Source organism: Balaenoptera musculus, chromosome 15 (genome assembly GCF_009873245.2).
Source record: "Balaenoptera musculus isolate JJ_BM4_2016_0621 chromosome 15, mBalMus1.pri.v3, whole genome shotgun sequence".
NCBI classification, from domain to species: Eukaryota; Metazoa; Chordata; class Mammalia; order Artiodactyla; family Balaenopteridae; genus Balaenoptera; species Balaenoptera musculus.
The window spans coordinates 86,409,233-86,681,359 of record NC_045799.1 but is presented as its reverse complement, the minus strand read 5'-3'; the positions used below and the strand labels follow the sequence as shown (position 1 = coordinate 86,681,359).

The window sequence follows — 272,127 nt, the reverse complement described above, 5'->3', positions numbered from 1 at the left end:
TGGGCAGGGAAGGAACTTACTCCAGTCCCACAGAGCTCAGCCTAGCTGAGAGACAGACTCGCAAGCAGATGAAATACCCCTTGATGCTGTGCACACAGTGCCTTCCTCCCTCAGTGCCTGGCACGCGGCAAACGTGCAGGAAATCTTAAAGCACACGAAATGAACTCGCGTTGTGAGAACACAAAGAAAGGAGGGGCTGATTGCAAAGAACTTCTCAGCAGCGGGGGCCGTGTGGGCTGGCTCGGTGGGAAGGACATTCCTGGCTGGGAAACAGCTCGTGCGAGGGGCCAGCTGGAGGTGGGGAAGGGCCGCGTGTTTCTTGAAAGGCCGGGGGATGGGGGCCGAGCTGGGGCATGGAGGGAATCCAGGGTGCCCCGTGGAATCTAAATGAATCTGTTGAGCAAGGGGAGAAGGTGTATGTTTACAGAGGTGGGGAGGAGGACCAAAGGGCCTGAGGCTGGAGGGAGACGAGGAACAGGGAGGAGAGTGCTGGCCATCCTATCCTTCTCCTCTTCCCTAGTAACAGGCCCTCTCACTTTTATTGAGCATATTGCCATCTAGAATAAAAGACAACATTTCCAGGCTCCCTTGTAGCTGGATGTGCAACTATGTTCTGACTAATAGGATAGGAGTGATGTCCTCAAGTGAGGGGATGCCCCTTTCTTCCTTCCTTCCTGCTTGCTGGAATGCATATGTTGTGGCTGGGGCTCAAGCAGCCACTTTGGACCATGAAGCCTTGTGTTCAGGAGAGGGGAGCAACAATAAGAGCACAGGTCTTTGAAAATCATGCAGCTACCATATTTTACCTGTACTGCTTTCCTCGGGGCTTTGGAAACTTCTAACTTGTTTGGGTTACTCTTATTTGGGGTGTTATACTCCAGCCTGACCTAAGTCTAACAAATGGAAGGATGGCTCGGATTCTGAAGAATCCACTGAGACAGAATGCACAGAGCTTGGCTGCTAATTTGATGGGGGGACAGGGGAGTGAGAAGGGAGAGTCAAGGCTCCCTCTGAGATCCTATCTTGGGAGGCTGGTAGAATCCTTCACTCAACATGCATCAAGCACTTTTTTGTGTGCTGGGTACTGTGTTTGCTGTGCGAGTATACCGGTGAATCCCATGATCACTGTCTTCATGAATCTCTTGGTCCAGTGGGGACAGAGGATACAACGGAAGAGCACCGATGGAGGGAGGTAAGCACCTCACCCAAGAGCTGCTGGGCCCCTCGTTTATCCATTCTGCACGGTTACTGAGCACCTACTGTGCACCACGCACTGTGTTAGGGCTGGAGAACAGCAATAAGCATCACAAACTCTGTGTGGAGTTTATCTTAGAGAGTCTGATAGAGGAGTCAGACAACAATCAAATAATCTTGGCTTTACACAGAGAAGCAGAACTCTGCTGAGTGAATCCCTGCCGTGAGCGATTATGCCAGGGGCCGCAGGAGGCCCTGAGGGGATTCGTGATGCACCAGCCACATCCAGGTTGGGCGTCTCCAGGGAGCAAGGGCTGCTGGCTCTCGTAGGGCAAGGCACCGTCCCCAGCACATCCGCCACGTTCCTGCCCCCTAACCCCAGGCAGCAGTGGACGGCAGATGGGGCCTGGCCAGAGTGAGTCTGAGCCGACTGGTCATGGGGGCGTGGTTATTCAGGGGAGGCTGAGGTGGCGGTTTGGGCTGTTGTGGGCAGGGATGGACATGGAGAGGAGTGGACAGACTTGGGCCGTACTTCGGAGGTTAAGTCAATAGGACTTTTTGTTGAAGGATTGGAGATGGTGGCGAGGGGTTCACGGATGACACTCCCCACCCAGGTGTCTGGCCTGTGCACATGATGATGGGGTGGATGAGGAGCGCTGCGGGTGAGCCTGCTTGGGAGGGGAGAATTGTGTCGTTTAAAACACTTCTTTTGATCGGGGTAAAATACATATAACAAAAAATTCTCATTTTAACCGTTTTAAAGTGTCCGGTTCAGGGGCATTAAGCACATTCACATTGCTGTGCAACCATCACCACCATCATCTGCAGAACTTTTCTATCTTCCCAAACTGAAACTCTGCCCTCAGTTAAACACCAACTCCCCTCCCCCTCCCCCAGCCCCGGGCACCCACCCTCTACTTTCTGTCTCTGTGGACCTGGCTCCTCCAGGGACCTCCTAGGAGTGGGATCCCACAGTGTCTGTCCTTCTGTGTCTGGCTTATTTCACTGAGCATCCTGCCCTCAGGGTCCGTCCACGTTGCAGCAGGTGTCAGAATCTCCTTCCTTTTTGAGGCTGAGTGATATTCCATTGAATGAATGAACCACATTGTGTTTGTCTATTCATCCATCAGTGGACATGGGTTGCTTCCAGCTTTTGGCTGCTGTGAATAACGCTATGATCTGTTTGAGTCCGTGCTTTCAACTCTTTGGGGGTGTAGGTCCAGATGTGGAATCGCTGGATCATATGGTAAGTCTATATTTAATTGTTCGAGGAATCGCCGTACTGTTTTCCACAGTGGCTACGCCATCTTAAATTCAGACCGTCAGGACACGGGATTCCAGTTTCTCCATATCCTCACCAACAAACACCTCTGATTTTTTTGTTTGTTTATTTTTACAGTAGCCATCCTAACGGGTGTGAGGCTGGTGAGTGTAGTTCCGGACAAGGTGAGGTGAGATGTCGAGACATCCGGAAGGAGATGGTAAGGAGGTGTCTGGAGAGCCAGGCGTGGAGCGCAGAAGACAGTCGGGCGAGGGGGATACATGCGGATTCTGCAGCCGTCCGCAGGGTGGGAATGACCGAGGCCAGGGGTGTGACACTGCTGTGAACTCACGAAGCCAAAGGATGTCTTATTTTATATGATTTTTGAATACGTATATGACCAAATGAAGGAATCATGAACAAGCTGGCATTTGATAGTTTCATCCACACCTATGAAAAGTGTGGGAACTTTCAAGCTGGTCTCTTTTTGTGGTCTCCTTTTTGGAAGAATGGAAGCGCCTCAGATAGCTCATGGCGGCTTGAGTTTGGAGGGGGTGTGTGTGTGCACGTGCGCGCGTGTGCATGCCTGTGCGTGTACGCGTGCTTGTATGTTTGCGTCGTGTGCGCGTCGTGACTGTGCGCGGGGGGCACGGCACGTTCAGGAGTTGGGTTTTGTCCTGGGGTCCGTGGGGCACCTGGTGGGGTCACCCAGCCGCACCGCAGGTGTCGGGGGCTCTGAGCAGGAGCCGCTGGGGCCTGGTGACTGGAGGGCGAGGAGGATGGAGGGACGGGGGGGATGATACCTGTTCCGGCTCCGACAACTGAGAGGCTGCGACCCCCTGGGGTGGGACCGCTGGCTGGGGGCAGGCTAGGGGGCAAAGGTAACTCAGAGCTGGGCTAGGCCGAGTTTGAGGCACCTGAGGCACGCATGTGCAGACGTCCACGTCGACATTTCGGGTCGGGGTGGGGTCTGGTTGGGGTCAGAGCCTTGGGGACGCCCACGTCTAAGAGACAGCAGGGGAAGGGCTGGTACAGGCCGGGAGAAAAACCATGTCAACGGGGAGGGGGTGGGGAAGGGGCCACTGCGTCCCCAGCTGCAGAGAGAGCGGCCACAACAGAGCTGAGCAGGGGGAGGCCCTGTGAGACCGGCTGACAGTGTATGAGGCTGCTATTAGCAGGGACAGCGGCTTTCCGCCGTTTCCATGAGCTGCGCCCACGGCCCACCTACCCCCGGGCTTCCCGGCTTTCACTCCCTCAAAGCCGGGCCGGAGGGGAGGGCTGGGGGGCTGCCTGAATGGCCGCCCCGGGAGCTTTGGCACACATGGGGCCCTCTGCTTTGAATCCCAGGCTGTTCTGGGCTTAATTAACGAATAGCTCAGGGGCACCCCCTCTCCCTGCTCAGAAAGGACACAGCACCATGGAAACGTCCCCCAGATTCCCCAGGCAGGCACTGTCTAACGACGGGGCCACCTTCTGGGTTGTTGCTGCCCGGCGGGGCTCCCAGGATAACGGAAGGCGCTGGCCCAAGGCCATTGGCTGGCGTCCAAGCAAAGAAACACGGACCCGTTCCTCATCCCAACATTCATGCTCTGAACCCAACAGCAGCTAAGAGAAACCAGGGATTTGCATTCTGACATTTTCCCCCCTTCGCCTGCGATTTTGAGGAACCTCACGTTTAGAATCATCTTGGCAGAGGCCTGGGGGTCACTCTCAGCTACCAGCCTTTAAGGAGGCTCACGTACAGACCAAGTTGGGCTCCACCTTTGAAGTGAGGAGCTGCCAAAAGCAAGGAAGGCCAGTGGCAGGAGTGGGGAGAGGGATCCCATGTGTTTGTGCACAAGTACGTGTCCACACGTTTACACCTTCCTGCCGGCTCTCCTCCTGCTGGGTGAGGGCCCAAGGGGGGACCGTACTCCATTCTCCTCTCACCAGCTCCAGCTGAGACCTCCACCCCCGCCCCCCTTGAGGCTGCCTCTCTGCTGCCAGGCCCCAGCCTCACGGGAGAGCAGGTGGCAGCAGGCTTGTGGCCGGGCTCAGGGTTTGATGAACCCTGCTCTCCTCTGTCACAACCTCTTCAAGGGCCAACCAGCACCTCTGAAAGCGCCAAGTCTTCCAAGTGACCCATTTGCCCGTAAGACACACGGTGATCGGCTCGGGCCAGTGCTGGAGCCAACGGACCAGTCCCTGTAAGGGCTTCAGACAAATTCGAAGGCCCAGCAAGCAGCCGCGTGCAAACAAAGCCACAGGTGCACCTCGTGCTGCGATTTTCCAACAAAATATTGGAAAACAATTATTTTTCCAGAAGTCAACTTTCTTGGGGGTCATTCGCATCTGTTTGATTCCTCAGTAAATTACTCCTTCCCTGCTCCTAAAACAAGAAATAGAATTGGGGGAAATACTCCCTCATTTTCATTTCTTGATGCTCAAGTCCTCACTGATGAACAAGGAAGAGAAATTCAAAGACGGATGCACGAGTTCACGCACGGCAGGGAGCTGGCTGTGGGACCCTTTCCTCCGGCTGGCTCTACACTCCCAGGGCTGTGCTGTGACCAAAGCAAAAGCCAGGAGCCCAGAAGCACGGGGTTTGTGCAGCATGAGCTACGGCAATGGCACACCCAGAGGTCATGAAAAGTCACGGGTTTATAGGGCAATCAAGACAAAGACCCTGCAAAACAGCTTTTATTTACAAAGGCCAATGATGGGTAGCACAGAGGGAAAACCTTATGCCTTCCAAGAGATTAGTGTACAAATTACGTGCAGGTCAGAGTGCTCCTAAATACAAAGGTCGAAGACCAGCGAGTCCACCACTTCCTCCTGGAGCCACCTGATGGCTTCACATTTCAACTCCCAGATGTGGGTTCTCTCACTTCAAAGGATGCTTACCCGGCGTGATCAGCTGCTAACAGGCCCTTGGGAGCTCGGGGAGGTCCTCACCTGGAGCGGCAGCCGGCCGGCCCCGGGCAGGTTTGAGTGTCCACTCTCCAGTCCTCAGAATTTCTGAGCTACACGAGAGCAAACACTGCTTCCAAAACCACAGGAGGGGTTTGAATTGGCTTAGATGGCTTCTCGTGGAATTTAAATTCTATTCAGCTCTTGAAAGTGAACGGGGCTTTCTGCACAGGGTATTTATTACTTAAAAACGAAGCAAAGCTCTGCAGCTCTCACGCTGGTTGCTCTGAGCTAGGTGGCCGTCCTTTTCCTAATGCCATGGGTGTTTTTGCTGGGACGAGGGTTCTGGTCTGTCTGCAGGGTGGCCGGGCCTGTCCGGTGGGGCAGCACAGAGGCAGCTAAGCAGAAAGCAGGCCCTCTAGGCCCCAGGCCCCTCTCCCGTCCCGCCCTGTGCTGCTCCTGCAGCCCTAGAACCCCAGCCCCAAGCCGTGGGCCCTGCAAGCACGCTGGGCACCTGGCATTCTCTAGGGAACAGATCTATACAGTGTCAGAGGGTCACAGCCTTGAGTTAAGTCATTTACTGAGGTGGCTTCAAGACTGCTTACTTTTACTAGATCAACATTGCTGGGCCCAAGGAGCACAGGCAGACAGATGTACATATTTGCAATTCTCAGGAGCATTTTCTTGGAAAACTCAGGTCCCGGGGCTGACCTTGCCCATCCCAGCTCTGCCGACGGCCAGCCCGCTGCACACACGGCCTTTTCCTCCAGGACCAGGCGAGGACATCGTGACAGTGATCCATCCGTCATAGGTCCCCAGAGCCTTGGGCTCCTGAGAGTAAGGAGTAATGCAGAAATGCCCGTTTTTGAATGGGGTGGGGTGGGGGGGAGAATGACCCCCTGGGGACCTGCAGGCCGCGGGCATCGCCTTCATCACCCTCTGGGTGCCTGACTGGTGGACTGGCTCCTACAGGCCTTTAGCTGAGCCGGCACCCAGAGGAGGAACAGACCCAGTGGATGAAACAAGGCAAAGGTCAGCAATGAGTTCACTCGAGTTAGCCATCAGTCCAGCGGGGGAAACAGAAGAAAAAACGGACTTGGCAGCTCACAGACCGAGTAAAGAAAAAATGACACAAGCCTGGCCCCCTGGCTGAACTTTTTTCAACCCACTGTATGACCGGCACCTAAGCGGTGAAAGGGGCTGGCGGGTCCCCCGCCTGACTCGGGGTGGCCGGGGCTGGGAGATCCCTCCGCCTCTCTCAGGGGACAGGGCAACACAGATCCTCCTGGCCACACGCCTCGCCCGGGCTGGAGCCGGGAGCCTCTGACCGCTGTGAGGAGGGCCCAGGAGTTTCTGAAAGAAGGACAAGTCTGAGCCGGAGCCCCTGAGGTGCAACACGAGAAGGGCTGCCGCGCCGTCGGGGTGCGGGGGGTCCCGCTGGCGACGGGGGGGCGGAGGGGTGGCCCGGGACTAAGCTCTGCCCGGTGCGCAGGGCGCTCCGTCCGGGCTGAGAGCGAGGGTCCTCGCATCAGCTCTCCCCGGAGGCGCGCTGCGGGTCCTGGAGCCGGTGGCCGTGCGGCGTCAGCGCCGATGACGCAGCCCTCGCCTGCACGGCCGCCGGTGGCCAGAGGTGCCCCGAGAGGACGGACGTGTCTCGGCCGGGCCCCCTGCTGCCCCCCAGCCCGGGCAGGTGTGTCTGTCCGGCATGAAGACCACCGGGGGGCGGGGGCGGGCCTGCAGCCGGGGGTGCGGAACGTAGGCGACCCCTTCCCGGAGATGAAATAAAGAGAGGCATTCGGGGTTCCCTCAACAAACAAGCAAACGGGCAAAACGAAAGAGAAAAACCGGGGACGGAGGTGAGGTGTCAAGTAGGTTCCGTTCTCGTCCTCACAAGGTAAATTCCTTTCCGGCCTGAGCGCTTCTGTCCTCTGAACCTAACCTTGCCCGACAGGGCATCGCCACGTGCCGGGCGACCGCAGGGGCCTAGGGCGGGGAGGCGATGTTCTTCGTGGGCAGAGGCGGAGCCACGACGATCTCGTCGGAGTCCTCGGAGTTCACGTCCTCCGCGGGCGGAGTCGCCGCGGACTGCGGCCCCGAGGGAGAGGGCTCCGCTGCAACAGAGAAGGGGCGGCGGTCACAGCCACGCTCAGCGCCGCCAGGGGCGCACACGCGAGGGACGGCGGGAGAGGCCTGATGGGCGCCACGCCACGCCACGCGGCCACCCTCGTTAGAGCCTTCTCGCACCCTCTGCGCCCAGCTCCCAAGCGACGGCCAGTTTCCCCAAAGCAAAACAGCCGCGAAAGGTGAGGGCTGGCGGCACGGGGGAGGCTCAAGTCGGCGGCGGGGATTCTCTGCACGTCGCCCTCATGGCAGCGTCCGGGAGTCTGCGGCCCGGGCGGCCGGCTGCGACTCGTGGGCAGATGCAGCCGGTGGCCCCCGGCTTCCTTGGGAGGACACGCCCCCCGCAGGACGAGGGTGCGGGCCAGGCCAGGCCAACACCCAGGGACCAGCCGAGAGCTCTCGCTCCTTTCTTCACGCACATCTAAACTCTTCAAATCCCGTAATCGTAATCGACCCTAGGCTGGGATGCACCTGCCAACCACCCTGCAGACCCCCTCCGTCCTCAGTGGCCACCTGGATGGGATGTGAGGAAGGGGCAGGTTCCCCTGGGGCCTGGGGCCGGTGCTCCCAGCCCCAGAAGACGGCCTCTGCTCTGACTGCTTCACAAAGTAAAGTGCCAGTGAAAAAGGAACCAATCGCTGACTTGAGATAAAAGAGGGAAGGAAATCACCACCCAGAGTGCTGCAGATACTGTAACTGTGTCAGCTTTTTTTCTGTAACTGTCCAGGAAACTATGAGAGGGGAAAAACTTATGAAATTAAAAACATCAGTTTTCAAGGTTAGCTTCAGTTTTTCTTTCCCTTTAAAAACACTTTCACCATCAGATCAAACAAGGGCTCCATGTGCAGTTTTCACAGAGACTGTTTCCTCATGTAAACAAGGGCCCAAACGAGGCCGGCGGTGGCACTTTTCAGGCAGGAGAATGAGCTGCCACTTTAAAAGGACACGCATTTAACAAGAGGAGGAAAGGGTGGCATACACAGACACTTTAGCCCTGATCGAAGAATCTAAAGGTCGCCAAACGTAGGGTCTGGCGAAATCAGACTGAAACTGGTTTTTGGAGAATAATATGCAGCCTTTGGGGAGCTTTACAGACGGAGGTTTTGGAGAGAACCTCAAAGTTCAAAGTTTGCTCTGCCAAAGCCAGATGACCGAACGGGACAGAGTGCGATTTTTCACACGTGGCGGTTTCCAGGTCAGGCAAGCCCCGGAAGGGCCCCCGCGACCCGACACTCACCAGAGCAGGGCCGCGGGGCTGCCGGCGGCCCTGGCCCCCATGGCCTCGGCGCTCCGTCCCCGGGAGCCGGAGCCTCCGCGGTCTCCCCGCTGCTCCCCTCGCTGTCTTCCTGCCCTGAAACGACAGGCACACGGGAGGCTCCCATCCTCACAGGCTCGTGGCACCCACCCGTCTTCCTAGGCTCGCACTTCTGTTCAGAAATACTGCTCCTTTTGCAGTTCTCCCTCGATATGAAGCACCACGCCCTTCCCGCGCCTGCCCTTCTCCGACTGCATCTCTGCGACCTCAGAATTCAGCCTGCGCGCCACACTCGCAAATGAGACTCAAGACCACGCTTTGTCTAGTGACAGCCTCCGACCTCACGCCGCCACCTCTGTGCCACCTCTGGTGTACAGACGGTCCAAGCAAGTGTGCCGGTTACAGTCTGAGGGAGGGAGGGCCTCAAGTACAGGCAGAAGCGTACGTTTGGGGACTGAAAGCGACTTGCAAGTGGCCTCGCCCGACCCTCCGGCTCTCGCACAGGAGGAGTGAGGCCCGGGAGGACCCCGTGTCCGGCGTGGGGCAGAGCTGGGACCGGGCCTCACCATGGGCTGTGCGCCCGGGCCAGTCCAGGGATTTCTCCACTGACTGTTACTGGATCTTAATGAAGCAGAAAAGGAAATACAAGCAAAGTTTTACTTAAAACCAACAAACAGGAAAAACATTGGCCCAAAGGAGGGACACCGCCTTGCTCTAGTTAGAGCTGAGAATAAAGATCAAAGGCACGAAGCTCCGACTGTGTGGCCTGCGGTCACCGACCCTGGTACCGGCCAGCCTGTCGGGCTCCGGGGAGTCGCTTGGGGCCGGCTCTTTCCCCTACGACCAAAGGGACAGGGGACGGAGCTGTGACAGGAAGGTGTGGCCGAGGCGTTACCCAGCTCGCAGGTGGCCGCGCGGGACAAGCCCCCTTACACGACTTTACACGTCCCAACTTCCGGGATGGTGGCAGCTCTTTTGGCTGAAACCTCGGAAGGCCAGCTGCCCCTCGCGTGAAATCCAAAATGAAATGCAATTACCAGGAGAGGCTGCAGGGAAGGGCGGAGAGCGGGGTGCACTCTGTGGGGCCCACGCAGGTCTGTCGGGAAGCGCTGCAGTGGCAGCTCTTGGACCAGCAGCACTGAGAGAGAGAGAGACTAGCTGATTCTGACTTGAGGGAAGGCCAGCACCGTCTGAGGCCGACGGCCGGGCTCACCGGCTTGCTGAAGCACCCGCCCCCCGCGAGCGTCCAGCCCAGCCAGCCCGCACGGCCGACGGGCCCAGGTCCTGAGACAGGCGGGCTGTGAGGGGCCTCGGGCGTGTCCCCTGCACCCCCTGGCCGTGGCTGGCTGCACCAGGGACGGGCCCCAACCCGAGCTCGGCCCCTGGCCCGCCGTTAAGTCCCACTCTTTGCCCGAGGTGACTCATACAGGGTTCTGAGCCGTGGCAGCCGGGACAGTCCCGACCAAGCCCCGGCGGATCCGGCGGGCACGGCGCCACTGACAAGAGTGTGTTGCTGCAGGAAGGCTTCTGACGACACCCGCGTCTTCCTGAACACGGGTCACGCCACGGTGTCCTTCAGGAAGGGGCAGGGCATCGGCACAGGCCGACAGGCCGTCTGCAAACCGAGGGCTCCCCGAACCGCACAGTATCTAACCCCTCCCATTTGTTTTCTCCCAGCAGGAGGAAACGGTCCTAGAAAGGCTTCTTTCCGAGGACCGGAGCCTGTGGCCCACCTCACCTGGGTGGCTGGGTGTAGCTTATGCTCTGGCGACACACCCTGTGCCTTTCTGGCTGGGCAGCCCCCGCAGGTGTCCGGCACTGCCCTGCGATACAGAACAGAGGTAGGCCTGCCAGGTGGACTTACCTGTGCCTGGCCCGTGCCAGGTGTGCCCGGAAGGCAGACTGGATGATGGTGACGGCCTCCTCTTGCCACGGGTCCCCCTCGGCCTGGATGACGGGGCTCGGGACGCGGGGCTCGGGCGAGTCCTGGGGCAGCGACGTGGGAAAGAGAACCGCGTGAACCCCTGCCACCTCCTACGTGTGGACCCTTGGCGCCAGGTAAGAGCGCAGTTCCAATTCGGGTGGCTGCCCTCGTTACTATTTCATCAGCAGTTTCCTGACTGCAGGTCACTTGGACTCTAGAGATTCTTAGAATCGGCGTCTGGTGGTTTTCACAGGGAGGGGCTCCTATCTCTGCTGTAGTTTAAGCCTCTGTCTTGACCCCAAGATGGACACGGGACTCGATGTCCCAGCACCTCAACGCCATTCGGCTCCTGAAGCTCAACCCTGGGGGGACCATGGGTGCCGGGGGCTGGAGGGCGAGGCCCACACCCAGGGCGAGGCAGGACGCGAGGACCCAAAGGCGTCTGCGCTTGTCCTGCCGACGAAGCGTGGGAAGAAATGTAAAGAGAACGTTACGACTTGGGCCCGTGTGCAGCCCCTGAGGGTTACTTGGGTGGGAGGGCTTGGCACGGCAGGGGGGTCCGGGCCGCACACTACGCTAGACAGTGGCCTCGCCCGTGCCAGATGCGCCCGGAAAGCCGCCTGCAGCATGGCAGCCTAGCGGGGGGTGGGGGGGGAGATGGAGACAGGTGTCAGTTTCCCTGGAAGACTGCCGGCACGGGTCGGGGCGTCCCAGAGGGAGAAGCTCCAATGGCCAAGGAGAGGGCTCCCTTTCTGCCGCAGAATCTCGGCGGCACCCGAAGGAGCCTCTCTCCCTCACTCGCCATAACCTCCTACAGCGAGAAACATGCCAATGCTCTGGGGAGGAAAAGGCCCAGACACCTGAACCTCGGCATATAAATGAATCGTCTGTTAAACGCTATTACATTTAGCTGCAAATGTGATTCCATGTTTTACACGTAGTTATGTTTTATTCCGTGTTGGAATAGTTATTCCACTTCATACGCTTTCCATGTACATCTTCTAAAGTCAAGTAGGGTGGAGCATGATCTCAAACTATCACAAAGGAATTACGTATCCTTCGACCTTAATCTTAAATCATTTTCTTTAGAGATACACATGGATGCTCTGTAAGTTCTGAGATCAACGTTCCGGATTTTTAGGGGCGGCACTTTTATTTCAGGGGTCCTGCCTCTAGTCCTGAGGACGGGCTTGCGGCTCCATAACATTTAGGAGAACGACACTCTAGCACGCTGAGTCCTGCTGTTGAACCTGCGTTTAGAGGTTCAGATGCTTCCATGATCACAGGCACCAAAAGAAAACATCTTTGTCTTCCTTGAATGCAAAGTGAAGGAAATGCCACAAACAGGGGGTTAGGAGACAACAAAGAGGCGAGAGCACATCAGTTACTAAGGACAAAGTAACTCACTGAAAGCAAATGAGAATTTAGACAAACCCGGAGGGTTCCCACCACGCGGCTCACAGGAAAGCTACCGCACCCGCTGGAGGGGTGAGGGTGCGGACCGAGCAGGGCAGAAAGGGGAGCAGGCGCCCTGCACGCCATGCTGCCCACGCGACAGCCCGCACGGTGGGTCTGTCATCACCCTGGAGGCTGAGGGAGGAGGGGACACCGGAGGGGAAAGGGCGGAACACCATCGACAGCACACAGGCCGCCGCCTGCTTCATAAATGTGCTCTACGGTCCCCTTCCAGGGACCCTCGTCCCCTCAGTCGCTCACAAACGTTTACTGAACGCCGACTGCATGCCAGGCACCCCTCTAGGAATCAGGGACCTAGCAGCAGAAACACGGGATGGTCCCTGCGTCCACGAAACTTACATTCTAATAGGAGAGGCAAGCAGTTGCAAAAAGGGTGACGTATCGGGTGGGGGTAGGTGCTATGAAGAAGAGTAAAGCAGGGCGCGGGGCTGGGGAGTGCCGGTGGTGCGGCGTCCAGGGAAGGTCGTGCTTCAGCAGAGACCTGAGTAAAGCCGGGGAGCAGGACATGCGAGTGTCTGGAGGAGGAGCCTTCAAGGCAGAGGGGGCAGCAGGTGCAAAGGCCCTGTGGCAGGAGCAGCCTGGATATTTTCAAGGGTGCCAGAGACGCCTCCAGACCGAACGGGGCCAGAGGGGTGGCCGGGGAGCAGCGCACGCGGGGCTTCAGGGAACAGCTTTGGGTTTTGTTCCAAGTGTGAGAGGAGTCATTACGGAGTCATGTGGTTTAACATTTAAAAACATCATCCAGGTGGCTGCATAGGGAATAGGCCGTGGGAGGGCAGAGCAGAAGCTGGGGCCGGTGGGGAGGCCGGGCGACCGTCCCAGCGGCTCAGATGTGCACCGTCTACCACATACCCGACTGTTCTCCTCTGCTCTGACCCGCATTCCGTCACACCCCTGCTCTCCTTTTCCCGGCCAAGCCACACCCTCTCCCTTACCCAGGGCTCTGTTGCGTGAATTCTCCTGCCCAGGATGCCCTTCCTCTCACTCCCCAGTTCAGTGAGTCCCTCTCCTTTTCAAGGCCCCCCCCGCTGCAGGGACGTTCCCGGCCTTGGCGAGCAGGAACCCCACAGCGCCGTGGACGTGCCCCTAAACCCCCCTTCCATCCTGGACTGGCCTGTCTGTCTTAATGTCTCTCTGTGTCCTGAGGGCCCACAGCTTGCTTGACACAGAACTGATGATCAACAAAAGTGTGTTGAGAGAATGATGAATGGCTGAATGAATTATGAAAGTGTGAAATTATCCAAGTATTTATTTGATGTTAACATCACTTAAGTATTTTAACTCAGTGTTGGGGTCTGGCCTGGTTTCGTGAAAACACGGACTCAATGACGCTTCTTGAGATCTCCCCCACAGTCACTTGAACCAAAGTAAAAATACGTATTTTGAAATTAGTGAAATAAAACTGGCTTACCTCGTCCAGAACGGCCTTTTTTTTCTGAAATAAGGAGATCAGTTATGAATTAACACGAGGATGAGTTTCCTGTGATACCGTATTCGTCCCTTGGTCCCTCCCCTGCCACAGCCAACGGCGACGGAAAAGCAGAGTCGGCTACCCTCCCCTCGCCGACAGCCCCCTGCCCGCCACCCACACCCAAGGGGCTCCGCGAGAGGCTGACGGAGCTGATGCAGACCCGCCTGCAACAGCGAAGGAGGAAGCAAGCGGCCGTGACCGTGACCGGGAGGCGAATCACAGCTGGAGCCCAGGCCGCCACGGGGGCGTCTGCGGTTCCTGGCCGGCTGCGCGGCGAGGTGACTCGCAGGGACCACCGAGACGGGGTTGTCTTAGGCGCCACGTGAGGAAGCCCCTCCCCCAGCCAGAGCTGTCCTGTAACATGCGGTGTCCTCTCTGGATGTCCACAGAGCGGCTGGACGCTGCCCGTTGGTGATGTTACAAAGGGGACCCCCGTGCAGGGTCTGGGCCACTGACTCCCAAGTCTGACCAGTCATCAAAATCACGGGGCGGCGGGGAAATTTCTCAGGTGCTGTCACGGTACTATGGTTAAGTAGCGCATCCTCATTCCTAGAAGACACGCACTGACGTCTCATAACGTCTAAAACTTACTTTCAAACGGTTCTGGAAAAAACAATACGTGCAGAAAAGGAATGTGGCTAAACGTGCACTATTGTCGAACCGAGGTGGTGGGCAAGAATTAGTACATCGCTGAATATACTAAATTCTTTCAACTTTCTATGTTTTGTAAATTTTCATAATAAAAGTTGGGAAGAAGCCATGATTAAAAAAAACCTCCACCGGCAACTTTCTGGAGCTAAGATCTTACACTATTCGGGCAAGTGGAGAGCTCCAGTTTTTGTTTGTTTGTTCAGCTGGGGGAACAAGGGTCGTGCTGCGTTCTATCAAACGGGGGGAGGGGGCTCTTTTAGAGCATTTCGTCATCAGAGAGCCCGTCCTTTAACAACTGCCATCTCCGCGAGCCCCATCTCCGCGAGCCCCCCCAGGAGCTGAGGAGAGGAGCCCCACTCCTCCCCCAAGAGAGACCACGGGATGTCGCGGCTCCCGGTCTGTCGTGCGCAGCCTGCGGCCCCTGCTGCCCTACTCGCCCCACCCCCGGGCCTGAGACCCCACGCGCAGCCCTGCCGTCCCGTCACCCAGGCCGCTGTCCTCTGAGGAGCCAGCCCCGAGGCAGGCTCTCCCTGTTCCTGACAAGACGGCCATCCCGGGAGCCCCAGCGAAGGGCTGCCGTGGGGCCCCGAACCACCAGGGAGACCCCTAAGCTCAGTCCCGTGCTTGCAGGGGCGCTGCACCCACAGCCCGCGTCCCTGGGACCCGTGGGGAGGTGACAGAGGCTTCGAGACCAGCCACTGCCCGGCCCGCGGCAGGCACCCCCCAGCACGCCCACACGGGCTCCAGGCGCGGCCCTCCTCTCGCCCTCGCCTGCCTGAGACCCCGGGTCTCCGGAGGCTATCTTCTGCCTCCCTACATTTTCCTACTTGTCTAGGGCGTCTGGCACGGAGCCCGCCCGGCAAAGGGACGGAGGAAGGGCTGGCGAGTGAGGATGTGGGCAGCAGAGGGACGGCGGGTGAGGGAACTCTCACCCGGTGCTGGTGCCCCTTCCACCGGCGCTGCAGGAGCCGGGCGGCGGCGTCTCTTCTCCCCTCGGAGCAGCCGGAGCGGGGCCGGGAGGAGCCCCCCTCGCTCGTGTCCAGCTCCGAGTCCATCTGGGAGGGACCGGGGGGTCGGGGCGCTTCCCGGGTCTGCAGGAAGTCCAAGGTGAGAAGGATGACTGGGTCGGGGATGGGGGCAGAGAAGCCGGCTATCAGGCCAGGAGGCAGGATATTAGGATGCAGGTGAAGCTTCTCAGACTAGACTTTAATTTAGAGGAAAAAAAATCAGTGTCCACACCGCTCAGCATGCCAGACGACAAAAAAAGTCTCTGGAGAAATAACATATTCGTTAGTAAATAGGGTGAAAGTCGGTTTTCGTTAACCCTGCAAACTCTGGGGGTAGCGCTCTCCCGCGAGGAGGGGAAGCGACGTGACCTGTGGTGTCATCAGATGACCACAGCGCACCTCTGAGCTCAGTAACGTCTGTGCATGGGTGCACCAATTATCTGCCTCCCGGGCGGTCCTTTTACCGTCTTCCTTTTCGTCTAACACTGGATTACAAAAATGGGGCTTCTGAGATAAAAGGCAATAGATTCCTAGCTTGGTTTTTTGGTTTTTTGTTTGTTTGCTTGTTTGTTTGTTTGGCCGGACCCCGCGGCACGTGGAACTTCCCAGACCAGGGATCAAACCTGTGCCCCCTGCAGTGGGAGCGCAGAGTCTTAACCACTGGACCGCCGGGGAACACCCCTAGCTTGGGGGTCTTAAGGTAGAAAGAAGCAAGAACGAGATGAATTGCACTGCCAATTCCGGCGGACGTGGAAAATATTTTTTCTCCCTAAGGGAAAGCTTCAGGAATAAGCAGAAATAGCCGCATTCACGTGTGTCGGGTGCCCCCCAGGGGTCAGGGCTGCCTGAGGCAGACGAGGCACGGGTCAGTCAGCACCGCGAGCACCCCATTGGGAGAGGAGCGTCGAGGAGACAAACAGCGCAGCTCTGCCCACCACACACCGGGCGGTCGGCGACCCGGTGCTGCAGCCACCTGGGGCCGACAGCGCGGGCGTCTGGGTAGGTAGGGGTCTCCTGAAAAGGGCCCATCGGGCCGGGTGGCCAGTTTCCTGGACAGGAGGACAGTGACCCTGCAGGACTCAGAACATTATCTAAAGCCCTGGAAAAGCCGCCAGGGAGAGGCACCCACACGGGTAACACGGAAAGTCTACCTTCCTGAACAACGGAAGGGACTGAGATGGACTCACGCGTCCACCCCACGTGTGGCCAGCCGGACATGCGGGGTCAAGGGCACTGCACCACCCACGGGGCTCCAGCCAGCACGCACCAGGAGAGCCACCTTTCCTTTGCCGAATGGGTCGGTGGCCTGGGGTCTGTCTCAACTTGTAACTGGAGAGAGACACGCTTATCAGCTTCTCCACGTTCCCTCTTAGGGCTTTTCTCTTTCCCTTTGGTGCTGCGGTTGAAGTACACGTAGCGTGAGATGCTAAAAGAAGGGGCCTTAAAACAGGACTCCAGCTAAATAAGAAAGCCTTGTAAGAGGGAGGCCCGTCTAGATTTAAAAAAAAAAACAAACCCAAACACTTTCCTTTTCTGCTCTCAGCAGATGAGTCAATCCCGCACCTGGTATGCCCTCCCTCTCCTAGAGGCCAGTCCCCGTCAGGCTGCCGGCTACCGAAGCAGCAAGTCGCTTTCTGAAGCAACAGAACTTCTCGGCTAAAACGTGTGCCGGGTAAAGGCTGGCCGTCCTGGTGGATTTGGCGTGTTACTCAGACCTGTAGCAAGGGTCGCAGAAGAGGGCGGCACGGCTGCCCATTCCAGCGTGCGCCCACTCCGGACGCCCCGGCCAGGCCGGTCTTCCCTGTCACACACTCACGCTACAGCCTCCTCTTGGGGCAAGCTGCAGCCGCAGGATTTCAATACCTCACTTATTAGTTTTTTGTGTTAACAGATATAAGATTATAATTGCCATCTGGGGAATCCATTAATCGGAAAAAAAAGGATTAGCGGGTTTTCTCTAGTTGCGGCGAGCGGGGGCTGCTCTTCATTGTGGTGCACGGGCTTCTCATTGTGGTGGCTTCTCTTGTTGCGGAGCACGGGCTCTAGGCGCACGGGCTTCAGTAGTTGTGGCACATGGGCTCAGTAGTTGTGGCTCACGGGCTCTAGAGCGCAGGCTCAGTAGCTATGGCGCACGGGCTTAGTTGCTCCACGGCATGTGGGATCTTCCCGGACCAGGGCTCGAACCCGTGTCCCCTGCATTGGCAGGCGGATTCTTAACCACCGCGCCACCAGGGAAGCCCACTCTCGCCACTAGAAGTCCTAGCATAGGTAGCACTGGGCCAACAGGGACCAGAGGGCTCCCCTGGTTCAAGAAGGTGCTCAAGGAGGTGCCAGGGGAGCCCCTTGCCGTCGTGTCCACAGAAATGGAGGGAGCGAGGGGACAGGGAGGAGGGTCAGCCTAGACTCACCACCTGCCTCCCTGCCCACGGGCCCTGCGGCGGGAGCTGCGGCTCCCCAGTCACCCAACCCCCGGCCTAGGGGCAGGGGCAAGAAGAGGAGCCATGCCGGCCCGGCGAGCGCCTTCCTGGCCGGGCCCCCGCGTCAGTGCCAGACTCTGCAACTTACACTGAACCACCCGGCTCCTCACTGAGAGTTCGTGCCTTCCCTGGGGCCTTCCCAAACGCCTTCTCACCTGCTAACGGCAACCCTTGTTGGATATTTAAACTTTTTACATATTTGAAGGTTGGGGAAGATCTTCACTCACCGGCTTAACTATCTAAGACGCGAATACTAGTTTGAAAAGTCAGTTAACTGACAATCAATTAGTCCAGAACTCCAGGATTGAATACACCCAATTTATAGAAATCGATTGTGATGGTAGAAGGAAACTGGACTGTCAACGTTGGATTCAGGCAAAACTCCGGGCACGGAGACAGTCAGAACCATAACGCATCAGCTCAGGGTCCCGCCATGCCGGACAGGAGGTAAAAACACAGACAACCCTACCTCAGGACTCATTTCCTCGGGATTCTCCTCCTCTCCTTTCTTGCTTTCTTCCAGTTCTTGAAACTTCCTGATAAGTGCCTGAATTTCCTCCCTAAAGTGGGAAGGGAGGAAAGTGACACCTTACTTGCCATGACGCTGTGTAAGATGTCTGTACGTGACAGGAGGGGTGGCGGCCTGCAGCGCTGGCAAGGACGCCTCCCCGAGAACGAGGTGGGCCCCCAGCCACCACCTGACTGCCCAGGAGCCGGCACTGCCCAGGGCGACCCCTCCGGACCCCACTCCTGACACATGGGAGGAACGGAAAAAACACCGGCTGCGTGAACGATGAACGGATATCCTTTGGGGTTTTTAACAAACAAGGCGAATGGAAGGAAAAACAACTCATGTCCTTGCTACGGATTTTAAAGGCAAAGGTAAAAATAATTCTTCACTGTATACCCGCCCGTTCTGATTTACTTTAATTCTAGGCTTCTGGCAAAGTCTAGTCACATTTATTCTGAAAATAAAATTTGGTATTCATTTCAGTAATCCGCGTCTTACTAATTATTCTGAGTGCTAAATATTTCTGCTCAGATTTCTAACCTACTTTTTTGGGCATTTCTTACTGAGATAACATTCATGTATCCCCAAATTCACGATTTTAAAATATGCCATTAAGTGGTTTTTAGTGTAGTCACAATGTTGTGCAACTATCATCACTATCTAATCCCGGAATAGTCCTGTCACCCCAAAAAGGAGCCCCTTACCTGCCACTCACTTCCTACTCTCCCCTCCCCCCCAGCAACCCCTAATCCACCGTCTTCTCTATTAATCTGCCCATTCCGGATATTTCCGAATTGCACAGTATGCGGGCTTTTCTGTCCGCCTCTTTAGGCAGCATCATGTTTCATGTTTCTGAGGCTCATTCACGTCGTGGCAGGTGTCAGACCTCATCCCTTTGTACGGATGCACTCCCGTTTTTACTCTCTTCACCAGCTGACGGACATTTGCCACGTGTCCACTTTTTATCTACAGTGGACAGAGGTCACTGAAGGAGTGTGGGAGGTGGCGGCCGGACCCAGGGTGTGGAATCAGGGCGCGTTCTGAGGCTGCCCGCAGCGGCCGTGCTGGAGGAGGGTGCGGGCCGGGGAGCTGGCCGTGACGCCAGAGCGGCAAACACCGGCCTAACCGTGAGCAGCCTTTCCCCAGAGGTCGGATATTTACTCTGAAGGAAACAGCAAACCACGGGAGGACCTCAGGAGAGGAGTGACGTGATCGGGCTGGAGCTTTACGGGCCGCTCTCGGCGGGGGGCTGAGAGCGGATGGGGCGGGGTGGGCGGGGCTGGGGAAGAAGGAAGGGCCTGGGGCTGCGTGTCTTCTGACTTCGTCCACTCACCTCAAAGCCTCTTCTCTTTCTCTTCCCTCCTTCTCACCCTCCTTCATGTTTTCCAGCTCCTTCTCCAAGTCAGCCTTTGTCTGCAGTAGCTGCTTCACCTCCAGACTGAACGAGGAACCAGAGGTATTTCAGCGTCATTAAAACAAAGGCTCACGGTGACCTGGGTCATCAGAGCAGGAAGAGCTTTCAGAAAAAGTAACGGGTCCAACCTCCTTACTTATGCGTGGCGGAGGATGAAGAAAGGCCCTTCTTTGTCACTGAAGGAGGCTGGCAGCAGACCTGGGGGCGCTCAGTTATTTACTGAGTACCTTCCGTGCGCGCCAGCAGCTCCCGGATGAGGCGCAGGCCCTGCTCTCACGGGCGTCACCGTCCCGCGGGGAGGGGCATTAACCCAGCGGTCACACAGTTGCGCGCCTAATCTGCTCCTGAGATGAGAGCTCCCAGGACCCGCCGTGGGCCAGACGGTGACGCAGCCTGAGCTGAGGTCTCGAGGACGAGAGGCTACCCAGGCACCTCCACCCAAGCTTGCCTGTGCCCCGCAGGTGACGCCTCGCTAAGAACGTGGCTTTAAGACGTTCCACGGCTCACCGTGGTGGTGACCTCACGTGAACGAGATACATCACCAGGAGTGTCAGATGGTAAGGGCTCACTGAGTGGAAGTTATTATCGTGCCATGCGACGGCTTAAGAGATAATCAGAGATGCTATTTGCCGTGCAAAATGACTGGCCTAATTTTTATAAAGAACCTAGTGCAGGGATGCAGTATTAGGCTTCGACTGGAGGTGAAAAAACAGGTGGAGCGGGAAGGGATTTGCCTTCTGCTGCGAACAGAAGGCAGCAGAGACAGGTCCTTCTCAGACCTAGACGTGCACATGAATCACCAGGACGGGTCTCATTAGATGCAGAGTCAGGTCCAGGAGATCTGGGCCAGGCCAGGCCAAGGTAACCAGCCCCAGGCGGGCAGGGCCCGAGGGTCTGCATCTCTAACCAGCCCCCAGCTGACGCTGAGGCCGTTGGCTTCCCAGGCCACACTCTGAGTAGCAAGGTCTCAGAAACACCATCTCAGAAGACGCGTGGGTTTAGCCTGCTCGTGACAGAACTGCAACTGGAGAAGCCACACGTAAACAACGGGTGGAGGAGACAGGAGCGTTTTAAGGGGGCTACGGAGCGAGACACTAGAGAACAAAGGGTAAATGAGCAGAACGTTGAGGCTTTGCCTTCCACACTCTTATGGTCACGCTGAATACTCCACACGCCACAGCACCTGTGTCTTATTTGATGCACAGATTAGGTGCTGTAAACATAGTACTGAATCTTTAAACCCTTCTGCAAGAGATCTGATGGATGGCCTATTATTTTACACGAATCAATCAGAGTCAATTCTTCTCTAAAAAAGAATTTGGAAAGCCCTCTGGAATTCCGTGTAAAGAGATTTAAATGGCACCCCCCGCCCCGTGCTTTTCATGACGTACTATGGCCAATCAGTGTCTCCTTTTGCCCACTAAAGCTGCCTTCATTTCACAACTAAGACATCACAAGTTTTAGAATCGTATAAACGTAGCCTTCCCCAAAACCCCAGAACAGCTCAAGTCCAGCAACTACGCAAGTCACGGGAGCAGGACCTCTCCCGGAGGGGGCCCGGCGCCAGCTGTGCGGGACAACGTACTCTCGCTCCTGCAGCTGGGTGTACAGGGCACTCTGCTCGCCCTTCAGCCTCTTCACAACCCCCCGCAGTCGCTCGCTCTCCTCCTGGCGGTCGGGGCGCGGCTGCCGGTGCACCGTGGGGCTGGACGCCGAGTGAGCCGGCGGGGTAGACCCGACCACCTCTGAAGCGTGGGATTTGGGGCTTTCCATCAAACTTATTTTCTGGAGGCAACACAGGCATCTGTTAGACGTTATTTCTTACTCTACTTTCCTAGGAAAGAGACAATGGCCAAGGGGAAACTCATCCCAAGCAAGGGAATGGGAAGAGCTCTGCGTGGGATCTGAGAAACCTGGGACGCTGACTGGGGACAATTCTGCTCCACCAGAGTCCTGGGGGCGATGGCAGGGCAACCCCCCCCACCCCCGCCAGAACCCTCTTCCTCTGGAGCAGGGAGCACGCAGACCCAGCCGGGATGGGGCAGGTGCCGTAATAAACAGAGAGCAGAGGGCACGGAACGTGAACTCGTACACTGCTTCTCTTTGTGCTCGTTCACCCTGTTATTTCCCTAGGACGTCTGGAATCTTCAGCCTCTGCGCTTTCACACGTCAAAGACGATCCAGCTCTGCCAGCTGGAGGCACTGAGCACCTCCAGATTCCCACTGATATCAGCATCTCTCCGCGTAGAAGAGCGCCGCCCCACTGGCTTCTGGACCACCTCCGGCTGCCCTTCCTTCCTAACAAGCTGTATTCTTGAACTACCCACAATTTATAGACACTTCTTAAGTTTTCTGCTTTGTAAATACGTGAAATTATTGTTTTTTTTATTGTTCCCCTCTAGGTTTACTCTGCTCAGCCAAACAACTGACAGCTCTAACTTGATACTGTACCAGTACTCAAAAGGCAGGGACGCTTCTGACCCACTTCAGCAGAATCAGATTGACTACATTTGCAAATTCACATGGGGGATCTGAGGAAACGTTAACTTCCTAACTTTCCTGGTTGGCAAAGTGTGGATGCACAGTTTTCTGTGAATTCAAATACTGTACGAGTGGTGAGAAACACAGTCTGGGAAGTGACTGGCAGTAAAAAGCCCCCATGTGCACGGCAGGCTGGGCGTCTGAAAGGCTCTGGGATCCTACGCACCCAGCGACGGGCGCCCACGAGAGCCTGAAACGTTTCGGTGTGTCGTGTGACCACGCTTTGCCATCTGTGACACGAGGGACAGGCATGACACGCCCTTAGGTCTCATCCGGACCCGTAAGAGTCTCCTCTTGCCAGCGTGTCTGCGTGCCCTCTGCGGACAGACGGCCACCGTTTACACGTTCAGCACGACCCGACTCCCTGCGTAAGTCCCGGGAGCGGCGCTACGTCTGTCCCGTGTTCTAAGACCCGCTGCTCTCGCACAGGCAGGTCCTGAGCAGGGAAGGTGCAGCGGCGGGACCACACTCACTTTCTCCAGCTCTGCGATCCGCCGAAGCAGCCGGGGCTTGCTCCACTCCACAGAGCCTGGTGGAACAGCGGGGTGTGACGGGCGCCCTTCGTACAGCCGTCCCGACGGGCCCCTTCAGCCCGGACCTCCCGTCTGGAGCACGGCCCGACGGCGTCCCCTCCACAGGCTGGCCCCCACGGCCGGCGGCCCCACGGCCGGCAGACCTGCGGTGCCGAGGGCGGCTCCACGGCGACGTCTGTTCCCTTTCACCGCGGCTTCACCGACACAAACGGTCGGGAGAGGGCTCAGTGCGGCCTTCTCTCCCGATTCCACCCCGTCGGGCTCTGGCCTCACCAGCCTGCCAAGACGGCCCTTCTCCAGCTCACCAGCAAGTCCACTCCGCCAAATGCCAGGCCCCGGCCTCGGCCCCAGCGCCTGGGCCACCAGCGTGTTCCCCGGCACCCACACGCCCCTGGCAGCCCCTCAAGCGGTTCAGCTGGTCCACCCTCCCCCCACTCGCTGGGTGACCGGACTCTCGCCGGGTCATCTGGTCCCCGACGGCCTCCAGGACCCCCTGCCGAGGCCCCCGCCCGACCCCCGACTCACCGATGCACCGACCTCCACCGGCCACCTACCCACCCCCCACCGGCACGCTCGCTCCATGTCCCCCACCACCGCCTGCCTTTTCAGTAGCCCAGAGAAAGGCCGCGGACCCGGACCCCCGTGTCCCTCACGGGCTGCACCCACTCCCCACGGGCACCGGAGCCTGGCCACCTCTCGCCACTGCTGTGCCACCTGGGCCAGGCCACCAGCGGCCCCTGCGAGGCCCTTTCCTACACGGCGTCCACTCAGCACAGGAGCAGGGGGTCCTCGAGAGACGAGGCAGACCCTCCCACCCCTGCTCCAGCCCTCTGTCCCCTGAGTGGCCTGCAGGGCCCTGTTCTCCCCTGCCCTCACCTCTGTGTCCACGGCCAGCGCGTACGCAGGCTGGGCCCCCGGCCTCAGACGCACCGGGACACTCGGGGGCTCTGCGCCTGCTGGTGCCCCACAGGCCCCCTCCTCCTCCCCCCCGTGGCCCCCTGACCAGCGCTCTTACCACTTGGCCGGCATGTGACCTGCTGGCCTCTCGTCTCAGCCAGCGCGCCTTCACTGCTCTAGCTCAGCGTCTAGAACGGCCCCTGGCGCTCAGCAGGCTCCCGCCGCTTTGCAACACACCTTGGAGCGGCGCTGCCCCGGGGCGCGCGGGGGAAGGAGGGCCGCGACTCCCCTGCGGCCGCGGCTGCCCGCATCTTGGGGCCCCGCCTGGCCGTCCCCACCCCCGCCTCCCCCCTTGGCGGCTCTGGGGAGCAGGTACCCTTTATCTTGGAGGCAGTGGGGGAGCTGCTCAGCACGCGGTCCAGGTCTTCCTTCAGGCTCTGGTTCTCCTCCGTGAGCTCCTGGACGCTCCGGGACAAGCTCAGGAGGGCGCTGCTCATTTTTTTCTGCCTTTTAAGGCCGATTTTCTTCTCCGCTGGAGGCCTAGGAGGAACGAGACCAAGCGGCTACGGTTTGGTGCCTGAACTGGTTTAATACGCGTCCTAAGTGAGGGGTGGGCGCTCGGCAGCCCAGGCGCCCAGCGTGGTTTCTGCAGATGGACGTTTGCGATTAAACAGGGAACACTAACTCTGAAGCCCGGACAAGCAGACTGCTATCCGTTCCTCTCATCAGCGAGCCTGTGTAACAAAATACTGTGTTCAGTCATTAGTAATGGACGTTAAACAGGATCACTAAAAAACTTGTGGAAATTTATTTTCTCTGTTGTTCCATAAGTACTTAGATAATAGTTTTGATCTTGCCTTTTATTCTGCAAAATAAGTCTAAAATACAGTCAATCCCCATTATTCACAGAATCCGTATTTGCAAATTCGCCTACTCACTAAAACGTATCTGTAACCCCCAAATAATGCCTGCAGTGCCTCTGCGGTCACTCTGTGGTCACTCTGCGGTCACTTTGTGGTCACTCTGCGGTCCCTCACGGGCAGAGTGGACGAGGGTCTGAGTTGCAGGCGGGCTCACTCCCGGCTGGGGGAACAAGTGCCATCCGCATCTGGTCTCATCTCGTCCTATTCACAGGGTGCATTTCGAGGTCTTTTCACGGTTTTGTGCTTTCTGTTGATCTCGCCACTCTCAGTGGTCCCCTGCAGCATAGTTTTTACTTGCTATGAGGCTGTGACACAGCTCAGGGAGGAACCACACGTGTCAGAGCTTCGTTCAGGCCTGAGTCACGGCACAGTTGGTCAAGAGTTCAGTGTTAACGAGCCAACAACAGACACTAAATAAGGTGCCTTTAAACAGAAACACACGTGAAGGCGGGTTGTATATTGGTCAGGTGATGGGAAAGCTGTGACCAGAGGGTCTCAGGAACAGAACTTCGTGCTTCCCCTAGAAGCACTGGTTCACCATTTCCCAATTCAGTGTTCGTGGACACTTTACAGAACATAACGCTGTGAATAATGGGAATCGACTGTAATTCCTCTGGCCCTTTACAGAAAGTTTGCCACCCCCATTTTATTTTATATTATTTATTTATTTTTGGCTGCATTGGGTCTTCGTTGCTGCACGCAGGCTTTCTCTAGTTGCAGCAAGAGGGGGCTACTCTGTGTTTTGGTGCGCGGGCTTCTCATTGCGGTGGCTTCTCTTGTTGCAGAGCACGGGCTCTAAGCGCGTGGGCTTCAGTAGTTGTGGCACGTGGGCTCAGTAGCTGTGGTGCACGGGCTCTAGAGCACAGGCTCAGTAGTTGCGGCACACGGGCTTAGTTGCTCCGCGGCATGTGGGATCTTCCCGGACCAGGGCTCGAACCCGTGTCCCCTGCACTGGCAGGCAGATTCTTAACCACTGTGCCACCAGGGAAGTCCCGATCAGCCCTCATTTTAAACTACTAGGGGGAAAGGAAGAAAGGGAAGACCATGCCTGGCACATTGTAAACACTCAATAAATGTCAGTAATTCACTGCAGAGGCTGGTGACACAACCAAATCTAAGATAAGGGATCCCTCCTTTCCTAATTTGTTGAAAGCCTGATATCACCTGGGAAAGGGACAAGGGAAAATCCACGAGATAAGGAAACTTTGGTGTCTCTCCTAATAAACTTATTTGGCAAGATGAACTTGTACTTGGTACTAAATGTCTTCCGAAAAGGAAGATCTGCTTTGAAAAACAGTGTTTTCTAATTCTAAGCTGGAAGCTGTGAAGTAGTACAAACAATGAAAGCCCAGAGCACCGACTGTGCTGTTCGTGGGCAGCACATGGCAACTGTGAGGGCACGTCTGTAACATCCCAAAGGGAAACACGCCAGCTCTAGCCATGAGTAACATGGGCGCAGGTGCCAGCAAGGCTCCAAAGTCAGGGCAGTGTCTGCGGGTTCCACGTAAGGCCTACCCTGCTCTGATAGCAGTTTAACCTGAAAACAACATATGAAACATGGCTCCCAAGGAGAGGATCATACTTCTTTCCTGTCGTTTCAGAACTTGCCAGGAGAGTCTGGAGCCGATGAATCTGTAAACACCAAATTAAAATGCAGTTAATACAAAATGAAAAAACTGCAACGATTCCTGATTTCTGCCCAGTGGCAGGAAGTGAGCACTAAGTTGCTGATTTGCGTTCAAGTTAAGATGAACTAGAAGAGGGCCCCTCGGTGCAGCTGGCCCCCCACCCTCCAACCCCGCCCCCCGCCCGGGCAGGAGGGCACGCACCTCCTCGTAATACGTCTCCATGGCGATCCTCATCTCCTCCAAGTTAGTGGTCTTCATATCAGTCTGCAGTTTGCTAAAAACCCAAGTTCAGAGTTGACATGGCAGGGCCAGCATTCCCGGGCAGAGCCAGAGGAAGCCTGTTTCCCGGAACATGGCAGAAGGATGGGCTTTGGAAGAGAACCGGGCTGGGAAGCGAAGCCTGAGCCGGCCCTCAGCTGGGGCCGACGAGAGAATTCTCACACCTACAGGGCCCTTCCTTGTTGGACCTGCCCCTTTCCAGGGTGAGGTAACCGACCCCCGGCGGATATTCTTTGCTAACAAGGGCCTGTCTTTAAAAACCGCAGTAATTGTGAAGACAGACCTCAGGGTTAGACGGGACGAGTCATCTTTGGGGAAGGTGGGGGGAATGGCTCTTTAAAGGAAAGAGAATCATTTTTTTCAAGTCGCATTGTCTGTATAATTCTCCTTGTTCTCAACACTTAACAGACTTTAGGGAAAAGGCTCTAACAGAGAAATGAAAGTAAAGTCACAGAGTTCAGGATTCTGAGACACAGAAGAAATCAGCAAATGATAAAAATTTTAAGTTGACGATTCTAGCAAGAAACAAAGGAGGGGGGTTCTATTGTATAAAGAGGATACAACAGAAAGTGAAAAGTCAGATTTCCTTAAGTAAACTCAAACACAGCTAAGAAAGGCTCTCCTCTGTGATAAAACAGCAGGAAAGGAGTCCGCGTTGCTGCTCTAAAAACAGCACCAGGATAGTGCGCGACAGCGACAGAAGCAGGGAGGGGAGATGTCCAAGCATTAAGGGCCTGAATCAAGGTCTATACCATTCACATTGGAGATAAAAAGTGACCACAGAAGACTAAGGAGAGGGCTTCCCTGGTGGCGCAGTGGTTGAGAATCCGCCTGCCAATGCAGGGGACACGGGTTCAAGCCCTGGTCTGGGAAGATCCCACATGCCGCGGAGCAACTGGGCCCGTGAGCCACAATTACTGAGCCTGCGCGTCTGGAGCCTGTGCTCCGCAACAAGAGAGGCCGCGACAGTGAGAGGCCCGCGCACCGCGATGAAGAGTGGCCCCCGCTTGCCGCAACTAGAGAAAGCCCTCGCACAGAAACAAAGACCCAACACAGCCATAAATAAATAAATAAATTAATTAATTAAAAAAAAAAAAAAGAAGACTAAGGAGAGAAAGCACTTCTTCAGCGGAACAGGAGCCAGAAAAGAGGAGAGGGGAGCACTGTTCCTTAGGGGCGGGTGGAAGGGGCGGTGCTGGACACAGACGTGGCGGCAGGGTGGGAACGGAAGCTGGAGCTGAGGGCGCAGCGGGTGTGGACGCGGAGCTGGAGGCAGGCCAGGTGCGCGCCCAGCGGGCCCCTCCCGAGCCTGTGCCCCCCCCCGACCCCGGCCGGCCCCCCAGTGGCTCCGTACTCGATAGTGTGGTCCTTCTCCTTGCACCGCTGCTCGAGCTTGAGGATCCTCTGCTTTAGCCCACTGACCACCTGCCAAGGGAACACGACGCGTCAAGCTGGCGTCTCTGCGGCCCTGGCCTCCCCCTCCCCCTCCCCCCAGGGGCTCCCCCGGGGGGGGGGGGTTGGGTGTCCCCTGCCCGCTGACCCGGCAGCACCTCCACAGCCTCCTGCCAGAGCGCCTTCGCACTTAACTCTCCTCCCCATCAGTGCTGGCGTCTCTTCTAGACTCAGCTGGAGAGACAGGGCCAGGCTGTCCTGCCCGCTCAGAGCAGAGGGGCCGGTGAGTGGGGGCACGGGGGGTGCTCCCGCTCGAAAGGTGCCACCCTCCCCTCCATCCCATTCCACACCCACCCTCTGGAGGAAGGACAGGACGCTGCACGGTTAGCTTCGAGGAAGCCACCTCAGTCCCTAGATGCAAAGCTCAGCAAGCGTAGCCCGCCCAGGACACCCCGGTCCCCAGCACGCCCCTGGGGGGGAGCGGGGCTGGAGGAGGCCGGGCAGCCGGACAGAGGCCGTGAGACGCCCTTCTGTCTTGATGCCTCCTGCTCTCTGCTCATGTGGCACTCTGGGAGACAACACCCTATATTCCCGAAAGAACATCCCTTTCTTTCCTTTTGAAGAGTCAAACAACTTTTTAACGGGATTTTAAGGTAATTTTTAATTATACTAGTAATACATGAATACATTTTCTTGAAAAAAAATTATAGATGACACTATACCCTTTGAGCTGACCCCTGTCAACTAAATACTGTTATCAACTTCCTGCGTATACTCTAGGCCGTATTACACGCGCACACACGCGTGCACAGCCCCGAAAGTCTGGCATTTCACTGTTGTTTACACAAATGGTGGCCCCCACACACGTCATTCTGCAGCTTGTTCTTTTCACTCAATAGGCCGTCTTGGTGATCTGTCCCCGCTAGTTCCTACAGATCTATGTTATTCTAGTTACCCATTCCTCTACTGATAGATGCTTAACTTGTAAGCCACTTTTGCTATTACAGAAACCCCCGGCTGGTCCTCCTTGTGCACACGGGCAAGTGTTTCTTGAGGGCAGGTGATGTCAAGCAGAAATGTTCAGTCATAGGACACAGCCACTTTGAAGGGTGATTTGGCAAAGGGTAGTAGAGTGAAAACTGCACGTACCCTATGATCTAGAATTTTTACTTTTAATCAACTTTAATTAAAAAAAAAAAAAGGGGGAGGGGACTTCCCTGGTGGTCCGGTAGTTGAGACTCCACGCTTCCACTGCAGGGGGTGCAGGATTGATCCCTGGTCAGAGAACCAGGATCCCGCATGCCGCGCGACAAGGCCAAAACAAATAAATAAATACAATATTTAAGACAAAAAAACCCCGAAAAAACAAAAAGACCCCAGGGAGCTCCCTGGTGGTCCAGTGGTTAGGACTCGACACTTTCACTGCTGTGGCCCGGGTTCAATCCCTGGTCGGGGAACTAAGATCCTGGAAGCTGTGCGACGTGGCCAAGAAAACAAAAACAAAAAACCAAACACAAAAAAATCCCCACACAGCAACAGAACAACAAAAATACAAAGAGCCCTTTCTCTATAAAAGCATCCATTACTTACAGAATTCAACAGAATTCAACATCCTCACCCTAATTTGGGTGAGAAATGTCTACCATGTAGACATTTCTGAACATAGCTGTGCTGTTTTATATTTTTTAAAAATTTCTTTCCTGGGAATTCCCTGGCTGTCAAGTGGTTGGGACTCTGCACTTCCACTGCAGGGGGCACAGGTTTGATCTCTGGTTGGGGAACTAAGATCCTGTAATCCACGCAGTGAGGCCAAAAAAAAAAAAAAATCTTTCTGAAGATGTTTTGTTACAGCGGTATTCTAATTTTGAGTGGCTCCTCCTCAATTTCCCCCCAAATTGGGCAGCTGTAAATATCTTGTGCAAACAGCCTTTAGTACTGGATTTTTTTCTCAAGACATAGTCCTAAAAAGAGCATTGTTAGACAAGTGGTGGGCGCAGTGTTACAGACCGTGGCTCCCGCATGGTCACACCATCCTGGCCTTCAGGGCCGACGGTCACTCACTATGAACCCAACTTGGGCAAATCTCTTAACCTCAGTTTCCTGATTTTAAAAATGGGGATTGAAGTCCCTATCACAAAAAAATCAAACGAGATTCTGTACATGCAAACTGTACAACTATACAGTGTTTAAGAGTGGCTATTATTTAAAAACTATTTCTTGTGAAAAACACATTGATTCGTTCTCAAGCACTTAAGTATTTACTTTGTGCTGTTGTAGGCACAGAACTAGGCTGTAATCATTTATTCAGAACAGACCGTCTTTATTCTTTATACATTAGTATAGGTTCTTTGCATACTCTGGATAAAAACTGTTTTATTGATCAATCATGTCTTCCCCCCTCACCCATTATATACTGATCCATTTTCCATTGTAGTCTTATGGGTTTTTATTATAAATTTTAAGTTTATGTTATCAAACCCATTATTAATTGCATCATTAATGTGATTTTTGTGTTCAATAATCTCAAAATTGGATCCTTTCTAGTTTTCTTTTAGCATGTCAGATTTTTTAAAAAAATTTACTTCCTTGACTCATACGAGGTTTATTGTGATACATTTTTCTCCAAATGCTATAGTTTATTGCCATAGCATTAATCATAATGGCTCCATTTTCCATAATTTTGTTTCATTCAATCTGTTATGTATTATTACATAACATACAAGAGGGGTTCGTATGTGTTTTAAGGTCCTAATTCTATTCCTGCTTTGTTTCTCTGTCTTAAATCAGTATCACTTGTTAAGCCTGATGTGTGCTTTTTAGGTGTGACGGGGTAAGTCCCCCACTGTGACTACCTTTTTCTACAGTGTATTTTCGGCCTTTGTGCTAAGCCTGTTCAGCCTCCCTCCCACTCCCACCAAGAGCCCCCCAGCATCTTCTTGTAATCCCTACGGCTCCGTGGAGAAGGGTTTCAGGAAGTCCCGAGCCCTTCCCCTAATCTGCTCCTCCTCTGGTATGAGTGGTTTAGAGAAAAGGCATCTCTCTAGAGGCTGTTTTGAAGGTAAGATTTCAATGGACAGGTTATGTGTTTTGCTGGAGATTATACTCACCCAGCCAGTATCAGGCCTTTTCTCTGCCAGCGTCCGAACAAAATCCGGGCCCTGCAGTAAGTAGATTGAGGAATGAAGACAGGACGTGGTCTAGCCCCCCTGTTGGCCTGCTGAGAGGAGCCGGTGACGCCCCACACCTGCCTCGGGGCACCGCCGTGCAGGGCCAGGAACTTACTCGGGACGGATCCAAAAGCTGCTCTATCTGCCGGTCCTTCCTGCTGTTCTCCTCTTCTAAGCGCCGAAGCTTTGTTCTCATCAGATCCACATTGCTTTTTTGCATGTGTAGTGACTGAAGGAAAGAAGGACCACACACACACACACACACACACACACACACACACACACACCCCGTGCACACACACACATCCCGGTGAAACACTGAGTTGGAGAGGTGTTTTAAAAGCTGTCTACTTCCCAACCAGGGCGCTGCGTGTGCAGTGGGGGAGGGAGGTCTGGAGGTCACAGTGAAGGCTGGGCCGGTGGGTAAATGCCCCATTAGGTGCAGGGCTACCCAGGCAACCAGGAACTCTGCCCCACACAATGCCAGCAGCACCCCTGCCACAGACAAACGCTGCTCCACCAATCGATACTGCCAGCAGCACTTCTGGAAGGTGCCCACGTGACATGCTCTCCTCCACGTCCGTGTGACAAAGCCCATGTTCTTCACACCACATACCATCATAGTCTGATGTCCATTTAAAATTCTTATCCTCAACTAAGGCTCAGTTGGTCAGAGCAGTGGTTCCCAAACGTCTACCTGGGGATGAACTATTCACCAGTCTGTGGTGAACTTAGAGGAAAGACTGTCAGTTTTTCATAAAACTAAGTTTATTCAATTTTTACCACTATCCTGTGTTTTGAAATTATGCCCTTCCTATTATTTCGGACATGTATAGTTCTTTTATGAAATGGTGATGGTAGGGTTATTTTTAAAGTTTGTTTTCAACGGCCTCACTTGAAAAAGCTTTTCCCTAGTCCGGGAAACCCCACAGCCTGAAAAGCGTAAGGTTAAGCCAGCGCTCGTAAGCCTCATCTGGAAATGCCCACACGGGTCAGTTGGTGCCGTGGTTAACCGGCTTCCAGCACCAGCCTGCACCCAAATTAGCCAGTTATCTCGGAGAAGTCCTTCTCCTTTCAGGGGACTTGTAGTGCTCGGAAGAGAGTCTGAAATGTCTGAACACAGCCAGCCCCCCGCACTGGAAAGACAATTCAAAGTGTGCGTCCCACTGAGGGAAGCCTGGGGAGTCGGCCACATGGCCAGAGCCGGCAGGAGAGGTACTGGCCCTCGCAAGTGTTTAGTGAATTAGTCATTAATGTACGGTCGCTGGGACAGATAAGAAATCCAATACCGGGAATTCTGCTTCCAGAAATATGGATTCCAGAAAAGTGCACTCACTTTTGCCTATTTCTCCTGCTTAGCACAGCTAAAAACCCTGTACTAAAGCCCCTTCACGGATTATTTTGTTGCATTCTCACAAAACCCTGTGAAATTGTATTATGATTATCCCCATTTTTCAACAGGAAACTGAGGCATTACCCGCCCGAGAAAAACTACCCTGACGCTCCAGCTCCCAGAGCGACAGAGTCTTGAAGATAAGACTCCCTCCTCTCTGAAGAGAAGCCTCGGCTTATTTAGTTTGAGTGAAGTCAGCATCGTTTTACCCGGAGACCCGTTTCTGGCCCCAGGCAGCTTCCTCCGGAGAATGTCGCTGCGGCGACTGTTCAGGGCTCTCGGAGCTCACGCGGTTCGGTCCCCTCACCAAGACAGCAACCCTCCCTGCGGCGCCCGATTCGCTTAACGCGTCTCAGGACACGGACGTCCTGACTCATCGGGCGGGCCCTGCACTGCTGTGCAGCTCCCCGGGTGAGGCTGGGTCCCGTCCAGGGACCCTGGCCCGGTGCCCCTCAGGCGAGATGGGTTCTACACTCCTCACGTGCTCTGGGCACGCTGGCCGCCAACGCCCTGCTTAACCTCTGCTGCCCAGACTGATCACAGCCCTCCGGACGCGGCTCAGCTGGCGGGGGCGGGGGTGGGGTGGGGACGGCAGGTCTGTGAACAGACTCACGTGACGGAAGGGAAGGAACCCCGGTCGCTTCTCCAGCGGCACAAGAATACGTGTGGCTGCTAAAGACCGGTGTGGTGTCGCGGTGACGGTGAAGCAGATGAGGATGACGTCATTTACTGCAGTGCAGTTTGTGCCTTAGGGGACGGGTGGCAGATGACCTTGATGGAAATCCTGGTTCTACTACTGGTTAACCTTGGGTAGACTACTCACCTCTCTGAATCTCAAGGCTATGACCTCTCTCTCGGGGCCCTTGTGGGCATCAACTGAGATCAGGCCTGTGAAATGCCCTTCACGCCAAAGAATTACGCAAACGGGAAGTTATTGATAATAATAACACCAAAAGACCTATCATAAGGCCAAGTCTCAGGGCGCAGAGGGACTGGGGTTAATCTAGCCCTCCCCGAGTGCCGTCTGCCACGGGGGCTGGAGAAGCAGAGCACGGCGGGCTCTAACCGATGTCCAGGCTCCTCTCACAGCGGGCCCGAGGCCCTCTGTGAGCCAGTGTCGCCCCGCTGCTCAGGCACCGGGCCAGGGTGTAAACTCAGCTGTCACTCTACAGCTCCTATTCTTCCCACGTGACACATCCCAGCACAGGTGTGACTTTCCATCCACGTTACCAAGGGCTTTCCCGCTTAAAGTCAACAGAGAACAGAGGGAAACGCTACCTTCTTCAGCTCAATGATCTCGTCATACATGTCCTCCTTCTCTCTGTAGACAGGGGTCCCAGGAACATAACCTGCAGGGAGACACACAACCCTCTGAAAAGACTGTCTGCAAAGTAGAAGGAATTCTTGGCCATACCTTAAGGGAAACCTGGAGGTTAATGAAATTATCCTTTTTTTTTTTTTTTTTTTTTTACTTCTTTCCCCAGAAGTAAGGAAACCAAAACCGGTATTGATATAGAAAGAAAAAACAAGAGAAAACTAAAAGATGTGAACACGGGGCTTAATTATAGTAAAAGGATTAACGGAGGGAGTCAAAAGGAGAAGTGATGTCTTTAGATTTTAAACAGCAAACAGATAAAAAAGACAAACAAAAACAAACGTGGTCATGTCATCACACAGATGACAGCACCCAGTCCGATGTCTAACGGTAGGTACAGCGTACACTGGTCTCTGCTTCCATGTGATCCCTAACGGGTCAGGACCCTGAAACACACCAGCCTGAAACAGCGCTGCCAGCTAGCAGTGCGGCAAGGTGACCATCCCTGGCACCAGGACAAGGCTCCTCTGTGCTTCCCACGGGGCCAGGGCCGACAAGAAAAGCAGTAAAGCTGAGGGAGGAAGCACGTGGGTAAGACCAGACAGGAAGACATGAAAACCAACCGATTCTTTTCGGTGAGATCTGGGGTTTTTATTATCCTTGCAGTTTTCATTTCTGAGACTGTTTATACAACAAATTTAAATACAACTCTAAGTCTAGGGAGCTAGGCACCGCTGAAGCCCGGGACGATGTCTCTGTCCACATCGGGAAAGCCGCTTTCTAGGAGGGCAGGATGGACTTTCAGGGGTCACTGTCCTCAGGACACTCCGACTGAGGGAGCCCCAGGTCTCACTTTGTCAGAGCACACCCACCAATCCCCACGCCCTTCCGCTCTGCTTTCCCTCAGTCGTGGCCGTGTCATCACCAACGTGCTCACCGTGGCTGGCAGAACACCTGAGATTTGACCTCTTCATTCTTTCGGCTTCGGTCAAATAGTCAGGGGTGCTGCTGGGGGTGTTGGTCCATGCACGCTCCAAGGTGAAGTCTGATTTCAGGGCTGGGGTCAGACTTCCTGGTTTCGACGTGCATGGATTTAACATGACAGGTACAAGCAGAGACAACGGAAGGCGCTGTCTCTAATAATCAGTCTTCAGGGTTGAAGACAGCTTAGGGAGACCAGTGGTGTGTGAGAAACGTCCAGCCACCGGCCCGCAAAATAAACAAAGCCCTGATGTGTGGCGCTTGCCCACTCCCGTGGTGTGCGTATCCCCGGCACACCCAACCTCAAGCTGCCGGTGTGACGTGGGACAGCTCACACAACTCCTCAAGCCAGCAGGAGCAGCTCCAACACACGACTGCCCGCGGCGCCCAGACAAGCCAAGACCCAGGCGGCAAACGTCAGGAAACACACCACATGCTGCGTGAAAGCCGGGAGGCGCGATGTCGTTGAGAAGATCAAAAACAGCGCGGCTCAAATGAGTCGTATTAAACGCTCTGTGCCGAGTCACCACCCGAGATTTCTAAGACGCTTCTCTTGAGCAGGAAGGGTTTCTCCCGGGCGACCACATACCTTGCTTTGAGCTTCCCAGCCACAGCTTCTGGGGCGTGAAGGACATTCGGCTCCCGAGAGGCACGGTCCCCGCTGTCCTCAGAGATCTCCAGGAGGCCACTTTTCTCGGCTTAGACTGATAAGGCGACTCTAAAAAGCCAATGTGTGGTTTTAGAGGTGCAAAGTTATCCATGCCCGCTCAACACAGGTGCTTCAGAGAGACAAAAATGATAAAGCAAAATATTCACAAGGGCATGACAACCCCAGATGAACACATTCTGACAAAAATTAAAACTATAGTTATGATTTGTAGGTATACTTACATTTGTTTTTTACTTTTTATTATAGAGAAATAACGGGACATTTATTTTAAAATATGAATCTAAAATTCTACCAATATTACGGTACTTAATTTCCCATTCAATTTTTTCAGATGCATTTGTATTTTTATATAGTTGCAGTCATAGTGAACACACAACTTTGTATCCTTTATACTTAACACTGTAAATATTTTTTCATGTAGCTGTCAATACACAGCGTGCAAGTAATAATATTTAGAACTTGATATGTAAAACGGCTAGAAGAAATGAGAAAAAAATTATATTTTTCCAGGGCATTTTTGAATTTGTCATCAAAACAATGGAAAGGTTTTAAAATTATATATATATATATATATATATTTTTTTTTTTTTAAAGTAGGCTATTTAATTTTATTTATTTATTTTTGGCTGTGCTGGGTCTTCGGTTCGTGCGAGGGCTTTCTCTAGTTGCGGCAAGTGGGGGCCACTCTTCGTCGCGGTGCGGGGACCGCTCTTCATCGCGGTGCGCGGGCCTTTCACTATCGCGGCCCCTCCCGTTGCGGGGCACAGGCTCCAGACGCGCAGGCTCAGTAGTTGTGGCTCACGGGCCCAGCCGCTCCGTGGCATGTGGGATCTTCCCAGACCAGGGCTCGAACCTGTGTCCCCTGCATTAGCAGGCAGATTCTCAACCACTGCGCCACCAGGGAAGCCCCTTAAAATTATATTTTAATCTGGAATCTTACCTCTAATTATGTGAAATGTGGAGATTATGCAAACTTATGCAAAACCAAGCTATTCATAAAACATGCTTATATTTCTTAAATACCAAAGAAATTTATATCTGTAGAAGGTCCTGGGATTCTAAATCTAATACATTTAATTTTTAAAATTTCTAAGACTTTTCCATGGCTTCAAAATTTATGGAAAATTTCCCATTATTGTTTAGGGTGAAGGAGTAAAGACACATTGGACCCTGAGGCATTTCCACTCATCCAGGACCACCGTGCTCCACTTCCAGGATATTTGGAAGGCCTTCCAAACTTTAAAAGTGCATTTAAGTGCTCATTTACAAAGGTAAATGAGTGATTGGAAAAAACCCACAAACGACATTTCCCTCCTAAATGTATGGGATTTATCGATAAATAGTAAGAATTCCCAAACATGTACGCCTATGGATAGAGCTGTGAAGGAAGAAGAAAAAAGGCAGCAGGCGGTGGAAACCTGTTGGCGTGGAAGGACCGGAAACTGGCCGCCCTCCTCGGAGTGCTGTGAGGCCCGAAAATCTGAGCGCGCCGGGAGCTGCAAACCCACGTGGCCCCGGACTGGGCAGTGAAGAGAACCACTTATGAAGTGAACAGGGCAGGCATGACTCCTGCTGTCACAGCCCGGAAATCAGACAGGCGCACACCTATTAAGGGAGTGTTAGGAGGGCGGGCTGGGGGTGCCCCAGGGAGGGGACACAGAGCGTCCTGTCGCCGTGTCCATGCTGGATGAGCAAGGTGCCTGGGATAAGCACTGGTGCGGGGACAGGCGTCAGGTGTGGCCGGGGGAGAGCACGGTGGGGGGCGGGCGGGGGCAGAGCCACTGAGTGACGGCACACCTCTTTGGGGGTTTTAATGCTTTGGGGGTTCTGGCCATCCTAAATTACGTGAAACACAATTCTGACATTTATAGAAATCGAGATAAAAGTAATTTGATTACTAGCATTTTCAACACTTGAAATGCTTGACTTCCAGCAAGAATAATGAGAGATGTCTCACATTTACCTTAGGTACTTTCTAGACAAGAAGGACTGAAACAAAATGGTCTGAAAAGAGAAGGTTTAAAACACAAACACCCATACTTTCACTTTATATCAATTCTCAATTTTCTCCGCGGAAGGAGAGCCAGGACCTCCAAAATTCAAATTGCTAGATGGTTTCTTTCTAATGCCTGTATTTGTTTGTAATATAAAACATGCTTTCTTCTCTTTGCAGGAATTTATCTTTCTGATTATGTTGTTTCTGAGCTAATATGAAAGTTCACTTGTATTCTCTGAGTGTGTCATATATAAGACAGTATGTTTCAAATACTTGTATATAAGAAATGTAAGCATACACATATTGTACATACACGCATAGATAATAAGTCAGGCAAGGCCACAGGCTTGTGGGCAGCAAAAGGAAGCCAATCTAGGATTTGGTTTGTCACAAAGGCCTCGGGAAACATAAAATTCAGCATAGCACCCAGATGAACAGCTTTGTGTCTCGAGGAATAAATCCTGCGTTTTCTTCACTTTGGCAGCGCTGGGAAGCGTATGGCGACTTGAGAAAGAGAACATGAAAGGCCGAGAAGCACGGTGTGTGTGGGAGGGAGGAGGGGGGCTCAATGGGACAGTGAGAGCTCAGGACCTCAGCCCTCGCTGGACCTCCTCCCACTGGGACGCCTGCGGGGGGCGGTGACCCCGGGAGTGAGCGCCTGAGGTCCCAACACGAAACGGAGCCAAGTGGCAGAAGGGTCGTGCCTCAGTGACCCTAAGGGTTCAGACAAGAAAGCGCTCCTGATCTTCCTCGCAGGACACTGGGGAAGGAGGGCTTCCAACCACCATTTTCTGAGTTAAACTGTGGAAACTTGAGGGACGGGGGCCTGGTCATACTTACTCGGTGATGTAGGGGGAGGTTTGTGGAAACTTTTCCTTTTTGCTTTCTGAAAGAAAGAACAAACGATGGAAAGTAGGCTGAGCCTTCTCGAGCAGCCCAAAGGGTCCCAACCAGGAAGCACCGGTGTGTTCAGAATGGGCGGGGGCGGTAGATTAACTGGCCAAAGCAGAGTGCAAGCAAAGGAGGGAACCGGGCACAGGGAGGCGCCCCCAGACACAGAAGCAGCAGTCCAGCCTGCGTCCAGCAGAGACGGAGGTGTGCCGACTCAAATCCGCCCTGAAGGTACCACCAGCTGTCCCCAGGCCACCCTGGAGCACGGGGGCGTGACTGTCCGCAGGGGGGGCTCAGCAAGATGAAACCTGAGAGTGAGGCAGAGGGGGAGGTGCAGCAGGAGTGGCCCGCCTGGAACCCGGGGCCCCTTCCGTGCCTTCTTCCCCATCTGCTTCACACCGGACAGAGAATCCCACTTACTTCCCTGCCGGCGGGAATACTGAAGCGCTCCGTGCAGGCTGACTTTCCCCCTGGAGATTGGTCCGGATCCCTCCTCCTCCCGGGAGCATCTTGGGCCCGTGCCCTCAGTGGCGTGGAGGGAACACTCTGAGCTCTGCGGAGGTCCTGCGCCTCAGACAACAGGCCCAGGGTGCTGCCCCTGGCGTCCCCAGAGCTGCGGTGGGACGTGCTGGGGCCGCCTTCCCCCAGGGCTACGTGCTGTGGTTAGGCTAGAATTTATCTGCTGGGAGGCGAGCACCTGCCAAGGTCTCCTTTCTCACACCTCAGCCTCCGACTGCATCACGGAGCTCTGCTCCCGCCCCCTGCCCCCGTTACGTATCAGGACTGGGGGGCTGGGGGCGGGGGGAGTGCGGGCCAAACCCAGATGCAGGATAGGAACTTGTCATCAGCCTCAAAAGTACTCAGCTCACGACTAACTTCTGGGTAAAAGTTTTAAAATCATAATCTAAGTTATTCAAATCCACCTGAAGTTTTGGAGCCTTTCAAACTCGGAGCAGCATTTGGAATTTGTGATGGGGCGCTACACACAGCACTTGTGGGGAGGCCGCGTGTAAGCGTGTGAGTACCGTGGAAGGGGAAACCCGGGCAGCCACGCCCCCCCTCCCCTGCACTCACCGTCTCGGAGTCAGAGTCGAAGGTTATTGCAGACAGGCTGTCATCCCCCTGGAGGAAGAGATGCAAACAGCGAAAGCTTCAGGCGCCAGCTTGGCTCTACAGTCACCCTGACAGAGTGGGAGCGGCCGGGCCAGGCTGTGCTGCGGCCAGGCCGCAGAGCCCCCATCCAGCTCAGACCATCCGTCCACGACACTCACAGCAGGAGCGGCCAGTCTGTCCCGTCGCATCCGGAGGCACAGGTGGGGACACAGAACAAAACTCTGCTGGCAGGGCTGCTCCAGGCCTGTCAGTCTAGCGACACCACCTCCACAGAATTGACAAACGCTTCTGTTTTGTTTTAACTTAATTGAAGTATAGTTGGTTTACAATACTGTGTTAGTTTCAGCTGTACAGCAGTGATTCAGTTACATATATACGTATTTCAGAATCTTTTCATTATAGGCTATTACAAGATATTGAATATAGTTCCCTGAGCTACACAGAAAATCCTTGTTGTTTATCTATTTTATATACAGTAGTGTGTATCTGTTAGTCCCATACTCCTGATTTATCCTTCCCCCAACGAACGGTTCTTGATAAAAGGATTTCATCTTTGTATCAAAGCACAAGGAACCTGTGACTGCATCCTGGTGAGAACCAATCAAAGTCATTCACGTATCCATCAGTACACGAGTTATTTGGGCGTACAGAGGTTCCTACCTTCTGATTCCAGTGATCTGCCCTGGCCCAGGGAGTAAAATAAAATCTGTACTAACACCAGCACTAGCATGTCAAGGAGAAAAGGGAACTTTCCCAAGAGAATGACGTGTCTGTGTTAATACACTTACTCAGGTTTAAACCCTACAAAGAGAGAAAGCAGAACAATTTCTAAAATCCCTTCACCATACTGTACAGTTGACCTAAACCGCTGATACTGAAGTTAGGACTGAATGCCCCTATTATGAACCAATAATGCGGTATCCGGGTGGCGGTGTAATTACGTTTCAGCGAGCTGTCTGGAGTGTAGCTGAGTCCATGTAGGGCTGTAGCGGGACTGGACTGCATTCTGGAAAGCCCGTGTATCGTCTACAAGGTTAACTATCGGTACATTAGCAACAATTCTGCTAGCTGCTTGAACTTTTACTAAAAACGTACGACTGCACAATCACACGGACGGGGGGCAGCTGTAACAGGGGGCACCCTTCCGGTACGCGCCTCTTAAACAAGGAGAGTCCAGCGTAAGCGTGCAAGGGGACTGGATTCGGGGGACGAGGGGAAGGTAGTGCGTTTCAAACAAACAGAATCTTTAAAAAATCAGCCACTGAATTAGTTTTTTGATGTCATTAAACAGGTGACATTTTAAGGTATAAATAGCAAACGATAGTTATAAAGTTTTCATTGAACCAAGTATATGGAAATGATGTGCAAAATTGAGGCAGGGAAGGCAGGGAACTGGTATACATACGATGTAGGAGATCAGGAAAGCCAGTCAAAAGCTCAGTCTTGGTCCCCTGGCATCACAAAGGACAGCCCGCCAAGCATGAAGGTGAGTTGTTAACAACTGCACAGAAAAGTAGCAACACTTTCTTTTGTGAATACTTGTCACTCTTCTCTGTTCTGAATAAAGTCTTGAAAACTTTTTAAGGACCTGCAGTTTCTACGAGGGAAGGAGGTTATGTGTGTGGTGAACGAAACAAAGTGGTCTCTGTCTTCATAGGTGGGCTCACCCACACCATCGCTTTCCCCCCTAGTCAGTCCCCCTCAAACTCTGCTACCCTCCATCCTGCCAGTCAGAAGGAACTAAAGAAGCAAAATATAAGTATCTGAAATCATAGAACAGCCCAAGATCCACCCCTTCAGTCAGCAGCATGAAAGAGACCATATACAGTATTAAAAAAAAAACAAAAGAGCACTGTTAAACGGCCGAGTCATTCTTCCTTCTCCAAGTATGATCTGAGCTGCCACGCATTCCTGCATGAGATCACGTTCATGCACCGTGAGTTAGGAATCTGCAGGGCGGCGATGCTGGTCATGTCCCTCACCCCTCTGCATCTCAGCTTCCTCGTCGACAAGGAGGACACGTTCTCCTACCAGGATTCTCAAACCATTAAATATATACTAATTAAAACACTGGGGAAAAAAGACACAGTGTCCAGAAAGAGATGCAGGAACAAACGGGGATTTAGTATACGGTAAAAGCAGGGAAGGAATGCATTCATCCAGGAGGCACCTTCCAGAACGGTGGGGTGAGGAGCTTGGAAGGCCCTCTCCTCAACAAACAACCATTGAACAGAAGAAGCCACGAAACAATCAGTCTTTTGCGGTTTCTGGAAACTGACCTAAAAGCACACAGCTATGGAGAAAAATTCGTTCAAAACAATCTGCTAAATCCAGGGAAGAACGTCGAGAGTCAGGGGCACCCCTCGGCTTCCCGGCTCCATCTGACAGAAAGGACTCCAGAGGGCTCTCCTCCAGGCGGGCGCGGTCAACACAACAGGGGTGGTGGTGGATCCCCTGCCCCCAGCTCCCAGAAGTAGGGTGTAAGCTCTACCCCAGAGGCGGCAGGCTAAGACTGCCCCTGTGCTGGTAGGGCAGAGGGTCCACGCAGGGGGGGGCAGGCCCAGAAGGAGTGTCACCGCGGGGAAACACTGCGCTGTCCCTACTGTGCAGCGGCCCAGAGGTCCTCCCCAAAGGGAGAGGCAGGACGGCAGCTGTGCCGAGGGGACTGACTGTATTTGTACCAGAGAGTGGAGAATTCCACGCCTCCCTGATTCCACTGCCAAGTCGAAGACAATGTGGGGAGCGATCCCGAGGCCCCCAGCTCCACGGTCACGAAGCAGAGAGCTCACTGGCAGAGCAACCAGAAGGTGAAGAGCTCAGAGCGCCCTCCTGAGGTCGCAGTCAGCCCCGAGGCTCAGGGAGGCCGCTGGCAAGCACCAGAGTGCTGTCAGAGCAGGCTTGGGCCGACTCAGAAACAGTCCCCACGCTGCACCCACATCCACCAAAGGGCGCGAGCCCTGGTGGTGCTGGGGCTTCGGCCAACTGCTGACCAAACCCTGGCTGAATGATAAACTACCCTGACCCGAGAGCAGGCCCCAGGAAGCCAGGCTTCAAAGTACAATGACAGGACTTCCCTGGTGGCGCAGCGGTTCAGAATCTGCCTGCTAATGCAGGGGACACGGGTTCTAGCCCTGGTCTGGGAAGATCCCACATGCCGCGGAGCAACTAGGCCTGTGAGCCACAGCTACTGAGCCTGCGCGTCTGGAGCCTGTGCTCCGCAACAAGAGAGGCCGCGATAGTGAGAGGCCCGCGCACCGCGATGAAGAGTGGCCCCCGCTTGCCGCAACTAGAGAAGGCCCTCGCACAGAAACAAAGACCCAACACAGCCAAAAATAAATAAATAGATAAATAAATAAATTAAAAAAAAGAAAACTTCAAAGTACAGTGACAGACATCCCCGGAAGTCCAGAGAACCACACGCACGTCCAAGGTTGCCCTCTCAGGAGAGATGGGAGAGGGAAAACCCATATGCGCTAGTTCCCCGTTGCACGTGGGTAAAAATGTAAACCCCTGAACTGTGACAGCAGCCTACACACACACACACACACACACACACACACACACACACACACACCACTCAATGGTTAAGGGCAAAAATCTGACCGGCCCAGGGGGTGAAACACAACCTCTGACCAACAAGTGGCTTCTGCTGACCCAAGGGTAACCCCTAGGTAGTTGGGCTAAAAGATTTAAACAAGAAAAAATCTGAGACTGGAACAGAGGCCGCACGGTGCGGGGACATCGACTTCACACAGTTAGCTCAGCCAAGTCACTCGGCAAATAAACGAACCACTGAGCAAACCACATCAACCCCTGGGGAGGAGTTGCTGTAATATATTATCTAAATGTCTAGTTTTCAACAAAAATCTATGAGACATACAGAGAAACAGGAAAGTGTGACCAATATACAGGGGGAAAGAGCAGGCAATAGAAACTACTTTTGAAGGGCCCAGATGATGGACCTGGCGGACAAAGGCTTCTAGAGCAGGGAGAGCCGTAGAGCTGAGAACAGAGAATCTTACAAGTAGTAAACGCCCTGTAAATGCTCTTATTATCTTGCTCTAGAAACTGTGAGCCCTTTTAGAAGTGTTGGCCCTTAAATCACCAGGGACCACGCCCAGGCTCCACTTCACCCTTGTGGCTCTGCCCTGGCCAGCGGGGCCTGCTCACGGCCACGGCACAGTGGGCTCCCTGGCACCGCGGTAAGTGCTCTGTGAAGTTCACGAGCAAGCCCAGCGGCGGCTGTGTTCCAAGGGACTCGGGGGACTGGACAGACTGGACAGTGCCTGTTCACAAGAGGTTCTTGTCTGCTTGAGAACAGACGTAAGCTCAGCAGAGAAATCGCCAGTTAGCCTGGGCCAAGGGCGGTGAGTCTCCTAAATGCCCAAAGAGCCCTGCCCCAGCCTCTTCCACAGACTGGGTTCCTGGAGACCAAGGCACTGGGGCTCAGCTTGTCTTTGTGTCCTCAGAGGCCAGCATGTATAAGGGGCTTAACAAACGCTGCTATGTGCAAGAACGTTTACAGCAGCATTGTTTCTAACAGCACAAACGTGAAAACAAGAGAGTAAAAGCAGGCTTCCCTGGTGGTGCAGTGGTTAAGAATCTGCCTGCCAATGCACAGGACACGGGTTCGAGCCCTGGTCTGGGAAGATCCCACATGCCACGGAGCAACTAAGCCCATGCGCCAAAACTACGAAGCCTGTGCTCTAGAGCCTGAGCTCGGCAACAAGAGGAGCCACCGGAATGAGAAGCCCTCGCACTGCAAGGAAGAGTAGCCCCGGTTTGCCGCAATTAGAGAAAGCCCGCGCGCAGCAATGAAGACCCAATGCAGCCAATAATAAATGTAAATAAAATAAATAAATTAAAAAAAAAAAGAGGAAAAGCAAGGAAATGGAGAGTTAAAATAGGGGTATCCTATTAGGTTAGCGTTTTTATTTTTATTTTAAAAAAATATTATCTTTCCATTTTTGCATGAGGAATAACTGTCGAGATTATTTATTTATTTATTTATTTAGGCCACGCCACACAGCAGGCGAGATCTTAGTTCCCCCACCAGGGATCAAATCCATGCCCCCTGCAGTGGAAGCACGGAGTCTTAACCACTGGACCGCCAGGGAATTCCCACGTTAGAGTTTTTAAAAAAAAAATTTTCTTAATTGAAGTATAGTTGATTTACAGCATTGTGTTAGTTTCAGGTGTAAAGTGATTCAGTTATATTAGACATATATTTTTTCAAATTCTTTTCCATTATAGGTTATTACAAGATATTGAATATAGTTCCCTGTGCAATACGGTAAATCCTTGCTGTTTACATTCCATATATAAGTGAGATGATACAGTATTTGTCTTTGATGTATTTTTTTTTTTTAAATTGAAGTAGAGTTGATTTACAATGTTGTGTTAGTTTCAGGTGTACAGCGAAGTGATTTAGTTATATGTATATATATATAAAGTTAGAATTTTAAAAATCATGTTTTTGAAAATGTGTGGATACAGGAAGATGCTAGGAATAAATGAAGTGGCAAAGGTTACAAAACAATATAAATATGATCTCAAGTTTTAAAAAGCATATGAAAAAAAAAAGATGCATTAAAAATGGTCAGAAGGAAATACACCAAACATTAACTGTGGTTTTCTGTAGGCAGTTAGATTATGGGTAATTGATTTTCTCTACTGGGCATGAATAACGTTTATAATCACAATATGAGAAGTTGAAGGAGCAGTAACTGAGGCCACTGTAGACGGGCAGGCCTTCCAGATGAGGCAGGACTTGGTGCCTTGAGGGACAAGTAGGACACTTCAGCAGCTCCAGTGGCAGCAGCACTGAGCCCCTGCTTGGGGTGAGCTCTGTACAGCCATGCTGGGTACTGCCATCTCTGGGAGAAGGAAGCAAAGTGAGCCAAGTTCCCTTTGTCTGGAGCCCTCCAAAGGCTTCCCACTGTGGCCCGAATAAATTCAAACTCCGTGCATGGCCTGCAAGGCTCTCCATGGTCAGGCCCATGGCTCCCTTCCATCCACACCCATGCCCTTGAGGAGATCCCAGCAACTTTCTTTCAGGCCCTGGAACCACTGCACTTTCCCACCCCAGGACCTTTGCACCTGCTGGTCCCACTGCTCTCTGATCTTTACCAGACTGCCTCCTTCTCATCAGTGACATCAGGACACTCCAACTTCTCAGAGTGGCTGTTCCTGGCACCCAGTCTAAAGCAGCCTCCCCAAACCACCTCCGTTACATGGGCTGTTTTATTTTCTGCAGCGCACTTTCCACTTTCTGACTTGATGGACATGATCTGTTTTTTACCTTGTTCTCCCCCACCCCACCCCACGCCACTGGAATGCAGTTTATTCATCCACAATGATGTCTCCAGCATATGGTTGGCGCGCCAGAAACACTAGGTAAACCAAGTCCCCCGCCCTGGAGGCAAGGGGTGGGCGGACACTTGCGCAGTGAGCTCTGTCACCGGGCGGGCCGCGGTCGCTGGCTCGGCACAGGCCCGGCTTCGCAGGCGCCGAGCAGCGAGGGCGCAGTGTCCGGGAGGGCTTCCTGGAAGCGACGGCCGGTGCAAGGACGAGCGGGGGACTAGAGGCGGCTGGAGGCTGGGCGAGGGGCGGCGACGCCCGGCCAGCCGCACGTGGGCGGGGGCCGGAGGCCCGCTCTTATGCGGTAACAATAATGGCAGTAGTCACCGGCGGTCGCCGGCCCTGCGCCCCCTTCCTCCAGCCTGCGCCCCGGCGAGGGGAGGCAGCCAGGGGACCTCCCCGCCCTCCGCGCTTACCGTCTCCGAGGCCGGCTCCCCGGTGCTCAGGGACATGGCGGCGGCGCTGCCCGATCGCCCCTAGGCGCTGCGGGTACGGCCGTCCGGTTCTGGGGCTCCGCCGACCGCCTGGCTGCCAGCAGCCTCGGGGCCTGCCAGCGCGCCTGCCGCGACCCCGCTGCCATGGCAACCGCGCGGGCCCCCGAGCCCCGGATGTGGCCGGCGCCCCGCGAGGCGGACCGACCGTGAGCGTGCTCGGGGAGCCCCGGCGGGTCAACAGGCTGCGCGCCCGGAGTGTAGGGCGGAGATCGGGGCGGAGCTGGAACAGTCCAGCCGCCGCCGAGGCTGCAATGCGAACCTGTGCACTAGTCACCAGAGCCGGATATTAATATTTATTAGGTTAACGTTGAAAGGGACAAGGGGCTTCTGCGGTGTCCACGGTCTGCCAGCTCTGAACGCCTGGCATTCAGAAAACCTTCTTCCTGATCTCGGTACCTTAGGCTCAAGGGTTCTGATGTAGCCACAGGACAATAAAAAATAAGAGTTTGCAGTCACTGTATTCAGTGTGCATCATGAAGATCTTTAGGCGAGTTGGGCTGCAAAGTTTATTTAAATTATTAGCAAGTATAACCTGCCCTTTCTTTTCATACAGACCTCCAAGGGCATCTACTCTGTCCCCCTGCCCTGCTTTATTTTTCCAGCCCCCTGGCCTTTATGATCTACAAGAACTTCCCATGTCTAGCATGTAAGCTCTCTGGGGCAGGGCTGTGTTTTGTTCACGGCTGTATCTCTGTCCTTTGGAACAGGGTCTGGCACATAGCAGGTGCTCAATCAATAGGTATTTGGTGCCCAGCAAGTCATAACTTCTCTGTGCCTGTGTCCTCAAATATAAATTGGAGAAAAGCGTTGTGGTGAGGATCAAATGAGTCAGTATCTCTAAACTGCTTAGTGCAGTTGCCGGTTCCAGAGTGAGCGCAGTGTGACAGTGTTAGTACACTGTTATGAGGTGAACAAATGAATGAGTCTCCACACAGGGTAGTGTGGTGTAGCAGGACGAATGCCTGGCAGGTTATTACTGTTCGAATTCCAACACCACCAATTATTATGAGTCCATGACCCTCGTTTCTTCAGTCTCTTCATCTGTACAACAAAGGGGGTGAGCCACACGGTGGTCGGACGCTGTCTCCCCACAAGCTGGTTAGTGCTCAGGAGCCCAGGTTTAGTAGTTTCACCATCGTCTCCTTGTCTGCAAAGTAGAAACAGTTTCAGGGCTTTTGTTGGCACTGAAGGAGAAAACATAGCTAAAATTCAGCATGGTGCCTGGCACATGGTAAACACCTCAAAAACACAAGCTTCCAGGTAACACTTTGCCGCTGGTCCAATTACTTGAATGGTATTTTAAATGGCAAAATTTTATTTGTTCTGAAATTATCCCCTTCGCTCATTGGCGCTCCTCTGCTCTGTGAAGCCCTGTTTCCTGAGTGGTGTCAGGTACAGTCTGTACCCCAAGTTCTGGTTCCCTATTTACACCTTCCCTGATGGATCCTAAAAGAAACCACATGCTCTCCTCTGAGGTGCCACCAGAGTTGTTTATAAAAGGTGAATCTTACCAGGCTTCTCACCTTCTTAACTTCCATCTGCTTCCTCGGGATATTGTTCACGTGGCAGACAAGTGCCTTCACGATCTAAACTACCTATGCGCCAGTACCTCCTGCTCCTCTCCCTCTCCTGGGGCTCCACAAACCCCCTGCCCTTCCTGCATCTGTTGTTTCACTTACTTTCTCTTAGTTACAGACGGTTCCAGAATTTCCATGCTTCCACTTACAGTGTTTTGACTTTACAATGGTGCAAAAGCAATACATATTCAGTAGAAACCGTACTTCAAATTTGGAATTTTGATCTTCTCCCATGCTGCCGATATGCGGTAAGTAGGATCCTTTCTCATGACGCTGGGCTGCGGCGGCGAGCTGCAGCTCCCAGGCAACCACGCAATCACAAGGGTAAAAAACCATCCACTTACAGCCATTCTGTACCCAGACAACCATCCTGTTTTTCACTTTCAGTACAGTATTCCATCAATTACATGACATATTCAACGCTTTATTATAAAATAGGCTTTGAGATGATTTTGCCCAACTGTAGGCTAATGGAATCGTTCTGAGCAAGTTTTAGGTAGGTTACGCTAAGCTATTATGTTGGGTGGGTTAAGGGCATTAAATGCATTTTGGACTTACAAACGGGATGAAACCCCATTGCAAGCGGAGGAAGATCTGTCTACTACGCAGCTGGCGCTTTGCTTCGCTTGCCCGCCCAGACACGTGGTCCTTTGGCCGGCGAGGCCACGCCCCTTCACGCATAGCCACGCCCCTTCCGCCGAAAGCCCTGTCTTCCGGGCGCAAAGCCTGTTGGATCCCCGAGCACTTATCTGTGAGCGTACGGGTCGGGGTGGGTGCTGGGTCAGGTGGACGCGTTCGGCGGTGGCATGTCCTTCTCAGCCTGAGCTCGTTCCCCGAGCCTGGGCCCTCTGGGCTCTCGGAGTCGCCTCCAGGGCGCTTTCACGGTTCCCCACGCCCGCGGTCCCCGTCCTCGCCCCCTCCAAGCCCGGCGGGTCGCACGGCATGGGGCGGGGCCTGCAGCGGTGACGGACGCGAAGCGGGTGAGGCGCGCGCCAGGGAAGGGGTTGCGGTCGCTGTGGCTGGCCCCGCGGGGTCGGGGTTCGGGGCCCGGGACCAGGGCCGGAGAGCAGCCTGGGGCCCGCGTGCGTGGCCCGGGCTGGGCCGCGGCCGCCGGCCTGGCGTCCTCAGCGGGGTCCACAGGGAGGGCGCCTTGCGCAAGGACTTAACCTGGCCAGGGACAGACAGACGCCCCAGCCCAGGCAGGCCTGTTCCTGACCCGGCAGACAGAGTCACTGGCCACCCCACCCCCCTGCAAGAGCCCTCCCTGAGCACAGGACCGACGGGCTCCCTGAACCCTTCCCAGGCCGGACACGCAGGTCCAGTTGCCGCCCCGGGAGGAACCGGCAGTGGGCAGGGCGCCTTCCCCCCCGCACACTCCTGCTGCAGGGTTTTCACACTGATCCTGGGAGGGACACACACACACCTCCGGTCTGGACTGAGCCGCTCTGCCTCCTGCACGTGGCCGGCCCCAGAGCGCGCACACGCCCCTCGCTCTGGCCCGCCTGCAGCCTCGGTCAGCTTCGTGCTCCCTTCATTCTCGCCTCCCACCAGCGTCCCAGGTTGGCCGACTTTGAGCTGCTCAGGCCTCATGCTGTACTTCAGATTCCCTTCCATCTCCACCGCCAGAACTGAGGGCTCTGCTTGCTCTTGGCAACCTCCGGTCCCAACTGCGCTGAGGCTTTACATCGATCCCGGCAGCTTGGAGTTTCCGTCTGAAGATTGTGGTCACCTGGCCTGAGGTGAAAGTCCTGGGGCCTGGGCGGGCGTGGGGACTGCCTGTGAGTAGGGCAGGTGGGGTCTGGCCCTGACATTGCCTTTGCAGAAACCCCAGCCTCGTCATGGACCCAGAGTGCTCCCGGCTCCTCCCTGCCCTCTGTGCCGTCCTGGCAGACCCCAGGCAGCCTGTGGCAGACGACACTTGTTTGGAGAAGCTGCTGGACTGGTTTACAACAGTAACCGCAGCGGGTAAGGGTGAGGGTGCTGCTGGTGATTTACCCCGGAGGCCAGAGGGTGCCGGGCTCCCCTGTCCTCGGGAAGGACTGTCTGTCCAGTGTCCTTCCTTCATATCTTAAAGATTCCCCCTGGCTTTGGGCACACGGCAAGCTGAGCCTAAGGGGATGGTCAGGAGAGCTTGAGCTGCAGGCCTCCCGTTATTCAGGCCATGCTAGGTGGCTGCCGAGGCCACGGGACAAACTTATCTTCTTGTTTGCATTGCATTTTTTTTGTTTTAAGAAATCGGTTTTTCTTTCTGATTATGTAAGTAATACATATTCTTTATATAAAACTTGAACAGCACAGAGGAGTAAAGAGGAAGATTAAACCACTCCGAACATTTTTTTCCTTCCAACCTTTTTCCTTAACACATCATAATTCTGTACTTTTTTTATAAAAATGAGGTCACACCGTAAATAAACATGATATCTTGCTTTTTCTCTCTTACTGTCCTAGTGGGTGTTTTCCCCACTGACACGTTGATTTTATTGACTGTATGTCAGTTTGCTCTGTGAATGGACCTTAATTTTACAATTAGTCCACTGTTGTTAGATGTCCGTGTTTCTAATGTGTCATTATTATAAATAATGACATAATGGCTTTCTCTGTATGTAAATCTGCTCATGTAAATGTTTGGCTGATAATTGTTTTAGTGTGGATTGCATGTCATAAATTTCTGCTATTTGTTTCTTTGGTTTACCCTGTTCTTTTACCCTCTTTTGAGTTGAATATCTAGGTCTGTCTTGTTTTCTAATAGATGCATTTAAGGCTACACATGTCTCTGAAGGTATCACTTTAGCTGCACCCTGCAAGTCTTACTATGCGGTGCTTTTGTTGTGATTTACTTTCAAATATTTCATACTTTTCATTATAATATTTCTTCATCCACAAATTATCAATATTTAAAGGGTATCTTTAGATTCATCACATGGGTTTTTTTTTTCAGTCTTTTTGTTACTGATTTCTAATTTATTTCATTGGAGTTAGAAAGTATTTGTATTTTGATTCTTTTATATCTGTTGAGGCTTTTATCGTGGCGTAGTACACAGACCATTTTTGCACATATTCTATAGATTTCTCTATAGGATATTATTTTTTGGTATTTATAGAGTCCTCAATTGTGGCCTAGTAGTTAAATTAAAAAAAAAACTTTTTAATTGAAGTATAGCTGATTTACAGTGTTGTGTTAGTTTCTGGTGTACAGCAAAACGATTTGTTTTTTTTGTATATATATACACACACGCTTTTTCAGAGTCTTTTCCATTATAGTTTATTACAAGATATTGACTCTAGCTTCCTGTGCTATACAGTAGAACCTTGTTGTTTATCTTATATATAGTAGTTTGTATCTGCTAATCCCAAACTCCTGATTTATACCCCCCCTTCCCCTTTAGTAACCATAAGTTTGTTTTCTATGTCTGTGAGTCTGTTTCTGTTTTGTAAATAAGTTAATTTGTATCATTTTTTTTAGATTCCATATATAAGTGATATCATATGATATCTGTTTTTCTCTGTCTGACTTACTTCACTTAGTATGATAACCTCTAGGTGCATCCATGGTGCTGCAAATGGCATTATTTCATCCTTTTTTATGGCTGAGTGATAGTTCATTCTATACACACACACACACACCACATCTTTATCCATATCTGTCGCTGGACAGTTAGGTTGCTTCCATGTCTTGGCTGTTGTAAATAGTGCTGTGATGAATTTTGGGGTGCATGTATCTTTTCAAATTATGGTTTTCTCCAGATATATGCCAGGAATGGGATTGCTGGATCATACGGTAACTCTATTAAAAATTATTTTTAAATAGCTTTATTTGAGATTTGATTTACATACCATGAAATTGATCTATTTAAAGTGTGTAATTCAGTGGTTTTTAGTAAATTCACACAGTTTTGCCACCATCCAAAGGTTAATTTTGCAACATTTTCATCCCCTTAGAAGAAACCTGGTATCCATTGGCAGTTAATCTCTATTCCCTCCTCCCGCAGCCTGTATGTATTTTCCTCAGTGTCGTACATGATGAAAAGAATATAGTCTCCATACTTGTTCCTCAGTTCAAGTTTACATTGTTAAAACCTGTGATGTTCTTGCTAATTTGTTTGCTTAATTGTTTTTGAGAGATATGTGAAAATCTTAAACTAAGATGGTGGATTCAACAATTTCTCTTTGAAATTCTGTCTTTTTTCCCCCTTTGTATATTTTGAAGTTAGGTTAGGTATGTACAGTCTTAGACTGTTACATCTTCCAGGATTTGGCTGTTTGAGCAATGACTTCCTTTCTAAAGCTCTCACAGAGCTTTTTGCTTTAAAGTCAGTTTTGTTTGATATTACTCTTGCTGCAGCAGCTTTTTAAAAATTAGGATTTGCCAACTGTATCTTTTCAGCCTTTACAAATGTGGCCTTCTGTGTTGTCACGCTTCATTGTTTCTTGCACACAGTGTGATGCTAGCCTTTGGTTCTTGATCTAGTCTGCACAGCTCTTTATTCTCATGGACAGTTTAATTTGTTTCATTTGTTGAGTTTACTGTTATATTGGAACCTATTTTTACTATATTCTTTTGCATTTAAAACATTTTTTCCATGCCTTGTCGTTGTGCCTTTTACCTCCTTTTCTGCCCCCCATCGGTTTAATAAAGCTTTTGTTTTTTCAGTCTTTCTGGGTTTTTTTTTTGTTTTTTTTTAAAAGACAGTTTTGGGTTTTTTTTAAAATTAATTAATTAATTAATTTATTTTTGGCTGTGTTGGGTCTGCGTTTCTGTGTGCGGGCTTTCTCCAGTTGTGGCGAGTGGGGGCCACTCTTCATCGTGGTGCGCGGGCCTCTCCCGCTGCAGAGCACAGGCTCCAGACGCGCAGGCTCAGTAGTTGTGGCGCACGGGCTTAATTGCTCCAGGGCATGTGGGATCTTCCCAGACCAGGGCTCGAACCCGTGTCCCCTGCATTGGCAGGCAGATTCTCAACCACTGCGCCACCAGGGAAGCCCAGTCTTTCTGGTTTTGAAGTGAAGTTTTGAAGCATTCTGCTTACGTTTTGGGGGGTTACTCTTACATGCAAACTGGATTTTAAAAGTTGAAAGTTAGAATCTCTGTCTTCTGCGCCAGCCACACACGGAGCCTTCGGCACTTTAACTCCAGCTCGGTCCAGTCTTCCGTGGTTTGTCGTCTGGTGTTTTGATTCTGTTTTGTTTTAAACTCCTTCAAAAGTTAACTTAATTTTTAAAGTCAGTGCTTTTTTAGGTTCGCCCACATTTTTGGTTTCTTTGATTCTTGCTTCTCTCTCCTTCACCCTGGTTTTCCCTCCTTACTGTGCCATTCATCGTCCTTTCACAAGGGCCTCGCAGTGGAGGCCCTCCCAGCGTTGCCCCAGGTTTCCTCCCCCTTCCCCTGCCCCACCCCCGGCAGCGCTTTGGAATGACAGAGCAGTCGCGAAGAGACGTTTTAGATGCCACGTCTGGAAAAGAATGCCTGTTCCATTGCGCTTCTTGCTTTCGTATTCTCAGTTTAAGAGAAAAGTATCCATTGGAGAGGTGAAAACTGTCTTCTGCTTCAATTTGCATTTCTTTTTCATAATCAGCAAGGCAGAACATCTTTCGTGGTTTGCTGGCCATTTGTGTATTCTGTCCAAGTCCCTTGCCTGTTGTTAAGTATTGGCTTTCTACATTGTCCCCTCATTGAATGAAAGTTATGGATCCTTCGTGGCAGTTGTTGCAACTGTTTCCTCCCAGTTGGACTGCTAAGTCTAATAGCCTGAGAGAAAGGGAGTCTGGGGGCTGCCAGAAGAATGGCCCCTCAGGGAGGCATGCGCTGTGCCCCTGGTGACATGCTTCCCGGCTGGGCCTGTCTCCAGGGTCCAGCCTCCTGTTACTACAGGAGAATCCCTGCCTGGTAGAGCTGCTGTTCCGCGTGCTGAAATCCCAGGACCTGAGTTCCAGAATCCTCTCCTTCTCACTCCGCCTCGCAGGGATATTTGCAGCCCAGGAAGACTGCTTCCAGTATCTTCAGGTGAGCCTGGGTCCTCCCACCTGAGTGACCCACCTTCTCCTGCAGGTACACAAAGCAGTCTCCGAACCTTGTTTTGCCCCTGTGTCTTGACGTGTACCGCAAGGTTTTTATTCCTGAGTATAATTCTCCTTTGAAAAACTCACCAGGAATGGTGTTGGGGTGAACGGGGAACATCTTAAAATAAGGCAGAGCTGGGGCTGGCTCTCTGCTCTGACGCGGCCCTTCACAGGTGCTCCTCAGTCCAGCAGCGCAGGCTCCAGGGGCCCAGCCCACCCCAGCTCGCTGCGGGACAGGCTTCCCAGGATGTTCTGCACTGAGGTGTGTTTTAGGAAATGACTTCACGTGTGATAATCCACCCATACCTCTGGTGCTTTGCGGTTGGTAAAACACCTCAGTTTACAAAATCACATTCATGTTATCCTGGGCGCCCTGGCCAGTAAGCAGGTCAGGAGTCTTCATCTTTTTCCTGGATTAGGAGACAGTGAAGGCTCAATATAAGAATCCCACAGAACTGGCAGAGCTCACACTAGACCCTGAAGGGTCGCACTGTTCGAATGCTCTGTTACACCATCTGTTTCTCTGAAAGTAAATCCTCAGTCCCAGTCAGACGGCCTTCCCCAACTTCATTGATTTCCTGAGTACTTCCCAGTTCCCATCTCTACTTCTCCAGGGCCTCCTCTTCCTTCCCAAGGCTGACCGTGGCTTTAGAGGCTTAGAAGGCCACTGACTGCCCTTCAGTCTGGTGGTTGGCCCCCTGTACGTGGGGACGAGGGACAGGGGCAGGTTCGGGCTCTGAGTCGCAGTGGAAGGCTGCTCTCTGTCCTGGGCCCATGGCACTGGCTTGGGCTCCTGTTCCCTTTTCACCTGGCCTTTCACAGGCTCCCAGGGGGCCTGGCAGCCCTAAGGGCCCTTCAGCAGCCAGATGCTCATCAGTAGCTGGTGTCTGGGCAGGGGACATGTGGACAAACTACTTGAGGCAGGGGCCCGAGCCTTTGTACCTTCCCATTGGCTACGAGCTGCCCCCAGGGAGAGGCTGTAGCTCTGGGGGGGCATTCCGGTGACGCGAGGTCCCATAGAGGGCCTGCCCTGTGAGCTGCCGCCTCCAGCAACACCCCTCAAGGCCTCGAGGCCATTGCGGAGTTGGAGTCATCCTTGAGCGACTGGAAGTGTGTCTCCGAGGCCCTGTGGTCCCTTACCCTGGAGTCTGAGATGACTTGAGGGTGGGGACCAGCATTTTATTGTCAAGATAGACAAGGCTCAGAGCTAGTAGCTACACCCGTGAGGGGCTCCGTTGGTAAGGGGCAGCCCCCGAGTTTCCCACTCGTTGTGTTGGCACCCTGTAGTGAACAAGAATCTTGTGCACGTGGCAGCAGATCAGGACAGTGCGTATTGTCCTGTGGACGTCCACGAGCAGATGGGGATTGAGTGGGGAGTTAGCCACTGCCTGCTGACGGGGTGGGGTGGCCAGCTTCGTAGGGGCAGTGAGTGGTCTTGCAGCCGGGTTGTAAGGGGTTTGAGCAGGTGTATGGGGGGGGGTAGGCCTGACTCATGGGGCGTGCTGGGGAATCCAGGGTAGGGGACACCTGGAGGAGGGCAGGTGCCCTGGAGGACCCCGAGTGCCAAGCACAAGAGCCCAGTCGGCTGTGGAGACCTTTGGGGGTCCTTGAGCGCAGCATGTCATGGTCAGAGGGGGACCTGGGGCGTTGCAGTTGGTGGGCTGTGTGGGGGAAGGGTTTCTGAAGTGAACGGTGACAGGGTTGATGAGCCTTTATGGAAAACCCAGTTCTTCCTTCCGAAGTTCTCTCCCCTGGAAGGCAGAGGTGGCAGTGCGGTGGCCGCCATCGGCTGGCCCTGGTGGCCACCTGCCACCTCTCACAGGCTCTTTGTGTCGGCAGCTCGCGAGAAAGTTCCCCCAGAGAAGAGCCTCGACCAGCTGTGAATGATAGAAAAGCCATCGCTGATGTGTGGTCCCCTGGGACCTTGCTCAGGTCACCACTTCCTCCTCTGCTTCCCAGCAGGGGGAGCTGCTGCCCATGCTCTTCGGGGAGGTGGGCCCCCTCGGAGGAGCGGCCTGGACGGCCCCCGCTGTGCGCAGCGGCTGGATCCAGGGCCTGCGCACCCTGGCACAGCACCCTAGTGCCCTGCGCTTCCTTGCCGCCTGCGGTGAGTGCCCCCGTCTGCCCTGCCTTCCGCCTCTGCCCTTGCCGTGCCTGATGCTGTGCGACTCCTGGGAAGTCACTGCACCTTGCCGGGTCTCTTCCTCTGAACGTGAAAGTGGCTGTGGTATCGTAGGGCTGTTGTGAGGAACGTTCGGGGTAACCAAGGGTTGGAGGCCCCTCAAGGGTGTACGGTGTCCTGTGGCTTGTAGGTGAGACCCAGCAGTTGGGGTGGCTTTGAAACGGATGAGAAGAATCCAAAGTGGCCAGGGTTCTAAAGCCCCTCGCCCTGTGATCCCTCCGTCTGATTCCTGTGCCTCTGGGTAGCGGGGAGGCTGGGCCTCTAACGGTGCCTCCGCACTGGGTGGTTTCTGAGTTCTGTCCGCGAGGTTCTGAAGTCAGTGGTTAAAGCTGCTCAGTGGTTTCCGCGTCGCTGCTGTCACCGTGGACTCTGTTCCAGCTGAACCCTGTTTCTTTCCCCACCCGTTGTCCCTCCCCCTCCCCAGGTGCTGTTGACACCATCTTCTCCCTGCAGGGAGATTCCAGCCTGTTTGTGGCCTCGGCAGCCGGGCAGCTCCTGGTGCACATCCTGGACTTGGCGATGCGAGGCCCAGCCAGGGGCCGCTGCAGTCCGCAGGCCTGTGACTGGCCAGCATGCGCCCAGAAGATTGTGTGTCACATCGAAGACTCCCTGTGCTCCATAGCCACCCCGCAGGTCACACAGGCCCTCAATGTCCTGACCACCGTGTTCGGGCACTGCCGTGGCCTTTGGACGCAAGGCCTTTGGGTGCGGCTGAGCCCCCTCGTGGCCCGCCTGCTCGAGAAAGACCCTGTCCCAGCCTCACACTCGCTCGTGGATCTCCTCCTCAGCGTGGCCCGGTCAGGCCCCCGGGGCGCAGCTGGTGGGGTGGGCAGGAGGGGGGGCTCGTTTTCTTCGGGAAGTCTTGGGGCAGCCATCACACCTGGGCCACGTCTCACTGGCTGCCCGAGAACGCTGCCTTGACCTTGAGTAGAGGGGACACCAGAGGGGGTCTGAAAGCCCGCACACCCGGGAAGGGCCTTCCGTCTCAGCCAGCACACCCAGCCCAGGCCACGGCAGCCCCCCGGGCACGGTGTGGGCTGGACGGGGGAATGACGTTCTTTTCCTGGGCTCCTCCGCAGTTCTTCTGTGCCGAGTTCTGACCGTGGCCTGTGGGAGACTTTGGCCCAGACTCTGAGCCACTTGAGCCCCACACAGGCAGGGCCTCTGGCTTTGGGGATCCTGAAACTGCAGGACTGGTAAGGATTGGGGTTCATGTTGTGTGAGGCGGGCAGAGAGGTCAGGGAACTTCAGGGGAGCTCCTGAAACCAGAGATCAGTCAGAGGCGGCTGGCCAGGGCGTGGCCGGGCAGTCCGTGGGTTATCACCAAGGTGTTGGCACAGGCTCCGGCTTCTACATTTTTTAGTGGTGGAGTAGCTTTTTCACAGGCTCCCCAAAGATAAAAGAGACTCTCAGAGCAGCCCTGCTCAGAGCAGGGCTGGGTTCACCCTCAGGATCTTCTCAGCTGCCTTCTGCCACCTCCCCAGTGGCCTCACCTTGTGGATCCTGGGCCGCCCCGTGTGCATGCCACTGGGGTGGGTACCAGGGGCTGTGGGACGGTGGAGGGGGACCCAGTAGACAGGAGTGACAGGACAGGTTCCCAGAGGGAGAGAGATGTGCGCCCTACCAGGAAGGGGGTGTGGGGTCCGGAGAGGTGGGAAGGAAGAGAAATCATTCCAGGGTTTCGGGCGGACTAGAGCCGGTCTTGTTGGCCCAGGTCTGGGGTGAAAGTGGGCACAGGGCGCTGGGGGTACGATGCCAGCCTGGCTCTGGGCTCCAGGGTCTCCGGATGTTCAGAGAGAGGGAGTGGTCCGAAGGGAGAGGGAAGGATTGGGCAGCTGGCTTGGAGGGAGAGCTCTGTACCAGCTCGACCTCCCAACCACCCGGGGCCCAAGCACATCGGCGAGACCACGTTCCAGAACGCAGGAAAGGATATCTCAGCATTGGGAGTACTTCCGGGAGGTGGGGCATCCCATCCCTTTGGCCCTGAGCAGGCACTGCCCATTGGAGTGGGTGTGGCCAGGCCTTGCCCAGGCTCTTCCCGGGGCCCAGGTGGTGCTTCCTAGCAGCTCCTTGGAGTCCCAGGCCAGCGGTGTGAGTGCCGGTCACAATGCTTACAGGGAAGCTGTGTCTCGAGGGGGTGTCCAGATCCCCAGCACTGACCCCTTTGGCCCAGACTTGCTGGGGACGTTAGGAGGGTAGCCAGCTTGCCTGAGGGCGGGGGCGGCCCTCACCGTGTCCTCTGTCCTCAGTCCACAGGCGCTGAGGACCCAGGCCTTCGGCATCCTCCTCCAGCCCCTGGCCTGTGTCCTGGAAGCTGCTGCTCAGGCCCCTGGACCTCCAGGTAGGCTGCTGGGAAGGGTGGGCAGGTGCAGGAAGGCAGGACCCTGGGGTCCTGAGAACGTCCTTGGGGCCAGGGCGGGCTGATGGGCAGCGGGGTACCTGGCTTGCCACGCCACCGAAGAGTGAAGGTGGCTGCGGTGTCGGCTGCCGCCCCGGGTGTGACTGCTGCTCGCGTCCCCGCCTGGGAGTTCACAGGGCAGCATTGCCCGCTGTGGGCATCAGCTGGAGCGGCCCCCAGAGCAGCTGACCCTGGCAGTTGGTGGTGGTTACCGGGGGCCTGGGCCACGTGGATGGTTCCTGACCCAGAGCGGGCACACGGGCTTGGCGCTCGTCCTCCCAGAAGGTCAGTTCTGTGACGGGAGAGTGAGTTTCCTCGCTGCGACTTGGCTTGCTTCAGCCGCACGATGGGGTGAGGATTAGAGAAGGGGGCCCAGCTGTGCCTCGGAGCCGCATGTCGAGCGTAGAGATGGGCCTCTGACCAGCGGAAACCGGCCCGGGCATGGGCTGCGGGGAGAGTGGGACTGCTCGAGAGCCCTGCAGACAGGTTCAGGCCTCAGCTCCGGCCGGCTGGACGCCGCCCTGGACGAGCCACCTGCTCGGAACGTCCGGGCCTGGTCTCTGGCGTGAAGCAGTGACCAGCGGCAAGGCCTGTGGTGGCCACGCAGGAGGTGCCCGCTAACCGGGAGCTGTTTCTGGCTGTCCTCCAGGCTTGCTGGGTGGGGCCGCAGGCGACCCGATGACGGCGGACACGCTCCTCTGCTCCAAGTCGGCCTGCGTGGGTCTCCTGTGCTGCGCTCTCACCCACCTGGGGCTGCTGCAGCCGCTGGTAGGTATGGCCCGGCCCGGCTCCACACTGGCAGTGGGACTTGTGGCCTGCACTGACCCTCCCTCTCCCACAGCCCCAGCGCCCCTCGCCCTGGCCGCAGGCGCCCCTGCTTGGGGCTGCGGTGACGGTCCTGCGGCTCTGCAGTGGCTCAGTGGCCCCCACCTCCGATGTGGGCGGCCGCCTCTGTGCGATCCTGGTGGGCTGTGGCCGGGTCCAGCGAGCTGCCCTGGATTTCCTGGGGGCGCTGTCTCAGGGGGCCGGTAAGTGAGAATGCTCTCTCCGCACAGCTCGGGTGTTGGGCGAGCCCCACAGCTGCGCCGAGGTGTCCCCAGACTGCTGTCCTCCGCGCGTCTCCTCTGGGGCAGGGGCTGGGATTCAGCTGACCGATGGGTTCTGCCCCCTCTTCTCCTTGGGCTGCCACACTTGCGGGCTGGGGAGGCCCCAGGGTAGGAGGTTGGGTGCTTCAGCCATCCACGTCTGTCTCAGGCCCTCAAGAGTCGGTGACGCAGGTGTTTTCCGTTCTCCTGGAGTACCTCATGAGCCCTGAGTCCAGCTCCATGGTACACGCACAGGGTGCAGGGTGCGGGGGGGGGGGAAGGGGAGGGGGAGGAAGGCAGAGGCAGGGCACCCCTGCAGGTCTCTCTGGGGCCAGAATTGCCTCTTTTTTTTTTTTTTTAATAATTAAAAAATTTTGGCTGTTTGTTGCTGCGTGCGGGCTTTCTCTAGTTGCAGTGAGCGGGAGCTACTCTTTGTTGCGGTGCACGGGTTTTGCATTGCAGTGGCTTCTCTTGTTGCTGAGCATGGGCTCTAGGTGCAGCGGGCTTCAGTAGTTGTGGCTCGCAGGCTCAGTAGTTGTGGCTCGCGGGCTCTAGAGTGCAGGCTCAATAGCTGTGACGCACGGGCTTAGTTGCTCCGTGGCATGTGGGCTCTTCCCGGACCAGGGCTCAAACCCGTGCCCCCTGCGTTGGCAGGCGGATTCTTAACCACTGCGCCACTAGGGAAGTCCCCAGAATTGCTTCTTAAAGTGAGTTTCAAGGGGCAGGCAGCTGCACAGGGTTCGGCCCGGGGCCTGGCATCGGTGGAGATTGAGTGAGGGGTCACCGGGCCGTGGAAAGCAGGGAGAGGATCCAGTCTTACAGGGAATTCTCCATGAGAGATGTAAACTAGAACCAGGTGGGCCTTACGCTTGGGGTCCAAACTCTCATTGAGGTTTCCTGCAAATCTCCCCGTTCTTGTGGCCCCAGGGTTGAGTCATGCTCCGGAGGTGCAGGATTAGCATGTGCACTGAGCAGGCAGTGGGGAGATTGGGTGATAGGCCTGGCAGATTCTGGGGCTTTCAGGAAAAGGTGCCGTGGGTAGTTCCTCCTGTTTTGGTGCAGAAATTTCATTTCCCCGTTAGTGGGGCTTCCTGACAAGAGCTGCCCCCTCCTCTTCTCTCTCGCTAGTCTTGGATGCCAGTCTGCCGCTTCCAGAGGCTTCTGCCTCGTAAAAATGAAGTCCAGTGTTCCCTCTCCCCACGCACCCTGTCCCCATCTTACACCCCAGGGCAGGGGCAGGGGCACTGGAAGGTGGACGGGGGCAGGCGGGCCAGCTCACCCCTCCTGGCCCTGCAGCCCCACTCTTCCCGCTCCAGGTTCTGAAGAAGGCCTTCCAGGCCACACTCAGGTGGCTCCTGAGCTCACCCAAGACCCCCGGCTGCTGCGACCTGGACCCCCGCACCCAGCTGTTCCTCAGGGGTAATCCCAGCCCCTCCCAGGGGAAACCGAGGGAGGAGCAGGGATGGAGGTGACTGGGGGCTGGGCGGGAAGGCAGGGTGGACATGGCCCGGGCCCCTCTGAACCGTTCCTCCTGCCCCAGAGCTGCTTCCTGTGCTACAGAAGCGCCTGTGCAGCCCCTGCTGGGAGGTGAGGGACTCAGGCCTCGAGTTCCTGACCCAAATGACCAGACACTGCGGAGGTGAGTGTAGGGGGCGGGGCCGGGGGCGGGGCGGGGCCCTGTGGGAGGGCTGGCCTGGCCTTGGCACACTGTTGTCCCCAGGTAGTTGGGAACTCGGACCACCTAGGCTGCCTCTGGGAGAGGGAGGAGAGGCTGTGGGCTCAGCTTTTGGTCATAGCTGGTTGTGGCTGCTTGGACCCCCAGGGCAGGCCGGCTTCAGACAAGCGCTCCTTGCTTCAGAGGTGCCCGAGCTCACCAAGCAGCTTCTGCAAGACCCTGAGAGTTACGTCCGCGCGAGCGCAGTGACCGCCACAGGGCAGCTGTCTAGCTGGGCGCTGCTTGCCGCCCCTGCCAGCCCTGAGCGCCCAGGGGCTCAGCAGGTAGGAGGCAGTGGGTCCTGTGGCCGTGTGCCCACCTGGCGGCTGTCCTGATGCGGGGGTGGAGTGGGTCTGCCGCCAGGGGTGGCATTCGGGCTCGGGCGTGTCCCCTGAATCTCCGGCTCCGCCTCCTGGAAGCCCTGTCACTTGGACACGGCCACCCCCGTTTGACGGTGGGCAGATGGGCTGAAGGGCACATTGCCTGAAGGAAGCCGAGTGTGGCAGGGGGTCCTCGGGGGGGTTCTGCCTGCTGCCCCCCGAGCCCGTCCGCGGGAACTCGACTTCCCTGGTCCCTCCCCCCTCTTCCCACCCCGTCCTCCAGAAGAGCCTGCTCGTGGAGCTTCTGCACGTCCTCTGCGCAGACTCGGAGGGCTTCCCCCGGAGGGCCGTCATGCAGGTCTTCACCGAGTGGCTGAGGGACGGCCATGCTGACGTAGCTGAAGACCCGGAGCGGTTTGTGGCCCGAGTGCTGCAGGCGGCGAGCAGGGACCCGGACTGGGAGGTGCGGGCCCAGGGCCTCGAGCTGGCGCTGGTGTTCCTGGGGCAGCTGCTGGGCCCGCGCGGCTCCCACTGTCCCTGTGCCGTGGCCCTGCCCGAGACAGCCCCGCCTGGCACGCTGGCCCAGGCCCTGCCCGAGGCAGCCCCGCCTGGCACGCTGGCCCAGGCCCTGCAGGTGCTCTGCCGTGTGCAGCTCTTTGAGTTTGCCTTCCGTGCCTTGTTTGACTGTGACCGACCTGTGGCCCAGAAGTCCTGTGATCTTCTCCTATTCCTGAGGGCCAAGGCTGCTCCCTGTGGCAGCCCGCAGGAGGCGGGGGACAGTCCCAACGTGGCCTCTGTGGAGGCCACCCTGCAGAGATGGCAGGCAGGTGAGCAGGGTCAGCCCCTGGGGTACCTGGAGCCTGGGGCTGTCATGGCTGTGCTGAGGTCTATAGACCTGGAGGGCCTTCGGGACACTCTGGCTGAGAGCAGTGACCACGTGGAGAAGAGCCCCCAGTCACTCCTGCAGGACATGCTGGCTGCCGTGGGCGTCCTCGGGGAGAACGAGGCCGACTGCTACTGACCCGCCTCGTGGCGACCTCCCCAGGACCCTGCTGCTGCACCACGTCCCGTCCTCGGGCCCTGCCATCCTGAGGGCTCTAGTCTGGCCTGGCTGCACAAGGGACCCTCCAGGGAAGCCAGGACCAGGTGAGCCCAGCAAGCTCAAAGAGCCCCACATTTTGATGTATTGCTGAAGAAGTGGCTTATTTTCTACTCAAAATAAATGTGATTTGACGGTGCCACTGGGTCAGCACAGTGTTCTAAGACTGCCCAGGGGTAGGCCCCAGGCCTGGTAGGGGCTTGGAGAAACATCTGGGGTGGTACCCTCTACACAGTGGCCACGTGCTTCCTTGGCATGGAGGGGTGGTTCCTCTGCTTGGATCCCACCATGCCCCAGGGACACCCAAGGTCAGAGAGCAAACAGCTCAGGCTGGAGAGTGTCTGGACTTGGTCCCTGGCCCCTGACGATAGTGACCCCAGGTCTAACCAAGCCAGGTTTTCAGTCTCTGAACCCCCAGGATCAGCTTGACCTTGTAGCAGTTCAGAGCTCACCATTTCAACTCACCAGGCACGTAGAGTCGCCAGTGGTAACATAAGGGGAGTTGAGGTCTGGGCTGGTCCTCAGGTTACCAAACAGATGGTACACCAGTCCGAGCTCTGCCATTTCCCAGCCATGTGACCCTGGGCTGACCTGTTTTCTCATCTGTAAAATGGGGATTTTACTCTTTGCCTCCCAGAGGTAAGTGTCGCAGTGTTCTAAAGCACCCAGCACAGTCAAAGAAGAAATCTCAAGAGAAACTTAAAAATATTTTTAACTGAATGAAAATGAAATTACAGCTTACCAAAATTTGTGGGATGCAGCAGAAGCAGTGCTCAGAGGGATATTTATAGCATTGAATGCGTATATGAGAAAAGAAGAAACATCTAAAATCAATAAACTAAGCTTCCACCTTAGGAAACTAGAAAAAGAGCAAATTCAACCCAAAGTAAGCACAAGAAAAGAAATAATAAAAACTAGAGCAGAAATCAATGAAATTGAAAACAGGAAATCAACAGAGGAAATCAAGTAAACCAAAAACTGGTTTTTGAAGAGATCAATAAAGTCAATAGGCCCCTAGCCAGGCTAAGAAAAAAGGCAGAAATTACTAGTACCAGAAATAAAAGGGGACATCACTGCAGATCCCATGATAATTGAAAGGATAATAAAGGAACACGGAGCAACTCTGTGCCCACAAATTTGATAACCTACGTGAGATGGACCAATTCTTTGAAAGACAATCTGCCAAACTGATACAAGAAATAGATGATCTGAGTAGGCCTGTATCTGTTAAAGAAATTGAATCAGTAACTAACAACTTTCCAAAACAAAGCATGAGGCCCAGATGGTTTCACTAGTGAATTCTACAAAGCATTTAAGGAAGAAATTATACCAGTCCTCTACAGTTTTCCAGAAGATAGAGCAGAGGGAATGCTTCCTAACTCATTCTGTGAGGCCAGCATTACCCTAATACCAAAACCAGACAAATATCCAAGAAAACTAGGGACCAGTATCTCTCATGATCATAGATACAGAAGACCTTAACAAAATATTAGCAGATTGCTTCCAACAATGTATAAAAAGAATTATACACCAAGAACAAGTGGGGTTTATTTCATGTATGCAAGGCTGGTTCAACATTTGAAAATCAAAGTGATCCATCACATCAACCGGTTAAAGCAGAAAAATCGCAATCATATCAATAGCTGCAGGAAAGGCATTTGGCAAAACCTCTGACTAGCCTCAGTTTTTAGATTGGGCTGAGAGGTGAAGACCCCACAGCCTCTGGAAAGGCCCATGTCCTTTGCTGTGTCATAGAAACTTCCTGGAGGGAGAGGCGTGTATGGACAGCAGGAGACCTGTTCCTGGGAGATCCTGTGCCCTGTGGAAAGCAGGTGGTGGTGTCTCAGGCAGAATTTGCATTCTTGGTGCAGGCCTAGCAGGTCTGTCGTCTCACTCCTTCACTAAGGCAAACGCCCATCAGACGGACCTACCTGGTCAAACCCTGGCTTCACCACTTACAGGCTGCTGTGTCCTCGGGCAGGTCATTTAATTCCGCTCAGCCTGGCCTTGTCTAGGCTTGGGGATGGACCTCCCCAAGCTGTTGAGAACTGACTGAGACATGGTGAATAAAATGCCTGACGTTGTGACTTTCACAAAGAAGGTAGTCAACAAGAAGGTGTTGGCTTTTTCCTTTAGTCCCTCCTTGCCCTTAACTGCTGTTCCCAGGGTTGTGTGGGTCAGCCTTTTCTCTTCCTGCTCTGCCCACCTCCTCTGAGTGATTTAATTCAGTTCCCTGGCTTCACACACAGCCTTCACGCTGACAGGACTCCTGTCAGACTTCTCTGAGCCCTGGACCTGCATGTCCAGTGCTAGTGGGTCAGCTGCACTGGGACAGGACAAGGGCCCTGCACGTGTGACAACACTTAGATGCATCCACTGCCCCTCTCTCGTGGATTCCTGCAGTCATTTCTCAAAGGGCCTCCTTCCAGCAGCCTTCCCTTCCTCTAATCTTACCCTCTCTGGCTGAAGCAATCTATCTAAACCTGGTCATTCTCACTCCCCTGCCTAGACCCTACCGTGGCTCCCCATTGTCAGCAGGCTGGCACACAAGACCCTTCAGGCTGGGCACCTGACATCTCCAGCACAGTCTCTTGCAAAGCCCTACCTTAGTCCAAACCCTGGAAAATCGCCAGTGTGTGACTATGTAAATTGCTTGGCGGTGCTTAGATTTCTGGGCCCTCTGAGTTTCTGAAGCAGGAGGTCCATAGTAGGGCCTGTGAAGCTGCACTTTTTTTTTTTGAAGCTGCATTTTTAAAAAAAGTTTATTTTTGGCTGCATTGGGTCTTTATTGCTGTACGCGGGCTTTCTCTAGTTGTGAGCGGGGATTACTCTTCGTTGTGGTGCGTGGGCTTCTCATTGTGGTGGCTTGTTGCGGAGCATGGGTTCTAGGTGCATGGGCTTCAGTAGTTGTGGCATGCAGGCACGGTGGTTGTGGCTTGCAGGCTCTAAAGTGCAGGCTCAGTAGTTGTGGTGCACGGGCTTAGCTGCTCCACAGCATATGGGATCTTCCTGGACCAGGGATCGAACCCGTGTCCCCTGCATTGGCAGGTGGATTCTTAACCACTGTGCCACCAGGGAAGTCCCGAACCTTCATTTTTAACAAGCGTAACAGGAGAGCCTGGTAATAAAAGTATGTGTTTTGGTTTGTCTAAAAATGTCTTCACTGTCATACTTGAATATATTGAGCATAAATTCTAAGTTAGTGGCTGTTTTCTTCCAACACACTGAAATACACTGAGTGCATTCCACCATCCCCTGGCTTCCATTGTTGCAGCCAAGAGGTCACTGTCAGTCTAACTGCTATTCTTGGAGGGAGCCTATCTTTTCAGTGGATGTTTTAAGTTGTTTCCCATTGTCTTTGGTTTTTCTGTAATTTTACTACCATGGATAGGTGAGAATTTTTAAATTTATTCTTGGGATTCATTGGGTTTCTTGAATCTGGATTGGTGTTTCTCATCAGTTCTGGCAAATTCTCAGCCACTGTGCTTTCAAAGTGCTTTTCTCTGATCCAAATTCTCTTTCTCTAGCACCACCCCCCCTTTCTCTTTCTCTCCTCCTAGAACTGAGATCTATACATCTGAGATCTCATTGTTTTCTCCACATCTTTTAATCTCTCCACTATTTTCCATCTTTTGATTTTTGTATGTTATATTCTGTTTGTGCTTTTAAACATTTGTTAACACTTTAGCTTCCTGTTTGTGCTGATATTTTCAAGCTTACCTTTGACTTCTTTTTTTTTCTTTTTTTAAAATATTTTTATTTATTTAGGCTGCGCTGGGTCTTAGTTGCGTCACGTGGGATCTTTAGTTGCGGCATGCAGACACTTAGTTGCGGCATGCATGTGGGATCTAGTTCCCCGACCAGGGATCGAACCCAGGCCCCCTGCATTGGGAGCACAGAGTCTTACCCACTGGACCACCAGGGAAGTCCCACCTTTGACTTCTTTAAACCTAATAAGCTCGGTTGTTTTATAACCCATGTCTATATTAGTTATAGTAACACTAGCTGCTTACCAAACAAACCTTAAAATTTCATGGCTTAAACTAATGCAGGTTTATTCACTGACCACAGAGTAGTGCACTGTAGGTGTTTCTCCACTGGGCAGCTTTCCTGCAGGTGGTGAAATGGGGACCCAGGTCCCTTCATTCTGGTGCCTTCTCATCATCAACCCATGGTTCCTAAGATTCCCCTGGAGTTTGGGTCCAGGCTAGGCATCCAGAAATGAGAGAAGAGCACAGAGGTTCAGATGGAGGTTTTTATGGGTGAGGCCCAGAAGTTGCACAGTTGTTACCACCTACATTCTTTGGCCCAGACGTCAGTCATTTGGCCATGGCTGACTATGAAGGACTCAGGAATGCAGCAGGACCAAGTGCGTGGGACCAACCAGCCGGAGTTTGCCACCGTGCGCCCAATTCCAGGACACAAAGCCCATACATGTCTGCTCGTGGCTTCTTGTTTTCACGTGTTCTTGGTCATCTTTAAATGTGTGGTGATCACTGGCTTCAAAAACTTATATGTGGGGATTCTTGGAAGCCTAGGGTGAAGGGGCCCCCATCATTCCAAATTCACTGCTTGGAGTTCTCTGCCCAGCCAGCTTACACATCCCTGGGTCTCAAATCAGTGAAAGGGCAGATCTGTAGCTCTGACTTATCAGGAACTTTGTTGCATTTTGATTTTGCTTCTCTTAGCACCAAGTCAGTCTTATCTATGGTTCCCTGAGATTTGGAGCAGGATGGAGGGGGCAAGTTTAATTCTGAGTCATTACTACCCTGAGAGCATAACCCTTCAGATTTTCAGTTTATTATTTTTGCTTTTTGAAGTATAGTTGATATACAATATTATATTAGTTTCAGATGTACCACATAGTGATTCAATATTTTTATATATTATACTCTATTTAAAGTTATTATAAAATATTGGCTATATTCCTTGTGCTGTATAATATATCCTTGTAGATTATTTTATATAGTAGTTTATACCTCTTAATCCCCTACCCCTATTTTGCCCCTCCCTCCTTCCCTCTCCCCACTGGTGACCACTAGTTTATTCTCTATATCTGTGAGTCTTTTTGTTTTGTTATATTAATTTGTTATATTTTTCAGATTCCACATATAAGTGATAACATATAATATTTGTCTTTGTCTGACTTATTTAACATGCCTGACTATGAAGGACTCAGGAATGCAGTGGGACCAAGTGCATCGGACCAACCAGCTGGGGTTTGCCACCGTGCACCCAATTCCAGGACACAAAGCCCACACGTGTCTGCTCGTGGCTTCCAGGTCTACCCATGTTGCTGCAAATGGACAAATATTTTTGTTTATGGCTGAGTAATATTCCATTTGTGTGTGTGTGTGTGTGTGTGTGTGTGTGTAATCTTCTTATCCATTCATCTATTGATGGACACTTGGGTTGCTGTCACATCTTAGTTATTGTAAATAGTGCTGCTATGAACATTGGGGTGCATGTATCTTTTCAAATTAGTGTTTTCATTTTTTCTAGATATATACTCAGGAGTGGAATTGCCGGATCATAGGGTAGTTTTATTTTTAGTCTTTTAAGAAACCTTCGTAATGTTCTCCATAGTGGCTGCACCAATTTACATTCCCACCAACAGTGCACAAGGTTTCCCTTTTCTCCACATCCTTGCCAACATTTATCATTTGTAGATTTTTTGATGGTAGCCATTTTGACAGGTGTGAGGTGGTATTTTATTGTGGTTGTGATTTGCATTTCTTTGATGATTAGCAATGTTGAGCATCTTTTCATGTGCCTGTTGGCCATCTGTATATCTTCTTTGGAAAAAAATGTCTCTTCAGGACTTCCACCCATTTTTTAATTGGGTTATTTGTTTTTTTGGATGTTGAGTTGCATGAGTTGCTTATACATTTTGGATATTAACCCCTTATCGGTTATATCATTTGCAAATATTTTCTCCCGTTCAGCAGGTTGTCTTTTCACTTTGTCAGTGGTTTCCTTTGCTGTGCAAAAGCTTGTAAGTTTATTAAGTCCCATTTGGTTATTTTTGCTTTTGTTTCCTTTGCCTTAGGAGATAGATCAAAAAAAAAAAAACTGCTATGATTTATGTCAAAGAGTGTTCTGCCTATGTTTTCTTCAAGGAGTTTTATGGGCTGTGGTCTTTTATTTACGTTTTTAATCCATCTTCAGTTTATGTATATGATGTGAGAAAATGTAATAGTTTAATTCTTTTACATGTAGCTGTCCAGCATTCCCAGCACTGCTTATTGAAGAGACTGTCTTTTTCCATTGTATATTCATGCCTCCTTTGTTGTAGATTAATTGACTATAAATGCATGGCTTCTCTATTCTGTTGTAGATTAATCGACCATTTCTGACTCTATTCTGTTTCATTGATATACGTGTCTGTTTTTGTGCCAGTACCATACTGTTTTGATTACTGTAGCTTTGTAGTATAGTCTGAAGTCAGGGAGTGTGATACCTCCAGCTTTGTTCTTTTTTCTCAACATTATGTTGGCTATTCAGGGTCTTTTGTGCTTCCATATTAATTTTAGGATTATTTGGTCTATTTCTGTTAGAAATGTAATGTGTATTTTGATAGGAATTGCATTAAATCTATAGACTGCTTTGGGTAATATGGACATTTTAACAATAAGAATTATTCAGATCCATGAACATGGGATATCTTTCCATTTCTTTATATCCTCTTCAGGTTCCTGCATTAGTGTTTCATAGTTTTCAGAGTATAGGTCTTTCGCCTCCTTGGTTAAGTTTATTTCTAGGTATTTTATTCTTTTTGGTGTGATTTTAAATGGGATTGTTTTCTTGCTTTCTCTTTCTGAGAGTTCATTATTAGTGTATAGAAAAGCAGCAGATTTCTGTATATTAATCTTGTATCCTGCAACTTTACTGAATTAATTTATTCTAACAGTTTTTTGATGGAGACTTTAGGGTTCTCTCTATATAGTATTATGCCATTTGCAAATAGGGACAGTTTTATTCTTCCCTTCCAGTTTGGATGCGTCTTATTACTTTTTCTTGTCTGATTGGTTCAGGTAGGACTTCTAATACTATATTAAATAGAAATGGCAAGAATGGGCATCCTTGTCTTGTTCCTGATTTTAGAGGACAAGCTTTCAGCTTTTCTCTGTTGAGTATGATGTTAACTGTGGTTTTGTTATAAATGCCCTTTATTATGTTGAGATATGTTCTCTCTATACCAACTTTTATGAGAGTTTGATTAATGGATGTTGAATTTTGTTAAGTGCTTTTTCTGCATCTATTGAAATGATTATGTGAATTTTATCCTTCCTTTTGTTAATGTGGTGTATCACATTGGTTGATTTGCAGGTATTGAACCATCCTTGAACCCCTGGACTAAATCCTACTTGATCATGGTGTATGATCCTTTTCATATATATATATTGTTGAATTTGGTTTGCTCATATTTTGTTGAGGATTTTTGCATCTATACTCATCAGAGATGTTCTTTCTTCCTCCTTCCCTCCCTCCCTCCCTCCCTCCCTCTCTCCCTCTCTCCCTCTCTCCCTCTCTCCCTCCCTTCCTCCCTTCCTTCTTTCTTTTCTTGGTAGTGTCTTTGGTTTTGGTATCAGGGTAATGGTGGCCTCATAGAATGAATTTGAGAGTGTTTCCTCCTCTTCAATCTTTTGGAACAGTTTGAAAAGGCTGGTTATTAGCTCTTCTTTATATGTTTGGTTGGATTCCCTTCTGAAGCTGTCCAGTCCTGGACTTTTGTTTGCTGAGAGTTTTTTTTGTTGTTGTTGTTTTTAATTACAAATTCAGTTTCATTACTAGTGATTGGTCTGTTCATATTGTCTGTTTCTTCCTGATTTAGTCTTGGAAGACTGTATGTTTCTAGAAATTTATCCATTTTTTTCTAGGTTGTCTAAGTTGTTGGCATATAACTGTTCTTAGTATTCTCTTATGAATTTTTGTATCTCTGTGATATTGGTTGTTATTTCCCCTCTTTCATTTCTTATTTTGTTATTTGGGTCTTCTCTTTTTCTTCATGAACCTGGCTAAAGGCTTATCAATTTTGTTTATCTTTTTAAAAAACCAGTTCTTGGTTTCATTGATCTTTTCTATTTTTATAAAAAATCTCTATTGTATTTATTTTCTCTCTGATCCTTATCATTTCCCTCCTTCTGCTGACTTTGGGCTTTGTGCTTCTTTTTTAATTTCTTTAGATGGTAGGTTAGCTTGTTTATTTGAGATTTTTCTTATTTCTTGATATAGGCCTGTATCACTATAAACTTCCCTCTTAAAACTGCTTACATTTGTGTTTTTATTTTTATTTGTCTCAAGATATTTTCTGATTTTCCCTGTGATTTCTTCATTGACCCATAGGTTTTTTAGTAGCGTATTGTTTAGTCTCCACGTGTTTGTGTTTTTCCCATTTTTCTTCCTGTAACTGATTTCTGTTTTCTTACCATTGTGATTGGGAAAAAATGCTTGATATAATTTCTATCCTCTTAAATTTGTTGAGACTTGTTTTGTGGCCTAGCATGTGATCTAGCCTGGAGAACGTTCTTGTGCACTTGAAAAGAATGTGTATTCTTCTGTTTTTGGATTGAATGTCCTGTAGATATCTATTAAGTCCAACTGATGTGTCATTGAAGACCACTGTTTCCTTATTGATTGTTTTGTATGGATGATCTGTCCATTAAAGTCAGTGGGTATTAAAGTCCACTACTATTATTATATTATTGTGAATTTCTCTTTTTATGTCTGTTAATAGTTGCGTTATATACTTAGGTTCATATATGTTAACAAATGTTATATCCTATTCTTGTAGTGATCCCTTTAACATTATATAATGCCTTTCTTTGTCTTTTGTTATAGACTTTGTTTTAAAGTCTATTTTGTCTGATATGAGTATTGCTACCCTAATTTTCTTGTCATTTCCATTTGTGTGAAATATCTTTTTCCATCCCCTCACTTTCAGTCTGTGTGTAATTTTAACTCTGAAATGAGTCTCTCATGAGCAGCATATAGAAGGGTCTTTTTTTAATCCAGTCAGCCACCCTAAGTCTTTTGATTGGAGCATTTAGTCCATTGACATTTAAAGTGATTATTGGTAGGTATGTACTTGTTGCTATTTTGTTACTTGTTTTCTGGTAGTTTTTGTAGTTGTTCTCCGTTCTTTTCTTCTTAGTATCTTCCCTTGTGGTTTGATGATTTTCTTTGGTGGTATGTTTGTGTTCCTTTCTTTGTAGTTTTTGTGTATATATTCTAGGTTTTGATTTGTGGTTACCATGGTGTTCATATATGCTGACCTAAAACGTTATCTACTTGTTTTAAAATGATAGTCATTTAAGTTCAAACACATTCTAAAAGATCTATTTTTCACTCTTCTCCCGCACGTTTTGTGTTTTTGATGTCATATATTACATCTTCATGTTTATTCCATAACTGTTTACTGTAGTTATAGTTGATTTTATAATTTTTTTGTCTTTTAATCTTCATACTATCTTTTTTATAAACCTATTTGTGTGTTTATTTATTTATTTATGGCTGCGTTGGGTCCTTGCTGCTGCGCACAGGCTCTCTCTAGTTGTGGTGAGCAGGGGCCACTCCTCGTTGCGGTGTGCAGGCCTCTCATTGCAGTGGCTTCTCTTGTTGAGGAGCACAGGCCCTGGGCGTGCGGGCCTCAGCAGCCGTGGCATATGGGCTCAGTAGTTGTGGCTTGCGGGTTCTAGAGCACAGGCTCAGCAGTTGTGGCGCACAGGCTTAGTTGCTATGCAGCATGTGGAATCTTCCTGGACCAGGGATCGAACCTGTGTCCCCTGCATTGGCAGGCGGACTCCCAACCAGGAAAGTCCCCTCTTCATACTATCTTATTTAATTAGTTGATCCACAGCCTTTTCTATGTATTTGCCTTTACTAGTAGAATTTTTTCTTCCTATAGATTCTTACTTCTTCTTGTAGCCTTTTCTTTTCCACTTAGAGAAGACCCTTTAACATTTTGGGGGGGTTGGTTTAGTATTGATGAACTCTTTTAGTTTTTGCTTTTCTGAGTTGTTCTTTATCTCTCTTTCAATTCTGAATGATAATCTTGCTGGGTTGAGTATCCTAGGTTGTAGGTTTTTCCCTTTCAGCACTTTAAATATATCATGCTACTCCCTTCTGGCTTTTCAAAGTTTCTGCAGAAAAATCAGCTGATAGCCTTGTAGGGATTCCCTTGTGTGTGACTTTTTTTTTCTCTTGCTGCCTTTAGAATTCTTTCTTTAACTTTTACCATTTTAATTATGATATGTCTTGGTGTGGGTTTCTTTGGGTTCATCTTGTTTGGGACTCTCTGTGATTCCTGTACTTGGATATCTGTTTCCTTTTTCAGGTTCAGGAAGATTTCAGCCATAACTTCATCAAATACATTTTCAACTCTTTTCTGTCTTCTTCTGGGACTCCTTTAATGCAAATGTCAGTATGCTTGATGTCCCAAATGTCCCTTAAACTGTTCTCTTTTTTTTAATGTGTTTTTCTTTTTGCTGTTTTGATTGGGTGATTTCCATTATTCCATCTTCCACATCACTTGTGCATTCTTCTGTATCACGTAGTCTGCTGTTAATTCCTTCTGTGTGTGTTTTTCATTTTCTTTATAGTATTCTTCAGTTCTGACTGTTTTCTTTTTATATTTTCTGGTTTCTTGTTAAAATTTTAACTGCATTCATTTATTTTTTTCCCCAGGTCTGTTAACATTCTTATCACTAATGCTTTGAACTCTTTATCTGGTAAATTATTTGTCTCTGTTTCATTAGTTGTTATTTTAGTTTTTTTCTTGTTCTTTAATTTCAAACAAATTCCTCTGTCTTCTCATTTTGCTTAGTTTTCTATGTCTATGAAATTAGGTGAAGCAGTTACCTATCCCAGTCTTTAAGGCATGTCCTTGTGTGGGAGTGTCCCTATACAGTCTGCATGTACCCAGTGGCTTTGGTGGGAGAGGTGGAGCTGAAGTGAGCAAGAGTCATGTCTTCCCCCAGGGTGTGCTGGCAGCTGTCACCTTGGTAGGAGGTGGGGCTAGAGATGGAGGGGCTGGAGCCAGAGCCAGGTGTGAGCTGGAGCTTCTCCTCTTCTCAGTGGCCATCACTGCCCTATTGGGGTGGTGCTGACTCCCAAGGCTGGAGCAGCAGCCCTGAGGGTTGGGCCCAAGCTGATTCTGTTCTAAGTGTGCACTCCCCCCACTTCCAGGCCTGGCACCTTCACGGGGGGAGCAGTGCTGGAGCAAGAGGTGCCAGAGTGGGTGCTTGGCCTGGGCCAGGGTATGTGCTGGGGCAGTACTGGCACACCAGTCAGAGTTCCAGGCTGCTCTTGATCTGCTGCCCCTGTCCTCGCCCCATTTGGATGCTGGGCAGGGTCCCAGCTGGCTCCGTGCCCACAGCTGCACACTGTCCCCAGCTGCCACAGGCTTCACCCTCGTGTGGAGCTGGGCCGTGGAGCAAGAGCAGGTGCTCAGCTGGGGCTGGGGCGGGAGCTGGGTGATCCCGGGCAACCAGCCAGAGCCCCGGGCGGTCTTAATCTGCTTCCTCTGCCTTATTTCAGGAGTAAGCAATCCGGTGGCCACGCTTCACGAGTGGAGTCTAGGTTTCTTACAGCCCTCCTGTTAGTCCCACTGGTTTTCAAACCAGCCACGGTGACTCATTCTCTTGGTGTGGATCCTCAAGGCTGGGATGCCCCAATATGTGGTTTGAACCACTCACTCCCCAGGGAGGAACTCCAAGCGCATGTAATCCCCCTCCTCTTCTGTGTCCCCTCCCAGGGGCACGAGCCCCGACGTGATCGCTTTTCTTCCCTTCCTTCCTGAGTCCGTACGGATCTTTCTCACAGCCTTGGTTGCACAGGAGTCTTTCTGCCAGTCTCCAGTTTGCTTTCAGTGGGAATTGCTCCTCACGTAGATGTATTTTTGATGTGTTCATGGTGGGAGGTGAGCTCCACGTCCTCCTACTGTGCCGTCTTGCTCTCCTCCTCCAGGTTTTCAGTTTAAGGTCTGCTGGGTGTTCTGTAATACTCCCCACTTGGACAGGACTGGCCCTGACTTCTGTACCTTTACCCCATGAGGTCACAGAATGAGCTTTGGTTGGTGTGCCCGACCCGGGTGCAGCAGCTGTATGCCAGCACTGTGGCCATGCAGACATCTTTTCCCAGTGGAAGCAGGCTAGATTATCTGGGCAACCGTCTCACTGCAAACAATGAGAAATGCTGGGTAAAGTACTTAAAACCATCAGTTTAGGAACACTGAAGTGCTGACAAGAGAGTGGGGGAAATTGGATGACTCAGATACAGGCCCCTGTAAGAGGGGCCCTGGCTCTCAGCTCAGGGAGGGAGGGGGCCCTGCCCATCAGATGCCCCACTGGGCAGTAACACTGATCCACAGTCCTCAGTGAATAGGGACTGAAAAATCACTCCAATAATGACCTAACAGGTGCAGTTACCCAGGAAGTAAAGTGTTTCCAAACAGCTGTCCAAGAGGAGAAAAACAGCTCTGACCCAGCCAGGTTCTGTGGCCATGCCCACCTGCTTCTACCTATCACAGGTAGGTAGGTCACCCAGCCTCTCCCACCTGTAAGGGGGGACTCATAAAGCTGCCCTCTCGGTGCTGCAGACTCCTAGAAGGCAGAGGTGGTCATCTCCCTCCCTAGGTTCCAGCACAAGGCTGGCACACAGTAGATCTGTGTACAGCTCACGTGCTCCAGCCCAGTCCTCAGCATGTTGGGGGAGCTTGTAGGGCACTCAGCATGTGCTGATTGCATGAGGTTGGGTGGCTGCTGGCCAGGGCCCTTGGGAGAGGGTGTATCTGTTAGCTGTTGCTGTGTAACAAACAATCTCAGGTCAGTAACTTAAAACAACATTTTATTATTTCTGAAGGGTCTGGGGGCCAACCTGGCAGGACTGTTGCTCTGGGCTCGCTCTCTTGCATCTGTGGTGGGTTGGCTGGGGGCTAGCTGGTCTAGAGTGGGCTCAGCTAGGATGACCCGTATGTTCTCTCACCTTCCAGCAGACTAGCCCAGGCTTGTTCTCATGCTACCGCAGGTGCCCATGAGAGAGCAGGCAGAAGCACGTCATCCTTGAGGCCTAAGCTCAGAACTGGCATAGCATCAACTCTGTCACCTTTTATCAACCGAAGCAAGTTACAGGGCAGGCTCAGATTCAAGGGTGGGGAAGAGGCTCCCCTATTTCACAGGAGTTGCAGCAAAGGGAATGATGGTTCAGGGAGGGGTGCAGAATCAGGGTTGCTTTTGCAGTTGATCTACAGAGGGGGAGCCCAGCATCCTCGCCCCACGTGGGCAGAAGGTGGGTGGCTAGGCCTTGGTGCTCAGGGAGCCACTGACCCGTCTGGGATGGGCTTTCAGCTGGGCAGTGGGACAACGGTCCAGTCTCAGGGCACGACCGTGAGCTCTTGTGAGCCAGGCCTACGCCTCAGGCAGCTTTGTAGCCAGCATACAAGGTTTGTTGAATGGCTGAGCGACTTGCGTCCTGGAGCAGGTAGCCCAGAAGTCCCGGAGCCTCTTCTCAGGTGCAAGCCTAGTTCAGGGTGGGGTGGGGGTGGTGTCTCCACTTATGGGAACACCCGCCCTTGCCTGCCTGGGAGCCTGAGGACGCAGAGACCTCGAGTCTCGTCCCCTCCGCGGAGGCCGTCTTCCCTGCACTCCACTGCTCCTGTCAGAGCCAAGATGTGTCGCCATGGAAACTGCTTGGCAAACACGCCGGCAGGCAGAGGCGGCAAACAGCAGCTCCGGCGCCTGTTGGAGTGAGGGTGGCGGGGACGGCATGAGCAAGGCTGCCTGGCTGTGCGTGTGACCGCGTGTGGGGGGTGAGTGCCCGGGGTGGCGTGTGCGGGGGGGCACGTGTGCAGTGTGCTGGGAGTGCGTGGGAGCACGCACGCGTGTGCACGTGTGTGCCTGGGGGCAGGTGAGTCCGTGTGGGTGCGCTCGGAGTGCCGTGCAGGCAGGGATGCTGGGTGCGCGCGGGGACGTGCGTGCCGTGCTGTGACGCGTGGCAGCACACCCACCTGGGCTGAGCGCTCCCTGTGGGCTGGGCGTTGCACTAGGTGCTAACGGGGACACCCGCAACCCCCAGCGTGCAGCTGTGGGCCGAAGACAGACACTGGCCAGGTAATCGTGTCGATGGGAACGCGTGACCGGAGGGCTTCTGGGAAGAAGCAGCCGTGGGGCCTGAAACCTAAGTGTGGAGAGGGAGTCCTCCCTGTGAAGGGGAGGGGGACGGGTGCTTCAGGTGGGGGCCTGGCTGGCTGGCAGAGACCTGGAGGTGAGACCGGGCAGGAGAGGAGAGGGGCTGGAGCAGATGGGGAGGGCAGCGTGGGGGGGGGGCAGCCAGAGCCCCGTGGCACCCCCATGAGGTTGGGGCTTACCCTAATTTGGGAATCCCAGCTGGGGTTGCAGGGTGGCAGGGTGCCTTCTAGGCAGAAGAACCCCAGAGGGAGAAAGGGTGGTGACGGGGTCAGACGAGCCGGGGCAGCTGACAGCTGGTGAGGGTGGGGTGTGGTGGGCGGGTGGCCAGGGCCCTCACGGGCTCCGTGGGAAGGTTGGGCTTCACCCTAAGAGCAAGGGGAGTCCTTGAAAGGCTTCTGGGGCCACGTGGCTTCACCTGGCTCTGGATGTGTGGCTTGGAAGGGGCCACGGGAGGCCTGAGCCGTCATCCAGGTGAGGCCAGGTGGCCTGGCCTGGGGCTGGGGGCAGTCGAGAGAGATGCCAGCGGTTGACCAGATGCAGCCTGGCCTCTTCAGGCCGACTCTGCCTCCACCTGGGACCCTCCCCCCATCGTCTTCCCTGACCACCCTCCACCCCCTCCTGTGCCTGCTTGCAGAAGCTTCTGGACCATGGCTTCTGAGGACTCAAACCGGCCACAAAGCTGGGACCCCCTCAGGCAGGGCTTGGTGTGGCCAGGGCCCTGTCTCCTCACAGGCCTGCCCAGGACAGCCCACCACCTAGGGGTCTGCTCCCACTGGATGCTGGGCCTCTCCGGGTCTCCCTGGTGGGGCAAGCGGGGGCAGGTCATCTCTGGGAGTGAGGACATCCCAAATCCCAGTGGTGTGGCCTCAGGTGGGTCCCCTGGCCAGATCACCACAGCCTGAGCCTTCGAGACCCCTGTGTCCACCACACACGAGCTGGGCCACTTGTGCCGGGCAGGGTGCCTTGGGGTCAGAAACCTTCCAGAACGCTGATGGCATTCCTCCCCACGATGCCCTCGTCCTGGCTGATCCCGTCAGCCCTTACGACCACCCAGGTGGGGGTGGGATGGCCACGTCCTGCGGTCGAGGGATGGGGGCTGGAGGCGAGGCAGCCAGTCTGTCCGGAGTCACCGCTGTCACGGCTGAGCAGGATGCAGGCTCAGTCCTGGAAACGCCTGCGTCTCCCCTGCTCTGGGCACCCGAGGATGGAGCTGTTGTCGTCGTTGTTGGGGACCACGTGCAGGGACTGTGGCTGCCCGCAGCCCAAATGGGCGGCGTGCAGGTGCGAGGGGAACGTCTTCAGGTGCCCAGAGCGCAGGCTGACCTGCCGGGATGGGTGTCGCCAGGCGTGGGGCACTTCCCGAGGAGAGCGCGTGTGCTCCGGCAGATGTCTCGGAGCCCCCGGCCCGCTTCTCTGTTTCCGTTCAAGAAGCGGCACGTGGGGATCCTCTCTGGTCCGCTGACCGCGCAAACCACGGTGGGGAAGAGAACGAGGCAGAGGGAGGGAGCAAGATGCCCAGGAGGTGGAGACAGACGCAGATGCAGAGCGGGGGTCCGTCCCCCGGATGCCGAGGACCCCCACTCCCGCTCCAGCATTTGCTGAGCCTGTGGGGCCCGGGCGTGGGGACGACCCGTGCTGCTGCCAGGAGGCGCAGGGCCCTCGGGGTGTGTGTGGGTGTGGGGACGACCCGTGCTGCCGCCAGGAGGGGCAGGGTCCTCGGGGTGTGTGTGTGTGTGTGGGTGTGTGGGTGTGTGTCAGGGGTACCCGAGCTGAGCCCACCCCCTCAGACCAGCCAGCCTGGGCGATCTCCGGAGGGGACAAGTGTTCCCAGACACAGGCACCCAGAGCGAATGCTAATCCGGAGCTCAGAGGACGGGCGCAGGGGGCTGGGCCAGGCTGGGGCCCCGCCTCACTCCGACCCCGCGCACGCAGGAGGGCCCTTCTCGCGCTGGGGTGCGGGCCAAGCCCACTCATCCGGCCTCTAACGCCAGGGGCTTCTGTCCCCCCAGGCCTGAGGGGAGCCCCAGCCGGCCCTGAGCTCTGCGGGTGAGGTCCCAGGGCGCCCAGTGTGGGCTGGCACTCAGGAAACGGTCACATTTATTTATTTATTACAGAGAAAATATTTTTATTTTTATTTATTTAACATCTTTATTGGAGTATAATTGCATTACAATGTTGTGTTAGTTTCTGCTGTATAACAAGAAACTGTCACTTTAGATTGGCTGCTGGGCAGTTCCCCAGGAGGCTGTGACCTGGGGGAGGCCTCGACTCGCATCCCTGCCCATCCAAGCAGACCCCAAGCCCCCCCAGGTCCGAGGTCCTCCCCACAGCCCCCCACCTGGACCCTGGGTCAGCCCCCATCACCTCCCACCTGAACATCACCTGCCTGACCCCCCCAACACCCCCCCCCCGCCCCACTGCTCCCAGGTGCCCTAGTGAAAGGCGGGGAAACCCCTGCTTGGGCCATCTGGGCCCCCTTGGCCTTGTTCCGGTTCCCTGACTCGCCCCCTCCCCGGCTCTCACCTCCCCCAGGTAGCCCTGCCGCACGGAGGCCTGCACTCCTGACTCCTGACCACCGACGACTCCGCTCCCCACAGGCCCTGCCCACCCTGACGTCCAGGCCTCTGCTCGTGCTGTCCCGTCTGGCCGGCAGGACCCCTATCTCTGCCCGGAGACCGCAGCTCAGCTTATCTTGCCCATCTCACATGGCACGAGCTCCTCAGCCCCTCCTCCCTCCTCTCTCCCCACACGATGTCTGTTCTCCCCCTTGTCTGCTGCCCGTGGACAGAAGGGACGCGCCCTGTCCCCCGAGCACAGCACCTGGCACACGGCGGGTGTCTAAGTGTTGGCGGGATGAGTGGCTGCCGTGTTCTGAGGACCTACCGAGTGCTGAGAACATTCTGGATGTTTTCCTGACCCTTATAACAACCATATGAAGCATTTTCTTATTTTCCAACTTGCATTAGATTCCTGAGGCTGCTGTAACAAATGACTGTAGACGGAGCGGCAGGGGAGGGGAGGAGCTTAAAACAACAGAAATTAATTTTCTTAAATAAATTTCTAGAGGCTGGAAGTCCAAAATCAAGGTGTTGGCAGGGCCACCCTCCTTCCAGAGGTTCCAGGGAGGATCCTTCCTGCCTCTTCCAGCTTCGGGTGGCTCTGGGGTCTCTTGGCTTGTGGCCGCATCCTCTACCTCTGCCTCTGGTGTCACCTGGCCTTCCTCCCTCTGTGTCTCTCCTCTTCTGTCTCTTAGGATGCCCCCCCCACTGGATTTGTTTATTTATTTTTATATTTAAACTTTTATCTTTTAAAAAACATTTTATTGAATTATAGTTGATTTACAATGTTGTGTTAATTTCTGCTGTATAGCCTAGTCAGTTATACATATATACATTCTTTTTCATATTCTTTTCCATTATGGTTTATTACAGGATATTGAATGTAGTTCCCTGTGCTGTACAGTAGGACCTTGTTTATCCATCCTATATATACTAGTTTGCATCTGCTGACCCCAAACTCCCAATCCTTCCCTCCCCCACCCCCCTCCCCCATGGCAACCACAAGTCTGTTCTCTGTATTTGTGAGTCTGTTTTTGTTTTGTAGATATGTTCATTTGTGTCGTATTTTAGATACCACATATAAGTGATATCATATGGTATTTGTCTTTCTCTTTCTGACTTGCTTCGCTTAGTACGATAATCTCTAGGTCCATGCATGTTGCTGCAAATGGCATTATTTCGTTTTTTTTAATGGCTGAATAATATTCCATTGTGTATGTATATACACATATCTTCTTTATCCATTCATCTGTTGATGGACATTTAGGTTGTTTCCACATCTTGACTATTGTGAATAGTGCTGCTATGAACATAGGGGTGCATGTATCTTTTCGAATTACAGTTTTGTCTGAACATATGCCCGGGAGTGGGACTGCAGGATCATATGGCAGCTCTATTTTTAGTTTTTTGAGGAACCTCCACGCTATTCTCCATAATGGTTATACCAATTTACATTCCCACCAACAGTGTAGGAGGTTTCCCTTTTCTCCACACCCTATCCAGCATTTATTATTTGTAGACTTTCTGATGATGGCCGTTCTGACTGGTGTGAGGTGGTACCTCAGTGTTGTCTGCCATTGGATTTAGGGCCCACCAGAGGCCAGGATGATCTCATCTTGAGGTTCTTACCTTAATTACATCTGCAAAGACCGTTATTCCAAATAAGATCCCATTCTGAGGGCCTGGGTGGGCACATCTTTTGGGGGCCTCTATTCAACCTACTGTGGGGAAACTGAGGTGCAATGGGGTGAGGCGCCTTCTCATCTGGCTGAAGGGACAGAAGACCGCATACCACTGCCCATTTCTAGATTTGGCTGTAGCGAGGTGGCTTCACAAGAGAGGTCTGGGGTCTGAGACGCACGTGTCCTGCGTGCAGGGGATGGACTGACTGGGAACTGGCTGCCTGAAGCCTCAGCTGGCCCTGGGCTGGGCGTCCGCAGGCTGCCTCTCCCTTCTGGGGGCCCTGGCACTAGGCATCCCCCAGCTGAGGGCGAGGATCCTTCCGGACGAACAGGGGGCTCGTCTGGATTTCCAACTTCATGTGCTAACTGGGCAGCTGAAAGGAGGAGATGTCACCCCAGGCTTGATAGGTAATTACTCTTCCAGTTCCTGTCTCTTCCTGGCCACACCAGGGACGGGGCAGGTGGGGAGGTGGGTATCCCACACCTTCTGTGTAGTAACCAGTTCCGGGACAGAACACCAAGCATTTCTCAGGTTCCGAGTTCTCCGTCCCCCACAGTAATAAATCGGAAAATCCTGGTAGCTACACGTGTCAAAAGTGTAGGCTTGTGACCCGCAATCTGCAGGAATTTATCCTAAGAGGGGAAAATCAGAAACCTGTGCAACAAAGATTTATGGAAAGAAGATTATCACAGTGATATATATATATATACATACATACTATTTACATAATATATATACATTATTTTACATAATATATATACTATTTTTAATAATATATATCATGTAAAATAGTGAGAAACTGGGAAAAACCAAAATGTCACAAACCAGGTGAATCCTCCATGAAACAAAACAGTGCAGACAACACAATGAAGATGCCAGTTCCTGGCTATTGACAGGGAAGGGTGTCATGCGACAAAGCCTCTGGCAGAACAGAATACTGTATTTAAATGTTGAGAGAAAAATTATTTGAAGGATGTCTGACAAAAAGGCAGAGAGGTTACCTCCTGATGGCTGGATTATGGGGTCTTTTTTTTTTTTATGTTTTTTAGAATTTTCCAAATCTTCTACAATGGACATCTATTGTTGTAGCATCATTTCTTAAGGCTTAAACAGAATTCCCTTGCAGTGCCAGGGATGATGGTGACACATCCCTCAGCCATCCGTGGAGGCATTTCTCCTGAATGAGGCTGGGCAGGCAGGGGTGGGCGGCCCTGCCGGGAAGGCCTGGGAGCTGGCAGCCCAGAGCTGGGGTAGCATTCGGCTCAAAGGAAGCCCTTATCCTAAAGGGTTCCAAAGAGGCAAAGGGCAGCTGGAGGAAAAGTCTCCCCGTTGGGGCTGGGGCGATAATGCCAGCCTTCACGGCCGGGCTCCTGCCTGTGCTGGGGGTCGTCTCCTGCCTTGGGGTGCCACGTGGCACTGGGCAGGGGGGCACTGTCCTCATCCCGCTGGCTGTGGGGACTGGACAGGAGGCCGCTGACCAGCCACCGTGACCTGGAGATGGGACAAATGGCGGCCCTCACTCAAGGTGCATGTCCTGAGAACTGAGCCCTCCCTCCCTCTGCCCTGTCCCCCAAGACAGGACCCTAGTGGGACAGAGACCTCACGGAAGCTGGGCAGGCAGTTCCTCGCCTCCCAGAAGTGCAGGGGAAGCTTCTCCAGGAGGCGGGAGGTTCTTCCTGGCCACCCCGGGGACCCTGGCGTGACATGGGGTGCCTGTCCCCCACCTCACCTGTTCACTGCGCCTCCTTGGTCCTAACCTGGAGCCCAGTGGAGAGTCGGGACCCAGAATAGCAGCTGTTGAATTAACGGCCGTCTGCCTGGGTCTCACAGATGGGACGAAACCGGGGGTGAAATGCGCGGCTCAGCTTGTGTGGGTGATGGGACCCTCACTCCGCTCTGTCCACCTGCCTGTAACGGCCGGTCCCCCTGCACGTCTCGGGACACCAGTGCGCGGTCAGGAAGGCCTGATGACCCTGGGGCTGGGGAGGGAGCACCGGGCTGTCTAGTCTCCCTTGCTTAGGGAAGCTCGACGGGGGGCGGGGGCGGGGGGCGGGTGGGCGGTGCCGGGGTCCAGGCCTTCTCTGCTGCGGGGCCAGGCCAGAGCCCGGGAGGGGACAAGGCGACTCATGCCTGGCCCACTGCTCACTTCCCTCTGGAAGGCCTTCTGGGGCTCTCTCGGGGCTCCCCAGACCAACGCTTCCAGGGCAGGTGGCCTGAGGGCGGCTGAGTGTTAGGCAGATGGGGACCAACATGGTCCCCCCCACCTCCCCCCACCGGTTCCGCAGAGACCGCAGGGATCACTGACATCTTGTGAGCAAACAGCCCAAAGACGGGGAGTGACTTTTCTTGGTCCGGCAGCTTGAGTAGCCGATCCAGAGCCCAGATGTTTGACCGCTGACCCTGTGGCCCCAGATGCTTCTTACACCCCCCTGGGCCGCTGGGAAGTCCTTGCAAAATCCTCCCAGACAGGACTGTCCTCAGGCAAGGTTTTCTGGGGGCGGTGAACAGCAGAAACCCCCTAAAAGGCACTCAGGGTCACAGAGACTCGGGCAACTTCCAGCTCTCAGGAAGCCCCCCCAACCTCGCTTTCTAGACCTTCCCCCTCTGCACTGGGGTCCTGGGCTCTGTGCTGATGAAAGGGGAGCCACGTAGGGGGTGCAGGAAAGGCCACGGGGCCTGTGGCCTGAGCCGCATGCTCTATCAGGAGTGAGGACACAGGACAGGGCCCCATGGCACCGTGGGTCCCCCCGCTGAGCTGTGGAGAGGAGGAAGGAGGGAGCCCTTAGCAGCTGCCACTGCCCTCGCTCGGCGGCCTGAGGAGAATGACGAAAAGCGCAGAGGCTGCCGCGCCGCCTAGGGCCCAGGCACCCCTTTCCGTGTCTCAGCAGCTCAGGGCGGCTGCTCGAAAGGAGCGCAGCGAGTCTCAGAGGCCCAAGCGTCTCCTCCACCTCCGTCAGCACCGGCCCCGCCGCGCGGGAAGGTCCCCTCGGCCGTGCCGGCCTCCCGGGGGCTGCACAGCGAAATCCTGCTCTCGAGGCGGAGACACGGCCGGCGGGCCACAGGCTGATGGCCTTGCAGCGTGGTGGCGGGACGTGGCAGGAGCACAGGACCCTTCTCGGGGGACAAGGGGACCCAGAGACAGCGTGTGGTAGGAGCTCCCTGGACAAGGGCTGCCTGCCTTTCATCTCTGGGGATGAAGACCGCCTGGACCCTCTCTGAGGACCCACGGTGATCATGCTGCAAACATGCGCTGGACACAGAGCCCGTGCTGCCCCCCTGGCCGGGTGCTGGGTCCCCGCCCTCACGGGCGCTGGGGCTCCTCAGCCCCGGCCCTGCCCTCTGGACGGGCCTGTCACTTCCCCTGCCTACTCAGAGTTCCATCTGTGAAATGGGGACAAAAAGGATAGTTACCTCACAGGCTTGAGATAGTACGTGTAAAGCATTTAGTATAGTATTGTGCCTGGTATATAAAAACTTGTAAAAAAATCATTACTACATCTTAATAGGGAGACCGCCAAATGAAGGGGAAGTTCCCGGGGAATGAGTGATGGCAGGGCTAGGCTGTGTGTCACATGCTGCAGCTGTGCCCGCACAGTGCTGAGGTAACCCCGATGCCAGCCCCTTTCCTGGGCAGCTCTGGTTTACCTGTATGACCTGAGGGCCTCAGCTGGGCAGCACTGGCTTACCTCTCTCACCTGGGCAGCACTGGCTTACCTCTCTCACCTGCTTGGCTTTAGGGTCTCAGGCCCCGCCTCTCCCCCAGGTGTTTCTGGGAGGGTCAGGGGCGTGGCAAGCGCGCTTTACAAGGAGTCAGCAGAGGTCAGAGCCCACGTCTGAGGACCGGGGACTCCTGCCAGCACTCTGCCCGCTGGTGGCCGCGCGTGATGCACCCATAGCAGCAGGAGGGGGTGTGGCGCCCACGGCCAGGCGGCCCGTTACACTTTCCACCGGGTCCCGCCTCGGTCCCGGCCCCTCGGCGCTGACGTCACGCGGAGACCTCCCCGATTTCCGTGGCCCACGCCACGTGCCCACGCTGCCCCCGGCCTGGCACCGCCTCTGCCGGCTCCCGAGGGCGCAGACTGCGAGGTAGGGGCGCGGCGGGGAGGAACCGGGGTGCGCGGCCCGCAGGACGGAGGGTGCGGGGAGGACCCGGGCGCGCGGCGAGGAGGACCGGGGCTGCGAGGTAGGGGTGCGGCGGGGAGGCCGAGGGGCGCGGGGACCCAGGCGGGGACCGAGAGGAGACCGGCGGGCTGGGTGGGACGGCGCCGCTACCCCGAACCGAGCGGGGCGCAGGGCCCGGGTCGGGACGCCTTGGCCGCGCCGCAGCGCCGAGTCCAGCCGCGCAAGCCCCGAGGACGCCCTGGCGGCGGCGGGCGCGCTCGGGCGCGGGATCCGCGCGGACACGGAGGGCGCGCTGGGGCGGGAGGTGGGGTGTCGGGGACCGGTGCGCCGCGGAGGGTTTGGTGCAGTGCCGCGCTCTGTGCTCCGCGCCGGAGTCGAGACTTCCCGGCCTGGACCCGCAGAGGGGAGCCGGGCGAGGGAAGGGGCTCGGGGACCCCTCCCGGCCTCCTGCTCCCCACGGGAGGGCGACCTGCGGGCTGTTTCGCATCCTGGCGATGGGAGCAAACAGGCTGTGGGAGAGCCCAGGTCCAGGCACGGGAAGAGGGCACTTCCTGGCCGGCCCAGGTGGGCAGGGAACGCCCCCAGAGAGCCTGGGGGCGCGGGGGAGGGGACCACATGACCACCTAGGTATTGGTGGAGAAGCAGGCCCGGTGCTGTCTTCCTGTTTCCCAGGAAAACAGGCAGCACCTCCAGCTCAAAAAAGCAGGGTGTGGGGTTCCACAGCGATGCCAAACTTGAGAATGCTGCCAGGGTCAGAGGGGAAGGCTGGGTCCTCCCCTGCCTGTCGTGGGAAAGGAAACTGTCAGGGTGGCAGCCAGGGCAGGGAGGTGAGGGCCCTGCAACAGGAAGCAGGGGTCTGACGCGGAGACCCTCTCCCCGTGATCGCAGCCCTCGGTTCCCCTCTGAGCAGATGTAAACCTCTGAGAAGTGTGAAACCACAAACCCTTTACCTCCCTTCTGCGTGGGGCTGCTCAAAAGGCAGACAGTAGTGAATAGCTCGAGGCAGCTGCTGGGATGTTTTGCAAAGCGTATTCAGAATAACAAGAATCAGAGCGTGCTTTCTTGCCAAAGTCCGAGGCATCTGTCCAGTCGGATTGGGAAGCAGGTGCCCGGGCTGAGGGGTCTGGGGCCGCCTGCCCTTCCTGCAGCAGGCCCTCCCCTGGGGGTGGAAGCGGCCTATACCAGCGCACGCCCTTCCCTGGCCTCTGGGCAGGACAGTGGACAGGTGGGGGGGACGTGGGCGCCTCAGGGAGCGGGGAGGCGGGCTGAAAACTTTGGCCGCGGTCCCAGTGTTAACAGGGGCAGGGCAGAGACATCCCACCGTGTACCGATGGTGAGACCTTCTCTGCTTCTGGAAGCCCACTGGCACGTTAAGAGTTCTGGCTCCAGCGTGAGGCATGGCTCTGAGATTGGACCTGGCCTCGGTGTCCCCATCTGAGACATGGGCGCTGTTAATAGCACCTGCAGCGGCACAAGGTTGTGCGGCTCGAATGAGAGGCTGCCTGCAGGACTCAGGCGCGAGGCCGGCGGCCTGTGCTCCGCAGCTGCTGCCCCACCTTATGGGCAGAGCGGGGCGTTCATCGTTGCCAAGATTAGCGGGCTGGCGGGTCGTGGAGAGGGCCGGGAAGCCCCTGCTCCGGCTGCGGCTCCCTCGCTCGGCACCCCGTGGCCTGGGGCTCAGCCTCAGTCCCTGCCCACGTCCAGCTTCTGCTTCCGCACGAGGGGTGGTCTTGTGCAGAAATGACCTGGCAGGACCGAAAGGTCAGGCTTTCCCTGAGTGACCCAGGAAGAGAGTGTGGCCGCCCGGGGGGCCTTGAGAGGAAATGCCATCTGGGCAGACAGATGGCCGGACCCCAGAGAGAGCGGGACCCGTGCGGATGGACAGGACACACCTGTCATACACCCTGGGGCCCAACCTGGAGCCTCCCGTTGACCTGCCAGCCCGCGCTGGTCCGGGGCTAAGGTGGCCATTTCTTCCGAGCTCTTTGGGCTTCTGTGTGGCTGTTAGGCCAGAGGCTCTGTGCCGGGGCAGGTGCTCTGGGCGTCTCTGTCTCACACCAGGCCCGTCTTTCCCACGTGGACGCTCCAAGCACATGCGTGCTCAACACGGCACCGCGGGCCTGCGATCAGTTGTCCCGGGGGGAGAAGTCAGAGTGAAACGGTGGTTCTCCAAGTGTGTTCTCGGGACCCTCCGGTCATAACAGTGCTCACAACAGTACGGAGCCGTGGCATCAGGTGGCGCTGCTGGTGGAGGTGGCGCTTTGTGTCCTTGTGTTGCACACGGCTCTCGTTTTTAAGTTCAGACGCGGCGTATGATCAATGTCACCGCATGAACCAAAGCTCTTGGGATCCCACACGGCTCATAACGGTGCAGATGGGCCCTAAGGTGGAGATGCTTGCGGCCTCCTTGGAAACACCGCTTGTGCCTCGGGTCCCTCTGGCGCACAGGACCAGAGGGACCTGGTCGGTTCTGGGCCATCTGAGGTTTACAGTTTGGGCCCAAGTCACTCCTGGGATGGACGTGCCAGGGCCCTTGAACTTTTGGTAAAAAGCAGGCGTTTTTCGTTTCCCGAGGCTTTGCCTGGCTTTGAGGTGTTTGCTGGCAGTGAAGGCCCTGAGCGGGGTCGGTGGGTGGTAAGGGACAGTGGGTGCTGGCAGGAAAGACTCTTCAGGGGTGGAAGAAGGTCCTGCACATGAGGCCCAGAGTGACACTAGACAATATTTATTTTTATTGCCTTTTATCGTCTGCCTTATGTCTCTGTCAGGAGTCAGGAGTACTGTGTCTGAATCCTGGTGAGCTGTGCAACCCTGGGCAAGTGGCCTCCCCTCTCTGAGCCTCCGTGGCCTTGCCTATAAGACGTGAATACTAAGAGCTGCGTTTCAGGAAGTTGTGGGTTCAGAGGAGGTGCTGGGTCAAGAAGTGACTTGCGGTTTACAGATGGTGGACCTGTGAGGAGGGATGTCCTAGGATGTCGGTGTCTGTCCCACTTTCACCTCCTTGGCAAAGCTGTGACACAGACCCTCCTGGGCGTCTGGAAGGCCCCCGTGGCCCCAGAGGAGCAATTTATAGGCCACTCCCAATTACAGAAAGAATTCTGAGCCGGCTGTGACAGCAGGGAATGCTGTAGCGGTGACTGTCAGCGAGAAGCCTCCAGCTCACTGTGGGAGGGTGCTGGTGAGCGGAGGGTCAGGGAGAGCCCGGAGCACGTGCCGGGGTCCCGTGGGCTGCATTTTGAAACAAAAATAGGTTGGTGAGATGCGCGTGGTGTCAGCGCTCAAGGCCGCTCCCGGGGCTCAGGGCGGACCTTGGACTGCAGCTGGCACCTCCTTTCTGCCGGGTCCAGCCTCGCTCTGGGCAAGGGAGGCCGGTGCAACCGGGCTGAGGCCCAGGGGGATTGAAGGTCACAGGGCCAAGTGCAGGTCAGAGCCCCTGCTGGCCTTCAGGGCGCTCCCTCCTCAGGGCTTCCTGAGCGCCGCTCTGTGCCTGGCCCCCGGGTCCCTGTGGCCCACTGACCACGCCTGAAGCTTCCTGGAGGGTCTGCCTTCGCACCCAGGACACCGGGGAGGAGGAGCTCCTAGAGCCCGGCTTGCAGCCTCACGCTGCTCGTGTCACCCCCTCCTCCTCGCCCCGGGGGTGGGGAAGGCCAGAGCTCGGGGAGCACACGGCTTGGAGGCTGCACGACGTGGCCCTGCCTCCCCCCTCCTTCTCCCCCCTCCCCCCCCAGAACCACGCCGGCCTCCCTGCTGCCCCTGCACCCGCCTGTGTGCGCTGTGTGTGTGCAGCGGGGCCTTTGCACATGCCCCTCCACTCGGGAGCCCCCCTGCCCGGCTCCCTCCCTCCAGTCTGCTCAGCTCCCAGCTTCTCAGTGAAGCCCGCTCTGGTCACCCTCTGGAAAAAGGCGGTGCAGCCCTGGCCCTCCTGAGCCCCATGCCCTGAGCTGCCTTCTCCTCTTCAGGTACCATTAATCACCTAACACACTAGACAATACTTATTTTCCTTGCCTTTTATGGTCCGCCTAAATCTCTAGCATTTAAGCTCCACGAGGCCAGGGGCCCGTTTTATCCCCAGGTGTAGGCCGACTCCCACGGATGCATAGGCACGCGGTGACTGTCGGGTCAGGGAAGGAAGGGAGCCACAGGGGCTCCTGCACCGGGACCCTGCCCACCCGCCCCCCTTGGAAATGTTGACCATGTCCTTCTGGTCACCCAGTCTGTCCTCACTGGGTCCTCCTCGCACATGGTCTGGGCCCCTGGAGAACTCGCCGCCGTGGCCCTTCCGTGTGCGCCGTGTGACGCGGTTCTCAAGTGGCTGGCGTTTTTTCCTGCATCCCAGGGGCAGGTTGCTCATCCCAGTACAGACTGTCAGTTTTGCCCTAGTGTCTGGCGGCAGGGACGGGGGTCTGGGCAGGGGTCCTGAGAAGGTGGCACCCTGCTGCTCCCGGTGATGGAAACTGGGGTACTTGAAAATCGGTGTGTTCCAATCCCACCTCTGATTCTTATGTGCTGTGTGGCTTTGATTAAGCTAGTTTTAACCTTACTCTGCCTCAGTTTCACCCTCTTGAAAATGAGGAGAATAACTGCCCCCGCTTCCCTGGGTGTTAAAGCCCCACCTGGAATGTAGTGGGGGATTCAGTGCTCTCGGTGATTATTTTCATTTGCTGCTGACTACTTAGAAATCCGGGGGGCTATGGCGTTGCAACTTAGTGTGACCTTTCTGGAAAGCAAATACAAATTGCTTTTGTACAAAAGTGCAATTTATACAGATCACAATTTGGCTATACAAATCGAGATTCTTTTTTTTTTTTTAATCTTTTGGCTGTGCTGTGTAGCATGTGGGATCTCAGTTCCCCAACCAGGGATCGAACCTGCGCCCCCTGCATTGGCAGTGCAGAGTCTTAGCCACTGGACACCAGGGAAATCCCTACAAATCGAGATTCTTTAAACATCCACACACAGTATCTTCCGGAAATCTCTCCTGAGGAAATGGAAACACAGAGCCATATACGAAGATGTTCACTGTGGCGTTTTTGTCCAGCCATTAAAAATGGCATTTCTTCGGGCTTCCCTGGTGGCGCAGTGGTTGAGAATCTGCCTGCCAATTCAGGGGACACGGGTTTGAGCCCTGGTCTGGGAGGATCCCACACGCCGCGGAGCAACTGGGCCCGTGAGCCACAATTACTGAGCCTGCGCGTCTGGAGCCTGTGCTCCCAACAAGAGAGGCCGCGATAGTGAGAGGCCCGCGCACCGCGATGAAGAGTGGCCCCCGCTCGCCGCAACTAGAGAAAGCCCTCGCACAGAAACGAAGACCCAACACAGCCATAAATTAATTAATTGATTAATTAAAAAAAAAAAGGCATTTCTTTATAGACTGTTTAAGGACTTGGGAAAGCACTCAAAATATACTAAGTCAAGAGGATGTAAGATCGCCCACACAATTGGATGTAAATCGGTAAAATATGTATGCAGAAGGAAATGCTTAAAGCTCTCTGCTGGCAGGGATCTCAGTAGGTGTTCAATCCTGGTTCCTTTCCCTTCATCTAAGCCAGCAATTAACTGAAAAAACACATCCATGTGTGTATGTATGCACACATGTATATAATATCCCTGGAAAAAAATCACGTGTATAATTTTCTGGAGGAAGATTTATAAATTATACATACACCCAATCTCCCCCTCTATATGAATATATGTGTATACGTTTACATGTACATATATGCACACATACACACATATATGCACATATGCATTTATTTTCTGGATGAACATTTTAAACTGAGGTTAGCTAAAGGGAGTACAGTCTCGTTTCTTTATTCTTCCCACAAAAACAAGGCTGTTCCTGTTTCTCCAGTTCGGCCGGGAGGCCTCGCGACTTTGTGCTCTGCAGACATGGGTTTGCGCATCTGCCTGACTTTCTAAATCATGGACCCGCCTGAGTGCACTTCTCGCCTTACTCCTGATCTGTTACTTTGTGCATCTTCTCTTCTCTGTCTTGTTCCTTCCGTCGCCTCCCCCTCCGAGACACAGTCAAGCCCACAGCAGCCAATCCCTTCCCGGTAGCTTTTCAGGGTGTGCGGTGGGAGGGCGCGTTGTTTCTGATTAACCCGGGATGCGCCAGCCAGACCCTGCTCCTGCGTCGGGAGGAAAACCCCACTTTGTGAAGCGACTTTGTCACCGTTCCCCCTGCCCATCTGTCCCCCCGCCCTGCCGCGTCGCCTCCCCCAGCAGCTAAAGTGCTCTTTGTTGCTTGCCCACGTCTCCCTACTGATGCTTCCGCGGTCGGCACGTGTGCCCGCCCCTCGCCTGTGCTAGGGAACTTCTGCAGCCGGCACTGTGGGGCTGCTCTCCTTCCCCACAGACACTCGTCCAGCCCCTGGATGGCGTGGCCACGTGGGCTCGGGCATCGCGGCTTCATCCGCAGGCCCTCGGGGCCTCGCTGGGAGGGCCGGTGGCTGCAGGCGCTGAGGTGGCCCAGGCGGCGGGGTGACCACAGAGGGCTCGGGGTGGCTAGTTTCCTGGTGGAGGGGCCTCTGGCTTGGCAGGTGCTCGGCACAAGGGTGAGGGGGTCTCACTGCCAGCGCGCCCTCCCTCCTGAGGGCTGGGAAGGGGCGCGTCCGCGCTGTCCTCACCAGGGTTCCATGGAAACCGCATCCCTGCTTCGGGGGAGGGCGGACGCTTCCCCACACTTGGTGCTGGTTAAAGACCCGGCCCCCGAGAAGAGGGGAAAACGGCATTTCTGGCCTGGCTGGGTGCAGGTGCCGTGTCCTGGGGGTGCGTTCCTCCCCACAGAGCCCCTTCCCCGGGCCTGAGAGGACGGCCGGAGGCTCAGCCGGGCGTTTCCCCGCAGGTGCCGACGGGCCGGAGGGTGTCCGAGCCGCCTGCTGCTGCCGAGGAGGCCCAACGCCAGGCAGAGCTGGGCCTCGCGGGCTCTCGGCCTCCGGTCCACGTGCCGGGAGCCCACGTGGCCGCTGCGCTCGGCCCGAGGGAAGGCCGTGCACGAGCTGGTGGCCAGGCCCTGGGCGGTGCATGGGCGGCCGCGGGGCCTCCCCAGCGCGGCCAGGCCCGTCATGCTGCAGTGCCGGCCGGCCCAGGAGTTCAGCTTCGGCCCCCGGGCCCTGAAGGATGCGCTGCTGTCCACCGACCCGGCCCTGCGGCAGCTCTACACGTCCGCCTTCTCCCCAGCCGAGAGGCTCTTCCTGGCTGAGGCCTACAACCCCCGGAGGACGTTCTTCTGCACGCTGCTCATCCGCACGGCCTTCGACTGGCTCCTCAGCCGCCCCGAGGTTCCCGAGGACTTCGAGGCCTTCCACGCCGCCCTGGCGCCCCGGAAGCAGAGCCCGGCTCGGAAGCACATTTACCTGCAGCCCATAGGTACCTGCAGCCCGTGGGTGCCGGCGGGCATGGGCGTGGACCCCGTGGGGCAGCAAGTGGTGATGAGCTGGGGGGTGGCATCCTGGGCCATCAGGACACCCCGGCGGGGGGACGAGGGCCTAGATCTAGCATGAGGTGGGGCTGTCTGTGCCTGGACCGCAGGCGGGACCTGATATGAAGGGGGATGTACTGCTGTGCTTGGGATTCGGGGGTGAGGCTCAGCTCTCCGCCCGCCCCAGCCCCACACTGTTCAGAAGCCCAGGGCCCTGGGACCCTTTGGGCAGCATCACTGCCCTGTTCTACCCGCAGCTGCCGCCTCATCCGCGTGTGCCGTCCTGGCCCATCTGTTGAAGGCAGCGCCGGCCTAGGCACTGTGCTGGCCGCTTCCTCTGTGGTGTGGGGTGCTGGGTCAGGGTCACCCCGCTTCGTCGGTGAGGACACTGAGGCTGGGAGGGGTCACTTGACCTGCCCGGGTCACAGAGCTGGTGGTTGGCAGAGGCAGGATTTGACCCCAGTGCCCGGCTCTTAACCCCGAGGCTGTACTTGGAGACACTGGCAGGGCCTGGCGGGGACTCGGGGACTCCTGCGTGGTCCTCCAGCGCTCAGACTGGGGACAGCAGGCGTGAGGGTCTGTGCGTGGACCGAGGGCCGAGATGGCTCGGCCAGGCTCTGCGGGGCTTGCTGGCCAGGTGCTGGGGGTGAGGGGGCGGGCCACTGGCTCTGCATGCCAGGGCAGGCCTTGCCCCACGCAGGCTTGTTGCCCACCCCTCCTGCCCCTGAGGACCAGAGGCCTGCAGGCACCCCTCCTGCTGCATCTCCCGCTGGCCTGGGGACGCTGCAGCCGCTTTCTCGCAGGCCTCCCGGCTTCCAGCCTTGGTCCGTGTCCAGGGCGCTGGGCACAGGCAGATGGGGGCTCCGAGGAGCGGGCAGGGGGCCTGATGGCACTGCTCCGCCCCCAGATCTGAGCGAGGGGCCGGCAGGCGGCGCGCTTCTGGACCAGCTGCGGAGCTGCACAGAGGCCTTCTTCCTGGGCCTGCAGGTCAGGTGCCTGCCATCCGTGGCGGCCGCGTCCATCCACTGCTCGTCACGCCCCAGTCAGGACTCGGACAGGCTCCAGCTCCACACAGGTGAGCGCGTGCGGTGTGGGCACAGGTCAGGCCAGCGCAAGGGCCGGCCTCCGCCGCCTGGCAAAAAGCCCTTTCTGGAGGCAAAAGGTGGGAGGGAGGAGCCTAGGAGAAGGAAGGAGTCCCCCTGCTTTTCTTGGGGGAGGGAATATCTACTTCCCAGCCTTTAGAAAAGGAAGACTGAGGCAGGGGTTCCCTTCCCCGCTCAGAAGTGTCTGGAGACTGGACCACACAGCCCAGTGTCCGCCGGAAAACTCAAGGGCACGCAGAGCAGGTGCCGCAGCCTTCTAAGGCCCCTCTAGCTTTTTGTCTTTACAAAGCTCTCTGACCCCATCATTCCCCAGGGGGTCACTGGCAGCTGGAGAATGAGGCTGGGTTGAGAGGCATAGATGAACTGGGGGCTCTCAGATGTACAGGAGACCCAGACTCAAGTTTAGGGAGGTCCCCACGAAGGGGCTGGGGCTCTGTCTCTGGCTGATGTTGGATCTGGGATGAGTGGACTGATGTCTTCCATTAGCTGTGGGAAATTCTCAGCCATTATCTTTCTTCCAGTGCTGCCTCTGCCTCATTCTTTCCCCCCCTGAGGACTCCAGTGGGATGCGTGTTCATCCTCCTCACTCTCTTCCCCTTTCCTTGTATTTCATCCCAGTTTTATTCTCACCCTCCAGTTTACTAATTCTATCTCTAGCTGCACCTAATATGCTATTAAACCCATAGATAGAGTTCCAAATTTCAGTTATATTTTTCAGTTCTATAGTTTTTAGTGGATTCTTTTTCAAATTAGCAGTGTCACTTTTTAAAAATTTTATGGAAGTATAATTGCTGTACAATATTATATAAGTTACAGGCGTACGATGTAGTGATTCATAATTTTTAAAGGTTATACTCCATTTATAGTTATAAAATATTGGCTGTATTTGCTGTGTTGTACAGTATATCCTTGTAGCTTATTTTACACCTAATAGTTTGTACCTCTTACTCCCCTCCCCCTATATTGCCCCTCCTCCCTTCCCTCTCCCCACTGGTAACCACCAGTTTGTTCTCTATATTGGTGAGTGTGTTTCTTTTTGTTATATTCACTAGTTTGTTGTTATTTTTTAGATTCCACATATAAGTGATATCATACAGTATTTGTCTTTCTCTGACTTATTTCACTTAGCAAAATGCTCTCCAAGTTCATCCATGTTGCTGCAAATGGCAATATTTAATTCTTGTTTATGGCTGAGTAGTATTCCATTGTGTGTGTATATATACATATATATATATATATATGTATATATGTATATATATGTATATATACCACATCTTCTTTATCCCTTCATCTGTCGATGGACATTTAGGTTGCTTCCATATCTTGGAAACTGTAAATAATGCTGCTATAAACATTGGGCCTCATGTTTTGGGTTTTTTTGGATATATACCCAGGAGTGGGATTGCTGGATCATATGGTAGCTCTATTTTTAGTTTTTTGAGAAACCTCCATACTGTTTTCCACAGTGGCTGCACCAGTTTACATTCTCACCAACAGTGTACGAGGGTTCCCTTTTCTCCACATCCTAGACAACATTTGTTATTTGTGTTCTTTTTGATGATGGCCATTCTGTGAGGTGTGAGGTGATACCTCATTGTGGTTTTGATTTGCATTTCCCTGATGATTAGTGATGTTGAGCATCTTTTCATGTGCCTGTTGGTCATCTCCATTTCCTCTTTGGAAAAATGTCTATTCAGTTCTTCTACCTATTTTTTAATCAGATTGTTTGTTTTTTTGATGTTGAGTTGTCTGACTTGTTTATATATTTTGGATATTAACCCCTATTGGTCATATCATTTGCAAATATTTTCTCCCATTCTGTAGGTTGTCTTTTCATTTTGTCAATGGTTTCCTTTGCTGAGCAAAAGCTTTTAAGTTTAATTAGTCCCCGTTTGTTTATTTTTGCTTTTTTTTGTTTCAGGAGACAGATCCAAAAAAATATTGCTACAATTTCTGTCAAAGAGTGTTCTGCCTATGTTTTCCTGTAGGAGTTTTACAGCATCCAGTCTTACATTTAGGTCTTTAATCTATTTCGAGTTTATTTTTGTATATGGTGTTAGAGAATGTTCTAATTTCATTCTTTACATGTAGCCGTCCAGCTTTCCCAGCACCACTTACTGAAGAGACTGTCTTTTCTCCATTGTATATTCTTGCCTCCTTTGTCATAGATTAATTGACCATAAGTACATGGGTTTATTTCTGGGCTTTCTATCTTGTATCATTGATCTATATTTCTGTTTTTGTGCCAGTACCATACTGTTTTTTTGTTTGTTTGTTTGTTTTTATTTATTTTTGGCTGCATTGGGTCTTTGTTGCTGCACACAGGCTTTCTCTATTTGCGGCACGCGGGGGCCACTCTTCGCTGCGGTGTGTGTGCTTCTCACCGTGGTGGCTTCTCATGTTGCGGAGCACAGGCTTTACGTGTATGGGCTTCAGCAGTTGTGGCACACAGGCTCAGCAGTTGTGGCTCGCAGGCTCTAGAGTGCAGTCTCAGTAGTTGTGGCACATGGGCTTAGTTGCTCTGCGGCATGTGGGATCTTCCCAGACCAGGGCTCGAACCTGTGGTCCCCTGCACTGGCAGGTGGATTCTTAACCACTGCACCACCAGGGAAGTCCCCCATACTGTTTTGATTATAGTAGCTTTGTTATACAGCCTGAATTCAGGGAGTGTGATACCTCCAGCTCTGTTTTTCTTTCTCAAGATTGCTTTGGCTGTTCGGGGTCTTTTTTGTTTCCATACAAATTCTAAAATTATTTGTTCCAGTACTGTGAAAAAAGTGCCATTGGTAATTTGATAGGGATTGCTTTGAATGTGTAGATTGCTTTGGGTAGTATGGTCATTTTAACAATATTGATTTTTCCAATCCAAGAACATGGTTATATCTTTCCATCTGTTTGTGTCATCTTCAATTTCTTTCATCAGTGCCTTTTTTGTTCTTCCAAAAGAGAGACAAAGTAGAAACACTTTGCATTCTTTTCAATACGAACAGCAAGATATTGATACCAAAATTTTACAGACATTATTATTAAGGAAAATTGGAAACCAATTTCTCATATAATAAGAACTCTAATGGAAAATATTAGCAAATCAAATCTAGAAATATGTAAAATACATTACAACTCACTTGTATTTATTCCAGGAATGTGAGGGTAGTTTAACATTTATTTATTTATTTTTATTTTTGGCTTCATTATTCTCTCACTGTTTTTTTTTGTTTTTTTAATTGAAGTATAGTTGATTTACAATGTTGTGTTAGTTTCAGGTATACAACAAAGTGATTCATTTATACATACATATATATCTATTTTTTTCAGATTCTTTTTCCTTATAAGTTATTACAAAATATTGAGTATAGTTCCCTGTGCTATACAGCAGGTCCTTTTTGGTTACTTACTTTATATATAGTAGTGTGTATATGTTAATCTCAAACTCCTAATTTATCCCTCCCCCCCTTCCCCTTTGGTAACCATAAGTTTGTTTTCTATGTTTCTGTTTTGTATATAAGTTCATTTGTATCATTTTTTTTAAGATTCCACATATAAGCAATATCATATGATATTTGTCTTTCTCTGACTTACATCACTTAGTATGATAATCTGTAGGTCCATCCATGTTGCTGAAATGGTATTATTTCATTCTTTCTTATGGCTGAATAATATTCCATGTATGAATATATCACATCTTCTGTATCCATTCATCTGTTGATGGACATTTAGGTTGCTTCCATGTCTTGGCTATTGTAAATAGTGCTGCAATGAACAGTGGAGTGCATGTATCCTTTCAAATTACAGTTTTCTCTGGATACATGCCCAGGAGTGGGAATGTAGGATCATATGATAGCTCTATTTTTAGTTTTTTAAGGAACCTCCATGTTGTTTTCCATAGGAGCTGCACCAGTTTACATTCCCACCAACAGTGTAGGAGGGTTCCTTTTTCTTCACACCCTCTCCAGCATTTATTGTTTGTAGACTTTTTGATGATGGCCATTCTGACTGGTGTGAGGTGATACCTCATTGTAGTTTTGATTTGCATTTCTCTAATAATTAGTGATGTTGAGCATCTTTTCATGTGCCTTTTGGCCATCTGTATGTTTTCTTTGGAGAAATGTCTATTTAGGTCTTCTGCCCATTTTTCGATTGGGTTGTTCTTTTTTTTTGTTTTATATTGAGCTCTATGAACTATTTGTGTGAACTATTTGGAGATTAATGTCTTGTCAGTTGCATAATTTGCAAATATTTTCTCCCATTCTGTAGGTTGTCTTTTCGTTTTGTTTATGGTTTTCTTTGCTGTGCAAAACTTTTAAGTTTAATTAGGTCCTGTTTGTTTATCTTTGCTTTTGTTTTCTTTGCCTTAGGAGACAGATCCAAAAAAATACTGCTATGATTCATGCTTTCCTCTAGGAATTCTATAGTATCTGTTCTTACATTTCTGTTTTTCTGTTAGAACCATGCTGTTTTGATTACTGTAGCTTTGTAGTATAGTCTGAAGTCAGGGAGCCTGATTCCTCCAGCTCTGTTTTTCTTTTGCAAGATTGCTTTGGCTGTTCGGGGTCTTTCGTGTTTCCATAAAAATTTTTTCTAGTTCTGTGAAAAATGTTTTTGGTAATTTGATAGGGGTTGCATTGAATTTGTAGGCTGCTTTGGGTAGTATGGTCATTTTGACAATATCGATTTTTCTGATCCAAGAACATGGTATGTTTTTCTGTCTGTGTCATCTTTGATTTCTTTCATCAGCATCTTATAGTTTTCAGAGTATAGGTCTTTTGCCTCCTTAGGTAGGTTTATTCCTAGGTATTTTATTCTTTTTGATGCGATGGCAAATGGGATTGTTTCCTTAATTTCTCTTTCTGAGCTTTCATTGTTAGTGTATAGGAATGCAACAGATTTTTGTGTATGGTTCTTTGTATTTCTGTGGTGTCGGTTGTAACTTCTTTTTCATTTCTAATTTTATTGATCTGGGCACTCCCCCTTTTTTTCTTGATGAGTCTGGCTAAAGGTTTATCAATTTTGTGCAGGCTTCTGGTGGGAGTGGCTGGTGCCTGCCCACTGGTGGATGGAGCTGGGTCCTGGCCCTCTGGTGAGCAGGGCCATGTCAAGGGGTGTGTCTAGAGGTGGCTGTGGACTCAGGAAGTCTTTGGAAGCCGGTTTGCTGATGGGTGGGTTGTGTTCTTGCCCTGTTGGTTGTTTTTCCTGAGGTGCCCCAACTCTGGAGCATGTTGATGGGTGGGGCCAGGTCTTGGTGCTAACATGGCGGCCTCCAGGAGGGCTCACACTGATGAACATCCCCCAGTATCTCCACCACCAGTGTCCTTGGACCCACAGTGAGCCATAGCTGTCCCCGGCCTCCCCAGGAAACCCTCCAAGACCATCAGGTTGGCCTGGCCCAGGTTCCTATGAAGTCACTGCTTTTGCCCTGGGTCCTGGTGCACACAAGACCTTGTGTGCATCCTCCAAGAGAGGAAGGAGTCTCTGTTTCCCCCGTCCTGTGGAGCTCCTGCACTCAAGCCCCACTGGCCTTCAAAGCCAAATGCTCTGGAGGCTCCTCCTCCTGATGCCTGACCCCTAGGCTGGGGAGCCTGGTGTGGGGCTCAGAACTCTCACTCCTGTGGGAGAACTTCTGTGATATAATTGTTCTCCAGTCTGCGGGTCACCCATCTGTGGGGTATGGGATTTGATTATATTGTGAATGTGCTCCTTCTACTGTCTATTTGGGTTTCTTCTTTATGTCTTTGGATGTGGAATATCTTTTTTGGTAGGTTCCAGTCTTTTTTACTGATGGTCGTTCAGCAGTTAGTTGTGATTTCTTGGTGTACTCGTGAGAGGTGAGCTCAAGGTCCTTCTACTCTGTCATCTTGTCCCAGGATCTTTCATCAGTGTCTTACAGTTTTCCGAGTACAGGTTTTTGCCTCCTTAGTTAGGTTTATTCCTAGGTATTTTATTATTTTTGATGCAGCAGTGTCACTTTTTTTTTAATTTTTAAAAATTTATTTATTTATTTATTTGGTTGTGTCGGGTCTTAGTTGCAGCAGGCGGGCTCCTTAATTGCGGCTCGAGGGCTGCTTAATTGCAGCACGTGGGCTCCTTAGTTGTGGCATGTGAACTCTTAGTTGTGGCACGCATGTGGGATCTAGTTCCCTGGCCAGGGATGGAACCTGGGTCCCCTGCACTGGGGGCTCAGAGTCTTAACCACTGGACTGCCAGGGAAGTCCCAGTGTCACTTTTCTCAGCATTCCCAATTCCTGGCTAAAATTACATTTAGCATTTATATCTATGAGCATAGTTGCTTTATAATCTGTGTCTGTGAGTCCAGCATTTGGAGCGCCCATGTTGCTCTTTGTGCTATTTCTGCTAATTCTGTCTTGGTTATTTTGCCTCATTGTGTGTCTTATTTTTGATTGTTAGCTGGAAGTCTTATGTGAAAAAATTAGTTTAACTTAGAAGACTTTGTGGCCTGGGATGATGTAGTTTTTCCGCGGAGAGGATTTTATTTCTCCTCGGCCAGGCACCTAAGGGAGCGGACGGTCTGGGCCACCCCGATGACCCCAGGAGTACAGCCTTCCTCTCCCCGGGTGCGGCCCTTTGGGGCAGCAGGCAGAGCAGGGGCTGTGTCATCAGGGTCACCTTCCCATCCCCCGTCTCAGAAACAGCTCAGCTCCATCTCTTGGGATTCTAATCTTCTCCCTGTTTCTAGTTTCTCATTAGGTCTCTGATGGTTTAAAAGTCCTGTTTATTGAGGCATAATTTACATATAGAGAAATTATTCCTTCTGGGTGTAACCGTTCTGAGTCCTGACACACACACACATCACGTAGCCATCACCGTAAGAGTGTGTAGAACAGCTTGCCTCGCCCCCCCAAGCCTTCCTCCGTGCCCCCCTGTAGCCACCCGTCCCCCGCCTTCAATGCCTTAAGAAGCTGTTCTTTGTGTTTCACTCGGCTTGTTTGATTATCTCGCAGTGGCAGGTAGTGTGCTGTTATAGCTGGTGTTGAGTTTCTGGGGCTGGCAGGGACTACTGGCCGGGTGTGTGCCGTCCCAGTGGTGGCGTGCCCCCTCCTCTGTCCCAGACTGCAGCCTCGGTCCCTCGCTGGGCACAGCCCTCCCCCGCCCCCGAGGGTCTGAGCGGGGCCCGAGGAGCAGTGGCCGGCCTGGGCCCCGCCCCTCCTGCCCTGGGTGGGCGGCGCCATCACGCCTGCTGTTGCTTCCGCCCGACTCGGGGGAAACCCAGCACCTGTCCAGCTGCCCCAGGGGCTGTGGTGCCGGGGTCCGGGTGTCCATCTCTGCCCCCCTAGGCTTCGTGGGCCACCGGGAAAGAAGGGGGCCCGGGAGGGCTCAGCAAGCAGGTGGCGTGCAGAGGCTATGAGAGGTTGGATTCCCGTGGTCAGATTACGTGGTTTAGATGGCTGTGTTCGTTTCCTGCAGCCGCTGTAACGAAGCACCACAAACTGGGTGGCTTAAAACAGCAGAAGTGTATTATCTCACGGTCTGGAGACCAGAATTCTGAGACCAAGGTGTTGGCCGGTCCCGTTCCCTCTGAACGCTCCGGGGGACCCTTCCTCACCTCCTCCACCCCTGGTGGCAGCTGGCGGTCCTTGGTCCAGCCTCGGCCTCCATCATCACGTAGCTTGTGTCACTTCTCCTCTTAGAAGGACCCCAGGCGAATTGCATTAGGCCCACCCTACTGACCTCACCTTAACTTGATTACATCTGCAAACCCTGTCCCCGAGTAAGGTCACATTTCAGGTACCGGGCATTACGACTTCCACATTATCTCTCTGTGGAGACAGCTCAACCGGCAACAATCATCACTGTCAGTGTCACCTTAAGAGCTAACATTCGTTGGCCTCTCCTCCAAGGTCTCAGCCACTCGTCCCAAGGTCACACCTGGGCCTGGGCTGTCCGGACAGCAGCCACTGGCCGCATGTGGCTACTGAACACACAGATGCACCCGCATTGGAGACGCAGCATGAACACCTACGTGAACCATCTTACTAACTTTTTAATACTTGATGATGTTAAAATTTTGGATATGTTAGGTTAAAATACGTTTTTTTTTTTTGGTTGCATTGGGTCTTTGTTGCTGCGCACAGGCTTTCTCTAGTTGCGGCAAGCGGGGGCTACTCTTCGTTGCGGTGCGCGGGCTTCTCATTGCTGTGGCTTCTCTTGTTGCGGAGCACAGGCTCTAGGCATGGGGGCTTCAGAAGTTGTGGCACGCAGGCTCAGTAGTTGTGGCGCGCGGGCTCTAGAGCGCAGGCTCAGTATTTGTGGTGCACGGGCTTAGCTGCTCCGTGGCATGTGGGATCTTCCCGGACCAGGGCTCGAACCCGTGTCCCCTGCATTGGCAGGCGGATTCTTAACCACTGCGCCACCAGGGAAGTCCAAAAATACGTATATTATTAAAATCAATTTGATGTTTTAATTTACTTTAAAATTAGTAAAACTTAAAACGCAGTCACACCCGCGGGACACACTGTGTTTCTATGGACAGCGCTGGGCTAGGCCTTGTCATGACCCACAACTGTGCCATCTCTGCAGCGGGGCTTTCAAGCATCTCACTCTCAATGCGCCCCCGACATTTCCCGCCGTCTCCCCAGTTTCCTGCTAACGGTTCCTTGATCATCAGGTACAACCCGCTGGTCCTTCCCCCGTCTCGCTGTCTGGATCTGCTTCCTGCCCTGACTTCTACCCTCCCGGCTCGCCACCCTCTTCCCCTCCTGTCCACACCTGGTTAAATCCGACTCCTGTCTCCCCGGCAGCTGGACGCGACTGGAGAAAAACGCACCCTCCAGTGGTCCCCTCAATGCACGACTGTAGGCCCGAGGGGTCCTGGGTGGTGCCCGGCGCCCCGGGCCCTCAGGTCTTCTCCTTCCTCTTCTTTCTGACAATGACTTTGCTTTTTTTTTTGCTGAGGAAATGCAGACAAAGGGGGACTGCCAAGCTTCCCTCACGGCGGCTCCCCCACTGCTGCATCCGTGCTCCCCGTCGCGGACTATTGGCCTAGCTGCCCTTCACGGACCGCCCGAGCCCTCCGCCCTCTGCCCTCGCCTGCTCCCACCCACCCAGCAGCTCTCCCCGCCGTCCCCCCTCGGACGGACAAGCTGCTGCTTCTTCTCCCGTCTTAACACGCTCTCTGGCCCGCTGTGCCCCTCCAGCTGCCACCCTGCTTCTCAGCTACTTTCTGTAGCCACACCCCTTGGAAAAGGTCTTTGTCTCCTGGTTGTATCACCTCCCCTCTCGCTCCGATCACTCTGAGACCCTCTCCTGGTCGTGGACCTCGCAGCCGCTCTGCCTGTTCCCTCGGGGCTCCTTCACACCCCGCCGGCCCCGGGCTCCATCCCCCCGCCTCCGCCGCATGTCTACACCCGCGCTCCTGGGAGCTGCTGTAACCAGTTACTTAGCAGTGACTTAGCAGCTTAAACGACACTCGTTCTCTTACAGTTCTGAGGATGGAAGTCTCCCAGGACTAAAATCCAGGCACCGGCAGGGCTGGCTCCTTCGGAAGGCTCCGGGGAGACCCCGTTTCCTGGCCTTGCAGCCCCTCCTCCTCCAGAGCCGGCGCTGTGGCCCCTTCAGCTCTCTCTGACCCTCCTGCCTCCTCTCGTGAGGACCCTGGTGATTCCATCGGGTCCAGCTGGGTAATCCAGAATCACCTTCCCACTGGGAGACCTTTAATTTAATCACATCCGCTCGCTTCTGCCAGGTGAGGAACACACGCCCAGGTCCCGGGGATGAGATGCCACGTCTTTGGGGCCACCAGTCAGCTGCCCGAGGCTGCAACGGCTCTTCCCGCCAACACCGGTCTCGTTGGCCCGGCGGCCTTTCTGGTGTCCCCACTTGGACTACCCTGTCCAAACCTGAGCTCTTTCTTTCCCCCGAGGCCCAGGCCCGTAGCACCCGCTTCACATGGTGCAGCTTGGCTGCTGAGTTTTCGGCCTCAGTCTGAGTGTTTCATGGAATGTCACTAGCTTGCGTCCGACTGTGGGACGAGCTGGTTCCAGGCAGAGGACGAGGGGGATGGGCCCGGAGAGGGGGGCCCAGCCACCTCCTCACTGCCCCCTCTGGCCCTGTCCCCGCAGACGGCATCCTGTCTTTCCTGAAGAGCAGCAAGCCGGGCGACGCGTTGTGCGTGCTGGGCCTCACGCTGTCCGACCTGTACCCCCGCGAGGCCTGGACCTTCACCTTCGGCTCGTTCCTTCCAGGGCATGGTGAGCCGGCACCTGGGGGCCTCCCGCCTCAGCCCTGAGGCTTGGGTACAGGGCCTGGAACACGTGGGGACATCAGCCCCCTCGCTGTTTCTCCCAGAACCCCTCCTGGGGGAGAGAATGGGCATATATGGAAATGCTCTCTTGAACCTGCAGTCCCAGTTCTCGCCCCTCCTGGGCCAGGGGCTGTCTGCCCCGGGGCCGCCTTCACGGGGACGGGCTGGCAGGGCAGGGCCTTTAGGACCTGTGCATCCTGAGGCGGGTGGCTTTGCCCGTGGGCTCCCTGAGCTGAGGCCACTCCTGGTGCCCCCGCTTCTCTGCCTCTCCCCAGAAGTGGGCGTCTGCAGCTTTGCGCGGTTCTCGGGGGAATCCCTGCAGTGGGGGCCCAGCACCCCTGACCCGGCCCCCGAGGCACCCCTGGAGGACAGAGGCCGGACCGTGTGCTTCAGCGCCCTGGGGATGGTCCAGTGCTGCAAGGTGGGTGTTGGGGTGCTGCCCAGGTGGCGGGAGAAGACGGGGGACAGGAAGAGGAGGGGGTGCTGGGGGCTCTGGCGGGCTCCAGGAAGATGCTAGGTGTGGAATCAGAGAGAAGGGCGTGAGTGGACAGCCATTGAGCCCTGTGCATCCAGGGGTCCCGGGGATCGGCGGGGGGCGGGCTCCAGGATGCAAGGCGGTGGGGACCTTCTCCCTCAGGTCACGTGCCACGAGCTCTGCCACCTCCTGGGCCTGGGGAACTGCCGCTGGCTCCGCTGCCTCATGCAGGGCGCCCTCAGCCTGGACGAGGCCCTGCGGCGGCCCCCGGACCTCTGCCCCATCTGCCTGCGGAAGCTGCAGCACGTCCTGGGCTTCAAGCTCGTGGACAGGTACAAGGTGAGCCGCGGGCAGGGGGAGGGGTGAGCAGGCCTGCGGATCTCGTGGGTCTGGCTGAGTCCTCCGCCAGGCGCCTGGCCCAGTGCCGGTGGCTGTCACCACAGGGGCGCACGGCTTTTATTTCCCAGGCAACCCTAAGCAGAGCCGGTCTTTACCGGCCACTGACCGCGTACTAGACCCTGTCCTAGGGCTTCCGGTACTCAGGCCGGTTCTGGCATCACCAAGGGGGCTTCCCCAGCATCACTTTCTCCCTAATCGGCTCACAGCCCCTCCGGAGGAGGAGGCGGAACCAGACTAACCAAGAATCACTGTGGAAAGGCAGGCGCTGCTCTTAATCCGGCCCCGCCCTGCGCGGGGGCTGAGCCAGCGCGGCGATGCTGCCCTCTGCTGTCCGCACGAGGCACTGCCGGGGAGCAGGGCCCAAGCGGGACCCTAGGGAACCGGGTCCATCTGCTCCACTGCAGGGAGGAACCTTATCCAACGGGGAAGTTCGTTTGCAAACTCAGAAACTTTACTCTGAGTTCACAGTTCAAAGGCAGGTGGTGGTGATTTTCTCTTTTTAAAAATTTTTTATTTTTTAATTGAAGTATAGTTGATTTACAATGTTATGTTGATTTCTGCTGTACAGCAAAGTGACTCAGTTATACATATATATATATATATATATATATATATATATATATATATATATATATATATACATTCTTTTGTATATTCTTTTCCATTACGGTTTATCCCAGGATATTGGATATAGTTCTCTGTGCTATACAGTAGGACCTTGTCATTTATCCGTTCTATATGTAATAGTTCCAAACTCCCCGTCCATACCTCCCCCACCCCCCTCCCCCTTGGCAACCACAAGTCTGTTCTCTACGTCTGTGAGTCTGTTTCTGTCTCATAGATATGTTCACTTGTGTCATTTTTTAGATTCCACATATAAGTGATATCATATGGTATTTGTCTTTTTCTGACTTACTTCACTTAGTATGATAATCTCTAGTTGCATCCATGTTGCTACAATTGGCATTATTTCATTCTTTTTTTTATGGCTGAGTAGTATTCCATTGTATATATGTACCACATCTTCTTTATCCATTCATCTGTCAATGGACATTTAGGTTGTTTCTGTGTCTTGGCTTTTGTAAATAGTGCTGCTGTGAACGTAGGGGTGCATGTATCTTTTTGGATTAGAGTTTTGTCTGGATATATGCCCAGCAGTGGGATTGCTGGATCATATGGTAATTCTATTTTTAGTTTTCTGAAGAAGTTCCATACTGTTTTCCATAGTAGGTGCACCAGTTTACCTTCCCACCAACAGTGTAGGAGGGTTCCCTTTTCTCCACACCCTCTCCAGCATTTGTTATTTGTAGACTTTTTAATGATGGCCATTCTAACTGGTGTATGGTGGTACCTCCTTGTAGTTTTGATTTGCATTTCTCTAACAATTAGTGATGTTGAGCATCTTTTTATGTGCTTATTGACCATCTGTATGCCTTCTTAGGAGAAATGTCTATTTAGGTCTTCTGCCCAGTTTTTGATTGGGTGGTTTGTTTTTTTTTGTTATTGTTTTATGAGCTGTTTGTATATTTTGGAGATTAAGCCCTTGTCGGTCGCCTCATTTGCAAAAACTTTCTCCCATTTCATAGGTTGTCTTTTCGTTTGGTTTATGGTTTCCTTTGCTGTGCAAAAGCTTGTAAGTTTGATTAGGTCCCATTTATTTATTTTTGTTTTTATTTCTATTGCCTTGGGAGACTGACCTAAGAAAACATTTGTATGATTTATGTCAGAGAATGTTTTGGCCATGCTCTCTTCTAGTTTTATGGTGTCATGTATTATGTTTGTTTAACTCTTTAAGCCCTTTTGAGTTTCTTTTTATGCATGGTATGAGGGTGTGTTCTAATTTCATTGCTTTACATGCAGCTGTCCAAATTTCCCGGCACCACTTGCTGAAGAGGCTTTTTCCCATTTTATATTCTTGCCTCCTTTGTCGAAGATTAATTCACCTTAGGTGTGTGGGTTTATTTCTGGGCTCTCTATTCTGTTCCATTGATCCATATGTCTGTTTTTGTGCCAATGCCACACTGTTTTGATTACTGTAGCTTTGTAGTATTGTCTGAAGTCTGGGAGGGTTATGCCTCCTGCTTTCCCCCCCCCGCCCCCTCAGGATTGCTTTGGCAATTCTGGGTCTTTTATGGTTCCATATAAATTTTTGGATTATTTGTTCTAGTTCTGTGAAAAATGTCATGGGTAATTTGATAGGGATCGCATTAAATCTGTAGATTGCTTTGGGTAGTATTGCCATTTTAACAATATTAATTCTTCCAATCCAAATGCATGGGATATCTTTCCATTTCTTTGAATCAGCTTCTTTAGTTTCCTTTATTACTGTTTTATAGATCTCAGCATATAAGACTTCCACCTCCTTGGTCAGGTTTATTCCCAGGTATTTTAATTTTGTGGTGCAATTTTAAAAGGTATTGTTTTTTTTACATTCCCTTTCTGATATTTCATTGCTAGTGTAAAGAAATGCAACCAATTCTAGTAGTTTTTGTGTGGAGTCTTTAGGGTTTTCTATTTATAGTATCATGTCATCTACATATAGTGACAGTTTTACCTCTTCCCTTGCAATTTGGATACCTCTTATTTCTTTTCCTTGTCTGATTGATTGCTGTGGCTAGGACTTCCAGTACTATATTGAATAGAAGTGGTGTGAGTGGGCATCCTTGTCTTGTTCCAGATTTTAGTGGGAAGGCTTTCAGCTTTTCACCGTTGAGTATTATGTTGGCTGTGGGTTTGTCATAAATGGCTCTTATTACGTGGAGATATGTTCCCTCTCTACCCACTTTGGTAAGAGTTTTATCATAATGTTGAATTTCATCAAATGCTTTTCTGCATTTATTGAGATGATCAGGTGGTTTTTGTCTTCTTTTGTTAAAGTGGTGTATCACCTTGATTGATTTGCATATATTGAACCATCCTTGTGAACTTGGGATGAATCCCACTTGGTTGTGGTGTATGAACTTTTTACTGTGTTGTTGGATTTGGTTTGCTAATATTTTGTTGAGAATTTTTGCATCTATAGTCATCAAAGATATTGATGTGTAATTTTCTTTTTTGGTGGTATCTTTGTTTCTGGTATCAGGGTGATGGTGGCTTCATAGAATGTCTTTGGGAGTGTTCCCTCCTCTTCAATCTTTTGGAAGAGTGGTAATTTCTTCTTTAAATCCACCTTTGGATGAAAATACCAAGTTAAAAAAGTTTTTTGTTCGAATGAAGGCATAGGCCCACTAACAAAACAGCTTGGGCTTAATTTTAAGACCCAAAGTTTTAAGCCAGACGCTTTAAGTGAATCTCGTTGTGTCTGAGGTTCTGGGAAGCCCATCCTCCTCTTGGAGACGGTCAGCTTCTGGAGCCCACTGGGTCCAGGTGCTGGACTCGGGGGAGAGGCTCTCGGACAGGCAGGAGTTTACGATTCGGTGCTTGTGGAGGGGTTGGCTCTGCGTTTCTAACGGGCTCCCAGGCTGCTGCTGGTCGGGGACCCCAGGCTGGGGACCCCTGAACACGGGGCTGGGCATGTCCAGGTCAGAGTTGCCTCCCGGCCTGGGTCTCCCCTGAATGTCTCTGGGGTAAAATAGCGCGTTGAGGGGCGCTGAGGAGGCGGCCTGCCTCGCTGGAGAGGGGACCCAGAGGCAGCGCCCCCGTAGGGAGGTGCCCCTGCTGCCGACTGGCTGACGCCGCTCAGCAGGATGCGACGGGCGTGGGCGTCACCGTCACCGGAGTGCCTGCCCCACCAAGCGCAGGGCTGGGGACTTGGCCGTAAGCTGCCCATTATCCTCGTGTGCGTGTAAGGGGAAGGGGGGCACCGGCGGCCTGCAGAAGGTCTGGGGTTTCTCACCACTTCCTTTCTTGGGGTCTTGCTCGCCTATCGGACCGGAACTTTCAGGCCCTTCGTCCCCCTCCCCTGACGCGTGCTTTCCCGCGACTCCTAACCTCGAGGGGGGCGCCCTGGGCCTGCTCTGGATCTGTTCCCATCAGTCAGCGGTTTGCTGGTAAGCGCCCTCTAAGGAAAAAGCCTCGATTGGGAGTTACCTGCCGTTTCCATGGTGTAGACTCCACCGCGGCCAGTTGTGAGCCATCACGGGAGGAAAGCGGGGAGGAGGTGGGCAGTAGCTGACCGCTGGCGTCTCCGATGCCCGGCTGCACCACGCGCAGAGGTGCTAGTGGGATGTAGGAAAACCATCATTCCCTTTGCTTTGAACGGAGTGTTAACAAGTCAGCTCAATTTATCCACGAATAACGGTCAGGCTTGCAAAGCTCCCGCAAGTTCGCCGTCTGTCTTTAGAGGCCCCATTCCCAGGGCCCCTGTGACACCAGACTGCCACTCGCCCTGGGTCGTGGGCACAGTGGGGTCCCCTCGGGAGAGGGGCTGGGTCTCCTGGCGGCTCCCTGGCGAGGGAAGGGGCCGGACAGGCCGACTCAGCCCGCGTCTCTCCCTCGTAGAGGCTGTACACCTGGACGCTAGCGGCGGCGGGGACGCGGCCTGGGCCAGCGGCGGGGGAGCCGTCCGTGTCGGAGGACACCCTGCCCTGCAGCGCGGACTCGGGCCTGTGCGGCGAGAGCGACTCGGAGCCGGGCAGCGGCCTGTCGGAGCCCCTGTCCCCGGACGCCTGGAGCCACGCCTTGCCCGCGGGCCCGGAGCTGGAGCCCGAGGACGGGCTGGGCTCCCTGGCGGCCGCGGAGAGTCCGGGGGAGGCGCTGGCGGAGCACGGCCGCTGGCTGGCGGCCTGCATCCAGGCCCTGGAGAGGGACGTGACCGAGGAGGAGCTGGCGCGGGTGGACGGCGCCGTGGACGCCCTGGCCCGCTGGGACCTGTTCACGGGGCGGCTCCCGGCCCCCCGGCAGGACCCGCCCTGCGGCCGAGACGGCGCGGGGCTGCGCCGGGTCCTGGGCGACAAGTTCTCCTCCCTCAGGCGGAAGCTGAGCGCTCGCAAACCGTCCAGGGCCGAGGCGTCCCCGCGGCGCCGGAAGGCGGAGGACGATTAGCACGGCCGGTGCGGCTCGTCCGGCGCCTGCCTGTCCCCGGGGCGCTGCGGGCCCGGCAGCGGGCGGAAGGGCCTGTGTCGGGAAGCGGAAGGCGATCCGTCTGCACGTGGCCCCCGCACCCCCGACCACAGCCTCGCGACGCGGCCGGGGTGGGGGTCGGGGTCCCAGGCACCCCGAGAGCCGTCCTCGGGCCGCACCCGACCGCACGGAGCAGGTGCCGGGCAGGTGCCTGTCTCTCCTGCGGCCTGGGGCTCGGGGCTCTGCTACGGCGAACTCAGATTGCAAGGCCCCACGGTGGGTCCTCCGCTCAAAGGAGGGCAAAAGGGGTCTTGTTGCAATGTACAAGGTCCCCCGCCTCCCCCGACCCCAAGCCCATGGAAAGGGCCCCTTTCTGCGGCGCTAACCGCACTCTGACCCTTGGAACTTCGCGTGAGCGTCTCCCTGAAAGTTCCGGGTGGCCACCGCCTACCAGACCATGTGCCCAGAGATGTGCCACTTCTTCTGACAACTGTTGCGGGAAGGGAGGGTGTCCCGCGTGCAGGTCTGAAGGTGCTGCTGCCTGCTGTGACTTGCAGAGGTGAAAGCAAACCGCGGCTCCATCCTCAGGACAGTTTTCTGACAAAGGTGGCCTGGACCCCAACACCAGTGAGGGCAAGGAGATGAGAGTTTTGTTCAGAACACCTGTGTCTGTGTTTTTTGGTCTGTTTCTACCAGTTGCTGAGAGAACAGGTGATTTAGATGTTAAAATATCCATCACCCCAGTAGAATTGTCTGTCTTCCTTTAATTTCGTCAAACTTTGCTTCCGGTTCTTTGAAACTCCTTTATGTGCAACACACACATTTGATTGTTAGGTTTTCCTGACCGACTGACCCTGTTTTCATTATCAAATGCCACGAGTCCCGGGGAGAGATGCTTCTCGTCCGGACAGCAGCGTTCCCGCGGAGGGATGCGTTCAGGAGCAGCTATTTTCCCATCTGGAGAGAGGCAAGAACAGGGGCGGTTCCTACGTTTTGTGCATAGCTTAGACAGTTTGGGGGGCCTTCTAAGAAAAACGGTACAAACTACAAATACAGAATCAGGAGGGTCGCCACCCAAGCAAGGACGCCTGAAGCCTCCTTGTGATGTAGGTTCCAGCCCCAGAAAGATGTGAAGGGATGAGACCATCCTGAAAATAAAGCAGCAAGGATGCAGCTCTTCAGACCCGCATTCTCTTTTGCACGGGGCTGAAGATGCATCACAAGGATCCAGAGGTAACTGATGGGGAGAAGAGGACGAGCCAGGCTCTGCAGAAAGTGTGCTGGGGCCGACCCCACAGAGAGCATGACGGAGGAGCAGGAGGAGGCCTCGGTGTCTGTCACTGTGAACAAACCACTCACCCCTTAGTGGCTTAAAACCCCAGCAACCTATCCAGCTCAGAAAGCGGCAGTGTGGACAGAGCTTGGTGGGGAAGGTTTGCCCCTGGGGCTGGGCTGGAGAGTCCCGCTCTAGGACGGCTCACTCACGGGGCTGCCGTGTGATGGCCGAGGGCCAGGGCCTTGGTTCTGTCCGGGTGGCTTGGGCTTCCGTGTAGTGTGGCGGCTGGCTACCAAAGGAGGGATTTCCTGGAGTCACGTGGAAGACGTGTAGCCTCTCAGGACTCAGCCGTACTCTGTTAAGGCCGCCTCAAAGGCCCACCCAGGCTCACACACAGGGAGGGGATGTAGATCACACCTCTTCATAGGGGTGTGGTGAAGTTCTGGAGAGGTGAGCAAACATTTATGAAAAACCTGCCCCGGTTAGCACTTGCTGCTCGGATTGGCCATCATACCTGCGACAAAATCTTACCTGTTTTTCTTCTGCAAAATATTGACGACTGGGATGATGTAAGCACACACACAGGTGACGAAGAGGGAAGAGCCTGGCTCAGACTGAGGGAGGGAGCTCAAGGGGGTCGTTACGAGATTCTTAGTGCCGTCTGTCTGCACCCGTGGCCTTTGGCTCCCAACTGTGATGAGTGTCCCAAAAAAGCATTCTGAAGTGGGGAGGGACAAGCCACTTCCTCCACGGCCTTCACCAGTTGCAGATGGAGGACACTTTTTAAAGATAGCTGCTGGGAGGAAAGTTTTGAAAGTAAAACGTTTAGGAGCAGAGATCATAGCTTCCTTCCTCTGCTCAAATATCAGCCCAGGTTCTGCCCCTGCTGGGGGTGGAGGGCAGTTGGGGACAGTCCCCAGGGAGCGGCTTTTGGCAGAGGAGGGGATAACGAACGCCATCTCCCATAGCAAAGTCACGGCTCACCAAGTTCAGGCTCAGACATGGTACAGCTGGGCACCTTAACGGGGCTGAGCTGAAATAGCTTCAGATAACGGTTTCTGAGAAACAAGGGCCTGGTTTTTACTTATGCAAAAGCACCAAGTCACTGCCATCTCATCTCATGCTTTCTCATCTCCTTATCTGTCAAAGGCCCTGCAAGTCAGGAGGAGAGGTCTCCGAGCTTTCCCATGGACCCTCTTGGAGCCCGTCACTCTCTGGTGGAACTGGGTGGAGGGGCTTGAATGGAACTAAAAATACTTTGGGGTCGTGGCGTTGTGTCACCGTTCCTGTGTGAGATGGGGCTGGGACATCCACGCGTGCCTTCAAAAGTAGCCTCAACACATGTGGAAACTGCGTCCTGGTTAAGGGGGATGGGAAGCAGGGCCCCGGTCAAGAGGTGGCAGACCCTCTTCCTGCCTCTCATTCTTCCCCCTCTTCCTCCCCAAAGCCCAAACTCATCATCAGGGGAGGGAGAGGAGGATCGTTCTCAACTCCTTCCTCCCCACCTGTGGGGCAGGAAAGTGGGATTAGCCCGTGAGCCCCTCTGCCGGCCCCCCTTTTTCCAGAGCGTGGGTCGGGGGAGGGATGTGGGCCTGTTAATACTGTCCCATGGGACATCTGATTCAGACCTTTCTGGGAGGAAAGCAATCTCTGAAAGGGCTTAAAAAAATAAACACACAATAGCTTAGCCAAGCAGCTAATATTAAAGCAAAGAGTCCAAATTTAGATCCCACCAAGTTCAAAGGAGCGGCTGTAGCATTCCACGGACACACACACACACACACACACACACACACAAGGTCCATTCACGGGGCCACAGGAGCTGCTCTCCAGACCCGCCAGGCAGGGCCAGGCGGCTAGACCCTCATCCGTCTGGGGAAAGACAGGGAGCTCGTCCTTGCAAATAAAGCCCCCCTTTGAACCTGTCCTTCTAAGTACCAGGGAATTTCTTACATCCCTGCAAGGTAGATACCCTGATCCCATTTTATGGTTAAGGGAGCTGAGAGGTTTGGTCATCTGCCTGAGGCTGTGAAGCAGGGGCTGAGATTCCGAGCGGGTTTCCTCTGACTTGGCCCTGCGTGTTCCGGGTCTTAGGAAAGCACACCGGGAAAGTCTGAGCAGGCAGAGTCAGGAGGAAAGCACAAGGCTTGGGAGGCCTGCACCCCGGACTCCCTACTTGGGCCGCAGCCCTGCTGGCTCTGCCCTGGCTTCTAAGGTGGCCAAGAAGCTGCCTAGTGGCTGCAGCACTTCTGGCCCAGAGACTCCCCAGAGGGCCGAGGAACGGCCTGGGTGGGTGGGTGGGTGGCCGGCTCTCTCGGGCGAAGATGCCAAGGTAAACAAAGCCCGGAGTCGCTGGGGCTTTGATTGTTTGTATAAAGAGGGCGAGTCCCCAGCAGGAATATTTTTACCCTGGTGAAGACCGGGAGGATCAGGGCTTTGCCGGGCGGCTCCCGACCTGAGCTGGAGCCCACGCGCCCTGGGAGCGGACAGAGGCCTCTTCCAGGCCGCCTTCGCCCGCTGCGGCCAGGCTGAAGAGGGCGGCTGGCGCCGGGGACCCCAGGCCCGGCCGGCCCTTGACCCCCACCTGCCCCAGCACTGGAGTCTCTAGCGGAGCCAGATCCGTCCTGGTGGCTGTAGGGACGACTGTCCACAGAGGAGCCCGGTTCCAAGGAAACCCCAGGAAACAGATTTACGGCCCCTAGAACGACAGGCTGTGGAAGCTAAGCGCTGAGAATAATCTGGGAAATGCCTACTGCGTGGCCGACAAGAACCACGGCCTTGGGAGCTGCTGAAACCCGTGTGAAGAGCCTGACCTCTTCCAGCGCCTCCATCTGGGAGAGCCCAGAATAACCGAGACTTATTTTTGAACTCGGCTTCTTGGGTAAAGAGACAGATGAAAACGAGCTATGTCAGGGGTTTATTTTAAAAAGCAATTTCCAAGAGGCGTCCTGGGGCCACTACGTGTTCAGTCCAATGCCCCCACCCCAGCGGCGACCCAGGGCGGCCGAGGACGCGCTGGTCAAAGAGGCGACTCCTGGGCTGCCGGAGGGGACCCGTGGGGCATCCCACCTAGCGCACGACCCCAGCTCTCCGCACACTAGCCGGAAGCGACACCAGATCCCCGCGAGGCCACCGCACGTGCCTTGCCGCAGCGCTTCCGTCAGCCTCCTCTCTGCTCTGGGCCCTCCCGTCCTCCCCGGCCACGGCGCAGATGAAACGCCCCACGGCCAGGCCCGCGTGGCTTCCCTCGCGTCCCCCGGATGGTCTGAGACATTTACCGTGTGGTCCTTATGCTGTTCCGCGGTCACCACGGGGATGTCTGTCTGACGGCCTCTCACTGGCCCGTGATCTGCGGGGAACGAGTCAGGAAACCCGCTCCCAGGCCGGCGCGGCACCTGCAGTCGGCACTCACCTGCCACGGGACGAGGCGGAGGCCGACCAGCTCCTCCTCTTTCCCTCCTTCAGCCTTTGAGCCACAAAAGGTGATTTATTTTCACTGTTTCTCGCAGTGCCTGTCCAAAGCAAGAGGGGACTTCAAAAGGGGGGCGGGGCTGACCGTCTACGCTGGACGCTGGTTGCGGCCGAAGCTGGGGGGATGCTGGCGGGGGGGGCGGGGAGCGGGGGCTGCGCCTGCCTCTGTCCTCCTGCCCAGCTCGGACTGTCGGTGGGGACGCCCCTGGGAAGCCCTGCCGCCCTCCTGGGTAAATGAGGGGGCGGAGCTGGTGGCAAAGGTGTTCCTGGAAGGAGAGAGCCCCATGGGGGCCCAAGGGTACAGACAGCAGCTCTTCCGAGAGCAGCACCTCTTGCCAAAGGCAGGGGCGTGGGGAGCACGGCCCCCTGTGCCAGCAGCGAACAGTGCAGGGAGGGGCTGCCCGTCTACCTGAGCTGGCACCGAGCCATCGTCCACCCTTGCCCCTGGGGAGAGACCAGGGCCGTTCCTCTGAACGTCCGTTTGGGGACAGTCCCCCTCGGTGGACGGCGGGGACAGTGGCGTCTGGGCTGCCACCTCACCTCAGGTGGGCGGGACCAAGGCTGCGGGAGCTTCTGGGAGTAGAGGTCGACACTCGTCTTTCTTCCTCTGTCCTCGGGCCTCCCCGTCCCTCTCCCGCTTCTCCCTGAAGCAGCCGGTAGAAGTGGGGCTCTCGTTAGCTCAACCCCGGCTCGTCATACGCTCCGAGCAGGAGCGAGGCCTGAAAAAGGTGAAGGAAGGTCCACAGGACCGTGGCCCCTCGGCGCCCCCCATCGTTGGCCTCCAAAACAGGCCTTTCTCAGTGGCAACAACTTCGTCGGATTACGTGAGCTTCAATCACAACTTGATTAAATGACTTGATGGGCCTCATTCTTATGTTTAAAAGTCCAGAAGCCAGGTGGAAACACACATACACGTAGGCATCTTAATACCGGGATTATGGATGACTTCGACGTACAGAATAAATTCTGTTATTCAACTTTTTAATGCTTACATATTACATTTTCGTTCTCCAAATTAATGCTACAGAACCTGAATCCTGAGGGAAGAGGATGAAATTCTAGAAGTCTAACTGAAAACAAGAGAAATCATCACTTGAATGTAATAAGTAGTTCCTTCTTGCTTGGAATGCACAGTGCCCGTTAGAATCTACTTGCAGTGTCGCCAGCACTTTCACTGTGTGTGCACCTTCTAGAAAGAGAATGGTCTGTTCTCCTCCTTGGAAGGGCCTCCTCTCAGAGACTCGGATCCTTGTTGATATGGACAGATTGGGAGACTATTTATCCACGACACGTCCACCCAACACACATCCACTAGACACCTCTTCTGTTCCGGTCAATCTGCCCAAAGTTTAAGAAAAACGTTATCCATTGCACTGGCTCACTTCATAAATGCTTGTTCCCTGTATCCATGTTTCTCACGATGAAGGTTGATGTTTTTGATGTGACATAACAAAAAGGCTACTTTTTCTTTTTTGGGGGGGAGTGTCATTATTTCTACTTATACTAATATTACCTACAACGTTTTTTCTGCGGTGGCCCTGGAGGTTCGACGTTGTCACTCGGCTGTGTTCTTGCATTTCATCCAGACTACAGTCTGTACTTGTGATGTCGTTGAGACATGCCTGACCCTATGGTTGAGTAAACACTGGAGAGTATGTGGGATCCCTGCCAGGGAGGGGACGGGATGAGGGGGCAGAGCCCGAGGCCCAGACCCCAGGCTCTTACCACCCACCCACCCCTCTCCTGCCCGGTGCCCACTGGAGCCCTGGCCACCCGCCCCAGGGGTGGAGCTTCACCCAGGAAGCCGGCAACCACAACATTGAACATGCACTCAGGGACCCAGTAACACGCTCCCCGTTCACAGGGCCTCGCTCATGGCTGCCGCGGGGCACCAGGGACGCAACACACCAGAAGAATGTAATTTACGGCAAATTTTAATAGATTTATAAAAGTCGTATATACAAAACATGTTAAACTAACCCCCGTAGCTATACAATACACTTTTTACACTGCATCATGTATCTCTTAACCTGGAACACAGCATCCGTAAACCGAGGCCTGTCCCCCACTGTTGGTGCCATTATGGGGGGGGAGGGGTGTGGAGCTGCAGCGACACCCCAGGGGCAGTGCCCGTGACCCAGCACTCGGCTGTTGCCCTTGAATTTCCTTTCCGAGTGGACAGACCCCGGAAGAGCTCAGAGCTCCGTTTCTGTGGCCGCTGCCGCAGGCGATCGTCCCCACAGCCCTGCCCCCCCTGCGGGGTCCCCCACGCACTACAGGGGCCACAGCACAGCACTGAGGAGGTGACCTGAGGACGTGGCAGAGAGGAGGGGGCCGAGTACACAACACTGAACTTCCTGGCTGCGCTCGTGTCAACAGAGAATAACATGCCTGCCAATTTTAGCTGCTTCGAATGGAGTGAAGGAAAAGACACTTGGAATGTTTTGCCATCTGCATAACAGGTCAAAAGGTAATGCTTTAAGATCCTAGAGATGGGCAGACTCAATAGAGAACTCTTTTAAATTTCTTGATAAACAGGCTTGTTAAAGAATCTAACAGTTAAGATGATGGGGAGAAAGTTACACAGGCTGCCTGTGAGCCCTCCTGGGACAGGCCTCGGCCCCGGCTTCCACAGACTCCGCAGCGACAGCTCTGGCCACCTGTTTGCCGGTGAACCTGGAAAAGGTGCCCAGGCTCGTCCAGAAAGCTTGGGTGAAGAGGGAAGCCACGGAGAACCGGCTTTGTTAGCCTGACTGTCAGATCAAGGCTGGTTCCACGTTTGTGACCTGAGTTCCAGAGTCTCCTAGGTGACAGTGCTCTCTGCCCAGCGTGGGCACGGACCTCTTTTGAGGGCAGCCAGACAGACGGTGGGGAGGAGACCTCCTGCGTCCCCCGAGGCTGAGGGTGGCTCCCCCGGGGGCCGGGCACTGAGCGGAGGGGCTGGGGCCCCAGGACAGAGGGTTCAGCTGCAAGGCGCATGGCGGCCCCGTGATGCCCCGTGAGATGCCCCATGAGATGCCGTAAAGCGCCCAGGCTGCCGCGGCGGCACACCCGGCCCGTCGCCACTCAGGGTGGGGCCTCCTGGAACCCCATTCTCAGTTCCTTCCCGACTGGAGAAATTCTGAAGTCGGCTGAAGAGGTGAGCCCCTGGCCCAGACCCGGGAAGCACCAGAACCCACAGCCGAGGGCCTGTTTCCCCCGACTCACAGGGGTCATGCTCTCAGCTGCCCCTACATTGGACTTCCCTCGGCCAGACTCCGGGTCAGCCTCACCAGGCGGGATGCGCGGTCCACGCCTCCCCCGTGTCCACACCGCCTGGGCCACCAGAGTGGTCTGGCTCTGCAACCTGCCGGGAAATACGGTCCCGCGGGAAACCTCCACCTTGACTGTGAATAGCTGCGGTTATGTTCATTTGGGGGAATTAATCAGCTTTTGAAAGCACAAAATAAAATGAATTCAGTGTTAATAAAAAGGCACCTGAGTGACAAGCCTGGAACAGACAGATCAAGACGACTGTGAGCCCGTGCGGCTCAGCCCCGTCTACACTCTGCCGGCCGTGCAATCGGAGTGCTGGCTGCCCGCCCGCCCGCAAGCCCGCCCGGGAGGAAACTCGGGCTGCTCCAGGAACCCCTAGTAGCTGCTCTAGTGTTTCACTGTGGTTTGTGTTACACACACACACACACACAAAGAAAACCACCGGAATAAAAACACTACCTTCACAACCAGCTAGAAGCGGAGAACCCCGTTTCCAGGGGGAGCCAGGTGTGCGCTTCTCTCGGGGCCGCGTTTACAGCAATGGAGTCTTCGGGTCCCTGTGTAATAAGAACCTCACGGGGACGTGCCAAGGTCATTGCTGGCTTTGAGGAGGAGGAGGGAGGCGCCACAGGTCGGGGGGGGGATACAAGCGCAGTTCCCACCTGTTCTCAGCTGCTCCACACCCTAATCACAGGCTGCCGGGGAGGGCCCTGCTGCCCTACGAGTTGTGCGTTTTGGGGCAGGAATCTCATGGTCTATTTCTGAGTTCCAGCCCATTTCCCACCTCTTGCTATCCTCAGACGCCAATTCCCGGGAACATCCATCCTGCCAGGAGGTTTGAGAACTCACTCAGGCCTGGCAACGCCCCGCTCCTTCCCGCTGTGACCTGGGGTGGGAGCCTCGCGTAGGAAGTCCCCACGTTGAGCAGCGCTCCGCTCTCCTAGGGGCTCACGACCACCGTCAGGGTCAGCAGAACCCCTGCAGGTGTGTGGTCCACTCCGAGGAGCCACTCTGGGTGGGAAGCATCCCAAGTCACCCAGCGAGAGGCGGGCACTGGGGGTGCTTCGGGCAGGTAGCAACCTGTTGTGCTTTGAAGTAGGTTTTCACCTGAAGAGATGCCAACACGGTATGGAAACCACAACCACCTATTTCAGTACGCCATCCTGAGCACCAGCGAACACCCAGCCTCTCAGTTCTAGCGGGTTCTGGAGGGCGGGACCTGGCAGGAGAGTGAGGGCCCACACAAGCAGCTGGGCCTCGCGTGCCCTGAAGTCCTCCTCCAGCAGAAGGTAGGAACCAGACACCAAGAGTGGGACCGAGGAGGCGGAGTGGCCCTTCCACGCCCCAGGGGCTCCCCTCCACCCACAGCGAGCCTTCCCCTTCCCTGAACTCAGCGCAAACCGCGTGCCACCTGCCGTTAAGGGCTGTCAACACAGCGAGTGCCAGCCTCTGAGCCGCCTTAACCAAGCGGCTCCTTCCTCTGGGGACCCACCACCACCCTCTTCAGGGCCCAGCAGGTGCCTCACAAACGCAGTCAGTAAAAGCAGCCCTTGCTTGGGGGCTGAGCTCTCAGCACCCCCCCACCCCAGCTACAGGTCCAGCACCAACCTTGGCACCAGGGCCTGCGCCCGCCCCGAACGCCGAGTCCGTGAAACGCAGGAATCCCACACGCAAGGCCCACCTCTCCCCAGGGCCGCCAGGCACACGTTAAAAGGGCTTGTCTTTTTCTTCAAACAGAGCTCCCTAAATTTCCGGGCATCACTGAAGAATGAGGTTGCCGAGCGCATCTGATGTACCTTACGGAGAAGGTGGCGTCAAAAGGCCTGAAGGGACCACCCGACACGCTGTTGAAGGCTTAGTGGGAACTTCTGCTCTTCACTTAAACCACAACAGAAAACCCAGCATCACTTTCTTCCTGAGGCAGGTTGTAGATCACAGCAAGGGGAGGATTCGGGGGCCAGTACGTTGTGGACCACAATTCCAGCGGCCTGGAGGGAGTCCTCCACGGTCCTCTGCTTCACGGCTCGTGACCCCGGCTGCACAGCAACCGCCAGGGAAACCAGGAGCGCGTCCACGTGATGCCTGTACTGCACGGGTTCTGGGTGGCCCAGCCCAGGGCTTTGCGAAGCCCCTCCGGTGACCTGACTGAGGTGCCAGAGCTGAGCATCATGATGTGGTCCAGCTTCTACAAATGGGGAAACTGGAACTCAAAGAGCTTGGCCCTCAGCCACGTGGGTAATGACGAGTACAGGTTTCTCTGGGGGGAGCAGTTCTGCCTTCTCTGGGGGGGGGAGCAGTTCTGTCTTCCCCACACGTGGACGCACACAATGCCTAGCTGGGCGATGGCCACTGGACAATACATACGTGCCTTTTCTACAAGAGAATCCTGAGCGCCACGAGCTCTGTCGGCTGGGAATCGTTCGCACTTTGCATCAGTGGTTTCTTCGTTTTGTGATGGGGACGGTCACCCCACGGGGTTGCGGAGAAAGAGTTTCCACCCTTGCCTTTCCTTGAGCTTCCCCCAGCCTCTGGTCTCTGGCCACGTCCACGTCCATCACCAGGTCCTCTCCTTGGGCCCCCGGGTCTCAGGGCAGCAGGATCCCTCCTTCACACACACACGTGTCTTTATATGTATTTGCCGCTGTTCCTTGTCCTGAAGTCGTGTTCTAGAGGCATCCACTCAGTGACAGCGCTCCTGTGTCCCACGTGGAAATAAAAACTGTGACCGACAAGTAATGAACCTTCAAGGAACGTTAGGAGAGTTATCCAATTGCTGTGAATTTTGGGGACTGAAAAAATTAATGTTGACTTCGCATGCTGAGTTGATATTTTCTATTAAGCAAAGGAAAACTAAGGATATATCTTAATAAACATCCAGAGACTGAAGGTGGTCAGATCATCAAACCAGCCCCTCCTGCCAATGCTAAAATGCTGTGCAAAGTGTAAGCGGTGAGCAATTCACCCCGACTGCTCTCATCCTAACGGTGCCTTTACTCACGATACCAAGTTAGTGTCTGTTCCCAGGATGCCCAAGTTAGTCAGTCATAACTAATAATCTTGTTTCAAGATTATTTCCTGATCTTGGAGTTGAAATAACCTGACTTATTTTTATCAAAGAAGTAAAAAAATGACAAGAATAAGGAGTCTAGAGAACTCTATATATAAATTACAAAGCTACAATGCAGTATCTTTAAAACAATTTCTCTACAAACTGAAGGGTTAAAAAAATATTTCAGTAAAAAACGTACATGTGTCCTTATGTGTAAACAGTATAACTATGAGGAAAATATCTTAGTTTGAGGAAGTTTATTGTTACATTTTTGCAATAACAGATGAGGCACAACTATCTCAATAAAAAAAGACAATAATCGAGGGTAACAGTGAAATTAAAATTAAAAAAAATAGAAAAGCCTAAGGTTTTGGAGAGAAAAGTGACTATAATCTATGTGTAGAAAGGCTGTAAATGGTTTCAGTTGACCTTGCAAAGAGCGATCTTCTTCTCGGATGCCGACCAATCATGGAATTGAGGGCCGGGCGCCTTGCAGGACTAAGCCGTCCACTCAGCTTACCGTGAAGAGGGGAGCCCGGCCGCCGGGGGGAGAGCGGGTCAGTTCTGGGCCGGGCAGGGGCCCCCCCTCGGGCTGTCCCCCCTGCTTCCCAGTCCGCTCAGCTTCCCTGTCTATACCAACTCCCTTCCGCCTCCGAAAGCAAACCAGCAGCCGCGTCAGACGGTTTAAAGGACAAACGGCACTTGCCGACCGTGCTGACCTCACTCGCCAGCAAGCCGTTCGGATGGGCACCTGCACCGGCTACGCCGACCGCCCCCTCCGCCAGACCGCAGGGAGCATTTCCAGGCTGGTGAGGAAGCGCGTGGGTCCCGACACACGTGTGAGACCTGGAACCCGGCAGGCGAGGAGCGCTCGTGCCCCAGGACACGGTCCTCTGAGCAGCGACAGCGGGGTCTTGGGCCGCCCTGACGCAGCCCGTTGAGAATGTTCTTTTTCCTTTCAGCCTCGGTCATCGGCCCCGATCCCGGGGCACGTCCTCTCAGTTTATGAAGAGCCACAGGAAGCAGTACAAAAACAGCAACTTTTCTCCAGCCAAAAAAAAGAGCCGAAACCCCAGCAAACATCGACAGGAAGCCTTGAGCGCCTGGAGAGACAGGATTTCATGTCGTCTCCTCATTAAAACCCTGTGATAACAAGGCTGACTCAGAAGCAGTTTCTTTCCTCCCTTTCCTCCTGGGTCAGCATCTGCCACAAGATCCCTGTTCATCTGCTGGGTGAAGGCAAGCAAGTCACTCACCAGGGATGCAGGACCGGGAACAGTGTGGCCTGGGGACGGGGCCCGGGGACGGTTACTCAACCACAGGAACATTCTGGTGCCACTGACAGAGGAAGCTTTTTTCTCTTTTAAATGCTAGGCAGAGTCCTCAACACACCAGACACTTTTGAGTAGAGTAATACACAGCGGGGACCAGTTTGGAATGCAATGTATTTTAAAACACAGTGAAAGACACCTGGACAGAGTAACTGGACAAGTTAACTGAGTGTAAGACTGACCAGCTCGCCTCGACATTCACAGCCTCTGCAGTTTCACTCAGAGGAGACCACGACCGACAGTTTTCCTGCTACGTGTGTACGTTAGTAGAAGTGAGAGACCGTGATGAGAACCTCGATTCTCGGCCACCAGAAGGAGGCGCGGAGCCCGGGGGCGTTAACGAAGGCTCCGCTGGCAATGCCGCCAGCTCTCGGAAGCCCCTGAGAGGAAAGGAGCTCTCCACTTCCTCCAAAGAAGGAAAGGCTCCCTGCAGCCGACTGCAGCGTCGGAGACGACTCAGAAGACAGAAGAATCGTCTGCAAGGCCAGCTGGTTGAAGTCTTTGCCGAGGGGCGGGTGAGGGGCGGGGAGGGTGGGCACAGAGGCAGCGGGCACTGCCCTGTGCAGAGGGGAGGGGGCCGTTCACGGCAGCGCCCGTGCGCACACCTTCTGCCCCGTGTCCCGTCGCGCTACGGGCTGATCGGACAGGGCGGGAAGAAAGCGCAGGCGGTGGGGCCTTAAGTCCACACCGCCAGCTCTCACTGCCACCCTCTCACCTGACGGCCGGGCCGGGGCCTCTCGGGACATCGGCACAAGAGACTTAAAAGGCAACGCGCTCCCTTGGGGAGGTGGTGGCGACGGCCCGCGCTTCACCTCCTACAAACCACCCCCCTCCCCCCGCCCCGGCAACACTCCTCACCAAGCACTCTCGAGTTAGAGAGAAAAGCCATCTGCAAAGATGTCGGTTTTCGTGTGTCTGTCATTAAAGACAGAGCGTGCGCGCACACACACGCAGTCCTCGATTACATTGTGTCAGAGAAGGAATAGTTTCTGTAAAAAGAAAGAAAGCTGTGTTATTAGGCATTAGACATTAATACCAAAGTGATCGCTTGGATTTTCAGTAGTTTCACTAGTCCCCAGGATTCAGTAGCTAACATCAAAGTGTCACGTCCTTTGGCCTAGAGCGTGGCGGGCCTCACAGCATCCCTGAGCCAGGTGTTGAGGGCACGGATTCGGGAAACCCGCTCCGGGACACCGGGGAGATCTGGCCTGTGGCCGGCGAGGCTGCTGAAGGACCACAAGAATGAGGGGCATCCTCTTTCACTGCAACATAATATCTTTCAGGTTCTCTTGCAGGATGGTGTCCTTCACAGCGTGAAACACGAAGCGGATGTTCTCGGTGTCTATGGCGGTGGTGAAGTGGTGGAAGAGTGGCTTACTGCGATTCCGCCTCTTCCGGTCGAAACACTGGACCAGGTAACGCTGGACGTCCTCCAGCCTGTGGGGGTCGCCCTTGAAGTCTGGGAAGTGCTTCTTGATGCTGACAGTCTTTACTTTCTCCACCAGGAGGTCCATCTTGTTGAGGAACAGGATGATGGAGACGTTGAAGAAGAGCTTGTTGTTAACGATGGTCTCAAAGATGTTCATGGATTCCACCAGGCGGTTGGTGCGCCTGTCCTCCATGAGGACCTGGTCGTACTCACTGGACGAGACCATGAACAGGATCGACGTGATCCCGTCGAAGCACTGGAACCACTTCTGGCGCTGAGACCGCTGGCCACCCACATCCACCATCTTGAAAGGGATTTTTTTGATGACAAAGTCATGCTCCACGATGCCCTTGGTGGCCTTCCTCGCCAGCAGGATGTCCTGCTTGCTAGGGAAGTAATTCTGTAAAACGGGATAAGGGAGAAATTTAGGAGAGGAAGAACATGGGAAAACAAGAACAAAAAGATGGGGTGGAAGCAAAGAGAGTTACAGTGACTTTTGAGAGAAGCTGAACCAAATACCAGAAGCAACTTTCATTTACAAAAATATAAATTTACCATGAAACAAAAAGTGAAGGAACTAAACAGCTGATTTCAAAATGAACAGAGGCTCATCAGGCTGAGGAAGAATTACCAGAATCTTCACTGTTAGGCCCCAATCTAAAATCTCATCGACTTTCTTCTCCACAGGAGACTGCCATCTTTTTTCTCCTGCACCATAGCTACCTTTCTATTTTTCTAACTTCTAGGGCACACGCATTCCAAACCCTTACTATGGACTGATTTAACTTAGGTTTTGCAACGCTATTTAAATTTAGCCTGCATATATTTAATATGTTATTCTTGGAGAACTCTTAAAGTCTTTAGCAACACATGGGCAACTGTGGTCACTCAAACCACTTTGATCCTGCACTATTAACAATCCTCCAGTGATTATTGCACACCAGCACTCATGCATCAACCTTGCCAAAAATCCAAACAGGGCTGAAGCCTCTAGAGCCAACTACCAATTCACGAGGTATAGAGGGGAGAGAGAAACATCTTCAACAACACTGCAGGGATGGAAGAGCAAAATTGAGACGTGAGAAACCCGACAGGAGAAATAATCCAATTACTCCAACAAATAAATTGAAAGGAAGAAAAAGACGGAAGGAGAAACCTATAGAATAAAAGAAGTCTAAGTGCCATGGACCAATTGCAATGGATGGGCCGTAACAGGATGCTGATTCAAACTACTAAAATAAAGCAGCATCCACAAGAAAACATTAATGAGACAACTGGGGAAGTCTCTAAACTGACTTGATATGAAGGAATTATCGCTAATTTTTTAGGAGCAATAATGGCATTGTGGTCACCTGACACCACAAACATGGCTCATAAGGACGGCGAAAGCCCTCACCGCTTGGGCTGCTTTGGTCTCCACACAAATGTTTTCTAATCCTGGATCACAGACTCCTGGAGTGGGGGTCTTACTCACCAGCTGGCCAATCCGGTCCAAGTTATCCAGGAAGTACTTCACTGATTCACCCTGTCGTGGAGGAAATAGAGTCACAACTCAGTCTTGGTTGAGGAACCCTGATTTGGTAAAATGACTGCTATTTTGCCTCTGTGTAAATAGGAAGGCGAAGTAAAGAGGCTAATAGCATACATGTATTTTTTTAAATTAAAAACACAATTAAAAAAATTTAAAAATGCAGTTTCTCTAGCTCTGATCCCAAGGTTCAAATTCAGACTGTGTTTTCCAAAGCGCCCCTGCTTGATCCTGGTGATGGGCAGGGTGCTGACTCCCTTCCTTCCCAGATATGGAGTCTGGCCTGCTCCAGGCCACGCCACCAGGGAGCTAGCCCATGAGATTAAGTTCCTGTGAATGGCTTTGATCCTGGAGAGCTGGCCCAACGCACTCTAGCCACCGTCTTTGAAGAAGGTCCGTCTTTGAGAAGAGGCACATGACAAAACATGCGCCAGTTTCTGGAAACAGGCCTGACGTTCCATTATTACGCCACACATTTGTACGACCTGATTTACAGCCTAGAATGAGGGGACTCTTTGGTCTGGATTTCCGTGCTGGGATGACCAGTCTTTCTCCACCCACTGGACGTTCTCCGGACTGAAAGTCAATACAAACCAGGGCTGTTCAATAGCCAGAAGTGACCTTGAAAATCACCCACGGTCCTGTTCTTGGAGGAGTGAACCACCCAACGCAGCGGCACTCATGGGGCATAAGGAGCGTTTAGAGGGCCTTCAATGTCGATTAAATGGAGGGAACAGAGGAAGTAGAAGTGAACGGGCAAAAGCTCCCCTTAAAAAGTGGGATGTTGATTGTACCCCGTGTGCCCAGAGGACACGGCTTCCTGCAAGGTTTCACCCTGAGCCTCACCCTGCAGGCGAGGACCAGCGCGGGCGCCGGGAGAGTCCCCCAGGGAGGCCACGCCAGCCCCGCGTTCTCACGACAGTGCAGGGTGGCAAGGAGGTGGCACTCTGGACTTTTAAGGAGGAAGGTCATCAGGAAGGTCCTGGACGACAGCTTGGGACTTTGTAAAAAAAGATGAAGAATGACAGGAGCAGCAAGCCCTGGTTCCTCCCTCCCCACGTGCCTCCACCGGGCCTGAAGGAAGAAACCGAGGGGTGGATTTCCTTCAGTGAAGAATCAACCTTCCCATTTAAAAATGAAGGCCTGTGGGTGATTCGGCAGAGAGCATTTTGTTTAAGGAACAGAAACACGCCTTCCCTGCATCAGAGCACAGATCACGATTTGCGATACGACCTTCCTCCTGGGCATCCGTGCTGTCAGGGCACAGGCTGACTCGCCCCGGGAGGCCGGGGTCCGGGCCGGCATGAACACCTCCCGCCAGCCGCGCCCCCCGGCCCGCACACAGCTCCTCCCCGTGGAGGGGAAGCTGGGCTCAGTGCAGCGGGAGGTCGCGCCCCTTCCCGCAGCTGCCGATCGTGCCCTGTCCGCACAGCCTGCCTCCCTCCCATGGCCGGACAGGAAACAGCTGGTGAGCGAAGAGCTGCCGGAGTGGACGCCAACTCACCTGATTTACGGCTACTCCTTCCCGGAAGCGCCCATCTCTCTTACCTCCCACCGCTTCTCATTCGGGGCCCTCGGAGGCGCGACGAGAGCTCAAGAACAATCAAGGCACTGCCCGTGCTCCCCGCGCATCCTTCCAGGGAGGCGGGGCAGCGGGGGCGGCTCACAGCCAGCCACTCCTGCCCGGCTCAGGCAGGGGCTCCAGGCACAAGGAGTGGGACAAGCCCCCGCTCCCACCACCACCCGGCCAGGGGTCTTGGCCTGATTGGGCACAAAAAGTCACGGCGACGCAGATACCCCGGCTATGTTCTGTCACCACGGCATGACAGTCGTCCTGGTGACACCACGACACGGGAGCAAGTGCCGAACATCGATACACAGACGTGACGTGCAAAATGCCCCGAGGACACAAGTAGGCATGAGCTAAACACAGACTATTAAGAAAGGGAGGAAATCCTTTTCCCCCAGTTTGACTTTAAAATGGACCAATGGACCTTAAAACACGCCAAATGCTAACATAAACGGACCTTTACAGTTTGTTTCTCCACCAGAACGGTCTGTTTAATCATCTCACCAGCTTGTTTCACGACCTCGAAGGCGGTGACTTATTGGTGACTCTGCCGCTTTGCATGGTTGGTGGCCTCGACTCTTTCCAGGAAGAATCATGTATGACATCGGAGAGGGAAGAAATCCTGCCTCATCTGGACAATAAGCTACTGGGTCCGTGTTAGAGCCGCTGTTGAACCGTGAGGCAGAGGACTGCGCCATTCTGCTCTCCAACGCGGGGCTAGCGGGAAGGGGACAGGAGGGGATGAGAAACCAACGTGTTCAGACCAGAAATCGGCCCATAACCTCCGCGCGCGGCGCCATCCTGCTGGGCTGAGTTGGAACCGCGGTTGAGGTCACTGTGGTTTATTGTCAGAGACTGGAGAGCACGTCACTCCATTGGACATGTAGCAATAGGCTTCACGATCCCCACAGTGTCAGCTCATTTAAAGGTCCAGGTTTACACTTCTGATCTATCCTCAACACCAGGAGAACACGGAGTAGTGTCTGGCAGAACCTGAGATTAACCACTCAGACTTTGCTACAGACTGAATGTCTGTGCCCCCTGCCCCCCATTCACATGCTGAAGCCTAATCCCCAGTGTGATGGTGTTAGGAGGTGGGGCCTCTGCGGGTGCTGAGGTCACGAAGAGGGAGTCCTCACGATGGGATCAGTGCCCGTACTAGAGGGACCCCAGAGGGCTCCCTCCTGCCTGGGCCATGTGCGGACATGGCGAGAAGACGCTGTCTATGAACCAGGAAGCGGGTCACCACCTGACACTGAATCTGCCTGTGTCATGGACGTCCGGCCTCCAGAACTGTGAGAAATAAACGCTTGTTGTTTAGTCTGTGGTATTTTTATTACCGCAGCCTGAATGGACTAAGATAGCACCTTTGTAGAAAGAGGCGACACGATCCCAGAGTCTTCTCCTGACAGCTACTGGGGCAACGTGGTCTAACAAAAAGGAGTAAATGGAAAACGGGCTTTTTACAATCCTGCTTGGTTTGAAAAATCTGTATCACTTAAGATTACTAAAAACATGTATTCATGGATTAGGAAAAACACAACAAATTCATTAGCTCAGAGGCCACCAAACACATACTTGACATCAGCCTGCCCTCCCGACTCAATGCTCCCAGCAAAGCACTGACTCTTATTAGCTCCAGATGGATGGCTGAGGTGGGGCCTCGTGGGGGGAGAAGAGGGGGCTGTCTGTTTCAAGAAGTAGCAGCAGGTTTATTTGGGGCCCGTGCAGTTGTGCTCGGCCCAGACGGCCGAGTGTGACATGAGGACCGTGCGCAGGGTCCAGGCTCATAGCACCAGCGAAGAGAATCATCTTTTTGGCAAATGGACTCTGCTCTTCACCAAATCTTCACTGGAAGCTCCTATTACCCACAGCTCTAGCGGAGGTCATACACACTCAGGGCTCCGTAGTCAAGGCTTCTTTCTGTCTGGCATTACCGGACAGAGCCTCCTGCACACCCACCCCACCCTCCGTGCTCTGATGGCCCCTGCGATACTGAAGCTGCTTCTCCGTCGCACGTCGGCCTCAGGCACCCATTCAACCCATCTAGGCCTGAGGACGGAGCCTCAGCTCCTGCAGCGCTGAGCAAGCCCACTCTGGTCACATCTCTTTCTCTGCCAGTAATCCGATCCAGTCTCCCACACTTGGTTGAATTCTGGTCCTTTCTGTCAGTGTCACAGGGGAGCTGTGTGCATGAAAGAGAGCCCGTCCGGGTCAAGAATCACTGGCAGAGGCCCCGCAGGGGATGGAGAAAGGACAGACGTGGGCGTGGGTTAGCCCGAGATGCAAAGGTGGAGGCGGGAAGAAAGCAAGGGCCAGTGAGTGGTTACAGAGGAAACAAACCCTAACGTCCACTTCAGGCCAGGCAGCTTTCCACTTCCTAGTCCTAACTGTCTACACATGAGCTGTTCCTATGTTCCTGTACTCAGAGGAATTAATTCTAAAATTCTAACACAGGGCTTGTCAATGGTGAGCGAGAGGATTGGAAAATTTAGTTCACTCACTTAGACACAACAAATTAGAAAGACAAATTTTAAAACTGCTGTATATTAAAAACAACAAACTATTCTAAATGCCAGATTTTCATTTCCATTACTTAATAAATATTGAATTTATGACTTAATTTCCATTTAATAGAGATGTTAACCCAACAACCTGTTTGAATAGAGAACTTTTAAAAATACTTTAGAGGATAGACCTTCAATATGGCAGAGGAATAAGATGTGGAGATCACCTTCCTGCCCACAAATACATCAGAAATACATCTACATGTGGAAAAACTCCTACAGAACACCTACTAAACGCTGGCAGAAGACCTCAGACTTCCCAGAAGATATATATATATATATTTTTTTTTTAATTTCCTTTTTCTCTTTTTGTGAGTGTGTATGTGTATGCTTCTTTGTGTGATTTTGTCTGTATAGCTTTGCTTTTACCATTTGTCCTAGGGTTCTGTCTGTCCATTTTGTGTGTTTTTTTTGTTTCTTTGTATAGTTTTTAGCGCTTGTTATCATTGGTGGATTTGTTTCTTGGTTTGGTTGCTCTCTTCTTTCTTTCTCTTTTTTAAATTACTTTAAAATTTTTTCCTTTTTAATAATTTTTTATTTTAATAACTTTATTTTATTATTATTATTTTCTTTCTTTCTTTCCTCCCTTTTCTTCTGAGCCATGTGGCTGACAGGGTCTTGGTGCTCCAGCCGGCTGTCAGGCTTGTGCCTCTGAGGTGGGAGAGCCGAGTCCAGGATATTGGTCCACCAGAGACCTACCAGCTCCACATAATATCAAACAGTGAAAGCTCTCCCGGAGATCTCCATCTCAACACTAAGACCCAGCTCCACTCATGACCAGCAAGCTACCGTGCTGGACACCCTATGCCAAACAACTAGCAAGACAGGAACACAACCCCACCCATTAGCAGAGAGGCAGCCTAAAATCATAATAAGGTCACAGACACCCCAAAACACACCACCGGACACAGTCCTGCCCACCAGAAACACAAGACCCAGCCTCATCCACCAGAACACAGGCACCAGTCCCCTCCACCAGGAAGCCTACACAACCCACTGAACCAACCTTAGCCACTGGGGGCAGACACCAAAAACAACGGGAACTACGAACCTGCAGCCTGCGAAAAGGAGACCCAAACACAGTAAGGTAAGCAACATGAGAAGACAGAGAAACACAAGGCAGATGAAGGAGCAAGGTAAAAACCCACCAGACCAAACAAATGAAGAGGAAATAGGCAGTCTACCTGAAAAAGAATTCAGAATAATGATAGTAAAGATGATCCAAAATCTTGGAAAAAGAATGGAGAAAATACAAGAAACGTTTAACAAGGACCTAGAAGAACTAAAGAGCAAACAAACAATGATGAACAACACAATAAATGAAATTAAAAATTCTCTAGAAGGAATCAATAGCAGAATAACTGAGGCAGAAGAACGGATAAGTGACCTGGAAGATAAAATAGTAGAAATAACTACCACAGAGCAGAATAAAGAAAACAGAACGAGAAGAATTGAGGACAGTCTCAAGAGACCTCTGGGACAACATTAAACGCACCAACATTCGAATTATAGGGGTCCCAGAAGAAGAAGAGAAAAAGAAAGGGACTGAGAAAATATTTGAAGAGATTATAGTTGAAAACTTCCCTAATATGGGAAAGGAAATACTCAAGTCCAGGAAGCACAGAGAGTCCCATACAGGATAAATCCAATGAGAAACACACCAAGACACATATTAATGAAACTACCAAAAATTAAGTGTAAAGAAAAAATATTAAAAGCAGCAAGGGAAAAACAACAAATAACATACAAGGGAATCCCCATAAGGTTAACAGCTGATCTTTCAGCAGAAACTCTGCAAGCCAGAAGGGAGTGGCAGGACATATTTAACGTGATGAAAGAGAAAAACCTACAGCCAAGATTACTCTACCCAGCAAGGATCCCATTCAGATTCGATGGAGAAATTAAAACCTTTACAGACAAGCAAAAGCTAAGAGAATTCACCACCACCAAACCAGGTTTACAACAAATGCTAAAGGAACTTCTCTAGGCAGAAAACACAAGAGAAGGAAAAGACCTACAATAACAAACCCAAAACAAGTAAGAAAATGGTAATAGGAACATACATACTGATAATTACCTTAAATGTAAATGGATTAGGGAGATTAACCAAGATGGCGGAGTAGAAGGACGTGCTCTCACTCCCTCTTGCGAGAGCACCAGAATCACAACTGGCTTCTGGACAATCATCGACAGGAAGACACTGGACTTCACCAAGGAGGATACCCCATGTCCAAGGACAGAGGAGAAGCCACAGTGAGATGGTAGGAGGGGCGCAATCAGAGTAAAATCAAATCCCATAACTGCTGGGTGGGTGATTCACAGACTGGCGAACACTTATACCACAGAAGTCCACCCACTGGAGTGAAGGTTCTGAGCCCCACGTCAGGCTTCCCAACCTGGGGGTCCGGCAATGGGAGTAGGAATTCATAGAGAATCAGACTTTGAAGCCTAGTGGGAATTGATTGCAGGACTTTGACAGGACTGGGGGAAACAGAGACCCCACTCTTGGAGGGCGCACATGGAATAGTGTGCGCATCAGGACCCGGGGGAAGGAGCAGTGACCCTGGGGGAGACTGAACCAGACCTACCTGCTAGTGTTGGAGGGTCTCCTGCAGAGGCGGGGGCTGGCTCTGTTTCTATGTGGAGACAAGGACACTGGCAGCGGAGGTTCTGGGAAGTTCTCCTTGGTGTGAGCCCTCCCAGAGTCTGCCATTAGCCCCACCAAAGAGCCCAGGTAGGCTCCAGTGTTGGGTCGCCTCAGGCAAAACAACCAACAGGGAGGGAACCCAGCCCCACCCATCAACAGTCAAGTGGATTAAAGTTTTACGGAGCTCAGACCGCCACAGCACAGTCAGCTCTACCCACCACCAGAGCCTCCCATCAAGCCTCTTAGATAGCCTCAACCACCAGAGGGCAGACAGCAGAAGCAAGAAAAACTACAATCCTGCAGCCTGTGGAACAAAAACCACATTTACAGAAAGATAGACAAGATGAAAAGGCAGAGGGCTATATACCAGATGAAGGAACAAGAAAAAACCCCAGAAAAACAACTAAATGAAGTGGAGATAGGCAACCTTCCAGAAAAAGAATTCAGAATAATGATAGTGAAGATGATCCAGGACCTCGGAATAAGAATTGAGGCAAAGATTGAGAAGATGCAAGAAATGATTAACAAAGACCTAGAAGAATTAAAGAACAAACAAACAGAGATGAACAATACAATAACTGAAATGAAAACTACACTAGAAGGAATCAATAGCAGAATAACTGAGGCAGAAGAACGGATAAGTGACCTGGAAGACAGAATGGTGGAATTCACTGCCGCGAACAGACTAAAGAAAAAAGAATGAAAAGAAATGAAGACAGCCTAAGAGACCTCTGGGACAACATTAAACGCAACAACATTTGCATTATAGGGGTCCCAGAAGGAGAAGAGAGAGAGAAAGGACCAGAGAAAATATTTGAAGAGATTATAGTCGAAAACTTCCCTAACATGGGAAAGGAAATAGCCACCCAAGTCCAGGAAGCGCAGAGAGTTCCATACAAGGAGAAACCCAAGCAGATAAACCCAAGGAGAAACACACCAAGTCACATAGTAATCAAATTGGCAAAAATTAAAGACAAAGAAAAATTATTGAAAGCAGCAAGGGAAAAACGACAAATAACATACAAGGGAACTCCCGTAAGGTTAACAGCTGATTTCTCAGCAGAAACTCTACAAGCCAGAAGGGAGTGGCATGATATACTTAAAGTGATGAAAGGGAAGAACCTACAACCAAGATTACTCTACCCGGCAAGGATCTCATTTAGATTTGATGGAGAAATCAAAAGCTTTACAGACAAGCGAAAGCTAAGAGAATTCAGCACCACCAAACCAGCTCTACAACAAATGCTAAAGGAACTTCTCTAAGTGGGAAACACAAGAGAAGAAAAGGACCTACAAAAACAACCCAAAACAATTAAGAAAATGGTCATAGGAACATACATATCAATAATTACCTTAAACGTGAATGGATTAAATGCTCCAACCAAAAGACACAGGCTTGCTGAATGGATACAAAAACAAGACCCACATAGATGCTGTCTACAAGAGACCCACTTTAGACCTAGGGACACATACAGACTGAAAGTGAGGGGATGGAAAAAGATATTCCATGCAAATGGAAATCAAAAGAAAGCTGGAGTAGCTATACTCATATCAGATAAAATAGACTTTAAAATAAAGAATGTTACAAGAGACAAGGAAGGACACTACATAATGATCAAGGGATCAATCCAAGAAGAAGATATAACAATTATAAATATATATGCACCCAACCTAGGAGCACCTCAATACATAAGGCAACTGCTAACAGCTATAAAAGAGGAAATTGACAGTAACACAATAATAGTGGGGGACTTTAACACCTCACTTACACCAAGGGACAGATCATCCAAAATAAAAATAAATAAGGAAACAGAAGCTTTAAATGACACAATAGACCAGATAGATTTAATTGACATTCCATCCAAAAACAGCAGATTACACGTTCTTCTCAAGTGCACGCGGAACATTCTCCAGGATAGATCACATCTTGGGTCACAAATCAAGCCTCAGTAAATTTAAGAAAACTGAAATCATATCAAGCATCTTTTCTGACCACAATTCTATGAGATTAGAAATGAATTACAGGGAAAAAAACGTAAAAAATACAAACACATGGAGGTTAAACAATACGTTACTAAATAACCAAGAGATCACTGAAGAAATCAAAGAGGAAATCAAAAAATACCTAGAGACAAATGACAATGAAAACACGACGACCCAAAACCTATGGGCTGCAGCAAAAGCAGTTCTAAGAGGGAAGTTTAGAGCTATACAAGCCTACCTAAAGAAACAAGAAAAATCTCAAGTAAACAATCTAACCTTACACCTAAAGAAACTAGAGAAAGAAGAACAAACAAAACCCAAAATTAGCAGAAGGAAAGAAATCATAAAGATCAGAGCGGAAATAAATGAAATAGAAACAAAGAAAACAATAGCAAAGATCAATAAAACTAAAAGCTGGTTCTTTGAGAAGATAAACAAAATTGATAGCCATTAGCCAGACTCATCAAGAAAAAGAGGGAGAGGACTCAAATCAATAAAATCAGAGATGAAAAAGGAGAAGTTACAACAGACACCGCAGAAATACAAAGCATCTTAAGAGACTACTACAAGCAACTCTATGACAACAAAATGGACAACCTGGAAGAAATGGACAAATTCTTAGAAAGGTATAACCTTCCAAGACTGAACCAGGAAGAAACAGAAAATATGAACAGACCAATCACAAGTAATGAAATTGAAACTGTGATTAAAAATCTTCCAACAAACAAAAGTCCAGGACCAGATGGCTTCACAGGTGAATTCTATCAAACATTTAGAGAAGAGCTAACACCTATCCTTCTCAAACTCTTCCAAAAAATTGCGGAGGAAGGAACACTCCCAAACTCATTCTATGAGGCCACCATCACCCTGATACCAAAACCAGACAAAGACACTACAAAGAAAGAAAATTACAGACCAATATCACTGATGAATATAGATGCAAAAATCCTCAACAAAATACTAGCAAACAGAATCCAACAACACATTAAAAGGATCATACACCACGATCAAGTGGGATTTATCCCAGGGATGCAAGGATTCTTCAATATACGCAAATCAATCAATGTGATACACCATATTAACAAATTGAAGAATAAAAACCATATGGCTATCTCAATAGATGCAGAAAAAGCTTTTGACAAAATTCAACACCCATTTATGATAAAAACTCTCCAGAAAGTAGGCATAGAGGGAACCTACCTCAACATAATAAAGGCCATAGATGACAAACTCACAGCAAACATCATTCTCAACGGTGAAAAACTGAAAGCATTTCCTCTAAGATCAGGAACGAGACAAGGATGTCCACTCTCACCACTATTATTCAACATAGTTCTGGAAGTCCTAGCCATGGCAATCAGAGAAGAAAAAGAAATAAAAGGAATACAAATTGGAAAAGAAGAAGTAAAACTGTCACTGTTTGTAGATGACATGATACTATACATAGAGAATCCTAAAACTGCCACCAGAAAACTGCTAGAGCTAATTAATGAATTTGGTGAAGTTGCAGGATACAAAATTAACGCACAGAAATCTCTTGCGTTCCTATACACTAATGATGAAAAATCTGAAAGAGAAATTATGGAAACACTCCCATTTACCATTGCAACAAAAAGAATAAAATACCTAGGAATAAACCTACCTAGGGAGACAAAAGACCTGTATGCAGAAAACTATAAGACACTGATGAAAGAAATTAAAGATGATACCAACAGACGGAGAGATATACCATGTTCTTGGATTGGAAGAATCAACATTGTGAAAATGACTATGCTACCAAAAGCAATCTACAGATTCAATGCAATCCCTATCAAATTACCAATGGCATTTTTTACGGAACAAGAACAAATCATCTTAAAATTTGTATGGAGATACAAAAGACCCCGAATAGCCAAAGCAGTCTTGAGGGAAAAAAACGGAGCTGGAGGAATCAGACTCCCTGACTTCAGACTATACTACAAAGCTACAGTAATCAAGACAATATGGTACTGGCACAAAAACAGAAACAAAGATCAGTGGAACAAGATAGAAAGCCCAGAGATAAACCCACGCACCTATGGTCAACTAATCTATGACAAAGGAGGCAAAGATATAGAATGGAGAAAAGACAGTCTCTTCAATAAGTGGTGCTGGGTAAACTGGAGAGCTACATGTAAAAGAATGAAATTAGAACACTCCCTCACACCATACACAAAAATAAACTCAAAATGGATTAGAGACCTAAATGTAAGACCGAACAGTATAAAACTCTTAGAGGAAAACGTAGGAAGAACACTCTTTGACATAAATCACAGCAAGATCTTTTTTGATCCACCTCCTAGAGTAATGGAAATAAAAACAAAAATAAACAAATGGGACCTAATGAAACTTCAAAGCTTTTGCACAGCAAAGGAAACCACAAACAAGACGAAAAGACAACCCTCAGAATGGGAGAAAATATTTTCAAACAAATCAACGGAGAAAGGATTAATCTCCAAAATTTACAAGCAGCTCATGGAGCTCAATATCAAAAAAACAACCCAATCCAAAAACGGGCAGAAGACCTAAATAGACATTTCTCCAAAGAAGACATACAGACAGCCACAAAGCACATGAAAAGATGCTCAACATCACTAATTATTAGAGAAATGCAAATCAAAACTACAGTGAGGTATCACCTCACATCAGTTAGAATGGGCATCATCAGAAAATCTACAAACATCAAATGCTGGAGAGGGTGTGGAGAAAAGGGAACCCTCTTGCACTGTTGGTGGGAATGTAAATTGATACAGCCACTATGGAGAACAATATGGAGGTTCCTTAAAAAACTAAAAATAGAATTACCATATGACCCAGCAATCCCACTACTGGACATATACCCAGAGAAAACCATAATTCAAAAAGACACATGCACCCGAATGTTCATTGCAGCACTATTTACAATAGCCAGGTCATGGAAGCAACCTAAATGCCCATCAACAGATGAATGGATAAAGAAGTTGTGGTACCTATATACAATGGAATATTACTCAGCCATAAAAAGGAACGAAATTGAGTCATTTGTTGAGACGTGGATGGATCTAGAGACTGTCATACAGAGTGAAGTAAGTCAGAAAGAGAAAAACAAATATCGTATATTAACGCATGTATGTGGAACCTAGAAAAATGATACAGATGAACCGGGTTGCAGAGCAGAAGTTGAGACACAGACGTAGAGAACAAACGTATGGACACCAAGGGGGTAAAACTGCGGTGGGGTGGGGATGGTGGTGTGCTGAATTGGGCGATTGGGATTGACATATATAAAGTGATGTGTATAAAATTGATGACTGATTAAAAAAAATAATAAAATTAAAAAAAATAATAAATAAATAAATTTAAAAAAATGTAAATGGATTAAATGCTCCAACCAAAAGACATAGGCTGGCTGAATGGATACAAAAACAAGGCCCGTATATATGCTGTCTACAAGAGACCCACTTCAGACCTAGGGACACGTACAGACTGAAAGTGAGGGGATGGAAAAAGATATTCCATGCAAATGGAAATCAAAAGAAAGCTGGAGTAGCAATTCTCATATCAGACAAAATAGACTTTAAAATAAAGACTATTACAAGAGACAAAGAAGGACACTACATAATGATCAAGGGATCCATCCAAGAAGAAGATATAACAATTGTAAGTATTTATGCACCCAACATAGGAGCACCTCAATACATAAGGCAATACATAAGGCAAATGCTAACACCCATAAAAGGGGAAATCGACAGTAACACAATCGTAGTAGGGGACATAGTAGTGAGACACCCCACTTTCACCAAAGGACGGATCCATCCATTTCATCCAAAATGAAAATAAATAAGGAAACACAAGCTTCAAATGATACATTAAACAAGATGGACTTAACATATTTATAGGACATTCCATCCAAAAACAACAGAATACCCTTTCTTCTCAAGTGCTCATGGAACATTCTCCAGGACAGATCATATCTTGGGTCACAAATCAAGCCTTGGTAAACTTAAGAAAATTGAAATCGTATCGAGTATCTTTTCCGACCACAACAGTATGAGACTAGATATCAATTACAGGAAAAAAATCTGTAAAACATACAAACACATGGAGGCTAAACAATACACTACTAAATAACCAAGAGATCACTGAAGAAATCAAAGGGGAAATCAAAAAATACCTAGAAACAAATGACAATGAAAACACGACGACCCAAAACCTATGGGATGCAGCAAAAGCAGTTCTAAGAGGGAAGTTTATAGCAATACAAGCCTACCTCAAGAAACAAGAAACACCTCAAATAAACAACCTAACCTTACATCTAAAGCAATTAGAGAAAGAAAAACAAAAAAACCCCAAGGTTAGCAGAAGGAAAGCAGTCATAAAGATCAGATCAGAAATAAACAAAAAAGAAATGAAGGAAACAATAGCAAAGATCAATAAAACTAAAAGCTGGTTCTTTGAGAAGATAAACAAAATTGATAAACCATTAGCCAGGCTCATCAAGAAAAAAAAAGGGAGAAGACTTAAATCAACAGAATTAGAAATGAAAAAGGAGAAGTAACAACTGACACTGCAGAAATACAAAGGATCATGAGAGATTACTACAAGCAACTATATGTCAATAAAATGGACAACTTGGAAGAAACGGACAAATTCTTAGAAAAGCACAACCTTCCAAGACCAAACCAGGAAGAAATAGAATATATAAACAGACCAATCACAAGTGCTGAAATTGAAACTGTGATTAAAAATCTTCCAACAAACAAAAGCCCAGGACCAGATGGCTTCACAGGCGAATTCTATCAAACATTTAGAGAAGAACTAACACCTATCCTTCTCAAACTCTTCCAAAATATAACAGAGGGAAGAACACTCCCAAACTCATTCTACAAGGCCACCATCACCCTGATACCAAAACCAGACAAAGATGTCACAAAGAAAGAAAACTACAGGCCAATATCACTGATGAACATAGATGCAAAAATCCTCAACAAAATACTAGCAAACAGAATCCAACAGCACATTAAAAGGATTATACACCATGACCAAGTGGGGTTTATCCCAGGAATGCAAGGATTCTTCCATACACGCAAATCAGTCAATGTGATAAACCATATAACAAATTGAAGGAGAAAAACCATATGATCATCTCAATAGATGCAGAAAAAGCTTTCAACAAAATTCAACACCCATTTATGATAAAAACCCTCCAGAAAGTAGGCATGGGGGGAACTTACCTCAACATAATCATGGCCATATATGACAAACCCACAGCCAACATCGTTCTCAATGGTGAAAAACTGAAACCATTTCCTCTAAGATCAGGAACAAGACAAGGTTGTCCACTCTCACCACTATTACTCAACATAGTTTTGGAAGCTTTAGCCACAGCAATCAGAGAAGAAAAAGAAATAAAAGGAATCCAAATCAGAAAAAAAGAAGTAAAGCTGTCACTGTTTGCAGATGACATGATACTATACATACAGAATCCTAAAGATGCTACCAGAAAACTACTAGAGCTAATCAATGAATTTGGTAAAGTAGCAGGATACAAAATTAATGCACAGAAATCTCTTGCATTCCTATACACTAATGATGAAAAATCTGAAAGAGAAATTATGGAAACACTCCCACTTACCACTGCAACAAAAAGAATAAAATACCTAGGAATAAACCTACCTAAGGAGACAAAAGACCTGTATGCAGAAAACTATAAGACACTGATGAAAGAAATTAAAGATGATACAGACAGATGGAGAGATATACCATGTTCTTGGATTGGAAGAATCAACGTTGTGAAAATGACTATACTACCCAAAACAATCTACAGATTCAACGCAATCCCTATCAAACTACCAATGGCATTTTTCACAGAACTAGAACAAAAAATTTCACAATTTGTATGGAAACACAAAAGACCCAGAATAGCCAAAGCAATCTTGAGAAAGAAAAATGGAGCTGGAGGAATCAGGCTCCCAGACTTCAGACTATACTACAAAGCTACAGTAATCTAGACAGTATGGCACTGGCACAAAAACAGAAATATAGATCAGTGGAACAGGATAGAAAGCCCAGGGATAAACCCACGCACATATGGTCACCTTATTTTTGATAAAGGAGGGAAGAATACACAATGGAGAAAAGACAGCCTGTTCAATAAGTGGTGCTGGGAAAACTGGACAGCTACATGGAAAAGAATGAACTTAGAACACTCCTTAACACCATACACAAAAATAAACTCTAAATGGATTAAAGACCTAAATGTAAGGCCAGACACTATAATACTCTTAGAGGAAAACATAGGTAGAACACTCTATGACATAAATCACAGCAAGATCCTTCTTGACCCAGCTCCTAGAGAAATGGAAATAAAAACTAAACAAATGGGACCTAATGAAACTTAAAAGCTTTTGCACAGCAAAGGAAAACATAAACAAGACCAGAAGACAACCCTCAGAATGGGAGAAAATATTTGCAAATGAAGCAACTGACAAAGGATTAATCTCCAAAATTTACAAGCAGTTCATGCAGCTCAATACAAAAAAAAAAAACCCAATCCAAAAATGGGCAGAAGACCTAAACAGACCTTTCTCCAAAGAAGATATACAGATTGTCAACAAACACATGAAAGGATGCTCAACATCACTAATCATCAGTGAAATGCAAATCAAAACTACAATGAGGTATCACCTCACACCAGTCAGAATGGCCATCACCAAAAAATCTACAAACAATAAATGCTGAAGAGGATGTGGAGAAAAGGGAAACCTCTTGCACTGTTGGTGGGAATGCAAATTGATACAGCTACTATGGAGAACAGTATGGAGGTTCCTTAAAAAACTAAAAGTAGAAGTACCATACGACCCAGCAATCCCACTACTGGGCATATACCCTGAGTAAACCATAATTCAAAAAGAGTCACGTACCATAATGTTCACTGCAGCTCTATTTACAATAGCCAGGACATGGAAGCAACCTAAGTGTCCATCGACAGATGAATGGATAAAGAAGATGTGGCCCATATATACAATGGAATATTACTCAGCCATAAAAAGAAACGAAATTGAATCATTTGTAGTGAGGTGGATGGACCTAGAGTCTGTCATACAGAGTGAAGTAAGTCAGAAAGAGAAAAACAAATACCATATGCTAACATATATATATGGAATCTAAAAAAAAGAAATTGGTTCTGAAGAACCTAGGGGCAGGACACGAATAAAGATGCAGATGTAGAGAATGGACTTGAGGACACAGGGAGGGGCATGGGTAAACTGAGACGAAGTGAGAAAGTGGCATGGACATATATACACTACCAAATGTAAAACAGATAGCTAGTGGGAAGCAGCCGCATAGCACAGGGAGATCAGCTCGGTGCTTTGTGACCACCTAGAGGGGTGGGGTAGGGAGGGTGGGAGGGAGGGAGACGCAAGAGGGAGGAGATATGGGGATGTATGTATATGTATAGCTGATTCACTTTGTTATAAAGCAGAAACTAACACAGCATTGTGAAGCAATTATACTCCAATAAAGCTGTTAAAAAAACACTTTAAAAAATATTATATAATTCCCCAAAAGAAACTTTGAAATCATGCTTTGCTAAATTAATACCTACGATATCTCACTGGGATCTTGCGAGATTAAAATTGTTATCATAGCTCTGAAAGTAATTGGAAAAAGATAAAGCATCATATTAATATATATTAGAAAAATTAAGTTTCTCACATTTTACTTTGGGTGCCTATAAATTGTCTGTTGCTAATTATAATTGTAATATATTAGGCAAAAGATTCACTGGCAAAGTAGAAGACGCACAAAGCTGTTGGCTGCAGCACTTTTACAACATCAGAAGACTGGGGACAAGCCAAATGCCCGTACCATCAGCTGTGGACGGGAATGAGGGGCCTCTAGGGACAGTTACAGAGTGACTTACAGACAGATAAATAAAAAACCACGTTGCAAAACAGAACACATAGCGTGATTCCTGTTGTAGAAGGAATGGTGGGGAAATGAAAACACCTATACGACTTGCTTATATTTTAAAAAAGAAACATTGAAGGATAAACCAGCAAGAAGTAAAAACGACGACATACAGGGAGGGGAGAACAGGGAAGGTGGGACGGGGTGGAAGCAGACCTCTCTGAATGTATTTTGACTTTAGAACCATGCAAACATCTTACATAATTAAAAACAAAATTAAATTAAAAAAAAATCACCCCCTCAAAATTTAGGCAAACTGAAACAAAGGACCCTAACAGTGTATCAAGCTGGAGGCCTCGACCTTCTGCCCTGGAGCACGGGCTCTCTAGCCTCGCTGTGCAGGCCTGTGCCCGGGCTTGTGCTTAAGTCCCCGTACCCAAGCTCCAAGCCCCCCACCCGAGGTCCTGACAACGGCTGCCCCTTGGCAACCAAGGTGAGACCCCAGGAAAAGCCCCAAACAGGCCCTGGAAGCTGGCCTGGCTTGGGTGGGTCTCCTTGGCCTGTGCAATGGGGTTGAAGCTACAGGCCAGTGTGCCAGGCCCCTTGTGTCTGGGATTCTTCTGTTTCTTAAATTGAGGTAAAATCCACATGACAGGACTAACCATTTTAAAGTGTACAACACAGAGGCATTGAGCACATTGGCTAAGGCTGTGCCACCACCTCCTGTACCCAGTTCCAAGGCATTTCGTCACCCCGAACAGGACCCTGTGCCCATAAGCAGTTATTCCCCAGCAACCACTCATCAGTCTGTCTCTATGGATTTGCCTGCCTTGAATCTTTTCTACAAACGGAACCACACACTATGAGCCCTTTTGTGTCAGGCTTATTTCACCCAGCATGTTTCCAAGGTTCATCCATGTTGTAGCAGCTGCCAGGACTTCATTCTTTTTTACAGCTGAGTAATATTCCATTGAACGGATGGTCCCTATCATGTTTATCCATTTGTCAGCGGATGTACATTTAGATTATTTCCAGCTTTTGGCTATTGTGAATAGTGCTATGAACACTCATGTAAAAGTTTTTGTTTGAACATCTGTTTTCAATTCTTTTGGGTATATAGTCCACTTAGGAGTGAAATTACTGGGTCACATGGTAATTCTATGCTTAATTTTTTTGAGGAACCACCAAACTATTTTCCACAGTGGCTGCACTGTTTCACATTCATGTCAGCAAGGTACAAAGGTTCCACATCTTCACCGACACTTGTTATTTTCTGATTTTTAAACTGTAGCCATCCTGGTGGGTGTGAAGTGGCATCTCTTCATGGTCTTGTCTGAGTGTTATGCTGGTTCTGTCTGTAGCACTATGAACTCGTGGATTTTTATATATCAGAAGCAAAGATGGCAAAGTGTAAACACATGTTACTACTGGGAGTGGGTATATGAGTATCTGTTAGGCTCATTATGTTAAATGTTTCATAAAAAGTTTAACAGTCCAAATTACAGATTCAGCTTTTAAAACTATGGATTTAGAGTCTACATTTGTATCTCAGGGACCGCACCATGATAGAAAAATGACCTAGAAAGAAATTCCATAGCATGTTTTTAGATATTCTCTTTCTCCAGATAAGAAAGCACCATGGGGTGTAGGGAAGATGAGGGCTTAGCCAATTTTTATAGCTTCCACCACAGAATCCCTAGAAACTTAGTACATGATATACTGGGCATGTCATAACCATGGCTGCCTATCGCCTTTCTACATTTTGGGGGAATTCACATCAGGATTACAGCCTCTGCAATGTAGCAGCCAGAACCCAAATTCCAAGGCTCACTGGGGCTAGGATAGAAGCGCGTGTGAAAAAGTTGCAAGAAGGATACAAAGAATACCCGTACACCCTTTGTGTCGGTTCACCCATCATGAACATTGTGCCTCATTCATTTGCTTTATCCTTTGTTCTCTTCCTTTCAATTTACAGTTGACCCTTGAACAACATGGGTTTGACTGGCATGGGTTCACTCATATGCACATTTTTTTCAATAAATATGTACAACATGATCCGAGGTAGCTTGAATCTGCGGATGTGGAACCGCAGATGGAGAGTGCCAAGTGTAAAGTTAGACTCGGATTTTTGACTGCATGGGGGTCAGCGCCCTCCACCCCCGTGTTGTTCAAGGGTCAACTGTGTATATATTTCTTTTTTTAAAACCATTTGAGAGGAAGTCGTCCATTTACCCCTAAAAACTTCAGTGGACCCGTCCTAAGAACAAGGACCTTTGCTTCTATGACCCTGTAACCCCGGGAGACTCGATGTTGATGTAGTACGTTTATCCTGGCTGCATTTCCTCCTCCAGCACAGAATCCAGTCCAGAACCAAGTACTGCGTTTAGTCGTCATGTCTCTTTGGCTTCCTTTAATCTCAAACACCGATCTTTTTGAAGAATACAGCTGCCCCCCGCCCCGGGTGGGGGTTTTTGTGATGTTTCCAATCTTTACCATGACAGTTGCAAAATGGTTTTCCAATCAGTGCTACAACCACTGGTCTGTGGTTGACATTCTCTTGTAAACAAGAGTCCTCCCTTCTCTCCTGTTTCTCTCTTCATTATCTACATGGACTTATAGATGCCTGTATTTCTCAAGGTTTGCAATTTGCTACCGTCCTTAATTATTTTGGTGCTTGAATTGAAGACGGTGTTGGCCCTTTTTGGCCCTTTGCATTTCCCTCTTAGTTCTGAAACCAGTTGTCAATTTCTACCCTCCCTCCCCACAAAAAACCTGAACAGCCTTTAATGCTTCCTGGTAATGCTTTGTAAGTTTTTCTGCACAGAGGTTCTACACGTCTTGTCTTGGATTTATTCTTAAGTATTTAACCTTTTATGGTGCTTCTTAAACAGCATCTTTAAACATTTTTCGTTTTCTAATTCTGTTGCTAAAGTATAGAAATACAACTGATTCTTGTACATTGACTTGTGTCTAGTAACTCTGCTAAGCTTCACATTCATCCCAACAGTGTGTCTGTACTTTCTTGTGAATTTTTCAGGTATACAAGCCCATCGTCTGTAGAGGAAGACATTTTGGTTTCTTCCTCTCTCTCGCCTTAGAGAGCACTGGCTGAGGGCTCTAGGACAGTGCTCAGTGGAGCTGGTTAGACACTGCAGCTTGCCTGCTTCTATCTCAGAGGGAAACCTTTCAATGTTTAATCATTAAAAACGATTCCTGTGGTTCCACTTCCGGCAGGAAGGATTAAACTCTTGGCAAAGAGAGTCTCCTGCAGATAACAACCATAAACTCTGGACAAAATACAAAAAAACAAAGATCTGAGGGTTCTGGAGAGTGAGTAAAAGCAGTCCCATTTCTGGAGGGGAGTAGAAACTTGGAGGAAGTGAACAGCACAGGGCGAATTCCCGTGGCTTTGCCCGAGGTCAGCCACAGTCCAGTGGGACGTGGCAACAACTAACTTTCTGATGGAAAGGCTCCCATCTCTTTGGCCAGAGAAACCAGGGGAAGGAGCCTGGGCAACCAGGAATGGCAGGGGGTGAGGAGGGAAACCTCAGATTCTGTGTGTAAACGCTGCCCAAGACTCTGGCTGTCCCTCAGTCACTCGGGCACAGGGCCCTGGAAGGGGTCTGAACTGATATCTGAGCCACCACCAACACAGGCATGACAGAGTTGGGACTTTTGGTCTCACCAAGTTAATTGCCTGCTAAAGCAAAAAAATCAACATTGACTGGTGAACATAACAGGATCTAGAGTCCCTAAAACAACATTCATAATGTCCAGGATATAATCCCAAATTACTCAATGTATGGAAAGCCAGGAAAATGGCACTCATCTTCAAGGGAAAAATAATCAATAGATACCAACTCAACCCAGATATTGGAATTATTAGACAAAGACTTTATGCTCAATTAGGTTAAGAAATGCTTATAACAAATAAAGACACAAAAAAATCTTAGCAGATACACAAAATACAAAGACAGCCAAACAGACATTTTAGAACTAAAATGTGTAATATATGAAATAAAGAATTTAATTGATGGACTTAACAGACTGGAGATGACACAGGAAAGAATTAGCAAACTTTGAAATTAGAGCAATAGAAATTATCCAATCCCAAAAAGAGAGAGAGAGAAAAAAAGATGAATAAAATAAGATAATGACTCCAGCATCTTTGGGGGTGATTTCAAAAGGTCAAACATACCTTAACTGGAATCCAACAAGAAAGAACAGGGAGAATCAGGCAGAAAAAATATTTAAAAAAAAAAAAAAAAAAAAGCAGAAAACTTTCCAAATTTGGTCAAAGACATAAATTTACAGATTCCAAGAAGCTCCACAAATTCCAAACACAATAAATATGAAGAAAACCATACCAAGGATATTAGACAACACACTTCTAAAATAATCCATGGGTCAAAGAAGAATTCACACACTTTTTTGGTCTGACACGTAAAGAGCTTGGCAGTAGTCACTCCAGTCCTCACAACAAAGAAAAAGCTGAACAAACTGAAAATCAACAACTCTTCTTAGATCCATCAGAGAATTGATGTTTCAGGGCCAACTGTTGTTCTCCCAACTGGAGAGACAGGCAAATACAGAGAATTACAGCTTACCAGGAACAGAAGACATGGCTGGAGCCAGCAACTGATACATCAGGTACGGTTTTCATTAAATTACAAGGCATACTAAAAGGCAAAAATCACGGTCTGAAGAGACAAAGCGAGCATCAGAACCAGATTCAGATCTGGCAAAAACTTTGGAATGAACAGATTGGGAAATTAAAATAATTATGATTAATATACTAAGGTCACTAATGGAAAAAGGAGACATCTGCAAGAATAGATTGGGTAATATAAGCAGAGAGATGGAAACTCCAAGATTCAAAGGGAAATGCTAGAAACCAAGAAGAAATCACAAAGTAAATTACAAAGTATTTTCAATGGAAAGATAACGAAAATAAAACACCAAAATTTGTGGGATGTAGTTAATGTAGTACTTAGGGGAGAAATCTGTAGGTTTTTTTTTTTTAATTAGAAAAGAAAAATGATCCAAAAACATTGACCAAAGTTTCCATTTCAAAGAGCTTCTAAAAAATGAGCAAAGTAAACCCAAGGTAAGTAGAAAAAAGAAAATAATAAAGGTAAGACCAGGTACCACTGAAATAGAAAATGAACAAATAATGGAAAAAATTAACAAGGCCAAAAGTTGGTTCTCCAAACGATCAACAAAATTGATAATCTCCTAGCTAGAGTAATCAAGTAAGAAAACTAGAAATCGAATCACTAGTACCAGGAATGAAAGAGGAGTTACACTGCCAATACTATAGACATTAAAAGGCTTATAAGAGAATATTTTTAAAAATTATTTTTTAGTTTATTTTTTATTGAAGTATAGTTGACTTACAATGTTTCAGGCAAACAGCAACGTGATTCAGATTATACAGGTAACAATCTGGACTTGGGATTGGCATGTGAAGTATGTGACTGGGGGACAGTCTTGTGGGACTGAGCCTTCATCCTGTGGGATCTGATGCTACCTCCAGGTAGATACTGTCAGAACTGAGTTAAATTGTAGGACACCCAACTGGTGTCTGGAGAATCTGAGAACTGCTGGGTGTGGGGAAAATCCCCACACATCTAGGCACAGCAGTGTTCTTGTGAGCAGTAAAGGAGACACACAGGAATGTGTTTTTCCATACAAGTCAAAATCAACACTGTATAAAAAGGATAATACATCAATAAAACAGAAAATTAAAACCATTTCAACAAAATGAGGGGGAGAATAGAGGAACATTTCAATAGATGCAGAAAAAGCATCTGATAAAATTCAACATCATTCATAGTTGAAAACTCTCATCAAACTGTATATATGGAAAGGAACTTTCTCACTCTGATAAAGGGTATCTATGAAAAACCTACAGCTAACATCATAGTTAGTGATGAAATATTGACTACGTTCACGCTAAGATTGGTTACAAGGCAAGGATGCCCACTCTTACCACTTCTGGTCACCACCGTTTTGGAGAGCCTAGCCAGTGCAAAAAAGCAAGCAAACAAATAAAAGGCATAAGGACTGGAAAGGAAGAAATAAGACTGAATTTGCAGATCACGTAACTGTTTGCATACAAAATCCTAAGGAATCTATAAAAAAGCTAATGCTTGAGCCAAGAAGTGAGTTTAGCAAATTCACAAGATATAAGATTAATATAAAAAAAAAACACATGTATTTTTACATGCTAGCAGCAAACAACTGGAATTTAAAATTTGAAAAAAACAGTTCCACGTAGTACTAAGAAACATAAAATATTTAGGAATAGAAAATTTTTTGTTTTGCTATATGTTTTGTATTTTGAAATAACTATAGATGCACAGGAAGTTGCAAAGACAGCAGAGAGAGGTCTGGTGTACCTGTCACCCCATTTCTCTCAATGGTTACACCTTATGTAATTTTAATATATCAAAATCAGGGAACTGACATTGGTACAACATATGTGTATAGTTCTATGCACTTTTATCACATCTGTAGATTCATGTAACGCGCCCCCGCCCCCCCCCCCAGGCTCTGCTCCCTTGATCAAGATAGAGAACTGATCCATCACCACAAGATCTCCGTCCAGCCCCCCTTTATAGCCACACCCACCCTCTCTCCTCTACCAGCCCTCATCTCTGGCAAACACTAATCTGATTGCCATCTCTACAGTTCAGAGTCGTTGACCTGTTTTCTGCCTGTATAGTTTTGCCTTTTCTAGAATGTACTTTAAATTGACTCATACAGCAAGTGACCTTTTAAAAATGGCTTTTTTTTTTCACTCAGCAAAATGCCTTGAGATTCAACCAGTTGTCGTGTGTATCAATAGTTTGTCCTCTTTACTGCTGAGTAGTAACGTCTCTGGTATGGATGTGCCACGGCTTATTTAACCACTCACCAATCTGGAGACATTTTGGTTGTTTCCACATTTTGGGAATTCCAAATAAAGCTGCTGTCAACATTCACGTACAGCTTTTGTATGGACATAGTTTTCATTTCCCCGGGGTAAATGCTCAGGATGTGATGGCTGGATTTTACGCTAAGTATACGTTTACTTTTTTAAAGAAACTCCCAAACTGTTTTCCAGGATGACTATATCACTGTACATTCCCACCAGCGATGTATGAGGGATCTAGTTTCTCCACATCCTCACCAGCCTTTGGTATTGTTCGCTAGTTTTCATGTTCTAAGAAGTGTCTCAACATGGTTTTATGTTTGTTTGTTTGTTTTTTTAAATGAAAGCTTCTTTCTTTCTTTCTTTCTTTTTGGCTGTGTTGGGTCTTCGTTTCTGTGCGAGGGCTTTCTCTAGTTGCGGCGAGTGGGGGCCACTCTTCATCGCGGTGCGCGGGCCTCTCACTGTCGCGGCCTCTCTTGCTGCGGAGCACAAGCTCCAGATGCGCAGGCTCAGTAGTTGTGGCTCACGGGCCCAGTTGCTCCGCGGCATGTGGGATCTTCCCAGACCAGGGCTCGAACCCGTGTCGCCTGCATTGGCAGGCAGATTCTCAACCACTGCGCCACCAAGGAAGCCCCTCAACATGGTTTTAATTTGCATTTCCCTTAATCTGCAGTGACCCAAGAGCTAGTGAAGTCTGCCATCTGTACGTCCTCTTAGGTGTAATCTCTTATCTTTTGTCCATTTTCTACTTGGATTGTTTTATTACTGTTGAATTTTAAGCGTTCTTTATATACTCTAGATATGAGTCCTTTTAAGATATGTGGTTGGCAGGTATTTTCTCTCAGTCTGTAGCCTGTCTTTTCATGCTCTTAAGAGGGTCTTTCGCAGAGCAAAAGTTTTGGATTTTGATGAAACCAAAGCTGATTCCCCCCCCCCCCAAATGATTTTTTTCTTTTATGGGTCGTGCTTTTGGTGTCATATCTAAGAACTCTTCACCAAGCCTTAGGTCCCAAAGAATCTCTACTATGTTATCCTCTCCAAGTTTTATAGTTTTACATTTTTACATTTAAGTCTATAATCCAGTTTGAGTTAACTTTTGTATAAGGTATGAGATTTAGGTCAAGGTTCTTTGTTTTTTCCTTTTTTTGCCTATGGATATCCAACTGCTCCACACCATTTAATAATAATCATCGAAAGGCGATTCTTCCTTCTTTGAACCGCTTTTGCACCTTTGTCAAAAATCAGTTGGGCATACTTGTATGGAGCTATCTTTGGGTTTGTTCCATTGATCTATGTGTCTATATCTTTGCCAGCACCACACAGTTTGATTACTGTAGCTACACAAAAAGTCTTGAAGTGAAGTAGAGGTGATTCCTCCCACTTTAGTCTTCAATTTCAAAATTGTTTTGGCTATTCTAGTGCTTCTCCATATAAATTTTAGAATAATCATATTTATATTTACAAAAGATTTTGTTGAGATTTGGGTAGGAGCTATATTAAATTTGTATATAAATTTAGGGAGAACTGACATTTCTACTATGTTGAGTCTCCTAATCCATGAACACGGTATGTCTCTCCATCAGTTCAGATCTTCTCTGATTTCTTTAATGAATGTTTTATAGTTTTTATGTGTCCTATATATGTTTTGCTAAATCTACACCAAAGTTTTTCTCTTTTGGGGGGAGAAATTGTTAATGGTACTGCATTTTAAATTCTGTTTCAATATGTTCATTACTAGTATATAGCAATAAAATTGATTTTTTTTCTATGTTGATTTTATATCCTGTAACCTGGATGGACTGACTTACTAGTTCTGTGGCTTCTTGGGTAGATTCCTTGGGATTTTTCTATGTCATCTGATAATAGGAACTTTTCTGATTTGTATGCTTTATATTTCCTTTCTTATATTTCTTGCCTCATTGCACTAGCCAAAACGATTTAAAAAAAAAAAAAAAAGTAAAAAACCTCTTCGTTGGAAAATGTAGAACATTAGTACGGGACGGCTCCTTGAGCTCATTCAAAGGGTGACGATCCTGGGTGGGCCTGATCTAATCAGTTGAGCTTTTCCAAGAGGCCTCTCCTGCTGGCCTAGAGGAAAGCAAGCAGCTATGTTGTGAGAGGAGGGGGCCACATGGCAGGGAACGGAGGGTAGCCCCTGGGAGCTGGGAGTGGTCCCCGGCCAACAACTAGCAAAAAAAATGGAGATCTCAGTCAAGCAACTGCAAGGAGATGAATTCTGCCAAAGACAGGTCAGCTGGAAAAGGCCTTGGAGCTTAGATGAGACTGTAGCCGCACTGACAACCTGACCTCAGCCTGGCGAGACCCTGAGCAGGGGACCCCGTCAACCCCAGGCAGCAGCACTCCTAATTGGTACACACCATGAGACGGCACATTTGTGCTGTTGTTTGAAGTTTCTACACTGTAATAACTTGTAAACAGCAATTAAACTAATACACTTCTTAGGGCAAAACCCCACGAACCATCAGAGAAAAAGGTCACTTCCCTTGTATATCTGCTTGCATTAGTAGCTACTGAATGAAGATGCGTATTTTTTCAAAGCTGAATCTTAATGTGAGCTTAAACATTATTTCCTTTAATAACAGTCAATTCCTGACCTCTGTTTGCTGTCTAGGACCTATTTAGAAAAGCTTGCTCTCCCCCCACCCCCCATCAGAATGGCAATACTAAGAAATGATTCCTCCTCCCTCCTGATTAACATAAAATAGAAGCATTAAAAACCCAATAAATGTCTGAAAAATCTCTTGCTTAGGCATTAGTCATTAGCTAACTCAAAACAAATCGGATGAGTCAGGTTTCTTCAGGCTTTTTATGGAAAGCCCCTGTATTTTTACTAACATTCAAATAACACAAAGAAAAAAAGCCTCCAAAATGCAAGAGCTCCCAAACTACCAATATGTATCATATTAGAAATTAAACCTGAGAGAATTTAAAAATACAAAAACATACAAGCGTATCCCTAGTTGGCCACCAGTGATGATATTGTCACATGTCACGTGGCCTCTGCAAAACCCTGTTCTACACTCTTGGGAGAATGGAAGTTAAAAAGGCAAATAATGTCTTAGTATTATTATGAAAACAGTTTGACCTTGTGGGGCCTTTGAAAGGGTCTCAGGGACTTCCAGCCCACACTTTGAGAACCACTGCCCTAAAGAGCTTTGGTGCAGCATAATCACCAAAGCCAAAGCTGGAAACGACCCCAGGTTCAGGCGGAGTCCATGCACACATAAACTGCAGCATCGTCTTAGAACAGAAAACCACAGGAGAATGAATATGAGAGGACCACCACCATGTGCATCTCAAAACAAAATGGGGAGCTGGAGAGACAAGTCATAGTCAGATTTACACTCTTCTTTATTCACATGAAGTTTAAAAACAGGCAGAACTAAACATAATACAACAGTCACAGTCGCTAGGACACCTACAGCACTTCCTACGTGCCAGACGCTGTTCTGAGTGCTCTTCACTTGTTGATTCAATGAATCCTCACCACACTACTGGACGGAGGTATACTGTTACCTCCATTTTACAGATGAGAAAACTGAAACAGTGTTTAAGTAACCTGGCCAATGGGAAGTCATATGGTTCCTTGGTCCTGTTTAGGGATACACAGGCGGTAAAAATACCATCAGAACGGTGGTTACGGTGGGGTCCACGGGGTTTATAAGTTACCGCTGATATTCTTAATCTGAGGGGAAGGTACAGACGTGATCGGCTTATTTTTTAAACTGTGCGTATATGTTTTCAAACTCTCTTCTGTACAGGATATGAAAAACATTTATATATTTTACAATTTTTAAAAAGAGCAAGAGAGAAGGAAACACAGTGAAGGGCATTACAAAACAACCCTTGAGGTCTGGCCACTCCCTCCAAGTGGTTTTTCTGAAAAGTATGCAGATCTCATTAAATATAATCATTCCACCACTTTTTCCCAAGTCCCACGATTGGGGCTACTTTCTTTCTACCACCTGATCTCCTGCCACCAGACTGCCACCAGTGGCCTTGTCATATGACTATAAACACATAAAACAACACAGATACTCAATATTTAAAGCATTAAAATAGAAAAACACCTGGTATTTCAAGGCTGAGGAACTAAAAGTCAAAAAGAAAGGCCTCTGTTAGCAATATCTAAGTGGGGTACATGGCTGAGAAAAGAAAAAAGCACCATGTGATGGGGTCCGTGTGTTTTAGGAGAGTCGGTCTCCGCTCTGCCCTTTCCTATTGTCCGTGTTTTTGCCTTGGGGAAGAAGTAGAAAACTTGAGAGATGACTAAAACGATAGTAAATTATGAATTATTCAGGACTTCCAAGTAGGAGAGAGGTCACTTTTACCCAAACAAATGATTCAGGCTTACTTCTGGGTAGTGCTGCCTTTTGTAAAGCCCACACGTCTCATTCCCTACACTTCCCTGAGTCAACCCAAGCGCTTCATCAGCACCCCAGTGGGGCTAATCACTGCTCGCTGACAAATCTAAGTAATCAATCCTACTGGTCTTTCCCACACACAACACGAAGCACTTAAGAGCTAAAAATGCCTTTCCACCCGGAAGTCCACACTATGGTTTTCCTTACTTCTGGGCACCGTTTATTCTTTGCTCCAAAGACACACCTCTGACACGATGGCAGGTCGGTGACCACACTCACAGACGCCACATGGGAGCCTGGGAGGATCCATCCAAGCACACACATCCCACAAGTGTCCCAGAACCATCTTTTAAAACCTGTTGCTGTCCCTTTAAATCTTCCCAACCCCCTCCTCCCAAATCCATCTTCACTTCCTTCTACTGGCAGCTTATCCAGGGAGCTAAGTTTAGCTACCAAATGCTCCAAATGCTAATCTTTCCTCCAGGGACGTCGACTTTGCTGGAGGGGCCGCCCTGGCAACAGAGCACTTGCTTCCCCAGAAGAATCAAAGCAGAGCAGCTGTCAAATCCCTGGTAGGAAGGGGTCTCTCCTCACAACATTTTTTTTTTGGGGGGTGGGGGAGGCGGGGTGTGGTAGGGAGGGAGCATCTTCTGGGCGAACTGTTCTCACTCCAGCTCATTCTATCCTTTCCACAGTCTCGACAAGGTCAGCCTGGTCAGTCCTCACGGTCCCTGTCTCATCTTGGGACGACTTGTTATTTTCAACCCAAAGCAATAAAATTTAAACGGAGTCAAAATGCAGCACAGACCTCACAAAACCCATTCTGGTTTCCTACATCACCTGGATCTCAGCCGTGGGAATCCTTCTCGAGTTATACTTATGGAAGGAAAAAGACGACGACCTGCACAAAAGTTCATGCGAAGTTCAAGCCCCAGCTCGGGGGCTTCACCGCGGGGGCCGGCTCTCTGGCAGTGTGGGCTCTCCAAGGGGAGTGGTTCCTTGGCTGAGACCAGACCTCCTGTCACATAGGGCTGTAAGATGGCTGACCTGGTGACAGACTAAGATACCACAGAAGTAAAAGGAAAGGAGAAAACCCAGTGAGATTTTTTTTTTTACCTGATGGTGTTCAGGCTACACAGAAAGAGAAAGTTTAAAGACCTACATCCTCTTCTGTAGCTAATGGAAGGGACTGGGGGATTCTCCAGAATCATGACTAGCTCATCTCTTTTAATTCCTAAGGATAGAGACAATTCCCACTTTATAGCGCACATGCTTCCAAAACAAGCCTCTCAACCCTAAACCCAAATAAAATTTCACTTGATTTACAATCTGGAAACTAATGGTTCTTCTTTCCCGTTTACTTGAATTTGCTTAAAAAAAAAAATCATGAATAGTTGCCAGAATGGCCTCCTGGAAAACAAAAAATCACCAGCACAGTTGTGATAAAACTGTGAATAGACAGCAACTAGAAGGCCTGCATTCATACTCTGGGGAGTGGTTGGTGCCAACCAGCTCTTTAGATGACCACTTAAAATTCAGCTCCCAACCAGTACACGTCATCCCATCTGTCACACCAACAGAATGCCAGAACTCGAGGACAACACAGGCTGTCCAGCTGCCCACCAGCTGAGCCCTTACAGGAGCCTGGCATCACCTGACCACCTCACATGCCTGCAGAAAGGCTGGGCTCTACCCTCATTCCCACCACGACTACCAGCTCTGCCCCCAGCCTCTAAAGAAAAATTTAAAGCAGCGGAGAAATCCGTGAAATCAAGACATGCCAAAAATATTGATTCAGACACCACGAAGCTCTGACTCTGAGGTTGAGGAGGTGAACACAGGTTTCATTTCTAGGAGGAGTTATAAGGGCCTAGCACAGTGCCTGGCTAACAAATGCTCACAGGTATTTGATTTACGGACAATCACAGATGCGCAAGGGGCTGGATCAGCCGAAACCACGCACCCTGCTGGACAACAACGCCAATGATAGGCTCTCGGTGCCCGGTACTGTGCTATGCTGGCGACATACATACGTTATCTTCTTTGATCCAAACATAGCATGATTATTCCTGCTCCCCAGGAGAAGAAAGCAAAGTTTAACTTGCTCAAGGTCAAAGAGGCTGCTCAACCCCAAGGCAGGCTCTCACCCCTCCACTTGCAGGGCTGGGCTGTAACCCACGACCAGAGACCACCCGCCAGCCTCCAGAGATAAGCGCGAGGGCACTTCCCAGGAATTAAGTTAAGAGATCGGAACAAGCATGGGAATCCCATTCCTGCCACGAAGGCCGGGAGACGGCGCCCAGGCAGCGGGCCGAGAGGGGACGTCGTCCGGACGGCCCCGCCCCCACGGTGGAAGGGCGCCAGGGCCGGGTCAGGGCGCCTGCAGCGGCCGCTCCACCCTCCCCCACCTCGGCCGAACAAAAGGGGAAGAGAAGGGCTCAAAGCGGCCCTCTGTCTGCCAAAGCCTGACTCACCCGCGGGCTCGCCGCTTGGCGCTCGGAAGCAGGAAGAGGCAAGCTCTGCTCAGGGAACCGGAGCTGCGGCCGGCGGGGAGGACGGGAGGACGGGAGGCCAGGGGCGGGGCCGCGCCAGACGCTCCCGTGGGCGGGGCCGGCGGCTCACAAAGGGCCCTTCCTTGTGCCGCCCCCGTGGCGGGCAGGTCCGGGGCCCAGGACCCCGGGCTCGGCACCCCCGCCCACCGACCCTCTGCACCTGGGGCCACCCCACGAGCCCACTGCCTCTCCACCCTCAGCCATGCCTCCAGTTTGCTGCTGGCCGTAAGTTAAGCAGGATTTCATAAGACACACCCCCCACCAAAAAGGAAAACCCCACCAGAACACACGGCGTAGTGTAAATGCCCCCGCGACATGTGACAGGAACCAGGGAGGTTTAGAACAGAACGGCTTCATGGCAGCGGGCGGGCCAGTGTGCACTCAGCACCTACGTTTATTTGCTTCACCTGGCAGAGAACACGCGGAGTCCAGCACAGGAAACCCACCAAGGGCTTCTTCCTTTGGCCTTGCCAACTGTCTGAGCACATGCTCGTCTGGAAAAGCTACCCGGGCTCCCTCGACCTCGGCCACCACGCAGCTCCGTTGGGTGGGATGAAGCTCTGCAGACGTGTACTAACTCATTTTTCAACTCTAAATGGACCAGTGATCTAGACAAAAAAGCATTATTTCAAGATCTGCAATACCTGGAGAGAGCTGCCACAAAAACATGTATGTTTCCCAATGAGAAGCATCGTAAAGAAGATTCTGGTAGCAGGCACTGACTGGTACCTGTGTTGTATTTATTCCTGGGTCATGCTATGGTACTTCAAAATTCAGCACTTCCAGTAACTACTCTTAAAACTAACCCCCCCCCCCCAAATCACACCAGTAAACCTCTGCCTTAAAAAAGGTTACGTTACAAAACAAATCAGGCTGAATAAAGTGATCTTTATTTAGGTTCTAGCTTGTCACCAAAGGAGACAATTCAATACAAAGATCAGCCTGTCAGAATCACCTATAAAGGTGATGTGCAGTTCAAGACACAAGATGAGTCTTAAGACATTACTTTTGTGAAACTGATTTGCCAGGCAATTTGGAGAACCAACCTCTGTCAGTAACTAGGCTTCCTGATCAATCCCGGTCTCTTTTCTCCGCAGCAGAAAATGGGATGTGAAATAAATATCCAGCTGGCTTTCTTCCTTCAAGAACCAGAGCTGGCCAGAGAGAACTTCGACCTTGGCCCTTGTGAGCGAAGTGCCACGTCCCAGAGGGCGCGCTCCCGTGGAGCAGCCACGAATGTGTGGAAACCCCAATCCGGGCTACTTTTGGGGTTCCTCCTTAGAACAACATCAGGGATTTGCTCAGGAGCAGAGCCAAAGGAGACGTAAGCCACCCACAGCCTGAGCAGCGGGGGCCTTCTGACAAAGGGCACATTTGAAAGGTGTCAGTAAATTGCTTCTCAAAACAACACGTTTTCCACCTTCTCAAACGGGGAGTTCTGCTTGATATTTCCAAAAAACTTTTTTAAGCTCAGTAAATAAAAGGGTGAATTGTAGGGTTATTTCACAAAATCTTGCTTCTTAAAGCTCAGGGAAGACACAACGTTCTATCACATTCGGTACTAAGACTAGTAGACCAAGTTCCTTTTTAAAAGAGAATATTCACGGAGAAGCCAAAGTAGAGATTATACGACCCACTTCCAACCTCATAAACTAAAAGAGCTGTTCCCGGTGATCAGCTTCAGCCAAGGCCGAAATGAGCAATAACGAGAGAAAGGGGGGAACGTCCCTCTCGGGGCCACCACTGCTGACTCATGGCGCTCCATGGAGTTTCTCTGGAGAGACAGGCTCGCCCTTTCCTTTCACCAGAACGACCACCAACTCACCATCGTTAAGGGACCCTAAATTCTCATGCAATGTTGGGTAAGAAGGAAAGACAGGGAAAAAATATCACCTATCGTGAAAATCACCCCAAAAGAGCAAACTTTCCTCCCTCTCGTAAGCACCATTAATATATTTATATTTCCTTTAAGAATGATGCATAAGAATGTTCATAGCAGCATTCTTCTTCTGGCCAAAGAGTGGAAAACAACCCAAATGCCCATCACATAACTAGTGAATAGATAAAGGAAATGTTTACCCACATAACAGAATACTATTTAGGGATAAAAATGAATGAAATACTGACACATGCTACAGTAGGAAGGAACCTTGAACACATTAAGCTAAGGGAAAGAAGCCAGGCACAAAAGGCCATACATTGTATGACTCCATTTATAGGGAATATCCAGAAAATCTACCGAGACAGAAAGTGGATGTGGGGCTGCTGGGGACTGGGAACTGGGGTTCAGTGTAAATGGGCATGAGGGACCTTACTGGGACAATGGAAACGTTCTAAAACTGGTTTATGGTGATGGCTGCACAACTTGGTAAGTTTACTAAAAGTCACTGAATTGTACACTTTAAAAAGGCTGCATAAAAAACGTTTCCATAAAATCAAGTTATTTATTCAAAAATGCTGTTTTGCTCATACTGAGAATTAATCATCTCCATTTAAAGACTCCTAAGTAGGTGAACATTGGTTCAGGTCTAAGAACTACTTCAGGGGCTCAAAATTTTCAGGGCAGGTAAAACTCCAATCATAAAGTCTGTTATAGGGCTGTTTTCATCTTTATTAAACCACAGCTATTTAACAAAATAGCAGCAGGAAGTTAAACAGGCCCTGAACGTCACTTAAACGGGAAACCAAGTTAACGTCCCTAAATGGAACGACGGGCTCCTGCATAAGCCGCCATCCCCAGGCTGGTGCTGCCACAGTGAGTGGAGGAGGATGGCTCCGGGACCCCTGGAGGCTCTGAGCTTGACCTTCCTTCCTGCGCAGATGCGAGTCTGGGCCTCTCAGAACCCCCTAAGGAAGGAAGGCGGAAGCGAATTTTGCTGTTGGTCTATCCACTTTCTAGTCCAAAGTGCATCCCCTCTGCCGAGACGTCCTTGGAGCGAGGTCTGGGCCCAAAGCAAACGGCCCCTCTTCCCTGGGAACCGCAGCATCGCGAGAGGCCCGGACACATTCTGCCCGGAGAGGCCTGCTTAGCCGCGTTTTACCCATTTTTCTCACATTTATTCACTGTCAAAATCTTCCTTCACATTAGACTAAAAGTGTACCCTCTTTTAGAAATTAGAAACAAAGCCCTCTTTACAATGTGTCCTTATGAAAAAGGGAGAAAATCACTATCCTTGTTAATTTATTAAAACACTTTGGCATCTGACTGGAAGTATATCAGGCCGTCCGTGTCTTACAATTTTGACGTAAGGCAAGGATAAAAAAAAAAAAAAGCGTTCAGAGAAAACATTATACGCGATAGAGAATGAGGAAGGCAGCGGGGAGAGAATGAGAGAAAGCCAATGGCTGGAGTCCTCAGCACTCCTCTTGCAACTTTTCTGTAAGTTCGAAATGATGTCAAAACAAAAAGTTAAATTAAAAATGATAATCGGAGACATTCTGTGCTCGTAAACATGGGCACAAATGCTATCTGAGGAAGGCTGTTAACAATACTTCAAAAAGTCAGCCAGTGGAATATCTACTCAGACTCTGTTTCCAGAAATCCTCTTGCACAGGTAAGGATAATCAGATGGTGCCGCTCTGCAGAAGGGCTGCTTTAGGGACTCGCAGACAGGACCAACTGTGTCTGCCTGGTCATGCACTGAACTGCCCTATAAAGACGTTACGGGAGAACGGGTCCACAGCTCTCCCCTAAAAGGCATACATTTTCCACCAGTCTCCCGAAGGCTGCTGTACTGGTAGCCTCTCTGGCTTATTACTGTTTATTATTCACTGGTTTATCATTCATGTTGCTGGGAATTTGCTGACTAGATTCCAGTTGAGGTTCTGCATGAAGTTTATCTGTTCAGCTATTTGAATCCTCCAAACCATTCCTCCTAACAAATAGCTTATTTGTTAATATCATGGGGGAGCTCACTTTTATTTCATAATCCAGACCCCTCTCCGTTGGCATCTGGATAGCAGGTTTTGTTTCTAACATATAAATGAATGATTTTCTCTACCATAGTTTAGGGATCCACATTCATACTTTTATTTCACCTAATGCTAAAGAATTTCTTCTTACTCAAATATTTTGTGAAAGTGATAACTTTAAAAAGAATTCAAAACAATTTCTAAGGCTTCAATTCTAATATTCTTACTTGAGGGAAAGAAACCAAAACCATCTCTAATCCAGTGCCTATCAGCTAGCTTCATCAAAGCCACGGCCTGTCCTCTGAGCTGGGGCTGCATGTGAGTGCAGTTGAGTCGTCTTTGTTTCTCTGGACTGGAGAGGAGCTGAATAAATGGCCCTGGAGGTTTCAGCCACAGTTGGGTTCTAGGGAGGCACCTAAAGTTTCCTCTCTCATTTCTCACAGTAGGTGCCAACGAATCCTGAAGGGAATGCAGAGATTAATTACAGCTGGACTTACTTTGGCCCAGTCCTCTTAAAGAATGAAATCCTTGGAGACTTAAGGAAGAATTAATTATTTTAAATGCTTCTGTTCAGGCTGAATGCACAAAGTGTTGAGGTAGGTCTGTTACATTTTGTGCGGTGAAAAAGTAATAATCTGCATCATGAGGAAAATGAAGACCTTTCCTTGAAGGGAAGGGAGGCATAATCCTAGGAACTCGGATCCCAAGGAACCCCAACTAATTTTCCAAAATTTTAACCCTTGACATTTATCACTTTCATTAAAATTTAAAGGAAAGGTAACACCATTTTTACCAGGCTGATTGATGGCAGAGGCCAATATGAGATTTTGTTAACTGAATGAATGAGCAGGAATAGTGGGTACTCTCTAAAGCTGAGAACTCCTGAATTTTGTGGCTCAAACATTCAATTAAAGGTAAAGACACAGACGTAGAGAATGGACTTGAGAACACAGTGGGGGAGGGCGAAGCTGGGGCGAAGTGAGAGTGGCATGGACATATATACACTACCGAATGTAAAACAGATAGTGGGAAGCAGCAGCACAGCACAGGGAGATCAGCTCGGTGCTTTGTGACCTCCTAGAGGGGTGGGATAGGGAGGATGGGAGGGAGACAGGGACATATGTATGCATATGGCTGACTGACTTTGTTGTACAACAGAAACTAACACAACATTGTAAAGCATTTATACTCCAGTAAAGATCTATTAAAAAATTTTTTTTAAAAAGGTAAAGAAAATCAGTAACAACAAGTTGGAAGTTCTGTATCCTGTTTTTATTCACAACAATGTATCTTGTATGCTCTGTTGCATATTACCGCACACATCTTTTTTTTTTTTAAGAATTGTAAAAAACACGTAACATAAAACTTACCATCTTAACTATTTTTAAGTGTGTGGTTCATAGTGTTAAGTACCTTCACATTGCTGTGAAATGGATCTCCAGAATATTTTCATCTTGAAAATAGGAAACTCTGAACCCATTCAACAACAACTTCCCATTCCTCTCCCTCAGCCCCTGGTATTCTAACTTTCTGTTTCTATGAATCTACTGTAGATACCTCATGTAAGTGAAATCATACAGTATTTGCCTTTTTGTGACTGGCTTATTTCACTTAACATAGTGTCTTCAAGGTTCATCTATGCTGTAGCATGTGACAAGATTTCCTTCCATTTTAAGGCTGAATCATATTCCATTGTATGGATGGACCACATTTTGTTTATCCATTTATTTGTCGAAAGACACCTGTGTTGCTTCCACTGCTTGGCTATTGTGAGTAATGCTGATATGAACATGGGTATGCAACTATCTCTTTGAGAATCTACTTTGGATTTTTTGGTATACATGTGCAAAAGTGGTGTTGCTGGATCATGTTGTGGTTCTATTTTTAATTTTTGGAGAAACCTTCATACTGTTTTCCACAGCACCTGCACCATTTTACAATCCCTGCAACAGTGCAGAAGGGTTCCAATTTCTCCATATTCTCACCAAGACTTGTTACTTTCTGTTTTTTTCTTTTTTGTTTTTATCATAGCCATCCTAACAGGTGTGAGAGATAATACCTCACTGTGGTTTTGATTTACATTTCACTGATGATTACTGAGGTTGAGCATCTTTTCATATGTTGTTGATCATTTCTGTTTATCATCTTTGCAGAAATATCTATTCAAATCCTTTGTTCATTTAAAAATAGGGGTTGTTTTTTGCTGTTGAGTCGTAGAGGTTTTTAATATATATATATATTTTAGATATTAACCTTTTATCAGCTATATGATTTGCAAACATTTTCTCCCATTCCACAGGTTGCCTTTTCATTCTGTTGACTGTGTCCCTTTGATGCACAAAAGTTTTAAAGTTTGATGTCGTTCCATTTGTCTATTCTTGCTTTTGTTGCCAGTGCTTTCAGGGTTCTATTCAAGAAATCATTGCCAAGTCCAAGGTCATGAAGCTTCTCCACCAGTTTTCTTTTAAGTGTTTTCTAGTTCTAGGTCTTAGGTTTAGTTCTTTGATCCATTTTGAGTTAACTTATGTATTATAAATGTCCAAATTAAAAAAAAATTGCTATACAGCATTCCATTGAATACATGTACAAAAACTTAGTTGAGCCTATCAACAGCCATTTAGGGTATTTCCAGTGTTTTGCTATTATGAACAATGATGACATGAATACTCTTTATGTAAGTTTCTCACACACATGAGAACAAGTATCTCCCAGTCTTTTTAGGAGTTAAAGTAATCTCTTGGCTGGCTTATTTCAAATTTTAATTTTTTACTTCTTCACTTCATTTGTATTACAATCCCTTTCTTTGAAACCCTTAGTTAGGACTAGATAAATGTATTTTGGAATTCAGAAATTTCAGATTTTGTCTGTAATTAAAAAAAAAACTCCCTACAAACAGAAAAGTCCTATGATGTCCTGTGACTTCACAGGCAAATTCTACCAAACATACAAAGAACTTATATTGATCCTTCTCAAACTGTTTCAAAAGACTGAAGAGGAGGGAACACTCCCAAAGACATTCTCGGAAGCCACCATCACCCTGATACCAAAACCAAAGACACTACCAAAAAAGAAAATTACAGGCCAATATCTTTGATGAATATAGATACAAAAATTCTCAACAAAACATTAGCAAACTGAATCCAACAACACATAAGAAAGATCATACACCACAACCAAGTTGGATTCATCCCAGGGTCACAAGGATGATTCAATCAATGTGACACACCACATCAACAAAAGAAAAGACAAAAACCACATGATCATCAATAGATGTAGAAAAGCATTTGATAAAACTCAACATCCATTATTGATAAAAACTCTTACCAAAGTGTGTATAGAGGGAACATATCTCAACATAATAAAAGCTATTTATGACAAACACACAGCCAATATAATATTCAATGGTGAAAAGATGAAAGCCTTCCTGCTAAAATCTGGAACATGACAAGGATACTCACTATCATCACTTCTATTCAACACAGTCCTGGAACTCCTAGCCACAGCAATCAGACAAGAAAAAGAAATAAAAGGTATCCAAATTGGAAGGGAAGAGGTAAAACTGTCATTATATGCAGGTGACTTGATACTATATATAGAAAACCCTGAAGACTCCACACAAAAGCTACTAGAACTGATAAGTGAATTCAGCAAGGTAGCAGAATACAAGATTAACACACAGAAATTGGTTGCATTTCTTTACACTAACAATGAAATATCAGAATGGGAATGCAAGGAAACAATCCCTTTTACAATCACATCAAAAAATAAAATACTTAGGAATAAACCTGACCAAGGAGGTGACTTATATGCTGAGAACTACAAAGCATTAATAAAGGAAACTGAAGATGATTCAAAGAAATGGAAAGATATCCCACACTCCTGGATTGGAAGAATTAACATTGTTAAAATGGCCATGCTACCCAAAGCAATCTACAGATTTAATTCAATCCCTATCAAATTACACATGACATTTTTCACAAAAGTAGAACAAATAATCCAAAAATTTATATGGAACCATAAAAGACCAAGAATTGCCAAAGCAATCCTGAGGTAAAAGAACAAAGCAGGAGGCATAACCCTCTCAGACTTTAGAGAATACTACAAAGCTACAGTAATCAAAACAGTGTGGTACTGGCACAAAAACAGACATATAGATCAACGGAACAGAATAGAGCTCCCAGAAGTAAACCCACACACCTACAGTCAATTAATCTTCAACAAAAGAAGCAAGAATATATAACGGAGAAAAGACAGTCTCTTCAGCAAGTGGTGTTGGGAAAGTTGTACAGCTGCATGGAAATCAATAAATTTAGAACACACCCTCACACCATACACAAAAATAAACTCAAAATGGCTTAAAGACTTAAATATAAGACATGACACCATAAAACTCCTAGAAGAGAGCATAGGCAAAACATTCTCTGACATAAATTGTACAAATGTTTTCTTAGGTCAGTCTCCCAAGGCAATAGAAATAAAAGCAAAAACAAACAGGATCTAATCAAACTTACAAGCTTTTGTACAGCAAAGGAAACCATAAACAAAACAAAAAGACAACCTACAAGAAAATATTTGCAAATGAAGAGACCAACAAGGGCTTAATTTCCAAAATATACAAACAGTTCATACAACTCAATAACAAAAAAACCCAAACAACTCAATCAAAAAATGGGCAGAAGACTTAGACATTTCTCCAAAGAAGACATACAGATGGCCAACAGACACATGAAAAGATGCTCAATATCACTAATTATTAGAGACATGCAAATCAAAACTACAACGAGGTACTACTTCACACTGGTCAGAATGGCCACCATTAAAAAGACTACAAATAACAAATGCTGGAGAGGGTGTGCAGAAAAGGGAACCCTTCTACACTGTTGGTGGGAATGTAAATTGGTGAAGCCACTATGGAAAACAATATAGAGGTTCCTCAGAAAACTAAAAATAGAGCTGCCATATGATCCAGCAATCCCACTCCTAGGCATATATCCAGACAAAACTATAATTCGAAAAGATACATGCACCCCTATGTTCATAAAGCACTATTCACAACAGCCAAGAAATGGAAAAAACCTAAATGTCCATCAACAGATAAATGGATAAGGAAGATGCCGTACATATATACAATGGAATACTACTAAGCCATAAAAAAGAATGAAATGATGCCATTTGCAGCAACATGGATGGACCTAGAGATTATCATACTAAAGTGAAGTCAGAAAGAGAAAGACAAATACCATACAATATCATTTATATGTGGAATCTGAAATGTGACACAAATGAACTTATCTACAAAAAAGAAAACAGACATAGAGAACAGACTTGTGGTTGTCAAGGGAGAGGAGCGTGGAGGAGGGGTGGATTGGGAGTTTGGGATCAGCAGATGCAAACTATTATACATAGAATGGACAAACAACAAGGTCCTACTGTATAGCACAGGGAACTATATTCAATATCCCATGATAAACCATAATGGATAATAACATGAAAAAAGAATGTATATATATGTATAACTGAATCACTTTGCTGTACAGCAGAAATTAACACAACATTGTAAATCAACTATACTTCAATAAAATAAATTAAAAAAAAGAAATTTCAGATTTTGGAAAGTATTATGGTACATAGGCTACACATTACAAAGTATTATCAGTTGGGATTTAGGGTAGCACCCAGATTGCTTTGTTCTGGGAACTCTTTAAGAAAGGCAGTCTTTTCCTTCCCCTCCCCATCATCAAGTCACATCCCAGGTATTGGAGAACTGAGTACATGTTAAAAAAAAAAAAGACAATGACATTCAAAGAAGCTGCCTTTCAATGAGTTATTTTCATATGGCACCAGGAAAAGAATCCATTTAAAACCTGACCCAGTGAATTAAGAAAATTATTTTTTTAAAAAAGAGCATTACTGAGGTATAACTGACATACACGGAACTACACATATTCAAAGTGTACAGTTTAATAACTTTTGACATATGCATACACCTGGGGGATCATCACTACATTCAAGGTAATGAACATGAATCCATCACCCTCAAAAGTTCCCACGTGTCCCTTCCTCTCTCCTGCAGTCCTTTCCTGTCTCCAGGCAACCACTGTTCTGCTTCTGTCACTATATGTATTCGTCTCCTGGTATCTGCAGGAATTGGTTCCAGGACATACCTTAAAGTTAGGTAGCATCACTCTTCCAAATTTGTTCTTCTCCTTCAATATTGTATTGGCTATTCTGAGTCTCTGCCTCTCCACATAAACATGAGAATCAGTTTGTCGATATCTATGAAATAATGTACTGGGATTTTGATTGGGATTACATTGAATCTATAGATGTTGGGAAGAAGTGACATCTTGACAGTATCAAGTCTTGCTATCCATGAAACATGGAATATCTCTCCATTTAGTTCTTTGATTTTGTTCATCTGAGTTTTGTAGCTTTCATCATGTAGACCTTGTACATATTTTGTTATTAGGTTTATGCCCAAGTACTTCATTTGGTTGGGGGGCACTAATGTACATGATATTGTATTTTAAATTTAAAATTCCACTTGTTCATTATTGGTATATAGGAAAACAACTGAATTCTGGAAATTAACCTTGCATCCTGCAACCATGCATCACTGTTTATTAGTTCTGCGAGTTCTCTGTCAATTCTTTTGGATTTTCTATATAGATGATCACGTTTTCTGCAAACAGTTTTATGTCCTCCTTCTCAATCTGTATACCTTTCATTTCCTTTTCTTGCCTTACTGCGTTAGCATGGATTTCCAATATGATGTAGAAAAGAAGTGGTGAGAGGGGCCACTGTTGCCTTGTACATGATCTTAATGGGAAAGCTTTGAGTTTCTCACCAGTAAGCATGACATTATTAGCTGTAGGTTTTTTGTAGATCATCTTTATTGAGTTGAGAAAGTTCCCCACTATTCCTAGTTTGAGAGTTTTTATCCCGAATGGTTGCTGAATTTTGTCACATGAGTTTTCTGTATCTATTGATATAATCATGTGATTTTTCTTTTTAACTCTGTTGATGTGATGAATCACACCGATTTTTGAATGTGGAACCAGCCTTACGTACCTGGTATAAAGCCCACTTGGTCATAGTGTATAATTCTTTTTATACATTTTTGAATTTGATTTGCTAACATTGTTGAGAATTTTGCATCATGTTCATGAGAGAGACTGTTCTCCAGTTCTCTTTTCTGGGAATGTCTTTGTCTGATTTTGGTATTAGGGTAGCACTAGCTTCATAGAATGAGTTAGGAACTATTCCCTCTGCTTCTATCCTCTGAAAGAGACTGCAGAGAATTGGTATAACTTCTTTAAATATTTGGTAGAATTCACCAGTGGACCCACCTGGGCCCGGTGCTTTTGGTTTAGGAAGGTAATTAATTATTGATTCAATTTCTTTTATAGATAAAGGCCTATTCAGAGCATCTATTTCTTCTTGTGTGAGTTTTGGCTGATTGTGACTTCCAAGGAATTGGTTCACTTCATTAGGTTATCAAATTTATGGGCACAGAGTTGTTCATAATATTCCTTTAATATCGTTTCAATTACCATGGGGTCTGTAATGATGTCCTCTCTGATTTCTGGTATCAGTAACTTATATGTTTTCTTTTTTTCTTAGATGGCTTGATTAGAGGATGATCGATTTTATTGATCTTTTCAAAAAACAACTTTCGGTTTTGTTGATTTTCTCTACTGATTTCCTGTTTGCGATTTCATCGATTTAATTCTTTGCTTTAAATCTTTCTTCTGTTCACTTTGGACTTAATTTGCTCTTCTTTTTCTAATTTTCTAAGGTGAAAACTTAGATAATTGATTTTAGATCTTTCTTCTTTTCTACTATAAGCATTCAATGCTACAAATTTCCCTCTAAGCACTGCTTTTGCTGCACCCCACAAATTTTGATAAGTCTTGTTTTCATTTTTACTTAGTTCAAAATAATTTGAAAATTTCTCCTGAGATTTCTTCTTTTATCCACGTGTTATTTAGAAGTGTGTTGTTTATTTATTTATTTTAAAAAATTTATTTATTTATTTTTGGCTGCATTGGGTCTTCATTGCTGTGCGTGGGCTTTCTCTAGTTGCAATGAGCGGGGGCTACTCTTTGTTGCGGTGCGCGGGCTTCTCATTGCAGTGGCTTTTCTTGTTGTGGAGCATGGGCTCTAGGTGCGTGGGCTTCAGTAGTTATGGCATGCGGGCTCAGTAGTTGTGGCTCACGGGCTCTAGAGCGCAGGCTCAGTACTCGTGGTGCACAGGCTTAGTTGCTCCGCAGCATGTGGGATCTTCCCAGACCAGGGACTGAATCTGTGTCCCCTGCATTGGCAGGCAGATTCTTAACCACTGGGCCATCAGGAAGTGCCAGCAGTGTGTTGTTTAATCTCCAGTATTTTGGGATTATTGATATAGCTGGATTAACATCTGTCACATTTGTTACCGTTTTCTACTTGTTACCTTCGTTGTTCCTGGTTTTTTTTTCCCCCTCTCTTTTTGTCTTTTGTATACAATTGCTTAATAGTTCAGTGGTGTTAAATATATTCATAATGCCATGCAAGCATTGCCACTATTCTCCACAGCTCTTTTAATCTTGTAAAGCAGAAACTCTGTAACCATTAAAAAATAACTTCTCAGGCTTCCCTAGTGGCGCAGTGGTTGAGAATCTGCCTGCCAATGCAGGGGACATGGGTTCGAGCCCTGGTCTGGGAAGATCCCACATGCCGCGGAGCAACTAGGCCCGAAAGCCACAACTACTGAGCCTGCGCGTCTGGAGCCTGTGCTCCGCAACAAGAGAGGCCGCGATAGTGAGAGGCCCGCGCACCGCGATGAAGAGTGGCCCCCGCTTGCCGCAACAAGAGAAAGCCCTTGCACAGAAACGAAAACCCAACACAGACAAAAATAAAAATTAAAAAAATTAAAAAAAAAAGAACCCCTATCACACTCACATCAGTTTAAAAAACAAAACAAAACAAAACAAAACCTTCTCATTCTCCCCTGCTCCTAGCCCCTGGCAATCACCATTTTACTTTCTGTGCCTATGATTTTGAATATTCTAAGTATCTCATATGACTTGAATCATATAGTATTTCTCTTTTTGTAGAATGGCTTATTTTACTTAGCATAAGATCCTCAAGATTCACACACTGCAGTACGTGACAGGACTTCCTTTTCGAGGCTGAATAATATTCCACTGTATGTATATACAACACACTTTGCTTATCCATTTATCCACTGATGGATACTTGGGTTGCTTTCATGCTTTAGCTATTGTGAATAATGCGGCTATGAACATGGGTGTACAAATATCTCAAGACCCTGCTTTCAATTCTTTTGAGTATACCCAGTAGAACTGCTGGATCATATAGTAATCTTATTTTTAATTCTTTGATGAGTTGTCATTCTGTTTCCCACAGTGGCCACACCTTTTTATAATCCCACAACAGTGCACAAGGGTTCCAATTTCTCTACATCTTCACCAACACTTATTTTTTTAAAAACTGTAGCCATCCTAATGGGTATGAGGTGGAAGATTTGTATTTCTCTATTAATCAGTGATGTTGAGCATCTTTTCATATCCTCACTGGCCATTTGTATATCTTCTTTGGCAGTGTCTGTTCAAGTCCTTTGTCCATTTTTGAGTCAGTTTATTTTTTTGTTGAGTTTGGAGAATTCTCTATATGGTCTAGATATTAATCTCTTATCACATACATGATTTGCAAATATTTCCTCCCATTCTGTGGGTTGCCTTTTTACTCTGCTGATAGTGTCTTTTAATGCACAGAATCTTATAATTTTCTTGTAGAATCCAATTTGTCTATTTTTCATTTTGTTGCCTGTGCCTTTGGCATCATATTCAAGAAATGATTGCCAAATCCTGTGTCATGAAGTTTTGCCCCATGTTTTCTTCTGTGAGTTTTATAGTGTTCAGTCTTATATTTAGGTCTATAATCCATTTTGAGTTCATTTTTGTATATGGTATTAGGCGAGGGTCCAGCTTCATTCATGGGAAGTTCCATTTTTTTCCAGCACCAGCACCTTTTGTTGAAAAGACTGTCCTTTCCCCATGGAATGGTCTTGGCACCCTTGTCAAAAAATCATTTGAACATATATGCAAGGGATTATTTCTGGGTTCTCTATAGTATTCCATTGGTCAAAATGTCTGTCTCTATGCAAATATCATACTATTTTGATTACTATAGCTTTGTAGTAAGTTTTGAAACCAGGAAATTTTTGAATAGGTAATACAACACAGCACAAAATTAAAAGTTAAAAAAGAAAAAAAGGGACGGCGGGAAGTGGGACACTGGAGCAGTAAGTCTGTCTCCCAGCTACCCAGCTCTCCTCTCTATAGGCAACCACTGCAACTAGTTTCTTGGGTTTTAAGGTTTTATTTTAATAGGCTTGATTGAGTTGTCCATTTTCTGGAGTTACTACACTGCTTTTTCTGTATTTTAAAACCTTCTTTGGGGCTAAATATCACCATATACATTGACTGGAATGAGATAGAGCCATCCTGAACAGTCTTGGGAGATTGGGATTTAAGTAAGAAGTTCTGGAAGATAAAGAACAGGTAAAGAATAACAGAGAGGAAGAAAAAATATCTGAAAATAGAGCCTTGATTCACAATCCCTCTGTCTTAGTCACCAGAGCTCAGGAGGACCACTCTGCCCAGTGTCTCAAACAGAACTGTGGCCCAAGTTCTTTGCCAGCTCCGTTAATACATGAGGACGGCTGAAGGATACTGAAGGTATCATCTGGACAGCAGCCTTGTAACTTTCCTCTAGCTGGTGCCTGTGCTTTCAGAGCACTTCCGCAGACACTGTCTTGGCAGGCAGCACAGCCGGGAGACAGTGAGAAGAAGGAAAGGAGGGCTCTGAGGAGTGTGACTGATTAAAGCTAGTGTCAGAGAAGGACAGGCCAGGACTCCTGGCTTCCACTCTGTGGCTCGCTCCTGCTCACCCGCTGCCCCCTTCCCTCTCTCAGCCACCCCCAATCCTTCCCCAAGACAACACCTGGGGCCGCGCTGGCGGGCCGCCAGTCTTTTTCTGGCTAGAGCAGACTTCTGCAATTCTGCAGTTGCCACGACACCAGCAAAGAGGAGGACAGCCGATGATCAGCAAGCTGACAGCAGAGCCTGGGTTAAGCAGAAGAGGGGACCTGGGGGCTGCACTGCTCACCGCAGAAGTCGCTGCCCCGTTGGCGCAGCGGAGCAAGGAGTGATGCCCGGACTCCAGGGGCAGTCACATCTGGTCTGAAACATGAACTGTGTTGGTGAGACAGCCAGGCTTGTCCCATTATACTGCTTGAGAAATACAAACTCAGAAAAAAAAGCTCTGGAGGATTTGCTAAAATGCCCCAGAATGATGCAGAATGCCCAGTGCAACAGACCGCAGCCAAACGGCATTCCTTTTATATCAAACATCGCTTAAGGGGGGAGATCAAAGCGTTACTAAAACAAGTTCCAACCGCTTATTCCAACGTCGCGTGTCCACGTCACCAAAGCATCTCATTCCCACCATCAGTTTGGTCTTTAAGAACTTTACAATGAAACACTGTCATGGAAGGAGCAGCTGCCAGATCGTGAATAAAAATTAACTTGTGTTTCAAGGAAAAAAACCCATTTACTGCCCAGAGATTCCTGTAACGAGTTTTGCTAACATTATACCAGACTTGAAATGGCAGAGGAAGAAGCCAAAAAGCAGAGCTTCCTTGTCTTGTGGCTCATCAGGGCTGAATGCGTCTCAGAGCTACCTTACTATTTCTACATCAGCATTCTAAACCGGGCAAACTCAAACCCTGGTCCCTACTTTTCTCTCACTGCATTCTGATTTTCTCAAAACTCATGGGGCTGGGGTCTCTTTTAAAATAAAAAACTTAATGCAATCTAATTCTCTGGGTTTAAAACTCTTGGCAGGAAATGAGGGAAATCCCATTTTAATTATAATGCATTCTTATTCCAGCAAATGAAAATGATGACACAGATCTGGTAATGTAGCTGAACACGTAATAAAACTTGTCTTCTTATAGAAGTAAACACAGAGGACTGGAGTGAGTGGAGGGAAAAAGAGGCTGGTGAATTAGCTGCCTTTGGGAAAGGTAGTGAGGAAGAGGGAGCAAGGGAAGGGACACGGCTGCAAACTGAATGTTTGTCCCCCCGATCCCCAAATTCTTGTGTTGAAGCCCTAACCCCCAAAGCGATGGTATTGGGAGGTGGGGCCTTTGGGAGTAACTGGGTTTAGATGAAGTCACAAGGTAGAGTCCCCACGATGGAATTAGTGTCCTTGTAAGAAGAGGAAGAGAGACCAGAGCTCTCTCTCTCCAAGGGCACAAAGAAGAGGCCACGTGAGCAGAGAAGGCGGCCGTTTGCAAGCCAGGAGCAGGGCCCTCACCAAGAACCAAATCTGCTGGCACCTTGGTCTTGGACTCCCAGCCTCTAGGACTGTGAGAAATAAATGTTTGTCGTTTACACCACCAAGCCTGCCTTATTTTGTTATGGTAGCCCGAGCAGACTCAGACAGACACCGTGGGGCAAATACTACTGCTGTGGAATCCGCCCACTCAGATCTGAAAGGCTCCTAAATAACAACTCTGAGGTACTTCTACACCTTGAAATTACTTACAAGCAGAGAATATTAATAAAAACTTTGGAGGGGTTCCTGGTGATCCTAGCAAAGATGCCTTCCAGTTTCAGAAGATGAGGAACACTTCCCGTCTTCTCACCTCTGTACTGAGCGGTAAGCCACAGCTGCAGTCACATCCACAGGGAATCAGTGCCTTGGAGGAAATGCTCACACACACAGACTAAGCTGCAGCACCTTAACCTGAACTTCCCCAAGACTCACTGGGATACACCTGCTCAACTGTTAACACCGGTCTGCTAGAAAGGTTTAGTGACAAGAGACATAAAAAAGAAAAAGGCATATTTTACCAAAATTAAAAAAAAAGAAAAAAGGCCTAACCAGTTAATAAATCAACTGTTTCAGTTGGCTTAAATGAGAAATTCTCAGAAAAGCTTCTTTAAGGGCAGCCAGAATAGAGCAATCCTTGATTTTTCTAGGTGCTTCTTTCACAAGTTAACTAAGTGTTTCAAAGTCTGATTACTACTTACGGATTTTATCGACCATCAACGCCCTCCTCCCTCCCAGCTTCCTTTGAGAATTCCATCTTTCAACAGAACCCCACCCAAGTTAAGGTCTGGTTTCCTCCACCACGCCGACCGATGATTCCCGCTCACGTGGGTTTCTCCACCCTCTGCGTGAGGCAGGTGCCCTCTGCAGGTGTCTGGACCCCGGCTCTGGGTGAGGGGAAGGGGCGAGGTACTCCTTCTGCAGCCACGGCTGCAGGGAGCACAGGAGAAACTCCGCATCTGTGACCTGGATAATTAAACAAACGCTGCACCCCAGGCATGGTGCCCGGTGCTACCACACCTCTCAGAGTCGACCTAAAAGGAAGGCACCGCTGCCCTCTTTGATCACGGAGCTGAAGCTCCAAAAATATGGAGCAAAAGTGGTGAGTGAGGCCGGGGCTCTTCCCATTCCTCCAGCTCACTGAGCACTTGCTGAGGTTGACTAAATTTGTTGAAATCTGGTAAAAGGAGGTGGGAAGGAGGTTGATGCCACCATCCTTCGAAACTTTCAGATTAATAGTACATTATAGCTAACCAGAATTATTTAAACCCTAAGATTTCTTTCAGAAACGATAAGATTTATAAAATTGTTTTCTGCAGACATTAATTTTTATAATTCATTTAAAAATGTTTCCATGGCCTTTTCTGATTACAAAAATAATACATATTTCTATCACAATTAAAATTTTTAGGTAATTTTTAAAATACATGTTTTTGTAATTTTAAACATATATAAAATAAAAAAGGAAGATAACAACTGAGATGGTTCAGTGGATATGTTTTCTCCAGCTTTTGATTTTCTATGCATTTGTGTGCGTGTGTGTGTGTGTGTATATATATATATATATATATATATATATATACACACACACACACACACTTTTTTTTCACTTTCTAAACAGAGACAGGACTCTCCTATATATATAACTGATTTTTAATCTGCTTTTCCCACTTGATTTTTCAGGTACTTCTTTCTATGCCAACACACAGTTCTCTTCTAGGTTTTCTAATAGCTGTATAGCATTCTGTCACGTATTAGTATTCTAATTTAGTCAGCCAACCCCTACTGGACGGTATTTAGATCATTTTCCTTTCTGCTTTTGCTTTTATAAGCAATACAATCAACACTGTTCACAAATAATTTCTGCATATCATCTAATTATATTTTCCCTTTCAAATTCTTATCATTATTATTATAAATTATGGCATCATATAAGAAAAGTGCATAAAAGAAAAATGCACAATCGAACTGATAAAACAGCAACCCACCCACCAGGGTCAGGAGCGGACCATTACCAGCACCCCAGAAATGCCCTCGTGATATGCTCTCTGACTCCTGTGCTGATGCTGGTGATACTGTTTCTTAACCTGTCATTTCTCCCTTGTAGTTTTGTCCCATAAGCACGTGTTCCTCAGCACTGTGGCTGCATTTTTAAGGTAATCATGCTGTGTGTATGTACGTTTCATGGAATGAAAGTGCACACGCGCAATGGGTATTCTTCCGTGTCTGCCTTCTTTAGTTCAATGCCACACGTCTGTTGAGGGGAGCTGTCCTTTGCCCACGTTCTCTGCAGTACTCAGGAATAAAACACAGTGTATTTACCATCTTACTCTTGAGGGACACTTGGATTGTTTCCAATTATGAATAATGCTGCTATGAACATTTGCATACCTGCCTTTATGTGTTCCTAGGAGTGGGACTATTCAGCCACAAGGAATACATATCTTACGCTTTAGTGAAAAATACCAATCTGTTTTCTAAATTGAGGGCCCCAATCTATACCACCCCCCCCACCCGCCCCAGCACCAGGATGTATTCAATATGAGAGTTCCTGTTACTCCACATCCTTGCCAATTCCTGGAACTGTCAAATGTCTTAGTTTCTGAAATCTGGTGAGCGTATAATATTATTTCCTCTTCTCAGAAATGCCTTTCAAGCCTTGAATCCATTTTTCTATTGAATTGCCTATTTCTTGCAGGTTTATGGAGGTTCTTTAAACATTCTGGACACGTTTCCTTTGCAGGTTATAGATGGTGAACATGTTCTCTGGATGAACAGAAGTTCTTAATTTGATGGTAGTCAAAGTATTAATCTTTTCCTTCTGCATTTGCAGTTTTAATGACTTCGACTCTTCCCCACCCCCAAGATCATGAAGATGCTTCTATATCACCTCCTAAAAGATACATAGTTTCGCTTTTCATATTTAGGTCTCTAAGCCATTTGAAATTGGCTGTGTGTATAGGGATCCATTTTCACTGTTCTCTATGTGGTTCCACCAATTTGCTTACCTTATTCTGTTCCAATACCTCCACTATATTGGTTATTAAATTGTTTTAAAAAATAAATCTCAGTATCTATTAGAGAAGGGGATAGCAAACTTTTTCTGTAAAGATCCAGATGGTAAATGTTTTAGGTTATGGGGACCACATACAGTCATCTTTACTGCATATTCTTCTTCTTCAAATGTAAAAAAAAAATTTTTTTTTAAACTAGGGGTTCAAACAAAAATAAGCCAAAAGAAAGTTCGCCTTCAGGCAGTAGTTTGCTGACCTCCATGAAGAGCAAGTCTCTCCCACTTTATTCTTCTTCCAAAGTGGTGTGACATCATTCATCCTCACGGGAATGCAAACCAAAACCACAATGAGAAAAATAAAACAAAGCTGAAGGACTCACACTTCCGGATTTCAAAACTTACTACAAAACTACAGTAATCAAAATAGTGTGTTACTGGCATAAGGACAGATACATAGACCAATGGAATAGAACTGAGAATCCAGAAATGAACCCAGACATGTATGACCAATTGATTTTCGTCCAGGGTGCCAAGACCGCTTGATGGGGAAAGAACAGATGTTCGACAACTGGTGCTGGAACAGCGGATGTCCATGTGCAAGACAAGGAGACTGGACCCCTACCTCACTCCATATACAAACATTCACCCAGAATTGATAGACAACCACAATGTAGTCGAACAACCTAAATATAAGGAGGAAACACAGGGGTAAACCTTCCTGATCTTGGATCTGACACCAAAAGCATGACCAACAAAAGAAAAAATACCAGGCAAATTAGTCTCCATTCTTTCTTATGTTTCAAACCCTCCACCTGGAATCCCTTTCTTCTTGCTTCCAGTGTAGCCCCTATGATTCCTTTAGGGAGGATTTGCCGATGATCAACTTTGTCTGAAGATGTCCCTTTTGTGCCCTCAATTTTACAGAATTCTAGATTAGGAGTTACATTCTCTCACAGGCACCACACCTCAAAGTATCGTTTACTCTTTCTGGCTTCTGTTGCAGCTTTGGGGAAGAAAGCTGTCATACCGTCACTCACTGAAAGTTCATCTCTACCTTTTTCGGTAGCTACTTTTAAGATTTTCCTCTGTCTTTGGTTTTCTGCAGTTTCGTTATGATTTATCTAGTTATAGCCTTTTTAATTAACTAATCTTGCTTGGGATTCACTGGGACTCTTGACCCTGTGATTTGATACACTCTGTCAGCCGTTACCTGTTCCAGTACTGCCCCTGCCCTGGTCCTCCTTCTGTAAGTCCTGCTTAAATGTACACTAGACCTTCTCACTTCATCCTCGATACCTCTCAACCTATCTGTTATCTTTTCCCTGTTTTTGTCTCTCTGTTCTACATTCTTGATACTTTCTTCCAATATTTCTTCTACTTTATTAATACTCTCTTTTATGGGGTACAAACTACCAAGTTTTTACTTTTGGTTTTTGTATTTTTCAATTCTAGAAGTTCTGGTTTGTTTTTTCAAAATATGTTACAGCACTTTTAGTAAGTTTCCAGTTTTTCCTGAAGATATTTTCTTTTTTTTTTCTTTTTTTTTTTCTTTTTATGCAGTATACATTTTATTACTTTGTACTAATACATTCTCATATTACAAAGGCAATTTAGTGGAAGAATGTTTCTTTTGATATTTGAATAATCTGAAAGAACACAAACAGAATTATACATAAAAAAATACTCATTTTGATAACAATAACAACAACAAAAAAAGACAAGTTAAACAACAACAAAATTTTCCTTTCTTACAGGTGGACATTGAAGTGGACCTAATTCGGTTTTCTTTTTAAAAGCCTCCAAAGACAAAAGCAGCTTAAAATCTAATTAAAATGAATAAAAAATGTTTACTAAATTACTGGTCTCCAGCACCATTTTCTGTTTTCTGTTGTTTTGATGCAGGTTCTTCTTCTTTGTCTGTTTCTTCTCTTGCTCTTTTTACTGGTCTAGATGCACCATTTTCATCATGTTCATCATCACTATCAAATTTAGTTTTCTTGCCCTGAAACTGTACTTTTCCTTTAGCAGACCCAATCTGGGTAGCTTTATTTCCCTTTCCTTTTCCTTTAAATCTGCGACCGTTTGACTTCCATTTGTTTAGGGATTCTTGTTGATCTTCTATTATTTTTTTCAATGCTTCTTTTTCCACATCTCCTTCTAGTACTTCCCAGGTGACCTCTTTGTTCCTTAATTGTAGGTTACCATTATTTGCGTCTTTTGCTTTATCTAGTGCTTCCTTAGCTTTTTCTTTAAACAGAATTATTCCCTCTTTGGCTCCTCTGACAAAGTCTATCCATTTTATTTCACCATGATTTGAGAAAAGGATATGCAAATCTTCTCTACACGTCTGATCATCTAAGTCCCCTGAGAATTTCAGCAAGCAGCCAATCTTTTCTTCTAGAGATTTCATTTCAGCATTTTCTGCTAACTTTTGTTTTTCTTCTTGCTCTTGTTTAGCTCGTAATTTAGCTTCGATTTTATTTTGCTTTCTTTCTTCATTTTTTTTTGCAAAGTAATCTTCCTTGAAAAGTATTAGCAGGTCTGTGTCTTTGTACTTCTGGCCAGGGGTCTCGACAAACTTCTTAGCAGATTCAATGGTATCAAATACAGCAAATATTGATCCCTTAAATGCTTTGTGCAATGTTCTTCTCATCTGAATATTTAGTACCTGACCTTTATCTTCCAACCATTCTTTTATGTCATCAAGGGTTGCATCAATTGGGAAGCCTTTAATATAAACAGATCTGTTTTTTACATCATTTTTATACTCATCAGTCACTTCAGGGAGGGGTTCGCTTGGAGATCTTCTAATTTTAGTTTTATCTTCACTTATTTCCATGAGTTCCGCCTTTGATTTGCTCAATGCTTCTACTATTACATTAAAGTCTGTTGTTAGACTGTTTAACCTATTAAATTTTATCATTATCTCCAAGGGTACCCAGCCTTCATCCAGTTTGATCTGTTCCTTTAAAAATTTGTCGCGTGGCAAATTGAAGTCACCAAAATAATACTCGATTTGATGACAGATTTTGGCCTCCAGAGCAGCCATTTTTTCATTATCACCATTTTCTGCCATTCTGGCTATCTTCTTCTTTTTAGCCACCTGGAGTTGCTCCCTGAAGATATTTTCTAACTTTTATTTCTTTATATACATATAAAGTTATATACGTAGAAAGAATAGTTGTTTATGCACATACTTTATATGTACAACTTTACATGGCTATAAAGTATAGTTGTTTTAAAATCTGTGTCTGATAAGTCTAATACCTGAAGACTGTGGGTCCATTTCTGCTGTCTGTTCTTTCCTCTGATTCTAGGCATTGTGCCCTGTCTCCTTGTGACTCTGGCTATCTCTGTGATGCCCTCTGTCCTCAAAAACATCATTTGTGGCGAATCTCCAAGGTTTAGGACTCGAGTGTCTTTTCCAGAGACGGTTTCCATTTGCTACTTGGGCACACTACCTGTTTGGTGTCACTTTAACCTAAATTCAGAGCACTGGGGTTCTTGGACTGCTCTTGTAACTCTGGGTGGCAAGTCCCCTGAGGAGCCAGGCTACAGGTGGGTTTTCTTTGCCTCTTCCCTCCTCCCTGCCCTGGCTCAGCAGCCAAGCAAAGCTCTCTTCTCTCCCCCTTTTGTGGGTTTACTTTTGGTTCATCCTCACCCTCTGAGGTCCCAGCTTATTATGGAAGAGTCTCCTACCAATTCCTCAACTTTGATGATCTTAAGTTTCTACCTATTTTTGAGTCCCTGAAAAGTCTGTCGAACATCATAGCTCAGGTTCATGATTTAGATCACCAGCTCTCTCAGGAAAAAAACACTGCTAGGGGTCCGCTTATCTCTCGAGGTTCAACTCTCTCTTAGGGTTTGGCTTGGTCATACTTTATAAACTTGTCAGCGCTTAGCTGCTTTCATAAAGTTATTTTTAACATTTTATCTAGCATTTTAAATTATTTTCAGCAGAAGTCTCTAGATAACTATTCCACTGTAATTAGAAGCCGGAAATCTTATAATTATGGCTTTAGGATAAATTCCTTGGAAGTTGAACTACCTCCAGAGGATATAGCACTTTATGTTTTGACACAAACTGAGAAACTGAACCACATTATACTCCTGCCACCTATGTGTATGCAGGACCTATTTCCTATGACCCCAATCAGCCCAGGACATTATTAATCACCATCAATCTAACCAACAAAGATTATCTCATTACTGCTTTAATTTGCATTTCCATAGTTAGTAGCAAGGCTGGTAATCCTACTTCTTCTTTCACTCAGTCTTCTTTTATACACTTACAAGAACTCTCTCCTGCAGGCTGCAGCTGTTTTATACCCTCTCTTAACATACAGAAAACACCTTTGTTTTATGTTGCGGATTTTTTTTCTAATTTGTCATCTTTTACCTTTCTTTATGCTGACTTTTCCCATACAACAGTTAAAAATGTTTACTTAGTCAAATCCATTATTCTTTTTCTTTGGGGTTTCTGGCCTTGTTATCATGCAACATATTCCATTATTGATTCTACTATATATCACATTTCCACCCTGGGCCATTATGTCACTGGCTTACAAACCCTCCAGAGGTAAAGGTTTACAGCAACATTTTTCACAAAGATCTATGTTAAAATGCATAACATTTCATTTTTTTTTTTTTAAGGAATAGCTTTTTTGAGGTCTATTAAGTATATAATACTCTTTGTGATTAATGAAATGGAGGAGAAAGGCCAGCACCACAAGCAGGAACACATAAGTTTCTCACCAGCACATGATCCAAGAAGAGCAAATACCTCCGCTTCCTGCTTCTGCGTCCTCAGGCAAGAGCCACTCCAGAGGCAAACTAAGAGTGCCGCCCTCTGCAGAGCTGGGTCCAAGGCCAAACATGCCTCCAGCAAGGGCTAGTCAAGGTCCCTGGGCCCCAATCGTGGCTGGGCCGCTCATCAGCTTTGCCACTTCAGGCACATTTCTTCAACTCCCAGGCCGCAAATTGTCTCAGTATCAAACAGGATTTGCTTAGAGGGTTTCTCAAGTCCCTCCGACCTTAACAGTAAGTTTTAGGAAGACTGAGCTTCTCCCCTATGGACCACACTAGCAAAGTTAATTTAGTTTGAAAGGTTAAAAACTCACACGCACATACACCGTATCAAACCCAAACTAAGAAAGTAATTGCCGATAATTCCATTTTCTCTAGAAATTATTCACTAACTTCTGACATTTCTGACGTCAGAAAAAAATGATGCATTCTTCAAATATATGTATGTATGTGTATATCTAGCTGTATGTGTATATATATGTGTGTATGTCTGTGTATCTGACTATAATTAGATAAAAAACTGTGGCAACTCCACACCATGGAATATGGCTCAGAAAAGATATTCTATTGATACTGCAACAACCTGGGTGTATCTATCTCAATGGCATTATGAGTGACAAACGTCAGTCTCAAAAGGTCACATTCTATCTGATTCCATTTGCACAATATTCCCCAAATGACAGAATGTTAGAGATGGAGAACAAATAAGTGGTTGCCGGGGTGAGGGATGCGGGAGGGAGAAGGGCAGGGTGACTATAACGGGTCAGCGGGAGGGCCATCTCTGTGGGGACAGGGCAGTTCTTATCTTGCTCAAAGTGGTGGTTACACCAATCCCATGTGATAACATGACGGAGAACCACACATGCACAGGGTACCGATGTCCGGTTCATGGTTTTCATATCAGACTGTACTCACGTTAGATGTAACTTGACCATTAGGGGAAATTGGGTGAAGGATGTGAGGGAACCTCTTTGTACTATCTTTTAGACTTCCCGTGAATCTATAATTATTTCAAAATAAAAAGTTAAAAACAAAATGTGTTAGAAAAAATGAGCACCTAGTGGTGCTTATTCCCAACAGGAAAAAAGAAGCAAAGGGTATCAACAGCAACGCACAAAAGAATAAATATAAATGGCTAATAAACACATGAAAAGAACTAAAAATCATGGGAATTTTCACTTATCAGGCTGGTAAAAATATAAGAATAAAACTAGTATGACTGAGGGATTGGAGGAAAATGCTCTTATACACCATTCAAGAAGGTACAGCTGGTAGGAGTGTAAACTGGTACCATTTGCTGGCTTCAGTTTTCACTAACTAAACCCTAACCAAATACTACCTGGAGACTTCAGAACGCACCTCGCCGCCACCCCGCACACATGGGGACTGACGCCACCTGGCGGAGGTGTGGGGTCTCTAAGCTGCTTTCACTTGGCCTTCCTCAGCTCAAGATCTTTCCTCTTGGCATTCCTAATGGTAAGATGTGAGGAAATGAAGGCCAATTGATCTTCGCAGAGAGACTGGGTCATACAGTCTGAAATGTGTGTCCTGGCGGAGAGCACGGACCTCGAGAATAAGGTGCAGACACGTTCGGATGGGCGCGGGTGTGGCGGCACGTGCTTTGCGCCCTGGGGCTGCTCCAGATGCGTGGAGCAGCCTGGGAGCCACCACAAAGAAGAGAAATGGACTCTCCACCAGCGTCCGAAATTTGAAAGATAAAATACCGGGCTCAGTATCGACCGTCAGGCCTGATGCCGAGAGAATCCCTAAGCTGGACGGGCAGCGACACTAGATGACCTACGCAATCCTCTCCGGGTCTCAGATACTCAGACCCAACCACTCCTCATCGCCCCCGGCACCATCACACTCAGTTCAGCCGTCGTCACCTGCCACCTAGATTATGGCAAAAGCCTCCAAAGGGCCTCCCTGTTTCTTTTATCCATTCAGCTGCCAAAGTGATCCGAGTAAAACGTAAATCAAACCGTATCACTCCTCTGCCCAAAGCCCAAGTCCTTCCAGCGGCCCCTCACAAGGCCTCCATAAGCCCCTCTGCTCTGCAGACCCCCCCCACCCCCATCTGCTTGCTCTGGGACACAACACTTGCCCCCACCCCAGGGCCTTTGCACTTGTTACTCTTCTGGGCTAGAACACACTTCCCTCTTCCCCCAGGGCTTGCCTTCCCGTCTCCTTCAGAGAGTTCTCAAACGCCACTCAGGGGAGCTCCATCAGTTAGGGCAACGAGCCAAAACACGGAGGCTTCTACAAACGTGGGCTGGGGTGCCTCGGCCACATGGTGTGTGTTGCTTCCTCTTAGGTTTGTGCTGCCTGCCCACTGCCCATGTTCTCGACGCTGGACGGCTAGCGGGAAGGAGGAGAGAGGCCGGGACGGACTGTCCGGTCATTTTGAGGGCCAGTCTCAGACCTTGGTTCCACGGCTGCACCCAACCAGGGAGAGCAGGACATGCAGCCTGGCCCTGTGGCCACATTCCCAGCTCGGCCACCACGATGGAAGGGAAAACAAAAGGTGGGGAGGCCCAAGAATCGCTACGGAAACTCCCTGTGACCACCCTGTTTCTCCATCGAGGCTCCTCTCCACACTCTCTACCCAGTTCCCCGCTTCACTTTTCTCTAATCACACAACATGTATGCTCGTGCATGCGTGCACACACTAATACACATAATGCACGTGCGCGTGCACACACACGTCTATTACTAATTTATTTACTGTCTGTCTCCTCTTGTCGGAAAGTCAGCTCCACATGGGCCGGGATTTTTTTGTTTGTTTGTTCACTACTATTTCCCAGCCTGACACGGGGCGGCTGCTCCACGAATATTTGCTGAATGAATGAATTCCATGAAGCTAAAAAAGACACACAAGATGGTAAGCACAGCTGCGAGATTTCGCAGTTAGCCCAAATGTAACGCTGCGAGAATAGCACGCCCGACCCCGCCTTCCCTGGGGTCCACACTAAGCACCAGCAGCCCCCCATCACCGCCCCCCTCCCCCATCATCTCAGAGGCAAAAAGGTCCAAAAAGGGCTCTGGCAGAGGCTGCAGGACCAAGTTGCAGCCGGCGGGGGCGAGGGCGAGGCGGGCGTCCTGGACGGCACCTGCATGAAGCCGCCCTGAAAGGCAGAGGGTGGACTCTCCTTCCGCCCCCTCCGCCCCCTCCTGTCTGGCTGGGACGCAGGCTGGTGGCCAAGTCTGAGGACAGGGGCCACGGAGTAGGACACGGGGAAGGGTCTGGACAGAGACCCACCCGGCTACCCCTTCTCTCATGTGACAGGGAAAAGGAAGAGTCACTGCTGTTTGGGGTTTCCCATCACATGAAACCCAGCTTCATGGAAAAAGTACAGACACCCAGGAATCTTGCCACCTGCCACAAACAGCAGGGGACCACTGGCGTTTCGAAGTAGAAAGTCTCTTTGAAATGTTCCAGACTGTACCACAGGAAAACCTGGGGCTGAAGGCACCGTCCCTATCACACTTTCTGGGGGTTCCCTTGTCTCCCTCTGATCTAAACCGTGGATTACGATATTTAAAAAAATCAAGAGACAGGATATCTTAATAGCAGAGAAAAGAGGAAGAAGCAAAAGGATTACAACGAACAAGGGGTGGGCCTGGGAAACACTCAAGACTGGCAGAGAGACCTCTAGACTCTCACAGCACTGCTACCCCCAAGTAGCCCACGGGTGTCACCTGTCACCCGCCAAACATGCTGCTACTTCAGGACTTATTCTTAGTCAACCAGCTACCATGACACTGTTCCCCAAGTGGCTGAAAGTAACCACCAAGCCATTACAGAGTAGATTCCTTTCCTAGAAGGACAGGGGACTGGGCACAGAAAACGCCCCAAACTGCCTGTCACTATATGTCACTTTGTTTCATGTGGCCTCGAAGAAAGTTACAAAAAGTTACTGTGGCTGCAAATCACTTCCTCTTCCATTTAGCCCCGCCCTCTAGCGCCTCAAAAGCTTCCTTACTAAGCAAGCTCAGGGAAAGAATTTTGAAACCCAATTAAAATAATACTAGCAAAAGCACAGGCAAGTTTCCAAAGGAACATTAACCTGTGGTGTCAGGCCTTTCTGGAAAGTGATTGGCTCATTCTTTTTTTTTTCTAAAAAGATGTAACCACCACACAGCACAAGCTGCTGTTTGTTTCAGGAATGCAAAGGAGAATTCTGGGCACTACTTTATCCCAGAGCTTCACCAAAGAAGCATTCCAAGCCTGAGAACTTGTAAACCATGGTTCTCCAGCCCTTAAAAAGCACATCCATCGGGTGAGGGGTGGGCAAAGACCACAGGCCGTGCTGACAGTGTGGACCTTGCCTCTGTGAGCTGAGGCAATAAACCCGGAGTAATTCCGAAGCCCCAGACATCACAAAAATCGAGCACAACACGTGGATTTTATGTTCGGAACTAGGCGGGTAATTCCGGCGATTCTTCTTATAGTCAGCACGTTACTCACTTCGCCGCAGGGTAATTTGCCTCTTAAAACCTCACACCCAATTGGTTCTAACGCAGCGGCATACACACACACAACCGTGATGGGTCTCTCCTCTACATCTAAAATTCAGCCTTAGAGTGAGCCTTTTCTAGCAATTCAGCCATCTCTGGTAATGTTACAAAGACTCAATTCTTCTAAACACTACAGGAAAAAGAAACCTCTGTAATTAGCAGAATCACTTGACTTCCAGAAATCAAGAAACACTGTGCCATCAACGTAAACGCCCTCCTCTGAACTGAGTCTCCAGCTCCATCTTCCAAAGCCAAGAGGATGAAGACATTTTCAAGAAAGCACAAGGCCCTGCCACTTCGAAATAGGAACTAGAAGGAAGTAAAAGACGATTCACAATACAGTGAACTTTTTTTAATATCCAAGTGTGAAGCAAAAAGCATCCGAGGAGAGAACAAACTGTACTCTCCACGTGTGCTGAACATTCATCTGCGGAAAGTCCCCCAAACTTCTGAACAAGCAAATGCCAGGCTCATAATCGGACAAGAGGAAGTTAGGTGAGGACTCGAGCAGAGGTACCAAACTCCCCCGTAACTGTCCAATCCTCTAAGAAAAGACACACTGAACCCACAGGAACAGTTAAGTTGTTAAATGCAGCTGCTGGGCTGCAATTTCAAGAGTACAGTTGTGAAAAGCAAAAACTGGTTCCATTTATCCCAGCAGCTCTGTACCTACTGATTTTCCCTGCTCACACGGCATGTTTGGAGGGCACGACGATGATGAAGAGGATGATTAACTAGAGAACAAGCAAAGAGTTGTGCAAAGAACCGGGAGCGGTAAATCCCAAGACTAAGGCCTAAGGCTAAGGCTAAGAACCCTCCTGCCCAGGTTCAAGTTCACAGTCCCTTAACCGGACTTCTACAGGAGCCCCCCACGGCCTTCGCCTCCAGTCTGCCCCCTTCAGCCCATCGTACGTGCTACCGACAGTGGTTTCTGGAAGCACTGGCAATCGGGTCCGCTCCTCTCTCTTTACACACCTCACTGGCCCCTCTGCTTACAGGTGACTCCCAGCTGCTCGGCGTGGCCCGCGTGGTCAACCCCCCACCCCCGCTGTGCTGCCTGCAGACCACGTGCCCGCGGCAGGAGGGTGAGGGGTGGAGACTCACCCAGGCCTCAGAAGCCCTGGACAGCGTCTCCCTGCACAGGACCCCTGTGCTCCGGGAGGCGGCGGGCACTGCCGAGGCCTTGCTCAGGGGCAGCCAGGCCAGAACTGACCTGGCACAGAGGAGGGGCAGAGGCACGAAAAGCGCGGAGAAGCAGCGCAAACCACACGTAAAGCTCCCGCCTCACCCCCAGCCCCGCACTTAGCCAACCGAGTCCCTTATCGTTCAGGCAGTTGGAGTGGGAGAGCTGTTCCCTGCACACCAAAGCCTGCCGACCGGCCGGGACGGCCTCTCCTGGGGCAGCAGCGCTGCTCGGGCGGCGCAGAGCTCTGCAGCTCCCTGGCGAGGCTCCCCTGCCACCTCCCTCCCAACCGTGGCCCCGGTTCGTTCCTACCTCACCTTGAGAAGATCTCCTCCAAAAAATCTCCCCACTCCTCCTGCCAGGTGGGACCGCCTACCTTCTTCCTTTATGCCTAATGTAGCTGGATATTCCTCAGTTATATTTCTTAGCACACTTTATTGCAATTGTTTGCTTGGATATCTGTCTTACCAGCTCTTTGAGGAAACTGCACTTGACCTCGGCAGAGTGGCCGGCACACTGAAAGGCTCCCTGAAAGAGTGCCCACCACACCGCCCGGCAAGGAGGACCACGACGTACGAATTCTCAGTCACTATCAGTGCAGGAGTTACATACACACAGAAGACCACTGGCCCGCCTGCTGCACCGTTCCAGAACTAGACCCCACATTAAAAGGTGTACGTAACCAAAAGCAGATCATGGAAATACTACCCATGTGCTGTATCATAAGCATATTAGTTAATGATAATTTGCCAGATGTGTTTAAAAGTTCGAAATTCTCTTACTGGAGAAAGGGCATGTAAGTAGACCATATTTATGTGACTTATGACAAAAACTTCCCTTTTAGTGTTCTGCTACGTCTTCCTCAAATGTGTTTTAAAAGATTAGGTCTAACATAGCAAGGTTATCTTCCTTTCTTTTTTATGAAGCCAGAGAAGTGCTATCGAATCCTGTGTCTAAATGGCAGTTGACATCAGTGACTACGCAGGAACAGGTGACTTGTGAGAAGGGCAAGGTTTCTCCTTTTCGGGACAGGGAGAGTCCCCTCTGAGGAGGAAAGGCCCTCACAAGGCAGTCACCAGACACTGCCTTTCTTCTTCCCCTTTTTGTTTCTGCCTCTGCCTGGAATGGCAAGGAAAACCAAGGGAGCAGAGGAAACAGGCAGCGTCTAACACCTGGCTGACAGCAGGTCTCACGGCGGCTGGGTCTCCACTGAGAGACCGTCAAAGGCTCTAAGAGTTCTGTCACCTGGGGAGGGAAGGAAGGTAACAAAACTAGTTGCTGAAACATCACCCTGGAAAGGTTTCTGACACTAAGCAAAGGATCCGAAGAGAAAACTGACCACACCGTGTTAAGATACTTAGGTTGCAACTGTCTATCTTGACATAAAGACTATTAAGGGCCTACTGTCCATCGAGTTAATAAGATGCTCTATAATTTTTTTAAATAAAAAAATAGAAAAGTACGAAACATCAGAATAACAGACACTCACATACTTACCCTCCAATAAACAAAATCAGCAGCTTCATATTTGCTTTCGGTCATCGCAGTTCAAAAGCACACAACATGAGAACACTTGTCAGGTAACCACACCCTCACAAAGTCGGGCTGTTTGAAGCATAAGATCAAAACGATGGGATGACGGACCCACCTGGAGCCAACCTCCCCCAATCACTCGCCAGGTTCAGGTCCAGAGCAAAGGCTCTCTGGAGACAGGCTCATTTTTGGTCTTATTCCCTGCCATGTCCCCAGCATACTGCACAGTGCCTCGCACACAGTAGGTGCCCCATAAATGCTTAACTAGTAAGTGACTATAGAAAGAAATAAGCAGACGGGCCTTTTAGGCCCGAGTTCCTCATAGTGACTGCTGAGAAGACAGGGCCCTGGGGACTTCTCTGGTGGCCCAGTGGTTAAGACTCTGCCATTCCACTGTAGGGGGCACGGGTTCAATGCCTGGTCAGGGAACAAAGATTCCTGCATGCCACGGTTAAAAAAAAAAAAAAAGATAGGGCCTTGGGAAGTCACGACCTTTTGGGTTTATTTCCCCATCTGTAGCGAGACAAGGGCTCCATGTACCAGCCAGGAGGGCCCTTCCTGCTCCAAAACACTGCACCCAATCGAGGACGGTGAACATAAAAGTCTGACAAAACCACCCCACCACGCTGTTAAACACTACTTGCAAATATTCAGCTCAGGATGTTTACATTTCCTTCTTTGGTAAATTCTCAATTGATAACAGCAACTTCCATCCAAGCTCTGAAGAGACTAGAATCTTCTTCCCCAGACCATGTGAGTTTATTGGGGCAGAGGGGGAAGGGAAGACTTAAACCCCAATTTCACACTTAGATATTGTGTATTCCCTCGCTGTTTCTGATATTCCTGCCCTTTAGAAGATTAAAATTTCCTTTTTATGGCAAATCTGTCTTCTAGTTCATCTGACTCTTTCACTTTAATTTTTAAACTTAACTTGAGAATGAATGTGAAAATGAAACAGTTATAAAAATGTCATCCTTCAGATCCACCGATGGACAGTAAAATTAGTGGGCAAAAGCTTGAAGAGAAACAGGATATTTGCATAGTTGCAAAGTATCTCCCCCAAATATTTATGTTACAGAGAACAGTAGAAACTTTATAGTGGAGAAACCTGGCAAATACCCTGCTAACCAAGTAACCAAGGCTCACATCGCCAGGAACTGGATGTATCGAGAGCATGTACCCCTGACAGGATGCTCTGGGCAGACACATCACTTCAGTGGCTTTCTTGCCAAAAAACGCATCATCTCATTCTAATGATGAGAAAACACCAGACAAACCCAAATAGGGACATTCTACAAAATGACTGACCGGTGCTCTTTCAACGTGTCACAGTCATGAAAACCCAGGAGAGACCGAGGGGCTGTCACTGACAGCAGACTCAGGAGAAACAAGGACGAAATGCAGGGTGGGGTCCCGAGCCCGATCCTGCCTTGTAAGAAGGGCTTTTAGAGGAAAAGCGGTTAAACCTGAATGAGGTCTACGGGTTAATTAACAGTACCGTACCAACGTCAGTTTCCCGCTTTTGACGAGCGTGCTACGACTGTGTAAGCTGTGAGCATCAGGGGAGATCAGGTGAAGAGCTCATGGAAGCTGAACTGAGGATTATCAGGCAGACTGTGCAGAACCCCGGAAATAAATGAGAAAACTACACGTAACTCATTAGTAAAAAACTGGCAAATGACAGGACTAGGCATTTCCCAGAAGAGGAAACACATACAGCCAATACGTCTAGGAAACGTCAATTAAACCCTAAGGAGATACTAGAAAAATATAGTGTACCTTGGCTCCTTCGGCTAAAAGGAGATTCTTAAAAATTTTTGAAGTCTGATAACACGAAAGACTGGCCAGGATGAGAGCAACAGGAGCTCTGCGCTGCCGGCAGAGGCACAACTGGTATAATCACTCTGGAAAATAACTTGACATATCGTGTCTATTTGGAGGCATATATGCCCTACAACTGGCCAATTCCCCTCCTTGGTATATGTCCTGGAGACCCCTGAACACGTGCATCTGGGGGCCCACGGGAGAGAGCGCAGCAGATTTGTTTGTAATAGCAAAACACGGAAAACGATTCGAAAGTATATGCACGAGAGAACGGATGCATACGAGTACGCCCACACAATAGGATAGCAGACAGCGGCGAACATGAAAGGACCACAGCCACATGCACCGCATGAATAAATTTCAAAATACTGGGTGAAAAATGCAAGTCACGGAAGAATACATACAGGATGAAACCATTTATGTAAAGTTTGAAAATAGGGAAAACTCAAGACTCTTTTTAAAAAATAAATACATAGTATGGCAACATCATAATGAAAGGCAAGGGACCGGTGACTTAAAACTTGGGAACCTGTTTCTCAAGGGCAAAGGGATGTGAAGGTCAGTGCGATTTCTGGACACTCCAGGGGGTGCATTTATATCAGCCGGGCACATCTATTCTAGTTATAGGAGAAATATGATACTCACCTTCATATACAGTTAATGTTGAAGGATACTCAGGAAAAAACCAGAATGCAAACAGGCTAAACACCCCAAATTTTCTGTTTAAAGACTCATCCTAAATGAAGCTAAGTGACAAAGATGATTAGGCTTTGTGAAACTTTCAGACCTTAAAATAAAAGGAAAGAATCCTCAGGGAACAACTTAGAAGGGTTCAGATTAGCTTCCCAGGCATAGATCTGAAAACATTCATGATTTGCCAGGCAGGACCCATACTTCACAGCTGGAAAGTTCTCTTAAGGACGCATTAATTTCCTGCTATGAACAAGATCTAGAAAATGTGAGCTCCTTGAGTTACACCAATCTTGACTATTTTAAGAATCCTTCATATTCCTTGAACAGAAACATTTATCTAGCCTGAATGAATTAATTTTGTTCCTCTCAAACCATTTAGATGGCTTAATTAGCCTCTGTTATGTGTTTCCGTTCTTAAATATCAGGGTTTAGAGCAACTTACACCTTGCCTGTACTTTTACAGTTTTTAAAGGAAATTCTACCACAGGTCAAGAACACAGTCGTGTAGTCCAGACAGAGGGCTCACTCACCAGCTGAAACTCGCTCCTCCGGCTGAAAGCTTCCCTGATGCCAGAATCCCTCCAGAGTGCGCTCAGAGCAGGTACATACAGCTGAAAGGTGGCAGGCTCCACGGGCAGCCCTGCTTTGTTCTCAAAGGCCATGAGGAACATCCCGTGCTTCTCATTTTCAGAATACTGCCAAGGAATACCAAGCTTGTCTCGTGCATCAACCAGAACCCTTGAGCCCTAGGAAAGAAAAGAAATCAAAAGGATTTCATTGTGCTGCAAAGGCTAAATCACAACAGAGAACCTCGATGTGGGCATTAATCGTCATACAGCAGGAAACTCACAAGCTGCAGCCAGGATTTGTCTCTTGGTTTGTTTTGTCCTGGCATGAGTGTCTTGCTCCCAGGAATGTAACTATTAAGACAGACGGACACACAGATCACATCACAGGCCTGCCCTTTGCTGTCACTCATTTGAAAAGGTCCCGGAAGGCAGAAAATTGAATGGGGAAGAAGCAGCAACAAACCCAGCAAAGTGACATTTGAAAACGAAGCGTGAACCACGTCAGTGAAAGGGACAGTGTTTTAAGACAACTACAGCGGTAGTACTACAGCTGCCGTCGTCACTGAAATCTGGCAGCTCCTCCACACCAGAGGATACACTGCTCATCCCACTTAAAAGGAGTGGGAACGCAAACACACAGGCAGTCACGAGGCGGGAGGAGACCGAAATGGACACAAGGCAAGCGGCCCGCCCACTGGAAACAGGAGCTGGGGGATCACGTTCTAGATTTGTGATGATGAGAAACTGTTTTTCATTGATTTGCTTATTTCCCCACTGTTAAAAATAAAGTTAGGATTTTCTGCCTTTTCCTTACCTCACTGACAGGGTCAAGGGGACAGAGAAACAGCCTAAACTAAAATAGTATTAGGGAAAGTGGCCAAATTGTGGAAAACACTGTCGTGGTGAAAACTGCCTCCCTGGGCAGAAAGGAAGTAGGTCTAGCCCATCTTTCTCAGGTTAGTGCTTCAAAGTTAGCAACACAGCATTTAAGGAAGTTTCTGAGCTCTTCTGACGGGACCCCCTCAGTACTCCCTGGCAGCGTCAGTACTGGATGAGCCAGAGCAGAAGGGGCCCTCCCAACCTGGAAAGGTCTTGGCTGGCTCCGAGTGGTCTGGGGGACCTGGAACGATGGACAGCAGTACCCTGTCCCCTAGCACAGAGAACGGCAGGACATCACTGCCCAGCTGGCAGTTACTTTTTTTAAAACAAAGAACAGCCTTGTTGGAGTATAAGTCACATAACATACAATCCCCCATTGACACTGTGCAGCTCGATGGTTTACCCCAAACCAGGGCAAAGGAGACGAGTCCGTGCTGCCTGCCTCTGCTGTAGCACCTGCCTTGAACCACCAAGGTGAGTGGTAATGGTGACCAGAAACTAGCTACAGTCTCCCCTCCAGACCCAGGGAGCCACACTGCCTGGTTAGAGATGTTCCTGTGAGCTCCCTCCTCGGGGTCCTTGCCCATCTGCCACTGGTGACCATGGCCAGTCCTTCTGATCCACAAACTTGTTTAATGCTTCCCTGGGGCGAAGCCCTGACATAGGCACTGTGGGAAAACAAAATGCTTATGAAGCAATGTCCGAGCTCTGGACACTCAGAATCTGGCTAGGGAGACAGATGTGTGGATTTAAAAAATTAACACCCACTAATAATAAAAACTCTCAGAAAACTAGGAATAGAGAACTTCTTCAACTTCATAAAAACATTGGCAAAAACTCTACAGCTAACACCAAAATCAATGGTGAAAGAGTGAACGCTTCCCTCTAAGAATGAGAACAAGACAAGGATGCCCACTTTTATTACTGCTATTCAGCATGGTTCTAGCCAGTGTGGTAAGGTGAAGGAAAGAAATATAAGGTACATGGATTAGAGAGAAAAAAAATAAAACTAAGCCTATTTACAGATGAAATGATGGTCTACGTAGAAAATCCCAAGGAATATACCAAAGAAACTCCTAGAATTCAAGTTCATTCAGCAAGGATAGAGGATGTAGGATATAAAAATCAACCTACAAAAGTCACCTGTCTTTCTATATACTAGCAATTAACATATGGAAATTGAAATTTAAAATGCAATACTATTAATAATCACACAAAAATGAAACACTTTGGTATAAATCTAACAAAACACGTACAGGACTTGTATGCTGAAAACTATAAAATGTGTTGATGAAAGAAATGTGTTGATGAAAGAAATCAAAGATCTAATAAATGGAGGGACATACCATGTTCATGGATTGGAAGCATCAACATAATTATGATATCAATTCTCTCCAAATTGATATACAGGCCTAACAATTTCTAAAAAATCCCAGCAAAATCTTTTATGGATATAGATATAACTATTCTGAAATTTATATGGAAAGGCACTAGATTAACTAAAACATTTGTGAAAAAGAAAAACTAAGGGGGAGGAATCCAATTTCCAGATTTATTACATAGCTACAGTAATAAGCAAGACTATGTAGTATTGGTGAAGGACTAGACACATAGATCAATGGAACATAACAGAAAACCCAGAGATGGTCCCACATAAGTATGGTCAATTGACTTTTTTGAAGATCCAAAAGCAATTAAATAAAGAGTAGCCTTTTCAATAAATGATGTTGGAGGAATTGGATGTCCATAAGCAAAGGAAAAAAAAAAAAAAAGACCTTGACCTAAACCTCACACCTTATACAAAATTGACTCAAAACGTAAAACTACTGCATAGGAGAAAAACTTCAGGACCTACAACTTGGCGAACAGTCCTTAGACATGACACAAAATGCATGGTTCGTAAAAGAAAAATATCAATAAACTGGACTTCATCAAAATTAAAGCTTTTGCTCTGCAAAAGACTCTCTTAAGAAAATGAAAAGACAAAAAAAAAAAAAAAAGAAAATGAAAAGACAAGCTAGGGACTGGTAGAAAATATCTGCCAACCACATATCTGAAAAAGGACTCATATTTAGAATATACAAAGAATGCTCAAAACTCAATAGTTAAAAAAACAAACAATCCAGTTGGAAAGTGGACAAAGACATGAAGAGTTGTTTTCACCAGAGAGCACACACACAGCAAGTAAGCAGATGAAAAACAGGATGTCCAAGTTCACTGGCCATCAGGGAAAAGCAGACTAAGACTTTGATGAGACATCACTACACGTCTATTAAAACAGCTAAAACAAAAAGCAGTGACAACACCAAATGCAGAGATATGTGATCTCTAATACACTGCTGGTGCAGATGTAAAATGGGACAACCACTCTAGAAAATAGTTTTTCAGTTTCTTAAAAAAATTCAGCATACGCTTAACATACAACCCAGCAACCTCACTCCTGGGCATTTATCCCAGAGAAATGAAAATTTATGTCCACACAAAAACCTGTGCAGGAATGTTCACAGCAGCTTTATTCACAATGGCCACAAACTAGAAACAACCCAGATGTACTTCAATAAACAAATGGTTCAACTGTGGTACCTCTGTACCATGGAATACTATTCAGCAACGAAAAGGAATGAACTACTAAAGCACAAAACTTAGATGGATCTCAAAGGTCACATACTACGTGATTCCATTTATATAATATGCTTGATGTGAAAAAATCATAGGGGTGGAAAACAAAATTAGTGGCTGCTAGGGATTAGAGCTGGTAGAGGAAAGAGGGTGAGTGTGACTCAAGAGGGGAGGGGGATCTCTGTGGTGACAGGGCAGTTCTGTATCTTGATAAGCAGCGCTGGTTACACAAAACTACACAGGTGATAGTAAGTCTCAGAATCCCACACGTACGTTGTACCAATGTCAGTCTCCTGGTTTTGATATTGCACTACAGATACATAAAATGTAACCACTAGGGGAAATTTCCTGTGAACCTATAATTATTTCAAAATAAAAGTAAAATAAAAAAGTTAACTAGCAATTACAGCGATATATGTTCCAATTACATGGTGTGGAAAGGGAAGGTTACTAGACGCCGAAGGAAGAGAGACTGGTAGGAAGAGGTGAGGCTCAGAAAACCCTAAGCGCCGAATAATTTCAACAAGTGGCAACAGTAGATCAGAACCTACCCAGAGGGGAGACAGGGCTCAAATCAATCCTCAGCTCTCCTTCCTCCCTGTCCCCTCCTCCACCCATTCCTGTCTGGCGACATCACCCCGACTCCCCCCGCCCCAGAGGACAATAGTGAAAATGTTCGAGAACCATGGAGACAAAGATGCTTCACATTCTCCACGTTACGCGCAACAGCAAGCATCCGAGCACAGAGAAGGGAGAAGCGATTTCTCTGGTGAGCTTCTAGGCAAAGGGTCACAGCACCTTTGTGTGAATCAGAGGAAGGTTCCCGCCGGCTCGGCAAGGAGCTGGGTCAGGACTTCAGCCCCACCTGCCCCCGAGTCAGGCAGCCAACACACCTACCATTCATGATGGCCCTGCCTGCACGACTCAAATGCAGCACCTCCGACCTGACACAAGAGCTATCTTTCCAGTGCTCTGTTTACGAGTTAAAAAGTTTACTTCCCAAGGAGCACACACAGCCCCACTCACGGGTTAAAGCGAGTCTCTACTCCCTCGGGAACTGATGTCGGAGGCAAAGGCAGGGAACCAAACAGGCCTTTAGAAGCCTGAGCCGTCGTTTACCAAGACTGCTTTCAATGCTGCACAGACCAGGCCTGCCCTAATTACTGGGGTGAACATAGGTTTGGCTTAAAAAAGCCCGGTGTATCCAAAAGCAGCCTGTGTTCCCACTGCACACTGCCACCCAGGCAAGCTGGAACTGGTCCAAATTAACTTCACCCAAACACGAAGAAAAGGCTCCTTATTTCTCTTTTTAGAAATTCAGGGAAATTGGCAAAACTGCTGACCAACTCTGAATTCTACCAGTGAGCCACAGTCCATTTTCTATATCTTACTCACTTCACTTGGAGGGAAAGGACATCAAGAAAAAAAGACATCTCTCTTTTGCCCTTATTTTAAATTATTCTAGTCAAAAACTACTCTCTGTTAACTTTCTTCTGAATCTCAAAGCTGAGCTCTACGGAACTTTTCTACTCTGGGATATCTGCTTAAAATCTGAGTCCGCTTTTTCCTCCTTTTCAGCGGGAGCTTAACGTCTTTGGAAATGTTACATTCACTGTATTTTGCAGAAATGATAGTTATATATATCCCCGTCATGATACAGAGTTGCTAAGTCTTAAAAAATACTAATACAGGGCTTCCCTGGTGGTGCAGTAGTTGAGAATCTGCCTGCCAACGCAGGGGACACGGGTTCGAGCCCTGGTCTGGGAAGATCCCACATGCTGCGGAGCAACTAAGCCCGTGAGCCACAACTACTGAGCCTGCGCATCTGGAGCCTGTGCTCCGCAACAAGAGAGGCCGCGATAGTGAGAGGCCCGTGCACAACAATGAAGAGTGGCCCCCGCTTGCCGCAACTAGAGAAAGCCCTCACACTGAAACGAAGACCCAACACAGCCAAAAATAAATAAATTAATTAAAAAGCAAGTTTAAAAAAAAATACTAATACAGCAAGCATAAAAAGCCTATTTAAAAAGTCCTTCTTTCAGTAACAGTGTTACTGAAGTATTAATTTTTTCAATAACCATACACTTATTCAGTTGCCCAAATATAAAGTTAAAGTATTAAGCAGATTGATGACTTCATCTCAATACTATGTAACACTTTAAACTGTTCAAAGAACACATTTTTTTTGAATTTTATTTTATTTTTTTATACAGTAGGTTCTTATTAGTTATCTATTTTATACATATTGGTGTATATATGTCAATCCCAATCTCCCAATTCATCCCACCACCTCCACCCCCCCGCCACTTTCCCCCCTTGGTGTCCATACGTTTGTTCTCTACATCTGTGTCTCTATTTCTGCCCTGCAAACTGGTTCATCTATACCATTTTTCTAGGTTCCACATATATGCGTTAATATACGATATTTGTTTTTCTCTTTCTGACTTACTTCACTCTGTATGACAGTCTCCAGATCCATCCACGTCTCTACAAATGACCCAATTTCGTTGCTTTTTATGGCCAAGTAATATTCCATTGTATATATGTACCACTTCTTCTTACTCCATTCATCTATTGATGGGCATTTAGGTTGCTGCCATGACCTGGCTATTGTAAATAGTGCTGCAATGAACATTGGGGTGCATGTGTCTTTTTGAATTACGGTTTTCTCTCGGTACATGCCCAGTAGTGGGACTGCTGGGTCATATGGTAATTCTATTCTTAGTTTTTTAAGGAACCTCCATACTGTTCTCCATAGTGGCTGTATCAATTTACATTCCCACCAACAGTGCAAGAGGGTTCCCTTTTCTCCACACCCTCTCCAGCATTTGTTGTTTGTAGGTTTTCTGATGATGCCCATTCTAACTGGTGTGAGGTGATACCTCACTGTAGTTTCGATTTGCATTTCTCTAATAATTAGTGATGTTGAGCAGCTTTTCATGTACTTCTTGGCCCTCTGTATGTCTTCTTTGGAGAAATGTCTATTTAGGTCTTCTGCCCATTTTTTGATTGGGTTGTTTCTTTTTTTAATATTGAGCTGAGTGAGCTGTTTATATATTTTGGAGATTAATCCTTTGTCCGTTGATTTGTTTGCAAATATTTCCTCCCATTCTGAGGGTTGTCTTCTCGTCTTGTTTGTAGTTTCCTTTGCTTTGCAAAAGCTTTTAAGTTTCATTATGTCCCATTTGTTTATTTTTGTTTTTATTTCCACTACTCTAGGAGGTGGATCAAAAAAGATCTTGCTGTGATTTATGTCAAAGAGTGTTCTTCCTATGTTGTTTCCTCTAAGATTTTATAGTGTCCGGTCTTACATTTAGGTCTTTAATCCATTTTGAGTTTATTTTTGTGTATGGTGTTAGGAAGTGTTCTAATTTCATTCTTTTACATGTAGCTGTTCAGTTTTCCCAGCACCACTTATTGAGGAGACTGTCTTTTCTCCATTGTATATCCTTGCCCCCTTTGTCATAGAATAGTTGAGCATAGGTGCGTGGGTTTATCTCTGGGCTTTCTATCCTGTTCCATTGATCTATATTTCTGTTTTTGTGCCAGTACCATACTGTCGTGACTACTGTAGCTTTGTAGTATAGTCTGAAGTCAGGGAGTCTGATTCCTCCAGCTCCATTTTTTTCCCCTCAAGACTGCTTTGGCTATATGGGGTCTTTTGTGTCTCCGTACAAAGTTTAAGATTTTTTGTTCTAGTTCTGTAAAAAATGCCACTGGTAATTTGATAGGGATTGCACTGAATCTGTAGATTGCTTTGGGTAGTATAGACATTTTCACAATATTGATTCTTCCAATCCAAGAACATGGTATTTCTCTCCATCTGTTTGTATCATCTTTGATTTCTTTCATCAGTGTCTTATAGTTTTATGAGTACAGGTCTTTTACCTCCTTAGGTAGTTTTATTCCTAGGTATTTTATTCTTTTTGTTGCAATGGTGAATGGGATTGTTTACTTAACTTCTCTTTCTGATCTTTCGTTGTTAGTGTAGAGGATGCAAGAGATTTCTGTGCATTAATTTTGTATCCTGCAACTTTACCAAATTCATTGATTAGCTCTAGTAGTTTTCTGGTGGCATCTCTAGGATTCTCTATGTATAGTATCATGTCATCTGCAAACAGTGACAGTTTTACTTCTTCTTTTCCAATTTGTATTCCTTTTATTTCTTTCTCTTCTCTGATTGCTGTGGCTAGGACTTCCAAAACTATGTTGAATAATAGTGGCAAAAGTGGACATCCTTGTCTTGTTCCTGATCTTAGAGGAAATGCTTTCAGTTTTTCACCATTGAGAATGATGTTTGCTGTGGGTTTGTAGTATATGGCCTTTATTATGTTGAGGTAGGTTCCCTCTATACCCACTTTCTGGAGAGCTTTTATCATAAATGGGTGTTGAATTTTGTCAAAAGCTTTTTCTGCATCTATTGAGATGATCATATGGTTTTTATTCTTCAATTTGTTAATATGGTGTATCACACTGATTGATTCACGTATATAGAAGAATCCTTGCATCCCTGGGATAAATCCCACTTCATCATGGTGTACAATCCTTTTAATGTGTTGTTGCATTCTGTTTGCTAGTATTTTGTTGAGGATTTTTGCATCTATATTCATCAGTGATATTGGTCTGTAATTTTCTGTTTTCCTAGTATCTTTGTCTGGTTTTGGTATCAGGGTGATGGTGGCCTCACAGAATGAGTTTGGGAGTGTTCCTTCCTCTGCAAATTTTTGGAGGAGTGTGAGAAGGATGGGTGTTAGCTCTTCTCTAAATGTTTGATAGAATTCACCTGTGAAGCCATCTGGTCCTGGACTTCTGTTTGTTGGAAGATTTTTAATCACCGTTTCAATTTCATTATTTGTGATTGGTCTGTTCATATTTTCTATTTCTTCCTGGTTCAGTCTTGGAAGGTTATACCTTTCTAAGAATTTGTCCATTTCTTCCAGGTTGTCCATTTTATTGGCATAGAGTTGCTTGTAGTAGTCTCTTAGGATGCTTTGTATTTCTGCAGTGTCCGCTGTAACTTCTCCTTTTCATTTCTAATTTTATTGATTTGAGTCCTCTCCCTCTTTTTCTTGATGAGTCTGGCTACATGTTTATCAATTTTGTTTATCTTCTCAAAGAACCAGCTTTTAGTTGTATTGATCTTTGTTATTGTTCTCTTTGTTTCTATTTCATCTATTTCTGCTCTGATCTTTATTATTTCTTTTCTTCTACTAACTTTAGGTTTTTTTTGTTCTTCTTTCTCTAGTTCCTTTAGGTGTAAGGTTAGATTATTTGAGATTTTTCTTGTTTCTTGAGGTAGGCTTGTATTGCTATAAACTTCCCTCTTAGAACTGCTTTTGCTGCATCCCATAGGTTTTGGATCATCATGTTTTCGTTGTAATTTGTCTCAGGTATTTTTTCATTTCCTCTTTGATTTATTTAGTGATCTCTTGGTTATTTAGTAACACATTGTTTAGGCTCCATGTGTTTGTGTTTTTTACGTTTTTTTTCCCTGTAATTGATTTCTAATGTCATAGCATTGTGGTCGGAAAAGATGCTTGATATGATTTCAATTTTCTTAAATTTACCGAGGCTTGATTTGTGACCCAAGATGTGATCTATCCTGGAGAATGTTCCGTGTGCACTTGAGACGAAAGTGTAATCTGCTGTTTTGGGATGGATGTCCTATAAATATGAATTAAATCTGGTCTATTGTGTCATTTAAAGCTTCTGTTTCCTTATTAATTTTCTGTCTGGATGATCTGTTCATTGGTGTTAAGTGAGGTGCTGAAGTCCCCCACTATTATTGTTTTACTGTCGATTTCCTCTTTCATAGCTGTTAGCAGTTGCCTTATGTGTTGATGTGCTCCTATGTTGAGTGCATATATGTTTATAATTGTTATATCTTCTTCTTGGATTGATCCCTTGATCATTATGTAGTGTCCTTCCTTGTCTCTTGTAACATTCTTTATTTTAAAGTCTATTTTATCTGATATGTGTATGCTACTCCAGCTTTCTTTTGATTTCCGTTTGCATGGAGTATCTTTTTCCATACCCCACTTTCAGTCTGTATGTGTCCCTCGGTCTGAAGTAGGTCTCTTGTAGACAGCATATATATGGGTCTTGTTTTTGTATCCATTCAGCGAGCCTTTGTCTTTTGGTTGGAGCATTTAACCCATTCACGTTTAAGGTAATTATTGATATGTATGTTCCTATTACCATTTTCTTAATTGTTATGCGTTTGTTTTTGTAGGTCCTTTTCTTCTCTTGTGTTTCCCACTTAGAGAAGTTCCTTTAGCATTTATTGTAGAGCTGGTTTGGTGGTGCTGAATTCTCTTTAGCTTTTGCTTGTCTGTAAAGCTTTTGATTTCTCCGTCGAATCTGAATGAGGTCCTTGCTGGGTAGAGTAATCTTGGTTGTACGTTCTTCCCTTGCCATCACTTTAAATATACCGTGCCACTCCCTTCTGGCTTGTAGTTTCTGCTGAGAAATCAGCTGTTAACCTTATGGGAGTTCCCTTGTATGTTATTTGTCGTTTTTCCCTTGTTGCTTTCAATAATTTTTCTTTGTCTTTCATTTTTGTCAATTTGATTACTCTGTGTCTCAGCGTGTTTCTCCTTGGGTTTCTCCTGCCTGGGACTGTCTGCCCTTCCTGGACTTGGGTGGCTATTTCCTTTCCCATGTTAGGGAAGTTTTCGACTATAATCTCTTCAAATATTTTCTCAGGTCCTTTCTCTCTTCTCCTTCTGGGACCCCTATAATGCGAATGCTGTTGCGTTTAATGTTGTCCCAAAGGTCTCTTAGGCTGTCTTCATTTCTTTTCATTCTTTTTTCTTTATTCTGTTCCGTGGCAGTGAATTCCACCATTCTGTCTTCCAGGTCACTTACCCGTTCTTCTGCTTCAGTTATTCTGCTATTGATTTCTTCTAGTGTATTTTTCATTTCAGTTATTGTATTGTTCATCTCTGTTTGTTTGTTCTTTAATTCTTCTAGGTCTTTGTTAAACATTTCTTGCATCTTCTCTATCTTTGCCTCCATTCTTTTTCCGATGTGCTGGATCATCTTCACTATCATTATTCTGAATTCTTTTTCTGGAAGGTTTCCTATCTCCACTTCATTTAGTTGCTTTTCTGGGGTTTTATCTTGTTCCTTCATCTGGTACAAAGTCCTCTGCCTTTTCATTTTGTCTATCTTTCTGTGAATGTGGTTTTCCTTTCACAGGCGGCAGAATTGTAGTTCTTCTTGCTTCTGCTCAAAGAACACATTTTTAAGACAACTTATAAATCCAGCAATTTAAACTTTTAGTCAAAGAATAGCTTCCCTGTCTGCTGGGGATGTAGATTTGCGGGTGTGTGTATGTGTGTGTGTGTGTGTGTGTGTGTGTGTTCGGTTTTACTGGACGAAGACCAAAATCTGCAAATCCTGTTAACTCGTTTCAAAATAGATTTTGTTAGTTTAGCCCCTAATCAAACCAAATCTTTTTAGATTAGTCATTCCTTACTAAAATCTTCCCACAATAAATACTAAAGCTAAGAAAGATGTAAAATGCTAGTAGATCAAATGAGCTTTCTCTACAGAATGAACGTTACATGAAGAAAATGTTAAGGTTTTGCATGTTCACCCAATTAGATAACAGCATATGTACTTGGAAAGCTCTGTTTTTGTTTTTTTTTTAAACCCACTAGGCTGAGTTGTTTGCCTTTGGCCAGCATCCAAATAAAAGAAATGCTGCCAGAAATGTAAACAGGATACATTTCTTTAAGTTAATGAGTCCAGCAAGCAAAGGCAGACGGCTCCTCTTAGTTTCTCTCTGAGGCTGGAGTGGAGGCTACCTTCTAATTTAGAGGTCGGAGAAAAAGTGAGGAAGGGGATGCAGCAAGCAGCAAACCAGTCACCAGAGCGCCATCATTTCTACGACACAGAGCTGGATGGCCTCCCGGGCCAGGGTCCTGTCCCCACTACACCTCCTCCTCCTGTGAGCTTTGGGAACAAATGCATTGTTCTCATAGAACAGACTGTCCCTCACCATGCCCCCTCTCCAGAGCTCTCCCTGCAGCCAGACTGAAGGCTGCCTGGCAAAGAAAAGTGCCAGGGAATGGGGGAAAGGCCAAAGAGGTGCTCGAAGTGGCGCCTGCTCCGAGAGCTTCCAATACCATCACAGGAGTGGGGCAGAGCAGCGGAAGCACAGGCCAGAGGTAAACACCACCATCGGGTAGATGAAAGGTCTTGGGACAGTCGGAAATGTCACATCAGTGAGGGGAGCAGGTTAAAGCCAGACTGTGGCGAGCTAAGAAGTCTGGAATTTACTCTGTAAGAAGCAGGGAGCAATCAAGGCTCTGGGAAGGAGCAGGACAAGGTCAGGGAAGGAGCAACTGCAGGTGGGGAGGGCGCTCAGAAGGGACGCCGAGGCTCTCACGTACGGAGATGACACACAGGGAGATCTAAAAGTGGAGAGCACGGGATGGCTCGGGAGGGGTGAGATTTGGGTGAGTTTATGACAAATTAAATTTAATGGGACAATGGGAAATCCAAGGCAAAATTTTCAGGAAATAGATGTAAGTGCAAGAAAAATTCTAGGTGTAGGACGTGCACGGAGAAGCACCATTAGCTCTTTTTTGCTGCCTAGAAAAGGTTGGTTCTCCTAGAAGTTTAAAAAAAAAAAAAAAAAGAAAGGAATTCCGCATCAGTTCAGAATTCCTCAGATCTCCTAAACTGGAATGTGAAAATCCACGCTCAGTTTCAGAACTCAAGAGCCAGCTGACTGGAGGCTTGTGAAGTCATCTCCTGGCGCCGCGAACCGACCAACCTGTCTCTCATCCACCCTTCCAGGTGTGTGAGCACCGGAAGCTGCTTGACTAAATGATTCACTGAACGTCATAAAGACAAACTGTGGTACGAGGGGAAGTGAAGCCTTCCTGTTATGTACAGAAAGTATTAAAGAAACTTGAGAATAAATAAATACTAAGTATCATTCCAAGGGGAAAAAATTCCTGCAAACACTACAAACAGGTAACACAGCTTAATGTGCTAGTTCAGGGTTTTCAAAATTCAAGTTGGGACTCACATTGTGAAATAATTTAGCAAGAATTAAAAAAATAAAATTCAGTGGTAAATATCTGAATAAACTGTAAATAGTAAAGGTAAGTGCTTCATTGAATTTCCGTTTCAATTTAGACAGATATGCTGATATACAGAGAGATATATATGGATGGGGGTGTGTGTGTGTGTATTAGCTCACTTCATCTTTGTGACCATGCGAGGTACGTAGTATTGTGCCCATTTTACAGAGTAGAAAATGGAAGCTCAATCACCCAGCCACTGAGGGTGATTCAGTGACTCTCAGGCTAGTGTTTTTTCATCTATATTCTCTTCCTCTACGGGTGTGGCTGGGGAGATAAGGGAGCAAAGAAAGAGGCAGGGGGTGGAAGTTGCCCTGTTCGCTGTTTTTCACACAGTTGACAGCAGGCACTGAGGCTAGAACCATCTGAATTAACCTTCCATGGAAACAGTGTTTCTGGTATTCTCCAGAATTTTTTTTTTTAAAGCAGTAAGTAAATCTAGAAGTATGGGATAAGTTGCACGCCTGGCTAAATTAGAGGAAATTTAGTAAGTTCAGATTCTACTTTAATCTCCAAACAGTAAAAAACCTCATATGCATTATCTTGGCACAGAATTAGAAGAGGCTGTGGCCGCTCTGTCCAACAGAGAGGCCCCCGGCCACCCGTGTCTGGTGGGCAGTGGAAGGGGGCCAGTCTGAATTCAGATGTGTTATAAATACATACTGGATTTCAGAGACTGACTATGAAAAGATAAATGTATTTTATCTTTTAATATTGATTACATGTTGAAATTATAACATTTTGGGTAGTTTAGGTTATTAAAATATATTACTAAAATTATTTTTGTGTTTCTTTTACCTTCCTTAATGTGGCTAAAGTACATATGTGGCTCATGTTACATTTCTGTTGGACAGCATTGTTTATGGGCACATTTCTTAAAATGGAATTTGTTTCTTTCTGATTACGAAAATATTTTTAGTGTAGAAAATAGAGGAAACATAGAAATGCATAAAAAAGATAATTAAATCCTCAAAAATATCACTAACTAGAAATAACTTTTGTTAACATTTTAGAATGTTATCTGTATATAAATTCTCTTTGTGTGTATAAACATTTTATAAATCTTTAAAAACACTTCAAGCAATATATCAAACATTTCCCCATGTCATTAAATATTTCAAAACGTCGAGGTTTGTAATTGCTGCACAGCAATCCAACACTGGGACGTACTAGAATTAAACTGATGCCCCCTTGCTGAACACCTGAATTGTTTCCAATGCATGGGAAGTGTGAACACACGTCAGGGACTCCCCGGTACAGGCGTATCTGCACATACCTGACTCTTCTCCTGTGACAGATTCCTAGAAGTGGAACTGCTGGGTCAGAGTATGAACACATTTTGAGGAGTTTGATAAATATTACTAAACTGCTCTCCAGAAAGGCTGTACTAATTTACACACTTATATTTGGTAACTCTTCATTTTCCTTTAATTTTCCCCAAGTTTTTTTTTTTTTAATTGGCCTGTTTGCTTTGCTAAACTTGTCCTCCAGTAATATTTACCAGTCACATTCTCAAACCATAGCTCCATGAGAAATCACAATAATTAGCAACTGAAAATGAAGCAAATTTAGGGTGTGCGTACATGCATGCGTGTGTGTGTGTATACTGATAACCAAGAGTTAGGGGAAAAAAATAGAAAATTAATAGACATGTGCCTTCTATATTTCAAATAAGCTTTTATGTAAGTATTCATTTTCCCCTCTAAGTCCTATTAATAACATGAATAAGTAATAAGCTAAATAAGTTAATAAAATAAATGAATGATAAGTAAAATTAGTTAATTAAAATAATGGAGAAGATAAAAATAAAGTAACCATTACTAATAAAAATGCTTGACTTTCCCAAGCACGTGTGACGTCTAAAGTCTCTCACTTCCAATCAGAGAATGTGGATCAGTCAACACTTCCAATCAAACATTTTACATCAAGGCATAAAGAAGAATTCAAAACATTTAGTCCGAGTTCTTAGGAGAAGTTTCCAAATCAGGAGAGCCTTGAATTTGATGAGAGAGTTAACATTAATTTGTGTCTATATAAACAGAAATCCCTTGAAATAATGAGGCCTAAGAGAAGGCGTTAAGAGGGGAAAAAAGAGCCTGGACGACATGTCGGCTTGTTCACTGCCCCCACCTCTCCCATCTGAAGCTGGCTCAAAGACTGACTACAGAGAAGCTAAAAGAAGATAAAATGACTACTGCAGACTTCAATTACTATGCCACACAATAAAACTCAACGGTAACATAAACGGCACCGAAAACACACTTGGACATGTCAGCGTTAGGCAGACTTGCACTGAACTGCTTTGACACGGCAGCGTTTCAAGCAAATCAAGTCTTAGGAGCTGAGCAGAATCGGTCATCGCAGAGAGGAGAGGGCAGCTATTCAGCTCACGAAAAAGAGCCCTTAGAACATGACAAACCCGCTCTCGTGCCCCACGGAGGAGTACGGAAAAACAAGGTCAAGGTGCCTAAAAACTCTCCTATTATCTGGGCTCTTTCCTTCATCCTGCTCTTTAGAACCTCTTTATAGAACAGACCAGTCGTAGTTTAGGGAGCAAAAAATGAAAATCTTAATTTATGCCTTAATTAGCACTTATAGAGAGCCAAGAGTTGGTCTCCACAACTTTCAATACATACTTCACGTCCATGCATTTCCTTCTCACTCGTACCAACGTGGACAAGACGTGCTGTGGCCTCTGACACCGGCACGTGGAGCACACACGGCAGCACAGTTCAGCAGGAGACTTGGCAGGACGCAGGCTCTGCCACCTCTGTGCCTTTGGAAGAGTGACCTCAGGACCCTCTGCGGGTCGCCAAGGCGGGGGCCGAGAGACCTACTTGCCCTTGGAGGCTGCGCCTCCCCCTGCAGGCCGGCACCCACAGCGGCCACCCCGGGAGGCCAACGTTCACAAGGGGTCGAGAGGGCCTGTGCTGGACAGAGCCGGGCCACACGCCCGCAGGACAAGCCTGCAGCACGGAGCAATAAGCACCACCCCTGCTCCCGTCGCCCGGCTGTCAGCAAGTGCCCCGGTGCCACCTTCAAAACAGGTCTAGAGCTTGACCGTTTCCTGCCACTCCCTCGGCTATCGCTTTGGTCCGGCCACCGTCATCTCTCGCCTGGATCACTGCGAATCTCCTAACTGGTCTCATGTCTACACTTGTCCCCGTCAGTCTGTTCTCAACATACGTCACTTCACAGCACTCTTTGCCCAAACCCGCTCTCATCAGAGGAAAAGCCCAGAAGGCCTGATCTGGCGCTGTTACTTCTCTGACCCCATTCCTCCTGCTTATCTCCCCTGCCTGCTCCACGCCAGTCACATGGCCACCGCACTTCTGCCTCAGGGCCTTTGCACTTCTGGTTCTCGATGCCTGAAACCCTTCTGCCCTAGATAGCCACACAACTCACTTCTGTCTCCTGTGAGTCTTTACTCAGACGTCAGCTTAGCAAGGCCTTCCCCGGCCATCTTCTCCTCCACCTGCTCCCACCCCATACCTCCCCTTCCCATCCCTTCCGTGCTTCTCATCTCGCGAGCGCTTGCTGCTGGCCAGCTAGCGTACCTGACAGTTCACTCGTTTATCTGGTTTATTGTATTTCTCCCCCACTGCAGCGCGAGGCCCCTGAGGAAGGCTCCTTTGTCTGCTTTGCTCACTCCCGTGTTTCCAGACCCCGCCCACAGATCTACAGATGTGCACAGGATAAACACACAGATCTCAGGTTCTTCATCTGCTAAACAAGGGGAACAGTCCTTTCTATCTCCCGGTCTGCAGCGAGGAACATCTGAAGCAAGAGATATTGTATATTAACAATTAGATTTGCCTTGTACCAAAATTGGTCAGACAGTACATGAACCAAACATCATTAGTCATTTCAATTTATTTCTCTCTGGAAATCTCACCACATGAGGAACCATTATTGAGGTTAATACACTAATACTGGCCCATACTTTATTTGAAAGCAATTCAGTTATATAATAGGTCTGGAAAATTCCTTTTAAAACGATCTCCTTTTCATATGTCAAAGATAAAAGAAACGCCTGTTTACAGGAAAAGTTCAACCAAAGAGACAGCTTAATTTACTGTAACAAGTAAATTAAATCTGCAAAGTGACAGTTTAAATAGAAGCAATTTTCACACATATGTATATTACTTCTTTTTTTTTTTAAAGGAAAACAACATTTTAATACAACCTTTTCAAAATGATTTGAAATGTGCTAGCATCACTGGAAAAAAACTTTCAATATTTACCCACAACATGAATTGATTCTGACTGGATTTTTGGTCTCATTTTTAAAGGTAAATAATGAAATTTATAGGAGAAAACTATGGAAAACATCCCTACATTTTTTTTTTAAGTGTCCTTTGTCTTACTTCTTTTAAAAGCGTACAGATGCTTTTCTGGTTAACAAGATACAAGTAATTCTTTAACAGCATACTGAATTTGAAGCAGCCTTCCAGTACGATGCCTTCTCCTAGTCAACAGACACGATAAATACAATCACTTCCTTGTAGGGAGAAGTTCTGACATTAGAAAGGGATCAACCCCAGGAGTGGAAGGGATCTCTTGTGAAATATCTAGCTTAAATTTTCAGGGTTTGCTGCAATGGGTAAAATAATAGAAGTAATAATAATAACCATATCATTTCCTTTAGGAGGAACTTAGGATCCTAATAATAAGAATAAGAAGTTGGATCCCAAACAACAGATCCTAGCAGTCGCTGGAAAGATAAGAAGAAAAAACTGGGGAAGTGGGGCCCCAGGGAAGATCTCATTCACAGGGACACCGAGGCAGCAGCTCAGCCTTTGTCGACAGTAGGTGCAGAATCGGAAGAAAGAGACTTCTTGTGTAGTCAAGTGGCGGGACTCCATCCTCTACAACCAAAAGAGATGAGAATTTGAAAGAGAGCACAGACTTACTGAAAGCCCGAGCCTGAAGGCCCCGGGCTTGGCATATGCAGGGTGTGTCCCAAGGGCCGGGCAGCACTGGCACCAAGAGACCCAGAAAGGAAGGCCCAGCTCCCACCCGGGCAGGGCTGGCTCTGCCTCGGGCAGTGCTTGCCCTCGCCCCGGCCCCAGGCCCGCGTGTTCGGAGGTGACTCAAGCCATCTTACATGGAAGACAAACTGGACCTCCATTCAGCACACGTCAGCTGCTTCATAGTCCTCAGATAAACTTTATATAATGACCATTAGAGTAACTGTTACCAAACTTTTGTTTACTATATAGACTTCTTAAAAAAATCAGTTGAGAAGAGACCTCCAACTACAGTCAATGTACCTGAAAGTGCACTGCCCGTACGCCACAGGCTCTAGAGTAGGAAAGAAGACTGTAAAATGAGAATTATTTCGATTGATAGGCTCCCAATGAGCTACACTCGATTCGATTCTGTTCTGCCAGCCCTGAGGGCCTGCTGTGCCAGCAGGACGGGAAGCAATGATGGTTTCTAACAGTCGACAGAGTACTCCAGCTGCACACACGTGCAACAAGTGCTCCATCGAATGGATTCGGACCACTGACAGTTCAAAGACAGTCCAGCAGGTCACACACAACACCAATGTCCACCTCCTAAAAAGCACCTTCCATCAGGAACCAGGTGAAGTCACATTTTGCTTCCATATAAAACCAAAGGAAATCTGGTATTTAGCACCTAAAGCATTCGTTATTTAGAGTGTGGACGGAACCTCCTGGAAAGTTTCCCTAGCAATGCGATGCCCCAAGACAAAAAGGCTTTCAAGTGCTCAACAGAACCAGCATTTCAGAGCATTCTTCATTAGAAACTCACAAACTGAGTTAATCCTTTTGTTACTAATTCTGTGAAAAAACTATTTTCAGTTTTCAAGTAAGGAAGAATACTTCCTTAAAGACCCACATCTGCTTTTCCTCAAAATTATGATAAATCATTCAGACAGTGTTTTTCTTAGCTTACTTTCTTTTTCTTTTAAAGCTGCTAAGACATTAACAGACAGTCCTTAGACCTTCGTAGTTTGCTAAAACCGGGTAACTTCACGCTCCTGAGCAGCCATGCCCAGTTTCTACGACTTCTACCAAAGCCACATGAATGTACGGACATTTATCATGAACCTCAAGGTCCACTTAGATAATGTGGGGTGAGTACAGAAAAGACAAACAGAAATCCCACAAAACCTCTACCCCTAATGATAGAGTTGGCAAATGAAGTAGTTACTCAACATTTTTAGATGGGTTTAAGGATACATATATAAAAATCAAAATAACTTGGTACCTTTAAAGTGTAACTGCTTTGTCCCAAGTAAGAAGAGGTTACAGCTCTAAGATGAAAGGAAGTTTTAAAATTACAAATATTTACCAGCTTTGATGAAGCAGAATGCTCTTGTTCAATAGGATGACGCTTTGTATTTTTCTAATTATTTAAAAAGTAGATGATGCCATGCTCACAGTACAAACTTCATCAGGTACAAAAGGTATCCGGTGACAAGTCTCCCGCCTGCCGGGTCCTGCTGCCTCGCATCCCCTCCGCAGAGGACACGGCAGCCCTGGTCAGCAAAGCATGCTGACGGGTCACAGACACCGAGGAGACCCCTTGTCCGATGCACGTGAAGCAGGCGGGTAACGGGGACCGGCTGACCTGCCGCACCTGGAGAGGACGAGGCTGGATGAAGTGACGGCGGAGAGCGGAGGCGGGCGGGACCAGACAGGAAGGGAACGCAGGGTGGAAATGGAGCCCGAGGACCAGCGTGCAGGTAGGGTCTGACTGCACTGGACTGAGCCCAGACAGGACTGGAAAACTGGGACACACCGGGATGAGTGAGAAGACTCTGGGATGTGAGGCCCAGGCTGTCCCTGCCCGTCTGCGGGCTCCTCGGGGCCTGAGGAAGACCCGCGGCACCCAGGCTGGCAGCGAGCCTGTGTTCAGAGCAGGCGGACGGGCAGCTCCCACCCGCTGTCCCGACTCACGTGAGCCCATGCTCGTCTTTAGGAATCCCAAGTACCTGAGTTAAAGACAATTAGTGGAGCAGAATAAGACCCCTCTCGACTTTGTCCAAATTCACAAATAAGGCCAGAGTCACAGCCTGAAACTGTCAGGGGATTTCTTCTGCAAACTTAAGTCTTGAATATTCAGGAGTCGCCTTCTCATTGAGGCCTTACCTGGCCACCCTATTTAAAACCACAGCCCCACAAAATTCCTCGTTTCCTTTTCCTGCTTTTTTCATGGCCCAGAATTTCACAGAAGGTCAGAGCTGGAACGACCTCCAAAAGGGGCTGCGTCAGGTCCCCCTGCAGGTGTGAGCCCCTTATAATTAACAGCCTTCCAGCTATAAACGGCTGTCAGACTCACTTTCCGGAAAGGACTTCCTGACTTACCCACAAGCCCCCAAGCACCCTTCCTGTGTCCCCGAGGTGCCCGCGCTCACCTGTACCTCTCAGCAGCTGAAATGACCTCTGTGCAGCCCCGTGAGGCCACCTGCTCTCTGAGCGCAGTGCCTGCAACACAATGACCTTTTTACTTCTGGAGCCTAGAGGACAGTGGGCACTCTGATAGAAGGAAACCATTTCTATCCTGCAGCCTCGGTCCCATTCAGTTCGTCCAAAGACACCAGGTGCCAGCACTGTGGCAGCCACTGAGGCTGCAGCAGAGATGGAGACAGAGGGGCCCCTGCCCGCATGAAGCCTCCTTGAGAGTGGACGAGCATTCCAAAGTGCAACTCAACAGAAAGTGAAACAAACTGCAACCCAGCCCTTGCGATCTGGGCTCCTTTATAAAGGAAATAAATACTCAGCAGAGAGAAGCGTAAAGGAGGCTGCTGTCAGCATGGTGGTCAGGGAAGGCCACTTAGGTGCCGTGTAAGCTGACCCTGACAACAGGAAGGGGCTTTCCTAGTGGAAGGGAAGCAAAGGCCCTGCGCTTAGCATTTTTGAAAAACTAAACCTCAGAGAGGCTTGGAGCTTGGTGAGCGAGGGGAGAGGGCGGAGGGTGAGGGAGAGGGCGTTCAGTCAGTCGTGAGCTGTATGTGCAGGGCCACAAAGGCAGTGAAGGCTCCCTGGGGGTCATCTGGATTTTTCCTTGACCACAGTTCAATTATAAAATGTAATTCAGAACCAGGAGAAATTTAATGTCAAAGTGTCGTTTTATCAAACAATCTTTGAAAGTTAGCCAAAGTAAACTCAGAAATGGCACTGGGATTTGGGATGGTGGGTTTCTGGGTTATTAGTTTATCCAAGTTAGAAGGCAAGGCTCTCTCACAATCGGTCAAGAAGAAAACAAACGGAGGGTCCCGAGTACACACGCCTCATTGCACAGCAGGGGAACCAGGCAGAGACTTCAGGAAGTTGTTCGTATTTGCTGGCAAACTGAAAGCATTCACCTTTATTCTGAGGTCACCTGAGGCCCCATCTTCTTCTGAGATGAACTTTGGTAAGCGGGCTGCACATCACAACAGCAAAGGGTAAATGAAAGTTTCTCCCCATGCCCCCCTAGTCTGAGAACCACCGGAGGGGAGGGACCGCTGCTCTGCCCGCAGTGTGGACTCCTGGCCCTGGTTCAGAACTAGGCAGACCCTCAGCCTGCTGTGTCCAGGGAAGGGGCAGGTCGGCAAACTACGACAGCCTGCAGGCCGAATCCATCCTGTTTCCTGACTGTGTCGGGCTTGTGAGCAAAGGATGGTTCTCAGAGATGAATCTCTGCATTTGATTCAATGGTAAGAACATTAACTCTGAACCCCAATTAAGTGAAATGTTATCCCCACAAAAGAATTCCATTCTTTTCAACAGTATACCTGTATTATAAAAAAATTATACTCAGTTGTCATTACTATAGTATTTTGAAGTTATCAATAAAATCTGTGGACATTTGTTTTCTTTCTTGTTACACAGGTACCTAGGTAATATCCCTGATATTGACCCCTAGCCTCCAGAGCCTAAAACACTCTCTGGCCGACTTCTGCGGCTTTGGCTTCTCCCCTCCAAGGCAGTTTATCTGACGTTAAGACCCTTCCACCCCGAGTGGGTGATCAGAATCCTCTCTCTCAGATCGGTGCTTCTCAGGCTCGGCTGCCCGTCCATCACCGGGGAGCTTTAAACATCCTGACACCCAGGCTGCATCCCAGGCCCATGAACTCAGGGTCTCTGGGGGTGGAGCCCACGGTGGGCACTTCCGAAAGCTCCTCAGGTGACTGTACTGCCCTGACCGCTGCCGACCTGAACTCGGAGGGGCAACCCACTCGCAGGGGAAAAAATGAGCGATTCCTGTGTCTCGGCGTTCCCAGTCTATGGCCCAGTGATTATCTTCGGATGATTTCTCCTTGTGTTAATCACGTCTTCTACTTTCTGTATTTATGATGCTTTGACATCTTAGGAGACTTGCTAATCCTGGAGAGACTGCCCCTTCCGGGTGAGCTAATTCCGTTCCACAGGGAAAACAACCGGTCCAGAGCCCATCCTCCCGAACCACCTTCTCTCTCTGGCTTTACACTCCAGGAGGCAGGGTTCCTCTGGCCTCATCGCCCAGCGCCAGGTACTAGACAAGCAGGGACCACCCCCATAGCCAGGGGCCCACCGCGCCATTCAACCCGAAGCTGCTCCCTCTGCCTTGCCCACTCCTTCCCACAAAATACCATAAAGGCTCCTGCCAGGCTCTTCCTACCCCCTCTGCCTCCAGACTGACCCTGGTGCTCCCCCGCATGGCCCTGCATGGTGTGCTGGGCTTCCTGTTTCTAGGCATCTGTTAGTGTAGACTTCCTCCTTCAAGGCCATCGCTTCCACGTCTGGGAGCCTTTTGATTCCTGATTAAAACAAACCGTGGGAGTGTTCCCTCTCACCCCTCTGCTCCCATCTGCAGTGCAGGGACTCAGCTAGTCTCCCCAATCTGTCTACTCAAGCACATACACAGTGATTTTTCATGATCTGAAATAAGGACTGTGGTTTCCCGGTTCATTTAACAGCTTTGTTCACTAAGACTCTCCGTAGAAGCAATATCTGACATATTTGAGAGGCAATAGTCCAGTAAAGCTGGAATAAACAACATCCAGTGAAGGTGCATAGAACTGACCCAGCAAGTCCACACCCAAGCGTACACTCCAGAGAAACTCTGGCCACAGTGCATGGCAGACATGGACAAGGACATCCAGTGAGGCACTGCTGGTCGCAAAGAAAACAGAAAACAGCTAACAGTGCGCTACTAGGGAACGGATTACAAACCGTGGTCATTAGTTCGATGGCTAAAATGAACAAACTACATCAGTACGTGCCAACGTGGACAGGATACAAACTTACCGCTGAGCAAGCCAACGTTCTAAATGATACACTCGAAACGATACCACTTACATAAACTCTTAAAGAGACATAAAATAAATATATGTGTGGATTACGGATACACATGTAGGTAGGAGAAGTATAAAGACACAGACTGAATACACACACAATTCAAGACAGCAGTTGCCTCCGGGGAGAAAGGTAGTAGAAGCAGAGGTCCTAACAAAAACGAAGCGAGTGTTAACTGAACCCTCACTGCGTCCAGGCACAAACCCAGCAAGCATCAACTCATTCAGTTCTTAGAACTACTGTGAGACAGGCACAATTATCCCCGCTTCACAGATGAAAAAACCGAGGCTGGTGAGAAGACAAAAAACCACTTCCACTGCTCCCACCTTATCAGACACCTAACAGAACGCGCTGGACGCCTGCGGTCCTCCCAGGGATTCCCACCTCCACTCTGGCCCACGCTCCCACCGCCCCAGCCCCGTCTACGTTCCCCACTTAGTAGTACACAAGAGCGACCCTTCTAAAATCCTAAGTCGGATCGTTTCGCTTCTCTACTGAGAGCTTCCCAGTGGCCTCCCGCTGAACTCAGTTTTAAATGTGACATCCCTGGCACGGCCTACAAGACTCTGTGTAGGGCTTCCCTGGTGGTGCAGTGGTTGAGAATCTGCCTGCCAATGCAGGGGACACGGATTCGAGCCCTGGTCTGGGAAGATTCCACATGCCGCGGAGCAACTAGGCCCGTGAGCCACAACTACTGAGCCTGCGCTCCGCAACAAGAGAGGTCACGATAGTGAGAGGCCCGCGCACCGCAATGAAGAGTGGCCCCCGCTTGCCGCAACTAGAGAAAGCCCTCACAGAAACGAAGACCCAACACAGCCCAAAAAAATAAATAATAAATAAATTAAAATTGAAAAAAAAAAAAAGACTCCGTGTAACTTCCCCATCCCAGCCACCCCCATCTCCGACTGCTCACCCGTCTACACCCGCGCTGGCCTTTCTTCTCTCCAACCCCACCCCACCCCACCCCGACCCCCGGGGGCACAGCCCAGCCTCCAGGCTTCCCAGAGCCGGTTCCCTCTGCCTGGAGCACTCTTTCCACAGACAGCAGGGTGGCTCACCTCCTCGCGGGTCTCTGCCCTCCGCCAGCGGCTTCATTTCCAGACCTGCGCCCACAGTTAGTTATGATCTGCTGGTGAGGGGACCACCCCGGCCTCTTCCTCACAACTTCATAAAGAGGAAACTGTTGCCCCATTTTAATCAACACAGACAAAAATCCCACGGGAAACACATTCTACAAAAATGTCAGGTAAGTGAAAGATGCTCCCTGATTTTCTGAGTAACATTCCGCTTATTATAGGCTTGAGAATTTTGTGAGGATTCTTAGGTTGCGGATGTTCTACAAGGACAGACTGAGAAATAAAATCACTCTGATCGCTCCAACTTTATTTCAACGGCGGGAAGCCCACTGCTTCCGGTGGCCGGGGGCCCAAGTCTCGGTGCCGCCCCACGAGAGGGCTCACGTGAATGAACCAGCCAGCCAGCACCGCCTGCAGCCGTAGAGCCCACGGCGTGAGAAAACGGATGGCAGTCTCCAGCTGACAGCGAGCGAAGTCAGACCCACGTGTTTTCAGTTACATAGAATAATGAATAGAGAGCTGCTACCCTTGAAACTCCCAAAGTGTATGAATGACTCTATCTAAGGGAACGACTGTTGCAACTCCTGACTAACTCACTGGGTGGCCCCGAGCAAATCAATTTACCCCTGAACAACTTCCCCGGTGGATAACGGCAATTCCTCCAGTTATTCTATTTTCTGAGTCCTCTGCTCCGCGTTCCCCTCCACCTTGGCACGAGAGCTGGCTACACACAACCAGGTAAGCTCTTTTTCTTCCCTTGGCAAGTCTACAGGCCCAGGGTTAGTTGCCAGGAAACACAGGGTTAGATTATCCTCCTGCTCAGTAGAATCCTGACCTTCATGTACTTAAAACATGAAAAATATTTTGTCTTACAAGATCATCAAAATTAAAATTTGGTTTTCAAGTTCTTTCAGACTTTCTTCCTCTTAAAGTGTGTATTCATACAACCAACAAATATCTGAATGCCTACTGTGTGCTGGTGCTACACCAGGCCTGAGAGATACAAGGGCGTGAGACCAGGTCCCTGCAAGCCTGCCCAGGTCTGATATTCCAGGGTGCACCCAACTAGAAGAAGTATGTACAAATGGAACACACATGAAGATTCAGAATGACACCAAAATTTCTTAATCCAGTTAAAAAAGATTAGATTGTATTTACTCAGCTTTCCTATTCTCTGTTTTGACAATTTTTTACTTAAATTACAAATTCTGAAGCTACTACCGGAAGCTACTTCTCCTTTGAGATGTTCTCCTTTGTGGGTTTTTTGTGTCCCTTCCCAGATTTCACTGGGACAATATTCTCAGAATTCAAAGACGATCTACCTGCCTGACCTAGCATCTGCAGAGTGTCCAGTAACCAAGAGTGGTAATTCTGAATTACGGGGCCTTAGCACTGGTGCACTCTTATCTCACAAGTCTAAGAAACATCTTAGGAAGCCCCTAGTAAAGATCAAAGACGGTGACTTGCAAAGGAGTGGAACAAAATTAACATTCTCAACCCTGCCATCTCCAAGATGGTCTGCTAAAGCCACTCCTAAAAGCACTGACTGAAAAGATGCTACAGGAATTTATCATCAGGCTTCCTAACGTCCATCTCCTGACCTCGTATTTGCCCGAATTCAATGCGGTTTAAGAGATTAGAAACAACACGTCTGTCAGGAACACTGCCATTACCAGTAACTGCTATAGCTTTGAGAAAAGTAACTTTTTAAAAAAAAATAATTTTTATTGAAATATAGTTGATTTACAGTGTGTGGGTTTATTTCGTTTTTTGGCTGCATTGGGTCTTTGTGGTGTGTGGGCTTCTCTTGTTGCAGAGCACAGGCTTCAGTAGTTGTGGCGCGAGGGCTCAGTAGTTGTGGCTCACGGGCTCTAGAGTGCAGGCTCAGTAGTTGTGGCGCATGGGCTTAGTTGCTCCGCGGCATGTGGGATCTTCCCGGACCAGGGCTCGAACCCTGTCCTCTGCATTGGCAGGCAGATTCTTAACCACTGCACCACCAGGGAAGTCCGTAACTTTAATTCTTATGGATTATTCATACATCATTTGTAACAACAACAACAAAAAGTCGGGTCTGAGGTATTATGACAGGCTTTGTGGGAGGGGCCTCTCCCACACGTCCTGGTCCACATGGTCCAGAGCCAACCCTATGCATTGATGGGTCCTCCTCCCTTTAATTGTGTACAATACACAATTAAACCCAAGGGACCTGCCTTCCTATAACTACGCAGAGATAAGAGGGAACTATTTACATACAGGGCTACTTATCTACTGAAGTATTGACAGCACTACGGGCAAAAGCGAGTCCTGAGATTACAGCTTCTACGAGCTCAAATTAGGAACTTTTTGATGGTCTGGGGGAGAGTATCTAGGGAAGTAATAGGAACAGAGACCATGATGAAGACAACAAAAGAACCTGAAGGACTTAGACATTCTTGGTCTTTCAATCATGCGAATAATAAACCTCTGCAGACTTAGGAGAAAAAAAAAAAACTGTTTTGGAAGAGGCCCAGTCACTGCTCAAAAGAATCAGAACTTATTCAGTAAGACTCAGAATCTGCTACAAGACGGAGCAGAGAGAACATCAAAATGAAATCCTGAACTTCAGAGGATCTTGCATTCTCGTTGGCTAGACACATACAATTAACTAAAAAGGCAAGCTGAAGGACTTCCCTGGTGGCGCAGTGGTTGAGAATCCACCTGCCATTGCAGGGGACACGGGTTCGATCTCTGATCCAGGAAGATCCCACATGCCGCGGAGCAGCTAAGCCCATGCGCCACAACTACTGAGTCTGCGCTCTAGAGCCTGCAAGCCACCACTACTGAACCCATGAGCCACGACTACTGAACCCGTGTGCCACAACTACTGAAGCCCGCGCGCCTAGAGGCCGTGCTCCGCAACAAGAGAAGCCACCTCAATGAGAAGCCCGCGCACTGCAACAAAGAGTAGCCCACGCTCGCCACAACTAGAGAAAGGCCGCGTGCTGCAATGAAGACCCAATGCAGCCAAAAATAAATAAATAAATAAATTTATATATATATATATAAAAAAGGCAAACTGAAGATGCATTTTGTAGACAAAGTACAAACTATGTTTTCTATAAAATGCAATGCAAATGAATGATCTTGATGGAGTAAAGGACATGCAGTAGAACTACACAGAGAAACAGGGAAAAGTTGTTTTTATTTTCTATAAAAGTAATATATGTGCTTACATAAGTAGGAAAAATGAAAGTAAATCCCCTTTAATTAGAAATAAATACGTACTACATTTTGGTGAAAATCATTACTATGCCCCCCATTAATTTTTTTACACTCGAAATTTGGACCTAAAAACATAAAAAACCTCACTCCTTTTTCAACTAAACACATCACAACCATGCTTCCATGCCTCAAAAACACTACTTTCAGCATCAGTACCCTCAAAGCCTTTCCAGACCCTGACCACGCCTAACACCCTGGTCTCCCTCCAGTGGCAGCCAGCAACCCTCGGGTGTCCAAGCAGGCAGTGTCACTCCAACCTCAAGTGGAGCCCGAGGAGTCCCTCCAACGGCCTGCAAGGCCCCTGGGACCTGCGCCCGTCTCCGGCCGGTTCCTGGTCTCTAACCTCCCGCCGGAAGCCCCACCTCCCGGGGCCCCTCCACAGGAAGTGCTGTCCCCACGCGACCCCCTCCTCGGCTCACGTGCCACCTCTGCCAGCCCGTCTCCCCGGCCCCTCCCCTCCACCCCTCCCACTGCTCCGTTTCTTTTCCCACCAGCACTTCTCACCCTCTGACATTTTAGAGAAGTTACCCCGTCCGTTTCCCACACGGAATGTCAGCTCTGGCAGCACAGGGGTTTGTTTGGTTTTGTTCTGACTGGGGCCTCCTAAGCACCACAAATTTCCGCTGATTCAGGGGCGATTACTACCGGCTGTGCGGTGCCCGTCCCACGCTGTAACTAACCACGCACCCCCGCCACCCCGGGGGCAGTTAGGGTGCTGTGAACACCGCGACTTCAACGCCTGTCCTCGCTATTCAGAGGGTGGCCTGAGCGACACAAACCTCCCCGGGAGCCGATCAGAAGTGCAGAACCCCAGGCCCCATCCCAGGCCTACTGAGCTGGCACCTGCACTCGCACAAGCTTGCCAGGGGCTCCCGCGCACACGGACGGGCCCGGCCCAGGGTGCGGCGAGCAAGCCCAGCACAGGCCGAGCAGGCGCCTCTCTCTCGGGTCACCGGAGCCGTGCCTGTCCCTTACCACCCACTCGCCCCGGCCCCGGCCCCGGCCCCGGCCCCGGCTGCACAAGCCCCAGTGGCCATCTTCAGTCATCAAACTGCCCTCAAAAGACAGATAATACCAATTCACACCCCAAGTCAATCCGGGCTCCAGAAAGGACACATCCACACGGCACATGTGAATTAGGGGTTACGGACAAAGGTGCGGGTGCACAGGCAGGATGCTCGGGGGGATAAACACCCTGATCTCAGGCTCTTCCCGCCCTCCCGCCCTCCCTCCTCTGGCCAAGCAGAGACCAGAGCACGAAACGTGCAGTGTCAGCCCACAGGACAGAGGGAAGAGCGGGAAGGGCGCAGCGAGGCCCTGGGGGCAAACGGGACTACCTGGGGTGCAGCGCCACCGCAGCGCCCGAGGAAGCCTTTCCCTCTGCCCCAGGTGCCTGTGTTTTCACTTTACATGATGATATTTAGCAGCCAAGTGGTAAGGAAAGTAAAACAGAACTTAGGCACCAGAGAGAAGGCAGCTATCTCAGCAGGGGCAGGAGGGCGTCTGTGCCAGCACACAGCTGCTGCGGTCCTCCCTGGCTTGGGAATTATTTGATCTGAAGGGAGATTAAGGGCCACTATAATTTCAGAAGCAGGATGATGGTCTTATTGAAAAACATCTGAGGAAGCTTATGCTGGAGTATGAAAGGCAGACAAGCCAGCACAAGGGCTGCTGTGGAAACGCAGGCATGAAGCAATGACGACAGCTGAAAAGAACAAGACTTTGAGGTGTTTTCATTCCAATTTCACATTCCCAACATTCTCTTAAAAACAATAATAAAACTCTTTAAAATCACTGGGTATTTCCAATTCTCTGGCACCTGAGTGGCAGAAATGGTCATTAGCTGCCAAATATATACGATCATTATAAAAATATGATGATCCTCACATAGGTTTGATAAATAGGAAGAAGTCAGAAAGAAGAGCTTAATCAGAAGCAGAACAACAACTACAAATAAACATATGAAAAGATCTTCAATGCCATCGGGACATGCACACCCAAACCACAGTGGCTATGTAAAAAACAACAACAACAAAAAAGACAATAGCAAGTATAGGTGAGGATGTGGAGAAACTGGAACCCTCATACACTGTTGGTGGGAACATAAAATGGTGCAGCCACTTTGCAAAACAGTTTGGCTGTTCCTCAAAATGTAAACATAGTTACCATATATTCCAGCAATTTCACTTCTAGGTACATACCCAAGAGAAATGAAAACATGTTCACATAAAACGTCCATACAAAAACATTCATAGCATTAATTAATAAGAGCCAAAAAGTAGAAACAACCCAAATGTCCACCAACTGATGAATGGATAAGCAAAATGTGGTATACCCATACAAGGGAATATTATTCAGCCATACAAAGGGATGAAGTACTGATACATGCTACAACGTAGACGAATCTTGTAAACATCAACGTAGATGAATCTTGTAAAAAAATCTTGTAGGTGAATCTCTTAAACATTATGCTTAAGAGAATGAAAAGACAAGCCACAGACTGGGAGAAAACTGCAAAATACATATATGATAAAGGACTTGTATCCAAAATACACAAAGAACTCTTAAAATTCAACAAGAAAACAAACAACCCAAATAAATAATGGGCAAAAGATCTGAACCTCACCAAAGATACACAGATGGCAAATAAACATATGATAAAAGCTCATCATATGTCATCAGTGAAATGCAAATTAAAACAAGATACCACTGGAATTAGAGTGGCTAAAATCCAAAACACTGACAACATCAAATGCTGGCGAGGATGTGAAGCAACAGGAACTCTAATTTACTGCTGGTGAGAATGCCAAATGGTGCAGCCACTTTGGAAGACAGTGTAGTGGTTTCTTACAAAACTATACATACTCTTACCATATGATCCGGTAATTGCACTCCAAGGTATTTATCCATAGGAGCTGAAAACTTACGTCTACACAAAAACTTGCACACAACTATTTATAGCAGCTTCATTCATAACTGCTAACGATTGGAAGCAACTGAGATGTCCTTCAGCGGGTAAGTGGAAAAACAAACTGTGGTACATCTAGACAAGGGTATATGATTCAGCGATAAAAAGAAATGAGCTACCAGACCATAAAAAGACATGGAGGAACCTTAAACGGATATTGCTAACTGACAGAAGCCAATCTGAAAAGGCTACACACTGTACGATTCCACCTATATGACATTCTGGAAAAAGGCAAAACTATGGAGACAGTAAAAGATCAGTGGTTGCCAGGGGTGGGGGAAGGAAGGATGGAGGGACGGATAGGTGGAACACAGAGGAGTTTAAGGGTAGTGAAACTATTCTGTTTGATAATGTGATGGTGGATCCATTTGTCAAAACCCAAAGAGCTATATAACACAAAGATTGAACCCTAATGTAAATTATGGACTTTAGTTAATAATAACGTATCAATACTGGTTCATCAATAATAACAAGGTACCTAACTAATGCAAGATGTGAATAATGGGGAAACTCTTAGGAGGGGTATGTGGGAACTCTTATCTTCTGCTCAGTTTTTCTGTAAACCTAAAATTGTTCTAAAAAAAAATAAAGCTATTGATAAAAAAAAGTTAAGTGAGAGAAGCCAGACACAAAAGGTTACACATGATATGATTCAATTTACATGAAATATCCAGAATAGGTAAATTCATAGACAGAAAAGAGATTAGTGGTTGCTGGGGGAGGGGTAACAGGGAGTCACAGCTTAGCAAGTCAAGGTTTCCTTCTGGGGTGATGGAAATGTTTTGGAACTAGATAGAGGTGATGGTTACACAACATAGTGAATGTACTAAATGCCACTGAATTCTTCACTTTGAAGTGGTTAATTTTATGTTATGTGAATTTTACCTTGATTATGAAAAAAGCAGAGTAAAAATGAAAAGGTCATATTAAAGCAACTCTATCTGGTTAGGTGACCTTTTTGATGTCCCATAGAAATTCAAACACTGTCGTCCTGATTTAAAACACCTGAACTGACTGTGAGAATAACCACACAGTGACTGCACCTGGGGCCACTCAGGGGGCTACTGCACAACTGGCCAGAGGCCAGTGGGGCTTGGACTAGGCTGTGCACAGAGCAGGAGAGAAGAGGACTCAGGATACGCACGTCATCAGGACATACCAATGGACTGGATGCTGGGAAAAGTGGTTTTAAAGACGATTCGGTTTTCAGATTGGACAACCAGGCAGTGGGGCCACTAGCTGAAATGTCAGAGGGGAGTGGGACGAGGGGTCAGGAGTTTGGTTTTGTCTGTCGAGTTCAAGATGCCCACTGGACAGAGGTGGAGACATCGAGGAGAACGTGGTATACAGGAGTCCAAAGAGCAAGGGTACAGACAGGGCGACATACGTAAATTTGGAAGCTGCTGGTCGGTGGACGAATATTAGAGGATTAAGGACACCAATTTTTTACCATATGTTGTAAATACTATTTCCCACTCGACTTCATGCTCTTTTGGCCAAACAGAATTTTAAAAGTTATGGAGTCAAAAACATCCACCCCCTGACCTGATCATTTCTGTCTTTGGTGTCATAACTTGAAAGGCTTTCCTTATCCTGAGATCCTAAAAGTGTTCATCTACATTCTATTCTGTCTTTTCATGATCCCCTTTTTAATATTTTTATTTTTAAACCATATGGAATTTATTATTGCATTAGAAACAGATCTAACTTTTTTCCTGAATGGTTTAGCCATTTTCACAGCACAATTTACTCAATCATCCATCTTTTTCTACTGTTTTGAAAACCCTCCTTCATGATATTAAGTCCCAAGCACATGTGGGTCTGTCTGGGATTCTATCCGATTTCACTGACCCTCTGTGCATGTCTGAGCCAGTACTGCCCTACTTTAATTACGGTAGCTCCATAATACTTTAATATTTCTCATGATAACTACCCCAAACAATGCATTCTCAGAATGTTATTAGTTATTATCACACATTTACTCATCACACAAACCTTAGAATGGTTCTGTCAAGTTGCAAGAAAAATAAATAGGGATTTGACTGGTGGTGTGCTCAATTCATAAATTGGCATTTTTACAATATCAAGAATTCCTACTCACAAAAAATAATCAATTTTTCCATGATTTTTATGTTCTTCAGTAAAGTTTTATGGCTTTCATCAAATAGATTTTATTCACTTCTTGCTTATTCCTAGGTATTTTATCCTTTTTGTTGGTGTTATGAGTGGGAGATTTTTCTATTACAGAGAAGCAAATATGTTCAGGCACAAACATTTACTTTGTATCCAGCCGCTCCTGTAACTATTTTTAATTCCAATAACTTTTAGATGATATTTTGGGCTTACTACTTATAATGTTAATTTTGTTCCTTCCTTTCTAGTAGATACACCTACTTTTTTTTCTTTTATTTAACTGAGTAGAATCTCCAGAACATCACTGAATTATTAGATTAGTAGCTGGCATTCTTGACTTGTTCCAGTCTGAAATAAAAATGTCTCTGTGCAGGGATAACTTTTCCTCAGTCCCCGAAACACCTTCAGGCACTCTAACCTCTAGGTATTTGTGACTGTTATCTATAATTGAGCACTAAATGATTTCCTCTTTGATCATGTCATTTATATAAGATAGGTCAGATGACAGGGTCAATGTCAAAACTATTTGGGAGTAAAAGTCACATTCAAGGAAACAGTCGCCTGAGTATTAATTATAAAAACAACATAAAAGAAAATAACTATTTAGGTATATTTATTATATCACTAATTAACTATATAAACATTGGATGAAATTGTTTTAGAAGGTTCAATTCAAGATTTAAGTCTTTAAAGATGTGGTATATATATACAATGGAATATTCCTCAGCCATAAAAAAGAATGAAATAATGCCATTTACAGCTACATGGATGGACCTAGAGATTATCATACCAAGCGAAGTTAAGTCAGAAGGAGAAAGACAAAAACCTTGTGATATCACTTATACGTAGAATCTAAAATATGACACAAGTGAACTTATCTACGAAACAGAAACAGACTCACAGACATAGAGAACAGACTTGTGGTTGCCAAGGTGAGGGGTGCGATGGGGCAGGGATGGATTTCGAGTTTGGGATTAGCAGATGCAAATTCTTATATATAGGATGGAAAAACAACAAGCTCTTAATGTATAGCACAGGGATCTATATTCAATATCCTGTGAGAGACCATAATAGAAAAGAATATGAAAAAGAATATATATATCTGAATCTGAATCACTTTGCTGTGCGCCAGAAACTAACACAACATTGTAAATAAACTATCCTTCTATAAAATAAAAAACGATTTAAGTCTTTTAATCTACTTCAAAAACACCAACATTTAAAACATTCTCCTTATTCCCAATACTTTCATTTTTAAGAATGTTATTAGTAAAAAAATTTGTGAAAGACTAGAAAAGGGCATTTTACTTTGTCAGAAGAGTTTTAATCTGTCCTAGACAGAGGAAGGAGCACTCAGGCAACCTGGCGGCTCTTTTCCTGAAGTCACCAAGAATTAAGAAACAAGCTCCCACTTAAAATGCTGAAGATGCCGTGGTCTCCTCAGCAAATATTTACACATTCTGAAAATATTCAAGATTACAAAAATTCTAAAGCAAGATTCAAACCACAAATTAGGTGTTTTTTTTTTTTTTTAAGAATACCTACGATTCAAAATGAGAACGTCCTGGTAACTGCAGTAAAGTACATAAGGAAAGAAAGCATTAAATCATCACTCCTGGACTGTTCAATTATATTCCTAAGGACTCATACTTTAAAATTACTATTACCAAGGCAGTCTTTAAAATAATGTTTACTGTAGAAAGTGTATTTTAAAAAAAACCAAATTCATAAGTGTTTCATAGAAATAAAGATATATCAAAAGCATAACAAAATAAGTGTTTAAGGTATGGTTACATATATTTTTATGACAGTATCATAACACATGAACTATTTTATAGTGTGTGTGTGTGTGTGTGAGTGTGTGTGTGTGTTTCCCTGAGGTTTGCATTGTATCCTACATGAGATTCAGCTGTGGTTAGGCTCACCTGTAACAATCATCAGTCTATGCTAGCAAAGTTCCCAAATCTACCACTGATGTCATAATACAGGAAAAACTAAACTTGCTGGGAACATTATCACCATGGAAGCAATACTCCCATTTCTTAAAAAGGTGAGGCTACGTAAATCCCCATGGTCCCCGGTCACCCACTTCCCAGCAGGTGGAGTCACATGTCACAAAGGGGGGACCACCTCCATTTTCTCATCAGCAGCGTAGACCCTGCCTTGCCTTTCTCCAGTTGCTGTAAAGCTGCCACAGTTAACAAACCAGATAGTTAAGTGAAAGAGGGTTTGAAAACTGTGAAGCCACACACACACACACACACACACACGAAAGCTGTCACTTCGGTTACCTGGTGCCGAGGAGGAGCCAGAAAAGGACAGAGTTCTTACCAAACTCTGCAGGTGCCACCCCAAGTTCTCTTCTCCCATGACGTGTGGGCACAACGTTAAACACCAGGAAAGAGAAACCAGTGAAAATATTCCTGCTGCTGAGGACCTCAGGTTAGCAGGTGGCTAAATAAATGAAGTTCTCTCTACCCAAAAAGGTCCTTCTTTAGGGGACAGACCCACATCTAAAAGGCCCGTTTGCTACAGGGGAGTACAAAGGGCTCACAGGGGTGACATGGCGATGGGCTGAAAGCACAGAAGTCCACTTGCAGTCCCTGCCCTGGACAGTTTAGAGAGAGATGAGAGGAGAGCAAAGTGACCGTAAAGTCGGCAAAAACACCTTTATTTATCTCCCTCTGTGGGCACAGCAGGACTTCTTTGGACACCGAAGTTTAGGGATAAGTTTACATGCACGTGTCTCTCCAAGTCCTAAGTCTACAAACACGGGCGGATCAACAGTGAGTCAGACTGGACACTCCCCCACCCATGTCGTGATTAATTTTCCATTCAGGTCCTTCCTGTTTCTGACCTATTTATGAGATCTATAATGGTGTTGCCCGAGTTTTCAGCGTATCTCACTAACTCTGCAATTTCCCTTTTTCTCTCATTTTATTGTTTTATCATACCCTTGAGCTCTGGTTTTATATCTTCTAGATGTTTCTTGTTCTTATACAATATAAAGCACTCTTGGGCAATCTACTTCTGTGTCAGTTTACCTTTTTATCCAGACTTGGTTTTTCATCTGTCTTTTGCACGCTAGAGGTGCCATGCCATTTCTTTCCAACTTTCTCTTGCTTAACTCTCCACCAACCTTTATTCTTTGACTTCAATTTCCCTGATAGTGCTTCTACCTTAGTTGACATCCCAGACCAGAATTAGAGTTTGACAATGTATGTTGCTTTCAATTTACGTCTGAGGGGATGGAGGTGAAGAAAGCTGAAAACTATGGATTCTCTTCTGAAACCCCACCCAAAGCCCTCCACCCCCACCTCCCCTCCCCGTCTCAGGAGCTTTGGCTCGGCGCCGGCGCCGTGCTCTGGCGGCAGCACACGGTTGGCCCTTGCAGCCGGCCCTCTGCTGGAGCAGACCTCTCCAGGCCCCGGGTCTGCTTCTCTCCAAACTGGAAGCTATCGGTACAAATGTTCAGGATTCTGCTGACTCACCTTCTTTCCTCGATGTTACTTTCAGGAGCAGCAGCTGAGGTTAAGAGACGCACGACACAGCCCTAGAATCCTCTCTTTTTGTCCCTGGATGCAGTGTTTTTGAGATGTTAGGTTGGGCCATATAATACTGCCATTTTAGTAAGTCAAAAAGGGTCAAATATCAGAATTTTATACAGTTCATGTGTATAAACTACATGTGTAATCATGTTCTTTTTCCTTCCTTGATTACTTCTGCTGAATTTTTCTATATTCATACGTAAGATTATTTTTTAAATGCACACATGGCTGTTTATGTATGCAGCTATACCACTAGGGAATGGGAGAAGAGTCTCTGATCCTGCCTCACTCTAACATATTCCCCCAGACGGAGCTTTGGAAAAGGAGATCAAGGCAATCCTCTGCTTGAAACGCTGCAATCCACCTCCTGCTGCCGCCAGGATCACCTCGGCCTGGAAGGCCCTGCCAGGTCTCACCCAGGTTCCCTCTCCCACCTCCCCACCCATCATTTCCACAGAGCTTTTTTCATTCCTTCCAGTTTCTTTCTGGCCTTCCTGCCTCAGGGCGTTCGCTCCTGCTTCCTCTGTGTGAATTCTTTCCTTCCAGCTCGCCACAGGGCTGTGCCTTTTCTTCCTTCAGGATTCTGGAAGCGCGCAGCTGCGAGTTACAGAACACCCCACTGAGAGATGCATGGGCTGTAAGGACACGGCACGGGGCTGATGGCAGCTCTACCCACAGGAGTGAGGCATTCTCCGTCTTGTTCTTTGCTGTATCACAGTACCTGGGCAATCTGCTGAATAAATTAATTCACTCAAGGAGGGTGAATTAATTCATGTAGAAGGAGGCTCTGTATTTTGTGCTGCTCCATAGAACACTGTGTCAAATGGGTCCAAGTGTGTCAGAGTCTCCAAAACATCTCCACGTCAAGGAAGCTCCTTCAGTGAGGTGAGTTCCCCGACATGGGAGAAGTGGGAGGTTAGAAACTCAGCAACTCCTAGGCTTGCAGGCGCTAACATCTCACATAAGCCAGTAAGCACAGCGAGCTTCTACTTTCTATGAGGAAATAGAAAGTGATGGTGTCCTTCGGGTGCAACTACATTTATTCCTAAAATAATGATCACTTTGCTATTTCCTCTCGTGGCAGAAAAAGAGCCAAACGGATACGTCAACAAGGGAGTTCCAGCCCAGTGGGTGCCCCAGGCAAGCTCGTACTCACGAGTCTCGATCTTCCTCTTCCGCTCCCAAGTCTAGAGTCAACGTGGAGATCAAAACAGGAGTCAGATAGATAGATGGAGATCAAAATACTGGCTTTCCTATTAATAAAAGCCAGATGGGAGAGTTTGGCTTTCGATCTGCAGCCAAGTAGGTCTGCTCCCTGGCACAGCTGGACCAACACAGGCAGGGCCACGCCTACAGCTTAGGGCTGAGAACCGGCCCCTGTGGGCAGGCGGCAGGAGCCCAAGCCCACTCCTTCCCGCTTCCTGCAGAGGGGGCAGAGGGACGGCGAGAGAGGCAAAAATACAACTGCATCTGGAAAATGAAAATCCCTCCCGTCAGAGTAAAAAAACCCCAACGAGCCTACTGAGCGGGTCCAATGAGATAACAGAGAAGGTGCTTTAAACACAAACACAGAAGCTCCCCACACCAAGGAAAGGTATTACTCCTTCTGGGCAGAGACGGTGCCCAGCACATAAACACATGCTTAAGGATTTGTTGACGTGGCTTCCTGAGATGATTACTTTTAATGAGACATCTGCTTTAACCAGTCTGTTCTGGTAGTTCTGGCTTGTCTGTTTAAAAACACAGTCCCATTACTTTATAGCTGTATCAGATATGTACTGATAGGAAGGGAATAGCTTCTATTCCTCTGTTCTGATCGGCTCATCTCGGGAGTCCCCGCCCCCTGCCCCCTGCCCCCCGCCTTGTGTTCCCCGTCACTGCACACTTCTAACAGAGCTTTCAGCCTCCATCTACCTAATCGAGTCATCAGACTCCTGCGGAAAACATTTCCTTTCCCCAGACTAAAACTAAAATTATAGAACTTCATTTCCTTGGAAAAAACAAAAAAACAAAAAAACAAAAAATCCCAACACTTTAAGTGGCCACAAAAAGTATAAATAATTTTGGGGTCATCTCCTGTGTGCCAACAATTGTAGATGGAGAACTGATGTCAGCGGAAAACACAGATTAAAAATCCTGCTGACACTGTTATAAAAATTCCAAAAACAAACCTCTGAAGCAGCTGTTCCCTTTTACCTGTAAGGGAAACCAGCAGTAAGGTGAGACTTTAAATAATTACTTCCTTTCCTTTCTCGGTAAATGTCAAGTCTTTTGCTTGTAACACTGAGTATCTTGTCTTACAGAGATGCACAAAGATTTACCTTGAAAACGAATGCAATCTGCATCACAGGGTGTGCTGTCAGTGACCGTGGAGCTTGCTACAAGCTTCTCTGAGGTCTAAGTCAGTGATGTGGCCCCAGGATATTTACTGTCACACTAGTGCAGATGAATCTCATCATACAACCTGTATTCGGTTGTATGAATACAACGTGGTAGCCTCCTTCAGCTAGGCTAGGGCGCCCCGGTCCTGCCAGTGACTTAACCAGGGATGTCCCCTTTCCTGCCCTGCCCTCCCCTGTGTCCCCATCCCCAGTGAGGCCAACCAGGCAGAGAAGCACCGTGAAAGGAGGACTCGTCATCACGCACACAGCACGACACAAAGGGCTTGGCCCGGAATGATGGTGCTGGTTTCCCGTGGCCCTAACCTCTACCCTGGCCTTCCCTGGATATGGCAGGGAACCTCCATATGACTGCCCCAGAAGGCACTCAAGGCCTCGGTGGAATCCACACCACACACAATCACCAGAACACTGCACCAAGGTAATGACAGTGTTAACACAGCACAGGACAAATTCTCTGAGTCTGAGCATTCCCTTGGTTTAGAGCTTCTGCTCAAGTTTACACAGTCACTTGACTACCTAAGGCCTAGATGCGCTGGCTAACACCAGTGAATGTTCATTAAGGCCAGTCTGCTGCTGAGTCTAACAGGGCCATTTGACAAAGTTGGTGCCGTGGCTTGTAGACTGGACAGTAAAATGGATGCCCAGGTTCAGAGAGAAGTGCCATCTATTCAATACGTGGCCTGTGCAGGGATCAGGAACATTTTCCTCCCCTTGGCATCCAGAACAAGGGCAGCGCTGCTCTCCCACCACCTTCTATCCTCTTGCAAATACTCTCAAGAGTAACAACTGTGCCTTTTCTGTCCTCTGGATGCTGCACCGCCAAAGCACAAGTGCCAAATGATTCCGTTCACCATACCAAGGCAGAAGCGACGGCTTCTCTACCCGACACACTAACGCAGGATGCAAACTATGTCTTCCATTCCATAAACCACATACCTGGACCTACCTGAACATTTATCCTAATGTGAGATAAGTATCTTAATGCACAAAAGAATCATGCAAAAAGGTGACTATCACATGGTCAGCAACTATTCTTCGTATCTTGTTCACTCTAAGAGGGCAATGCATTGCAACTAAGAAGCCGCTCTGTCCAGCCCACCTGACAGAAGATGCAAAGAGGACTCTACTGTTTTTGTTTAACTACAAACTATAGTAGTTATAACATGAAGTAAACCCGCCTGTCTTTACAGGACGGCATTGCCCTTCAGGTAATGTAAGTTAAGCATTAGGTCCATTACACAACATTAGCTTCTTTGCTTTGAAGATCACCCTATAGTTAGATCTGTAGGTAAGACTTCAGTTTAAATCTTCAGTTCCATTTAAAACCGATAAGATCCACGTCCCCACTCTCAACTATGTAACAACAACAAATAATTATGAGCTGCCAACAGAACACTATCTGGCATCAAGCACAGCTATATCCCAAACCCCACGTGACAGATGACTAAAGGTCCAATACTGCTCCCTGAAAAATAGATTTGGTTAAAATAATCAACATGTCAACCTGAAAGCTGGAGGGGAAAATCAACTGCCCATGTGCTCTGAATCCCCAACAATGGCCAGAGGGCAGTCTCTGGATTATTTTAACCAAAGGAAAAAGATGTTGTTTTTGTTTTTTGGCATTACTGAAGGACCAACCACCTGTGTCCACATGTAAAAGTAAACTTGCTTACTTAAATGCAATTTGCCAAAACAGCAATAAAAACCCAACTGTTCTTCCAGACCCAGAAGCACATTTGTGCTCCTGCTCTCACACAAGCCCACGGTAGCATCAAGCCCAGAGTGCCGCTTCGGAACCCAAGAAACAAAGATTCTGCAGGTCAGGAGTTTCAAAGTGCTTAAAAATTCCAGACAGCGGTGGAGGCTTCTTCTAAGTCTTCTTCGCCTTAGCAAAAAGGTAAATATAATACAGCAAACAATTCTAAAAAAATAATAATACTAAAAGATTTTTTAAAACCTCACATAATCTTGGTTTTCTATAACAAAAGTTCTTAAACTGCAGCCCACAGAGCACATGTCGGCCCACTCTTGGGATTCAGCGTGTTCAGGGAGCTCCTTGAAACTCTGTGCACACACACGAATTTCATAGGAAGAAGGTCCAGTTTTCAGCCACAGACATCGTGACCACAGGTCCCTAGCAAGCCGTCTCATTACAAGTCCTTGGCACTAGAAGGTTCTGTCTCCCTCCTACATTCATTCTTTAATACCTCTACTTACTAGAACTCCGTCTTAACTGCTAGACAAACGTAGGGCACTGAGGTGGTCTCAGCTGTGCGTTCTTCTCCACCTGCTGGACTCCAGCAGGGCCCTCGCAGGCCAGCTCACATCACGCCTCCTTGGCAGGCTTTCCTGGGGACCTCAGCCAGAGTTAACCTTCCCTACTCGCCACTGGGCCGCCTCCCCGCCTCTGCACTGGCGTCGAGTCTGGTTACACTCAGACTCAGCACTAGTTACAAGAGCAACTGCCTCCCCAGCTAGTCAGAGCGCCTGCAGGGTAGGGACTGGGCAGGACTTGCCATTCAATATCCCTCTCCCCACCAGTACTGAGCACAAACCCTGGGATACATGGTCCAAACATTTTGTTGAACTGAATTCTTTTGTTTCAGTGCCAACAAAAGACCACTAGTTCTAATAATTTAATTACTCACAAGGTTTTAAAGTCATCAATACGTATACATACAAGGAAGGTGTGCCTTTGTGTGGTTAAATGACGCACCCATGCGATTCTGCGTTCAATTTCCAGTCCACGTCACAAAGGACCTTCACACAGCTAACATTTTACTCACCTCTAACTGGATGTAAAAATCGGTTAATTAAAAACCATTCTTGAAATTACAGACGAGGGAGTGGAAAGCACGGTGAGATAAAGTCAAGCTGGTTTAAAGCCTTCCACACATGTACTGAGGCACTTGCTAGCACCAGAGGCGTTATTAAATCATTTCTGAAGCACCAAATACATGAACATTTGGGACAGCCCACTTGGGAAGTGACAGACTAGCATCTTTAAGATTATAAAAATATGGAAGCAACCTAAGTGTCCATCGACAGATGAATGGATAAAGAAATGTGGCACATATATACAATGGAATATTACTTAGCCATACAAAGAAACGAAATTGAGTTATTTGTAGTGAGGTGGATGGACCTAGAGTCTGTCATGCAGAGTGAAGTCAGAAAGAGAAAAACAAATACCGTATGCTAACACACATATATGGACTCTTAAAAAAAAAACGGTTCTAAAGAACCTAGGGGCAGAACAGGAATAAAGATGCAGACGTAGAGAATGGACTTGAGGACATGGGGAGGGGGAAGGGGAAGCTGGGATGAAGTGGGAGAGTGGCATGGACATATATACACTACCAAATGTAAAACAGATAGCTAGTGGGAAGCAGCCGCATAGCACAGGGAGATCAGCTCCATGCTTTGTGACCACCTAGAGGGGTGGGATAGGGAGGGTGGGAGGGAGATGCAAGAGGGAGGGGATATGGGGATATATGTATACACATAGCTGATTCACTTTGTTATACAGCAGCAACTAACACACCACTGTAAAGCAGTTATACTCTAATAAAGATGTTAAGAAAAAAATTATTATAAAAATAAAAAGAAAGATTAGGAAGTCTTATGGATAATATTCACAGGAAGTCAAAGCAACTAGTAGATTCAAATAATCCATCACAGGGGGTAGAGTGAGGCAATGAAGATCTCAAACTCAGGCACAACTGTGATCACGAAGGAAAAGCCCTGAACCTGGAATCAAGGACCAGGAAGATGAAGACGTCTGGTCCGGTTCTGCCAAGACAGAGTAGCTCCATTCCTCCCAGGCCCTCCCCATTACAAATGAAAAGGCTCTAGAAACAACACAACAAAACAAGCATAGGAAAGGGGGTGGGAAGAAGGCGGCGGGCTGCCTGGGACCCGGGACTTGAGGAGAGACGCGGCAGTGAGTCCCCCAGGTGTCCTGACTGTCCCTACCTGCCCAGGACGGGGTGCTGCCAGTGCCTCCAAGCTGCAAAAGCCAAAAGGCAGATGGAAAGAGCTCCAAGAGCAGCTTGTCTCCCCAGCCAAAGGGCCAGGAAAAGGGTGGTCTTACAACAGAACACGTTTTTGACAACACCCACCCTATTCCAGCCAAAAACCAACAGAAAAACTGCAGAATCGTCCTCTGAGGTTTCAGTGGGGTTGAAAGGGAAGCTGACCTTCCACATCCCCTTCCTGTGCCTCAGAACCAGGCATGTTCCAAGTGGCCCACCACGTCGTGCTGGCAGTGGGGCCACACGGGGATCTCACCTCCCATCCCTGCCTAGACACACAGGAAGTGCTCCCAATCCCCAACCAGGGCAGTGCTGGGGGAGGGGGAGCTGAGCCTCCACCCCACCCAGTCCCAGAGGGTAGAAGGTGGGGGGACTGGGCCGATTGCCACTGCTGCCCCCTCGCCTTCCCTGGTGGCAGCCAGGCCTAGGGAGAGCCGGAGCTAGAACCCCACTCCACGTGAAACAGAGTCTCAGGGACCCAGAGGTCGGGAACAAGAGCTAGATGCCTATTGACAGAGTCCCAGAAGAGAGGGAGAAAAAGAGCGGGACTGAAAAAGTATGTGAAGAAATAATGGCAGAAAATATCCCAATTTTGGCAAAAGACATAAATATACAGATTTAAGAAGCTGAGCAAACCCCAAATACAATAAGCTGAAAGAAACCTATGTCCAGACAAATTATAATTAAACTTCAGGAAACCAATGACAAAGGAAAAATCTTAAAATCAGGCAGAGAGACATGACAAGCTTACAGAGGAACAGCAATTTGAATGATTTGATTTCTCGTCTGAAATCAGAGGTCAGAAGAAGGTGGCACATTTTTCAAGGACTAAAAGAAAATAAGTGTCAGCTGTGAGTCCAATCGCTAGCTAAGACATCCTTCAAGATTAAAGGTGAAATAAAGACATTCTTGGACAAGGAAAGCTGAGAGAATTTGTTGCAGGCAAATCCATGCTTAAAGACTGGCTAAAGGAAATTCTCCAAAGAGAAAGGAGAGAGTAACAGGAGAAGGCTAGAACTTCAGCAAGGAAAGGACACAGTCAGAATAGGTAAAAACAGGCATAAATATAACAAATTCTATTTCTCGTGCATTTCTTAAATCATATTTGATGACTGAAGTAAAACCATCCAATGTGGTGCTCAAAGTATAAGAAATACTTAAGACACTGATATTTTAAAAGTGGGGAGGTTAAGGACTTCCCCGGTGGTGCGGTGGTTAAGAATCCACCTGCCAATGCAGGGGACGTTGGTTCCAGCCCTGGTCCGGGAAGATCCCACATGCCGCGGAGCAACTAAGCCCGTGAGCCACAACTACTGAAGCCCTCGTGCCTAGAGTCTGTGCTCCGCAACAAGAGAAGCCACCACAATGAGAAGCCCGCACACCGCAACGAAGAGTAGCCCCACTTGCCACGACTAGAGAAAGCCTGCGCGCAGCAACGAAGACCCAACACAGCCAAAAATAAATAAATAAATAAATAAATAAATAAATATTTTAAAAAAGGTGGGGGAGGGTAAAGGGATCTAAATGGAAATAAAGTCCCCACACTTCACTTAAAGTTGTAAAACACAGTTTCCAGTAGACTGAGATAAATTGCATATGTATATGGTAAACTTAGAGCAACTACCAAGAAAATGATACAAAGCTTTGATTGATATGCTACTCAAAAAACCAATCAATCAAGATGTTTAAATAACCTGCAGGAAGGATAGAAACAGAAAAAACAAAAACAAAAATATAAAATAATAAAATAGGAGACTTGTGCCCTAACATGTTAATAATTACCTTACCTTAAATGTAAATCATCTGAATATACAAACTAACAGAGCAGCAGAGTAGATAAGAAAATATGATATAACAATATGCTGTCTATAAGAAACTCATTTCAAAACAACAATGTGGGTAGGTTAAAAGGATGGAAACATATACCATGAAAGCATTCATAAAAAAAAAAAAAAAACAGTGGCTATGTTAAAATAGCTGATAAAGTAGACTTCAGAGCAAAGAAAATTACTAGAGACCAAAAGGGACATTACGTAATGACAAAAAGACCAACCCATCAGGAGGACATAATAATCCTAAATGTTTACGTACCACACAACAGAGTCTCAAAATACATGAAGCAAAACCCAATAGAACTAAAGGAGAAATGGACAATTATAGTTGGAGACTTCAACACCTCACTCAGCAACTGATAGAACTACTAAAAAGAAAATCAGCAAGGATACAGAACTCAACACCACCATCAAGCAACTGATCAAATCAACATATGCAGAAAACAACACCAAACAACAGAATACACATTTTTTTTCAAGTACCCATGGAACATTCACCAACATAGGCCCATAGAACATATACCAAGATAGACCATATTCTGAGTCATAAAACAAACCTCAAAAAATTTAAAAGAACTGAAGTCATACAAAGTATGTTCTCTGACCATAATGGAGTCAAAGAAATCAAGAACAGAAAGATAACAGGAAAATCTCTCAACTCTCGGAAACTGTAACACACTTCTAAACAATCTATGGGCCAAAGAAGCTATCTCAAAAGAAAGAAAAATACATACAAAACTGAATAAAAATTAAAATGCCACATATCAAAATATGTGACTACAGCTAAAGCAGTGCTGAGGGGGAAATTTATAGCACTTAAAATGTTTACATCAGAAAAGAGGAGAGGTCTCAAGTAAATAATCTAAGTCTCTACCTCAAGAAATTTAAAAAAAAAGAGCAAAATAAAATCAGAGCAAGGAAAAAAATAATAAAAAGCAGAAATAAATGAAACTGAAAACAGAAGAAAAATCAATGACATAAAAAGCTAGTTTTCAGGGGAAAAAAAATCAGTAAAAGTGATAAGCCTCTAAAAGACTGAGAAAAATAGAAAGAAAAGACACAAATCACCAACATCAGGAAAGAAACATAAGATATGACTATTCTCACCTCTCTTAATACTGGAAGTTCTAGCCACTGCAGTAAGGCAAAAAAAAGAAATAAAGGCATACCTAACTTTAGGGAAAGAAGAAACAAGTGTCCCTATTTGCAGATAACACGATGATCTACATAGAAAATCCCGAAAAATCTATAGGAAAGCTCTTAGAACCATTAAGTGTATTTGGCAAGGTCACAGGACACATGATTGACACAAAAATCAATCCTACTGCTATACAGTAACAATGAGCATGTGGAAACTTAAAGTAAAAGCACAGTATCACTTACAACTGCTCTAAAGAAAATGTAGGGGCTTCCCTGGTAGCGCAGTTGTTGAGAATCTGCCTGCCAATGCAGGGGTCATGGGTTCGAGCCCTGCTCTGGGAAGATCCCACATGCCGCGGAGCAACTAGGCCCGTGAGCCACAATTACTGAGCCTGCGCGTCTCGAGCCTGTGCTCCGCAACAAGAGAGGCCGAGATAATGAGAGGCCCGCACACCGTGATGAAGAGTGGCCCCCGCTTGCCGCAACTAGAGAAAGCCCTCGCACAGAAATGAAGACCCAACACAGCCATAAATAAATAAATAAATAAAGGTTAAAAAAAATGCAGAATCTCAGGCCCAGTCCCAAACCAACTGATTCAGATTCTGCTTTAAAAAAAAAAAAAAAGAAAATGTAATACTTAAGTATAAATGTAACAAAACATGTACAGGATCTGTATGTTGATAAGTGCAAAATGTTGATGAAAGAAATCAAAGACAACCTAAATAAATGAGGACATACCATGTTCATGAATTGGAAGACTCAACATAGGAGAGATGTCAATTCTCCCCAAACTGATCTATGGTTTAATGCAAATGCTATCAAAATCACAGCAAGTTTTTTTTTTTTAATATAGACATAAGAAAGCTTATTCTAAAATTTACAATGGAAAGGCACAGACCCTAGAATAGCTAAAACAATCTTGAAAAAGAAAAATGAAGTGGGAGAAATCACTTTGATATTAAGCCTACTATACAGCGATAGCAATCAACATCATGTGATACTGGCAGAAGAGGGGATAGATCAGTGGAATAGAATGGAAAACCCAGAAATAGATCCACACAAATATGCCCACTTGATTTTTGACAAAGATGCAAAAGCAATTCAAAGGAGGAAGGATAGTCTTTTCAATAGATAATCCTGGAACAACTGGACATCCATAGAGAAAAAAACAAAAAAATCTCCACCTAAACCTCACACCTTACACAAAAATTAACCCAAAATGGATCAGGGGCTTAAAAGTAAAATGTACACCTATAAAATTTTTTAAAAAATAGGAGAAAATCTTTGGGATCTAGGGTTAGGTAAAGAGTTCTTAGACTTGACACCAAAAGCATGATCCATAAAGGGAAAAACTGATAAATTGGACCTCATCAAAATTAAAAACTTTTGCTCTGCGAAAGACCCTGTTAAAAAGGACGAAAAGACAAGCTACAGGTTGGGAGAAAATATTTGCAAAACACGTATTTCACAAAGGAGTGGTACCCAGAATATATAAAGAACATTCAAAACTCAACAATAAAGAAATAAGGAACCTAATTACAAAATGGCTAAAAAGTATGAAGAGACATTTCATCAAAGAGAATATACAGATGGCAAATGAGCACAGGAAAGTATCATTAGCCATAGGGAAATGCAAATTAAAATGGCAGTAACATAGCACTTACACACCTATCAGAAATGGCTGAAATAAAAAATAGTGACAACACCAAATGCTAGCAAGGATGCAGAGAAACTGGATCACTCACTCATACACTGCTGGTGGGAACGTAAAATAGTACAGCCACTTCAGAAACAGTTTGGCAGTTTCTTATAAAACTAAACATGGAACTGCCACACAGCTGAGCAACTGCACTCTTGGGCATTTATCCCAGATACATGAAAATTTATGTACTTACAAAAAACATGTACACAAATGTTCATAGAAGATTTATTCATAATAGGCAGAAACTGGAAACAACCCAGATGTCCTTCAACAGGCGAATGGTTAAATGGTGTACGGTGGTAAATCCTTACCATGGATACTACTCAGCAATTAAAAGGCAGGAACTATTGATTGTGAACACACACAGTAACTGGGGTGTATCTCTAGGGAATCATGCTGAGTGATAAAAGCCAATTCCAAAAGGTCACATCTTGCAAGACTCCATTTATATCATATTCATGAAATGACGAAATTATAGAATTGGAAAATAGATCAGTCACTGCCAGGTCGGGGGAGGGCGAAGGGTGGCAGTGGCTATAAAAGGCAACGTGAGGAATACTTGTTGTGATGGGAACGTTCTGTGTCTTCACTTTCTCAACGTCGGTATCTTGGTTGTGATATTGAACTAGTTTTACAAGATCTCACCATTGTGGGGAACTGGTTAAAGGGTACATAGGAGCTCTCTATTATTTATTAAAACTGCATGGGACTCTACAATTCTCTCAGTATTAAAAGTTTAATTTAAAAAAAGATCAGGTTTGGTTCCCAGCTGTGTCACCTACGAATTAGGTAACTGACCTTACGCAGATTTCAAACTCTCTGTTTTCAATTTCCCCACTGGCTAAATGCAACAATACCACTTGAAGCATTAGGAAAATTAAAGGCCATATATGAAAAGGCCTGGCACATAGCTAGTGCTTTAAAAATAGCCTGTTAACATGAACTCTATTTGTAGACACAAATATTATTCTGAAGAGTTACTATTCAAATATCTGCTACTAGAGCCACTACAAAGCAATTTATTTAAAAAGTCTCTTCCCAAAGTGATCTGCCCAAATAAAAATGAGGGGAGAGGTAATTATTGGTTTTACAGTGAAAGATGAATTGCTAACTACTCATTGAAATGGTCAAAACAGACAAAGTGAGCTTAATATGGAATTACAATTATTAAAAAAGAAAAAAAGTTGACAAGGAAAATAGGATACTGATTAACAAATCTTGTTTCTTGCTGGTAAGGAAGTTAGTAAAAGTTAGTGTCTATATGTACTGGGAAAAGCTGAGACTGAGTTTTCTAAAAATGCACTTAATACACTGATTTAGATTTAAGATTCTGTTTCTAAGTATTTTCTCTGCCTCCCGAGTTGAAAGAAACTGCGAGTCAATCAGCCAAATCTTATAACCTGCTTGGTTCAGAGGTCCAGAAAAGCCGCAAAAATAAAATCCAGCTCTGTGACAGAGAAAGACAATCAAATGAACTTTACCCCAGAAGATGAGGGGAATTTTAAACACACAGTTAATCCCTTGGATCATACTGGGCACCTAGCCTTTAAAGTTTATGAAGTATTGGGCCAGAGCTCTGACTCACAGAGAGGCTTTTGAAAGAGGTGAAAAGGAAACGGGTGTTTTATCATTCAAATTATTCTCTTCCCGGCAGGACCCTAAAAGAGCTATTTCTATCAAAACGAAATGCTTTACTAACAAATACATCAAGTGAGAATACTGGTGCGAGATTCCTGATGCAAGCCTGCAAGTCTGGAGCCCAGGGTTCCAGGTCCCAGTAGGGAGCCACTTCGTCCCCAAGGCCCAGAGCTTCCTCATGGGTGAAGTGAAAGACATGTGCCCATGGGTTGGTTCTACAGCCCTTTGCTAAATTTAGAGTCCCTCAGGCACCACAAAATCTCGTCTCCAGAGAGGATTCTGGTATGACAAGCTTCCCTCCACCTCTGTTTTGAGACAACTTTCCTCATACCTATAATTTGGTTTCCCCAAAATGGGCCATGGAGAGGGCAGGTGAAGGGGAAAGGAAAGGGTAGAAGTAAGAAACCATAAGAAAGAAAAAAAAAAAAGGAAATGACCCTATTCTAGGTACAGGAGAGGCTCTATTTTCCCCTCCTCATCAGGGTTCTCCAGAATTCCTTTCTTTGGGGCCCTCTACTACAGGTTCACACCGTACACAGAAACTAGAACCCAAACTTGGTCAGCTCTACGCTTTTTTTCCCACAAACAAGTAGCAAATGATAAAAATGGAGCAAGGGACAGAAGGAGCACCTGGGGATTATTAAACACCACCTGAGAGATATATTACAAATTGCAATGCAAAGATTTAATTTATATCCTAACGCAAACAAAACAGTTATGTGACAATGGAGGAAATCTGAACCGGGCTGGGTATTTGACCATGTTAAGGAGTTATTAAATTTTCAGGGTTGATAAGGCATCATTTTAAAAAACATAACCACCGTACGCTTATCTGTGAGCTCTGTAAACAAACATTTTCCAGTGAATCTATACAGTGTCTGGGGTTTGCTTCAAAATCACAGGGGCAGAGGTACAGGTGAAACAAGACGGGCGCTGAATCCATCACTGCTGAAGTTGTGGAGAGGGGCCTGGGTACTTACTGTTCCTTCTATTTTCTCTACTCTGTATATGTTGGAAATTTTCCTAATAACCAGTTTAAAAGGAGAGACGTGCGGCCGGTTTCCTCTCCAGTCTACACCGCTCTTCTGAACCTACTGGGAGGGCAGGGCAAGGACGGCACCCTGAATCCAGGAGGGGCCCTCCCCACTGCTAAAACCCCCGCGCCTCCAAAGCCCCAGAAGATGTCCGGCTTTCCCGCTACCTCAGTCCCCAGATCCCCGAGAAGAGCAGAGGCGAAGACCACCAGGCCGACGGGGAGACAGGGTGCGCGTCCTTGGCCGGCTCCCCCAAAGCTGGGGGCACGGGGCCGCTGCGGCCAGACCAGGGGCAGACAAAGGCGTGGGCCGCGGTGCCGGCCGGGGCGCAGGGGTCCGCGGGGCCGCACCTGCGCGCACCTGGGCGCAGGTGTGCGGGCGGGGACGCGGGGAGAGCGCACCTTAAGGATGTTGTCGAAGATGGTGTCGCGGAACTCGAGCAGCGCCTTCTGGTCGAACTCGCGGCCGTGGATGATGCGCATCTGCTTGAGGAAGGTGGACTTGCCGCTCTCGCCCGCGCCCAGCAGCAGGATCTTGACGAGGCGCCGCACGGCGCGCCGCTCGCGGGCCAGCCCCGCGTCGATGTCCCGGCTGCGCCGCCGCGCCTCGCGCTCCGCGTCGCGGGCCCCGCCGCCGCCCGCCCTGCGCTCGCGGGCCCCGCCGGCCTCGGCCGGCAGCAGGCAGCGGCTGAGGGTCCGCACCACGCCGGACATGGCCGCTCAGGCCATGGACCCCGCGGCGGGCGAGGCGGCAGCCGGCCGCTCCCTCAGGCCGCGTCCGCCGCCGCCGCCGCCCCGAGGCCCGCTCTTGCCCGCCGCTCGGCCCGGCGGAGGGGCGGGGCGACGCGGCCCGAGGCCCGGGGATTGGGCCGGCTGCCGTCCGTCCGGACGGTCGCGCCCTCCGATTGGGCCATGCTACGCCGAAAGGCGGGCATCTCTCCGGCCCTGGGGGCGGGGTCGGCGCCGAAAGAGGAGGGACCTTTGGGGTGGGGGCGCTTCTCATTGGGCGCCCGGGCCGAGGTTCTTTCTTTCAGAATGAAAGGGAGGCGGAGTCTTCGAGGAGGCGGAGCGGCAGTTCGTCATGACCAATTATAACTGTTCTGGGGTCACGTCAATCGCGAAGAACGGGCTTAGGATTGGGGGTGTCGCGAAACGGGGCGGTACCAGAAGTGCCAGGTGTACAGAAAGAGTCTCTCTGGGTTCCCAGATTGGGGCAACCTGTGAGACCCAGAGGCTCGCGGAGTGGACTCGGCGTTGCCCGAAAGCTGGGAAATGTCGATAAGAGGTCCAGCTGGTCGTCTTAGGTTTAGAGAGAAAGCTGTTCTTTCCAGAAACACTGGAGGGGGATGGGCCAAACATTGCAAACAGATGCATCCTTTAAGAGTGGCGTGGGCCTCTGGGCGGCTTTTCTCACAGCTTGCTGATCATCAAAATCACCAGGAGCCCCTCCCACCCCAAACCCACCCCGCCAAAGGCTCCTGTAGCACGGATCTGAGATGGAATCTCCTCTCGATAGGTTACTAGTTACATAACCTTCTAGGCAGCTACCCCCACCTCCCCCCCCCATTTTTAGCTTAAATTTCTTCCTCTATAAAATAGGGGCCATAATAGCAACTACCTCAGATGGTTGTGAAGATGTAAACTGAGAACATGAACTTGTAAAACACTTAGCACCATGCCTAGACCCAAGCAAGTTCTTGATAAGTGTTAGCTGATCTTATTACTAATTCTTACCTATCCCAGATCTATTGTGAGTCAGAACCTCCAGGAAGGAGCTCAGGTATCTCTTAATCTCCAGGTGATTGGTGGGCTTTGGGAGCCATGATCTGTTAAAAGATAAACTAAGACATATTTTAAAAGTTTAAGAGTTTATTTGAGCAAAAATCAATTCTAATAGGGTGGTGTCAACCCAGTTGGGAGCACTTTGCAGCAGGGAGCCGGGGGAAACTTATAGAGAGAGAAAGTGCAAAGCAAAGATAGGAAATTATTTGATTGGCTACAGCTTAAAGGCTAGTTAGCTGTTTGTGATTGGTTGTCTTTAGCTTATGGTATCCAATTTGGGGATTTGACAAGGTCTCTGAACACATCTTTCACATTTGTTAAAAGGCTAAGGTGCTTGAAATCAACAAGCTTATCTGCGTTGACTTTTGGTTTCCTAACCTTGAGGCATTCACAGGCTTAAATTTTGGTTTGCTCCTGTAGGCTGCCAGGGCATTAGGGACACCTCCTTGTTTAATTAAACAGGTCCTAAAGATCATCCTGTCCAAACCCTCCCTCTCACCGGGTGGATAAAATAAAGACCAGTCTACAAATGACTGACATGCCATCCCACACAAAGGCCGACAAGAAACCGCTCTGCCTCTGACTAGAGAGGGGTATGCACAGTGGAAAAAAGAATTCATGAAGGTGATGCCATTCAGTTCTACAAATAATTTTTGCATAATCATGAAAACACCAGGCACTGGGTACTTCTGGAGAGGAATCTGAAGATGAAGAAGATGCAGCCTTTGCATTAAGAAATGTTCACATTTTGGTAAGGGAGCCAGGCTGCTCTAGTTACCAGGCAAAGCGCAGACTAAAGGAGTGCCTAGTTTCTGCCATAGAACTGTAGTATTCAAGGATTTGACTCAGAAATATAAACTCCCTCGGGACCTTGAATGCCCATGGTGTGTGGCATTTGTCAATTACTGAGGTGTGAATTTGTATCACTTGTGAATCAACACATTATCTAGTACTTTCTCATCTTTCAAAACGATGAAAAATAAAGTCTTGTTTCTTTGTGAAAATGGCCTTCTGCAGAAAGCCAAACACTAGTATATGACAGAAGTGCAGAGGAAGTGGAGAGGCCTAAGAAAGCAATGTTTCTTACACACACACAAAAAGGAATTTTGAACAAATAAAGAGAGGAATGTGGAATTCAGCAGTGGACTAGAGTTAGTCTGTCATTCAGTTAAAAGAAATTAAGAAAAGGTGATTCACAAAACACTTGGAGCAACTGCTCCAGACAACATTTACAAATAACTTTGTATCTTTAAAAACAGCTATGCCTTGTTTCTGCAATCATTGTATAGTATCCAATTTGGAGATTTGACTAGATCTCTGGACATCTCTTTCACATTTGTCAAAGGGCTACAGTGCTTGAAATCAAGAAGCTTAAATGTGTACTCAGAAATAATCTCAATTATTTGTATGGTACGTGATAGTTTTTAAAGTGCTTCCACATACACAATCTCTTTGACCTCTTCCACACTGCTGGGAGAGAGGCAAGGCAGAGATTATTGGAATAGAAGAATCTAGGTCCCAAGAAGCTAATGTCACTTGTCAGGGGAAGTATGGTTATTAAATTACAGAAACTGGACTGGAAATCTGACCCAGTGTATTCTCCATGCGGGGTATGGATATAGTGAAGGCATGAGAACTTTGAAGCTTGCCTCCATCCCCTATTAGCTGTGTGACCTTGAATGAGTCACTTAACCTCTCTGAGACTTAATTTCCTTATCTGTAAAATCAGGATAAAAATAGGGCTGTGAAATAAGTGTTAAATAAGTTAACACATATAACGGCCTAGCACATCATGGGCATTCAGTAATTTCTAACATTTTTATTATCATCATCATGGAGCTTTGGGAATCAGGTACTGCAAATTTAGAATAATAATAATAATGGCATGATGATGAAGACTCATAAGGACTCTACATTGTATGATACTAAAAATCAAAATCTGGGAAAAGCTCAGGTTAAATAAATTAATGCACAGCCATATAAATGCAATAACATATGGTTCCTAAAAAGAATAAGCAAGACCAAAATTTGTAAACAGATGGCCACTGTGTGTTTAAAAATTGGCAGAGGGGGTGGGAAGGGTGGCCTGAAAGTTCCTCCCAGCTTGTATTCAACTCCACCTCCTGAGCTAAGGGGCAGCCAGAAGGGAGTGTCCGCTGGCAGGGCCTGCAGCATATATGTGGAAAAGAGAGCTCTTCCAGAATCTCTAGAAAAGGGAACAGCCACCGTCTCTTTCACCCTCCAGCTAGGTGGGATTGAGGGGATCAGAACTCAGAAGCCTAGGATAAGGCCCAAGATTCTGGGGTTCCTAAAAGGAAGAGGGTCCCCTTGGGTCCCACTGTAGTCTCCTGCGAGCTTGTAGGGCTACTCTGGCCTGGGGAGGATGTGGGAGAGCCGCGTGGGCGAGGGGCCTGGGAGCTTGTCAACACATTGCAGCTACTGACAACTGGGAGCTTCCTCTCAGGGCTTGTCAGGGTAGCAACAGCTGGCTTGTTACCTCGGCTTTCATCACTGCAAAAGAGACCCTAAAAGCTTTCACTGAAGGCCAAAGAGCTCTGAGCAAGAAAAAGAAAATTTAAGTAGGCCTAAGGGGACCCAGGTGCCAGAGAGAAGAAGACAAAACAGAACATCTAAACTAGTGGTAAATAAATGAAAATTTACACCACCATAACCACCACCACCATCACAATCATCATCACCATCATCACCACCACCATCATCTCCACTGTCACCACCATCATCATCATTATCACTGTCACCATCATCACCCCACCTTAGGAGAATTGTTCATGGCATAAAAAGGCATTATACAACAACAACGAATGATGATTTTTTTTCCCCATAGAAGATAGAACGGTAACCATTGAGAAGGGTTGAGGACAAAATGAGAGAACTGGAAGATAAAGTGAAGGAAATATCTCAAAACCCAGAGGAAAAGTATAAAGAGATGGAAATCTTGAGAGGAAGGATCAGAGAGTTACATGTGAATGGTAAGAGTTCCAGCAGGGGGGGAAGAGATGGAGGAGAGAAATAATAAATAGACTTCCTTTTCTGGCAGTGTGGTAGACCAAAATACTACAACCCTCCTCCAGCAACAATTAAAAATGCTGCATAAACTATTAAAACTTTTTAAAAGAGTCACCAAGCTGAGTAAGGAAGTCTCAGAGGGCAAAATCAAAGTGGAAGCAGAAATTCAGAGTTAAACTGGTTAGTGGTGGTCTCCAGCTGCCCTGAGGACATCTGCTGAACCCTTGTAAACCTGACCTTCTATTTTCGTGGCTGCAGGTGAGGGACAGGAGATAAAACCTAGAGATCATTGAAGGTAGTGAGTCTGATAGGAGATGACTGCATAAACCCAGGACCACAAAGGACTATACATTCAGTGAAAGGGTAAACTAGTAAAATCAGCTGTATGGATATCAATCACTTATCAAGAAACTGAATACCAAGGAGAGTAAGTTTACATTTTAAAAAGAAAATCACTGGGACTTCCCTGGTGGCGCAGTGGATGGAACTCTGAGCTCCCAATGCAGGCGCCCAGGTTCGTTCCCTGGTCAGGGAGCTGGATCCCACAAGCATGCCACAACTAGGAATTCGCATGTCACAACTGGGGAGCCTGTGAGCTGCAACTAAGGAGCCCATGTGCTGCAACTAAGGAGCCTGCCTGCTGCAACTAAGACCCGGTGAAACCAAATAAATAAAAATAAATCACTAAACACACAAGAAAATAAAGCATCATGAGTGAAAGTCCGCCCAAACTACATTCAGCAGAATTGCACTCACAAGGATTTGAGATGTTGGAACTATCAAACACAGGTCATAGAATAAATATATTTAATATCTCTAAAGAAGGAAAAGAGGGTATTGAAAGTATAAATATAAGAGAATGTTAAAAATGTCTGGGCAGATGTGAAAAAGAACCAAATAATACATCTAAAAATAAAAAATATAAGAACTGGGGCTTCCCTGGTGGCGCAGTGGTTGAGAATCTGCCTGCCAATGCAGGGGACACGGGTTCGAGCCCTGGTCTAGGAAGATCCCACATGCCACGGAGCAACTAAGCCCGTGTGCCACAGCTACTGAGCCTGCGCGTCTGGAGCCTGTGCTCCGCAACAAGAGAGGCCGCGACAGTGACAGGCCCACGCACCGCGATGAAGAGTGGCCCCCGCTTGCCGCAACTAGAGAAAGCCCTTGCACAGAAACGAAGACCCAACACAGCCAAAAATAAATTAATTAATTAATTAATTAATTTTAAAAAATATATATAATAACTGAAATAGGTACTTAGTAGGTAAATTGCAGATTAAGACACAGATGAAGAGAATAAACTGGAATATAGATCTGAAAAAATAACCTTGAATCCAACACAGATAAAGATATGGAGGATAAGAAAGAAACAGGAAAGACAGAGGAAGAATATCGAACATATATCTAACCAGAGTCGCAGAAGGGGATGGAGAGAATGAGGAAGAGGAAATATTTGAAGTGATAATGGCTGAGAGTTTTAAATTGACAAATGACATGAAATGCTTAGCTTGATAAAAAGAAATCCAGGCCAAGATATATCATCATGAAATTCAAGGACATCAAAGACAAAGAGAAGATCTTAAAAGCATCCAGAGAGAAAATAATAATAGCTATTTGTGTGTTTTTTTTTGTCTGCTCTGCTCTGCTTTGCAGGATCTTAGTTCCCCGACCAGGGATTGAAACTGGGCCCTTAGCAGTGAAAGCACTGAGTCTTAGTCACTGGACCACCAGGGAATTCAGGGAATTCCCAATGGCTACTATTTATATAATAGTTACTAGACGCCAGACACCATTCTAAGCACTTTGCATGTACTGACTCATGTCATCTTCAAAGGAACAGCATGAATGGAGAGTTGATATCTCATCGACAAAAGTAGAAGCCAGGTGGCAAATAATATCTTAAAAACATTGAGAGGCTTCCCTGGTGGTCCAGTAGTTTAAGACTCCATGCTTCCACTGCAGGGGGTGTGGGTTCAATCCCTGGTCGGGGAAGTAAGATCCCTCATGCCTTGCGGCACAGCCAAAAAAAAAAAAAAAAAAAAAAAATTGAGAAAAAAATAACCATTAACCTAGAATTGTAAACCCAGTAAAATATCTTTCAAGAAAGTGGAGACAATGAGAGCATTTCAAACAAATAAAAATAGAAGATTATTTAATACTAATAATGTATGTTATGGGCTGAATTGTGTCTCCTTCCCAAAATACATATGTTGAAGTCCTAACCCCCAGTACCCCACCAAGTGGCTGTATTTGGAGATAGTGTCTTAAAGAGTGATTAAGTTACAGTGAGGTCACTGGGTGGGCCTTGACCCAATACGGCGGATGTGCTTATAAGAAAAGGAAATGTACAGAGGCAGACCATGTGAAGACACAGGGAGAAGACGGCCATTTACAAGCCAAGCAGAAAGGCCTCAGAAGAAACCAACCCTGCCAACACCTTGATTTCAGACTTTTAGCCTCCAGAATTTTGAGAAAATAGATTTCTGTTGTTAAGCCCTCTAGTCTGTGGTACTTTATTATGGCAGCCCTGGTGATCTAACACAATGTACTTCAGGAAGAAGGAAAAATAATCGCCAAAGGAAGGTGTGCCACACAAAAGGGAATGCTGGCTGTTTTGTGAACATATAGGTAATCCTCATTAGAGAATGTATTAAACAACAGTAATAATTCTAACTCGCAGAGTGAAGAAAAAAATAGAACTAAAATACTGGACACTAAAGGTGTATATGTAGGGAGGGGACAGTCATAATTAAAGTGTTCTAAGGTCTTTGAACTGTTTGAGAGGAGAATAAATATTTTGATTAATGTCAAACTTTTTCAAGTTAAATATTCATGTTAAAATTTTTAGGGTAAACACAACAAGTAGAGAAATAGAGTGTATAAATTCCACACTAGCGGAGGGGAAAAATGGAATGGGAAAACAAAAATCAATCAATACAAAAGAATGTGAAAAATGAAGAAAAAAGTAACATAAGAATACACACAGGACAAATAGGGAAAAATAAGAAAGTGGAAATAAATCCAAATATATGACTCATCAGAATAAACGTACATAGACTAAAATAGTTAAAAGACAATATTGTCAGACTGGATAAAATAAAAACAAGGTCCAGCTACATGCTTGTAAAGGACATACCTAATAACCCAGAAAAGAGCAAAGTAAAAGAATGGAGAGATTTACCAGGCAAATACCAACAAAAAGAAGTCTGACATATTTACATACATAGGAAACAAAATAGATTTTAAGTCCAAAAGCATTACTAGTGATAAAGAGTCACTTTGTACAATAAAAGGTTTAATTCACTGGTAAGATGTATTGATAACAATTCTAAACTTGTATGCCCTTAATAACATAGCCTCCAATATGTAAGGGAAAAAATTGACCAAATCTCAAGGAGAAACTGAGGAATCCACCGTCATTGCTGGGATGAGGGTGTGGGTTAAATACACCTCTTTTAGTAATTAATAGTTGAAGTAGTTGAAAAATACAATTGTAGTAGTCTATTGCGTTATGAACCACTAAACCACTAAACCTAAATGAACCACTTCTCCTGGTTCTTCTTCCACTTGAATCTGGATCGGACCTGGGGCTCATTTTGACAAATATCAGTAGAATGTGGCAGAGGTGACATTCCACCAGTTCCAGGCTTAAGCCTTAAGAAAGCCTGATGGCTTCCGTTTTTGTGCTTTTGGAGTCCTGAGCTGCCATTTAAGAAGTCCAGCTACTCTGCTGGAGAGACCACGGGAAAAGGTAAAGGCCATGAGACTACTTGGAAAGACCCCCTGCCACCCCAGTGTCCCAGCTGAGCCAAGCCCTCAGTCAATCTGCAACTGAATACGGCCACTGGAAGGACAAGTAGAACTGCCCATCTGAGCCCTGCCCAGTTTGCAGAATCACAACCAAAGAAAATGTGTTAATCCTCTAAGTTGTGGAGTGGCTTGTTATGTACCATTAGATCACTGAAGCAACAATTAACAAGTTTGACCTAAAGAAAAGTATATATACATATATCTCTATATATGTCTCTTTATCTATCTATCTATCCATCCATCTGGTAATTAGAGAATGTTATACTCAAATACAAGGAAAATTTTCAAAAATTGAGGGCATAATTGGCCATAAAACAAGTTTCAGCACATTTTAAAGGCTTGATGTCATATAGACCACATGCTCTGATCATGGTGCAATGAAATTTGATATCACTAACATAAATATATCTTCTAAAAACTCCAAAGTTGTAGAAATGAAAAATATACCTTCTAAATGAACTCGGCCCAGTGTGTTCATTTTGTTTGTTACTGCATCATAGTAAAAAAAGTTTCTGGGGTTGTTTGTTACTGCTTCATAACCTAACATATCCTTACTGATACAACTTGCACGTGGCAATGTAGTCTAATAGTTAAGAGCATGGACAGCGGGGCCCATGGGTCTGCATTCGAATCTCCATGCTCTACTAGTCGTGTGACCTTGAGAAGGTTTCTCAGTCTCACTGTGCATCACTTTTCCTAATCTGTAAAGTGGGAATAATAATGGTACTACAATAGTACAAGGTTGAAATCATTGTTGATTGAATAACATATGTAAAGTCCTAAGAAGAATGACTGGCACCAAGTAAGATCTCACTAAATGTTAATCATTGTTACTATTACTATCTCCATATTATATGCAATAAAACTGACACTTAGCAATGTAAAGTCTCTTGTCCCAAATCATGCACTGAGGAAGTGGCAAAACCAGCATTTGAATGCCAGTCTTTTGGCCTCACCTGGAGCCCCATGCTCCCTTTACAGCATCACGGGTCTCCCCCAGCACAGCCCCGCCACATGACTAAGGAGAGGGTGTCTCCTGCTTCCTCCTCCTGCCTCCCCACAGGCCCATCCACTCTGAAGAGTTTGGCAACCCTGGCTCACATTCTGGGAAAGACTGCTCTTGCCTCAGGGCCTTGGCTCCTGGTATTTCTTTCCCACCCTCAGTTCTCTCCCAGGCTTTCCTCCTTTAGAGCTGAGCTCAAACAGTACTTTCTCAAGAGGCCTTTTCTGACCCGAGATTTCCCCACCACACCCACCAAACCAGGCCCAGTTCCCATTATCTTTCCTCCTAGTGTCCCATACTTTTCATTCCCTAGCATTTATCACATTTAAAATTATTTCTGCAATTGTATGTTGAATGTCTGTCTCCACAACTACGTCCATGAGGCAGGGTCTGTGTCTATCAGTGTAGAGCTGGAGGCCCTGCGCTTGCACACAGTAGAAACTCAAATCACTGTTTGTTGGGTAGATGAGTGGAAGGAAGGAAGGAAGGAAGGGAGGAAGGAAAGAGGGGAGGATAGATGGATGGGTGAGTTGATGGCTTGTTGGATGGTTGGATGAGTGGATGGTTGGATGGATGGATGGAAGGAGGGATGAGTAGATAGATGGACAGATGAGTGGACGGATGGATGAGTAGATGGATGGATGGATGGTTGGAAGAGTGGATGGATAAGTGGATGAATAGATGGATGGACGAATGAGTAGATGGATGGATGGCAGGCAGGCATAGTCTTCAAGGGTCTTGAGAGCATCACAGAGGGCCCTCTCTTTAGGATAGGCCTTGTCACTTCTCTTGGAAGTGGACAAGGGGATTCTCCAGGGTGCTGCCAGCCATGGTTTGGAAGAGAGAATTAGTTGTCTTGCTGGATGATTATCTCAGCCAAAGTCAACATGTTTTAAAGGAAGAGTTAGTTGTGGGACCCAGGTCTCATGTGCTGAGGCACTTCCCTGTTTGAACCTAGGATCTACTTATTTGTCCTCCAAACCACAGAAGGAGAACATTTATGGGAACAAACAGTCAGCAATTTTAGGAACTAGGTCAGCAGGCTAGACAGCTGGGTGACTTTCTATTTTGGCGCTGACCAAGGTTCAAACATCACAGGTTGGTGTGTGTTATTTCATCCTTGGTAGCAACCGTGGAGCCTTTCATAACACCACCTATGAGGGGAAGCTAGGATGTGGGGTTGCCTCCGGGGGGTGCTCAAGAATCAGCAAGCCAGTTCACGAGGGTTGCACGAATGCAAGGTGAAGCAGAGGGACCAAATTTATTTAGACCTGGTTTAGCTTCACAAAATTCTCCCAAATCCAAGAGTTTTTTTTCTGGCTCCCCCTTCAATCACATCAAGGTTGTATGGGAAACCTCTTTCATGTCACCTCAGTCCAGGACCCAGGCTGACCTGGCAGCGCCCATCTTGAACATTGCTGGTCACTGAGCAGAGCAGAAGAAGGAGCTTTGGAGGGCTTCGCACTGACAATTAAATGCACAACCTGCAAGTGACAAGCAAGTTCTGCACAGGGCTTACTGGTCAGAACTGGTGATGGTTAGTTTTATATGTCAATTTGGCTGGGCCATCGTACCCAGTGATTTAATCAAACACTAATCTAGATGTTGCTGTGAAAATGCTCTGGAGGTGTGTTGACTTTAAGTAAAGGACATCACCCTCTATAATGTGGCTGGGCCTCATCCAATCAGTTGAAAGGCCTTACGAGCAAACACTGAGGTTTCCCAGAGAAGAAACTCTGTCTCAAGCCCTCAGCATCAACGCCTGCCTGAGTTTCCAGCCTGCTGGGCTGCCCTACAATTTAGGACTTGCCAGTTCCACAACTGTGTGAGTCAACTTCTTAAAATAAATCTTTGGACACATATAACCATATTATGTCTAATTATTACATAATCATTGTATATATAATATATATTATATGTAACATTATATGAATATAATCTCCTGATGGTTCTATTTCTCTGGAGAACCCCCAAACTAATGCAGATCTAGTTGAGTTCACCCCAACAAAGGGGCCAGAAAGTACCATCTTACCACATACCATGAAGACAGCCGAAATCTTTGGTTAGCATTAATCACCACTGTGGAGTTATTGCAACGGTTAGAGATAACAAATGGAAAACACCCAGGGCACAAAGTATACCCTGGGGACACCGGGGCTCTGCCACTCACTAGCTACGGTGACCCTTGGATCAGTTACTTACCTCTCTGTGCCTCATTTCCTATTCTGTAAAATAGAGATGAAATAGTCAAGCCGGCATTCTTGTGAAGATTAAGCCGCTTAACACACTGACCCCAGTAATGTAGGGAACTCAGCACAGAGCCTGGCGCCCGGGAAGTGCTAAGTCTTCGCACTTACTTGATTCCTATTGTGGGACTGTCTCCCTTCTTGCCCTTGGCCTTCTCATTCCGTTGCAGCTTCTGGAAATTCTGTGTAACTTCCTGTAGGTTTCTGTGCCCTAGAGGACCTATAGCGCTGCCCACCCCACGCCTCCCCCCCAAGATGGGCAAGAGCTGTGTCGGATGGTGACCCGCTCCTGCTGGCTGGGGCCCCTCTTCTGGTGGTCTGTGCAGGCCAAGGCTCTCAGAGAAGAGAGGCAAAGTGGGTGGTGGGCTCAGAGCTTTCCTTCTGGGGAAGGAGGAAGGCAGGGAGCCTGCTTGGGCTCGGAGACCCCCAGAAGGTGCCGTGGGGAGCAGTTTGCACAGGAACCCTGGGGCCTGAGGGGTGGGTTCCATTCGCTGGCTGTGACCTTGGGAAGAAAGTAACCATCCCAGGACCAACTGAATAGTTTTCAGGGTCCAGTGCAAAAGGAAAATGTGGGGTCCCTTGTTCGCAAAGGTCTTAAGAGTTTCAAGACGGGGACAATAGAGCATCAAATCAAGCAGGGCATTTCTGTGCAAGGGCTCTGAGTCTGCTGAGAGATGGGCTCTGGGGGGCAGGGGGCGTCCAGGGCCAAGACCCTCATGGGAGCACGTCTGGGGCATGGAACTCCCTGGTGGAGGGAGTGACCCGTCCTCCAGGGAGGCTGGGTCGGCCACCAGCTTGCTCCAGGCGCTGGGAGACCAGCTGAGCTGCTGGCCTGTTGGGAACGCAAAGGAAATAATTTGATTTTTTCCCCACTAGTGATTCGTTCTTTCCGATCTCTGCTTCCTGTTCCTTCGCTAGGGCTCGGGCAGATTCCGTCATTTCCCGGGGAGTTTTGAGCAATAAAATCGCCAGTTTGGTTGAATCTAAAACTTCCTTCTCAAATCCAAGTTCACCCTCATCCTGTTCCCTTCCACAGAGCAGCCAGGCCTTGCCCTGCTCTCCGGGAGGGAGAGAGGGAACCGCCTGCTTTTCCTTCCTCTTCCTCCCTCTCTGCTGGGCCGTGGGTGTTGGGGGTGAAGAGGAGGAGGGGGAGAGAAAAACCCAAGTCTCTTGCTTAACTCGCTCCCCCTCCCCCACCCCGCCCCCCCCCCCCCCCCCCCCCCCCCCCCCCCCCCCCGCCCCCCCCCCCCCCCCCCCACCCCCCCCCCCCCCCCCCCGCCCCCCCCCCCCCACCCCGTGGCCCTGGCCTAGGACTCCTGATGGTCCCTCTGCCTCTTTCACAGTCTCCTGCTTATGTGCCTGGGGGTGGAAGGATTCGGGGTGGGGGGTGGGGGGAGGGCAGGGCAGAATTTTGGCCACCTCTTCAGCCCTGAGAAGCCTTCTTACCACCTTTGCTGCTGGCTGGGGTTACCTGATATCCCTCTGCTGCCAGCTTGGAGTCCCAGACCACAATTCAGAGGCAACAGGAAAAGCCCCCTCCATGAGACAAAACACGACACGATAAGACCCTCAGAGTCTCTCGGGGAAGCCAGACAACAAACAGCTGCTTGTCTGGCCTCAGGATACAATTACAATATCAATACCAATACCAATACCAATAGCAAGATCAATGCCAGCTGCAGCTAACGTTTCCCTAATGTGTTTTCTGGGTGCCAGGAGATGTGCTGAACACTTTACTGACATTAAAGCATTAAATGTTCATAACTAGGAGATGTGCGCTATTATAAGTCTCGCTTCTCACCGGCAAGGAAACTGAGGCTAAGAAAGGTGCCCAAGGTGACCAAATTAGGAAGTGACATTCAGGGCTGGACACGAGGTCTCCCCAGCTCCAAGTCCAGTGCTCATGGTCACCCCACTCTCTTACCTTCTGGAAGAGTCCACACAAGGTGCAGGAATAATATGGTGGGGGGCAAGAGGGCTTATTCTGCCCGTGGACTACCAGGGTAGGCTTCATGGAAGAGGTGACCCTTGTGTTTAGCTGTAAAGGGCAAGTGGGATTTGTCGGGGGATGAGGTGGGAAGGGCTCTGCAGCTAGAGGGAACAGCATGTGCAAAGGCCCTGAGGCCTGGATGGCACTGTAGATCAGGACTTGCAGGGCGCTCCATGAGGGCGGGGCTCGGCCTGTGTCAGTGTGAGTGTTGGGAGATGAAGCTGAGATGAGGCCCACAGGAGGCCCTGAGAAAGATTCTGGACTCTATTCTTTTTCTTTTTTTTATAAATTTATTTATTTATTTTTGGCTGTGTTGGGTCTTCGTTGCTCTGCGCAGGCTTTCTCTAGTTGGCGAGCGGGTGCTTCATTGTGGTGCACATGCTTCTCATTGCGGTGGCTTCTCTTGCTGCGGAGCACGGGCTGTAGGTGCGCAGGCTTCAGTAGTTGTGGCTCGTGGGCTCTAGAGCACAGGCTCTGTAGTTGTGGTTTGCGGGCTCTAGGGCACGGGCTCAGTAGTTATGGTGCAAGGGCTTAGCTGCTCCACGGCATGTGGGATCCTCCCGGACCAGGGATCGAACCCGTGTCCCCTGCCTTGGCAGGTGGAGTCTTAACCCCTGCCCCACCAGGGAAGCCTGGACTCTATTCTTGAACATTGTAAATTCTCATGGCGCTTAACCCAGTGTGACATTGTCTCATGACTTATATGCTTGCCCTCTGCCTCCCCCATTGTGGCGTGAGCTCCGTGAAGCCAGGCACCTCTCTCTCTCCCAAATGCCCTGCATGCAGGGGGCACTCAGTAGCGTTGGGGGAGGGAAAGAATGAACGCCGCCTGACTGGGAGGTGCGGTCCCTGTAGCTCTACCTTGCTGCCTCTGTGCGAAGTCCTCAGGCAGTGCTCAGTGGTGGTCCCGCCTTTGCCCGCAGAGGGTGGGGTCCAGCCTGGGGGCGTCCCTGGCATCCTGGAGAACATGACTTGCAGTTCCCGCTTGCAACCACCAGGTGTCGCTCACACCACACCAGGACACCCAGCGTGGGGCTCCAGCCAGAATCGAGGGCGCAGAGGGCGCGGGAAACCTCATCTGTGGGCCACAATTGAGCTCTCCAGGCCGCCATTTGTCCTCACGAGCGCCCGGAGTCCCCCCTCCAGGACCAGACAGGTGTGACCAGCGCTGTGGGCTGAGGGGGCCCCCCTCCCCAGCTATGGGCAGCTGTAGGTGAGGAAGCAGGATGGCCTTGAGGAGGGGTCACTGGGGCCAGAACTGGGAGGCCTGTGACCATCACTTCCATTCATCCAGCAGCCCTGCCACTGACCGCTACTCCTGCCCACCAGCCTTGGCCTTGGCCGTTCAGGGAAGGCTGGTTGTGCGAGGCCGTTTATCAGCCGCCCAACACTCCCCGGCCCAGGCTGCCCTCTCTGGACGCTCAGCCGGCCCGGAGGAGCGAGGTCGGCCTCCTGGCACAGCTCCAAGGGAGCTGGCCCTGTTCCCTTTGCAGGGTCTTAGCTCGGGGTGCGTGCTTCAAGCCCCAGGGGTCCGGCCATTCCTGCCTTTAGCCACACAACCGAGATCCGGAAGCTTCCTGGCTGCGTGAGAAGGAAGTGGTCACTCGGGCAGTGGGGATGCATTTCTCACTGCACGGACTCAGGCGAAGCAAAACCCGGCCTGTGTGTTTCTGTAACTCAACTCAACGGCTACCGGGCCCCTATTCTGACTGACGGCGGATAAAGTCATCTTGGCCAACTCCAGGTAAACGTGATCATTTGAACTCAGACAGTTTGGGGGTGGCCCTTTGCCCTTCCTTTGGCCTGGAGTGGCAGCTACACTCTAGGGTGTTATGGAGACTTGTGGCATTGGGGTACGCCTGTTTTTTCAACAGCGCCCCCAGCGCTGGCGTCCCCTGAAGGGACACTGTCACGTCTGATCCCCCCGCTCTAGGCGTCCTCCAGGTGCCCGGTCCTCCACGGAGAGTGTTTCCTCTGTGTCGACCTGTTCTTGCTGGCCCGTGCTAACCTCTGGGCCCTCGTCCTCCCTGCCTCCCTGCGTGTGCCTTCACTTACCAGTTCCCTGGGTTCCATCTGTCCTCAGGTGTCCGGCCTCTGGGGGATTCTTGGGCCCCAACTGCCTGAGGGTCAGGACCCCTTCTCAGAGCCCCTGGTAGCGTCCGACCGGCTTGCTTCCCCTGGGCCCCCCCACTGGAGGGATCTCCATCTCGTTTGGGAGCGGGCAGAACCCAGATGTTCTCAGGATCTTATTTTCTTCCCAAGTCTTTCTAGAACCACATTTTTTTAAGAACATAATGGTCAAGGTTTTGCATTAAGTTCTCTGCTCTGAGGGGATGGCTGCCCACCCAGCAGGGAGGGTCAGAAAGAAGTGTGTGCACGTGCGTGTATGCCTGTGTGCATGTGCTTCACGTGTGTTAACGCTCCACGTCCTTCCACCCGGTCCCTCTGAACCACTCCTGTTCCACGTGACGGGGGTGTGGCCTCGTTCCTAAGATCTGGATGCCGTGGGCTGGGGCAGGTGTGTGCCAGGCTGTGAACGTGGGCTACCAGCGCTCTGGGCTTCTGCCCCTGCTCTTAGAGCAGCTCTGACCTCACAAACAGAATGCAGGCCCCAAACACAACCCATGTAGGTAACCTAAAACTGTCTCCTAGTCTCATTAAGAAAGAGATTTTGCCTTCATCAGCAGCATGGTGCTAGCTTGACCTTGGCCACGGGGAGGAGTATTTACACCACAGAAATTGGGGAACCTTACCAATCAGGGTTTTTATTTTTTCCTTCGATTACCAACTCACCACACTGCTCCCGCCCCTCCTTGGTTGGGGGTCTGAGCTAACTCTAGCCCTCTGGCCTGCCCTGGAGTTGGCTGGGCGTGCTCCCCGGCAGAGGGCTCCAGAAGGCATGTGCCTCCAGGTGATCTGGGCATGGCTTTGGGGGCCAGACTTGGGGGGACACCTGGCTTCCCAGGGAATTAGCCAGCCCAGGCCTCTCGGAGGCCTGATTTGCCCACAGGCGTGAGCAATCAGCTGTTGCTTTCGGAGTCGTGCTGACACATGTGGCCAAAGGGCAGAGGGTGTTATTAGGAAAGAGAGACTGTGTGATTTACAGCAGTGGTGGCCCGGGATGGCCGGGCCTGTGGACAGTGGGGAGACGGAAGAGAGCCGGCAGGATGCGACCGGGATGAGGGATCTGCATTCCACTGAGACGGTGTGCTGGAGTCCGCGGTGGCTGAGATTAAATAGCCCGTGCCCTGCATGCAGAGAGGCAGAAATAAATGAGGCTTTCCTGCAAGCGGGGTGGCAGCGAGTTAATTAGGAACGGGAAAAATACATTTCAAGTCACAAAGAAGCCCAGTGAGCAAGCAAGGAGCCTCTCGGTCCCACCAGGAGTTGCGCCTCTTGCGGAGAGGCTGCGGTCCGGCCCTCCCACTGAAGGATGCGCAGGACCCGGGAGGATGTCAGAGAGGAGGGGAGGGCAGGGGGAGCTGGCGTAGGCAGGAGACCCTTGCTGTGTCCAGCGGGAGGTGACGGTGGCCTGGGCTCGGGGCGGAGGCCACGATGGACAGAGAAGGACTGTGCGTGGCACCCCTGCCCCGTGGCCCTCATGGCTGGGCCGCTGCCCAGGCTGGCATGGGCTCACCCTGGGTCCCCGTCTGACTCTCCATGCACTTTGTTCTGCTGTTCTTCCGAGCCGTGAATCCCTGGAGGGCAGGGGTCCTGTCTGGGAATTGCAGCACTCAGGGATGCGAAAGAGGCTCTCCTAAACACTAGTTCTCGAAACAGAAAAATGTGAACTGGGGAGAGAATCACCTTCTACTGACCCCCAGAGTGGAGCATGCAATTCTCTGGGAACTTACTGGCGCTGTAGGACTCATCAGCCGGTTTCACAGAGGCTGTGGGCAGAAGCGGAGGCCCGGCCGGGCCCCGTGGAGCAGAAATGATGACTCAAAACCCACAGCATCTCGAAAGAGATGTTGCCTCAGGGCCACACATCTTGTTTCCTCCCTGCCTGGGGCTTCCAGCTCTGGCCATCCCAATGTCTCCCCTGAGACTCTGCAGCCCCTGAGTCAGCATTCCCCTCCCCCAAGGAGGAGGTCAGAGGCCAGGGAGACTGGCTGGCCGTCCCAGTCCTTGTGGAGGTGCCCAGGGGCTCCCAGCGGGGTGGGCGTGGGGGGCATGAACTGCTGAGCCCTCCTCCTACGGACCCACGTGAACACCTGACGCCCAGCTGGGGCTGTGGAAACTTCCAGAGGCAGCCAGATGCTCTGTGAGTGGGAATGTGGGTCTTGAGAAACGCTTTATGGTGTTTACCTTTACAGAAGTGTTACGCGCTCGTTGCAACATTCAGATCCTTACAAGGCGGAAAGCGAGCACCGCCCACCTCCCTCCAGTCCTAAACCCAGAGGTGAGCCCTGCTGACGTGTGGCGTCTCCATCCCCAGACCTGTCTGTGCACATGCAAGCCTGCACACTTAGACATATACATGCTTGGGGCACGTATAACACATAGTTTCAGAGTTTGCTTCTTCCACATGCCGGTGTATCTTGGACATCTTTGCACGTCAGGACACATGGGGCTCCCTTGCTTACTTCATGAACCTAGAATTCTGTGGATCCCGTTATTTGTTGCTCTGTGGCCTACTGAATTCTTCTCTTTTGGGCAATTACTAGCAAGGCTGCCTCGGGCACCCGTGGACACAATTGGTGTGCACTTGGGCTAGTGTTTTGGCAGCGCCGAGGCTGAGTCGGCTCTCTGGGCTTTGGCTCAACAGCGAGCTCTGCTGTTAGCCAGCCCTGGGGTTGAGGCCCAGATCTCCTGGGCAGGTCACTTAACTCTGTGCCTCGGTTTGCTGATCTGAGAAATGGGATTCCACGCCCTCCTTTACAGGATGAAATGGGTGACTGACTGTTCAGCGGGTGTTACCACCCACATGGGCTGAGCTCTCTGATTTCGGGTCTCTGCCTGGGCGTGGGTGGCTCGGGCCCGGGCCCAGGATCCGGGCCTCCACCAGCACCTGGCCAGCAGGAGAACAATGCCCGGCTCCAGGAGAGCAGCAGGCCCTCCCCTGGCTGTCAGGGCGTGAAGATTAGATGCAGAATAATGCAGTCCCCCATCAAACCTGCAGCTGTAACTCAGGCCCCAGACTCTGCCAGCGCCATAAATTTGGGCGGAAAGTGCAGCTCTAGCAGTTTGCAAACAAGAGCGGAGGAGGCCAAGTGAATTACGGCGGAAGCGAGGCCCCCTGCCCGGCATTGTTAGCCGGAGCCAGGGATTGATTGCTCACTGGCTTAATGAAATTGAATTTTAATTTATACCCAGCCTACGGTGGCGGTGGGGAGCGCCTGGGCAGAAGTGGGCTCAGCCCCGGGATGGGGGCTCCTTCACGGGGTGGGGGCCGCAGCAGCCAAACCCTACAGGGGGGGAGTGATGGGCAACCCAGGGTGGCATCTGCTCCCCAAAGTTTCAAAGTCCTGCCAGCGGGGGGCTTTGGGCAAGTTGTGGGACCTCCCTGAGCTTCATGGCCCCGTCTGGTCGTAGCTGCCTGGCTCAGGTGCAAACCTCCCGTGGGCTCAGTGAAGGGAGGTTCCTTATTCCGCCCCTTTGCGGGCACTGGAAGCCCCACTAGGTGCTAGGACCAGGTGGGGATGAGATGTTGGGGGAGGGGAGGGCGAATGATTCGGCGGGCTCTTCGGGGGTCCCCAACTCACCTGTCCCAGGTGTCCAAAGATGACACTTTCAAACCTGCTGCTGCTGGTTGCCACATTAATGCAGTATTTTCCAAAGCCTGACAAGCGTGGGGCGCTCTGGGTGGCGTTGACCTCTCTGCCGAGTGCACACATCGCGCACGTGCTCTCAGGGCCACGTGACAGAGCCCACTCTGCCGGGTGAGACTGGCCTGCTTGCAAATCCCAGCTGCATCTTTCCTGCCCTGGGAAAGCACCACCCGCTCTCCCCCTTCCTCGGCTGCAGGTGAGGAGAGCTTCTCCATCCCAGGTGTTTCGAGGGTTCGGCAGGTCGTGTTCCTAAGTGCCTGGCCCACAGTGGAGGCCATGTTCTCAGTGGAGCTTCCCCAGATGCGGCTCAGGTCTCAGCAGATGACACGGTGGGGCTGGCGGGGTGAGTGCCACCAGCACCCACCACTGTGGCCAAGGTAGAATGAGGGTCTTTTTTTGGGCCCAGTGAGAAGGAGCTTCACAGAGCGGCGAGGGCGCTTGGGCATCCCAGGAGCAGGGGTTATCCCTGCCAGGGGCAGGGCCAGAGGGCCAGGGCCTTCCCTGGAGCTGGACCGAGGGGCAGAGTGGAGGGGCGAGGAGGGGCGAGGAGGGGCTGAGGCTTCCCCCGACTGGCCTGGGAGGCCGGGAGCGACACCTGGAATTTCCTCTGCCCCTCCCACCGTGAGGCCCCGCCAGGCACCTGGATGTTGGTCTGGGCCCTGCCAGTGGCTTCTGGTGTGACCCCGGGCAAGCCGCCTCAGCTGCAGGCCACAGGCCTCCTGTTAGTAAGGCAGGGGCGTGGCCTGGCTCCTGAGGGTCTGTGGACTCTTCCCTACCCTGTGCCCTGACTGTCGTCCACCCAGGCACCCACGGGGCCTCTGGGCCGGTCCTGCTCCCAGCCCCGCCGGCAGGTACCAGGGGCCAGTGGAGGGGCCAGGAGGCAGTGCTGCCTCCGTCACTCAGCTGGGACGAGCTGATTAGGCTGATGAGCCACATGTAAATCACCGGCTTCAGGTGGAAACTCTTTTCTGCTGGCTGGATCTGTCATGTCAAGTAAAGCCATCGGTTTAGACACAGGGTGTGTGCATGGCAGAGGAGTTGGGGAAAAGGGGGAACCCCAGACTGTCTGTGTTGAGGCACCTTTAGAAGATGTGGTACATATATACAATGGAATATTACTCAGCCATAAAGAGGAACGAAATTGTGCCATTTGCAGAGACGTGGATGGACCTAGAGTCTGTCATACAGAGTGAAGTAAGTCAGAAAGAGAAAAACAAATGCCGTATGCTAACACATATATGTGGAATCTAGAAAAATGGTAGAGATGAACCTATCTGCAGGGCAGGAATAGAGACACAGATGTAGAGAACGGACATGTGGACATGACGGGGAAAGGGGAGGGTGGGATGAATTGGGAGATTAGGATTGACATATATACACTACCATGTGTAAACTAGATAGCTAGTGGGAACCTGCGGTATAGCCCAGGGAGCTCAGCTCGGGGCTCTGCGATGACCTAGATGGGTGGGATGGAGGGGGTGAGAGGGAGTTCCAAGAGGGAGGGCATATATGTATGCATATAGCTGATTCACTTCGTTGTACAGCAGAAACTAACACAACATTGTAAAGCAACTATACTCCAATACAAAAAAAAAATATTAGAAACCAGCTCCCACATTTGATTTTACAGATGGAGACACACAGGCCCAGAGAGGGACAGGTGGTTGCCTGAGGTCACACAGCAAGTGAGCAGGAGAGTTGGGACCAGCCTGGGCCACCTTGGCATGGACCCGGGTGTGGTGTCATCAGGCCTGTGGGCCCCATGGAATGAGGGGGATGGAAAAAAGGCAGGTTGTTCCTGTGTCACCGGGCAGAAAGGAGGCCGAGTGTCCCGACATCCCTTTCTGGTCCAGAGTTCAAATTCCACCCCTACAATTTTTGGTGCCTGGACAGTTCCTTCAGATACAGAAAAAGATGCCCATCCTCTGGGCGGCCACAGCCAGTGTGGCCTGGTGAGTGGGCACAGGCAGACAGTCAGCCCCACTCGGACCCCGGCTGGGTGCAAAAGGCCTTGATCCGCACCGACGTGCCATCCTGACCCCAGCTGCGTCTTTCTTTAAGTCAAGTCACCTTTTTTTCAATATACACAAACTGATGATAGAAGAAAACTTTCCATTGCCATGATTTATGGGAAACCAGCACTGTTTGCCCAAATAGACAATAACATAAAAATAAATGTCTTCAGCACATCTTATAGTAGTACATTATAATGTATATCACATATATAATATATGTATATGTGTAAATATTATTTCTATATATCACATATATATCATTATACTGTATTTTATCTTATTGAAAAAGCCCACATACCTCTCAGATCACTTGCGTGTTGCACGTTGGAAACACTCCCTTTTCTGAGCCGGTGGCTGAGTGCTTTCGGGTGAAGGTCCTACTGCTGTGCCGGGTGTTGCTAAAACGTGCACAGCTTGAGCACGAGCGAACCCACTCCTGAGGATGCGCTGGCCGGGCTGGGTCTGCTGGGGTCGTGGAGGAACACTGTGGCCCAGGTCCGGGCTGGCCGGGAGGTGGGGTGCTGGCCGCAGGGGCTGGGGATGGAGTGGGCTGGGTGTCGGGTGAGCACTTGTCACTGGGCTAGGTGCCTTGCATCCATCCTCCCAGCAGCTCTCGGAGGGGTTTTAATATCCCCACTTCATTTTGCTATCTTTTCGTGGAGTAATTCAAACATGCAGGAGGCCGCAGAGAGTAGCAGCATGAGCCTGTCGTGGGGCCCCCGCCTTCCAGCTCCACTGAGTTCCAATGTTTCCGGTGCAGGTGCTTTCCCGGGATTTTATGAAAGAAGTAGACAACGACAGGTGTGCTGAAGCCCCTCTCGCCATGTCCCTTACCCCGATCCTTTCCCTTCTCTCCCCTGAGAAAGAGCCACATTCCGCACTGGTTACTTACTTCTCCATTGCACGAACGTGTATTGTTACTGCGTGTTGTATGTAACCCTATATGATCTATGCGGTGTTGCTTGCCAATGTCATACAGATCCATGCCCATTTGACAGCTGGAACTACGGAGACAGCTGTTCAAGTTCACACAGTCGTGAGGGGCCAGCCAGGCTCAAATCCTTTTCCTGGGGCCTTCAGTAATCACGGGGGGGCCCGGAGAGAAGCTTCCCCTCCAGCCGGGCCACCCTGGGCCAGCGGTGGAGGGCACGGGATTTATCGGGACGACTTTCAGGGTCCGGGGACCTCCTAGGCAGTGCTGGGTCTCAGAGGAGGGCACGATAGCCTGCCCGTTCTGCTCCGTGTTGTTTCCCAGAAGGTGAACCACCGATTCCTGCTCCAGGAGCCGGTGCGGGGAGTCTGCGGCCCCGGGGTGACCAGGCGAGGCCCCTTCTCCGCAGATCCGGGGAAAGCGTCATCCTGGGAGGTTTATGTCACCAAGGACTGCAGAACTCTGGGTTGGGGGAACGGGACCCCAGCCACCCCTCCCTGTCACTCTGATGGAAAGGTGGGCCATGGGCCCGAGGGAGAGGGTCTGCAGGAGGATGGGTTTGCCAAGCTGGCAGCAGCCTGTTTGGGAGAATTTGAAGAGGGTGGGGCGCATGGGGGGGCAGGTGGCAGGCACAGCCTGGAGGGAACTGGGCCACCAGTGGGGCTGGGGTCTTCATGCACGTGTGTGACCTATGACCGGGGACCCAGCACCCAAGTGTGCACCACCACAGACCTGACACCCCACACCCCAGCATGAGCAGACATGTGCACACACACCCAAACACACGTGCATGCCTGTACATGAGCACACAAACACACAGAGATCACACGCACACCCCAAACACACACACACGTCTGTGCATACCCAAACACATGTACATAAACATGTGTACACACACATTCCCAAACACACACGTGTACACACCTACACAGCATAGTGAAGCCCTTCTCACCACTAGAGGGTACTAGACATCTTCCCAGCCTAGAAACTCATTTGCTGAAATTGACGCACACACGCGTAGGTGCACACACACACACACACACGCACAGAGTCAAAAAAGAAAAAAAAAGAAAGAAAGGAGGACAGAAAGAAAAAGAAAAGAAAATCCTTAGAAAAATATAGCAGTTGATGGTAACTCAAGCTGACGATGGCTATAAATCCTGCAGGCTGATCATAATAAAGCATGAATGGGGCTGTGCCACATTAACAGAGATATTTAATGCTTTCCCTCCGAGATCAATCAGCTGCTCTGAGATTTCTCCCGACACGTACACCCGCTGCCTTGGCCCCTCCTCCAGGTGTGGGGCACCCGGGCACCTCCTTCCCTACCCGCCTCCTAACTTCTTTCTGCACCGCTAAGAGCTTGGGGGGCGGTGAGAAATTGCATTTCAGGTGGCAGTGTCTCTGGCTCTTAGCTGGCCATCCTGCTTCCCACTTGCAACCTGAAGTGGGTCCAGCAGATGTTGCCGTGTCCGGATTCCCCTGCCTGGGTGGATGCAGCCCAGGTCCCACCCCCAGCTCGCCGTCTCTCTGGGAGAACCAGGACCAGCACGAGCTGTTCTTACTTGATCCGGGCTTGCAGCATGACTCTCCTCCCTCCCATCTGGTGCTCAGGGCAATGGTGAGTATCTGGGTAGTTGTTTATTTTAAGCTGTCAGGGCTCCAGGGACAGGGAAGGATGGTCTTTCTCACAGTGAGTTCTGGGCCAGGCCTCCCAGGCTCAAGCTCTGTCTGAAGGTCTGCCTTCCTTCCTGCTTAGGGGCCCCCAGCCATGCTCAAGGTCAGACACACCCTCAGGGCCACTTGTAAGGAGGCTGGAGGGGCCTCTGCTGTGGGACCCGGGCTCGGGGACCGAGCGTGCACCCGATGGGCCCTGGTTCCGTCCTCGGCTCTTCCCCGCACACCAGAACTCGTCTCTCTTCCCTGTACCGTGGCTACAGGACTCGCTCCCTGCCCCCATCTTGCCACCACTTCGTGGTTCCAGGCTTTGCTAGGTTTGGGGAACAGAAGGATGAAAGTGACTCAGGAGGGGGTCCCAGGGGTGTGGGGAGCGGCAGAGCCAACCCCGACTGCAAACCCGGTCCGGGTCCAGGGGGTGGTCAGCACTGAGATCCGGTGCCTGTGTCGCTGAGGACAAAAATACCGCCCCTGCCGGGACGGAGGTTTACATCTCCAGAAACGCATTCACCCTTTCCGAACACTTCATGAGCACCGACTGTGTGCCAGGCATGTGACTTAGTGACCGAGAAGGCAGCCCAGGCTCTGCTGGAGTTGACGTTCTGTGTCTGTTCCTTGTGGCCGCCGCAACAAATTACCACAAACCATGGGCTTAAAACAGCGGAAATGTGTTCTCCGGATGCCACCAGTCCGAAATCAAGGCGTCTGCAGGGCTGTTCTCTCTCCAAGGCTCCAGGGGAGGATCCTTCCTGCCTCTTCCCGCTCTGGGGGCCCCCGGGCGTTCCTTGGCTTGTGGTTGCATCACCCCAATCCCTGCCTCTGTCCTCACAGGGCCGTCTTCCTTCTGTGTCCCTGTATCCAAATCTCCCTCTCGTTTCTCTTATGAGGACTCCAGTCATTGGATTAGGGCCCACCCTCAATCCAATATGACCTCCTCTTTCCTTTGTTGCATTCAGAGAAGTTCTTTGACATATAAAAATTGTATACCTCAAAGTGGTACAACTTGATGTTTCGATAGATGCATTCATTGTGAAAAGATTGCCATAATCAAGTTAAATAACTAATCCATCACCTTGCATGGTTGCCAGTCTGTGTGTGTTGTGAGAACTCTTAATTTAAGATGTATCCTCTTAGCAAACTCCCGTATACAGTGCAGTATTTTTATCCATTCTCACTGAGCTATACATTCCCAGAACTCATGCATCTTGTATAACTGAAACTGTGTACCTCATCTTAACCTGATTACATCTGCAAAGATGCTATTTCCAAATAAGGGCATCTCCATGGGTATTGGGGGCTAGCTCCTCAACCTATCTGGGGGGACATGGAGGGTTAGAGAGGGCTGAGGGGGTGCATCCCTGGCAGAGGGAGCACGACCAGCGTGGCTGGATGTGGAAAGCAGGAGGAAGAAGGTTCCGGAAGAGGCTGGATGGGGCCGGCTGCTGGGCCAGGGTCAGTCACTCTCATCCAACCCCAGCACCTCCCAGGGGGAAGGTCTAAAGCAAGGGAATGATGTGACCCAGTCGTGTTCCAGGAAGACCCCTCCGACAGGGGTTCTGCACTTGGGCCCATGCACAGGATCCGGGTTGGGGGGGGGTGTCTGTGAGTTTTGACTGGAAAAATTACAACTTCGTTTTCCCTAACCCCTAACTGAAAGTTAGTGTTTCCTTCCACTGTGAACAGACGTGATGACCACAGGGCTGTGGGCGCAGCTCTGGGACTTGCTCACTGACAGAAACCCGGCGTCTCTGTGTCTCCTGTGGCTGTCACAGGTGACCTGAAATACCGCCATGCTCATCACAACTTTGGGATAATGACAGTGGTCCGCCCCATCACTGGATCTTCTTGTTGAATATTGTTATTTAACGCATTTACAACAAAGGCATAAATTACCAGATTATGGGTTTGCTCTTTAAATATTTTGATAACTGTATTTCAACAAAGACAGTTTCCTTTGCAAGCCTGTGCATTTTATTTTATGCATTAAAAAATGTCATTTTGAAGCTGGAGAGGGTGTGGAGAAAAGGGATCCCTCCTATACTGTTGGTGGGAATGTATATTGGTGCAGCCACTACAGAAAACAGTGTGGAGGTTCCTTAAAAAACTAAAAATAGAGTTACCATATGATCCAGCAATCCCACTCCTGGGCATATATCTGGAAAAGACAAAAACTCTCATTCGAAAAGATACATGCACCCCAATGTTTATAGCAGCACTACTTATAATAGCCAAGACATGGAAGCAACCTAAGTGTCCATCAACAAATGTATGGATAAAGAAGATGTGTGTGTGTGTATACACACACACACACACACATATATATATATATATACACACACATACACACACAATGGAATATTACTCAGCCATAAAAAAGAATAAAATATTGCCATTTGCAGCAACATGGATGGACCTAGAGATTATCATACTGAGTGAAGTCAGACAAAGACAAATATTATATCATATCACTTATATGTGAAATCTAAAAAATAATACAAATGAACTTATTTACAAACAGAAACAGACTCACAGACATAGAAAACAAACTTATGGTTACCAAAGGGGAAAAGGGGGGGAGGGATAAATTAGGAGTTTGGGATTAACAAATACGTACAACTATATATAAATAGACAAACAATAAGGATATACTGTATAGCACAGGGCACTCTATTATTCAATGTCTTATAATAACCTATAATGGAAAGAAAAAAAATATAACTGAATCACTTTGCTGTACACCTGAAACTAACACAATATGGTAAATCAACTATACTTCAATTTTTAAAAATGTTATTTTGAGAGAGTCTCTGGGTTTTCAGATGCCCAAGGGTTCATGGCACAAAAATGGGTTAGAACTGCTGCTGGCCGACCAGTCAGAGGGTGATCCAGTCAGGAGGGCTGGCCGGGGGTGGGGGCTGGAGAGAAGCAGGTTAAGCTGTGAATTGAGGCTGAGTGTTAGCCTTCCAGCTTGAGTGACTGGTGAGGGGGTGATGCCATATACGGAGCGGGAAGAGGAATAGGTTGGGGAGGGAAATGGCACATTTGTTTGGGTTTGAACATCTAATTTGGGCAAATGCCACTGGAGAAGCCAAGGGGCCCTGGCCTCACTAGACCCGCAGTTAGCAACAGCTGAGCCAGGGATGCCAAGTGGAGGGCTCCCTGTGTGAGCTTGCTTGGTCCTCACAGTGACTCCATGTGGTACATCACCCAGGTTTTATAGTCTCACTTTACAGATGACCTTCGCTGGGGTGGGTCATAGAAAGTTATCTTAGAACTCAGAAGTCTCCATTCCATCCCTGGGATGCTGCATCTCCGGCCCACAGATGCCCAAGGACCCCTCACTGTGCAGCCACACCTGAGCACACCTGTCACCGAGATGCCTGCTATCCCCGTGCCAGGTCTTGGGCTGGGGGCACAGAAGGGGAAGAGCGGGCCTTGCTCTGGAGGAGATGAGGGCCTTTCAGTCTTGAGCTCTGTCCCTCTGTGTGTCTGTCTCTTTCTGTTTCTCTGCTCCTCTCCATCTCTCCCCACCTCCACCCCGAGGCAAACACAATTTCACAGCCTCACACCCACATTCACGTTCAGTCGGAGACACAAATGCTGGAGGAGACACGCAGCATCGGTCAAAACAAGATCAGAACCGAACATGACATGTGATAGGAAAGAAAGAAATTCCTGTATTAGAGATTCATTTCCAGTCACCCCGACTGGCTCGGAAACTTTCAATACAATTTTTAGCCAAGCACCTGGGGTTTCGAAGCAGCCTGGGCTCAGAGGACAGTGTGAGCCCTCTGCCCCCTCATTCACCAATGGCTAATTTTAGTATCCAAACAAACCAGAAAGCCCCAAACCTCCTCTCCTCTTTCTCCTCCACGCCCCCTCCCTGCCCACCCCCTTCACAGGCAGCTGCGGCTCTGCCCACGCCTGGGAGCCCCAGACTTCCTGCTACCTCGCCCTGCCTCGGAGGGCAAACCCCGGGGCCCAGGGACCCAGCCTGAGTGCTCTTGGGGGCAGAGGGCTTTGTTGGCGGCAGGGAGAGTTCAGGGAGTGAGGGCACTGGGTCAGCGCGGATGAGTGGCCGGTGAGGGGACAGGATGGAAGGAGGCAGACCCACCTGCATCTCGGTACCTGTGGCCTCTCCCACAGGCCCCCTCAGCACAGGGTTGGGGCATCCCTCTCTCTCTTCAGCGCTCCCTCCTGAGCACTGCAGCCTCCCTGACTTTTGTCTGACCTTGACCCCCGCCCCTAAACTGGAGCCTGATATGAGCTCCAGGTGATCCGCACCAGGGAAGCCCCAGGCAGCTGTGACGAGCGTCCTGAGGTTTCCCTCTTCAAGCCTCAGCTCTGCCCCTTCCTGGCGGCGAAGCCCCTCCGAGCCTCAGTTTCCCCATCTATTAAATGGGATGATATTTGCCACCGGCACAGATGGGTGCCAGGCTTGGAAATGACATTCGTGAATGTGCCTGGCACACAGTAGGCGCACTGGTCCGCTGGAGGGGGTGGCACTCTTCGGCTAGTTTGGAGGGTCTTTTTTTGAGGTCAGAGGTCTAAGGCCCCCAAACCAAAGGGAGCAGCAATCCCGCAGAGCTCACCCAAAGTGGTGCTCAGAGGCAGGCGCGCACAAATAATTAACGGGAGGTGATGGGGAATCGATGTGGGTGTGGGAAGGCGGCCTGCGTGGGCCATGGCGTCCCCACCCCGGGGCTACTGCTTCATCCATCAGCAGAGCTCTGCTAACATGAGGCCGGGGGGCGGCCTGGCCCAGGGCGGCGGCTGCTGGGCCGGCCAACTGCATACCCGACCCGGCCTGCGAGGGGCGGGACTTGGCCCCTTAGGAGGAGCCCAGCCGGGCCCAGCTCCCCGGAGACCCCCATGAGCCCCGTGAACAAAAGTGACCTCCACCTTCAGTTTACATTTAAAAAAATGTATAAAAATTCAACAACACAACTGGGCCCAGAGAAAAGTTAGCTGCGAGTGAGCCCAGGAAAGGTCACGGAGTGGGTGCGGCCGTGTGCTGCCTTTTTTGCTCTCTGAGCTGCATCTCTGAGCCGCCCACGTGGAAAATTATCCCTCTGGTGTCTTGCTTGGATTTTTTCTCCTCTGAAGGCTAAGGCCGCAAGGGAAAGCCAGAATCACAGAGTGGGGAGCGTCTTTGGGGCTTGTGGGAGTGCCTTGGGGGCCTCCACTTACGACTCCTTTCCTGCAAATGGCAAGTCCCCCAGCCCCAGCCTGCCGGTGCCCAGAGCTGGTCGCACCAAGGGTGGATGCCTGACGCCGCCTGGTCCAAGCTGGTAGGAACATCGGGGAACGCCTCTGTTGAATAATCAGAAGGTCCGGCAAGACAGGGTCTTGCTTCTTACACGCAACCAAGCAACTGGGGGTGAGTTCCAGCTGCCCCTTTTAGACGGCTTATGTGTTTGCCAGTTTGCCAGGGTCCCCATCTGCCCCTGTTGCCTTATTCTGGCCCGCGTCACTCTTGAACATCCTTGCTGGACCCTGGGAAGTTCCCATGGCAATGCAATGACTTGCTTAATTGTGTGTCCATCCCAGCAGGCCGCCAGCACCCAGGCACTGGAGGCGAGGGGTGAACGAAACAGGCATGCTCTCCACCTTTGTGACGCTCACAGTTAAGACAGACAATCAACAGTCATTCCAACATGGGAAGATGAGGGTTGTGACAGGGTGTGGACCTCAGCTCAGGCCAGGGAGGGCGCCTCTCCACCTCCCAGAGGTGATGGTTCAGCTGACACCTGAAGGGTGAGTGGCGGTTAATCAGGCAGAGTGAAGGGAACGGTGTTTCAGAGAAGAGGAACAGTGTGTGTGAGGCCCCGGGGTCCAGAGGAAAAGCAAGAGGGCTGATGTGGTTGGGTGTGGTAAGTGTGGTGTGGGAGGGTCTTCTGGCCGTCCTGTGAGAGACAAGGACCACCTGGACCAGGGTGGTGGCCGGGGGAGTAAAGGGTTTAATCAGTGAGATAAGGTGACAGAGAATGCAGTGATGTGAGAGTGTGTGTGTGTGTGTGTGTGAGAGAGAGAGACAGAGAGAGAGAGAGAGAGAGAAACGGAGACAGAAACAGAGACAGGAAGACAGAGAGAGGCGAGAGAGAGAGAGAATGAAAACCAGGTTTCTGGCTGAGTGACCGAGTCAGGAGCGGGTGGGGTGAAGGCGTGAATTCAGTTTTAGGCCTGTGTGGACGAGTGTCTCTGAGAGGATGGGGGAGGGGCCGGCCTGTACCTCGTGGAGGTGGACTGGGGTCCCAGCACCAAACTCCCCCCCCCCCCACCCCCTGAGCCCCTGGGAGGGACCACAGTTCACAAACCACACACACCGTTTGGCAGCAAAGAACAGCGCCAGATGTCACGGTCTTGGAACCGCCAAGTGTAACCGAGGCACGAAGGTGGTGGCGAGTTGGCCCTCCAGAAGCCAGCGGCCCCTGCGGGTCGGATGGGCCCGAATGGAAGAGTCCCAGAGCGGGGCGCCAGGCCATCAGCAGCAGAAGCCCCAGGCCGTGAGGACCCGCACCGCCCGGCAGAGGGCAGTGTGGACCAGGCAAGGGAACCCGCCACTGCAAACCCCTCTCAGGGAAGCATGTCCTGCAGGGCCTCCGGGTAAAGGGATGCAGAGGCACAGCTGTTCCCTGGGTCATCAACGCAGGCGGCCGAGGAAATGACGGGATCCAGACAGGGGACACTAGACAGCTGTGAGAAGGAATAAGCAAAGAGCCCCCAGAAACAGGCTTCAGTAAAAAAAATAAAATAAATAAAGGCAAGCAGAGAACAGTGTGAATAATGTGTTTTCGGTCGTGCAGCAGAGGGGGAAAAGGAGTGGGTATCGCTTGTCTGTGCATGAAAACTGTGAAAGGCACACAGACCTAAGAAAGGTGGTTTCCTGTGTGTATGGGGGGGGGGGAATGGGGACGGGCAGAGGTGAGAATTTTAAATGGATGGCCTTTTAGAACGTGTGGCTTTTGAACTCTGGATGTTGTATTAAAAATAGATAGAAAAATTCCAGATTAAAAACGAGGGTGAACCACGTTTCCTCGACGCCTCTCCCCTCTCTGAGGTTCCCGGTACCGTGCAGGTGACGGGTGGATGGCCTCATGTCCCCGAGTCCCACGACTGCCTGGGGACGGGCCCAGCAGGTGCTCTGCACTTGCTGCTTCTTTCAAGCTGGTCACAGCCCCTTGAGGATGGAGCTGTCCCCGGGGGCTCTCTTCTTTTCCCCAGCTACCCACAGCCCGGTGACCCCAGAAGGATGGGGGTCTCTGGGGCAGCAAGCTGGCCTGAGTGGGTGGGAGGGTGGGAGCCAGAACACGGCGGGGTGGGGAACACTTCCTGCTGCTTTCGGTTTGGGTTCCTGGGGTTTGAAATTGAAACTAAAAGCCAAGGTTCAGCCTCAGCCGGAGCAGCCCTTTCCCTTCTGGAGTTTGCATTTCTCCCCTTCTGGTGCCAGGCCCTCAGAGCACAGAGGCAAGGCTTTCTGGAAGTTGTTGGAACCCCTGCAGAACACTCTGGATAATAAAATGGGCTGGAGCAGGGCACTGGGAGCCGGGTCTCCCCATCAAGCGGCCATAGCATCCTGGCTGACCTTGGCGGGACTGCCAGAGACAAACCTCGGAGAGGGAGCGGAACAGGGCTGGGAGGGGGACACCAACCCAGACGGACACACTTACAGGAGAACAAGGCCCTCGGATGCAATGGCTTTTGAGAGCAGCGTGACAGCACACGGCACTGGAGCTCAAAGACATTCCTTTCCTGCATTCCCACCCACCTCGCCCCCAGACTGTGGCCTGATTAGGTAGAAACCCAGGGCCTGCCCAGGTGGTATTGCTGGGCAGGAGAAGGCTGCCTAGGTCCAAGAGAGGAAATCCACATCCTCTTGATGTGATCACTGAGTGATCTGGCCCCAAACCAGACACTGCCCTGGACACCAACCACTTCCCCAGTCACTGGAAGAGCAGAGGAGAGGCACACAGATGTCACCAGGGCCCCAAACAGCACCTCTGAATTGGAAGATCCAGTTCAGAGCCTGCAGGTAGCCAATC

The 272,127-nt window shown here is 48.8% G+C and overlaps 5 protein-coding genes across 19 annotated transcripts; 2 read left to right on the top strand and 3 right to left on the bottom strand.

Moving 5' to 3' along the window:
* Nucleotides 1-7,194: 7,194 nt before the first annotated feature.
* On the bottom strand, nt 7,195-46,398 carry IQCE (IQ motif containing E). Of its 9 annotated transcripts, XM_036825695.1 has the most exons (23): nt 46,147-46,398; nt 39,332-39,379; nt 38,207-38,252; nt 35,290-35,418; nt 34,657-34,791; nt 33,683-33,753; nt 31,127-31,240; nt 30,952-31,002; nt 27,807-27,877; nt 26,375-26,447; nt 26,128-26,177; nt 23,999-24,162; nt 22,666-22,721; nt 21,237-21,436; nt 19,571-19,675; nt 18,196-18,286; nt 15,175-15,333; nt 13,532-13,555; nt 11,172-11,279; nt 10,585-10,706; nt 9,758-9,858; nt 8,703-8,816; nt 7,195-7,455 (listed from the first exon to the last, which is right to left on the bottom strand). In XM_036825695.1, the coding sequence occupies exons 1-23, from the start codon at nt 46,180-46,182 to the stop codon at nt 7,328-7,330; spliced, it is 2,196 nt and encodes a 731-aa protein (XP_036681590.1). In that variant the 5' UTR covers nt 46,183-46,398; the 3' UTR covers nt 7,195-7,327. The 9 variants fall into 9 exon arrangements, 8 of the variants coding, with proteins under 8 accessions (XP_036681590.1, XP_036681581.1, XP_036681584.1 ...); XM_036825686.1 differs by lacking the exon at nt 34,657-34,791 and having other exon boundaries at nt 15,169-15,333; XM_036825689.1 differs by lacking the exons at nt 11,172-11,279; nt 34,657-34,791 and adding an exon at nt 14,183-14,194.
* Nucleotides 46,399-48,505: 2,107 nt separating this feature from the next.
* On the top strand, nt 48,506-62,792 carry BRAT1 (BRCA1 associated ATM activator 1). Of its 6 annotated transcripts, none has more exons than XM_036826318.1 (15): nt 48,506-48,552; nt 49,353-49,540; nt 49,624-49,766; nt 53,645-53,799; nt 55,815-55,962; nt 56,462-56,834; nt 57,117-57,233; nt 58,287-58,378; nt 59,085-59,203; nt 59,277-59,463; nt 59,690-59,763; nt 60,837-60,939; nt 61,061-61,159; nt 61,343-61,518; nt 61,838-62,792. In XM_036826318.1, exons 3-15 carry the CDS (start codon nt 49,640-49,642, stop codon nt 62,573-62,575), a joined length of 2,508 nt encoding a protein of 835 aa, XP_036682213.1. In that variant the 5' UTR covers nt 48,506-48,552; nt 49,353-49,540; nt 49,624-49,639; the 3' UTR covers nt 62,576-62,792. The 6 variants fall into 6 exon arrangements, with proteins under 6 accessions (XP_036682213.1, XP_036682214.1, XP_036682215.1 ...); XM_036826319.1 differs by lacking the exon at nt 48,506-48,552 and adding an exon at nt 48,559-48,781 and having other exon boundaries at nt 55,818-55,962; XM_036826320.1 differs by lacking the exon at nt 48,506-48,552 and adding an exon at nt 48,559-48,781 and having other exon boundaries at nt 61,841-62,792.
* A 29,474-nt stretch (nt 62,793-92,266) lies between these two features.
* AMZ1 (archaelysin family metallopeptidase 1) lies at nt 92,267-109,902 on the top strand. Of its 2 annotated transcripts, none has more exons than XM_036826363.1 (6): nt 92,267-92,570; nt 93,530-93,697; nt 103,799-103,927; nt 104,256-104,401; nt 104,687-104,794; nt 109,295-109,902. In XM_036826363.1, the coding sequence occupies exons 1-6, from the start codon at nt 92,267-92,269 to the stop codon at nt 109,835-109,837; spliced, it is 1,398 nt and encodes a 465-aa protein (XP_036682258.1). In that variant the 3' UTR covers nt 109,838-109,902. The 2 variants fall into 2 exon arrangements, with proteins under 2 accessions (XP_036682258.1, XP_036682257.1); XM_036826362.1 differs by having other exon boundaries at nt 104,618-104,794.
* An 11,246-nt stretch (nt 109,903-121,148) lies between these two features.
* GNA12 (G protein subunit alpha 12) lies at nt 121,149-240,631 on the bottom strand. Its single transcript, XM_036824940.1, has 4 exons — nt 240,236-240,631; nt 190,140-190,355; nt 125,141-125,191; nt 121,149-124,066 (listed from the first exon to the last, which is right to left on the bottom strand). Exons 1-4 carry the CDS (start codon nt 240,545-240,547, stop codon nt 123,497-123,499), a joined length of 1,149 nt encoding a protein of 382 aa, XP_036680835.1. The 5' UTR covers nt 240,548-240,631; the 3' UTR covers nt 121,149-123,496.
* Nucleotides 176,602-178,134, bottom strand: LOC118880852 (lupus La protein homolog). The gene has a single exon (XM_036824939.1). The coding sequence runs from the start codon at nt 178,126-178,128 to the stop codon at nt 176,908-176,910; it is 1,221 nt and encodes a 406-aa protein (XP_036680834.1). The 5' UTR covers nt 178,129-178,134; the 3' UTR covers nt 176,602-176,907.
* Nucleotides 240,632-272,127: the final 31,496 nt, after the last annotated feature.

Coding starts and splice junctions, on each gene's coding strand:
- LOC118880852 (XM_036824939.1), bottom strand. CDS start 178,128: ATGGCAGAAAATGGTGATAATGAAAAAATGGCTGCTCTGGAGGCCAAA.
- GNA12 (XM_036824940.1), bottom strand. CDS start 240,547: ATGTCCGGCGTGGTGCGGACCCTCAGCCGCTGCCTGCTGCCGGCCGAG. Junction 190,356..240,235: donor TCTTCGACAACATCCTTAAG/GTGCGCTCTCCC, acceptor TTTCTTTCCTAG/GGCTCAAGGGTTCTGGTTGA. Junction 124,067..125,140: donor TGGACCGGATTGGCCAGCTG/GTGAGTAAGACC, acceptor CCCGTTTTACAG/AATTACTTCCCTAGCAAGCA.
- AMZ1 (XM_036826362.1), top strand. CDS start 92,267: ATGCTGCAGTGCCGGCCGGCCCAGGAGTTCAGCTTCGGCCCCCGGGCC. Junction 92,571..93,529: donor CATTTACCTGCAGCCCATAG/GTACCTGCAGCC, acceptor CTCCGCCCCCAG/ATCTGAGCGAGGGGCCGGCA. Junction 104,795..109,294: donor AGCTCGTGGACAGGTACAAG/GTGAGCCGCGGG, acceptor TCTCCCTCGTAG/AGGCTGTACACCTGGACGCT.
- BRAT1 (XM_036826318.1), top strand. CDS start 49,640: ATGGACCCAGAGTGCTCCCGGCTCCTCCCTGCCCTCTGTGCCGTCCTG. Junction 55,963..56,461: donor GCGCTTCCTTGCCGCCTGCG/GTGAGTGCCCCC, acceptor CCCCCTCCCCAG/GTGCTGTTGACACCATCTTC. Junction 59,464..59,689: donor GGCGCTGTCTCAGGGGGCCG/GTAAGTGAGAAT, acceptor CGTCTGTCTCAG/GCCCTCAAGAGTCGGTGACG.
- IQCE (XM_036825695.1), bottom strand. CDS start 46,182: ATGTCCCTGAGCACCGGGGAGCCGGCCTCGGAGACG. Junction 22,722..23,998: donor CACTGCCTCCAAGATAAAGG/GTACCTGCTCCC, acceptor CTGTTCCACCAG/GCTCTGTGGAGTGGAGCAAG. Junction 10,707..11,171: donor TGCCAAGCCCTCCCACCCAA/GTAACCCTCAGG, acceptor TCGCTGCCCCAG/GACTCGCCCGAGCCCCGCGT.